The sequence below is a fragment of the Vulpes lagopus genome, chromosome 7 (assembly GCF_018345385.1).
Source record: "Vulpes lagopus strain Blue_001 chromosome 7, ASM1834538v1, whole genome shotgun sequence".
Classification (NCBI taxonomy): domain Eukaryota; kingdom Metazoa; phylum Chordata; class Mammalia; order Carnivora; family Canidae; genus Vulpes; species Vulpes lagopus.
In genome coordinates, this window is record NC_054830.1 from 68,108,204 (window position 1) to 68,356,679 (window position 248,476).

A 248,476-nucleotide genomic window follows, 5' to 3' on the forward strand; every position below is an offset into this window, starting at 1 on the left:
AACTTTTTGAAACTCTGGAATATGCAGCACATTCTTTATAAGAGAATATTACTATGATTCCCTCAGCCAGGGACCACATCTTTGTGGTGGGTTGATTCCAGGTGGTTCCTAATGATCTCCTGGTATTCACACCTCCTGCGTAATCCCCTCCCCACGAGAGTGGGGTGGTCAAGAGAGTACAGTGGAGATGATGGCTTTTGCGTATATGATTATTATCATAATCTCTGTTTTGCTAACAGATTCTCATTGTTTTCTCTGCTTGCAAACTTTGATGAAATAAATGGCCATGTTGGAGAGGTCCACTTGGCAACGAACTCAGGGGAGCCTCCAGCCAATAGCTATAAGAATTTGAGGCACTCAGTCAATCGGTCCTCCAGGAACTGAATTTTGCCAACAATCCGAATGAGCTTAGAAGTGACTTTTTCCCCATGTGAGCTTTCACATGAAACCACAGCCCTAGCTGGTAACTTGACCCCTTAAAACAGAGGAATCAGCTAAACGGTCCCCATGCCCAGATTCCTGATGCACAGAAACCGAGGTAATAAATGTGTATCATTTTAAGCCACTCAATTTGCAGTAACTTGTTAAACAGCAATAAATAACTAATACAACCCTGATCCAAGCTGAGATACTGAGGGAAGGATGTCTGGTTTTCACAGCTCTGAACAAGTGCTGCCCTTGCCTTTTCTAGAGTCTGTGAAATAAGCCATACTCTTCCAAGCTGGCTGTGCCCAGCACATATATGACAACCACTGCAGCCACAGGAGGGCTCTGGGATGTTGCCAAATGGGGAAGATTATGTCCACAAAGATACTTACTGATTTGTTAAAATAGCAACTGGTATTGGTTTATGTTCTAAAGAGTCCTTTAAATATCAGGAAAGAAGATGATAAATCGAGAGCCACATCCTCATTTTCAGTCAGAGGCTTTAGATACAAGTAATTCCATGTGCTGGGACCATCCACTGTCTGCAAGGGGGCTACCATATGACATAAGCCTCCATTTACCTGAAGTCAGGACTTATTTTTTTCTTTAAAATGAGATCTACATCACCACACACACACCACACCACCCCACACCAGGCAGTGTTTGTGGAAGGATGGATTCCTTTTAACTTACTTTTCAATTGCATCAGCTTTTTTTATGTAGTGATGAATGGATTCAATTAGATGAAAACCATATTTGTGGTTGGCATATCAATGTGTCCTCTTTCTTCCCACAGATTTCATAATGTGCAATGACTAAAGGCATCGATTGCCTTTCTTTGCTGTCTCTTCAGGTCACACCTGTATGCAGCCCTCCCCTGAGACAGTTGTCAAGAGACAACAGCCTTTAAAAAAATAAAAAATAAATAAAAGAGACAACAGCATTCTTTGTTTTCTTTTTACTCCTCAGGCCTTTCTAGACTCAGCTAACCAATGGAGTGTAAGGGCTGGGTCACCCAGGGTTTCTCTTTGCCAAATCTGTACCCCCCATTACAAAGGTCAGGAGTCTACAAAATTATCTTCACCTCTGTCACCAACTGCAAGTTAGGATGTAGAGGTCCCTAAAATTACAATTCTAAACAACACGGAACTGTTGAAAGTTTTTGAGCAAGGACTTACCATGACCAAAACTGTACTTTAAAAGAATTGAACTGGGGATCCCTGGTGGCTCAGCGGTTTGGCACCTGCCTTCGGCCCAGGGCATGATTCTGGAGACCCCGGGATCAAGTCCCAGGTTAGGCTCCCAGCATGGAGCCTGCTTCTCCCTCCTCCTGTGTCTCTGCCTCTCTCTCTCTCTCTCTCTGTGTGTGTTTCTCATGAATGGATAAATAAAATCTTTAAAAAAAAAAAAAAAGAATTGAACTAAGGGCACCTGGGTGGCTCAGTCAGTTAAGCCTCTGAATCTTGGTTTCAGCTCAGGTCATGTGAGATGAAGCCCCGCATCATGCTCTGCACTCAGCAGGAGTATGCTTGAGATTCTTTTCCCCTCCCTCCCCCTCCCCCTCCACTCCTCTCTCTGTCTAATAAATAAATAAAATAAAAAAATATATTTTTTTTTAATAAAAATATTTTTTTAAAAAAGAACTCAGGCAAGATCAGCTTCGTGGCTATACAAACTATCCAGTCACATAGGAGGGTCCTACGCATGGTGCAATGCACTGCTGTTGTGTTGAAAGTTTGAATAATTTTGAATATGAGTCCATGCATTTTCATCTTGTCTTGTGACCTCCACATTATGTGGCTGGTCATGAATTTAGGATATGGGGTTATGAATGATTAAAATGAGGGGGAAGTCAGGAGGCAAGGAGTCTAGATAAGAAACCACAGTCACAGTTCAAGTGAGAGCTAATGAGGAAAAGAAGTGGGGTAGCCTTTCTGATCTAAGTAGATACTATAAGTATTTAGGGGTAAAGAAAGCCTTGGGTCACAGACCTAAGGATATTCTCTGAATCCCTCAGCCCCAAACTATACAGAATGATTTGTCATTAAATCCTGAAGTCAGGAGGTAGTCAAAAGACTACAAGAAAACTTGAAAATGTTTAAGCAAAGCTATTACATAAGACCATCCAATATTTATTGAACACCTGCCATCTGCCAAGAAGAGTGGTGGGGTTAGGAACCCACTGGGCAGCAAAAGATTGACAATTCCTGCCATAAATGCTGCCACATTTGGGAGAATTTTGAGAACAGCTATCATTCAGTTATGGTCACTACATTTGATCATCGTGTAAAGTGGCGAACAGAAAGAATTTACCAGTTTGTGGGAAAAGATGGGAGAAAAGCATTCTGCTGTTAGAAATGCTCTGAGGACCTGTCAGTAAGAAACCGGGTGGTAGGTGAGGAATTGGATCCAAGAGGAATTTAAACCCCATGTCAAGCAATGTGCCATTTCAAAATGCAGGGCTAGCTTCTGGGATCTTCAAAATCAAATCAACAAATCTCAAAGAATACACTAGTCTTTGTGTTATGGGTCAGCTGCAATTTTTTTTCATTTTCAGCAGGCACAATGACAGAAAATGACCAGCTGGGACCTAGCTGGAAATATAGAGAATGATTTATTTTTTATTTTTTGTTTTTTTTAGACAATGATTTAGGATCATTCCAGCCTACATTGGCTGTTACTTACGACTGACACTAAGCAAAAGAATAGAACTCTTGTCCAGGTAATAATCCTACAGCCTTTCTCTACATTACTAGGGACAACTGTAAATTTTCTTTTTTTTTTTAGACCAAATGCCCCACCAATACATTCTTCCTGGTTTTTCCTTTGGTTATTCTGCTGACCTCAGAGTTCACAGCTGTTGGCTTACATAACCTGGAAAAATCTAATGGAATCCATGAAGTTGCCATTGAGGGTGAGCTGGCTAAGTAAGCTCTTGAATTTGTATCGCCCTCTCACAGGGGCAGGGTTTATTTTTCTTCCCATGGAAACAGGAGGTTGGCAGGGAAGGCGGTGAACAATACAAATGCAGAGACATGGCTGCTGTCTGAGATTTTTCATCTCCTCCTCAGAAGGTAATGTGAATAGACGTGGGTGTCTTTACTGTTCTTCTGCTTTGTTCCTTCCCAACCTCTTCCCTTCTAGCATAATCATGCATCAAAATTAAGCCTTTTGGGTAATGGGTATTGGCAAGAGAAAGGTGGATTTGTCTGGTAGGTGCCCCATTCTGAGAAGTGCAAAGATCTACTGCTATCTTCCCAAGATGCAGCAGTCTCATGGGCCAAAGGGGTACATGGTGGCCCAGGCTTGGCCACATGGCAGCCGGATGGAACCAAAACCCTGACAGGGAGAGTAGGGGGCTAGGGAAAAGGCAGAGGATCAGAGAAGGAGGAAATGGGGGAAACCTGAGAAGGGCTCCCTGAACTCCAATTTAGGGTGTAATGTATATATACTACACCTTTGGTTAATCCCCTGGGATGATAGTAACTGCTTGTGAGGAGGACAGCTCTCCCAGCACAGAGGTGGTCATGCACACCTTTCTAGTTCTGCAGGGCGTCATGACTCCCAGGGAACCAATTTCTTAATATGAAGTCTTCTCGCCCTCTAGGTCTTTACATATGCTACCCCTCTGCCCTCAATTCTAATCCTCCATGTTGACAGCCATTTAAGACTCGATTTGCATTCTATTTCCTCTTGGGAGCTTTCCCTGACCTCTATAGACAGTTAGGGTCCCCTTTTCTAAGCTACTTCTGGACATCTCTGACATGTTGTAAGTAACCATCACTTGTATAATTGTCTCCTTCACTCAGTTGTGAACTGCACAAAGGCCGACTGGGTCTTATTAATTTCACGTCCATACTAACTAGGTCACTAGCCCTTATACTAAGGTATAAACACCTTTTAAGTGTTTAATTAGTGTTTAGTGAAGGAAAAAGCCAAGAACAAAGGACCAACTTTTGTAAGTACATGTGCTACCCACTTGGAGATATGTACCCAGTGTAGGGTCTTAGAGACCTAAAGATCATACCTTCCATGGTGTTCTGTAAAATTTGGGGTAGATGGAAATTGTCTTGCTAGCCTAAGGAGAGCATCCATGCTCAATGCTCCCCTCTAGGGAGCTCCAAAGAAATCATCATGAACTGCCATGAAAAATGAGAGTGATATGGAGTAAATTCCTCAGACCTCTCAGGAAATCTTATCCATTCATAATCTATGGTGTTAGAGATTTGTGTGTTCCTCTCTAAATGTCACTCTTCTACTTGTCTACTTATAAAGGGCCAACAAAGGGCAGAAACAACCCTTCTTCATCTGATTAAAGATATTCTCACAAGCATCTAAAAACAAAGTTACCCATGAGTTTAGAGTCCCATTGAAGTAACTATTGGGGGTAGGGTGGGTCATGCCATGTGTTACCTTGGCCATGGCCTCTTCTCCAGGGTGTTGTGCATTAATTTTTTGTTGTTGTTGCTGTTGTGCATTAATTTTGAATGGTTCTTGATGTTTGGGCAGAACCGAGAAAATCATTTTCAGGAAAAGGCGCCTGTCCTCAAAATAAGTGTGTTTCCTCTTAATCTAAATGATATGAGTTAGAATTATTATCCTACCCAAAAGAGGCATATGATAATAATAGGAACTATCTGGGTGTGATATGCAACTGATAAATTATTGAATTATCTGAAACTAATGATATAGTATATGCTGGTTAATTGAATTTAAATTTAAAAAATTAAAAATTTACAAAAATTTAAAAATAGGAGCAAAGCTTTATCTATAAAGCTTTTTTTCACATTTCAGAGTATTTTCATATATAGTATCTCACTAATAAACTCACCAACAATCCTAAAGGTAGCCAGATCAGAGGCTATGACCACGATGTTAAGATAAAGGAATTTGGGCTCAGAAGAGGAATAAGTGACCTATCCAAAAGTACAAGGTGATAAGTGGCAGATTTAGTCTCAAGATTTCAAAACCCTATTAAAACTTAACCTGATTTTGCCTAAAATATAAATGATGATGTTTCCAGATAATATTAAAGTATATAGTACAGGGATCTAACTCCTTGTATCAACTATTTCAGATTCTCCACATAGGCACATGGTGGGATTTGCACTTTAGTGTCCCTTGAAGTGAGGTGTGACCAAATGACTTGCTTTGAAAGATTGAAGTTTTAGGATCCAGTGCATAAGTTGTGACACTTCTTCCCCCTGCCACAACAACCAGCACCACTTGGGTGCATGGCTGCTCCGTCAGCCTGGGTCCCAGAGTAAAGACGATGAGGAGCAGACCCCCAGTTGATCCACAGTGAACCCAGGAAAAGGATAAACCTTTGTTTTATTGAGGTGTATTGTTACCACAGCACAACCTGACTCACTCTGCTTGATACACTATACACGTGGGCTTTCATTCAAGGGCGCCATTGAAATAACCAAAGAATCATAAAAATAGGGGGAAATGGCATCTCTCTAGAAGCTAAGGAAGAGTACCACCCATACGCCACAGGGTTTGGGGAATTTCAGCAAAATTTCAGCAAAAATAGGTTTAAAGAAGGATCCAAGGGATGATCCAATACTCCTTCTTTAAACAAATTATATCTTAGAAAATTTTACTTCTTCATGCTAAATAGGGACATGGTGAGGAATTTTCGCAACACACACACACACACACACACACACACACACTAATGCTCTCCAAGTTTATACTGGTTTTGGAGAAGGAAGTGCCTTAACAGTATTTGGTGGGGCATGCTTTGACAAGTACTAGCTTTGTTCTAGAACATGCCATTCTGCTCTCCCTAAGATAACACACAAAATACACACACAAAAAGAGCAAACTAGAGCTCACCTCCCAGGTGGAGCTGGTGGTGTGTGGTGACTCAAAAACTATGTGCTGAATCCAATGGAGTGTTGAGTCATGGGCAACACTGGCCCACCTGTTTCCCAACCAGTGTTCATATGGTGCCCCTGTGGAAGACTCCATCTCCTGAAGCAAAACTTGAAGAGTGAAAACGGAAACATACTTGGCATATTTCTGTTGCCTTTTAAATCACAGAGAATAAAAACAGAAATAACACTACATGAAAATTATTCGCATTTTGGGTAAAAATGACGTCAGAGTGAAATGAAGCACATTCAGACTGATAAGGTATGCCTACCACATGGGGAGCAGAGGAGGGACAGGCGGTGGGGAGTATCAGGTCACGGAAAGGGCAAACAAACCAGAAGGCAATCCCTGCCTCTCCCATTTAGCAGCTGAATCGTGTTGGCTAAAATTCTCATTAAAGTTCAGACTCTTGATCAGTGAAGATAATAAATAATACCTGCAATTGAGCATTGCTGTGAAGGTAAAACAAAATCACATGTGTGCAGAAATGCTTTGTAAATTATGAAGCCCTGGTACAAGTGGTAATTGCTTATCTTTGGGTAGTTCGGAGCATTGTAAAGTCCTTTTTTAAATAGCTTAAAGCTGCCTCCTCTATCCCCCTGAGTCCACCAGTTCAGGTCCTGACAAGTGACATGTTGGAGGGAAGGAGGAAAGTAGGGAAAAAGGAAACAAAAAAAGCACAAATTTTGAAAGGTTGCAGAAGTAAGAATAATACAAGGGGAGGGAGAGGAATGAGCTTGGGAGAGGAGGGGCTTTCAGTTAGGCTATGTAGGGAATCACCAACTGGTTCCAAGCTTTGCCTTCAACACAAGAAACAGCATCATATATACAATTCCAACATCCATGGGGCAAAAAACAGATCCAGCATTCAGTAGTAAAGATAAGAACTTTCCCAAGAGGACACCATGGAAGGAAAGAATGACATCCTAGTATTGCTTTTTGACAGAATCAGAAGCTTCCTAGGGCTTGGTGCATGAAGACACTAAAGACATGCTAAAGGCTGAAGACATCAAATCAAGAAGCAATTCCCCAAAGCAAACTGCATGCCACCAGGACAGTGCAACCCACCTTCCTGGGTGTCTTTGATTCAATAGGACTCAGAATATGATGGATTATCTGGAGGAAATGATCATTAGCATGTCCTTCAGCAGTGGTCCCCAAACAGCATTCAAGTCCCCACAAATGCTTAACTCTGCCAAAGGGTATGTAGGACAAATAATAGTAAATGACCCTAAACATAGTACTATGTGACCAAGAACTCTTGGTGCAACTCAAGGCGAGAGGATGAAATAGTGAAGACAAACCTCGACTTGTTGATCAGCGATAAAATCAAAACCACAAGATAGAGTTTCCTGTCATACAAGAGGGACTGCTTGACAAGAGTCCCTCTGAGGCTGATGGGATTAAGGGCACGTATTTCCCCCTTTATTTCTGCCATGTAGACAGTATAAAGACAAAGATATAAAGCCTAAAATTAGGACTATACCAAGGTAAATGTGCTGAAAGCAGATTATTTATAACCATAACACATAGTAAAATGTTTTCTCAGTAAAGGCAATGTATGGGTCTCTTACCTTTCCAGAAGAACAGTCACACAGAAGGCCTCTCAAGGGAATGCGACAGGACAATGCACCCAGCTTTTTCATGATGTGGGTGGCTCCCCACCTCGATGGGCTGGCCCTCTCTTTCTCTTAGCTCCTTGCTTATATCAAGGCAAGCTCTGTGGGCCAAGGACAGGCATTTTCATAATTTCCTGATGGGAAGTAAAGCCGAAGCTTGTAAAGGTCAGATCAGTCGTCACTAAGTGGGACTCATGGGAAAGAGAAGCCTCAAAACTCATGGCTAGAGAGAGGAATCAGATCATAAAACTGGCAGGGGAAGAACAGGAGCACCATCTTTCAGGAAAGACAGTGAGGGGAAGAGAGTAACAGTGAGAATAAGGACTAATAATTTCTTGAGCACCTGCTCTATCGCAGACACTGAGCACCCCTCTTCACACATAACCTTGATTATTGCCAAAATTAACTCTGGAAGCAGATACTCTTATTCTCTCCACTTTACCTAGGCTGCGGTGGAGGATGCAAGGTGCTAAAGAGTGCTTCCAACAGCTGAGTCGGGGGTGCGGGAAGGTGAATGGGCTGTGATGCTCCTCCAGGGAGCATGACGTCCCTCAGTGGAATCTACAAAAGTCTCCAACAGAGGATAGTCTCTGTAAGAGAAGCCCTTCAGAGAGTTGAAACCCACTTCTCCAAGTAAGCTTCATTTAGGTTCTAGAGTCCTTTGAATATCATTTATTCTCTAGTCTAAGCATTCTTGATAAGGATGACATCAACCCCAGAGGGGCCAATATTGGTTCTTGGGATCTGTACTGGGTCAAATAGTGTCCCCCCAAATTATGTCCACCTAGAACCTCAGAATATATCCTTGTCTGGAAATAGGGTCTTTGCAAATATAATTAAGGTAAAGCTTGAGATCATGCTGGATGGGACCACTCTCCAATCAGAGTGTCCTTGTAAGATGCAGGAAAGGACGGACAAAAACACGGAGAGAAGAAGGCCATGTGAAAACTGTCACTGGAGTTATGCAGCCACAAGCCAAGCAATGGTTGGGGCCACCAGAGCTAGACGCAGCAGGGAAGGTTCTCCCCTAGAACCTTCAGGAGGTGCACCACCTTGCCAACACTTTGATTCTGGACTTCTAGTCTCCAGACTCATAAGAGAATAAAGTTGTGTTGTTTTAGGTCACCAAATTGATGACAGTTTTGTTATAGCAATCCTAGAAAATTAATATAGGTGGTGAAAAAAATCTTACTCTTTTATGTATAAAACACAGATAAGCATACAATAAGTACATAAGCAGATATGCGATATTAAATTTTTGTGGGAGAAGGAGAGTAGGGGAATAAATGTCTGAAAAAGCTCCTTACTGGGCCATAATGAATAAAGGGTGAGAAACCTTGCTCTAGGCTGTGAAGATTTTGAGGGAGGCTGGGGGGATGGGCAGGGCAGGGAGAATGATTTGGTCAAAGGCTACGTTCTGTAGCTGCTAACATCATTCTTGTTCTTAGCATTTAAACTCACTATTCCCAATTGTTTCCTCTTCCATTCCGGCCCAGATGCAATTATTACAACTTCTCAAAAGTTTGTTCTGCTATCTATTTGCAATAGGTTATCCCCAAACGAGGCAGAGCAATCACCTGCAATATCTCCCCTTGACATGTTCTCTTGTTGTCACAGGAGTTGTAAGGCCGTAAGGCAATGTTGATGTTCTCTGCATTTTTTTCCCTCTGGAATCTCCAGCTCTATCTCACAACTTTGATGTTTTACAGAAAGATAAAGGTAGTTGGTTATCTCTCCGTTAAACTTGCTTTTTCCCTAATATCTCTAGGATAGCTAAAAGGAAATTGCAAATGGTTGTTCATTATACTGACCTTCCATGGAAGCCATGGAATTAGATCATAGTCCTATGAAGACCATTCAGTGAATTAATTGCCTGTCCTGGCCTGATATGGGAGAGAGAGTCTAGACGGCTGGGGTAGCTCCAACTGTGCCCAAGATATTGACAGAAACCATCTGGCAGTCAATGCAAAAATGGAGATCTCTAGAGACTTCCCAAAAGCTAAGCAATCCTGAGTATTTGATGTGTTTAAGTTTCTAAATTCTTCACAGTGAAAGACAGGGAATGTGAAGCTGTTGGCCCAGTGGATTTTGAGAGCAGGCATTACTCAACCACGTCTACTGCAGTAGGATCTTAATTATCGTGCTTCCTCTGGAATGTTCTGTTTTACTCAGAACTGCCTCTGGGTGTGTGCAGTTCGAGTTACAGGGTGTTAAATAGGACTTCTCGCATCGAAGTTTCAGCTGAGGACCATAAGGACAAGGTCACCCTCCTAGGATGTGCTAGGAAATGTGAGGGAGGCTGTTCGGTCCTTCACTCTTCACATTGGGACAGACTCAAGGATTTGCCACAGATATCAGGAAGTGGGCAGGTTTTTTTTTTAGAAAGAGACTTGGTGCACTGTGGCATTTCTCCTCCCTTCCCACTGGGAACTAGGAAGGACGTGGGAAGTTGTTTTCACCGTAAGCCACATAAGGTTACTGAGCTGAGGCTACTTTCAGGTCTCAGAGAGCTTGATAGGTATACTCTAGTGATAGAGAATGGACCTGTCCCACACTTGACATTGTCAGCATATGAAAGGTCAGCTGGCCAGAGGGACTGCTGGTCAAAGGGGGCTGCAGTAAAACTGGCCAGCACTTGAAGCATGTGGAGGGGTCAGAGATGCATATACGCTCCCCACATGTTAGATAGGGATCCCTCAGAAGGAAAGAAGGCTCAGGCATCTAGAGAGACAAAGGACAAGTCATCTAGGGGGACAATCCCACCAGAAAGGGTATGGAGGGAGCCACTGAGAGTCAGGGAGTGTCCAAGGAAAGTGCTGTGTCAAGGAACAGGAGGGCTCCTTCCAGGAAGGAGCCTGTAGAGAGACTGGCATCTGTCCCCTGGCCCCGCCCAGAGGGCACCCATGTGGATTATAACGATAGCAGTCAAGGCAACATTTTCTGACTCTTCAGTCCCTCCCTTTCTGGCCGGAACCATGCAGAAGCCAGAGCAACAGAGAAGAGGACAAAGAGTACAGGAGTGAGGAAGAGTGAAGAATGCAGCCACACCTCCATTCCCCCCACAGCTCGTCTCCTGCCTGGCAGAGAGCCACACTGTGGGGGAGAAGAGGCTTTAACTGGGATGAAAAATTGAAGTTTGCTACTCAACAGACCTAGACTTAACGAATGCCTGGAAAATTAGACAATGTGTTAACACCTGAAGATTATTGGAAAGGCTGTGGGAGCTACCCTCAGTTTCATCCAGGGCAGAGGAAGATGAGTCAAGGGACAGATTTAGAGAAAAGGTAAAGCCCTGCTTCTTCAATAAGCCGATGCCCTTGAGAACAAAAGTGCACCTACAAGGTTTATCGGATTAGGCGAGCCCATGAAATGTGTCCTCAATACTGCACGAGTTAACCTCCCTTCATTATATGGGTGATGTTGTTCAGCTGCCTCAATAGTTCCAGGACAAAGGCAGAGTTTTAGTAAATGAAAATATTGTTTATACGTGACTTCATAACTGATGCCCATTACAAGGGCATGACTCGGAAATCCTAAGCGAACTCAGTGTGGAAACGCATTTGACATGCCCACAATTACTGATGCTTTATAGCTTAATCTCAGGAGTCATCGAGGCCGTGGCTGACTTACATCTATGTGCTCTCTCTTGGAGATATCCAAGAATATTTGGAAGGAGCCTCTATTTCCCTTTCAGCCCTGAAATGATTTTCATAACCACTCTCTTCTTCTGACCTGGGAGGGTCCTCCATTCTCCTCCAGACACAGCCACCTTCTGGGAAGCCCCGGCCCAACTGGGGTTCTGATCACATCCCTACCTGCAACACCCTAGTCTTAGGAGCAGGTGAGTGCTGGGAACACTACAGACGCGAGGGGTACAGTGGTCAACAATAAGCAAACTTTTTGGCATTTAGTGAACATCTCATTCTGCTGCATACCCTTCAGTTATATTTATTTTCAACTGGTCAAAGAGTGTTTTCCATCCTGATTCTATCCTCAAATAGCTCTTTTGCAAGTACAGTTTTCCAAAAGCTTGGTAGAGAATAACCGTGCCTTAGGAATCCAAATGCTTAGGACGCCTGGGTGGCTCAGCAGTTGAGTGTCTGCCTTCCACTCAGGGCGTGATCCTGGGGTCCTGGGATCGAGCCCTGCATCAGGCTCCCCTCGAGGAGCCTGCTTCTCCCTCTGCTTATGTCTCTGCCTCTGTGTGTCTCTCATGAATAAATAATATCTTTTTTAAAATGTTGGGGAAAAAAAGAGTCCAAATGCTGTATGTTACAAATGAACTTAAGCTGCATTAGTCACCCAAAACTCTTAAATTCATTGTCTTGTCCAAATCAAAAAGCTCTGGGTGTAGGGATGAACTACTCCCCCATAACCTCGCTACCAGGTTTTTATGAAAGCAGATCAGAGACTAAATTCTTTCACATGTACAGATTTATTGATTAAACAAACTTTTATTAGTAGTAGGCATAAAACATCATACAACCCCTTTTGGTTTATAGGTGCTCTGACTGCACCTCGCATAGAAAGCAACCAGAATCATCCCCCTCTGGCTCAACACAGGACCACTTAGGGACCAAACCTTGAGGGCCATCCCCCCCCCCAAAAAAAAACAGGCTATAGGACTTGCTAAGGTGGCAACAGTCTCTAAAATATTATCGCCAATCTCCATATCTGGGGAACATGTCATTTTACTAGGAAAAGCTTATTTCTAGTATCTATTATGCAGATTAGCAAGACATAAAGTTCATCCATGAAAACTCATTCCCGACATTCATTATGTTAATTAATAAAGTCTCGGGTGGTGATTGAGATCCAACAGCTTAAATGCTATAGCAGCTCCCTTTGGGTGATGGACTTTCAGATTAAATGCTAAACTCACACCCCTGGAGTGTGAATTATGGTTGAGGGCAACCGACAGCCCTTAGAAGCTCAGATTCATTCTCAATCTCTCTCCCTCTCTTTCTCTCTCTCTCTCTCTCTCTCTCTCTCTCTCTCACATATCCATGCTGAAGTAATTTAAAGCAAACTATAGACATCATAAAAATCTACAAATAGAAAAGAACATCTGCCCAAAGAACAGGCTACCTCATTTTGGTATTGCTATAACTGACATTCATAACCATAAGTGGAATACTCCTTTCAATAATATAAAAGTAATGAAAGGTGTTGGTTTTATTCTTATGAACTCCACCTTTTAATTTTTTTTCAATTTGGGAACATAAAACCATGAATTGGGTTAAAATCGACCACAATCAAAAAAATAAAAATAAATAAAAATAAATCGACCACAATCCTATATAGAATTCATATTAACTTTTAGTCTTTTTCTATGTACTCATTAGACACACTTTCTTTTCTAAAATTGGGTAGTCCTGAAGATAATATGGGACCATTTTAATTTGTCATTAAGTATTTTTTCAAAAACTTGAATTCAGACGCTACCTATTATTTTATCTCATAGCTACACCACAGTTTGATCAACGAATCCTCTGCCATTTGTGATTATTTTAGGTGGTTGCTCACCTTTTACCACTTGTCCTACCTCTCAGCAGGACACAGGTGGTACATTGAATCGGGAAACTCAAGGAGAGCTTAATCAAAGTACTATTTACCAAAAATAAAAATTAAGGTACTATTTACAAGTGAAGGGGAGGATTTAAGAAAAGCGACTGCAGATGGTGCACTGCCTGGTGGCTTGAAGTGCTGAGGAGCTGTTACCCTCCCCAGGCCTGATGGAGAATGAGTGCACACAAGAAACCAGACAGCATATGGAGAGAGCTGCCAGACAGGAGCTGTAGCCTGCATCAGAGGGATGCGGCCAAGCCACAGTGACCAGGCAGGGAGGGAGCGACAGGAATAAAATCGGGTCCCCAGGGACCAAGCCCAGTCGGAGCCAGAGGGGGGGAAAATAGCCCTCTGCTGTCGTGCATAGAGCATCAACCTCCCAACACAGAGCAAGATAAAGGATGGAGAGTGAATCAGGAAAGGCAGATATGCCACAACTTTGAGAAATATTTTTTATTTCCCTGCACAAAATCCACCAAAACGTATATGCTTAATGAAAGGTAAGCACATGGGGATCCCTGGGTGGCGCAGCGGTTTGGCGCCTGCCTTTGGCCCAGGGCGCGATCCTGGAGACCCGGGATCGAATCCCCACGTCCGGCTCCTGGTGCATGGAGCCTGCTTCTCCCTCTGTCTGTGTCTCTGCCTCTCTCTCTCTCTTTCTCTCTGTGACTATCATAAATAAATAAAATAACAAAAATAAAAAAAAGAAAGGTAAGCACATGATAAATAGCTTCAATATTAAGAAATACTATTGATGAGCACAGTAAGGGGCGAGGGGGGTAGCCTTCTCTTCAGGGTAGGTTTAAGAACCCCAGCTGCCTAATCTGTTGATGGAGAAAGCTGATGCAGGACTGAACAAGCCAAATCACCGTGGAACTGGCAGGGAGAGAGGACTGATGTTTGGCAGGGACTTCGACGTGTCTGGATGAATCAGTGAGGTAAAAGCCTGTCTCAAGAGGCTTCTCATAACGGTTCCCATTTTTCTAACCCAAACTACTTAACAGGCCCTGTGATAAGTGCCTTCCATACATTATCTCATTTAACACAAGATTCAAAATGAATATTATTTCCTCATGTTTATACAGAGGAGACACTGAGGCTCGGAGGAGTCAGGTGCCGTGGCTAAGATCACACACCTGCTAAGTGTGTGGAGCCAGGATGTGGACCTAGATCCACCAGAGCCCAATGCCAGTCCACTTAAGCACCCCGATAGACAGCTCCCTCCATCAACTATCCCACCTGGAGCTGCTTTAGGAAGGAATGAATGGTGGAAACCTGCAGAGGAAAGATTGAGCCTCTCCAGGGAACATCTGCCAAGAATGAAAGGAACGAGAAAACCACCTGAGGGTGCGCCCCAGGTTATGTGATCATTTAAAAATAATGACAATAGGGGCACCCAGGTGGTTCAGTCAGTTGAGTGACTCTTGGTTTCAGCTCAGGTCATGATCTCAGGATCGTGAGATCGAGCCCCACGTCAGTCTCTACATTTAGCACAGAGTCTGCTTGATATTCTCTCTCCCTCTGCCTCTCCTCCCACTCATGCTCAATCAATCAATAAAATCCAAAAAATAAAAATTAAATAAATAAATAAATAAATAAAAATAATGATAATAATACCCATTGGTCACTTTGTGCAGGATATCAACTCATTAGGATATTGACACACAAGAAGCAACTGGCCAAATCCAGGATATAGGAATTCCTGCAAGAGAAATGACCATATTTCTTCCTCAAATGAATAGCATGACAAAGGTGCGGGTGGGAGTGGAGGGCACAGGATTGTTACAGATCAAAAAAGATTTAAGGGAGCGACGGTTACTACTTTTTCCAACTTCTGGCCTTGTGTAACCATTACTTTCACTACCAAAAAAGAAAAAAAATTATCTTTTCCAAGGTGACCTAGCCCACCTTGAAGCAGGACTCAACATTTCATCTCAGCCTGTGGCCCCAAATATTTTCCATCATCAGGAAGGAGTAATATAAACTTTACCAGGTTTTGATGATGTGATGGAGGGAGGATCTCCCACCCCACTAATCCCAGTCCAACACAAGCCTTCTCCCAAACGTCTTTCCCCCTAGCTGCCCTCTAATCATTCTCTAGCTTTCACCTGCAATCCCAGAATGCTAAAGGTTATCTTCCCAAGGATGACTTTGATTTCAGCAAACAAAACAGTGTTCGACCACAACCAATTCAATGGGAGAATTATAAATTTCAAATAATTTTCTTCTTTTATGACGTTCCCTGTCACAAGCTGATGCCTCCAACTCCTTAGACTACTGCACACACCACACAGCTGTCCCCACTTATGTGGGAGGTTACATTGCAGGACGCCGGCTGGATGCCCAAAACCACACACGGTACATTACCCTACATATACTAAAGCTTTCTTCCTATACCTGTGATATAGGTACATACCTGCGATACAGCTGAATGTCTGGGTGGCTCCGGAGGCCTGGGTGGCCCAGTGGTTGAGCGTCTGCCTTGGGCTCAGGGCATGATCCTGAGGTCCCAGGATCGAGTCCTACATCCGGCTCCCTGCATGGAGCCTGCTTCTCCCTCTGCCTGTGTCTCTGCCTCTCTCTCTCTGTGTCTCTCTCATGAATAAATAAATAAAATCTTTATTAAAAAAAAAGCTGAATGCCTAAATCAGGCACAGCAAGAGATGAACAGCAATGATTAATAATAAAAGAGAACAACTCTAACAATATACTGTAATAAAAGTTCCGTAAGTGTGGTCTCTCTCTCCCTCTCTCCAAATATCCCACTTTCCCATACTCAGCCTTCTTTGATGATGTGAGAGGATAAGATGCTGCAAGGTGAGAGACAAGTGACGTGGATGACACAGGTGTGGGACATCGTGTGACGCGTGGCTGCTAATGACCCGCTGAGGATTCATCAGAAGGAGGAGCATCTGCTTCCCCAGGGCTGAAGCTGCGCAAAGCCAAACCACAGGTTTGGGGCAACTACTGTAGTTTCAAATGTTCTCACTTTCCTACACAAACATTTGAATTTACTCCACTTTCGTTATACCCACCTTCACACATAGAACACAAAACTACATGTAAGATCATGGCCTGAGATTTTAAATATAAGAAAGGACCCTAATCTCCGTCATGCTAATGATTTTGCTTCCACGGATGTGGCTTCAGACCCCAAAAACTTCCATAGGGATCGCTTTCCACCAGTTATTTATGTTGAGATTCCTGGCAACAGAAATTCTTTTTTGCACATGCTTCCCTTAAACCACATCCTTTCCCCCATCCTGTACTTGAGGCATTGTTTTCACATAGAAGGGCTGACGTCTACAAGTTCTCCCAATTAAATATAATTTTAATAGATTACTCTATCATTTTGACCTGTCAACATTTGGGGCACCCCAATTCTATTACCCAGCATTTCTATATTCCTAACTTTTTAACGTCACATCGGAAAATTTGAGACATGTTCCATCTAGAAATTCTAAATAAGGCAGAACCGAGGGCAGAGCACTATCATCTGCCCTAGAAATCTCTCTCCAAGTTAACTTGTCTCCGTAAATCAAAATTCCTGATGAGTCCTACTGATCATCACATTATTTTCTAAATGTTCCCAGGTAGGATAGTTGAATGCTCTTCAATTCTTCCAACGATCATATCCATCATGTTCCTGGTCTATAATTTCTGTCATTTACCCTTTTCCTGTCCTGAAAATCCACGACTCTGGGCAAGGTGTGCAGGTGATACACTACTTTAAGAGCGACACACAGAGAGACCATACACCTGGGGGATATTGTAGATTTGAGTCCTGAATATTACCCAGATTGTTCTGGCAGAAGGCCATGAAGTGTCTTATTCTCTAAAAATTATATTATGATAATTTTTCTACAGATGGAAGCAAAGCATGTTGAGAAAGAGGTGCCTTTTGCTATGTCACACAAAGTCTTCATATGGGCCGGCGGTGGACTTGCTGAAAATTCATTAACTCATACTACGACTGAATGTTTTTGCTCCCCCAAAACTCTCCATTAAACCCAGTCCCCAGTGTGAGGGTACTTGGAGGTGGGGCCTTTGGGAGGTGCTGGGGTTATGAGCATGGAGTCCTCATGAATGGGAATAGCGCCTTTCCAAAGAAGACCCCAAAGAGTTCCCTTGCCCCTTTAGCCACATGAGGACTCAGGGAGAAGAAGGCCATCTATGAAGCAGGACCTCAGCAGACATCAAATCTGAGACCACCTGAATCTTGAATTCCTTCCTCAGAACTGTGAGAAATAAGTGGTTTCTGTTTGTAAGCCACCCAGTCCATGGTACGTGGTTCCAGCGGCCCAAGCAGACTGAGACGACTCCCCTCCAATCTCCTGGATGGCACCAATTTTCTACAGTTTCTCATAGGTTGTTGCCAGCTACTTCCTATGGTGGTTCTAGCCCTTTAATCTCCAGAATATGCTTCATCTGGGCCGAGCACCTGCTATTTCCTTAACCCAACAGTTGCAGTTCCCTTTTCTCACCGTTCTACCCTTTCCAGTTCGAAGACCATACCCTTGAGTGAGAGAGAATGGAAGAAGAGATGGGAATCACTCTTCCTTCTCTGTCAACAGCCTAGGGCCAAGCTATGGCCCTGTCACTCTCTCCCGTATGCCCCCTGGGATCCCTTCCTCCCAAGCTTCCTGTCCCCACCTTCCTCCCGAGTGTGGTCCATTGTCCAGGGCTTCCTCTCTGATCCCATTTCACTGATGACTGCCATTGATCGGGCTTCTGTTCTCACACCTGTCTCCCAGCTCACTTGTTCACCTCAACTTGATGTGATTATCAAGTTCTTCCTCCTTGAATCAACGATCTCTTTTATTGGATCGCTTTCCTCTCTCCACAACACCTAAGTATAATTTTTCTGAGCCAGCTCTGTTTTGCAAAACCTGCCATTCAGTCCAGCAGGTCTGCTCCCCAGCTGGCCTGCAACTTGCCCCGTGAAGCCACCTTTCTCCTGTCACTGTGAAAGCCTCCCCTGAGGAGAGCTGTCATGACACCCAGCGGACAATGTGCTCTGAGAAACTCACGATTCCTCTCTTTTCACTCTAAAATTCTTATTGATTTTTCTCCAGAGAGACAATAAAGCCATTTCTAACATAAAGTCAGCCAGGCCTCTTTTTTTTTTTTTTTTAAGTTGCCTTCAATAGGTCACTTTCTTGGAGAAATGTTTTCTCTGCAAGCTCCCTCTTTCTAGTTTTGCTGTTCATACTTCTCAGGTGTGTCCCCTTCATCAAGAATGCCTTTGTTTACCTTTGACTTAATTTGGAGCTGCTGGTCAGTGTCACAGCACCTCCTCAAGTCATCAGAGTTGTTAAATTATTAGGGGTGGGAGGCCCCAATTGCAAGATTTTTGTCCTAGCAAATTGACCCTTATATACATGTGTTCATGCATTTGTTCCACAAATATGAGGACCTACTACATGGCAAGCATTGAGATAAATAAAGTCACAATCTCCATCATTAGAGACCTAAAGTCCTGTCTAAATATAACTAGAGCTCTAGGTGACTCCATTTGGTGCATGGAGTTGTAACCAAATAAACCATAGTTTGGGGGGTGCATCTGCCTTCGGCTCCTGTCGTGATCCTGGGATCCTGGGATCAAGTCCTGCATTGGGCTTCCTGCAGGGAGCCTGTTTCTCCCTCTGCCCATGTCTCTGATTCTCTCTCTGTGTCTCTCATGAATAAATAAATAAACAAATCTTTAAAAAATAAACTATAGTTTGATAAACAAAGATAATTAAAAACAACTCATTATCAGCGGCAAGCAGAAGACCACATTCTCAGTCCTTGGCAAAACACTATAACGTGCCCTTTGCCTATCTCTCCCATCCTCTGTGTCTCTGGATGTTGGCAGAAGTCTCCTGGATGCCCTGGGTCACCACAAAACACCGACCGGTCACAAAAGCATCTCCTCCCTCTCCCCACCTCAGCTACAAGCATGTAGAAATGCAAGATAAAATGCACAAGTCTCTCAAAATAAGAACCTTTTCAATATACATATGAATTAGCAAGAAAGAAAATCCATAGATACAGTGAAGGGGAGATATGCACAGCTCCACCCAGGGGCAAACCCTAACACCATGTGGTTCACAGAAGGATGAGAACTGGGTCTGGCCTCTAGTGGTCGGGAGGGTCAAGGACAAGGGGCAAAGCCTCAATGTTCTTGCAAAAAAGAGAAGATAGATCAGGACTCCACACACCATGCCTTGAGCTACAAAGGGTTGCCTGGGGCATCAGATGGAGGCCAGAAAAATGCCACATACTGACCTGGAGAAAGGATCTGTTCCCTATCTCAGGCCACTCTCTTCCTGCCCTTGTGTCTAGAATCAGACTTATTCCCACACCCACCCTAAGCCACAAGCACACCTTGAGGCTTCCAGCCATGTCCAGCTTCCCTTCCTAGGAAACCCCACATTCCACCCACTAGGACTAGGCCCTGGACCCTGAACACCACCCACGGTATTCAAAAGAAAATTTTAATTTAATTTAATTTTAATTTTAATAAGATGTGGTTTCTATCTCCTGACAAGACCTTGACTGCTATGCATCAGCAGTGCCCTTATAAGGAACCCTGAGCATCCCCTCTGAGTGAGGCCTTCTTGACAGGCCCAAGGCCAGGGCCAGGTGAATGATGATCAAGTCCTGTGTTTCATGCAGGCTGGTGTTCCTCGTGGACTGAGAAATCTACAGACCTGCATGATTTCCACATTCTTGGGTAACCTTTACTCATAACTGACACATAAGGATTAGCTAAATCAAGGATCAGATTAACACAGGACGAAATCTCATTCGGAGTATCTCTCTTGTTCTCAAAACAATGCATGAGCTCCTGTTGGTAGATTCTTTTAAAAAAAAAAAAAAAAGATTGTATTTGTTTATTCATGAGAGACACAGGGAGAGGCAGAGACACAGGCAGAGGGAGAAGCAGGCTCCCTGCAGGGAGCCCGATGCAGGACTCTATCCCAGGACCCCGGGATCATGACCTGAGCCAAAGGAGATACTCAACCACTGAGCCACCAGCTGCCCCGGTAGATTCTTTAATTGTGATTTCAGCTTCGCCAGTCTAACCTACTGCTTCTGCTAGATTCGCTTAGGAATAGGCCTGTGTGTTCTGGAAGCTTCTTCTCAGTGAACAGGAGAAACGCTGAAAGGTTATGCTGAGGACGCGAGTGACTGGACATATCTGACCCTGCAAATGTTTGAACAAACATCCACTAAGCAGCTACAAAGTCTGCAGGTCACAAGGGCTTGGGGGATAGTTTAACTTTGTGCCAGGAAAAGCAAATACATCATATATTATCTCTTTTGTGAGGAGAAGTGCAGACACCTGATGGAGACAGGTCTATAATGAAACCATCACTCTCTGTCATCTCAGCCCATCTTATCCCTGTGGCCACCCGACTCCACAGCCAAGGCTCCAGGCCCCAACATGAATATACCACCAGCCTTTCCCCCATGTGTTGTCATTGGCCTTGCGGTGAGCCTGAGGCTGAGCAAGTCTAGCACATATTTTCTTTGTAGTGCTAACATGAACTGAAAATTAGAAAAAAGGCAAAGTATGGTACACAGTGGGGAGGAATCCTCCTTGCTAATCCTTGCCATTAGTGATGACATCAGGTGCACCCTTAGGGGACTTGCCTTGGACATCAGATCACACTGTGGGCACTCACAGGGGGGAGGAGCCACTCTGTGAAATCTCAAGAGCAAAGGGATCAGGAGACTCCTCTGAAGGCAGGAGAGAAGTTCATGGACAGATTAGAAGCGGCAAAAGAACCCATAGTTCCAGGAACTCACATGAGACACCTCCTGGGGCACCAGAGGAAGCCCCACCGACCTCCTGCTGAAGGCCAAAGTGTCAGATCTTACAAGACACAAGAGGAGTCTAGATGATTTTTTTTCTTCCATTGGGGAGGGTGTGCTAGGTCCTCAAAACTCTAAGCCTAAAAAGAGGACTGTTGGAAAAAAAGAGGGGGTCTAGGGAATGAGGTATGATCATCATAGGGAAGCTGTACCCCCTTAGGCCAAGTGCTCTGTAGCAAGCAGGGAAGATGCAAAACAGGATCCTAATTCCCTATTCCTGCCTCACCCCTGTTGCCCTCCCCATCATCCAGCTTTGGTCATTGACTTGAGCTCTTGCAGGAAAACAAATGAGCAGATCTCCAACAGAGTCAAATGTTTAATTAGTCTAGGGGATGCAGGCAATGCGTGGGCTTCTGATAGGCATCACATGGATTATTAAGCGGAGAGGAGAACTGACCAGCTGACAGACTCTTCGGCCTAAGAGAACCATGAGGCTGATTCCTCAGGTTCATTCCCCGCTCACCCTCCTCTCACAGCCCCCAGCATCCTAGAGAACAGCCAGGGACCCCTTTCAAGGCACGTAGGTCACTCCCCCTTCAAGCCCTGGGTGTCTTCCTCTTCGGTACTCCTATTCTTGCTGAAAATTGGATAAGCCAAGGTTTCCTAAAATCATGTTCAGAATCAATCCGTGTTTATTCCAGTATATGCTGCGGGAAAAGGCAAGATCTCATCGCAGTCCAAACCCCCCCTGCCTGCCATGAGAGTGTGCAGAAATGCAGGAAAGCCAGCCCCACTTGGAAACCTCAGTAATTACTATGGGAACCTGTCGGATGCCAGGAGGCTGGGAAGACAGCTTAATTAAGTGCAGCCTCTGACGGTTCTGATTGGGAAATTGAGGGCACGGTAACAGGGTGCCATTCAGGCAACAATCTGCTCCTTTTGTTAAGACACAGGGAGGGTCTCTTCTTTTGCCTACAACAAACAGGAGAGCTATAATTACACAATGGCAGACTGCAGCTGGGCGTGCTATTTTGGATTTCATATTTTCCTGAAGGGTTTTACAACCAAAAAGATGAAGTGCCTCCCCACTCACATAGTGGTTGTATTTAAGGTACTTGAGGTCCTACAACACTCTACAGCCTTAATTCTACTTCTCATGGTAAAGAGGGGGCAGCAAGCCAAAATCTGGTGGTTCACACTGCATGTAGCTATAGCTGCCTTGTGTATTTGTTTCCTAGGGCTGCCGTGACAAAGTACGACAACTGGGTGGCTTAAACAACAGAAATGTATTGCCTCCCAGTTCTGAAGGCCTAGAAGTCCAAGGTCAAGGTGTTGGCAGGTCGGTTCCTCCTAAGGATCATCTCCATGCCTCTCATCTAGCTCATGGTTGTTTGCTGGCAATCTCTGACATTCCTTGGCTTGTAGATGCATCAGCCTGACCTCTGCCTTTTTCACCTGGCCTTCTCCCTGGATGTGGGTTTCTATCTCCGGGTACAAATTTCCCATTTATAAGGCTACAGTCATGTTGGATGAAAGCCCACCCTAATGACTCATCCTAACTTGATCATCCGCAAAGACCCTGTTTCCAATGATGGTACGTTCACAGGTACTGGGAGGCAGGACTTCAACACCTTTTAGAGGGACACAACCCATGACACTATGGTTCCACTGAAATCTAATGAGGATGCTCTCAAAAAAAACAAATGGAGCTTCTCTAGTTGACATGAGCCTGCTGAGTTTCGGCCACCCCCCTTAGCACCACCCCCTTCCTGCAGTCTCTGCAGGGTGTAACAACTTTCCCCAGTTTTAGGGCAAGTCAACTGAGAGAAAGGGGACCTGGAGGGGTTTCTGTTTTTTGGTTTTTTTTAATTTTTTTATTTATTTATGATAGTCACACAGAGAGAGGGAAAGAGAGGCAGAGACACAGGCAGAGGGAGAAGCAGGCTCCATGCACCAGGAGCCTGACGTGGGATTCAATCCCTGGTCTCCAGGATCACGCCCTGGGCCAAAGGCAGGCGCCAAACCGCTGTGCCACCCAGGGATCCCACCTGGAGGGGTTTCTCCTTTCGTTTTTGTTTTTTTTTTTCCAATGAGCACATGTCAAAGATTTATTTAATCACAAATATGAGAACAAATATGAGAAGGTGTTACAACCAGATCAAAGGAGCATTCAAAGAACACACAGAGGGAGTCAATCCGGAATACAGAAATGAATTTACAAACAAATGCAAACCTAGTCCACATCCGCAGTGCAATAACCAACTGCATCTCCCCTGGACAAAATGTATTTGCATTTCTATGGGCAAGAATCATTTGCATCACTATCAGTTTTCTACAAATGACAGAATTATAAAAAAGATCCGAAGCAATGAAAGATGCAGATAACCACGAAGGGTGCACTAGACAAGACACCCAGTAGGCATTTTTTTGCCCATTTCAAAGTCTTTCACATTTTCTTTTCCTGGCAGACTATATGCCTCCCAGGTGCTAGGGCCACCTGCTTAAATGTCATCAATCATCTAAGGCATTTACATCTGTGAGGGGGGAGTCTCCTGGGGGGAAGGAAGTGGCCTTCAGGAACTTTTAGGATGGCCTCTCTCCTCCTTTACCCACTGCTGCTCCCAAGGCCCTGACAGCAGGGAAATGAATTTCTCAGTGGTTACAGGGCTTCCTCAGCTCCTCCAGGAAGACCAAGCTTTCCCGTCCCATTGCCCTTACTACCAAGTCCTTTTATTCCCTGCCCCTGGTGCCACCAATTTTTCTCTCCTTTTCCAGTACACACTTCCGGGGTCAGTTCAGCCCTGGCCAAGCATCCTCCTCGGGCCACTTTGCTAAACTGGGAAGTCCATCAGTCTCAAGACCAACCTTGTTCTGCTTCTCTGTTGTGCGTCCTAACCCCTTGGAGACTTCGAGCTAAAAGTCGGAGACCAGAGGCGTACATTTTTCTAGGTCACTTGATGGCTATGCGATCTAAGCGACATAATTTCCCTGAGCCCCAATTTCCATCATCCTAAATCTCCGCACTTGTGTTTGTATAAATGAATATAGCAAACGCTATGGTCTTCCATCCAGAACCCCCCACCCCAGGATCTAGAACTGGGGCACTCATTCCCCCAGCTCCTAGCACAGCCTTTCCCCAGGGCCAAAGGGAGCTGCCTCACCCAAGGATATGATCTCCCCGAACCACCCCTTCCCCCTACCCCCTACCCCCACCAGGAGCAGCCTACTTGCAACTCAGTCCAGGTGGGGATACAGAGCCTCAGCCCTCTTGCCTCAATGTGGAACATCTCCAAAAGGCCACTTCCACTTCGGTGCTCCCCATGGGATCGGCTGGGGTCTCTGTTGCAACTAAATCACAGCTCAACTTCTCCTTCCGCCCAGTCCTGCCTCTTCAGCTCCCTTACAGGTGCATTCCCAAGGGTCTATCCAATAAATTTCTTGCATGAGAGCCTCTGAGTCTCAGAGTGGGTTTCCTTGGGAACACCATCCTGCAACAATGAGAGAATACTGAGCATATGGTAGGGGCTCAAATATGCCACTAGCAAGCCACATGAGTCCCTTCTCTCTTCACAAACACGCGGTTCCACGCTGGCACAGGTATGAGAAGAAAGGCAGGCCGGCCTTGGCAACTTGGCTAAGAAGTGGAGCGGTGGGCGGGCAGGGCCCGGTGTTTGCTTTCTGCCTGCCCTGGTGGAAATTCCACATGGCAGGATGAGAGTGGGGCCAGGTAAGCCAGCCTGAGATTGTTTCCCTTCCACATCCTGCCAGCCTCCCGAAACGGATATCCCTGGGAAAGGCTGACATCTTACAGAGTTACATTCTCCGGCAGGTCAGCGTCATCCTCGGCCAGGCCTCGTACATCTCAGATAAGGGCTGGGATCTTGTCAGGCAGCCACACAGCAGCAGCCACATGGGGGATGAAGTTTCAGTCCACTTTTGGGGTCACTGCTCCTTGCTCAGCCATGCCCAGGAGCAGAAGGACATGGTGCACCCTCAATCCCTTGACTAGGGTACCGTGTGGTCACTGAGACTCACATTTCTCTTTCCTGCAGGGAATTGCGGGGGGACCTTGGGGACCATAGAGCCCATAAACAGTGGTAGAAGTGCACTACACACACACACACACACACACACACACACACACACACACTTGCCACCATTATCTGACTGCCATTCTCGCCACGTCATTCCCAAAAAAACACACGTGATTCAAACTTACGTAGATCTTTGTTATTTGTGAGACCTTGGACAAATAAAATGTTCTGAGGCTGTTTTTTTCCCTCTACAATGGAGATGAGTGTTCATGTGAGTACCACGGCTGCTCTAATAAGCAAGCTCCAAAAAATCTCACTGGTTTAACCCAGTAAACCTTTATTTGTTGCTTGCTGGAAGTTGAAAATGGGTGTCACTGAGTGGTGGTTGTCCTCCAAGATGTCACTCAAAAGTCAGACTCTGGGGCACCTGGGTGGCTCAGTGAATGAGCATCTGACTTTGGCTCAGGTCGTGACCCCGTGGTCCTGGGATTGAGTCCCTCATCAGGGTCCCCACAGGGAGCCTGCCTCTCCCTCTGCCTATGTCTCTGCCTCTGTGTCTCTCATGAATAAATAAAATGTTTAAAAAAACAAAAAAGTCATACTCCTCCCAGCTTATAGTTCCAACATCACCAGGCTTGCCTTCATAAGACAGAGGAGGAGAAAAGGACATGGAGGGCCAGAGGTAGGGCAGGAGTGGTCAGCCAGGCCTGGAAGGAACACACAACACTTTCGCTAACAAGCCTTTGACCCAAATTCAATCATATCACCATTCTTTTTTTTTTTTTTTCATATCACCATTCTTAACTGCAGAGGAGCCTGGGAAATAGAGTTTAGCTGTGTGCCCACAAGGGGAAGCCAGCCAGTCGCTGCCATAGGGTGATGACCTTATAGGATTATGGCAAGGTTCATAAAATAAGCATTCCAGGTGCACTGTGAGTGTTCAGTAGATATTACGGGTCACGGTTATTAAAACCCACAAAGACAACTCAAAAGGTCCCTGAGAAGTGGCTACAAATGCTGCATTAGACGTGGGTCCCGGGCTAAGGAGATTGATTTTTGCCTTGCTTGGGTCCAAACACCACCCACGATAGGCTCGCACGATGAACTCAAGCTCACCTCTGCTGACTCCCCTTGTGGGGAGGAGGGGGGGTGGGCTTTAGTTCTGACAAAGGAGGAGGCAGGAAATAGTGGGTTCTTCATTGCTCCCCACCTACCATACTGTGACCAGTTTTCTCCCTAAAATACTAAAAGGCTAACATGACTTGGAACCACAAGAATTCATTACCCTTCCTAGGACTCCCAGTCAGGCTGTAGGAAGAATGTACGTTCTGGCACAACTTTGACACTGGCCCACCCCTTGAGAAATAATAGCCTTGGCATTATATTTCCATATATAATATATTTCATTATATTTGCTTCTTTTCTTCCTTATTTTAAAATGTCTGCTTAAGACATTTGGGACAAAAGCTCCATGCTCAAATTTCTTCTCTCTGACCTCCAAGGTTCTTGCTCTCTCTCTCTCTCTCTTTTTTTAAGATTGTATTTATTGGGGTGCAAGGGTGGCTCAGGTGGTTAAGCATCCACCTTTAGTTCAGGTCATGATCTCAGGCTCTGGGATCGAGCCCTGCATCGAGCTCCCAGCTCATTGGAGAGCCTGCTTCTCCCTCTCCCTCTCCCTCTGCTGCTCCCCTTGCTTGTGCTCTCTCTGTCTCTCTCAGATAGATAGATAGATAGATAGATAGATAGATAGATAGATAGATATTTTAAAAAATAAAGAAGGAGAAGCAGACTCTTTGCTGAGCAGGGGGCCTCACGGGAGGCTCCATCCCAGGAACCCAGGATCATGACCTGAGCTGAAAGCAGACACTTAACCAACTGAACTGCCCAGGCACCCGAGTTTGTTCATCTTTTTTTCCGAGTTTGTTCCTAATAGTAGAACAAAGGAAAGGGGTATTAAAGCCAACATACAGGAAAAACACAAAACACAATTATCTGATCCAACTGCTACCTTCCTTACATACATGCATGTACATATGTGAGTGCACACACACAAGCAACAGCAACAACCCTCAGATACACCTGTCATTTTGGCTTGGGACACAGGAAAGAAGCAGGAAATGGAGAAGAAGGGAAGTCAAGGTAAAAGGAAGATGCATATAAGATTTGGGAGAAAAAGGCAAGTAAAAGTTCCTTAGAGCTGTGCATGATGTGTATTGTTGCCATCAAAAATAACTTTATTTCTAATGACCTAGGCTTCTAACAAGAAAGAAGCACCTTGCAGCAAATATTTTTTTTAAAAGCTCAAGATGCAGAAAAACAGAATAAAATGATTTTATAGTAAAACACCAGTCTTTTGAGAAATATTGGTTCAGTGCCTTATGCAGATCTTCTAAATGTTGGCTCATATTATTATACAACATCAAAAAAATCCCATGTGTTAATATTACCACAATTACATTAGAAAATTCTTTAAGAACTGAGAAGCTGTCAAGCTCAAGGTTGCAGAAACAAGTTTTCCAAAAATTCAAATTTTTGGTTGCAATTTTGTATTTTTATCATTGGTAGCAAATACCATCAGTTATTTTCCTTGATTAAATAGGTTCATTTTGTTAACTTCCAAGAAAATATCCCCCAAACACCCTAGTCTGAATAACCACAATTTGTCTGCCAATCATTCTTTCAAGTAAAAGTGGTGTTCTATTAAAAAGAGAGAGAGAGAGAGAGAGGGAACTAATTGAGTTCTCAACTCAAACATACAAGTGCTTTTTTTTTGCTTTTTTTACACAAGCACTTTTAACAAAGACAACCATTGTACCTCAGAATGCAGCAAAGGTACTTTATACATACTTCAATACTCCGGACATATTTTTTTGAAGATTTTTTTATTTTTAAGCAATCTCTACACCCAAAGCAGGGCTCAAACTCACAACCCCAAGATCAAGAGTGGTGCACTCCACTCACTTAGCCAGCCAGGTACCCCCTACTCAGGATATATTTTTAAAATGTGTATCCAAGAGGGGCCACCTGGGTGGCTCCGTTGATTGAGTAGCCAACTCTGGATTTTAGCTCATGTCATGATCCCAGGGTCCTCGGATGGAGCCCCCATTCGGGCTCCATGCTGAGCAAGGAATCTGCTTGAGGATTCTCTCTCCTTCTCTGTCCTTCCTCCCACTCGCTCAACTCTTTCTTTCTTTCTCTCAAATAAGTAAATGAATCTGTAAAGAAAAAAAAATTGTGGCAGGACAGGACACAATGACAGCTCCTACGGTTTGGGGCCCGGGCACTAAGGACTCATGTCAATACCATGAAAAAGACAAAGAACATCTTGATGTTGTTGTAAAAACAGTTTTGATTCTGAGGACCCCTGGAAGAGTCATGGAGACTCTCAGGGATCCTCAGACCACACTTTTGAACAGCTGCTATGGATCAAGCACAAGTCCTCTTCATCTGTCACCAAACCCATTTCCTCCAGTAAAGCCACCACCTCCCAGACACTGAAATACCCATAATTATCGGATTGGTAATTGGCTATGGACTATAGCCATAGAAAATCTGTAGATTCTTTGTTATTTTTACATTTGGATAAATATCATGCTGAGAATGCCAGTTTGCAATGTGCTATTTTCAGGCAATAATGCATTTTTGAGCTTCACTCATACTGATTCAGACAGATCTAGTCCACTCTTTTAATTGTACAGAATTCCATCAAATGTATTACCCTGTTTTATTTAACCACTCCTCTCCTCAAAAACTGTTCTCTCTTTTTTTTGAAAACATTAGTCTTACTTTGTTTACATTTTAAGCAGTACATTTTGAATTGTATCATGAGATGTTCCACACACATGATAAGCTCTATATAACATGCATCAAGAATAATATACGGTCGGAGCCCCAGGGACAAGGGTGCACTCACCCCGCTGCAGGGGCCTCATGTTCAGCTGGGAATGGTGCAGACCTGGCCAGGGTGAGTTGGGTTTGGTTTCTCACTCAAGAGTTTTGGCAGGGCCTCAGGTACCCCTTGAAGACATGAAAAGACATCATTCTTGAAGGTTAAGATGAAACTTGCTATTTTACCCAGGCACAAGGCCCCCCCTTCTTCTGGAACTGAAAGATACACAAAGTTTCCTTGTTCCCCTAAAGTGGAGCCCAGGTTGGAAAGACAGGTCATTTTCCACTGTTTGCTGTCCACACAGGAAAGCACAATGAGTTTATTTTTTAAATGCCTTTAACATTTCTGAGGTTCCCAGGTTGCACTGTGAAAACAAGTGATCGTCTTCTTTGGCAATTCTGTGAAAACTTCAGCATTTTTATTTGAAAAAGTGATTACTCTGTCAGTAGTCGCTAATTGTTTTCAGGCAATTAAAAATGGGGGGATGTCCTGAGGTTGGAGCTGAGGTTCAGAGGGATGGCCATGCACTCTGGGGTGGGGCAGAGATGAGTGCAACTTGCAGCTCTATCGCGCAGTGGTGGTGTGATCTTGAGCAGGTCGCTTAGATCCCCTGCACTTCACTTCCTGCAGTGGAGGGGAGGAAAGGGGCATTCCTTTGCCCCTTTCGTGTGCCCATCCCTGTGTCACATCGGACAACATAGGCAGTGTGTGGCAATCTGAGTGCACGATAAAGCACAGCCGTGGATGCTTATTTGTCAGCTTTGAGGATTATATCACAACTTGAGGATACATTACTTTGATGATCAGAATGACAGATTTGACTTGAATCTATGATTCTGAGAAATTTTATAAATACAACCTGAAATGAGATACCACCTCACACCAGTGAGAATGGGGAAAATTAACAAGGCAGGAAACCACAAATATTGGAGAGGATGCGGAGAAAGGGGAACCCTCCTGCACTGTTGGTGGGAATGTGAACTGGTGCAGCCACTCTGGAAAACTGTGTGGAGGTTCCTCAGAGTTAAAAATACACCTGCCCTACGACCCAGCAATTGCACTGTTGGGGATTTACCCCAAAGATACAGATGCAGTGAAACACCGGGACACCTGCACCCCGATGTTGATAGCAGCAATGTCCACAATAGCCAAACTGTGGCAGGAGCCTCAGTGTCCATCAAAAGTTGAATGGATCAAGAAGATGTGGTCTCTGTATACAATGGAATATTCCTCAGCCATTAGAGATGACAAATACCCACCATTTGCTTCGACGTGGATGGAACTGGAGGGTATTATGCTGAGTGAAATAAGTGAATCGGAGAAGGACAAACATTATATGTTCTCTTTCATTTGGGGAATATAAAAAATAGTGAAAGGGAATAAAGGGGAAAGGAGAGAAAATGGGTGGGAAATATCAGAAAGGGAGACAGAACTCCTAAATCTGGGAAATGAACTAGGGGTGGTGGAAGGGGAGGTAGGCAAGGGGTGGGGGTGACTGGGTGATGGGCACTGAGGGGGGCACTTGATGGGATGAGCACTGGGTGTTATGCTATATGTTGGCAAATTGAACACCAATTTAAAAATTAATTTATTTTAAAAAAAAGAATAAATACAGCCTGACTCTTCATTCCTCCTTGGACTGCCATTCACACTAAGCTTTCTGTGATCCATCTTCAGTCCGCCACGTCACAGAACCTTTCCTTTCCATAGAAGACATGACCTTCACGTGGCTGAACCCAGTGGCACATCCGTGCCCTCATTATATCTGACCTCTTCATGGCACTGACATTGCCAACAACTTCCTGCTCCTTGAGACTCTGGCCTCCTTGGCTTCTGTGACCATTGTGTCTCCTAGCTCTCCCCAGCTCCCAGGCAACAACATCCTTCGTGGACATCTAACTGGCAGTGTGCCCCCGGCTTGGTCTCCAGCCCTCATCTCTTATCACTTTTCATTTCTCTTCCTGAGTGATCTCATTTGGTCTCACATACAGATAAGACCCATATCTCCATCTCCAGACCTGGCCTCTCTCTGAACTTCTGATTCTGTTTTTGACTCTAATGAACTCCTCTGCATTGCAGTCTTTGAGCATCTTGAAGTCAACATATCCAAAAGTCACCATCCCACATGGCTTCATCCTGAATTTGTGCTTCCTTCTGAAAGCCCCACCTTGGTCATTACCTTGTCACCATCCATTTGGTCACCTAAGTCAAAAACATTAGTATACGCCTAGGAGCATCACATCAGCCACCAGCTGTATAAATGCTGCTTCCATTTAAAAAGAAAAAGAAATACACCTGCATTCTGAATTCTCCAGTCTCACCTGTGTCATTCAAGACCCTCCTAGAGGAGCTCTCTGTCTCTGGTCTAGCTAGTGTCCTCCAAATCCGTTCTGCAACGTGTATCCAGGATGATCTCCCTAAAACATCCACATACACATAGAGTTGACCCACAAATTGCCAACTAGGTGTGCCACGTAATTTATCAGCCAAACAGACACTTTTGATAGTAATAGGGTGTGCTATGAGTAATTGCCCTGGAATGGGAAATAAACCCTAAGTCTCTGCCAGGTACTGTGCTAAGTACTTTCTATACCCAATACACTTATCAAGTAACTATTATTATCCACTTGAGATGAGGAAATTAAGGTTTGCAGAGGTTAAGTGATTTGCCCATAAACACACAGCTTGAAACTCACAGTTGGAATGAGTAAGATTCAAACTTGGCACCAGCAGCTGATCCTAGAACTCATACTCTTTCTTTTCTTTTCTTTTCTTTTCTTTTCTTTTCTTTTCTTTTCTTTTCTTTTCTTTTCTTTTTTCTTTTCTTTCTTTTCTTTTCTTTTCTTTCTTTTCTTTTCTTTTCTTTTTTTTTCTTTTCTTTTTTTTCTTTTTTTTCTTTTCCTTTCTTTTCTTTCTTTTCTTTTTTTTGAGGTATAGTTGACACACAATGTTACATTAGTTTCAGAAGTACAACATAGTGATTGCATAAGCCTATATATTATGGAGCTCATATGCTTAACCACTTCCCTATACTAATGCTTATCATCCTCTTATTTAAAAAAAAAATGTGCTAGGCTTCCCTGTCGATTTCACAACCAAGTTGTCATGGTCTGACATGACCCCCACCTTCTCTCTGACCACTCCATCATAGGATCCTTTATGCAGCTGGGCACAACCGACCGACTTTTTCTTACCTCAGTACACTTGCTCTTCGTTTTCCCCACAACTTTTCTCCTATCTAATCCCTCGTAGTCCATCAAACTCAGCTCATATGTCATCTTTCCAGGTTGGCTGCCTCTCCTGTGTATATATAGTCGGAGTGTGAATTGTGCTATAATTTCTGTCCCCCACCAGTAGAACTTGCTCTGTTGTCTTCTTCAAACTACTGTAACCAAATGCTTCATTTATTTGCCTTTAAATGTTCCTGTTTTCTGATGAATGCATTTGAAACTATAATCTTCCAGGGCACCTGGGTGGCTTAGTCGGTTAAGCATCTGCCTTTGGCTCAGATCTGATCCTGGGGTCCTGGGATTGAGCCCCATGTCTGGCTCCCTGCTCAGCAGCGAAATCTGCTTCTCCCTCTCCCTCTGCCCCTCCCTTGGCTCGTGCTCTCTCTCTCTCTCTCTATCAAATAAATAAAATCTTTTTTAAAAACTATAATTTTCCCTTTAAATGCTGTTTTTTGGCTATGCTTCATGAATTTTGACATACAATGATCCCTTTAACCCAAAGATTTGGGGGGCCTTTCTTTGGTTTTGGTTTTGGTTTGTTCATTGTTAATTTCCAGGAAATGGAAAATGTTTAACTCTTTTATTGTTCTTGGTTTTTTATTTTATTACATTATGATCGTAGGACATAGTTGACATGATATTGACTCTTTAGAATGAACTGTGTACCTTTTTCTATGGCCTAGAACCTGGCCAATTCTAATAAATGTACAATGTATGATCAACATGTACAGATTCTGTATGTTGGCTATGAAGTGTGATGTAAATGTATTTTCTCAGTCTTGTTAGGTATGCTATTTAGTTCTTCTATACCTTGCTTATTTTAAGTCTGCTCTGTAATAAAATTCTAATTACTCTACACAAAACTGTATACCAGTATGTAGTATAAGTACTAGACATAGTACAGTTTGTAGTTGAATAAGTAAAGATACTGCCATGACCTTCTCTATATCTAGGACTCACCTCATTACAGACAAGTTATTTATATTTTTCAAAGACTTTATGTATTTGAGAGAGAGAGAGAGTATAAGCAAGGGGAAGGGCAGAAGGAGTGGAAGAAACAGACTCCCCGCTGAGCAGGGGGCCCAAATCGGAATTTGTTCCCAGGATTTGGGATCCCGGGATCATGACCTGAGCCGAAGGCAGATGCTTGACCAACTGAGCCACCCAGATGCCCTAGGCACAAGTCATTTAGAACTCAACTAACCTTTAGCTCTGACTCAATATGCCCTCGGCCACCCCAGTGCCACTTCTAGAGAAGGGTTACAGGGTGGACAGAGGCCAGAGCCCATGCAACAGAGGGTGCTAGTCCTTAAGCTTCATAAACTCTGTGGCAACTCTTTCATTTGTGAAAGTTCTTTCTTGTGATGTAGGCATTTGGTTTTAGCTTCATGCCAGGACCACCAGGGAAGTGAGTAGGGCTTGCTTGCTTGCTTTTTTTTATGGGGAATGGGAGGGGGTACAATTCAGGTTTTATTATCTCAAATCTCCAACTGAGAATCTGAAAGACTAGATCACACTACAGGTAATGATCGAGAATGATTGGTAATGACAGACATCCCAGTCTGGTTGTTTCACAGCAGCATACAAAAGCCTACTAATTTCCTTAGAAAAAAAAAAAATTAAGGGCATATTATTTGGAACCATGTTTGAGAATCTGGTGATTTCCCCTTCATTAATTTGTGGTCACAAGAACACGGTAAATCAATAACAAGTATTGGCAAGTATATGGAGAAAAATGCAAGTGGGAATGTAAAACGGAGCAACTATTGAGGAAAACAGTCTGGAAGTCTCTCAAAAAGCTCAGTAAAGAGGTCACCTGGGTGACTAAGTGATTGAGCATCTGCCTATGATTGAGCTATGGTCCCGGGGTCCTGGGATCAAGTCCTACATTGGCTCCCTGTGGGAAGCTTGCTTCTCCCTCTGCCTGTGTCTCTGCCTCTCTGTGTGTTTGTGTTTCTCATGAATAAATAAATAAAATCTTAAAAAAAAAAAACAAACAGGGATCCCTGGGTGGCTCAGCGGTTTAGCGCTGCCTTTGGCCCAGGGACCGGTCCTGGAGTCCCAGGATCAAGTCCCATGTCAGGCTCCCGGCATGGAGCCTGCTTCTCCCTCTGCCTGTGTCTCTGCCTCTCTCTCTCTCTCTCTCTCTCTCTCTCTCTCTCTCTGTGTCTATCATAAATAAATAAATAAATAAATAAATAAATAAATAAATCTTTAAAAAAAAAAACAAAAAAGCTCAGAGAGACCACATATGACCCAGCAATTCCACTCTGAGGTATATACCCGAGAGAATTGAAAACATATGTTCACACAAAAATTTATGCATAAATGTTCATGGCAGCATTATTCATAATTGCTAAAAATTGGAAACATCCCAAGTGTCCATCAATTGACAAATGGATAGATGAAGTGTAGTATATCTATATGATGGAATATTATTCAGACATAAAAAGGAATGAGGGATTGATATAGGTTGCAACATGGATGAGCCTCGAAAACACAATGCTCAGTGAACAAAGCCTAACACAAAAGGCCACATATTGTATGATTTATATGAAATGCCTGGAATTGGCCAATCTTTAGGGATAGAAAAGTAAATTCATGGTTTCAGCTGGAGGGAGGGGAGGGTTGTCGGGGAAGAGGAAATGAGGAGTGACTGCTAATGAGTGTGGATCTCTCTTTGGGGTAACAAAAATAATCTGGAAATAGTGACAACGGTTGCACAACCTTGTGTTTATACCAAAAACCAGTGAACTGTGCATTTTAGAAGGGTATATTTTATGGCATATGAATCACACCTCAATTTTTAAAAAGGATGGCAAATAAGAATCACAGACCCCTGCCCTAAATCCCAGGAGGAAATGCCTTGAAGGCAGTGCAGCATACATGACCTGGACCTCGGAAAAATACAAAGTGTGTTCAAGTTCTACCCCTCCAACTATGATCTCCAGAACTCGGGTATTTTATTTCATCTCTATAAACATCAGTTTAAAAAAAAAAAAAACATCAGTTTTATTTCCTCTAAAACGAGGGCATTATTACCTATTTCACGTGGTGGTTGTAAGGATTAAATGAAGCCATCTACCCAAGACAGCTAGTACTCTATCACAGCATGTAATAAATGACCGCTGTTATTATTTTTACTTGTATTATCACAATTATTATTTTCACATCTTTAAGATCATTCGTATCTAATAATTTTTTTTTAGTACTACTCTCATATGACACTTCCAATAACAGAGATACTGAATGGTCCCAGTTTCTAGGAGCACAATCTTGGCAAATTCTTTAGACAATATGGCGTAAAGGAAAATCTATTTTTAGTATACTGAGATATGCACCGTGCTTGTTCCATGAAATAAATAATAATTAGCAAAACAGCTGCTGAAAGCCTGTCACATGAATTCATTTAATATATGTTATAAATAGCCCTAGAAATATTTGCCCATTGCGCCCTCTTGTGAGAGTTTAGGGGAACTATCTTTATTCTAGAGAGAATAAAGGGAACTGTGGGCCTTGCAATTCAAAGGGTGGTCCTCAGATCAGCAGCGTGGGCATCATATTAAAGCTTGCTAGATTTGTGTGGAATCAGAAAAGACCCCGAATAGCCAGGGGAATTTTAAAAAAGAAAACCATAGCTGGGGGCATCACAATGCCAGATTTCAGGTTGTACTACAAAGCTGTGGTCATCAAGACAGTGTGGTACTGGCACAAAAACAGACACATAGATCAATGGAACAGAATAGAGAACCCAGAAGTGGACCCTGAACTTTTTGGTCAACTAATATTCGATAAAGGAGGAAAGACTATCCATTGGAATAAAGACAGTCTCTTCAATAAATGGTGCTGGGAAAATTGGACATCCACATGCAGAAGAATGAAACTGGACCACTCTCTTGCACCATACACAAAGATAAACTCAAAATGGATGAAAGATCTAAATATGAGACAAGATTCCATCAAAATCCTAGAGGAGAACACAGGCAACACCCTTTTTGAACTTGCCCACAGCAACTTCTTGCAAGATACATCCACGAAGGCAAAAGAAACAAAAGCAAAAATGAACTGTTGGGACTTCAAGATAAGAAGCTTTTGCACTGCAAAGGATACAGTCAACAAAACTCAAAGACAACCTACAGAATGGGAGAAGATATTTGCAAATGACCTATCAGATAAAGGGCTAGTTTCCAAGATCTATAAAGAACTTCTTAAACTCAACAGCAAAGAAACAAACAATCCAATCATGAAATGGGCAAAAGACATGAAGAGAAATCTCACAGAGGAAGACATGGACATGGCCAACATGCACATGAGAAAATTCTCCGCATCACTGGCCATCAGGGAAATACAAATCAAAACCACAATGAGATACCACCTCACACCAGTGAGAATGGGGAAAATTAACAAGGCAGGAAACCACAAATGTTGGAGAGGATGCGGAGAAAAGGGAACCCTCTTACACTGTTGGTGGGAATGGGAACTGGTGCAGCCACTCTGGAAAACTGTGTGGAGGTTCCTCAAAGAGTTAAAAATAGACCTGCCCTACGACCCAGCAATTGCACTGTTGGGGATTTACCCCAAAGATTCGGATGCAGTGAAACGCTGGGACACCTGCACCCCGATGTTGATAGCAGCAATGTCCACAATAGCCAAACTGTGGAAGGAGCCTCAGTGTCCATCGAAACATGGATGGATAAAGAAGCTGTGGTCTATGTATACAATGGAATATTCCTCAGCCATTAGAAACGACAAATACCCACCATTTGCTTCAACGTGGATGGAACTGGAGGGTATTATGCTGAGTGAAGTAAGTCAATCGGAGAAGGACAAACAGTGTATGTTCTCATTCATTTGAGGAATATAAATAATAGTGAAAGGGAATATAAGGGAAGGGAGAAGAAATGTGTGGGAAATATCAGAAAGGGAGACAGAACATAAAGACTCCTAACTCTGGGAAATGAACTAGGGGTGGTGGAAGGGGAGGAGGATGGGGGGTGGGGGTGAGTGGGTGACGGGCACTGAGGGGGACACTTGACAGGATGAGCACTAGGTGTTATTCTGAATGTTGGTAAACTGAACACCAATAAAAATTTAATTTATTAAAAAATAAAAATAAAAAAATAAAGCTTGCTAGAAATGTAGATCTTGCATTCCAGCATCCTCCATTAGAATCTACATCTTAATACTCTCCCCAAATGATGTTTATACATATTAATTTCGAGAAGTACTGGCTTGGAGCATATAGTACACACTTATTTTTTATTCAGGAAACATTTATTGAGTGTCTTACTATCAAATGTTAAACATTATGCCAGGAACTGGAAAAAGCAAGACAGATGTCACTTTTCCACAAAGAAATCTGTGATTAAAAGCATGTAAGAAATAGGATTAATTGTGCACCTTAAAGAGGTAGATTATATGATTGGTGAATTAGATTCCACCCCCTCCCTACCAAAAAAAAGTATGGCAAATCAAGAGCCATAGATCACTGCTTTAAATTCCAATAGAAAAGTTCCAAGGAAGAAGCAGAGCACACAAGAGTGTGGACTTTTTAAATAGATGCACCATATTAAAATTTTACACTTCCCATCCAATGAACACTATGGTGGAGTTGTACATAAAATCAATGGTATACAAAGATGAGAACAACTAACTCTGGCTGGAAGAACAGAAGGAAGATTCAAGGAGGGGGCTGAATTTGAGACTGAGCTTGGTAAGCAGAAATAAACCATGTGGAGAATGTTGGGCAGAGTATTCCAGTCTGAAGGAATCTACATCCATGAGGCAAAGCACATACGCTCAAGAGCATGTGATATGTTAGAAGAACGTCGAACCCTTTGCTGACTCTTTGGTGGGCGGAGTGTTGGTTTAAAAAAAAAGGCGGGGGAGGCAGTTCTCTTGGGGGCGTCTGAGTGACACAGTTGGGAAGTATCTGACTCTCAGTTTTGACTCAGGTCATGATCTCATGGTTTGGGATGCTGACTCCCCACACACACACACACACAGTCAGGCTGCATGCTCAGCAGGGTCGGCCTGAAAGTCTCTCCCTCTCCCTCTGCTCCTCCCTCTGCTCCTGCCCCGGCTCACATGGGCTCTCTCTCAAATAAATAAATAAATAAATAAATAAATAAATAAATAAATGCAAAGTACGTAGAAGGGAGAAAATAATAAACATAAGAGCAGAAATCAATGACATAGAATATGGTCAAACAAACAAAAATCAATTACACCAAAAGCGAAGTCCATGAAGAAAATCAGCAAAATTTGACAAATCCTTAGCCAGACTGCCAAGTTAAAAAGAGAGAAAACACAATTACCAATATTATAAATGAAAGAGGGGTTGTAAGAATGGACAGTAGGGTGACTATGGCTAACAGTGTATTGCATATTTAAAAGTTGCTGAGTAGATCTTAAAAGTCTTCATTACACACAAAAAAAATAACCTGTAACTATGTACAGTGAGAGATGTCAACAAGTCTTCTGTGGTGATCATTTCACAATATAGACACATATCAGATTGTTATGTTGTACGCCTGAAACTAATATAATGTTATATGTCAATTATACATCAATTTTTTTAGAAAGAAAGAGGAGAAACACAAGTTAGTGATCTCAGAAATAAAGGAACACCACCATCGCATTTGCAATCATGAAAGCAACAAAAAGATAATATTAAAGGATTTTTGCCAATAAATTCAACAACCTCAATGAAGTAGATAATTGTCTTGAAAGATACAAATTAGCAAAACTGACTCAAAAAAAATTAGGAAAAAAGAAAAAATCAGGAAATCTGAGTATCCCAATATCTGTTATAGAAAATAAATTATTTGTGATTTTAAAACCTTCTGACAAAGACACCTTCAGACCCAGACATATTTACTGACAAACTCTAGCGAGCGCTTAAAGAAAAAATAATACCAATTCTACACAAACTCTTTCAGGTAATAGAGGAAAAGAGATCACTTCCCAACTCACTTTATGAGACCAGGACAACTTGGTGTCGTAAACCAGGCAAGAAATGAAAAACTGAGACCAATATCCATCATACAAACGCAAAAATCTGTAATAAAATTTTAGCAAATCGAATCAGCCACTGTATAAAAAAAGGTAACACATGGGCCAAGTGTTAACAGATCAAAGGAGAAAACCCACGTGATTTGCTCAATTGATGCAGAAAAAAGCATTTGCAGGACAACAATTTCTTATAAAGTTAAATACACATGTGCCACAAACTCTGCAATTCTACTCCTAGGTGTTCCCCCCAGGGGGGGATTAAAACATATGTCAACCCAAAGACTAGTATGCAAATGTTCATAGCAGTGTTTGTCACACTGATCAAAAACCCGACACAATCCAAATGCCCATTAACAGGGGAATGGACACACAAATTAGTACATCCATCCAATGGGAAACTACTCAGCATAACATAAAAGAGTACATATTGTATGATTTCATTTATATGAAACTGCAAAAAAAGACAAATCTATGGTAATAAAAAGCGGATCACTGGAAGCCTAGGACCAGGGGCAGATGGAAAATTGACTGAGGAAAGGCACAGGGAACATTGTAGGATGGTGAACATGTTCTTATAGATTGATTGTGATCCTGATTTTACGAATGTATAAATACGTCAAAAGTCACCAAATGAAACCAGAAGAAGTGCAGTTTAATATGGAAGTTATCTCAATAAAACTGATTTTTTTTTTTTTTTTTTTTTTTTTTTTTACAAAAACACATCCTTGGGGATTCCCATTGGAGAAAAGAAGTGTCCTTACAGGGTCTTGCAGATGCAATGAGGTATGAGTTTGGGCTGGACCACGGAATTCTCCAGCATCCCCGACTGGTGAGGTCAGAGAAGCCTGTCTGCTGGGGTTCTGGTGACAGTTTGAACCCCAACCTCATATCAGCGCAGTGGATATAGACAGAGCTGCTTCTGTTGCCAGATCGGTGAAGATGTGAAGATCTCAAAACACATGGGGGGGTGGGGGGAGCTTAGTACTTGGGTCACTCATGACAGTTCCCAGACTGGCAATATCAGCCTGGCTACATGGACAAAGGGGATCAAGTCTCCAGCCGCTTTTCCAGGAACCTCCTGGGGCTGGGGCTGGCCCTGTAGTGAAGAGGAACGAAGAGGGATGAAGTGAGAGGCAGCCACAGGCAAGGGGAATATAGCTGTAAGAGTGGAGAGCCCAGTCGGTGGCACAAAGCCAGCTAGGCAGGACTGTCTTTCCTAGGGAGGAAGTGAGAGTGAGAACCCGGGGTTCCTGGCTAGGATGGAGGGCAGAGAGGCACAGGGGAGGCTAGAATCTTCCATGTCCTTTCTAGGGGACCCAAGTGGCCTGAGGAAAGGCACTGCCTCCATGTCCCAATCCCTACCTTCTCAGAGCTTCCCTCCCAAAGCTGCCTGTTCCGGGCCAGCTCCGGGCACACACCTCTTGCCTGAATTACTCTCTTCAGACACAGAGCTGCTGCTCCATTGAACTGGGTCCTTTCCTATTCTCTCCCATTTCCAGTACTGCTTGATGGTCCCCTAGGATCCTTGGGGTTAGAATGATGGTCTTAGAATCAGTTGTACCCCTTCATATTCTGAGAAGGAAAGCAGAGATTTAGTAGGGGGGAGGTGGTGGTGGAGGGTGACGTCCAAATTATGAATTAGAGAACTTTAGATCCAAACGGATCTGAGTTCAAATTTCCCTCTCTCATTTACTAGCTGGATCAAACCGAACAATCTCCTCAAAGTCTTCAAGCCTCCTTTACCTTAACTGTAAAATAGGTACAATGACCATTTTAGGTCATTAGTACATCATGGGGTTGTCCCAAGGATGACACAAGACAACCTGTGCCCTGCACCTGCAGGCTGTCCATCACATCACAGGCCATCAAAAACCATCTTGGGGGTAGGAGGGAGTGCTGTATCTTGCCGGATAGCTGTCCTGGACGTATCTCATCGCCTTCTCTGGCCTCTGCTCCTGCATAGCTGAACCTCAATGTTCATCTTGGTTACTTACGGTTCATTAGTATCTTTTCTTCTTCCTTTTTTTCTGCTCTTCTTTATCTATGTAGAGGAAACTGAGCTCTCAATGGGAGTTTATTGGACCAACCCATTCCCTTTGCCAGCTGTGTAACTGAGGGTGGTGGTGGCAGAGTCAGGGACACCAATAGCCATGGTAGGAAGGTTGTTGACATCCAATCCCACCCACACAAGCAGGCTCTGTCCTCTTTTGAAGCAGCAAGGGGCCAGGAACACATCAAGGCACAGATTGCCACAGTCCCTGGCAAGCTAAACCCACACACAGAAGCCACTGTCTCCCCGTACAGAGTGTTCTCTCACCATGGCCTGGGCGAGCAGGACAGACGAGGGCATGAAGCTTATTCTAACAGGTCTCAGCCATGCCTGGAAGAGAAATTACAGGCAGATACATGTGCAAGAGGCTTTCAAACTCCAGCCCAAGGCACCTCTCTATCTAGAGCTCACATTCTTCCCTCAGTAGCTGGCCCCTCCCAACCCCTTCCTCTAGGTGGGGCTCATGAGCCACAGATTACTATTACTGATTCCTAGTTACTTCATCTGTAGGGCAGTGGCGCATCATGCTGTCATCAGCATAAAGAGGCACCTCAAAACTCAGGAAACCAGAAAGGAGACTCACACCATCAGCCCTTGGCCAAGACCCCAGGTCATATTCCATGAGTGTCCTTGGCTCACTTCCCTACAGTGGTCACAAGAAAGTCAAAACTTCATAGCTTTAAAAGAAAAAAAAAGAAACTTCATAGCTTTCTACCCGAATACATTCCATGTGCTTACTACTAAAACCTCATAACTGTCTATATTCTGATACTGTAGATTTGTCTTACGATTGACGCTACTCTTCAAATATTATCAGTAATGGCCAACACTTACTGAGCCCTGCTAAGTCCAAAGAACTGTGCTAAGCATTAGAGATACAAGGCTTTCACCTAATCCCTACAACATTCTGTGAGGTAGTTATCATTATTATCCTCACTTCACGAAAGAGGAAACTGAGGTTCTGAGCCTTTGAGTCACTTGCTCGACTGGTAAATAATAGAGGAGGTATTTGAACCCAGGTCTGTTCTAATTATCATCCCCAACCCCATTCTGTCATCACTGGTTAGAAAGCAGAAGAGAACCTTTTCTCTTAGCCGCTGTGATGTGGGGATAATTTCTTGGTGATGGAGACACATGATCTCCTATTAGGGAGACATTTTACTTACTAGACAATCAGTTTATTATAAAAGAATACGACTGAACAACAGCCAGATGGATGAGATGCAGAGGCCAAAGTATGGAGAAAGGGCGCAGAGCTTCCAAGGGGTCTCCAGGGGCTGCACTCTCCCCAAATCTCCACCTGTTTGCCATCCTGGAAGTGCTCCAAACCCATCCTTTTGGGTTTTTACCCCAATCATTGGTCATTGACAATTGATTCAACCTCCAATCCCTCTCCCCTCCTGAGGTCTGAAAGTTCCAACCCTCTAATCTCAGGGGTGCTTCTCCTGCCAACCACTCCCCATCCTTAAAGGTCTTCTAGAGGTTACCTCTTTAACATAACAAGACACCTTTATCACTGTTGGCATTTAGGAAATTCCAAGGGTTTTAGGAGATCTGCACCAGAGAGGAGAATGAAGCTCAAATATATATTACAGATTATAGGGGCACCTGGGTGGCTCAGTGGTTGAGCATCTGCCTTTGGCTCAGGTTGTGATCCTCGGGTCCCGGGATCGAGTCCCACATCAGGCTTTCTGCAGGGAGCCTGCTTCTCCCTCTGCCTATGTCTCTGTGTCTCTCATGAATAAATAAATAAAATCTTACAAAATATAGATATTATACATTACAACATCACAGAAGGCAAGTGCTTTCATTGTGTCACCTTGTCACCTAGGCCTAACACAGTCCAACACAGCTCCCAGCCCCTTGCAGATGCACAAAGGTCACTGGCAGGCAGTGCAGGTTGCAGTTGAATTGCATAATGTAAGAAAACGCCCATCTGTAAAATCTCGCCCCACCGCGCACCTTTTCTTGATAAAACAGCTGGAAGCTTATTTTAGGTTCACAGCCAGGAAAATGAGACTTGACCTTGCAGTCTTCCTAAGCTTTTGCCCTCTGTGCCTGAGGGTGGCTTCCAACCACAGGCATGTTGTCTGGGGCTGATCTTTCCTTCCTCCGCAGGCCCGGAAAGCAGGGACCTTACCCCAGCCTTTGCTGTTGCATCTCCTCTCCCTCAAGCAAGACACATTGGACAGGCATTTCAACACCATTCCACCTCCTGCTGTCCCTTGGGGTCACATTAGAGTTTGTCAGTCTTTCTTGTATAGTGGAGGACTTGGTCCTGAAGCCTGCTCAGAAAAGAAGCTTGCACAGAGCTGAGCATCTGGGAACATGTGGCTCAATCAGTAGAGCACCTGACCCTTGATCTCAGGGTTATAGGTTTGAGCCCCGTGTAGGATGTAGAGACTACTTGGGAAACTCTTCACCATCTGGGAACCCTCAAACGTCAGAGATACACAAGCCCATTAACTTGGATCTTTCCAAGCAGGAGCCTGTTTCTCAGAAAGAATCCCCTCCCTTCCCACCTCCACCTACATTTCCTGATAACTCCTGGCACCTCCACCTTGACTACAGGTGTGGCTTCTCAGGACCTTGACAATTAATTTAGATGTTTGTTTCGTGTTTGTGAACTTGAATAGACCTCTGGGAATAGGAGCCACTCTCTGCCGGGCACCTGTTCTTGCAGGCAAGATAGTTTCTATTCACTTCCCCTGGGTGACGTCATTCAACACTGCCGCAAAGATAGAGAGGTTGGTTCTACCGGGCCCAGTTTGGATTAGAGGACCCTGAAGCAGTAAGAGGTGAAGTTGCTTATCTGAGTTCACAGAACTAGGAATTGAGGGACGCAAGATGCTCTGTCTTATTCTGAAGCCCAAGCTCTATACACCTATGTTCTGGTGCAGGGCTCCCCAATGTTGGAATCCCTGAGCCGGTACGGTAGTGACTTACATTTAAATTTAAGTCAATGAAAATCAAGTAAAATTAAAAATCCACTTCCTCTGTAGTAACAGCCCCATTCCAAGTGCCCCATAGCCATGCCTGGCCAGACCACAAACACAGAACATGTCCATCCTGGTGCGAGTTCTCCGGGACAGCCTACAATGTGGTGCTCCTATCATATATACACCTGGGCATGATGCAAAGTCAGTGCCTTGCCTCCCTGCCCTCACTGCTACCCAGTCCATTCACTGGAATAGCCCCAAAGGCTTCTTTGGAGAAGCATGACCCTGGCTTGTCTTTCTTTTCTCTCTCCCCTCTCTCTTCAGGCTCTAGGAGTGTGGCAGGAACCCTCACCACAGAACCGGGAGGGGGGAATGAGATTTGAGGGCCTCCCCACCCATCCTGGCTGTCCAGCAGGAGAACTGCAGTGAGTGAGGTCCCCAGCCGAGGCCCCAGGCAAAGGGGCAGTCTGGACGTCACTGACCTTTCAGAGCGTGCTCCTGGCCCCCAGCTTGTTATGTCTTGGCCAACTGTCCCTGGAAACAAGGCTTCTACTAGGCTTCTGGGAGGGTTAGTGTTTTCCTGAAGCTTTGGGCTCCTCTTGGCTTCTCTACACTCAGAGCTTACGTCTGGAAAAGAGACTTCATTCTCAGATCAGCTACCATGTGGTTTCTTTCTACAAATAAACTTTACGGAAGGAATGTTCCCAGCACATGGCCTGTCGCCCCACCCTGTCACCACCCCCAGCAGCATTTAGAGCCATGCTCCGAAAGGATATCCAGTGCCCCCCACCCCCCAGCCCCAATTTGCATCCTGTTCATGTCTGGTCCAGACACAGCCTCCTGCTGGCTGTGGGTCCTGCTTAGCTTGCTTTTCTGTGACCACCCCCTACTCCAGTGGGGTGAGGGACAGGAGTGAGCCCTGCTGGTATGGCTACATGCCAGTTGACCCATGATGAAGTAGAAATCAAGGTGCCGAAGTTCTTCTCAACGCAGTACTGAGTGTACATTCCAAGCCTCAAGCCACTGCGGCCAACCCAATTGGTGATTCAATCACAGGATAACTGAACCTCTTTTCCTTGGGTAGCATCTCTAGCAGAGAGAACGACTAGGACCTTTCCTCTGGCTTCACTCCTCCACATCAGACTCAGTGTCAGACAAGAGATTGCCAATGGACACACCCTCCCTACAGTCACCCCTTCTGGAAGGGCTTCTCTCCAGGTGACTCTGGACCCTCCCTCAGCTAGGGACATGCTTTACCATTTGGACTTGCAAATGGCAGGCATTAAGGATCCTCTTCCCATTGGATAACACAGAGAAAGCAGAAGGAAGAAGAGCAGGAGGAGGACCAAGCCCTGAAGAAAGGTTGACTGGAAGTAAAAGTATTTACAAAACATTTGCTAACGAGCCACTGTCAGGTCCAAATTCGTAACTATTCTGCTACTAGAAAAACAGCCCATACAGGCTGATAAAATTTTCAGTGAAACCCTTAAAAAAAATAAGCAGAGGGGATCCCTGGGTGGCGCAGCGGTTTAGCGCCTGCCTTTGGCCCAGGGCGCGATCCTGGAGACCCGGGATCGAATCCCACGTCGGGCTCCCGGTGCATGGAGCCTGCTTCTCCCTCTGCCTGTGTCTCTGCCTCTCTCTCTCTCTCTCACTGTGTGCCTATCATAAATAAATAAAATAAAATAAAAATTAAAAAAAAAATAAGCAGAGTTTATGAAAAGGCAATGCTCACACACATACATAGATGTGCCCACAGGATAACTGAAACGTCTAAAATGGAATGTGTTCCATTGCACTGACCGCCAGGGAAACAAAATGTAGGTAACTATGAGAAACCGGTTCTCACCCATTAGATTGGCAAAAATTAAACAATGATCATTGCCCATGCTGGCAGGTTGCTTTGCCAAGAACTGTGAAGGGTCTGGAATGTCAGGTCACTTGCACAATTTTTGTACTTTCTCTGTGTGGATACGGTACAAATATGAGGTGCTTGGATGGGGGAAGGCATTCTTTACTGATGAACAATCAGAGTAAATTGCAGTGTCAGGCCCTGACACCCATATCAGTCCCTGACACCTAGACCCACAGGCAATGCTGGGACTGCCATAGCAATTCTCTCGTGAGTGGCAGGTTTCACTCCACAGACAGGGGGTAGGAGAAAGGATTTCTTCCATTTGTATACAGGAGAAAGGCAGCCATCCCCCTTCTATCTAGAAAAGAAGGAGAAAAACCTTAGCTCTTTGGAAAAGGGATGAGAAGGAGCCTGGCTTCTCACTCTGCCCTTCAGAACATAAAAACAACTCTCCAAGGGCCAGCTAAAACCCAGAGTCTTGGGCTTTTACAATCAAGAGATGTCTCTGAGGTCTGGGCTTCATTCCCTTGGAAATGTAAATACCTGGCAAGATAGCAGTCCAGTATTCCTGACACTTTGGAAGCTTAACAGAAGTCTAGTCCAGATTATAATCATTGGTCCCTCTTGGAGAGAGAAGTTTGATTACCCTCTTGAACTAGAGGAATTGACCAAAAAGTCTACAGATCTAATTCTCATATTCGGTGGAAAGCAAAATGTGCCTAGGAGAAGTGAAGTCAGACATTCCCTGGCTTTGCACCATGCACATTCCTCTGTCTCAGGAGGCGAGGGCTTTTTACAGGAATGCTGACAAGTCCAGGGAAGATTTGTGTCCCCACAAAGGGTTGCAGAGAGAAAAGAGCATTCTTGGGCTTTGCTGGTAGAATGTGAATTGTCATAGCTCTTTGGGGAAGTAATCTAGCAAATCTATTCTGACCACACACCTTCATACTCTAGAAATCCCACTTACGGAAGGCAACAAAGAGAAATGAAGCACAAGGTCAAAAGAATATACATGGAAGAATGCAAATTGCAGAATTGATAGAGAAATGGCAACAAACGGAAAACAATCAAAAGGCCTATCAGTATGAACTATAGTATAAATTGCTGAAACAGTTATGCCATCCATGAAATATTATGCGAGGGTTTTTTTTTTTTTAATGCTTATTCTGTGTCTTGACCTAGAAGAATTTCCATTATGTGAGAAAGGCAGATGCAAGAGCTATATAAAACACCAGTTTTGAAAAACAATGAAAAAAACATACATGTACATATGTCATATGTGTGCATGATTGTACAACCAGGGAGAAAGATAAGGGAGGATTGACTTTTACTATTCATTGCCTTTGGGAAAGTGGAGATGGGAAAAGAGGAAGGTAAGCTTAAATGCAGAAAAAAAAAAAAAAAAGAAAGAAAGAAGAAAGAAAAGAAAGAAAGAAAGAAAGAAAGAAAGAAAGAAAGGAAGGAAGGAAGGAAGGAAGGAAGGAAGGAAGGAAGGAAGGAAGGAAGGAAGAAAGAAAGAAAGAAAGAAAGAAAGAAAGAAAAAGAAAAAGAAAGAAAGAAAAAAGAAAGAAAGAGGCATGGATGGCCTGGTACCAATGGAAAATTCAGGACATAAAATTCTTTCTGTGGTATTGCCAGAAGTATATACAAATTGGATCCATTCGTGGACAAGGACTAGAATAGGATATCAACACACGAGAATATTCGCGGACGGAGATTTATTTATTCACTCAACAAATACATTGAGTATGGACTCTGTGCCAGGCACTCTTCTCATCCCTGGAGGGATAGTCCTGGACAATTATCTTTGAGCTCCTGGAGTTTACTCTCTAGTGGGGGAGCTAGACAGTGGCTTATGGTTGGAAACAAACGTATCAGAAGACGTCAGGAGGCAATGAGAGCTAAGAAGAAAAATTAAACAGGAGAAGGGCCGGCACAACGAGGCTGCTGTTTGAAACACGGTGATCGGGGAAGGGCTGTCTCACCTGAGCAGGGATCTGAACAAAGTCAGGAAGCCATCCCGTGCTTTCTCTTCCCCAGGTGGAGCATCATCAGGCTCTCGGCCCCTCCTTTTGTTACCAGAGCCGGGTTCTTGGACCTGACAAGGATAGAAATGAGGCCAGACCCATAAATCAGAGGCACAGGCAAGGATTTATGGGGACAACAGCACCAGCTAGCTGAAGGAGACATGGCAAAAACAGAGTGGTGAGGCTGGCCTCCCCAACAATCCCAAGGCCGTGCTTCTCTAGAGAACTTTCTAGGAGACAGTTCTGCTCAGGTTCTCTGGGCCATTATATTAATGAGGGATACAAACCATGAGAGACTCCTAACTCTGGGAAACAAAGGGTTGGAGAAGGGGAACTGGGGGGAAAATGGGGTAACTGAGTGATGGGCACTGAGGAGGATATTTGATGGGATAAGCACTGGGTGTTATACTATATGCCAGCAAATGGAATTTAAATTGAATTTTAAAAAATATAAGGGATAGAAAAACGTCTCGTCCTGGTTCGTTGATACTGGCAAGAGCAACTCATGCAGCTCTTTGGTGCTTAGGGGAGCTGTTTTTCAGGTTTGCGGAGGCTCTTGTGGGTTTTTTGCATGTCCGCCGGGTATGGCTGCAGCTGTTGGATTTAAGTCTGGCTTGTGCACTGGGCCACATCCTGGTTCTGCTCTGTAAGAGAGGCAATTCAGCAATCACAGCCAACAGGAAGTACCCCACGTGCAAAATGTTGGTCACTCGGGGCCTGCTCCCATGGTCCCTGACTGTCTCACTTTCAAGATTTATTTCCGGACCCTCTCTCAGAGGACTCCACTTGGTAGAGCCCAAAACCAAACACAGCTGTCTTCTGTGCCACATAGTTAGCGCAGGGTAGAGGCCGTGAGTCCATGTCTACCTTTCTCCTGGAAACATACACCATGTCATGAGTCGAAGAAAATTCTTCTGGAGCCAGGAAGATGTCACAGTGAAAAGTATGCAATCCAGAGTCAAGCATTCTGGATTCTGCTCCTGGTTCTCCTACTTCTCAGCTGCATGGCCTTGAGCAAGCTGTTTAACTTCTGTGTGACCTTACCGACAAAATGGGGCACAATAATTTTATCTAGTCTCATAGAGACAAAACATTTTAAAGATTTAATGCCTGGTGCATAATAAGAGCTAAAAACAAAACAACTCTTGCAAGAAAATGCAATGAGAAAAAGTCTCCTCAATAAATGGTATTGGGACAACTGGACAGCTACATGTGAAAAGAAAATGAAACTGGACCACTTTTTTATACCATACACAAACTCAATAAACTCAAAACGGATTAAAGACTTGAATGTTTGACCTGAAACCATAAGAATCCTAGAGAAGAACACAGTAATTTCTCTGACATCAGCCATAGCCACATTTTTCTCCACATGTCTCCAGAGGCAAGGGAAACAAAAACAAACAATAAACTGTTGGGACAACATCAAAATAAAAAGCTTCTGCGCAGCAAAGGAAACAACCAACAAAACTAAAAGACAACCTCCTGAATGGGAGAGGATATTTGCAAATGACATATACAATAAGGAGTTCATATCCAAGATACATTAAAAAAACCTATACAACTCAACACACACACAAAATAATCCAGTTAAAAAATGGGCAGCCTATGTGAACAGGCATTTCTCCAAAGAAGACATATAGATGGCCAATAGACACATGAAAAGGTGCTCAACATCACTCATCATCAGAGAAATGAGAATCAAAACCACAATGAGATATCACCTCACACCTATTAGAATGGCTAAAATCAAAACCACAAGAGACTAGTGTTGCCAAGGATGTGAAGAAAAGGGAACCCTGTGGGAATGCAAACTAGTGCAGCCACTGTGGAAAAAGAGTGGGGAGTTTCCTCAAAAAATTTAAGATAGAACCACCATATAACCCAGCAATTCTACTTCTGGGTATTTACCTGAAGAAAATAAAAACACTAATTAGAAAGGATATATGCACCCTTATGTTTGTTGCAGCATTATTTACAATAGCCAAATTATGGACGCAGCCCAAGCATCCATGGATTGATGAATGGATAAAGAAAATGTGGTGTACACATACCAACAACATGGATAGATTTAGAGAGTATAATACTAAGCAAAATAAGTCAGAGAAAGACAAATGCCATATATTTCACTCATATGTGGAATTTAAGAAACAAATGAACAAAAGGGGGAAAAAAAAAAGAAACCAAAAAGCAGACTTTTAGCTATAGAGAACAAAATGATGGTCACCAGAGGGAAGGAGGGCGGGGGGAGGGGGGTTGGTGGGATGGATGAAACAGGTGAAGGGGATTAAGAAGACACTGATCACAATGAGCTCTGAGTCTTGCACAGGACTGTTGAATCACTATATTGTACATCTGAAACTGATGTAACACTATGTTAATTACACTAGAATTTTAAAGAAGTAAAAAATAAAAATAAATTAAAAAAAAAAAAAACAAAGAGAACCAAATATCCTTTTAAAAATAGCTCTTAGGGATCCCTGGGTGGCGCAGTGGTTTGGCACCTGCCTTTGGCCCAGGGCGCGATCCTGGAGACCCGGGATCGAGTCCCACGTCAGGCTCCTGGTGCATGGAGCCTGCTTCTCCCTCTGCCTATGTCTCTGCCTCTCTCTCTCTCTCTCTCTCTCTCTGTGACTATCATAAAAATTAAAATAAAATAAAATAAAATAAAATAAAATAAAAATAGCTCTTAAAAAATAAAAAATAATAAAAACATAAAAAATAGCTCTTGTTATTGCAGTTACTAGTACTACTTATTATTGCTATGCCTACTAACCGAAGGATCAGCATCCCTCTTACAAGGTTGACTCACATTGAGCCTGTAGAATTCTGAGGGCCCAGTTAAAAGTTATAAATTGTCACTGCTCTTCTCTTAGCACTTACCGCCTGTTGGCAGGGAGGAAGGGGGACTGAGGCAAAGCCAGTAATGAGGCACTGGTATTTTTGAATCATGCAGTCCAACCAGGCTTCTCCAAGGAGGTGATATTTAAGTTGAAAGAAGTATGACAGACAAATATTTTTCATTATTAAGAAAATGAGCTTGTATGAAAGATTATGTACCCAACCTGAAGATACTTTTGGGTTCACTCTTAATTGAATCAATGAAACATGAAAAAAATTTTGACATCTGGAATATTAGTCATAGGATGAATTTTACAAAGTAATTTATTTGTGTTAATGTTCTTCTTTAATATTTTATTTAAAAATATCAGATAAAAATCATTTCCGCATGTTTTTGAAATATATAATCTTATCACAGCCCATTGAGTCACAATTAACAAACCTTGTATTTTTTTATTATGTCAGGTTTTTAAATCAGAAAATCTCTAAAACTTTGGGTATAACTCAACCCCAGAAAAATGATTCCTTGTTTACTATTAATGGTCACTCGTCATTTTAAAACAAGTAAAGTTATGAAAAATTATGTTTTAGATTTTTAAAGAGAATAACATTATTTGGAGAATCCCCCCCAAATTCCAAGAAACTGCCATTTTTTGTTCTTAAATCCCTAAGATAAATATCTATCAGGAATTTGGAAGCATTGCTTTCTAGTGGGGGGAGAAGTCATGCAATAATATGGAAAATATGAATATATCAGAGAATGTCAGGTGGTGTTAGGAGCCATGAAGGAAAATAAAGCAAGATAAGGGGCTAAAGAGAAATGAAGTTTCCGGTTTTATTTTTTTTTTAAGATTTATTTCTTTATTTACTTATTTATTTATTCATGAGAGACAGAGAGAGGCAGAGTCACAGGCAGAGGAAGAAGCAGGCTCCCTGCTCAATGTGGGACTCGATCCCAGGATCTCAGGACCAGGACCTGAGCCAAAGGCAGATGCTCAACCACTGAGCCACCCAGGTGCCCCTGAAGGTTGCTGGTTTAAATAGGACCGTTGGCAATGAGGAAAACATGCAAAGAGAAAAAAGACAAAGTAGAAGAAATCCTAGCAAGTCTTTGAGCAATCACAAAGGAGGGAATGATGGATCATGAACCCATGGAGGAGGTCCTAATGAGCTTTGAGTTGAAAGCTCAATGTTTGGAAATGTTCTGGCAAGGAAGGGAGGAAAGTGCCTTCCAGCTGCCAGGCACTGCAATGCATTCAGTAAGGGGAACTGAACCTGCCTGGGCGTGTTTAGAAACACGAAGGCGCTGGGTGTGGCCGAAGCGCAGGAGTGGGGCAGGTTGCAATGTCCAGGGAAGTGGAACTGGGACAGGTGCAGAATGCCTTGCATTCCGTGCTCTGGAGTTCAGCGGACAGGAAACCACCAGCATATCGTGGCTGTGATCTGGTTCATTTTGAGGAAGATGCCTCAGGCCACAGCAGCATGACTGATGGACTGAACCCTTCCTTCCCAAAATCCCCACCAGGATCGTAGCACAGACCACAGCAGGACATGTCCTAATTTTCCTGCCTTTGCCTTCCCACTTCCCACTCTTAATCCATGCTGGGCTTGTGCTAAGGGCTGTGTCTAAAAACAGGAGAACCCAGGTCTTGTTTTAAACCTGAGGAATATAGAGGTCTTCAGAGGGAGGCAGACAGATAATCAAAACAATACCACATACAGTTAGAGGTGCCAGGACAAAGGTGTGACTCACTCCATGACACTATGAAGCAGGTAGTAGGGACAGTGAGGATGGGGTGTGTTAAAAATGGGTCCAGAGTAGAGGTAATACCTAAGCTAGACAGGAAGGACATATTGCCCAGGCAAAGGGCAGATGCAGTGGAGGTGGGAGGTGAAGCCAAAGAGCACCAAGGCTGGACCACCACTGTCCTTTAGAGCAAGGTACGCCGCGCACAGAGACTGATTGCTCGAATGTGGGGACTGAGATCAGGGATGCATCAGAACATCACATAACTAGGTGAGGGACCAGGGTCCACTAGATAATTTAATCTGGGAAGAAATCTGATCTAAATTTAAGTCTTTAAAAATTATGTTAGTAGTAATACCCAGGATAGATTTGGAGAGGGCATATTTTTAAGCTTACAATCAGATATATCTAATGTTTTAATGCCATGGTAAACTCCGAAGAGTTGAAAGCTTTGGAATCCAGGGATCTCAACCAAGGTTCATGCTCTGTCACTCCCCAGTTATGAGGCCTCAAGTAGCTCATATAACTATATTGAGCCTCAGTCTCCTCATCTGTAAGGTGGGGATAATAACCCACTACCCAGAGTTGTTATGAATGAATGAATGAAAAAAATTGTGTGAAGGCTCCTTGTAAACCTCACAGGACCACACAAATGTGCACATTTGTTCTTGTTTTGCTCTGAAGGGCATTTTTTGATCAAGGTGTCATAATCGAATAAAATCGATAATAATGTTTAATGTCTGTGAAGTGAAACAGGGAATTTGGAGATGGCAGGTTGTTGAGGTTTTTTGTTTATTTGTTTGTTTTGCTTTTTGAGGTTACAAGATGGCCTATTGGATGGGAGAGCTGGGCCTTGACGTTCAAATAGACCCAGATGACAGACCATCACTGGCTAATTGTCAAGGGCAAAACATAGGAGTCCAAACCAGAAGATCAGTTAGAGAAGGCAGGCAGAGGCGGAAGCAAGCCTCACAAGCCAAGGTCCACACTAATTCAAGGCCTGTCCCAGACAGGTGCACATCTAGGCAGCAGAAACCAGTGATCAGCAGAGATCCACAGCATAGAGATCCAAGCCACCGGGGTAGGTGGTATGAGAAGAGTATGATGGCTCTTGAGGAGCCCCCTCTACAAAGATGTGGGTTTGTTCATTCAACAAACATGTACTTAGCACCAATTACATTTCGTGGTCTAGGAATACAAAATTAAAGAGTGAAGGAGCTAACAATCTCATGAAAAAGACAGATGCGCGTGATAATGCTAATACAACCTGGTAAAAGAAACAGCAGAGAGAAACACAAAGTATTCTTGGACTACCAGGAGGAGCAGCTGATCCAGGCTAAGCTGTGTCGGGGACAATTCTGGAGGACGTGATGACTGAGTGGAGTGCTAAAGGATGAACTGGAGTTAGCCAGGTGAACCAGATACATTTGGCGGGTGAGGGCATCTGAGGCAGCAGGAGCAGCAGGAGCAACAGTAGGGAAACAAGAAACAGGAAACAAGGGGATTCTGAGGAGGAGTGGCTGGAGGTGATGGATGATGGGGACCATGTGGGGTGAGACTGGAGAAGTTGACAAGAAAGCTCCCGGGTCCAGCCTAGGAAAACTGGGACTTCATCCTGAAAGCCACAGGGAGCCACAGAAAAGCCGAGTGTTAGGATAGGAAGAAAATTACCGAGATCCAGGGTGCTCCGGCTGAGGGGACAAAGCAAGGGATTTGGGTACAGAGGAGGTGATGGGCCAGGAAGACACAGAAGAACAAGGCAGGAAGTTGCATTAGGCAGGGGTCTCCAGAGAAACAGAACATATCCGTATTTAAATATGTATTCCCATATTTAGGAATTTATTATAAAAGATTTATTATAGAGGTTGAGAAGTCCCAAGATCTGCAGTTGATAAGCTAGAGACCCAGGAGAGCCAATGGCATAATTACAGTCCAAGTCTGAAGGCCTAAGAAACAGGAGAACCAATGGTGTAAATTCTGATTCAAGCTTGAGCACAAAAGCAAGAGAAAATTGATGTCCCAGCTCCAAGAGAGTCAGGCAGAGAGAGCAAAATCTCCCTTACTCCACCTTTTTGTTCTATTCAGGCCTTCAGTGGATCGGGAGAGGCCCACCACTCTGGGGAAGGCATTCTGCTCTCCTCAGTCTACTGATTCAGATGTTGATCTCATCCTAAAACACCCCCACAGACACAATGAGAATAATGTGTATTTTTTTTAATTTATTCATGAGAGACACAGAGAAAGAGAGAGGGAGAGGGAGAAGCAGGCTCCATGCAGGGAGCCTGACGCGGAACTCGATCCCAGGTCTCCAGGATCACGCCCTGGGCTGAAGGTGGTGCTTAAACCGCTGAGCCCACCCTGGGCTGCCCAAGAATAATGTTTAATCAAATATCTTGACACCCCACGGCCCAAGCAAAATCATGTGACACTCAAAATTAACCATCACAGAAGCCCCACCAGAATCAAGGTCCCACAATGGAGCATCTCCAGCTGCCTGATGGACTTGAGCGCTGAGCCCAAGAGCTGCTACTCGGAGCGAGGCCAAAATGGGAAGTGGACCGTGCATGGAGAAGGAGTGAGAGGGAGGTCAGAAGTGTGCAACAGAGCTATTAGAAATTGTGATTAAGGTGGGATCCCTGGGTGGCGCAGCGGTTTGGCGCCTGCCTTTGGCCCAGGGCGCGATCCTGGAGACCCGGGATCGAATCCCACATCAGGCTCCCGGTGCATGGAGCCTGCTTCTCCCTCCGCCTGTGTCTCTGCCTCTCTCTCTCTCTCTGTGACTATCATAAATAAATAAATAAATAAATAAATAAATAAATAAATAAATAAATAAAGAAATTGTGATTAAGGTATAAATCTGTATTTCTAGACAGAGAAAGGTGTCCACTCAATATTGTCAAGATTAAGAGGTTTAAAAGGCAGAATTTCACAATGAGTGTGAAACAACCTCATTTAAAATCACGTCGTGTGTATGTGTGTGGGTGGATGTACGCGCACCTAGGGGAAAGTCTGGAAGGATAAGCACATATGTTAACTGCAGTTTCTCTTGGTGTTGGAATTCCAGGTGACCTTCTTCCTTGTATCTTCCTGAACTATCTCTGTTTTCACAACTGGCATGGATCATGTTTATAAATCAGAAAAATCAAACTATTTCCATCTTGAAAAAAAATAACATTACAAAATGCAAATGAAAATCTTACTAATTCACCCTTTGTTTCCACTTTTGGGTGGTTCCTTGACATAACCCGCAGGATCTTTCACAATGTGGCTACTGCTATGAGAATACTGGCTTCTGACTACTGTTCTTTTTTTTTTTTTTTTAAGATTTTATGTATTTATTCATGAGAGACACACAGAGAGAGGCAGAGACACAGGCAGAGGGAGAAGCAGGCTCCCTGTGGGGAGCCCCATGTGGGACTCAATCCCAGGACCCCGGGATCATGTCGTGAGCTGAAGGCAGACGCTCAACCACTGAGCTACCCAGACGTCCCCTAACCACTGTTCTAACACCTCACACTGCCTCCTCGAGCAACACTGAGCCAGCACATGTGGACACACCCTGCTGTTTGTCGGTGTGAGTCTTTGGCTCCACTCTCTCCTCTCCCTGCTAATTCCTTCCCCCTCTTTGTAACGAATGGTTACTCTCTACAAGACTCAGTCCAGACACCTCTCCTCCCGAAGCCATTTCTAATGGCCCTTTGTCAGCCTTCCACATATGCCCTGATGCATGTCTCTACTACAGCACCTTCGTGCTGAATTTCAGGACATGAGTGTGTGTCTTTCTCCACTACTGGATAATGTGTCTCTTTTTTCTGTCTCTCTCCAGGGTTCTGGTCCACAACCAGACTCAGAAGCTTTTGGTTGACTAATTGGGCTTTCTGAGTGATCTGTAAGAAGTGGGATCCAGGTTATATTTTATCATGGTGGGTAACAGGGGGCAGGGGTAAGAAAGATTTACAAAGGGGAGATGCTGATACTCTAATTCACAATAGTAGCTCGTCTCCTCTCTTCTCCTATTTTGTCTCCTGCTCTCTTTTCCTCTCCCCTTTCCCCTCTCCCATCCCCATACCCACCCTCTTCCTTTTCTTTCTAGAGAAGTGTTCCACAAATGTTGGTGCACAGAAGAATTACCTGGGGAGCCTGCCAAATGCAGGTTCCCAGGCCCTGCCCACAGTTCTAATTTCTTACAGCAGGGATGGGGCCCTGCATCCTAGCAAGGGTACCAGACAATTCTGTTCCGACTTTGAAAAACACTACCTTAGAAAATGTAGGATTCCTGGGATCCCTGGGTGGCTCAGCGGTTTAGCGCCACCTTCAACCCAGGGCGTGATCCTGGAGTCCTGGGATTGAGTCCCACATCAGGATCCCTGCATGGAGCCTGTTTCTCCCTCTGCCGGTGTCTCTGCCTCTCTCTGTGTGTCTCTCATGAATAAATAAATAAAATCTTTGAAAAAAAAAAAACAAAACCTCACACATATTCTGGGGTAGAAAGCAGCTTTCTATGTGGTTTGAAGCATGTACAGTGGCTGAGCAACATCTCCCTGAGCCCTCAGTGAACCTGATGCACAAGTGTGATGACTCCGCCTCATTACTTACATAACAGCAATTATCACCATCATCATACCCCCTGTAGCTGGACCAAGTCCCTACTAGGTGCCTGACACTGTGCAAAGTGCTTTACTAGCATTATCTCACTTAATATGCACAGCAGCTCCATGAGGCAGATGCTACAATTATCCCCACTACTCCAGTGAAGAAGCTGGAATTAGGGAGGTTAAGGCCAAAGTCACACACTCCTAAGTGGTGGAGTCACCTGCAACCAGACTAATCTGACTGCAAATCCCATGGTCTTCCCACTCTGGTTCCTGATTTATTTTCCTACCAAAGATGTCCTATAATAAAAACAACAAACAATATAGCAAACTCCATTACTCCTTACATTAAAATCAAGTCCAGAAGGATCAAAGATTTTTAAAAGATGAAACTTAATAAGTTTCAGAAGAACTTCTGGTGGGGTGCCTGGGTGGCTACATTGGTTAAGAGTCTGACTCTTGGTTTCGGCTCAAGTCATGATCTCAGGGTGGTGAGATCAAGCCCTGCGTCGGCAGACAAGATGAATGATGCCCACTATCGTCTATCTCTGGAGGAAGGATAGGAAGAAGAAAAGGAGAAAGAGAAAGAGAGGAAAATGAAACAGGAAATGCTTGAAACTGTTTAAAAAAGGGGGGGGGCTATGCCAGCTCAGTTAGAGAGATTTAGGGGTGGGAGTTTGGACTGGGGAAATAGCCAAGCTGGGTGTGAGAACGATGAGTCAATGATAGATGATGGATGGATGGGTGGATGGATGGATGAATAGATAGATGGATGATAGGTAGATAGGATAAATAGGAAGGGAAAGGGGAGGAAAAAATGAGAAAAGAACATATGGAAAAAGGGGGAAATTTGCTCTCTATAAAGAATATACTCTCAGAGCTTCTTTGAGAGGCAGAGGTAAAAATTTGGATTATTTCAGGATGCCAGATTGGTGTTTCTTGACATGCAGTGGTGCCTACCAGAGGCTACTGAGTAACCCTGCCTTCATAGGGGCCACATGGACATAACCCTACTCACTCTTGAGGTGGAGAAGGCCAGTGAGATCAATTGTTTTATCATAAAGTTTCCTTTGGTTCTCTACTCAGATCTTAGTTCAGATCAGTTGCCCAAAATTGTGAGCACCAAATAGCTAGAATAACGAGGAAATTGTAGAATTGTAGCCTTTGCTTAGGTCTCCGGGGAGCACCAGTTGCACCCTACATCTGCTTCCAGTCAGCCACCACATTGCACTGCCCTCCTTCCCCTGGGCTACGGCTGGGGGTGAGGGGCATGCTTGTGCTTAGGGATATCAGGTACAGCCCAGGTTGGTTTGGTACATCCTGGAGGAGAAGGGACCTGTGCCTCACACCAGGTGATACCTGAGGAGAGATGGGGAAACAGCCTCCTCTGCCCACCTCCATGCACAGGATAGGAGGGAGCAACTTTAGAACAAAAATGACATATGACAAGGCTAGACCAAGAAGGCCTGAGATAGCCCTCTGGCATTCCCCAGATCCTCTGCGTGGCCCAGGAGAGCCACCAAACATCTCCCTTACAAGGAAGACACAGAAACTAGCGGAAAGAAAGAGAGCTAGCAGTTCTACAGATGCCTCAAGATCACGTTTAAACAAACCGACAAACAAAAACACCACATAACAATGAATGCCAAAAAAAAAACCAAAAACAAAAAACAATGAATGCCAGCATTTTCCAAATGTCTGAAGACCAGACGGGCCACACATTTTAATAGCAGCCAGGGTGGGAAGACCTCTGACCTCTGAAGGCCATACATGTCCTCCATCTCTCTCTCTCTCTCTCTCTCTCTCTCTCTCTCTCTCACACACACACACACACACACACTCCTTTCAGTGGCTTGAACTTACATACAACCATGGAAAATAAGGGAGGGTTGGGGAAGTGCTGAGCCAGCTGAGAAAACCTAGAATTGACAAATTTCTACTACCAGAAGGAATTAGGGCCCGGGAGAGAATGCAATTGAAGCTGTGGAAGAAGAAAGCCACCTTTGTGGGCAGATCTGAATTCTAAGTCCCCAGAGTCATACTCCCTACAAATGTTTGTTGATTGAATGAATGAACCAATTGTGTTGGGGGAAGGAAACTGTTGCATGCAGCCAGTTCCTTGGTAGAGCAGGCCTGGCTGTTCTCCAGGGAAAAATAGTAATTACTCAAAAGAGTATCTGCTCTCTAGCCCTCGCTGGGTGCTTATCATCTGTTGTTCCTTGAGCAGGTCGCAAGGTTCGTTAGGACTTGGTTCTCCGGTCTGTAAAATGGGCATAATGAAATCTGCCCCGCCTTCCTCTTATCAGGAGAACAGATGGAGATAAGGTATAGGAAGTTGCTGTACATGGACTGTCAATTAGGACGTGTGGATCCCCTCGGTCTTGGGATTCAAGAAGCAAGAGTAAATGAGCTCAAGGATGAGAGTTGTGGGGTACCCCTCTCCTCCACCAAAAGGTCTTAAGAGCCCACAGGGAGCAGTGACCAAGTTTTCCCTGCGACCACAGTAGTGCTACTGGGAGGCTTCCGAGCACTGCACTCTCCACATCACAGAGCATACTTCACCGGGAAGAAACTCTCGGGGCACGAAACAGATTTATTTTCATTGTGAAATCGTCCGTCTGCTATGCAACAACAAATTAAGCTCCGGGTGACTATTCCCGTAAAACACGTCCTGCGCTCAGCGCTGCTATTATGGGGTGGATCGCCGAGGTAAAGAATCAATTAAAACTCTGACACATTAAATGGAGCTCAAAGACCTGTTGCACAGGTTTCCCCAGAGGAAAATAATCACGTTGCATTATGGTTTGGGAGCCGATCGAGGCAAGAGTCCTGAGACAGGTTCTGGGGTTTACCAGACAGACTTCGGCCTTTCTAAGTCATTTTCGAAGCGCCACTCGCAGCGTTAGGGCATCCCACTCTCCCTTCGTCCCGGGGCACCATGGTCGAGCAGGAGGGATTATCGTCCTGCGGGCATCCTTCTCCGGAAAACCGTAAGTTCCCTGGACACAAAGCATTTAAAGAAATGGTGGAAATATTGCGGCGTTTGTATTCATGCCCATTCTGGAATGGAAGCAAATGTCAAAGCAAGGAAAACCAGAGGCCTAATAAAACTGAATATCCTTTCTATTTTTATAATAGGGCTTTGCCACCCAAAGGGGACTCATGGTTTAGAAGGTCTGTTTCCAAAGAAGTTCTAGGATTTCAAGGGGAGCCTCACAAGAGAAAAGGAGAAAAGGAGAAAGAAGGAAAGAAAGAGAGAAAGAAAAGAAAGAAAGAAAGAAAGAAAGAAAGAAAGAAAGAAAGAAAGAAAGGAGGGAGGGAGGGAGAGAGAGAGAAAGAAAGAAAGAGAAAGAAAGAGAGAAAGAAAGAAAAGAAAGAAAGAAAGAAAGAAAGAAAGAAGAGTTAATGCTAGAATGGGAATAACGAAAAAATAAAATAAAATAGAATGGGAATAACGTTTGTGGTTGCACTGCTCAAACCACGTTTCCATGACAGCCGGTAGGAATGTTAATGTCAAGAACAACGTGTGTGCTGGGCCAATCCAGACATCTGTGTAAACCATCTTCGATCTCAGTGCCTGAGTAACTTCTGTGCCTCGACCTGAAAGAGGAGAAGAGATGTTGAAGTTCAGGCGGTGTCTTTTCAGCAGTGTGGCCTGCAAATGAGCTTCACAGCAATAAAGAACCGGACGAGGCCCAAGCAAGGCGAGTGTCAGCAGTGACCATTGCCCAGGGGACAGGTTGCGGCCTGCCAGCGTCACAGGCGCGGCAGGAAACGGTCGGGGGGGGGACCCAGCTAACCCCTGACTTTGCGGGCTCACTCAAAAGCAGAGAAAAGGCAACGCGAGGGTGATGTCACACTTGCTTTTAAGATATTTTTCCCCCAAGAAAGCGAGAGGGATAGAAAGAAAAGGAAACTCGGAGGGTTAGGACAAGACGAAGCCTGCCCGTTGACGTGCTCGGCTTTGGTTCAGAACAGGACATTTTTCAGAGGAAATGCTCTCATGGTGCAGGAATCCGTTCGGTTAGGAATGTAAACTGTGTGACAACTCTGTCACGGAGTCAACCGCCAGTAGCTCTGCTTCTTCCTTTTTTCAGGATGAGGAGGTGAGAAGGAGGTGGGAACCCCTCTTCTTAATCAAGTGCGCCACTCACTATAACTTTTCATAAAGAAAGACCTTTTGTGCTTTGCTCACATTGCTGCCCCGATCCTTGAGTTCCCCTTTATTGCTTGGGGGGGTGGGGAGGGAAGAAAACTTTTTTACAGAATAATATGTACCGGTGCACAAATGCTTTCCTAATCTTTGTGGAACAGAGGTCTCTCGCAGCTACTGAGGGCAGCTCAGAATGTGCTGGCACCTTGGGATCTTGGGGTCTTGCCAAGGTCCTTGGGGCTGCAGGAATAGAGGGTGCCCTGCATTCTGGCCTCCCTCTCAACTCTTTCTCCTCAAAGGGGTACCCCAACCCCATTGAGTTCACAGGAAAAACAGTGCCCATTGCTTTAAAGGAAACCAAAAAAAATATGCGACCTTTTCATTCCACCGAGAGGGGACTCTAACTTGCCAGAGAATTATAATGAGTTAGCTAAAGGCAAATCAGCAATAGACGCCAGGCATATGGATGACTGGTTCTAACTGGTTCTACTACACTGGTGTTCCCTTCCCCTTGTCCAAAGGAGTCGGTAGGCTCTTCTTCACCTCACCCACTCTCCATCTCCACTTAGCTCGTTACTCATGTTCAAAGCTTTACCGCATACACCACATTTTCCTCAAGGATAAAACTGTATTTAGTCCTCCTAGAGTCAATCCAGTTCCACAAACATTTTATTTTATTTAAGATTTTATTTATTTATTCATGAGAGACACGGGGGTGGGGGGTTGTGCGGGCAGAGACACAGGCAGAGGGAGAAGAAGGCTCCATGCAGGGAGCCCGATGCAGGACTCGATCCCAGGACTCCAGGACTATGCCCTGGCCCAAAGGCAGGTGCTAAACTGCTGAGCCACCCAGGGATCCCACAAACATTTTACTGAGCACCTTCTCCGTGAAGTCCCAGACTAGCCCCCCTGAGATTCACAGATGAAGAAGACACAATCCCTGCTCTCAGATACGTATATAGCCTGTTACGATTAAAGGCATCTTCTAATTGTACTATGACAGAAATTCACCTGAACATATGGTGCTATTGAAACACAAGAGAAAGGAGAGGAAGACAGTCTGGCAGTTCCTAAAAATATTAAATATCAAATTATCACGTGACCCAGCAACTCCACTTTTAGGCATATACCCAAAAGAATTGAAAACAGGTACTTAGACAAACACATGTGTACGCTGTGCTATTTACAATAGCCAAAGATGGAAGCAATCCAAATGTCCACCATCAACAGATGAACGGGGAAACAAAATGTGGTATATTCATTCTATGGAATACTATTCAGCCATTAAAAAGAAATGATTTCAAGGTCACCTGGGTGGCTCAGTGGTTGAGCATCTGCCTTTGGCTCAGGGCATGATCCCGGGGTCCTGGGATCGAGTCCTGCATCGGGCTCCCTGCATGGAGCCTGCTTCTCCCTCTGCCTGTGTCTCTGCCTCTCTCTCTGTCTCTTTTGTGAGTAAATAAATCTTGTTTTAAAAAAATGGCACGAATTTCTAACACTGCCACCACCACAGCTGAGCCTCAAAAATTCTGCATTACTTAAAATAAACTAGACACAAAGGTCACTCATTGTATGATTCCATTTATGTAAAACATTCAAAATAGGGAAGCCTGGGTGGCTCAGTGGTTTAGTGCTTGCCTTTGGCCCAGGTTGTGATCCTGGAGTCCCAGGATCGAGTCCCACATCAGGCTCCCTGCATGGAGCCTGCTTCTCCCTCTGCCTGTGTCTCTGCCTCTCTCTCTCTCTCTCTATGTCTCTCATGAATAAATAAATAAAATCTTTTTTAAAAAATTCAAAATAGATAAATCCACAGAGATCAAAAGCAGATTGGGGATGGCCAGGAACTGGGGAGCAGGGCAACAGGGAGTGACTGCTTCATGGAATGCAAATGCTCCAAAACTAAAGGGTAGCAATGGACTGCACAACATTGCAAATGCACTAATGCTTCTGAACTCTTCACTTTAAAATGGTTAGTTTTATATTCTGTAACTAAGAGGAGGGCTCTGAAGAACCCGGGAGGGAGCCAGGAAGCAAGCTTATAGAATCCATTGAGGATAGGCTCCTGCAAACTGGGGATATCTTTGGACTTCATCCTGGGACAAGTGGGATAGTCAGTGAGGAATTTTAAGCAGGTGGATGACCTTTTAAACTGGACATTTGGGGGATGCCGGGTGGCTCAGTCGGGTGAGCATCCGACTCCTGGTTTCCACTCAGGTCATGATCTTGCGGTCATGAGAATGAGCCCTGAGTAGGGCTCCTCACTCTGCATGGAGTCTGCCTGAGATTCTCTGTCTCTCCCTTCACCTCTCCTCCCACTCCCGTGCTTGCTCTCTCTCCAAAATAAATAAATAAAATCTTTGAAAACAAACAAACAACCTAGACATTTTGAGTGGATGGCTGATAACAGTAGGGAGGGGCTGAACCCATGGAAACAGAATGTGCAGTCCGCTGGCCCAGGGAGAGAGCATAGCAGATATACCAGGATGCACACTACCTCCCTGATCATGTTTCAGTCAAGTGATTAAAACCATCTTCCACTAAATGTGAACTCAGAAACAGTAACTGGGAAGAAAAGTTGTGGGTGTTTTTTAAACAGCTAAAGCCCCTATTTTTGCACATCCTACCACCTTTGGCATCCAACAGATTTTAACGTAAAATTAACCTGCTTCCTCTTTCTCTAAAGATTACTCATTAAAGACTTGTCTTTGAGCAAATACTTCACCGCAGAAGAAAGGCTGGTTTTGATGAAAGCAAATTGCAGTCTGAAAATAGTTTTAGAAAAGGAAGTATGATCCAAAATTAATACACTTATTTTCTCAGTCTCAATTTCAGCCATGGTACCATGTCAAGAAATACGGCATGCTGTAATTTTTTTAATTTTTTTTTTTAATGCATTACTCACTTTAATTGAAAACTATGCATTTACCTGTACTGGGAAGATTGTATCAGTCATTATGCATGGTATGTCATATTAAACAGCAAAATTTTAAAACATATATTAAAAAATTAGCATTCATTCACTCAAAATTCTCTACCCTATACATTTTATATTCACTCCAAGCTTAGGTCATTTTTTTTTCCATTTGTTTTTTTTTTTAATTAATTTTTATTGGTGTTCAATTTACCAACATACAGAAAAACACCCAGTGCTCATCCCGTCAAGTGTCCACCTCAGTGCCCATCACCCCTTCCCCTCCAACACCCGCCCTCCTCCCCTTCCACCACCCCTAGTTCGTTTCCCCAAGTTAGGAGTCATTATGTTCTGTCTCCCTTCCTGATATTTCCCAACATTTCTTCTCCCTTCCTTTATATTCCCTTTCACTATTATTCATATTCCCCAAATGAATGAGAACATACACTGTTTGTCCTTCTCCGATTGACTTATTTCACTCAGCATAATACCCTCCAGTTCCATCCACGTTGAAGCAAATGGTGGGTATTTGTCGTTTCTAATGGCTGAGGAATATTCCATTGTATACATAAACCACATCTTCTTTATCCATTCATCTTTCGATGGACACCGAGGCTCCTTCCACAGTTTGGCTATTGTGGCCATTGCAATTTTTTTAATTTAAATTCAATTTGCCAACATGTAACACCCAGCGCATATCCCATCAAGTGCCCTCCTTAATGCCCATCACCCAGTTACCCCATCCCCCCACCCACCTCCCCTTCTGCAATCCTTTGTTTCCCAGAGTTAGGAGTCTCTCATGGTTTGTCTTCCTCTTTAATTTTTCCCTCCTTTCCTTCATGGTTCCTTTCATTATTTCTTATACTCCACATACGAATGAAACCATGTGATAATTGTCTTTCTCCGATTGACTGATTTCACTCAGCATTGTACCCTCTAGTTCCATCCACATAGATGTAAATGATAGGTATTCATCCTTTCTGGTGGCTGAGTAATATTCTATTGTATATATACCACATCTTTATCCATTCATCCATCGAAGGACATCGTGGCTCCTTCCACAGTTTGGCTACTGTGGACATTGCTGCTATGAACATTGGGGTGCAGGTGTCCCATCATTTCACTACATCTGTACCTTTGGGGCAAATACCCAGTAGTACAATTGCTGGGTCATAGGGTAGCTCTGTTTTGAACTTCTTAAGGAACCTCTACACTGTTTTCCAGAGTGGCTGCACCACTTTGCATTCCCATCAACAGTGCAAGAGGGTTCCCCTTCCTCCACATTCTCACCAACATTTGTTGTTTCCTGTCTTGTTAATTTTAGCCATTCTCACTGGTGTGAGGTGGCATCTCATTGTGGTTTTGATTTGTATTTCCCTGATAGCAAGTGATGCGGAGCATTTTTTCATGTGTCTGTTGGCCATGTGTATGGCGTCTTTGGAGAAATGTCTGTTCACGTCTTCTGCCCATTTTATGACTGGATTGTTAGTTTCTTGGGTGTTAAGTTTGAGAAGTTCTTTATAGATCTTGGATACTAGTCCTTTATCTGATATGTCATTTGCAAATATCTTCTCCCATTCTGTAGGTTGTCTTTTATTCTGCTGACTGTATCCTTTGCTGTGCAGAAGCCTTTTATCTTGATGAAGTCCCAATAGTTCATTTTTGTTTCTCTTGGCTTTGTAGATGTGTCTTGCAAGAAGTTACTATGGTCAAGTTCAAAAACGTTGTTGCCTGTGTTCTCCTCTAGGATTTTGGTGAACTCTTGTCTCACATTAGGTCTTTCATCCATTCTGAGTCTATGTTTGTGTCTGGTGTAAGAGAATGATCTAGTTTCATTCTTCTGCATGTAGCTATCCAATTTTCCCAACGCCATTTATTGAGGAGATTGCCTTTTTTTCATTGGATATTTTTTCCTGTTTCATTGAAGATGAGTTAACCACAGAGTTGAGGGTTCATTTCTGGGTTCTCTATTCTGTTTCATTGATCTATGTGTCTGTTTTTGTGCCAGTACCATACTGTCTTGATGATTAGAGGCTTTGTAATACAGCTTGATGTCAGACATTGTGATGCCCCCAGCTTTGGTTTTCTTTTTCAACACTCCTCTATTTGGGGTCTTTTCTGGTTCCAAACAAATCTTAGAATTATTTCTTCCAACTCTGTGAAGAAGTTCAGAGTATTTTGATAGGAGTTGCACTGAATGTGTAAATTGCCCTGGGTAGCATAGACATTTCCACAATATTTATTCTTCTAATCCATGAGCATGGAATGTTTTTCCATATCTTTGTGTCTCATGCTGTAACTTTTTAAAGGTAGTCAAATGGGATTTCTGTGTACAGAGAATAAAAATTTGAATGAAGCCACAAGGAAAATCTGATCTACTCCATGCTCACCAAATACTAAATTGAATGTGACGGATGGGGACCATACAGATTCCATCTAACTGAACTTTAGAGGAAATTCAAAAGGTCTTGATCTTGTAGTTAGTGTATCTGCCAGTCAGCTTCCCCTTGTCTTTTTAGAGTGACCAATGGTTCCGAAGAAAGCCCCAGGAGAGAGGGGTTTCCCAGACCCCAGACTTCCAGTACTGAAGCCAGAACATTTGGGTACCTGGTTTCACTGCACCCACAACCCCTTCCAAAATTCTTTCTTTTTAAATATTTTATTTATTTTTTTAATTTTTTATTTTTTTTAATTTTTAATTTTTTTATTTACTTATGAGAGACAAAGAGAGAGAGGCAGAGACACAGGTAGAGGGAGAATCAGGCCACTTGCAGGGAGCCTCATCTGGGACTCGATCCCGGGACTCCAGGATCACGCTCTGGGCTTAAGGCAGGTGCTAAACCACTAAGCCTCCCAGGGATCACCCCCCTTCCAAAATTCTATCTTCTGGGCAGGATTGTTTTCAATTGGAAAGTAAAAAATAAATTAATTAATAATAATAAATAATAATAATAACAACAGCAGTGAAGAAGAGAGAGGGAAAGATGGGCATCATTTGGCATCCATCATGTAGAAAGAGCAAGATTGCAGGAAGTCAGTAGGGTGCAGCAGTCAAGGCTGCAGTGCATTCCACAGGAGCTCCGAGACTCGAGCTTCACACATGTGTGCCATGATAACCACGTGACTTTCACGCCGGCTACAAGGGAATGTCTTCTCACCCTCCAACTCACTCACTGAGCAAACGTCTACCCAGGTCCTTACTTACCATGCATGTGCCAGGCTTGGGATCAGGTGTTGGGATCCGGAGATGAAGATGTGTTAAGTTGGCCTCAGGAGTTGCTCACAGGCCAGAGGCCAAGTAGAGGAGATGCACTAAGTGACCATCAGATCTAACACCATGTAATTAATAATTAGAGCTCCCAGCTTCCAAGAACCAGACATTTATATAGATTGTCTGTCATTCTCAAGGTAGGTAAGATTATCCCCATTTTAAAGAAAAAATAAAATAAAATAAAAACTGAAACTCAGATTTGCAGAACTTGCTCAGGGCCACCCAGCTGGCAGCGGCAGAGGCAGGCTGTAATCCAACATTTTGAGCAAGTTTCCCTTGATCTCCAAAGCTCTGTCCATTCTACTATTCTCAGGTCCCTTCTCAGTGTGACCAAGGTTAATATCAAGATCATTCTGATTCCTGACCTACTTACTCCAGCCTATCTTCGTCTTCCATCAGAGAGCAGCTATGTCTGCCCTTTGAATTGATAGCAAAAGTGCTGAGTTTTAACTATTCATGCTAATGACAGAGGCAGGGTGGAGGTGGAAAAAGCTAGATATTTATGCATAATTAGCAGACAATTGGAAACTGTTATGAGAGGTTGGATCAAGACAGCATGCAGAGAAGAACAATGAGGCTTCAACGCTATTGGAATTGGCCCTGATTTTCTTGGGGAAGACACTCAAGTCACAAGCAACAAGAGAATCAACAAAGTGGACTTCATCGAATAAAAAACTTTTTTCCATCAAAGGACACGATCAACAGAGTGACAAGGTAGCTGATAGAATGAGAAAAGATATTTGAAAATTACATCTGACAAAACATTGATATCCAGAATATATAAAGAATGACAAAAAAAAAAAAAAAAAGAATGACAAAAACACAAACAACCAGATTCAGGTAAAGTACTAGAACAGACATTTCTCCAAGGAAGATATACAAATGATTAATAAGCACATGAACAGATGCTCAACTTCGCTAATCATTAGGGAAATGAAAATCAAGAACTCTAATGGGATACCACTCCATATTTGTTAGGATGACTACATTATCAAAAACAAAACAAAACTAAGAGAACAACAAGTGTGGGCAAGGATGTGGAGAAATTTGAATCCTTGTGCACCACTGTGATGTAAACTGGTGCAGCTGCTATGGGAAACAGTATGGCAGTCCCTCAGAAAATTAAAAATAGAATTACTACATGATCCAGCTATTCCACTTCTGGCTATATACCCAAAAGTATTAAAAGAATTGGAAGCAGGGACATGAAGAAATATTTGTACACCCACGTTCACAGCAGGAGTATTTACGATAGTCAAAAAGTGGAAAGAAACCCAGGCATCCTTGATAAACAAAATGCAGTATATACATACAATAGATACTATTCAGTCTTTTAAAAAAAAAAGAAAAGAGAGAGAAAGAAAGAAATTCCAACACAGGGCATGACTTGCATAAAACTTGAAGACAATATGCTAAGTGAAATAAGCCAGTCACAAAAGGGGCAAACACTGTATAATTCCACGTAGGATAGTGAAATCCATAGAGACAGAAAGTAGAAGGGTAGTTAGTTGCCAGGCACTGTTGGAGAGGAAGGAATGGAAGTTGGTGTTTCATGGGTACAAACTTTCAGTTTGGGAAGGAGTAAAAGTTCTAGAGTGGGAAGGTGGTGCTGGTTGCACAAAAATGCAATACACTTCATGCCATTGAACTATACAATACCTAAAAACGGTTAAAATGGTAACTTTCATATAATATATATTTAACCACAATTTTTAAAAGATGGCATGCAAAGGACGTGCATCTACAGACTCAAATTCCACTTCAAGTTCTATTTAGTGATGGAAAAAATACAATGTATAGAAAGTGTACCAATAGTTCAGTCAATTTTTATACTTACATAGACTGTTGAAATCACCACTCAGATCAAAATAAACATCCAGCCCTCCAGAAGGCTCCCCACCCTAAAGATAGTCACCATTCTGCCCTTCAACATCATAGATTTGTTTCGACTGTTTTTGAACCTCATACAAATGGAACCAGAAATTACAATGCTTCCTTGCATCTGGCTTCTTTTTGAGCAATTTATCCCTTTGAGATTCATCCTCTTTATTGTGTGTAGCAGTTTGTCCTTTTTCGTTGATACATAGTTTTCCATTGTAGAAATATATCACAATTTGTTTTTTATGCTACGATTAATGAATATTTGAGTTTTTTCAATTTGCTAAGAATATTCATATACGTGTCCTTTGACGAACATAGGAATGTGCTTGTCTTTGGTATACACAGTGGCATGTTTGGACATAGATTTACTTATGTTTAACTTTAATAAATACTGCCAGTTTTCCAAAGTGGTTGTAGCCACAGGAATTCCCGTTGCTCTATATCCTCATTAACATCACCTTTATTAATACTTTTAATCATATCAAGAGATGGGGTGGGGAAGAATGGAGGATCACGTGGGGGTCTTATCCCTAGTTTTACAGAGAAATAATTGACATACATCACTATATAAGTTTTTGGGTTTTTTTTTTTTTTGGTTGGTTGGTTGGTTGGTTGGTTGTTTTTTTGTGTTTGTTTTTATAGAGGGAGGGGGGGCAGTGGGAGGAGGAGAAGGAGAGAGTGAATCTTAAGCAGATTTCAGGCCCAGTGCAGAGCTGGGGCTCGATCTTACAACCCTAAGATCATGACCTGAGCCAAAATCAAGAGTCAGACACTTAACCGACTGAACCACCCAAATAATCCATCACTGGATAGGTTTAAGGCATATACCCTGATGGTTTGATGTACCTACGGTGTGAAATGATTACTACAATACATTCAACTAACATACATCTTCTCTTAAATTCAATTTTAAAAAAGAAAAAAGGAAGAAAAAAAAGACAAAAAAAAATTTTCTCCTTGGGATGAGAATGCTTAGGATCTATTCTCTTAATGTCTTTCCTATATATCCTACAGCACTGTTGGCTACAGTGATCATGTTGTACACTACATCCCTAATATTTATTTATTACCAGAAGTTTGTACCTTTTGACTCCCTCCAACTACTGCTCCCTGCACTGTCCACCTCTGATAACAGCTCTGATCTTTTTTCTACGAGTTTGTTGTTGTTGTCCCTTATCAATAACTTTTTTAACTAACAGACTGTCTCTTGAGCAGTTATAGTTACAGAGTTCCCATACATCCCCTCAGAGGATCATGAGGTTTTAACTTGCATTAGCCAAATAAATAATGATACTGAGCACCTATTCATAAACAACTGACATTTGGATATCCTCTTTTCTGAAACAATCATTGCTGTCTATTTTTAAAATTAGACTGTATGTCCTTTGTTTCTTGATTTGTGAGAGCTATTTATATATGCTGAGTATGAGTCGTTCATCAGATATATGTGTATTGCTAATATTTTCGACTAGTCTGTGGTTTGCCTTCTCTGTTAATAGTACTTATGATGCATAGAAGTCATTCATGTTAATGAAATCCAATGTATCAAGCTTTTCTCTTATGGTTTATACTTTTTTGTATCCTATTTTTAAAAATCTTTGCATACCCCCAAGATCACGAAGATATTCTGCAATGCTTCCTTTTAGAATCTTTATTATTTCATCTTTCACATTTGTATTTATGGTCCATCATGAATGTTTGTACATTATGTGAAGGGTGCAGTTTCTTCATTTTCTTTTCCTTTTTTTGAAAGTAGATACTTTCTTCATTGATTTCCTGTTGAACATTTGGCATAAATCAAATGAGCATATATGGATGAGAATGTTACTGGGCTCTATTTTATTTCATTGGCCTATTTGTTTATCCAGGTATCACACTCTCTTCATTTCTGTAGCTTTATAATAAGTTTATACCTGGTAGTGGAAGTCCTCAGCTTTGTTAATCTTCTTCGATAATGCCTTGGCTATTCTACATCCTTTGCTTCCATATAAATTTTAAAACAAACTTGCCAATATCCACTTAAAAAAAAGAAAGAAAGAAAGAAAGCTTCCTGGAAGTTTTATTGAGTTTGCATTAAGTCTGTAGATTCATTTAAGGGAAATTCATATCCTATCCATCCTGTGTCTTCCAACTCATGAACATGGTTTATCCCTCAATTTATTTCATTTTTCTTTAATTTCTCTCAGGAATGTTTTATGGTTGGCTGTATACAGGTCTTCAAAATCTTTCATTGGAGTCGTTCCTAGTTATTTTGTGTTTCCTGTATTATAAATTGTATTGTAAAAATTTTTTCTAGTTGTTTGCTGCTAGTATGTAGAGGTATAAACGTGTTTTGTACATCGACCTTGTATTCAGCTCCCTTGCCAATTTACTTATTTAATACTTTATATTAGATTTCCTTACATTCAAAACATACAATCTGTGAATAAATACATTTTATTTCTTCCTTCCCAAGATTCATATCTTTTTTTAAAAATGTCTTAATAAAGTATAGGCTTCCATGAAATAAAACTGGCCAATTTTCATTATACAATTTCATGAGTTTTGACAAATGTATACAGTCATGTAGCCATTGAGATGTGGTATTTGGCTGATATTTCCATCAGCCAAAAAGTCCTCTCAAGGGCCTCCTTGCAAAAAAGATTGGAAAAAAAACAGTCATATTGTTTGCCCCTTCCTGGGCCAGAGCAAAAAGCTTGAGTTAAGTAGCATAGGGTTGCAGAACACAAGGCAGCTAGATTCTCCGGAAGAAGAGTGGGAGGTGAAGCTTCTCCACGAAGTTAGTCTTCAATCCTACTTGCACGCTAAAATCGGCTCTTAAAATACTGCTGCCTGGACCCAACCCCCAGAGAGCCTGATTTACTTCATCTGTGTTGGAGCCCAGGCACTGGGTATCTTTTCAAATAGACAAGGTGATTCTCATGTGCAACCAACGCTAAGAACTTAGTAGGCTAAAGGCAGGAATTTTTGCAGATGGAAGACAACTTTTTTAAAATTGTAAAAACCATATGGCAGCTGTCACTGAGGGAAATTACTTAAGAGGAGAAGAAGCATACGTAATCCTGTCTTTGTTGCACAGCAAATATTCTCAACATGCAGACATATTTTTGCACAACTGTGCTCACTGTGGTGATGCAATTTTACTTCGTTATTTACCATTTATAATGAATTTCTTGCTTATATCCCTTCATAAGGGTAGTGGTTCTGAGTGTGGGCTTTGGAGTTAGACACACCTGGATTAAAATCTAAGATTTTTGACTTGCCAGCTGTGGGTCTCCAGCAAACCGTTCAATATACTTGAACTTCACAGACAACTTGAGAGGTAGGAAGAATGGTACCTACCTCATAGGTTCACTATGAGGATGGATGCTTGTAAAGAAACAACAGGAGAACGACTTGCCCACTTTGGGCTCTCTATGAATGGTTGCTGTTACCACCATTGGAACAAGTGAGGTTATCGACTGAATGGAAGCTATTCTAGGGCAGTAAATGTAAATAGACCAAGGGCTTGGGAGATAAAGGAAAAGATCTCATTTCCCCTCAGCAATAAAGACTCAGGCATAGTGAAGAGTTACGTGTGTGTGTGTGTGTGTATGTACACGAAAGAGCTGGGAGTCCAGGGCTCTGTGGGGTTCAGTTCCCATGGTTGAGCATGATTCTAGGGGAGGGAAAATTGAAGAGGGCCCCTGAACCACTTGTTTCAATGGCAACACCAGACACCCACAAAAGCCATTTAGAATGGAATGCAGAGGCCCTTGAGGCAAATTCTCTTGTTTTCTCTTCTTGAGGCTAGAGAACCATACTGACTCTAAGGAGCACAGAGGAAACATCCCTGGGGTCTTGGACTTATCACAGGAGGTCAGGCCCTGACGGTGAAAGAAAAGCATTCTTAGGCAAATGGGGTGGGAGTATCAGGTCATTCAATCTGACAGTTAAAAATAATAGGGGCACCTGGGTGGTTCAATGGTTGAGCGGCTGCCTTCGGCTCAGGGTGTGATCCTGGGGTCCTGGGATTGAGTTCCACGTTGGGCTCCCTGAAGGGATCCTACATCTCCTTCTGCCTCTTTCTCTGTTTGTGTCTCCGCATTTTTCTCTGTGTCTCTCATGAATAAATGAAATATTTTTTAAAATAAAATTAATAATAATAATAATAATAATAATAATAATATAGCAGTGCCTAGGTGGCTCAGTCAACTGAGCATCCCACTCTTAATTTCAGCTCAGGGTCGTGAGATAGTCCCCCCCCCACCTCCCCATCCATCAGGCTCTGTGCTCAGCAGGGAGTCTGCTTGAGGATTCTCTCTCCCTCTCCATATGCCCCTTCCCTGACTCATGCACTCACTCATGCTCTCTCTCAAATAAATAAATCTTAAAAATATAATAACAATATACATTCACGGAGAGGACCATTCCAGGCACTCCAATCAATTCAATTAAATTAAGCACTTAAAAAAAATTTTTTTAAATAAATTAAGCACTTACTCCTCACAACAGTCTCATGAAGTAGGTATTGTTAGTAACCTTGTTTTACAGATGAGGAAACTGAGGCATAGAGCAGTTAAGTAAACTTGCCCAAGGTTACACAGAAAGTAGTAGAGTCAGGATCGAAAACCCAGAGATGATGCTCTTAACTACCCGCGTACACCAAGCCAATGAAGTGAGACATATTAGTTACACTATAATTGTAAACGGTCTTTGGAAAGATCCCATATCCTGATTTGCTCAGACCGTTCTCTTTTCATTTCTTATTTTCCGCTTTCAGCTGAAATAAGCATCCTCCTGCATCTAGCTTCTCTCGTCTGTCGAAGTCTCCTAGGATCACTTTCTGTAAATGGCATTACTTGCTCCAGCAGGATAAAGTATGCTATGGTTGTTCCTACATATTGTTGTAGCGTTTACCAAACAGGCTGCACCAGTTGACAATGTCACCACCACCTCAAGCAGCACGGTTGGAATTATTTGTATAAATGAATATACATTTGGGAAAAAAAAAAAAATATATATATATATATATAAATTTTTTTTTCATTGGAGAACTTTAAAAAGCTGGAAATTTGCAGCAGAGGCTTGCTGATTAGCTGTGCTTCTGGGAGTTTCCCTTTATTCAAAGTGCCTTTATTCACCTCACCTGAATTTGAACCATCGTCCCCTACCAGGCCAGGCCCTGGACTTCCAAACCACCTGGAACTTTGGAAGGGGAGGGGGCACATGCTTCTGATCTTTCGCCTACAGCATGCACCAAATGCCACAATATTTTTGGGCCAGGTTCTCTTTCCCACTTTTCAAGCTGGCTTTCCTGAACAAACTGGGATGACTTTTAAGCCAGGCTCGCTGTCCCCTTGGTCACTGAAACCAGCACCTCTCAGACTGTATGTATCTACAAAACACCTGAGATCTCATCAAAACTAAGATTGTGGTTCAGTGCATCTGGGCAGCCCCACAAGTCCCAGGTGGTGCTAACGCTGCTGGTCCTAAGAGCTTAACTCCTTTATCTCTTAGATAAACCAGACAGCAAAGTCAACCCAGACAATCCACACCAGAGCCGTCTAACTCCAGCTCTGCCTCTGACAGCCTGCAGGGCCTCTCTGAGCCTCAATTTTCCCATCTGTACAATGAAAGGATGACACTCTCTGACACTCTGAGTCCCTTCTATGATTTTCATCTCGATCTTGGATTTCTTGAGCCCGTTCATGTTATTTTTCACATACTATTTACTCAACAAACAATATTTAAGCTGCAGGGGGGAAGCACGGGCACCTTTTTAAACACCAGCAACAGAAGAGCGAACAAGAGAAGCACAGTCCCTGCTCTCATGGGAGCGCAAGTGTACTGAGGAAGACGAGCAAATGGGAGTTGGAAATGGTTTGCTAAGTGTTTTGGGAGGAAGAGCTCAGGGCACCGTGGCCCCAAATAGAAAACAGATGTCACTGCGACCAGTGGGAGTCAGAGGAGAGCTCCCAAAGGAAATCATTACTGAGCTGACCCCAGAAGGAACAAGGTGGGATCAAGTGGGATCCAGGTGAAGCCAGGCATGGGAAGTGGGAAGTGTTCCCACTGTGTTCCAGGCAGATGGGAAGGCATGGCCAGCCCAGCGTTCACTGGTTCCAAGCTCAGAGCTGCCCCTATACTCCTGCTCCTCCCCAGCCTAGACTTTTCTGCAGGGGGCCCTCTCTCTTGTTGGTTCATTCATTCTTCTCACCATTCATCAGCCATTCAGTAAGCCTGAACTGAGGGCCTTTGTGTCACACACTCTTCTGGGGGGCAGGAAGGGAATATAGAATGAGCAAGCCCAGGTACCGTGCTTATTAGGATGAACGACACGTCCACAAGTAGCTGCCACACAACCCGAGGACCATCAGAGTGCAGGTGGCACCGTGTCGGGGCGTAGAGGCTTCGGGCAACAACTGAAATTGTGTGGGCAGGACTTCTGAGTCTTGGAAAGCATGCAACAGGCCTGGCCTTTGCTTCGCATCCTGGGGGCTTCTCCTGGGGGCGCCCTTGCTTGCTCACCGCTGGGTGCAGACCTAGGCGGCCTCTCCTTTCAAACCGCTGGCAGGGCTGCAATTGGACAGCAGAGGGCAGTGAAAGACCGCGCTTGAGCCAAGCTGCCCGGGGCTTGGCAATCCAGGGAAATGCTTTTGCAAAGGCTTAGGCCGAGGAGGAAGTAGACAAAATCCAGAGAGGGGAAGACATGTGCCCAGGATAACACAACTGCTTAGTAGCAGAACGAGCACATTGCACCAGGCCCATGCAATTTGCTCTGCAAGGTCCTAAATTTTCTAAGACTCTCAGTTTGTATAATTCAGGATGTTTCTAGAAATATTCTTCTTTTCCTTGTCCCTCCTCCCCCCCCTGCCCCTGCCCCAGCATAATGTAGAGGCATAGTTTTGGTTTATAAACCTCTTGCAGATAAATACTAGATATAGAGGGGCGCCTGAGTGGCTCAGTAGGTTAAGCATCTGACTCGATTTTGGCTCAGGTCATGATCTCAGGGTGGTGAGACGGAGCCCTAGGTCAGGCTCTGCGCTGGGCACGGAGTCTGCTTAAGATTCTCTCTCTCCCTCTGCCTTCGTCCCTCTCCCACTAAAAAAAAAAAAAAAACAGCAACAAAAACGACAAATACAATATATGTAAGTGCTTCCTCTTTCTTCCTGAATCTAAAGCTGGTGACACGCTCCCTGGGGAAAGTGCAGTGGTTTGGGGCATTGGCTCCAGAACAAGGCTGAGTTTGAAGGCAAGCTCTGCCTCTCCGTGGGTGCATTTCTTAACCGCTTCTCTAGATTCTAATGTTTAGAATCAGGCAATGATTGCACACATACCTCCCGAAGCTGAGGTCAGGGTTAAGTGAGCTGCTGGAAATGGAGCGCTCCAACAATTCCTGGTCAGGAGCAATCATTCTGTCAACGGGTGCTCTTGTTTTCAGTCTCCTGGCCGAGGAGCACTGGTCAGCCACTGCACGCCACGCCCGTGTGGGTGAAGAGCCCAGTCATGTGTGCTTGAGCCCTTGGAATCAACAGGCTTGCTCGGGTTCAAGTCCCAGTTGTGTCCTGTCATTTATGGGCTGTGCCACCATGATGAGCAAGCCCCTTCACTGCCCCTGGGCCACAGTCCCTCATTCCTCTAATAGGGCTTCTGCTAATACAGCAAGAATTCCTTTTAGTTCTGTTCAGCAGATATTTTCTCATGCCCTGTTATGCCCTGGGCCCAGTGCGGGGTCCCAGAGAAAAAGAGACGAGTAGGTCACAGCTATGTGTGCAAGGATCTAGTCGTTGAACGGGCTAGAAAGGCCGGTGATCGTACACATTACCAAAGACTATGATGAATATAAAGAATGAGGGAGTTCCAGGAAGTCTTCCTGGAGAAGGTGGACTCTCAGTTGGCTTTTGAAGGATGAATAAGAGTTTGCCAGACTCGTCTTCCTTTAAAGACAATGGAGATAGTTTGTGGCGTCAGGAGTCCCAAATGGGAAGTGTGTTGCATATACCCACCAGAGCTGCTCTTTTGTCTTAACCTCATGGACCAGCCCCCCTCCCCCCACACACATTACTGCATGCAATCTCCCCTCTTTTCTCCCAGACAACCCTTGGAGCGTAGACCTGCTTTAGAAGGAGAGGAGTCCAGATCACAGAAGCTGGGAAAGAATGGGAGGTTCCCGGGCCACGGAGAACACTTGGAGGCAGGGGTACCCTGAGCAGCACCTGCCCCAGGCGCGCCCCCCACATCTCAAGACTCTGAGTTGGCTCCCAGCAGAGCGGGCACGAAGAGCTCAGCTTCTGTTCCTCCTCTCAGCAGACAAAGCAGACCTAACGCTTCTGTCTCCACCTGAACTTCTATCTCATTCTTTTCCTGCCCACCCAAATTCTCCTGTCCCCTCTCCTGGGAAGCCTCTGTGTCCTGCCAGTGCTGGCATAGCGGTGCCCCCGGCACTTCCAACGTCACCCTGGGCCGCCACATCACCGCCCTGCATCCCGGGGCTCTGTCTCCCGTTAGGCTGCGAGCCCTCTCTAGGCAGGTACTGGGTCTAAGTCACTCTCCGTGTCCCCGGCTTCTGGCACCGAGCCCGGCTCGGAGGACCTCGCTCAGCAAACATGTTTGCTGAATTGAATTGAACTGAACTGAACTGGGCCCAGAATTCCTGACTCTTTCCAGTCACTGTTTTTGTTTTTCTGCCTTGGCAGGAAGCGGAGGGCACACTCCAAGAGGTAATTGATGAGCACGTAATAAACGAATTATTTAGATGTCTGGATGGAGTTAGAGGAAATAAAGACAGCGAAGCCCCCCGGAGGCCAGCTGCTGTGAGAAGCCGTGACTACCCCGGGCCTGCAGGGGTACAGGAAGGGAGCTGGTATAGAATCTGGGGAGAGCGGCAGCCAGCAGGGGGGCTGCCCAACAGGAGCCGTGGATGGCAGCCAAACCACAGCTTGGCGGGGGTTAGGAGGTGGGGGCAATGCCCACCCTGGTGCAGGCCACAGAAGGCAGCCTGACTGGACACAGACTACAGCTACCAGTAAAAGCAAAGAGCAGATCTGGAGGGAGAAATGGGGAATATCCAGCACGAGTGGCTTTGCTCAAAATATGGCCCACATTGCATCAGCATCAGAAACCTTTCAGGGAACACCTGGGTGGCTCAGTCGATGAGCATCTGCCTTCAGCTCAGGGCATGATCCCGGGGTCCTGGGATCAAGTCCCACATTGGGCTCCCGGCAGGGAGCCTGCTTCTCCCTCTGCCTGTGTCTCTGCCCCTCTCTGTGTGTCCCTCATGAATAAATAAATAAAAATCTTTTTTTTTTTTTTTTTAAAAAGAAACCTTTCAGGAGCTTGTTTCAAAAGCAGAGTCTTAGGCTCTGGCCCAGACCAACTAAATCAACATATCTATCCGTGGGGCCTGAGGATTTGTACTCTCAGAAAATACCTGAAGGTGACTGTAGAGATCACCTGGGGATCTCTGGAAGGTATGGAATTAGAATTCTGAATGCTGTTAATTCGTAACTTGAACCTACAGAATCAGGTTATTTTTTAATTTTTTTAAAATTAATTAATTAATTTATTTGTGAGACACACAGAAAGAGGCAGAGACACAGGCAGAGGGAGAAGCAGGCTCCATGCAGGGAGCCTGATGTGGGACTCGATCCTGGGACTCCAGAATCATGCCCTGAGCCGAAGGCAGACACTCAACCACTGAGCCACCCAGGGATCCCCCAGAATCAGGTTATGATACAAGGTCTAACAAAGCTGGTTTTCCATCTGCTACTTCCAGAGCACCAGGGGACTTCACTCGTTCAATACTGAGCATGGCCTGGGCTCCCTGGAGGGTTCTGGCCAGATGAAGGTGAAAAAGGATGGTCCCCGCGTGAATATCCTAGGATAACCTCTTACATACATGTAGGGGTTCTTCTTGGACTTCCAAAGTCATTCCTACCATGTGCAGATGACTCTTCAGTGCGTCTGCAAGCACCAGCTCTGGGCAGGCAAAATAACAAGCCAAACCCATGATTTCAACCACCATCACACCTTATGATACCCAAATACTTATTTCTCCTGAGTGTGGGTGTTCAGCTGCCTATGAGACACACATTTAGAGGCTCCCCAGGCCCCCTGCTGACTCACGTGACCCTAAGGCAACACATCTTCCTCCCCACCCCACCCAAAGGCTCCCAACCTCAGTAAGTGGTATCATCATGCGGCCTGTGTTTAAGCAGCAGCCTGGGGCCATCTCAACACTGCTCTCTCCAGGTACCAGGCGCCAGGAACCAGATACCTGGTCCATCCATTCAACCCCCTAACTCTCCCATTCCCTCACTTTTCTAGGTTTCTAGCAACACTCCAGGTCATCGAAATTTTCCCCCTGTATTCCTGTTATGACCGAATAAGCTCCCTTGCTCCTTCCCAAGCCACGACCACCGTCAGAAGGATCTTTTAAATACGTAAAATCTAAACATTTCACTCCCCTGCTTGGAATCTTCAGTGCTCCCCAGTGTCCTCAGGGCCTAGTCCAGACTCCTCACTGTAGCACACAAGGCTCTTCACACCTGGCCAGGCCTGAGTTTCTACCTCATTTCCCATCATTTCCCACACCCTCCCCGCCCTCCCCCCACACCCGGACACCCTCATCATGGATTTTAAGTTCATGCACTTGCTCACCTTCCTCCCCAGAACGTTCTTCTCCTTTTTCTACCTGGTCAACTCCTCTTTGCCAATCAAAACTCAAGTGTCATCTTATCCTTGAAGTCTTTTTCTGAGCCACCAAGCTGGATTAGTCTGCACTGCCTTCCTATCTTGTTCTCATTTCTCTGACAGATCTTATCTCAGCACCTTGGAATAGTCTACTTATCTTTCTATTAATCTGTGATCTCTACTAGGACAAGATCAGCCATGCCTGATTTGCCTGTATATCTCAGGGCCCGGCACAGTGTCTTCCTTTTACCAATGGCAGGGTGTGGGGGTGGAATGGACAGATAAACTGAATTTACAATAGCCTCCTGCATGGAAAAAGATCTCCGGAGAGACAGGATCTAGGGAAGACTGCTTCATTAAATTCACTTATTGTGACCAGAGTTTCATCTGGTCTCACAACTAGTGGGGTATACCATGCACTACACCAGGTTCTGTGCCAGTATCTCTTCCCTCAGGGACCTGTGACAGTAGAGGAGGCATCGCCTAAGTTAGGCTCATTCGGGTTGCAAGGAAAAGACCTACTTGGGTTTCTTGTCTTTCTTTTCTTATTTTTTAAAAGATTTTATTTATGTATTTGACACACAAAGAGAGAGCAGCAGGCAAAGGGAAAAGGAGAAGCAGGCTCCCCGCTGAGCAAGGAGCCCGATGAGGGGCTTGATCCCATGGGCCCAGGATCATGACCTGAGCTGAAGGTAGATGCTTAACCGACTGAACCACCCAGGGACCCCATACTCAGGTGTCTTAGGTGCTGGTGTAAATGGCTACATTAAAATATTCCTTACATGGAAGGGTTTACTTGTTCAGAGGAAAGGAAGTATGAGAGACCCCCACCCCCACCCCCCACAGCTGCCCAGTTCCTCTGGAACAGCATGCCCGTGCAGGGATGTCGAGAGGAGCTCATGGAGGAAAGAATCGATCTGCTGTTGCTCCAACAATGTTACATAACAAACCACTCCAAACACAGCATCTTAAAGCGACCACCATTCCTTCACAGTGTGGTTCTACTTCTCGGGTTTCTCGTTCTCCTGGGACCAGCAATCTACCTGGGGCAGTCTTTTTATGGCAGAAGCAGAAATGCAAGAAGGACAAGCTTAACTACGCAGACATATTTCAAGCCTCTAATTGTGTAACAGCTGCTAACAACCCATTGACCCATTGGCCAAAGCAAGTCACACAGCCAGGCCCCCGAGTTGAGCAGGGACATATCCATCTACTTGTAGCATAAGGAGCTTCAAAGTTATGTGGCAAAGAGCATGGATGCAGAGAGGAGGGAAGAACTGGAGCCAATGCAATCCATGCAGTCCTGCTTTTCAGGCTACAGGTCATCGTAAAAGCAGACGACAGTGACTCCACTTTCTCTCTTCACATTTAAGCTCCAAAAAATCAAAGACTTCACACTATCCCCAGAACCTAGAACAGAGTATGACGCATCACGGGTGCTAATCAATATTTGGTGAACAAATGAAGGCTTCTTGCTGCCTCCTCCTTACATTCTCACTTCCCAGGAGATGCCATGGAATCAGACAGATGTGTTGCTATCAAATACCCTGCAGACTAAGGAGTTTAGACTTTTCCAGGAGGTAGGCCATGGGGAAGCATTGTATATTTTCAAGCAGAGGAACACTTGTTCAAATCCGTGCTTCAGCAAGATGAACCTGTTATCAGTATTCCGAGAAAAAAAGTGAGAGGAAGCTGGCCGACCCACTGGGAGGCTATTTGCAAGAGCTCCGGTGAGAGACAAGAGGTCCTGAAGCAGAAAGCAGAGCTTGGGAAGGATGTGAGAAATCTTGTGGGGGTAGAATAAAGAGAAGAAGTCGTTTTTCTTGGATGGCAAGAGAAAGGGATGGAGGGAAAGAGGGAGGATTTGGAGCTGGGAGCCCAGGCCCCCGGGCAGATAGTCAATGGACATGGAGCAGGCTTGTGGGCTGGAGCCAATTTGTTAGTTTGGAACTGGTTGGGTTTGAAGTGCTTCTGGGACACCCAGCTGGAGGTAGCTAGTAGACACCAGCAATTCAGAACTGGCCTTCAGAAGAGATTTCTCACTAATATCTTAAATTTTCATTTATATCAAACATCACATTTATAATAATACCCACTTAGGAAAACTCTCTTGAACCTGCTGGATAGTCCCACCCATTCGAGGTCAGGCAAGCAGCTTGTTGCAAGTTGTTTGGTTTTCCTAAGTCTTGGCATGGAGGAGAGAGGGATAAAGGACAACAGCAGGAAATCAGAGTCAGAGAGCCATAAGTGGCCACTGCCAGGCAGGAGCATTTTTCTTTCCCTAGAAGTTAAGACCTCCCCAAAGACAGCCCGGAACTTTCATGCAATCAACAAATATTTGTTAGTCCCTTCTCTGTGCCAGGCACTGTGCTCAGGGCCAGAGACACAGGAAGGAGTCAGGAAACGTGCCTGCCCTCGAGGTGAAGAAGCTCCATAAAATCAAAGACTTTTGTCTTTGTAGAGTGATCTAGGTAAGTGCAACCAAGTGCTATAGGATCCTATAGGATCTATAGGATCTTGGATGGATGTTCAGTGGGGGTTCGAAACAGAGGCTGGTCAATTCTGACCAGAGGGTGGAAGATAGTAACAGACACCAAAGGTTCAGGAAAGGTCCAGGTAGACAGGGATTGGACATTAATAAGGAACATTCCAGATGTAGTGCCCCAGCTTGAGCCAGGGCTTGTGGAGGAGGTGAGCCAGCAATGCTGCATTAGCGTTTCTGAAGGGCTGGCACGGGGCAGGGTGGGAATGAGGGGGAGCAGGAAGGTGTGGAAGAGAGGGGTCAGGAGAGATGAAGGTGATGCAGGGCTCAGATTACACATGGCTTTGAACACCACGTGAAGGAATTAGAAACGTAGCCAGGGCTTCCTATCCCTGAAACATTTTATGTGGGGATCCCAAAGGTCTGGCTCTCCCTTCCTTAGGAGAACGAGATAACCCATAATGAATCTGATTGCTTATCTAAAAGTCAATGGAAATATTATAATCCCTCGCATGACACATTTATGATTAAAGGCTCACGAATCACGTGCATGGTGTGCTCAGTTTCAAAGTGCCGTCATGCACCTCACCTCATTTTAGTCCTTCAGGCACTAAAGAGGGCAGGTGTTAGGAACATCTGATTGACAGATGAGACATTTAGGCATAGAAAGAGTCCCTAACAAATACTTCTCACAGTCATCATGAAAACCTCTTTAAAAAAAAAAAAAAGAGAGAGAGATTAGTGTGAGATATCTAATTGAGGGAGGGATGTGTCCTCTGTTCTCCAGAATGAGAAAAGTGTGTCTGGTGGCCAAATGACTTTCAGAAAATTGTGTTGGTTGGGCCAGTGGTTTCCAAATGCCCTTACGCTTGTGGACCAGCTGCATCACATTCACCCAGGAGTTTCTTAATAATACACAGAATAGATTTTCACTTTCAGCGATTTTCAGATTTGGTAGGTCAGGAGTGAGGAGCAGGGACTAATATCAAGAACAAGCTCCCCAAGTGATTCTGGTGCACAGACAGCTGGAAAATTGATCAATTGGCTTTTGATTTTGAGTAACTTGAGGCCCTGATGGTGAAGATGGGTCCCACAGGCCGCCTGCCTTGGCTTCACTCAGGTGGCTTAATAATGGTGCAATTTCCAGAGGAGGATGGGGGAATGGGGTGACGGGGTGACTGGGTGACGGGGACTAAGGAGGGCACTTGATGGGAACTCACTGGGTGTTCTACTATACATTGGCAAATTGAATTTGAATAAAATATTTTATAGAAAATCATGATGCAGTTTCCTGGACCCAACCCAGAGTCAGAGTCTCCAGAGGTGGGGCCCTGGAATATATATTTTATTTTACTTTATTTTATTTATTTTGAGAGTGAGAGCAAGTGTGGGAGCATGGAGCTGGGGGGAAGGGCAGGGGAAGCGGGGGGGGGGGGGGGGGGGGGCAGGGAGTATCTTAAGCAGGCTATATGCCCAGCACAGAGCCTGACGTGGGGCTCTATCTCACAACCCTGAGATCATGACCTGATCGAGAGTCAGACACTTAACTGACTGTGCCACTCAGGCACCCCTAGAATCTATATTTTAAATAAGCTCCCAAGATCTGCTTGTTCATTTACTACAAATATCTCCTAAGGTCTTGCTATGTGACAGACACCATTCCATTTGGGTGTCATGGTGAATAAGACCCACAACATCCCTCTCCTAAAGACAGTTGGATTTCGGCTCAGGTCTTTGAACACTGGGGTTTGACACCACCACCTGCCTTAAAATAACACAGTGTTGCTATAAGACTAAAAAGATAAGTAGAGATGATGGAAATCTCAACGAAAAGCAGTTTGGAAATGGAAAGGATGTAAGGCGGAGTCCTCAGTAACAGGACTTCCTGTTCCTTCCAGTTATCCATTGCTGGTCACAAACCACTCCCAACACAGTGGCTGAAAACGACAATTTTTAATCTTAAAAAATATTTCATGATTCAATGTGTTGGCTGAGTGGTTCTTTTACTGGTCTTCTCTGGGTTCAGCTGAGACAAACCTGCACGGCTGTGCCTCTCTCCTCTCTCCTCTTCATCCTGGGCTTCTAAACAGCGTGGTGGTCTCAGGGTTCCAAGAGAGCCAGTCCTCGTGCACAGGTGTCTGTTAAACATCTACTTGTGTCATATTCACTGATGTCCCATTGGCCAAATCAAGTCACTTTGGCTAAGCCTCTGTGTGGGAGGGGACAATACAGGGGTGTGTACATCAGGAAGTCAGTTTGGTACAAGTCTTTTGTGTAATATTCAACCACAGTTCCTCTGGCTGTCTCTTGATCTTGGGCTTTCTTTGTGTGTCTTCACATCTTTTCTGCTGTGTTTAAATTTCTAGGAGGGAATCCAACTGATCATGCTAAGTGTCTCCCTGGCTCATGGGCTTCCCAACCAATGGGGATTCTAGGACTCAGAAGAACTGCCAAGAGGCCTGGTATAAGGGAGATGAGGTGGCCATGGGGATCATAGGTACCATAGTTAAACCTCCCACAGAAGAGTCATGAAATTCCTGTGGTCAAGGCTACAGTCACCCGGATATAAAAATACCTTCCCATATGATTATCTGAGAAAAAAGCTTTATGTTTGCTACTGGTCACATAGATTTTAAAAAATATTTCATTCTTATTTTTGAAGTGCTATACATATGTTGTAGAAGATTTGAAAAATATGAAGAAAATCACCAGTTGTTATAAACTGAACGTGTCCCGCCAAAATGTCTAGGTTGAAATCTAATCCCTAATGTGATGATATTTGGAGGTGGGGCCTTTGGCAGGTGATTAGGTCATGAACATAGAGCCCTCATGATTGGGATCCGTGGCCTTATAAAAGAGACCCCAAAGAGTTCCCTCACCCCATTCTATTGTGTGAGAACAAAGTGAGAAGAAGCTGTCTATAAACCTTGGAAGCACGTCCTCACCTGACACTGAATCTACCAATGCCTTGATCTTGGAATTCCCAGCCTCCAAAACTGTAAGAAATAAATGTTTGTTGTTTATAGGCCACCCAGTGTATGGTATTTTGTTGTAGCAGCCCGAACAAACAAGACATCGGATAGATATATCATTATCTAGAAGTCATTACTCTTAATATTTTACTATACTTTCAGGATTTTTTTTATGTTCATAAATTTATTTTTTTTTACAAAGTTATGCTATGAATACAGCTTTGTCTTACACTCTTTATCTAAACTATATCACAAGCATTTTCCCAGGTCATTACAAACTCTTCGTAAAATAGTTTTAAGAGTTATAGGGTAATCGGTGGGACACAGGGTTGCATATTCATTCAGTCCCTTATTTCATATTTTTAGCAATTATCAACAGTGCTAAAATAATCCATTTCTATTCATAAGGCTTTATCTGCATTTGGATTTTTCCTCTGAATAGATTGGGTCCATATTTTTTTTTCTTTGAATAGCATGGTTTTCAAGATCACTTCAGTGTTTCTTAATAAATAGCAAAAGAGATCTCTTTCCTCCTGGATGGGACAGGTACTCTCCTCGGCTCCACACACCAAGGCTGGTTTGCAGAAGGGGTGTACTTCCTCTTGCTCTGCAGTCCTTGTCTCTCCTCATTTCCGTGTGGGCGCACAGGATAGCCAGGCTGGGTTGGCTTTTCAATGACTTCACCAGAACCAGAGACAGAGCTGTACATGTTCCCACGGTCACCTCTTTATCCAAACCATGGAAAACTGACTTTTTTTTTTTTTCATAACTGGCACAGGCTGTGTTTGGGTCAGGAACCCAACATTAACTACAAAGACTGACCTCAACCCAGGGAACTTGAGAAGAAACTAGATAACACTGTTGGGAAATTGTTCTCTCATGTGAATTGGCATTTGAAATATGCGCTAGTATTATGTACATTTTTTTTATGCCAATGAACCAAATGTAATGGAAAATAATATGCTGGCCTTAGGAAGCCAAGGGACTTGGACTGACAGAAACACATCAATAAAGCAATCCAATTTCAACTAATTTTCTCACTCTTCACACTCTTATTAGGTGCCAGATTCTATCTAGGTTCCCATCATAAAAAAAAAAAAAATGATGTGAGTTCACAGTTGGGGCAGCTGGCTTGCTCAATTGTATGTGATGTGTTAAGTGTAAATCTAGTGGGATCTAAATGCAGAAGGAGGGGCTCCTGAGTCTGCCTATGCAGTCAAAGAAAGCCTCCTCTTACTCAGATTGTAAACGGCCGAGAGAGAAATGAAGACTGCTCTCAATCCTTTGGACCCTATAATGTAAGGATAAAATATTTTCATGGGTGCTGACAAAACCGGGGCAGCTTCCCAAACTTGAGACTGATCGTGATTCTAGATTACAGTGAAATTGAAACTGCAAGACATCAAGGAGTTTTTAGGCCCCCTCTATCCCCTGGTAATTTCTATGATGGATTTTATTCACCCTGTGGTTCCAGGTCCTACTGCCCAAAGATGAAGGTCATGGGCCCCAGAGCTGGTTTGGAATTAGCTCACGCAGCAACCTAGGTAGACAACAAAGGGGTGTGTCCTTGACCTGTAGACCTTCTGCCAGCACAAGGAGGTGACTCCCAAGTGTGGAGAGGCAGGGGCAATGTCCTAATTCCTTTAATTGTTTTACATAGAAATTGAGAGTGCGCAAATTAATTATACTTTATTTGAGACACTACTGCTCATTTTTCTCCCTTAGCTTATCTTCTATATCTCCTTATATTCCCAATGTGTCTACATCTGTCTGTATCTCTTTTCTGTCTATTGGCCACTTAACTATTAAGCTCGCAAGCAGAATTCCAGAAAGAACTCCAGAAGGATTTTAGATATGCCAGAACTTCTTGCTTATTGCAGAGAGGCAGGCAATTTTTGAGAAGAGACTCATGGCCCTTTGCATACCTTGCTCAGAAATAATAGTCACAGCCCACATGGCATCATGGCATCATGGCATCATGACCCCATTGAGAAGATTTTCCAAGAGCCTTCCAAAAGGGGCATGTACATTAATAATTACATGGGAGTCAGCACACGATGAGAAGCATGAAAGAACAGACCAAAACTGCAGGGGTGCAGGGATTAGACTGTTCATAACCACTTGGGGTAACCTAGGAAGAGGTAGCTTGTCAGATAACTTCAAAAGAAGGGTATGAGTTCAACAGGCAGCGATGGTCAAATGATCTGTTTTAGGAGGTTGACATGAGTCGCCTTCATTCTTCAAGAGGAAGCAAGAAAGATTTGCCAATGATTGGGCCGGATGACAAGGCTGGGCAAGGTGGTGGCATTGAGACCAAACTAGGAGAAGCCCAAGAAGATAAAGAAATGGACAGAGAGTAATGTTTTCTGATATAATAGCTGGAGAACTTCACCCTGGATCAGAGAATTTTGCGTGAAGAAGAACAATATCTGGGTAGGCCTTGGTGGCTGCCACATGAAGTCTGTCCCTGATCACTGCCCGGGTGTGTTGGCAGAAAATCATATGACTCTCATGAACCGGGACGCTGTATGTGAGGATGGCTTGCCTTAGGAACTCTGATGTCCCTGGCCGAACACGGATTCCTTAAACTTCCCATGTGACTCGTGTTTATGGAGGCATCGCTGGACTATCTGTTTGGACTTCAATGCAGTGACTGTGTGTACCATGGAAAAAATGAGAGCAACATCCTAGCAGGACGCCGGGGCGCAGTTGAGGAAATCCTGTGGTGTGTCATCCACGCAACACTAGAAGGTCACCAGAGCACTGGGCAGGCTGAACAGTGCCCCCTGTTCTTGAAATGTCACCAGGGATTGGAAGCACAGTTTTCTTTGGGGGCCAGATCAGGTTTCTAGTGTCCCCGAGGATAGAATGGTCAGCCAAGCAAGAACAGATTTCAGATGATCGTCTTTCCATGCCTGTGACTTCCAGGCAAGGCGTGGGTAGCTACTCTGTCTTACTTCCCGGCCGTTTTCTTACCAGCTGTGTCAGGAAAGCATCATTCTTGACCTCGGGATCACTGAAGTGATTTTTCTTATTCCTTTATCCTCCTCCAAAGTGCTCTTTCCGTTCCATCCCTCAGCCACATGAATTGCCAGTAGGAGTAAGAGCCCATGACCTATGGCTCTTTCGAGCAAGCCACACCGTGTTACGCCCTGCTGTTATTCATAGTTACGGCCTTGATTTGTCAAGTAACCTGGGCTTTGTATTTGGCCAGTAAAATTTAGAGGGACTCAAAATGTAAAACAAAACAATTTTTTAAAAACCATCATGTGTGCATCATGATAGATTTTTTTTTTCCCGCAGAGAATGTACTTTTAAACAGGTTACACATCACATGGTACATAATTCAGAAGGAACAAAAGGGTTTATGGCAAAAGGTAAACACTCATCCCTCCCCTGCCCCCACTTGTCCAATTCTTCAGGAGGTAATGACCTTCTCAGTTTCAGTTTTGTGTGTACTCTACACACTCCAATGTGTTTATTTTAGTGTCTACTCCTCTCAGCAAACATCACCACCACTGTGACTATCACCATTACCACCTCCTCTCCAGTCACATGGTTCGCTTCCTCCTGGCCCCAGGAGAGCATGGTCAGGTGGATGGAGTCAGAGATCCAAGGTCAAGAGTAGAAAGCAGAAAGCCTGGCAGCTCTCTACTAGGGGTCCCTATTTGCCTGCAGGAGATGCCCTCTCTCAACCTCCTGTCCCCTCTCTTTCTACCCCTTTAAATGGTTAAGAAGCTGAGCCTGTGGTCCTTTGCCCCATCCATCTAAGTAAGCATCAGTGATTTCTACAGGACCACGGTCATCTCTTGGTAAAATTTCCCATCCTCTTAGTTTATCAGACTAGGTTCTTAGTGTGGAGGCTACAGGACAGAAATTATAACACTTCAGTGTACAAAAGATTTCCTTTTTTTAAAGATTTTATTTGTTTATTTGAGAAAGAGAGAGCACACACGTGTGTGCACACACGAGTGGGAGGAAGGGCAAAGGGAGAGGGAAAAGCAGACTCCCCACTCAGCAGGGAGAGGGCTCCATCCCAGGACCCTGGGATCATGACCCGAGCTGAAGGCAGACACTTAAACGACTGAGCCACCCAGGCACCCCTTTATAGCTAATTATAAAATGCAGGTTCTTGGAGTCCACAAGCGGAATCAGAAGCTCTGAGCTGAGGCCAGAAGTCTGCTTTTACACAAGGACTCCATCTCTCAAGGTGATCATGATGTGTGGTTCTGGATCAAAGTTTAAAAAATGCTGCCTTCAGTATTTCCCAGGCTCTACTCCCTAGAATCTTCTATTAGGGTATTCCTTGAATCTTTCCTTTAAGGTTGCTGATTTTTCGAAGCCACGACCTCTGTATGACCATTCTATATTCCCTGGGTATTTTTCTCTCTCTCCTTCTGTTGTTGGACATTTGAACCTTAAAGGTGTGGTTGGGAGACTTGACAAACCCATTCTCTCCAGCTTTTGTAAGATGACACCACCCACAGCTTAACCACCAACAGCCACAGTTCAGGATACCAACTCTCATTCCCCACATTTGTCATCATTTCTCTATGTCTCTAAAGCTACAACCTTCTGCTGCCATTACAAGAGCAGGTTCCCGAAATCCCTAGACTTACCTTTCCATTTCTTGTGTAGCAGCAAATCTATATGGTGGTCCATGGGCCTATTATTTTTAAAGATTTTTAAAATTTATTTATTCATAAGAGACACAGAGAGAGACATAGAGACAGAGGGAGAAGCAGGCTCCCCATGGGAAGCCCGATACAAGACTCGATTCCCAGGACCTTGGGATCATGATGCGACCCAAAGGCAGATGCTCAACTACTAAGCCACCCAGGCATCCCACCACTGAGCCACCCTGGCAGTCCCCGTGGACCTATAATGGTCCCTCCGGTCCTCTGGTACATCCACAGTGTGTGCACCAGGAAATTATTTTTCCAACTCAGGTGTGTGTATCCCTAAGCGTTCATTCAAGTGTTCTTGAAGGTCCAAGATCCCTCTGAGATAACTGGTTACATTATTTTTGCATTTACGTGATAATATTAAAAATGTATGCATACTCGGGATCATATGGCTGACTCTCTTATAACAGAGGCCTGCCACATCGAGCCCTGCATTGGGCTCCTTGCAGGGAGCCTGCTTCTCCCTCTGCCTGTGTCTCTGCCTCTCTCTCTCTGTCTCTCATGAGTAAATAAAGAAAATCTTAAAATAAAATAAAATTGCAACTCCCCAACCACCTCACGTCGAGCACCCTTTCTATGAGCCTTACCCTCGGTCTCTTAACATACAACATAATTCACCGGTTTATCATGCTTGTTGTTCATTGTCTGGCTTGCCCGGGTAGAGCATGAGAGCAGAAATTGTTGTTTCTTTTGTTCACTTATGTCTCCCAAGCACTTAGAGCAGTGCCTGACACACAGTAGGTGCTTCATAAACATGTGATGAATGGGGGCAGCCCTGATGGCCCAGTGGTTTAGCGTCGCCTTCGGCCCAGGGTGTGATCCTGGAGACCCAGGATCAAGTCCCACATTGGGCTCTGGGCATGGAGCCTGCCTCTCCCTCTGCCTGTGTCTCTGCCTCTCTCTCTCTCTCTCTCTCTCTGTCTCTCATGAATAAATTTTTTTTAAAAATGTGATGAATGAATCCACAACACTGCTCTTGTACCCAAGCCAAGTTCGTTCATCAAAGGACAAAGGACAAGACTCCTTTGGTGGTGGTAATTTGCAATGGAAAGACACTTTTCAATGGATCCCACTTTAGGCGAACAATTTGTGTTTCTCAAAGGGACATCCGCGAAGTCCCAGAGTCCCAAGAACACAGGCTGAGGGGATGAACTGGGTCCCGAGTCAGACGAACACTCCTCCACAGGCTCCTGACTAGGCCACTGACCCACCGCTCCCTCCTCTCCCTCCCTCCTGGGCCTGGAGCAGACATTCTGTCAACTGCCAGTGCAGGGCAGGGCAGGGTGGCCTGCCCTCTCCGTGAAAGGAACCTCTCACGTGTCTGTACAATTCCACAGTAGCTGTTTCCCCTCTCTCAGCCATTTTGTTTGGCTTGCCAGCTTTTAAAGCTTGTTTCGCTTTTCCTGATAATGAAAGAAACCTACCGTAAAATAAGATTTAGGGACATAGCAAAGAAGTAGATGCCCAAAGACCTGAGGTTCTCCTATTAAAGCTCCCTTCCATACCTTGTTTCTCTGCTTGTAAATGCAACGCTCAGAGTCACCATTAGTATTTTGGTGCAGTTCTTTCCAGTCTTTTTTCTATGTGCGTGTATTAAGTTGAAATTTAGGAAGTTGCCAATGTTCAACCATTATTGACCTACAAAATGGCCGTTTTATGTGGTTTGACTTGGTAATTCAACGCGGAGGCCCTACTATTTATATAATTTTACATTGTATTCTTTTTGCTTGTCATTAACAGCACCACTTGCCCACGTATTTGCTGATGCTTAGGCCCTTCATGAGCTTGCATTAACTACACAAATAATTGATGAGCATTAGCATCTCAGCTGGGAGCCCTGCCCTGTAAATCATTGAAACTGTCTATGTGGTGCCCAGACTTCCTGAGTTTGATGTGAATGACAATCCTCAGTGATTCTTCCAGGAAATCCTTCCTATAAATGCCCCCAGCCAATTGCCTGTGTGCAGCGCTTGGCACCAGATTTTCTGTCCAAACGGCAGCTTCTGGGAATATGCTAGTAACTGTGTCCAGTTGCACATCTTGCATTCCTCTTGTATGAACCTGGTCCATTACGAGTGATGCCTACTGGCTTCGTGGCACACCTTCTTCTCCAATGAAATGACCCTTTGGCTTTCTGTGTTTCTTGTTGTTTCGTGATTTCTGGGCCAGGAACAGTCAACCAGCATTACTAAAAGAGAGAGCTGGGGTGTTTTGTTTTGTTTTTGTTTATCAGCAGTAGGAGGAGGGCTGCTCTTAGGGCTCTGGCTTTCTCTTGGCAAACATGGTCAGGACTATCAGCCCTGTATCTTTTCATCACAGTAAAGTTCTGAGGAGTCCGTGGGCCAGGTAGTTCCATTATGCTGTGATTTTGACTCCCAAATGATTACCCAGGGAAAAATAATCTATGTCTGGACTGGCCTCATGATCTGGGACTTGGGATGGCCTTAGTCCCGACAAGGCCTCTATTTGCTCTCAATTTGGCTGGGTTCAACCACACAAAGTTATGTGTCCATCCAAAAGCTTCATTTCCATAAAGTTTGGGAGCTTATGATATAACATCAACTGTCATTGCTGATAATAATGTCATGTCACTCTAGGTGCAACAGCTGTAAAGGATGGACTTTAACATTTTGGCTCCAACAATAAAATAGTAACAGGAAGCCAGAACATTTAAACGCAATCTGCAGCCTGCAAGCACATCAAAGGTAGAAAAAACAAGGCAAAAAAGACACAAAATGAAAGAATATGTGGTTTCTCTTCTGATCAATACATTGTAAGCTACTACACAGGCAGGCAGTGTTGTAAACCCTAACACCCTGGTTTTGAGGTCAGACCAACTGTGTTCAGTCCTAACCTTGTCTCTTACTAGTTGTGAATGGCTCCTAGATTGTTTCCTCTTCTATAAAACTGAGCTAGAAACACTCATCCTGGAGAGTGACTATGAGGATTAAAGACACATTATATGTAAAATGTCAAGCGTACTTGAGCCTGATAATAGTAACTATTGTTTTATTATGATTAGACTTTCCCAAAACTTCACAAATTTGTAATTTGGTCTTTTGCTGTTTATTACTGCAAACACAACACCGTGACAATAATAAACTTGTTTTTCGTGTTTTTTTAGCAATAAACTCAAAGAAACCAACCACACTCCTTCCTCCCACCCCCCCCCCATTAAATTATTGACATTTTCCCGTATTTCCTTCCAGTCTGGGTGAATGTGCAGACATAATCTTTATGCAGTGTATTTGTGTTTTCAGCTTTTCCCTCCCTCTTAACATTGTACTTTAAGTTTCCCCCTGCTGCAGTATGGTCTACTAGCTTAGTCTAAACTAGTTATTATTTCAACGAATATACCATAACCTAACCATTCTGCTAATTTCGGACGTTCATTAGTTTCCAGTTCGCGGAATATTCTTTCCTTTTGTACCTGCTTCTGTTTATGGTGATCGAAACACGCAATTTTAGAAAGATCTAGGTCTCTTTCCTTTATGTGTGCAGATATGTTTTCGCTTGAATATAAGAACACTGTTTAAGCTCATGACTGTTGAATGTGGGGAAAGAAAAGGTAGTTACTGCCTCAGCCGTCATGGAAGGCAAACTGAGACAACTCCAAGAATCCACATGTCGGTGAACGTACCTTTTCCTTGCAAGCACTCAGCAAGCTAGTAGCAGATGACACACTGAGGTAGGTGCTTAGGACATGGATCTTTTTAATTAATTAATTTATTAATTAATTTATTTATTTATTCTTAAAACATATTTTATTTATTTATTCATAGAGACACACAGAGAGGGGCAGAGACACAGGCAGAGGGAGAAGCAGGCTCCCTGCAGGGAGCCTGACGTAGGACTTGCACCCCAGTCCGCAGGCGGCGCTAAACCGCTGAGCCACCAGGGCTGCCCCATGGATCTTTTTGTAAAATCTTTAGTTTTTAAGATTTTATTTATTTATTCATGAGAGACACAAGCAGAGGGAGAAGCAGGCTCCACGCAGGGAGCCCGAGGTGGGACTTGATCCCAGCACTTCAGGATCAGGCCCTGGGCCTAAGGCAGGCGCCCAACCACTGAGCCACTCAGGTGTTCCAGGACATGGATCTTTAAAGTTGGATTAAACACGTTCACTTTTTTTTTTTTTTTTTATCCCGTTCAGCCCTCACATTCCGCCCAGATCCAAGTGATAGGTATTCGAGTTACTGGAAGCACAGAGAGGGTAAGGGGCTTGGCCCAGATCACACAGCGCAGAGGGCAGAGAATAATGCCCTTTGGAGACTCTGAATTCCCAGGTTTCCTATTGCGCTTTGCGGGGTGGGCGCCCCCAGGCCCTCCGGGAGGTGTCGACAACCAAGGAGGTGCGGGCTGGGCTCTGCGGGGGCGCCCCCGGGAGACCCCCCCCGGGCTCCGAGCATGCCCAGTGAACCCCCGTCCGGCTCCACGGGCGGGGCGGGCGCGGCGGCTCCAGGGTTTGCGAGCCACCGGAGGGCGGGGCAGGGCCGGGGCAGGGCCGGGGCGGGTCCTGTTCCTGGGACTCCGCGCCCGGGTCGGAATTCCCCCGACGCGCCCGCTGCGGTGGCGCTCCCGGGACCAGGACCCAAGGAGGTGCCAGGGGCTGCCGGCGGCCACCGAGTGGCCCCGGGGCAGACCGGCCCCCAGGACCGCGGGGCCCCAGACCCCAGGCCACCCCCCCATTCACACATTCACTCCACAAACAATGTTTGAGCGCTTACTGTGTGCCACGTGCCGCCGGACGGGAGCTGGGACACCGCAGGTAAGCCCGGCAGGGCCGCGCAGCTGCAGCGGGTCCCTAGGTGAAGACACAGAAGTCAGCGCAGGAGGGACAGTCACCTCGCCGACCTCATCCCCTACTCGGTCCTCCTCGCCAAAGCCCTAAGGTGTCGCCCCTTAGTGTCCGCGCCAGGTGTCCCCCGTGCGGGGCTGCAGCGTCACCTTCTCAAGGTCACTCCCACAGGCTGATGAGACCGCCTCTTTGAGAACCGTGTCCCCTAGACCATCACCTCCTTACCCTGTTCTTTTTTTTCCCTTTTGGGGACTCCCACCACCCTGTAATATCCCCGCACAGCTTGCGGGTTTACCCGTTGACTGGTGCCTGCCTCTCTTTCCCCCAAACTCCACCTGGGGACAGGATCTTTGCCTCTGTTTACCCGGCGTGAGGAAGCGGGAGTAAGGTGATCGATCAGTAATTCTTCGCTGGATGGCTCCATGGATGATGACCAACGTGAAGGAAATGAAATGAGGGCATGGAGAGTGTCCAGGAACAGGGTGTTGGTTTAGCAAAGGTGCTCGGGCCAGGCCTCGCGGATCAGGAGGACACAGGTACGAGGAGAAGGTGCCAGCCGCGTACAAGCGTACAAGGCCGGGCAAAGAAGCCCCACACGGCGCGGGGGGGGACAGGCATGTGCAAATGTCCTGAGAGTCTGGGGGACCGAAAGGCGCCCGCGGGGCTGCAGGAAGGCCGGGGTCAGAGGAGCTGTCAGAGGGCAGCAGCGCCCAGACTGGGGCGGGGGGAGGGGAGGGGGCAGGCACCGAGAAGTTCTGGGAGGAAGGTTTAAGCCGGTGAGCTGGCGGGAGGGCGGGAGGGGCGGGAGGAGCCCCGGACTGCGAGTCGCGGGCCGCCGGCGGGGCCACGCTCGCCCTCCCGAGATGTGCTGAGCGCCGCCTGCGCGACCCTCGGAGGGCCCGGGCACGGCAGGTCCCCGGGAGGCGGAGAGCGAGCGGACGCCGCGGGCCTGCGCCAGGGCCCGGGGGCGCGGGGCGGCGCGTCGGGGCGCGCCAGGCCGGGGCGGAGCAGGGGCGCCCCCCGCAGGGCGGCCCGGGCGCCCGCCCCCCGCCCCCCGCCCCGCGCGCGGGCCCGTCGCGGCCAGCCCGGCCGGCGGGAGCCGCCCGCGGGCGGCACTGGGCATGCTCAGACGGCGGCCAGGTCGCGGCGCGAGCGAGCTTCCGCGCCGCCCGCTCGCGCGACCTACCTGGGCGCCCCGCGCCCCCGGATGCTGCAGGTACGGGCGGGCGCGACCCCGGCGGCCCCGGGCAGGGCGCGCGGCTCCCCGGGGCTGGGGCGCGCTCCGAGCCGCCCCGCCCCCACCCGGCCCCGCGAGCGCGGCAGGCGGGCGGGCGGGCGGGCAGGGGGCGCCGCGCCGGGGTCCCGGGCGCCACGTCGGGGCGGGGGGGCCGGGCCGCGCTCACCTGGCGGGGCGGCGGCGGCGGCGGCGGGAGGGAGCCCGCGGGGCGGGGTGGGGCTCGGTCCCGGGCGGGACGCGGCGGCGGCGGCGGGGCGTGGGCGTGCGCTCCGAGCCGGGCAGGGGCGACCCGGAGGGCCCCGGCCGCGGCCGCCCAGCCCCAGCCCCAGCCCCAGCCCCAGCCCCAGCCCCAGCCCCAGCCCCCGGCGCCGGGGGGCGCGCGGCCCCGCGGGGAGCCAGCCGGGCGCGGCGGCCAGACCTTCCCGGCTCCCGGGGCGAATCCGCCTCTCGGCTTTCAAAGATGGCATTTCCTGGGCCTGGCACGAACTCCAGCGCCGGTAAATCCTCCCCGCTCCGCGGGCGATGGGGAATGATTTATCAGGTAGCTGCGGTGAGACAGCTGCAGGGGGGAGGGCAGGTGCGATGGGCCACCCCCCGCCCTCCCCTCCCCCCACCGCCCACCCCAAGAAATTCCCATTTCCAGCGACCTGAACTTACGGAGAAGTTGCGGTTGCCTTAAAAATTCATGGGAAGTTGAGACAACTTGACACCTGGGTTTTCCGAGCTGGTGGAAAGAGCTTGTGACTTGGAAACTGGAGACCTCCGTGCAAGTTGGGCTCCCCCGGGCCAGCTGGTGACCTTGGGCGACTTGTTTAACCTCTCTGATCTCCCATTTCCTCCCCTGCTAGCAGCCGGTAATAATGCCCACCTCACTCGGTGGTTGGGTGGATTAAGTGGGATAAATTATGTGGAGGTGTTTGGCACCGTGCCCAGCACAAAGCAAGGGAGCAGTTGGCGTGATGTGAATTTAATTCGTTTAGAGACCCTCGTGGCTCCCATTTGACCAGGAAATTAGAATTACGAAAGCATCTTCAGGGCCTGGTGGCAGAGTGACAGACCCTGTCTGGTGCCCTGGAGAACTGCAGAAGTCAAGGGCTTCGGAAAAACAATTTAGCCGAATTGTAGTCGGAGAGCATCTTAGTTAAAAGCAGTTTTATACATTCAGAAACTCCAGAAGTTGGCAGTTCAGCTTTACTTACAAAAGAGCTGTTTTGCAAGATGATCCATCTTGCGAATGTTTAAAGAGATGATGCGGGGAAGAACAGCCTGGTTAGGAGGATTTCTGTTCTAAAAAGCTCTCCTACCCAACTTTCCCTATTATTTAGATCGGGGTTTCTTAACCTCAGCACTGTTTTTGGGGTTGGATAATTTTTTTTTTTCTTTTTTGTGGGGCCTGTCCAATGCATTGCAACACGTTTAGCAGCATCCCTGGTCTTAGCCGGTAGATTCCAGTAGCAATCCTTCTCCCTCAATGGTGCCAACCAAAAATGTCTCCAGCCGTGGCCAAGTGTCTCCTGGAGGAGGGCAAAATATCTCCTCTCCCCCTTTAGAACCACCCTGCTGTCGTTGGCCTACCTGAGTTGTTCGAGAATTTTATCTTATGTTTGTTTAACTCGCCTTTTATAGATAGCTTCATAGAACTGTACAGGGCGCATCCACATGCATCACCTCAATTTGTACAACTGCCCCATGAGGCCAGGTGTTATTCCCATTTTACAGATGAGGCAATTGAGGTCTTAAACAGCCATCACAGGGTATTGGCCTAGGTGGGATATAACTCAGGTCTTCTGCTTCTATGGGCAGGTCTTTTTCTTTTGCATCAAGCGGCTCTTTATTGTATGGAGACTTGCAAATAGATGACTTTCCTGGCGATTAAATCAACATGTAAAGGAGACTGGAAGCTGGAAACCTTCCTGAGATTGACTAGTTGAAAATTAACAACGGTAAGCTATTATCTGACAGAGAGTAGGCTGTTCTAGTTAAATATTCTAGTTTATAGTGAGCTCCCATAAATCCCACATACACTTAATGGAATACCAATTTGCAGAGAATTAGAGTAGAATAAAACATGCCTAATACTCTGTATCGATCCTGAATTGTCTCTGGTGATTTGCCATCTCCTAAAACAGACTCTTATATGTAAATTAGGCATTAGCTGAGGAATGTAAAAGGTCAAGTTACTGAAGGCATTTTTCTGAGTGGCATTCCGTTCAAGCAAGCATTTATTGAGCTGCTTCTGTATATTAGATGCAGTGCTGGGCGGGGATGCTGAGTAGGCCAGCGGACCCCAGCAAACTCAGGGTACCTGGAAGAAATTCCCTGCAAGGAGAGGGCAGGTCCTCGGGGACAGCTGGGAGCAGGAAAAAGAACCCAACTTAACACAGTCAAATTCAGGAAAACTCACGGCTTCACCATTCCTGCTTTGAAAGTCTTCTCTCACATTTTTTTCATAGAGAAGAATTCTGGTAGCTTTTAACCTCAGTCAAGTGGCAGGAACTTGGTCAGAGACAAATCTTATCCCTGAAAGAAGTTGGGCTTCCCAGCTGGTAACTGGCCTCCGGGGATTGGGACTAACTTCCTTGATTGTTGACCGTGAATCGGGAAGGTTCACGTACATTGTTCAGTTTTAGTGCTGTTGTCTCCCACTATTGCAGTTGAGAAAACTGAGTTTAGCAAAGGCAGCCTGGGGCCAGGAGCAAGAGGGACCAACTGTGACCTTCTGAACCTTGGGTCCAGGCACAGAAGGAATTGTGTTCTCCAGGATGCACAGAACCCACCAGCTTTGGGGATTTGAGGGAGCGGGAAGGCCTGGCCCCCTACCTCCCCGCTGAGCCCTCAGGGTTCCTGGTAGGATGGAAGGGAACCTGCGCGTGTGACTGTAATCCCAGTGCTCAGCTTCCTTACGCCAGACAGCAGTGGTTCCTGGAAAGCGGGGCCAGTCCCTCTTCATCTGTTCCCAGGTCCGTTGCAGGGGCTGGAATGCCTAAGGCAGTCGGCACTTGCCCTGGCCTTGACTTGGGCTGGTGGAGGCAGGGCAGCCTGCTGATGTTTCCCAAGCTTGGGCTCTTCTTACCGGCTCTCTTAGAGGCAGGCCAGGATCTGGTCAGTGTCCACGCCGCTCGGGTCTCACAGGTGTCTCCTTTCATCCACCTGAAGAGGGATGAAAGGGAATGCTTTGGTAGGCCCCTGGCTAAAATCTGATCTAGTCATGGGCTCCAAGACCCAGAGATCTTGCATCTACGTAGCTTCTGGTTGTGTGTCCACCTGAAGCTACTTTCTGCCTCCGGGGTAAAGGCCAGCGGAGAACACAGATTTCACAGCAAATTCAGACACCTGTTGAGCTGTGCGTCAGGCCCTAGGGTTACCGAGAGGAAAGTCAGACCCTTATCTTGGAAGGATGAGTGGTAGAATTGGGAAGACAATGACGCGCCTACGCACACGTGCTCTGTCTAGTTGTGTGTCTCACAATTACTTTAAAAGGAGATAAAGGCAGATGCCGGAGAGACCAGTGGAGGCAACCATTCATTCTGATGGAAGTCAAGGAACACCATAAGGAGTAGTAGGCATTTTAATTCAGTCTTGAAGGTAGAAAAAGATAGTATGGGGGGGTTTGGGGGGGTGAGCAGAACATCAGGTGCTAAGGCCCCGAGGCACAGAGACCTTGTGTATTTCAGAAGTGATGACTCTTCCCCAGATCCAGCATCCTGACCTTGGCAAATGCAGGCCCTACCTCCCATAGTGAGGGTGTCCACCCCCACCCCGTGTCTGGAAGGGGCCCCAGCCTCACTCAACCCAGGGGTAAGGGCCCATTCTCCTTATTCTCCCAGAAGTGATGCCTGTGGGTTGAGGCATGAGCACCTTCTGCCCAGGATGCCTTTGGTTTTCGTTATGAAACACTGTTATGGCACTTACTGGCTGCCAGGCACTGTTCTGAATGTTTTCTAAATATTAACTCATTCATTTAAACCTTGGAACAACCCTCCGGCCGTGCTTCCTACCTGGGTACCGGCAGCTTGCTGGGTGGGTGGGGGCAGAGCTCATCTGACCAGTCTGTGTCCCTCTGGGGGGGGGGTGCTCTGATCATGGTATGGCTTCTCCTGGCTGCGGTTTATACCAGCGTGCCGGGAAACAGCCCAGCCGAGTCTGAGCTGGGATGGAGTACTGGCTGCCACGACTCCGTTTCCATCGGGAGGCCAGCAGGACTCCACCGGCTATATTTTCTGAACAGAAGACTAGGATCTGTAGTCTGAAAAAGAATGTTTGTGCTGCTTCTTCATGTAAGAGGAGGCCTGGGAGGTGTTGTTTGGATACTGAGAGAGTGGAATTTTTGAGACCTTTTGATGCTTTCTGTGGAAAGTTAGGACAGAGGATTTGAAGTTGGGATAGTCCTGGAAAATTCAGGTCCCATGATTTACTGTCAGGATACACAAGCTTTTAGTAAATATTTAAGCGATGTGTAGTTTGGAGTGGATTTTCTGTACTGAGCCCCTTGGTGCCTCAAAAGGGAATAAATAGTACTGTCTAGTCCCAGAATCTTATTCATTCCCACCAGCCCCACCTTGCCGGTAGAGTGAAAAAAACGAGGCTCAGAGAGATGGAGTGACCACCCAAAGGGCTCGTTACTCATAAGCAGGAGAGCCAAGATGTGAACCCAAGTCTTTTTCCTGAACAAATCATTTAACTGTAAAATGAGGATAATAATGGAACCTATTTCCTTTAAGTGGTCCATTTTAAAGGAGTTACTGAATGAAAACCCACTATGACAGAACTTGGCACAGGAAAGGGTCCCCTCCCTTTGTGGTTGGGCCTCTGACCCTCCAGACAAATGGTTTGTTCAGTGTTCAGTGCCAAGAGTCACTGTGGGTGAGTAATGGTCCAGTCCTAGGCCAGGGCTTCAGGTCCTGGGTCTCAGGGCTAAAGGGACATTCCAAGGAGTAGGATCCAGGACCAGAAGGGGGGCCGTGGGCAGCTGGATGCTGTGTGATGGAAGGCGCTGGGCTGACTTTGGGAGTGGAGCATGAAGACCTGACCTCTCCCGCCCCCCTTGCTTCCCTAAGGTGGAGTCAGCCTCAATTTAGACCCAGGGTACTTGTGAGCAAAGCAGCAACCACCTCCATCAGCCATCCCTTGACCCTAACCACTAGCAGGTCTGGAAAGGGGGTGTGACAGTCTGAGCCTGCTTCACCCCCGCCAGCCCTGTCCCCTGGTCTGGTTATCAATGAGTTCATACATGGTTGCCGTAGAAAATTAAAGTGTCAGGGAGCAGAAAAAATTATTAGCGATGTTCATCCTGGAGGCGACAGTCGCCACCACCGCTACGGTGGACTCCACGTGCCTCCCACCTGCCAGCCCGTTCTCTGCAGTCACGGGGGTCTTTCAGAAACACCTCCTATTGCTCTGAGAGGAGAAGACTGGTGTGGGCATCTCCCGCAGGCAGGCCCCCGTGTGGCATGCGTGGTTTGGTCTCTGCCCTGCCTTACCTGCCACGGGGCTGTGAGAACCTGGAACCTTGCCTCCCCGCCCCCCCCCCCCCCAACTCCTGCTTTGGGTGTTAGTCCGTGACTGCACATGACTGGGGTAAAACTGCCTGCTGTAAACGCTCATGCCTCCGGATCGCTCTCCTTTTACAGTGTTCTCGCAGTTGCAATTTTGCAGTTAATTAGTGTAATTATTTGTATTAGTACCTGTCTCCCCAGCGACACGGGGAGCTCTCTGAAGTCAGGGTCGATCTGGCTTTGTTTTCAAAAAAGGAAAAAAAAAAAAAAAAAGAAAACAACCTTTCTCTGGGACTTTTTTTTTTCTTTTAACTTTTTATTTTGACCTAATTCAGACGTACAGCAAGGTTCTCAGAATAGAACAAAGAACTCTCATACCCTTCACCCAGATTGCCCAAATGTTACCGTTTTATCACATTTATTTTATTCTGCTCTTTATGTATATATATATATTTTTTTTTCTCTTGAGTCATTTGAAGGTTATTTATAGATTTTTCCTTTCCCTCAAAATACTTCAGTGTATTTCCTAAAAGCAATGACAGTCTTCTATATAACTCCAGCACAATTTTCAGAACCAAGAAATCATTATTGAAACAATACTATTATCTAATCTGTAGATCTCACTTGGGTTTCTGCTAGCTGTCTCCATAGTGTCCTTTGTGGCAAAGAACCTCCTCCCCCCATCCTGCATTTCATAAGGTCATCCTGTCTCTTTAATCTCCTTTAAACTGGAACTGTTACTCAGCCTTTCTTTGCCCTTTATGACCTTGACATTTTTGGAAAGCACAGGCCACTTATTGTATAGAATGCCCTTCAATTTGAGTCTGTTTTAACTCACCACTCTGTCCCCAGTACCACTGGAACATCAGATGCACTCCGTAAATATTTATTGAATGGAAGGAGGTGGAAGGGAAAAAGCAGAGGTTTTCAAGCCCGCCCCCCCCCCCACTACTTTCCTTGCCGAAGGATGTTGTTGTTGCAGTCATACTGTCTATAGGTTTGCATCCTGCTATTTTTATGACACAGCTTTTCCCCAAAAAAGAGAGGCTTCATCAGGGGCGAGCGAGCCTGCCGTCCCTGGAAGTATACAAGCAGACGCCGGGTGACGGCCTGGCGGGGGTGCTGGAGAGGAGAATGGGGCGTTTGAGGAGGGGTGAGACTCAGCCTGGAGGTCCCTTGAGTGCTCAGCACCTTTCTCTATCTGGGACGCCTCCTTTGCAGGCTCAGGGGCCCCAAGAATCAAGCGACGAGAATTCATCATCTAAACCAGAACAGTTTGAGATAAAAGTGGGGCTATTAATAATTGCATCTCGTGAACTGGCTTCAGCTGGGGCTGCCCTAGGCAAATCTGGAGTTGTGATCACCCTACCCAAATGTGACTTTGAGGTTGGAGATCAGCCTGGAAAGCCCTCTAGCACTGGGAATCCTCTGCCTGGATAAAAACAGAACTAAACTCCTTGGCACCGCCTGTCCAGCCCCTGTTCGAGGCTCTAGCCCTCGTGGTGGTCACACTTCCCTTGCCCTCCCCAGTTTTGCTCCTGCTACACCAGCCTTGTTGTGGACCTTCCTGCCTGGGGACTAGGGAGGTCGTTTACATACTTTGGGCTGGACGGAGGAGGAGGGACTGGCTCTGTGATGGACCAACAAGCCAGCTGTGTTTCCCACTGATAAATTCTAATGGAATTTAAGAGCCAGGGTGTATAAGCGAGGTGGGGCGGGAGACCAGAGCCTCCCTGCCTAGACCTTATCTTTTTTCCCCTGGTGCTCACACTTCCACTGTCCTTCCTGCACAAACACCACATCCCTCTCCCAGCCCTAGTTCTGAGATCAGAACCAAGCTACTGGCCTTTGGCAGAGGCAGGGAAGCAGGTGGCATCAGGGACCCAGGCACAAGAGGAGGCGCATTGGATGACCAGTAGGTGTAGACAGGGAGTTGGATGCAGAGAAACCAGGCAGGAAACCAGCGTCTCGGGATTCCGGTAACAAGGTCAATACGAGGCCATTTATCAGGAAGCCTAGACTTGCAATGCCCTGTCCCCAGACACTGGGGTCAGAGGGGGCAGGCACGGGGGTCTGTATGGTACAGCTCTTTAACTCGTTCTCTGCCCAGCAAAAGAGAACAAACCCCGCCTTCTTGGATTAAAAAGTATCAGGATAAAAATGTGAAGGTTTGGAGATACTTTCTGGGCCATCCCAGTCATGTGGACTTCATGAACACAGGCCAGTGCAGGATAGTATTTTTATAACTCGAGGCATTGGTGGCTTTAATGGCAAAGCCAGTGAGGGAGTGTCCTCGTTCTTAGAATGCGAGACACTAGCACTTACTGAACTTTGGAAAGGTTTTCTAGTTAACTGTGATATGATGTTTTTACCAGTTAAAGATACTCTTTCTCCCTTGCCGAAGCACAGCTATGTAGAAGCACTTGGTCCAAGGTCACTTTTTTATAGGACAGAAGGAATCACAGTGTCAGAACTGGATGAGACCTCAGAAGAAATGTTTATAGCTCCCTCGTTTTACAGATGGGTAAACTGAGGTCCCAGAAGGTCTGTAGCATGCTCCACGGCACACAAGTAGCGAGTTGCTGAGTGGGGACTAGTCCCGCATTTCCAACCCCAGATCTGAGGTGTGTTTTCTAGATCTCCGTCTAAGGAAGTTTATGAGGTGGACCGCATATTTCAGTGGTTAACAGAAATTTTATTAACCACAGAAATGAATTGTGTTGGCATTAAAGCAGTTATCATTTCTGGCTCTTTTACGTGGAAGTTGCTAGGCTGTTTTTTTTTTTTTTTTTTCTATTTTCATATGAGAAAAATGCTTTGTCTCTTCCCCTGAATTTCTATAGTATATACTGGTTTCTCAGATTTTATCACATCAGAATCATGTTAAAACATGGGCTGCTGGGCCCCACTCCCAGAGTTTCTGATTCAGTGGGTCTGAATCAGACTCAGGTGGGGCCTGAAAACTTGGATTTCTAACAGGCCCCAGGTGCTCCCGAGACCAAGGACTGTCCTTTGAGGACCTGAGGCTCAGCGGTAGTGTCAGACAAGTGCTCTGTGCTTTGCAGCCAGCTTGTCCCCACCCACCCCCAGCCACCTCCCCTCCATCCCACCATGCAGCCAGCTCTCTCCCCTGTTACTCCCACACCAGCTACCCTGACCATTACACTCTCTCCAGGTCTCCTACCTGTTGTCCTCACCTTGCCTCTCCAGACGGCCCGTGGCCCTGAAATGCCCAGATTCCATCACCTTTCCGGCCCTGTCCTTCACACTCTGGCTCCTCTTCTCTTTCTTCCTGTTCTCCAGTCTGAGAAAATGAGTGTCCTTTGGCTCAGGCTTGCCTCTTCACTTACAGCTGAAGGCTGTCGCCCCATCACCTGGGAAAGAAAGACTTCCCCGAGCCCAGCTTCACCATTAGGTCACCACCCAGTTACTCTCCTCCCTTTTACTGCCAGGCTGGCTACAGGAGGAGTCTATGGCCCCTTGAAAAAGATTTGCTCTCACCTGTCAACACAGACCTCCTGCTCAGTTCTGTGAGTGCAGATTTTCTATGCCTGTGACAAAAGATGTAATTGTTCTAGATTGTGGTAGAATGCACCTAAGTATACAGTTCAGTGGCTGATATTAGGTGGCAGTCATGTTGGTGCGCTCCTGTCACCCCCCGTGCACCACATGCCACTCTTCATCTTGTAAAACAAACTCCGTACCCATTAAAACACTAACTTCCCAGCCCCCCAGCGACCACCCTTCTACTTTCTGTCTCTCTGTGTTAGATGATTCTAGTTACCTCACATACGTGGACTCACACGGTATCTGATGTTTTATGACTAGTTTAGCATTTAGCATGATGTCCCCAAGGTTCATCTGTGTTACAGCATGTGTCAGAATTTCTTTCCTTTTCAAGGGTGAGTACCATTCCGTGGAATGCACCTATACCATATTTTGTTTATCATTCATCTGTCACTGGACACTTAAATTGCTTCCACCTTTTAGCCATTGCAAGTAATGCTGCTGTGAACATGGGCGTACACAAAGGCGTCACTGGTTGGGACTTGCAACCTCAGGCAGGGTGTTGAAACATTTGTATAGCAGTCCTGCCTTTATCTACCCCAGCGTCCCCCAGCTGCCTCTTGACCAGCACTGCCCTCACCATGATGGTCAGAGACCACTCACTCATCGAGACCAATGGCTGGTTCTCATGTCTCAGCCTGCTGGGTCTCTGTGCAGCGGGCTGATTGCCCCTCCCTCATACCACGGCTTTTATGATGTGGCTCCACACCCCCCTCCACACACAAACACAAACACACACACACACACACACACACACACACACACACCATGGCTCATCCTGTTTTCATCCTTCTGCAAATGTTTCTGGGTAGACTCACCAGATGCCATCATCAGGGCCTCACAGGACCAGGTCATCTCTGGGCAGTTTTGGTCATATGTGCATCACATATGGACCTCTCCATGAGCGTCCCCAGGTCCCTCCTCTGCACCTTCTTCCTTAAAAACACCCTCTCCATAAGTGACAGGTCTTCCAGGTTAGAAACCCAGGGACATCCTTTACTCACCCCCACACCTGCACTGGACAGATCCTGCTCATTGCACCTCAGACATTCCACCTCCAGCCTGCAGCCTGCCCTTCCTTTCTACCCAATCCCCCACCCTCCCCACCCCTGCAAAAAAGTGGGTTAGTCCCTGTGCTTCTCCCATTTGCCTCTACTCTGGCTTCCTTCCCCTTCTCCCCAGTAGGTTCCTCACACCTATACCTCCTTCATATTGTTGCCAAAAAAATGTTCCCTATAAAAGCACCTAAGATCACCCTGTTCCCCCCATCTGGCCTTGATTCCCCCATCTCCAACCCCAACCCCACAAGCCAAGTGCTGTAAGCCAGGGTTTCCCAAGCTTTGGTGTTAAGTTGCAGATTCTGCTTCTAGGATGTCTGGGGTTGGGCCTACAGTCTGCATTTGTTACAGGCTCCCGGGTGGTGTTGAGACTGATCCACAGACCACACGTTGAGAAGCCAGACTCTGGAATAGATCTGTGTTTTACAAATAAAGTTCTTTTTTTTTTTTAAATTTTTTATTTATTTTTGATAGTCACAGAGAGAGAGAGAGGCAGAGACATAGGCAGAGGGAGAAGCAGGCTCCATGCACCGGGAGCCCGACGTGGGATTCGATCCCGGGTCTCCAGGATCGCGCCCTGGGCCAAAGGCAGGCGCTAAACCGCTGCGCCACCCAGGGATCCCACAAATAAAGTTCTACCAACATATTTTCAATCTATAAATAATGCAAGAATTTTTTTAATGTTGTGGTATAGTTTTAATGTTTTCTTTTTTATACAGTTCGTCTTTACTTTCTCAATCATAAAGACTGACTCACTGTTGCAGTGATTACTTGCACTTTAAAGACATTTTAGAAGACAAAGGCTTCCATTTTTAAGACTTACCAAATAAGTCAAAGTGTGTGAGAGTACAGGGGTCTCGAAGATGTTTTCCTCTTAAAGAGCTGTATACTCAGGGTCAGGGCTCCCTCTTAGCTTCTGCAGGGCAGAGACTGTCTCTTAATCAGCTCCATCCCTAGGGCCCAGCCCGGACCTCCTCTGGATGTTGGCTGGAGGCGAGGAGGAATCTGGGTCTTCCTCCAAGAGGAGCCCATCATGGAAAACTGTTGGTGTGATGTGCAACGCCTAGGTGGGAAGGGGAGCCTGTGCCCCCGGCCCTTCTGGAGAAGGCACTATCCATCCTAGGAGGAGGGAAGGGATTCCTGACAGCTGGCCCTGGTTGAGGAGCACGTTGGCCCTCATTTTATGACTCTTAATAAGGCTTTGCAGAAGGGAGCCGATTGGGAGAGATGTGCTGGTGGTTTTTTGGGAGCTGGGCTTCAGCTTGGGAGGGGAGAGAGGAGGCCCTGGAGGGCTGAAGGCAAGGAGGCAGGGAGTACCTGGGAGAGTCTGACACCAGGAGGGCAGCAAGGACCACAGGCAAAGAATCCTGTACATGGGGGTGAATTGTGGGATGGATGTAGCCATTTTTGACCAGCCTGCTCCAAAATATTGTTACCTTCCTGTCACCCAGTAAGTCTAAGCTCTGTAGTCTGTTAGCAAAGTGTTTCATGACCTGGCCTCTCCCACTTGTGGGACCTGGCTCCTGGGCCAGTGCACACGGGTGGCCTCAGCCCAAAGCCCACATTCCACAGTTTTCTCTGCAAGGCTGCAGGGCTTGTTCTCTCTTGGTACAGGTGGTAAGCTTGGGATCCTCTCTGGCCCCCTCTGCACTAACTCCGTGGCCCTAGTTGAGCTCCTAACGTCTCAATTTCCTCATCTTCACACTGGGAATGACAAGTATCTCCAACTCACCAGGTCCGGGGAAGTGTTTCTCTCAGTGGCATCATGGTTTTACTTAGGAGCTGCAAGGTTTTCACTTGCTGCCTGCCATCCTGTCTCCTCAGTAAGCTTGACAAAAGGACCATGGTGATACTTGTCCGCAGGTGGAGCCAGAGGTCGCAGCTGGAGAGAGCTGTGGGCGCTGCCCTGGGCAGGGTGGGCCCGAGGTGGTGCCACGGTGGGGGATGGATGGGAAGGTCCTTGGAGCTGAAGACACAGGCGCTCTGGGGGTTGGGAGTCCGCTTGTTGTGTGAATGATAAAGGCACCAAAAGAAAAGATGGCAGCTGGCAACAGTAAAAAGGAGGAAGCTGAAGACCAGGGGGACGTTGGATTGAGGTGGAGAGCAGGGTCCCTCAGACTTTAACGTGCATACAGGAGGCTTCAGGTCCTGTAGGTCTGGGGTGGGGCCTGAGATTCTGCATTACTAACAAGCCCTCAGGTGACGCTGATGCCAGCTGCCTAGAAACTACTCTTTGAGTGGCATTGGTCTGGAACGTGACTATGGTAGGGAGGAGGCTCCTGGAGAACATATAGAAAAAGCAAAATAAGCACAGCTGTACCCCTTTCTCTTCAGCTCCGTGGACTCAGGTGTCTGCAGCCTGGCAGCTAGATTGAAATCAGATTGTGGTGATGGTGGAGGAGGGGCAGGAGGGGACCCTGAGAGCTCTGAGATCAGCGTTGAGTTTTGACTTCGTTGCTTCATAGTTCATCCTTCAAGGTCTAGCTTTGCCAGAAGAATTTCCATAGAAGCTGTCTTCGTCGCAGGCTGAGCTTTGGTCACAGCCTAGACAAGGCCCAGCGGCCAGGGGCACACAGCTGTTTTCAGAGCACTGCCACACTGAAAGGCGATTATTTGATTATTCATGCGTTTCTCTCTCTGACCAGCCTGTGACAGCCAGAGAGCAGCGAGCTGAGACAGCCTCTTGGTCACCTGAACCCCAGCCCTTGGCGTGGAGTCTGGCCACAGGTGGGGCTCATTAAATGCCTCAGGTATTAGGGACGAAGGCAGAATGTTCAAGAAGGAAGCATGTGTAAATCCCTGTGACCGAGAGAGCAGGGGAAGCAGGCACTGAGCTGAGATGGTGGGAGAACGTTGGTGTGAAGGAAGGAAGATGACTGAAGGAGTCTTCAGGACCTTAAGTAAAACACCAGGAATGTCTTCTGAAGATAGAATGGGGCCTCACGAGGGACAGCTGCTGGGGATTTGGGCATCAGCTCTGCGAGTTGGGCTGCGTGCTCTCTAACGGAGAAGGCCAACTAGGGGATAGGGATTTCAGCCAGGCACCCATTATCTTGGTCTGAGGTCCAGGAGCAAACTTGCTTTTCTTCTCCCTTCAGGAGAGGACAGGTGCCCAGACTTAGGCAGACAAAGGATAAAAAATTTCAGCTTCATGAGCCTGGGCAGAAGCAGCAGGTTGAATCAACACGTCAGGGCTGGAGCATATTCATAGCCCTTAGCACGTTGAACCTCCCCCTACAGAAGGGTCCTGCGGGGTAGGGGTCCATTGGCTCCCTGGACCTCAGTGCCTTGCGAGGTGGGGGTCCATTGGCTCCCTGGACCTCAGTGCCCTGCCAGGTGGGGGTCCATTGGCTCCCTGGACCTCAGTGCCCTGCGAGGTGGGGTCCATTGGCTCCCTGGACCTCAGTGCCCTGCGAGGTGGGGGTCTGTTGGCTCCCTGGACCTCAGTGTCCTAAGAGGTGGGGGTCTGTTAGCTCCCTGGACCTTCAGAGGCTCCCATGAATTGGGGTCAGCCTCATTCTCCTGAGTTGGAGATGGTGTCTCAGATGTTCAGTAACTTGCTCAAAGCCACAGAGCTGGGAAGTCAAGGAGCAGGCCTGGGGTCTGATTGCTGGGAGAGTTGGGTGGGGCAGCCCAGCCTTGGAGCAGAATTTCTGGGGGAGGATTGGTTGCAGGTGTGGCTGACAAGGCCCAAGCGCTGGCTGCGGTTGGGAGGGGAGTTGGGGGCAGGCCAGAGGAAGAGGAAGAAACAGGGTGGGGTGAATGCAGAAACAGGAGAGGAGGACGGGAAAGAGGAGGAGTGATGGACAGAAGGAGAAGGAGGTGGCCAGACTTGCATACTCTGGGGGCCAATAAAATATCAGGTGACAGCTTTTTTTTTTTTTTTTTTTTAGGTTCTGTCAGTTTGATTTTCTTCAAACTCGTTATTGCTTATTATAATTTAGGAAATACAGAAAAGGCTGAAAGGATAGGAAAGCCTAGCAATTATATTTATGGCCTTGAGTTCCTTTAATTATCTTTCATAGTTGTATTCGCTGTAGATACACTGTAAAAAAAAAAAAAAAAAAAAACCAGCCTATTTTACTTAATATTGTAACATTTTCCATTGTGTCACTATGCCATTATGAAGTCTTCATGGGCATCCTGGGCCTGTTTTGTGATTTACCTACCTAGCCCTCTACAGTTGGAAATTAGCTTTTCTGATTGTAATTCTCAATGTGAAGCATTGTTGGGAGGAAAATCTTGGCTGTTGACTTTCATGTCTGGCTATATCCTGGCTACTAAGAGGTTCCTAGGCATGAAGTCCGTCAGACCACCTCCCAGCATTGTTGGGATGATCTTATTGCTGACACAAGCCTTCTGAAAGTGCAGGTGTAAGCCCTGTGCACATTAGTTGTTTGTTCACTCACTCCTGTGTGCATTTCCCAAGCATTTATTAAGCGCCTGTGGGGAAAGGCTCCATTTTCTCTGGCCAGGTCAGCAGAGGAACAGCTGCCAGCATCTCTGGCTTGCCTGAGACGTGTGGGAGTGTTTGATCACACACGGCGTCCCAGCCCCGCAAGCCCCCGCCAGCAGGGACGGCCCGTGGGTCCAGAAGTAAACTTGCAGGCTTCGTGGCTGCAGGGTCCAGGCAGTGCTAACCATGAGTTTGGAGCTGTCTGCCCTGCCTGCTGTAATGCTTAGCGGTCTGGTGAATACTGGCCATGCTGTTCCCCACTTTACCTTCTGTTCATGCATGCCACAGACACCTACTGAATACTTCTGTGTGCGAGACACTATTCCAGGGGTGAGGGGTACAGCCCTTAACTAACCAAAGTCCCTGACTTTTAAGGAACTACCATTCCTGTAGGAGGGAGGGATGTGGCAATTGTGAGGAGACAAGAAATAATACATCCAGTGGTGATAAATGGTAGGGAGAAATAGGGAGTTAGAATGACAGGAAGCCCATCCTGATACGTAAAATTCGAGCAGACACAGGGAGAGCGCAAGGGTGGAGGATGTCCGAAGGAAGCAAGCTTCCAGCAGTGGGAATGAGCTGGGCATGACCTGGGAACGGGCAGAAGGGCAGAGTGAGAGCAGTGAGGTGCTCTCTAGGAGGGCAGGAGATGGACCTTGTAGCGTAATGAGATCTAGGACCCAAGGTTCAGTCTTTTCACTAGGAGGCTTTCCTGCTATTTGAAGCAATTCAGACTAACCTCCTACCTTTTTGTTGCTTATCTATGGCGGGTGATCGCCAACGCCTGTGTTGGGTGGGGAGAGTCGTGGGAGCTGAAACCCAGACTTGGGAAAGTCAAGACTTCCGTTGGCCCTTGGGTCTCCTCTTCTGTGCGACGTGGAATGTGAGCTAGGAAATTGGTAGCTGGGGCTTTCCAGGGCTAGGACTCCATTAAGTGCCATTAGTTAAATCTTGGTTATTTCAAGTTAACTTATTAGAGTGTATAAAAAATCGTTGACAGATGTTTCTTTTAAGATTTATTTTTATTTTTTTAAAGAGAGCCCAAGTATACGAGCATGAGCAGGGGAAGGGGCAGAGGGAGAGACTCTTCCGGCAGACTCCTCGCTGAGCTTGGAGCCCAACATGTGGCTTGATCCCACAACCCATGAGATCATAACCTGAGCCGAAACCAAGAATTGGACCCCCAACCAACTGAGCCACCCAGGTGCCCCCATAGATGTTTAGTTCTTGGTAAGTGTAGCCTGTCAGATTTATTACAAGCAAGAGTTGCTCAGCTAGCTGTGAGTACTTGCGTAGTGCCAGGAAGGTGGTGGGGATGGAACATGCCCCCCAGTTTATCCATTCAGTCACCCATCCATCTTGCAATTATCGAGCACCTAATGCATACCAGGCAGTTGGCTGCCTACCCCAAAGTGGTGATTTATTAAGATTTTTATTTATTCATTTGACTGAGTGAGAGTGCAAGCAAGGGGAACAGCAGGGAGAGGGAGAAGCAGGCTCCTTGTTGATCAGGTAGCCTGATTTGGGGCTCCATCCCAGGACCTTGGGATCATGACCTCAGTTAAGGGCCAACACTTACCAATTGAGCCACCCAGGTGCCCCTCACAGTGGTGATTTTTAAGAGACCCAGATTTCTGTCTTCATGAATTTCATGGTGTAGTACAGCAATGCTAGCCCTGCCAGAGGATCATGGTGGGGAGGGACCCTGGTCAGAAAGGCCAGGGCAACCCTACCTCACACCATATACAAAAATTAACTCAAAATGGATCAGTGACCTAATATGAGCCAAAGTCCTAAAACTCCTAGGGATAATAAATAAATCACGACCTTGAGGTTAGCAGTGGGTTCTTAGATATAAGAAAGCACGAGCAAAAGAAAAGTAGATGTACTTCATGAAAATTAAAAACTTGTGCGTCAAAGGACATTATCAAAAAAGAAAAGACAACCTACAGATTAGGAGGAAATACTTGCAAATCCTGTATCTGGCAAAGGTATATTCAGGGTATGTAAAGAACTTCAGTAACTCATCGTAAATTAAGATAACCCAATTAAAAATATGGACAGAGAACTTTGAGTAGACAGGTCTCTGAAGATCTACACATGGCCAATAAGCACATGAAAAGATGCTCGACATCATTAGGCATCAGGGAAATGTGAATCAAAACCACAGTGAGACACCACTTGACGCCTACTGAGATGGCTATAATCAAAAAGGATAAAAAGTACGAGAGCAGATGTAGAGAAATTGGAACCCCCTTCCATTGCTGATGGGAATGTAAAATGGTGCAACCTCCATAGAAAAGTCTGGTTTCCTCAAGAAGCTAAACATAGAATCACCATGTCCCAACAATTCCACTCCTAGGTATATACCCAAAAGAATTGGAAGGGGGCTCAAATAAATGCACGGAGATGTTAAATGCAACACTGTTCATAGTAGCCACACAGGAAACGAAGTGTCCCACAGACAGATGAACAAAATGTGTCTCTGTACGATGGTGTATTATTCAGCCTGAAAAAGGCATGGCATTTTGACACCTGCTACCACATGGATGAACCTTGAAGATACTATGCTAAGGGAAATAAGCCAGACACAAAAGGACAAATAGTGTCTAGTTCCACGTATATGAAATATCCAGAGCAGGTAAATTCATAGAGACAAATTCGAGGTTGCCAAAGGTTGAGGGAGGAATGAAATGAGAGTTATTGCTTAATGGGTACAGAGTTTCTGTTTGGAGTGACAAAAAAGTTTTGGAAATAGTGGTTGGTTGCGCAATGCGGTGAATGTAATTCATGCCCATCAATTATATGCTTTAAAATGGCTAAAGTGGCAAATTTTGTGTCCTGTGTGTTTTACCACAAGAAAGATGGGGGAGAAGCAGTGTGAGGTTTGGGAGGAGCATGACTGCCCAGAGCCTCCTAGTTTGATTCCCTTCCGATTTTCCCTGCACACCGGATCAGCTCAGGCTCCGTCCTTGCCACCTGTAGCCTGGTTCTCCTTTGATATGGAAGTCAGATGTAGAGTGTGGTTCATGAGGGACACCTTCCCATCCCCTTTAAATGTGTCCTTCCCAAATGCAAAAAGATTGTTCTGTCTGGTGGAAAAGACCAGAAAACAGTACATCTGGAGGCTTTGCCCAAATCCTCATCGATTATCTCCTCCTCTGTTTTGCCATTTTCCCTGGGGAGGTGGGGGGAGGGGTGGTTAGCCTCTTCCTGTCCCCTTGCTGCCACATGTCTCTGGTGCTTTTGCCCTAAAGCAGGGCTCCTACGCCCCCTCCCTTCCCTGACCTTTGTGGCAGCCCTTGGTCACGTGCTTCTTCTCTTTTCACATTTACTATGAGTTCTTTCAGAAGTCGGAGCCCTACAAACTAGAGTCACCTGGACACCTAGCCATGGTTATATGATATTACCAGGTGGACTATTGTAAACTGTCACCAAAAAAATACCAATGAAGTGTTTGAAATACCTGGACAAATGTTTGATATGGGATAAGGAACAAGTACTACTAAAAAAAAAAAAAAAAAAGCCCCCAATCAAGACAACACCGTCACTTGGCTTGTTCTATCCAATGTGCACGGATCTCGGAGCACACCTTGTGTGGCAGCTCGTCTGCCTAACTGCCACCCCCTTCCCCTCCAGGGTTAGCTACCTTCGGGTGATGGGAGCCACCTTGACCTTCACAGCCATGCAGCTAGATTCTGTGTGGCTTGCATACCTCCCACAGCTCGCTAAGAGCAAGGTTTAGATGCTGTGCAGCTGCCCTCCCTGGATCCTCCTGGAGACCCAGACCCTGGCACACCTCGAATGCCCCACCCCACAGCTGTCCTCCTGAGATCCTTGGCTTAGAGCTCCCGTCCATGAAGGTGAAGGGAAAGGGTCCAGGTGAGCTCAAGTTCACTAAGAAGCCCAGCCTCCCGAGGGCTGCAGTGAACCTGGGTTTCCATCGGGACTCCTCCAAGTTCGAGGATCCCCGGAGGCAGGTGCAGTGGAAGGGGGCACTGGCTGCGTCGGGACGGGCCTGTCACTCTCAGGGTCTCCCTGGCAGGAGAGCCCTTGGTCACAGAGGCCCCAGGCCACCCTGAGGGCCTGGCCTCAAAAAATGAAGTGACCTACTCCTGTTCTCCTGCTGCTAATAATTAACCCGGGGTGGCTGCCTGTGGAGCTGGACGGGCCTGTAGATATCATGCACACGCACTCCAGCCCACACCTTTTGCAAAAATGAGAGGAAGTCCTTTACTACGGTTTCCTCAACCCTGAGAGTTGTGTGCCGCGTCTTAACTCCTCTCTAATCAGCAGGACCTTGGCGATCCAGGGGTACTTTGTGCTCTTTCTTTAAAAACATTTTTTTTGAAACACCTGTTAAATCAATTGTGTCATCTTAGAACAGAGGGATTAGGGTAATAAATACCCAAGTCATTACTCAGGATTCTGATGTTGCAGAATTAGGGGGAAAAGGTCTTCTGGACCATTTCCTCCTCAAGAGGAAATCTACCAACATGTGGCTATAGGGAGTGTTTACCAAGATTATCTCAAAAGGTAAGAACATACCTTTAGTCAGTAAATTACAGAGTGTCGAGCTTCAATGGGGCCTCACCATCCCCCCACCCCCACCCCACCCCCACCCCGCCGGCAGTAGTGAATCACCAGTAATTCAACTTCCTTCCGGGTCACGTGGGCCAGCAGACTCACTGGGCAGGTGCGTGGTGCCTTGCGCTGCGCTTGGGCTCATCACCCCGTTTGGAGACTGTGTGACCTGAGCATGGCTAATCTACCAATCTGTAAAATGGGAACAGGAGTATTGCCCACTAGGCCGTGGCAGAGTGAATGGAGTCAGGAGGAATGGTGCAAAAAGGGTATTTAGGAAGCTCTGAAGCCCTGTAGGACCCTCGGCTGTTCCTCAGGACAAGAAGCCTGGGGATGGCAATGGTCCAGGGACTACAAGTGAGGTGTTGGAATGGGTGGGAGCGTCAGTGCTCCCAGCAGCTGGCGGTGCCTGCCGTGGGCCAGGCAGGAGGGCATTGCTCCTCAGAATTCTTCACCTATGAGGACACAGACTTAAACAGAGTCTTCTGACCCAGGGGCCTGTCATCTTCCGGTGGCAGGGCAGAGACTGGAGCTCAGGTCTGGCTTACTCCTTACTCTGGGCCCCCAGGAACCCCCAGGGCAGTGGTGTTGCTCTTGCTCTTTGAAATCAAAGAACTGACTTTGTATTTGTACAGTCCCAGCTCCTAGCACGTGGAAGGCCCCAGGACAAATAAATGTAACCCAGGGCAGCAACCAGATACATTATTTGCATTCAGATCTTCCTAAGCCCTGTTACTCTGATTAGCATTTTGGCAGGCCCTTATAAATCTTTTTTAGAATCTATGCGATTTCCTTTCATTAATCTTCTGACTCCATCTCACCAAACCCTAAAGCCCCGGCTGATTTAGGCTGCATAAAAATACGTCTTATCTGGGTTTCTAGAGACGCCGGTTAGGTACCTAATATAACCCGAGATGGCGAGATGGCCCCTCGGGTTAAAACCTTACAGGCAGGGGGTTCTAAAAGCTGGGAGGAGCCTTTGGCGGGCTCCAGAGCTGGGAAATACACGAAAAGAAATCAGTGAAAACTAAAGAAAAATGGAGCAGCAGCTTCCCGGGCCACTTGGCTGGTTAGTGACCAGTGGGATGATGCTTTTAGGGGGAGGCCTGGAGGGTATTTTTCTGAGTTTCCTTGAGATAAAGTGATGGCGAGGGCTGCTGGTGGTTGAGGATTGGGTTTCTCTGGCCAGGCCACCACTGGCTTCAGACTCCCTGGCAGGAACAAAGCTGGCAGCACGGTCCTGGTGTGGGAGAGTCCAGCAGCTCCTTGGCTGGGATGAGTTGCGATTAGCACATCTCAAACCTTTCAAAGTGACTTTAGCTGTTTTCTTTTCCGCAGGCTTCTGCTACTTTTGGCTGTAAAGGGGTGGGGGCTGGAGCCCAGGATAGAAATACCAGGGACTGACACCCAAATGGGCGTGTCTCTGCCGCCAGGGCAAATATTAGCACAGTATTTTTGTAAAGTTTATGCAACTTGATTCATGTCCCTGTAGAGTAAATTTATTCCATCCTGTTTTCCAGTCTGTTTGGGGCCTCATGGAACTATCCAGAGGGAGAATGGAAAGAGACTGGTAGCTTAATTTTCGATGGAAGCGGCTCAGTATAAAACATTCTATTGTCTGTATTTTGAGCTTTATGCATTGCTTTTTGTCCATGCCTATTCTTTTATCCCGCCCCCCCCCTTCCAACGATGGGCCATTCTAGTGTTTTTCAAGAACGAGGTCTCCCTTCAGAATTATTTCCCATGAATAGTCTGAGAAATCCAGTTTCAACAGCGCTGCTTTGAGTGGGCTTACATGCACAGAAACTTAACCTTTGGCATCGTTGAAACAGAAGTCCTAATAGGAGCATGGTCTTGGAAGCTCGTGGTGAACCCATCCCACCTCGCCCAGCACCAGCCTGCCCTCTGCAGCCTTCTCACTGAAGGTCTGAGCCAGCCCCTCTGCTTGATCACCTCTGGTGACGAGGAGCTCCCTCTCTCCTGACACAGTCCCTTCCGTAGTTGCGTGGCCTTTACTGTTCCAAAGCTCTTCCTTATGTTGAAGGGAAATCCTGTTTCTCTTAACCTTCTACCCATTGAACCCTTGGGGTCTAAGTAAACCAGTCTAATGATAATAGTAATAAGTACCTTTGATTGGACCCAGCTAGGTGCCAGTTAATGTGCATACATATTCAGTGCTTAAGACTTTGGAAAGCAAATTTCTCCCCTTTTACAGGTAAGGAAATGGGTGAGTGATTTCTAAATTCATGCAGCTACTAAGTGGTTAAGCTGGATTCCAGCCCACATCTGGGTCCATTGTTGTTGACCTCCCCGAAGCCTAATCTCCTGGAAGCGCCTAATCTCCCTGAGATTTCTCTAGGATACCAGTTACTCCTTAGACACTCCCGCTAAATCTCTTTGTTTGGAGATCATAAAATGTGTTTTCCCTCCTGGCTTTTGCATATGTACTGTGGTGTTGGAACCCATTCTACCAAGTAGACTGTTTTATTCTGCGGAATTCCCCCACGAGACCATTGTGGACTGGTCCCACTGGCCATCCCAGGCAGGTTGGGAGCCCTTCTCCTGTTCCTCTGGTGTCCTGGGAAGCCATCTCCCTTAGACACTGAAACTCCAGGCACCTTACTCTCCCCGCCTCGCCCCTTCAACCCCGCCTGACACAGAGCAGGTGCCCAGTAAATGAACATTGAGAAATGGTCCGGAACTCCTTTGCCAAAGTAGTAATCAAGGCTAAAAGTAATTGTAAACAAGATTAAGGGTCTGTGAAATTGTAGTCCCAGTCCAACTGGGACTTTGTGGGACTTTGGCCAGTCGTTGGGAAGATGTAAGGACAGCTTGTCTGGGAAGTCCTGGCAGTCCTTTTCCTCAGCCTGGTTTGGTTCAGTCTCTCTAAGGGCTGGCAGGTGTCCCCCCTCTTTCTTCCGGGAGGCAAGCTTGCTGGCCTCTGTAGTTTCTGGGTTCACTGAGGTGACATCTTAATGGGAGAAGTTCACTAGGCACTGTTCAGAGCCTTACCTGTGGGGAGACCACATCCCAGCCTTCTCATCTCTCTGTAGCCCACACTACACAGGTGCCAGAAGCATCCACATGCATGCTGAAAACAGCCCTGGGAGCTCTGAGTCCTGGGAAATTTGGGGATGGGGGTGCAGTTTAACACTGTACCATGATAACATTTTTTAAACATAAACAAAAACAACCCGACCTTCTAAAAAAATCTCACTTAAAAAAAAAAATCTCATGAAAGGGCACCTGTCTTGGTCAGTAGAACATGTAGCTCTTGACCTCAGTCAGGGTTGTGAGTTTGACCCCATTTTGGGAGTAAAGATTACTTTTCAAAAATTCTCGTGAAGATAGTGTTACAAGTCAGAAGAGTAGTCCCCTCTGGGGGAGGTCATGTTGGAAAGAAGGCATGGGGGGGCTCGTGCCAGGCTTCTTGAGAGCTGTGCACTAAGGAGTTGTGCTTTCCCTCCCCTCCCCCATGTGATCTTTGAAGGGGGTGGTGATAATGACTTCATTTATTAGACTCACAAGTCTAACATGAATTTTTCTCATTGCTTGGGGGCAAACTGTGTGTTGAGTTCCTCAGCGTCTCATTGCCATCCTGAAAACTTTGCTCAAAACTTTGCTCCTAAGAGGTTGGCTTCTCTTTATAACAGCGTTCCCTCTTTGCCCAAACTGCATGCAGCTCCCACAGGGCTCTTTATCTTGCCCTTCAGGGAGCTTAAAACTACTTCTTGTTATCCTCCCAGTATCAAGTATAACTCTCTCATTTTGTTAGTTTTGCAAGTGTCATGGTGTTGAACCTATAAATAAACCCCGACTCCATAATAAGAAAACTATTTGGCATTTTGAAGTTGTAGGAGAAGGAGGGTGCTAATTACCGGTCTCTGTTTGAATACAACTAATCCTACAAATTACTCCACCCTGCTTCCCAGGGGGCTCCGGTTCAGAGATCCACTCCCTGAACAAATTACAGGATCTATGGAACAAATGATTTGATCCCAAGACTGTACTTCTGGAGTGTGAGGATTAATAATTGCAAGATAATTTGAGTATTGAGCTGTGCTATTGAAGTGACTTGGGTGAGCATCTTCTCTCACATGATGACAAATAATGTGACATGTGAGAGTTAAGAGCTTTCATAAATGTGTTCATAGAAGCTTTATTTTTCCTCTGACCAGATTTATTGAACATAAGAAAATTTTATGTATAAAGTGACCTGGATGTGCTGCTTCAAAACATGATCTTTTCTTACTACTATTCTGATAAGTCAGTCCATTGAGTGTCAAAAAGCAGCTTACTCTAAAATTAACAGAAAAGTGCCCAATGCACACTAAATAAATGGCTTAACTACTGAAACTTTAGTCATTCTACAAGATAATTAACATAGGATGGAGCCCCTATGACAGGCTGCTGGAGAATTGGTGAGACGTCAAGAGGCCACTTTGTGCACTGCCACTGTGATGCCGTCATGTTTCTGGATCATAATGTTCCCGTTATCTGACTCTAGACACACCACAGGAATATCAGTGGGGTCTGAGGTCAGCTTAGCTGCTTGCTGGGCTAGAACAGATACCACCACAGCATGCTCATCGGACAGGGTCCCATTGCAGCTCAGATTAAGTCCTTGTGAATCTGTGCACAGGACTCCCCAACAGTGGATGGATTCTTCATGGTATCCTCCAAGTGCTGCTCCAAGTGGCCTTCATCCTGCTGCCTTACACCCAGCCCGGGGTGCATTTATTTTTTTAATATAAATATTACTTTTATATATGCATGCCCCAAATTAAAAATAAATCTCGTGCACCAATACTTCCATTGTCGGCTGTGATCGTTTTCAAACCAAGCTTTAAGCCTTAAAAATGCTATTTAAAAATTAATTCATCCTGAGCCTCTATGCCAAAAAATGAGTGCATTGGCTATAATGTGGAATTAGCAATATGAAAATGCCACCCTTCATAGACTTTTTTTTTCTAATTTAGTGATACTCGTAGTGATTGTTTACATTATAAACTAGTTTTTAAAAGAAGCCTGGGTATTTATCTTCGTATTGTTATGCAGCGTAGTACTTTGGATATTAAAAAAGCCAAGAAGGGGAAGGGGTGGTGATTGCCAGAAAGTAGTGTTGATAAAATTATGGAAATTGGTCATGAGGAAAATTAGATTTCATGTACCAATTGTAATTTTATCAATTGCACATAATTTGAAATTATTAAAGTGAAGGGCACCTGGGTGGCTCAGACCAGTTAAGCATCCAACTCTTGATTTCGGCTCAGGTCATGATCTCAGGGTTGTGAGATCAAGGCCCACGTCGGGCTCTGTGCAGGCTGTGAAGATGGGCGTGGAACCTGCTTCAGCTTCTCCCCCTCCCTCTGCTTGCACACAAGCCTTCTCTCTCTCTCTCTCTCTCTCTCTCTTTCTCTTTCTCTCAAAAACAAATTAATAGGGACGTCTGGGTAGTTCAGTGGTTGAGCACCTGACTTCAGCCCAGGGCGTGATCCTGGAGTCCCAGGATCGAGTCCCACATGGGGATCCCTGAATGGAGCCTGCTTCTCCTTCTGCCTGTGTCTCTGCCTCTCTCTGTCTCTCATGAATAAATAAATAAAATCTTTTTAAAAATTAATAAAATGAAATAGTATATATGGAAGTGTTTTTTTATGGTATATGGGTTTTTAAAAAATAAACTAAAATCACTGATTGGTTGAGCTGACTTTCATTAAAAATATTTGCAAAACCTAATAAATCCCAAAACACGTGCATCTCTTTTCCTTTTGTCTCTTTCCTTCCTCGCCACGGTAGTAATGGACTTTATCCCCCATTTCTGAGGAAGTACATCACAGAAGGCACTGCTGTCTTTTTTATAACTTGGATATTACAAATTGTCAAGAGTCACTGTGCAAGATTGTGAACTAATTTGAGTGAACAAGCCAAGACATCTGGTTACGTAATATCAAGTGATAGAATCCTTTTTGAACTAATATTATTTTCATGTTGCTTTCTTCCTCTGTTATGACAACAGTGCTAATCCCAGCACTGACATATAGACTGGAAAGCCTGTGTTATTTCAACAGTGTCTTAGGAAGGGCTTCCCCAGACTGAGTAAGGGGACAGCTGCTAAGCTACAGAAACTGCTGTTAGCTCTGGGAAGTGGTTTGTAATGTAGGAAAACTGACCCGGCCTGGGCGGGTGGCCTGGGCGGTACCGACCTAACCAAGCCCCTTGGCTGTAGATAGGGATGCTTATTAAAAATGCGACTTCTTTCTGACAACTAACTCAAGGCAAGGTCCTGATTTGGATCCTGGATCAGGAGGAAAGAAATAAAGGATGTTAGAATGATTTGCAAAACTTGAATATGGGCTGTGTTACGTAAGTGCTTTATCAATGTTAAATTGGCTCCGTGCAATAACTGTACTGTGGTTTGAAAGGCCCTCGTTCTTGAGAGACATGCTAAAATATTCAGAGGTAAAGGGGCATGATCTTGACACCTTCTGAGTGTTCAGTAAAAAGCATGAGGGGTGGTGTGTGTGCAGGAGAGAAAGCGTGTTGGCAAAATGTTAATTAAATCCAGGCCGATAAGGGTATGTGAGAGTTCTGTTTTTCTATAAGTTGGGGGAAAAAATTAACTTTTAAGATGCAAAATTTCCTTGGTCCTTACCAAACCATAATTTCTGTGGGTGGTGCCCAAGGATCTATTTTTAACAAGTTCCCCCAGATGATTGAATCAAGCACATTGAAGTTTAAGTCTTTGGTTTAAAAAGTCTCGTTTTAATCGCTATTTCTTTGTTAGCTTAATTACTGAGCATACATTCTCACAGTTTGATCTGACCTTAATCTAGCACTTAATAAATAAATCCCCCATCTAGGCATTTATAAATCTTTAGAAGGGAATCCCCCACTTCAGAGGCGATGGAGGAACTGTTAAGCCTGGCCATAAAACAGACCAGAGCTAGAAGCCATCATCCTATGCGAGATGAGTCAGCCAGCAGTCGGGAGGTGGTTTATGTTCTCCTCCGGGCATGCAGTGAAGTCTTGAGTAGTGTGCATTTGCCCCCTGAAGACTTGGTTAAACCATGAGTGCAGCCTGACTGCTGTGCATTTACAGGGAAGAGGAGGAGAAGGCAATATTGGTGTTTGATGAGTCATCCCTCTAGCATGGCTGATGATCCTTGAGTGTTTATTACTTTTCCACGCTCTCCATCAGGCATCTGTTGGGGCTTAGAAATATCCTCCCCACCTCCCAGAAGCTGTTCTGAGTTTACCAGGGAAGAAGAGTTTAGGGAAAAGGAGAGAATTGGGATACAAAGAAGGCCTTCTGTATGGTGAGGGATTTTTTTTGAAGTTGAACTGGAATAAGAAGGAGGGAGCGAGGCTGTGCCTGTTCCCCTCCAGGAAGGAAGCAGGAAGTCCTAGGGTAGGAGGTGAAGTGTTTTCCTCTCGAGCCCACTAGATGGTAGCATCGGCCTAGGTCAGCTTGATGAGTATTCCGGTTGATTCCTGTATTGAGCCACTTGTGGTTCATTTGCAGGGTTTATTCACAGACCAGGTGTTAATAAATCAGGATTGCTTTCTTTTTTTTCTTTCTTTCTCTTTCCTTTCCTTTCTTAACTGAAACGTGCACTCTTCAACTAGAGGCCTAACTTCTTATTTTTTGGGGGGAAAAAAGGGTATGAAATAACCTTAACACTTTCTTTTAAAATGACCAAAATGGAATTGAGTTCCTTTCCGACTTCGTCTAATGGAGAAGAGCATAGTTCTCTCCCTCTTTTCTGTCTGTGGTTCATGAGCTTGTGAAAGAATAGAGTTCCCCAGGTCTATGTGTGGACTCGGGAAATCAAGCCTCACCCTCTTCCCCATCCTAAGCTCCAGGGCAGACAGGGAGCCCAGAAGGGATAGTGCTGAAGCCTTGTTACCCACCCCTACCCACGAGGGCTCTAGCAACACACGTGCCCCAGATTGCCATACCCCAGGCGACGTGCTTCTGCTCCTGGAACCCGAGTTTATAGAGCAGCTGATAGGACTGTCACACAGCTATTGTATCTTTTAACCTTAAAAGCTGTCTTTATTCAGGTTTTTAGAAACAGAACATTTGTATATCTAGAAGGTATTTGAAATCAGGATTGCCTACAAAATCTGGAATCTAGTTGTCACCCGATGGCATTAACTTAGCATTTTTAACGAGATGCCTTTTATCGAGTACCTAGTAGGTGTCTCACGTTGGGTAGACACTTTACACATGCTAACCCTAACACCCTTGGTATGCACTGGGGCCCAACTGTGTACCAAGTGAGAGGTGGCCTCTTCCTATATGTCTGGCAAATACAGTCAGATAAAAACTATAGTCACAGTAGAACCTTTGTTGTGCCATACAGATACTGAAGCCATAACAGATTGGTTTTTGTTTTGAAAAATGTGAAGAGGGGTGCCTGGGTGGCTCAGCGGTTTGGTGTCTGCCTTTGGCCCAGGACATGATCCCAGAGCCCCGCGATCGAGTCCCACATCAGGCTTCCTGCATGGAGCCTGCTTCTCCCTCTGCCTGTGTCTCTGCCCCCCCGCCCTCTCTCTGTCTCTCATGAATAAATAAATAAAATCTTAAAAATGTGAAGAACAAGCTTGGCTTCCATATTATAAAGTGGGTCAGTTGCAGCTGTAATCACTTGTGGTTGGGGAGGCCGGTGTGTTCCTGGTTGGGGCTGTGGCTTTGTTTAGAATGAAGAGGCTTATAAAGGAAGCCATAGAAAGCCTGAGTTCCCCGATTGCTGTGGCACAGGAAACAGGCCAGGCAGGCAGCATCCATTGTCTTGACCCGATCAGCATCCATTGTCTTGACCCGATCGTTTAAGATAGAATTTCAAGACCATCTGAAAACGCCCCTTGGTTATTCAGCATGAGGCTTGCTCTGATCAAGGCTTGCTGCGGGAACAACCGTGGGAAGAACATTTCTGCGACTTTCATGAAATTCCTATTTCCGAACGTTGTCGTTAGGTGTCAAGCCCTTTTCTATTAGCAGAGATCGATGTGCGGAGGAAAAAGTGTCTCTTCTGGGTTACTGATGTCCCTTGTCAGTTGGCTATGTGACTGTGCTGGGGGGGGCACCATTAATCATGGTCAAGTTACTAAGTCCCACTGGTACCCACACTGGTGCCAGCTACGTGGAGCTGCTCAGGTGAGGAGCAGTTTGAAAATTAGTGCCCGCGATTAGCCCATCAGTCCATGGTACTGTCACTTGGAGACTCTTGTTCAACAGCACCTTTGGCTTTTTCCATCCAAAGGGCTGGCATGACTAGCGGTTAGTTTTAGCTGTTGTGAGGAACTGCCCTCCTGTTGCATGAGTGCACCCTCAGTGAGTGGCTCAGATCCCGTGGGACCTGTGTTCTGTGACCCTCCGAGACACATCCTGAATTTCCCTGAAAACCCACTCCTCTGGCCCTTCCTTTGAGGGCTTCCCAGAGGAAAAGTCATTCTGTGCCACACCCCAGGATGCTGAATCACCGTCCACGGGTGTGGCCAGGACAGGCCTTTTTTTTTTTTTGGAAAGCTCCCCAGGTAATACTTATGTGTACCTCCCACCAGGAACCACGCTTACAATGCTTCTATTCTATTGTATCTTTAAAAAACATATAGCCCACTTGAAATTCTTAGACAAAGATTAAATTTGACACTTTTAATGCAGTACGGTTAAGGTATTATGGATCACATTTGTTGTCTTTTGATGACTTTTGCCATTACTCAGAAAACGCATCCCTGCCTCTGATGACATTTTCGATGGAAAGAGCAAGGTGGAGGTGGTGGGGTGGGCGGAATTGTGTAAGTGAGACAGAGTAAGTTTTCTTCCGCGGCCCGTCCCAGGGATTTGTTTTGCTGGTATTAGAGATTTCCCTGTGCCTGACTACAGAAGGATGGAGGTTTGCCTGGAGCTCCTTCAGGAGCAGGAGGACAAGGGACCAAGTGCACCTTCCCTCCTGGAGGCTCCACCTCCTTTGGGTTTTAGCTTCCTGCAGCTGAGCTATGGGCCTGTGGTTCCTTGAGGCTTCGATTCTAGAGGCATGGCTCTGCTTTGTCCTCCCCCCTCACTTGCTACTGATTCTCAGATCTTGATCTCTGGCCCTGCCTGACATTTAGAGCTGCTTTTCCAGCGTGGACCCTGGAGCCGTGTGGGAGGCCGAGAAATGCAGACTCTAGGGCATCACTCAGATGCACTTGAATCCTAGTTTGCATCTGATCAAGGTCCCCAGAGGGTGTGTTGTGTGCCAGGAGCCCTGGTCTTCGGGATGTCCCCACCCTCATTGCATCCTCCTTTCCTGCTCCCACCAACCCACGTTTGTCTGTTAGGTAGCACTGTTTCTCCAGTGCTTCCGTTTTCGTTTCATCCTTCCTTTGTTCAGCTTTTTATTGGCTGCCTCCCAGAGGTGGGTGTTGGGAGATGCAGTGAGCAAAACCAGAGCTGTTTCCTACCCTGTGAAGCTTAGCTTGGAGGGGCAGAAGGAGATCTTACATACCTCACCAGCTATGACTGTGGAATTATGACAAGCATCGGAGAGGAGAGTCAGTAATGCAAATGGAGAGTAGTTAGGGACACCAGGGAAGACTTTGCTAAGGAAGCGATGCCTGTGCTGGGTACTGGGGCCTGAAGAGGAACAGAGAGAACTTTCTAGGCAGAGGGAATAGCATGTGCAAAGGCCCAGCTCATCATAGAAAGTTTACAGAGAATTAATTTAAAAAAGAACATTAAATTGCACTCAAGTCCTCCATCTTTATCTGTTCTTCCATCCAACCTCATCGGATTTTAAACCTCCTCCATTCCCTAAGCCGTGGAGCTAGCCCAGGCCCTTGGCTTTCCTGCCTGCGTGATGTGGCCCTGTGCTCAGTCGCACACTTCCTCAGTCATATTTAGTCTCCCATTCTACAATTGCATTTGCTGGGAAAACCTCTTTTTTCACTGTTCCCTGAGTACACCAAAGTCAGATTGTAGATTAACTCCCGCTTCATATGTGTGTTATTTTGTGTGTTATTTTAAGTGAACTTGATATCAAAATATACAGAAAAGAACACAAATAAGAATGGAGCTTGATGGAGCTTTACAAAGTAAGTACACCGGTATCATCAATACCCAGATCAATAGATAGAGTATTATAAGCTTCCCAGAAGACCTCTCTCTCTGTTTCTCTCTTTCTCTTTCTCTCTCTCTCTCACACACACACACACACACACACACACACACACACACACGTCACTTGATACGGAAGTGACCACGCTTCTGTCTTCTATTAGCATTGATTAGTTTTGCCTGTTTCTGAACTTTATGTGAATGGGTTCAGGCTATTGGTAATGTATCGTGTCTGGCTGCTTTTGCCAACATAACATGAGAAGAATCCATTTGTTTCTGGCCTAACAGTAGTTCATTTATTTCCTTTGCTATACGGTCATGCGTGGTATGACTGTACCGTAATTTCCCCATCCTATTGATGGGCATTTGAGTCTTTTCCAGTTTGGAGCTATTATAAAAATTCTCATGCGTGTCTTTTAATGGCTAAATCTACATTCTCCTGTCGGGAATGTGCCTGGGAGTGGGATTATGTCACAGGGTATGCGTATGTTCAGCTAGTAGTAGTAAATACGGCCAGTAATTTTTCCAAAATAGTTGTGCTAATTTTCATTCTTACCAGTCGTGCCAGAAAGGCCCAGTTGCTACAAGTGCTACCACTTGGTTTTGTCAGATTTTATTGTAGCCACTCTTGGTGGGCCATATAGTGCTATTACTTTGTGGTTTTAATTTGCATTTCTTTGATGACTAATGTGGTTCCCATTTTCTACAGATCCCTTTGTTTTTTCTCTTAGTGATTTATAGGAGTTCTTTATATATTCTTTATATATGCATATTGCAAATATCTCTGTGGGTTGTCTTTTAAGTGGTGTCTTTTAATGAATGTAAATTATTTAATGCAGTTTATAAGCATCTTCATGTTAGATCATTTTTACACCACAGTTCTGTAAAAAAAAAAAAGTAGAATACACAAATATACATTTTTTAAAAATGATAAAAAATTAAAAACCTGGGAAATATAAATTAAATTTAGACTGGGGAGATAAGACACACAAATAACCCATATAATTCTATTAAGGTATTATAATTGAACAATAAATTTTGCTTAGAGCCACTTAGAAGTCAAAATTCAAATGGAAACATGGTCTGTTATGTGGTTCACATTCATTGTGAGTTCTTCAGTTTTATGAGGGGTCAAAGCAGACAAGGGATGGATGGACTGTGAGGTGCATCCACATGTAACAGGCAATTTGATTGTCAGAGAGCTAACAGGTGTACCTTCTGTTACAGGTTATTCAGCGATAGTTATGACCTCCCGGTTACGTGCGTTGGGTGGAAGAATTAATAGTATACGCACCTCAGAACTACCCAAAGAGAAAACTCGGTCCGAAGTCGTCTGCAGCATCCGCTTCCTAGATGGCTTGGTACAGACCTTCAAAGCTAATGTAAGTTCTCCAAATTTAATGTTTTCTAAATTAATGCCACTGGAAATAATTGTTCTTCATTTTATAAGCCAAGAGATGAAAACTATTTTAAAATAAAACCCTGAGGGGGTGCCTGGGTGGCTTAGTCGGTTAAGCGCCAACTCTTGATGTTGGCTTAGGTCATGATCTCATGGTCCTGGGATCGAGCCCCACATCAGGCTCTGCACTCAGCAAGGAGTCTGCTTGCCCCTCTCCCTTTGCCCCTCATCCAGGCTCGAGTTTTCTGTCTTTCTCTCTGACTCTCATAAATAAAATTTAAAAAATAAATAAAATAAAAGCTTGAGATCTCAGTTCTTGAATATTGATATTGAACTGGAAATAACCCTAAAAACCTTGCCCACGTTCCTGTTCACCTGGAGTGTCTTCCCCCCGCCCCCCTTCTTGGTGACATGAACCCAGAGACTCTTTGATGTTACTTCTTCTCTGTGACATCTTCGTCAGCTTCCTGAATTAGTTCTTCCATAATGGTGCCTTGTATGCTTTAGTGGAGCCCATATCGCATTTCATTAATAGTAGTTATAATCACTAGATTATATGTTCTTTAAACCGTGAGCTCCTCAAGGACAGAAATAGTATCATTTCCCCCTGAGCCTGGTCCAGAGCCGGGCACTTAGGACATGTGTGAGTGGATGGGTCCAACCTGAGGGGTGGTGAGACAGTTCCACTCATAGATGGTCGGGCTCAGGAGAGCCTGGCTCCTCCCACCTCAAGCCCACGACAGAGGCAGGACCAGAAATGCCGCCTCCAGTCTCAAGAGTTGCCTGAGTTGCAATAAGATGCCTGAACTGTAAGCAGTCCATGCTGCCTCACTCTACCCCAGTCACCGCTTCAGCGAATGACCTCTGCCTCCCTCTCCCATCCTCTAGCCAGGCCTGAAGGGGTCAACCCCAAGTCTGGACTGGCTGCCAGCATCTGCCCCAACCTGGAAAGTTCAGTGTGCAAGGAAAGGGGTCAGAAAGAGAAGAGTGGGAAAAAAAAGAGTGGGTACAGGAGAACAACTAGGGGTAATAGAAGGCACAGAACTTGAAAGGGTAACAGTAACTGGCCCCTGGGTCTTCCATTCCCACCTCTAACTTTGCCTCCCGCTGGCCCCAGGTCACTATGGGCCTTGATGGCTGAATAGACCAGAGGAGAGGCTTGCAGGAGGTCGCAGCATGGTGGGTGCTCTCAGAAGGTCACAAGTGTCTCTTCCACGTGCTATAAGCTGACAGTACAAGTCTGCTCCTTTGTTAAAATGTATGTTTTCTGTTTAGGAGCTATTTCTTCGCTATATATCTTCCTCCTGACAAGAACATGAATGTTTATCTAACATGTTTACTGAGCACCTACTATGTGCCAGGTTTCACGCTGGGTATAATGAATATAGCAGTGAACAAAACGGCAAAGTATCTGGCCTTTTATTTTATTTTATTTTTTTATTTTTTTATTTTTTTTATTTTTTTAATTTTTATTTATTTATGATAGTCACACAGAGAGAGAGAAACAGGCAGAGACACAGGCAGAGGGAGAAGCAGGCTCCATGCACCGGGAGCCTGATGTGGGATTCGATCCCGGGTCTCCAGGATCGCGCCCTGGGCCAAAGGCAGGCGCCAAACCGCTGCGCCACCCAGGGATCCTGTATCTGGCCTTTTAAAGCTCACATCCTCGTGTGAAGAAATGGACCATAATGAAATGTGTATCAGGTGGTATGTGCTTAGAAGAAAAATAAAGTGGGATGAGGAGGGTAGAGCATGCCAGAGCAGGACAGGGGTGGGATTGTCACTCTACAGAAGTGATCAGGAAAGACCTCACCTGAAGGAAGTGCAGGAAAGAACCATGTGATTCTCTGGAAGGGAAGCTTATTCCCGGTTTTTGAAAAGAGCAGAGCAAAGGTCCTGAGGCAGGATCCTACTCAGTGTAGTTGTAGTATGGACACTAGTATGTCTGGAGTGGAATGAGCAAAGGGGAGAGTAGCAAGGGAGGTCAGAGGTAATTGGTTTCAGGATGGTCAGGGGGACTGTGGGAAGCCTTATGGGTCATCCTGAGGGCTCTGGCTTTATTCTGAGAGAGGCAGCAAGCATTGGTAGTTTTGGGCAAAGACCTTACATAATCTGTCTCACTCTAGATCCCCGTCAACAGTGGACTTGATGGGGGTGGGGTGGCAAGGGCTAAGAGATTATTCTAACAGTCCAGGGGGGTTGGGGAGGAAGAGGGTTGGTGGACACGGTGGTGGTAGTGTGGAGGTGGCTAAGAGTAAACCAAGTCTGAAAATATTTTTGAGGGCAGAGCCTGTGGGATTTGCCAACAGGTGGAATTTGGGATGCGAAAGGGGCCTGATGGTGACTCCGAAGGTTGTTGGCCTGGACAAGCAGCAAGATGGAGTTGTAGTTAAGAGATGGGAAAGGCTGTAGGAAGGGCGGGCTTTGTCATGGACACGTTGAGTCTGAGGTGCCTGTTCCTCATCCCCATAGAGATGGTGATACACAAAGAAGAAGGTTCGGGGGAGGGTCTAGGCTGGGATACAGATGTGGGGCTTACTAGGGCAGAGATGGTATTTCAAGCTACAAATCTGGATGAGGTCCCCTGACAAGTGAGGACAAGGAAGATAGGAACATGGTTCAGCGTCGGAAGGTTAGACGAAGAACAGGCATTACAGGGGATGGGGACAGACTGTCCCGGGAGGGAGGAGGAGAGCAAGAGCCAATGTCTGAGAATCTGGGCTAAGAACCTCTTTAAGGAGGAGTGATGAGCCTGTAAATGGGGATGAGGAAAGCGCCTGCCCAGAGCAATGATCCTAGAACACAGCCTGGCGCTCAGCGGGCGTCCTGTTGTTCTTGGTCACAGGCACCGCTGTTCGTGTGTGACTTCCCCAAGCCGCCAGCAGTCGGGTCAAAGCTGACTCACACTGAACTTGAACCTGAGGGTTCTGGAGGTCTGGTGGCAGCTGAAACCCCATTTGCGTTAAATTTTCCACTTGCAGGGATCATTGGCACCAACTCTTGAGGCATCATTGGGAAGCTGGCCTGGACATCCGTTCTTAGCCTGGCCCAAGGAGCAAGCTGGTCACGGACAGTGACCTGGCGTAGCAAAGATGACCTCTTGTGGGGTGGGGAACTGGGCTGGGAGGCTTGTTCTTTATAAATGTGTGCTTTATTGTATTTCAGTTCCTTTTGAGAACTTGGAAACTTGGGCAGAAATACTAGAGGGGGGGTGAGTTACACACTCTACAGGGGAGATGCGGCGCCATGGGGACGTGCAGGCTTTGGCAGCCAAGGGCCTGGAGTCAGGCAGGCAGACCGACCATCCATCATCAGCTGATGGCATATGGCATGGAGCCTCCCAGCACCTCTGTTTGCTTACAGCCAAGGGGATGCTGGTGATGCCTTCACAAGTAGCCACAGAGAGTAGAGATGGTTTAGAAAAAGTGCACCTCGTATCATGGCTTGTTGTGGGTGTTCAATAGTTATTTACCTTTTATTTTTTTTATTTTTTATTTAAAAAAATTATTTATTTATTTATTTATGATAGTCACACAGAGAGAGAGAGAGGCAGAGACACAGGCAGAGGGAGAAGCAGGCTCCATGCACTGGGAGCCCAACGTGGGATTCGATCCCGGGTCTCCAGGATCACGCCCTGGGCCAAAGGCAGGCGCCAAACCGCTGCGCCACCCAGGGATCCCAGTTATTTACCTTTTAAATACAAAATCCTATAGAGATTTTAATAAGGGGAACCGATAGCTCTTTGATGCACCAGGAGAGTAGGAGAGCATCTCATGACTTGGAATATGTGGCCTGGGCTGCCTTTCCCACACTGTCACGATTCCCTCGTGAAGGAAGCTGTCCTGGGTAGAGGAAGCAGCAGGTGCAGGGCCCTCGGGCAGGAAGGGGGATGTGTTCGGGGAAATGGGTGTATCTCCTGTTCCCACACTTATGACCGAATAATACAAGATCCCATCAAAGAAGAGGTTGCAGGAGGGGGCCTGCCAGCTACCTAATTCTCCTCTTCCTGGTCCCAGTGGCCTTTTTCCAGGTACATCATCTGCTCTGAAGCACTCAAAAGAGGAGCTGTCATTTGCTCGTTCTACGTAGTCTATTTCTGAGTCTCATTGTCCTTAAGTCAATGCCTTGGTTCAAAGGATTCCTGAGAAGCCTGCCCGATAAAGGAGAACTTGCGATTTCCCAGCAGCACCATGCTGTCTCCCTCCCCTGTGCCTTTGTACCAGGCCCTCTGCTTAATGTTGCCTTTTCTTCATTTCCTCTGGAGGGGGACGGGTGACACTCAGCCAGGGGGACGGGTGACACTCAGCCCTGTCACCCTCCCCGTCCCGGGTCAGGAGTTGCTTCCGCTTGTCCCCAAGTTGAATTACCATCTGTGTCTGTTCTGTGTGTTTACTGGGCCCAGAGTGTCTCACGGCACTTGATAGCATCTGACACACCACGTCCTGGTCACTGCTTCCACGCCTGGCCTCTCTGGGACACTTACTGTGGCTCTGTCTCCGTGCCCAGCATCGTGCCTGCTCCGTAAGCTCCGAGTGGTGACGGTAGCCGAGTCCTGCTCTGGACGTGAAGCGTGGCCAAATGTCTCCACTGGCTTCTCACTTCAGATGGCGGAGAGCGGAGACGCAGATAATCCCTCAGGGTGTCACGTATCAAGTCACTTTGAGGGGGGTTTAGGATGGCATTTTCATGTCCTTAGCCATCTTCTTTCACACCGTTAGTAGAGCTGTGTTCCCTGTACACACTGCCGTGGCTCCCAAAGAGCCAACAAACTGATGTGGGATTAGCATTTTGCTCTGGGTAATCCACGGGTAGGTCATGGAGAGTTTACTCTCGTAGTGATCTCTGTTTTCCAATTCAGACATCACTTGGGAATCTCAGCTGAGGGGAAGGAAAAAGTCTTAGAAAATTAAGCTATGCTATCTTAAATCCTATTTATGTGGTTTTTCTTAGCCCCACTTCCCATATATACCATGTGACTTCTTGATGTGACATTTATTAAAGCATTTCTTACTGTGAGGTATGAGTGCATATAAAATCTCTAAATGTTTTAACTCCTTTTTTGCCTACAGTAAAGACTTTTAAGAAGATTTATTATCTTAGCACGCAAGCGCATGCAGCGGGAAGGGCAAAGGGAGAGAAAGAAAAAGAACCTCAAGCAGAGTCCATGCTGAGTGTGGAGCCCGACGTGGGGCTCAGTCCCAGGACCCTAAGATTAAGACCTCAGCAGAAATCAAGAGTTGACTTCCTATCTGAGCCACCCAGGCATCCCTACAATAAAGACATTAATTTGTTTTAAAAATCTGCCCACTAGAGGCACCTGGGTGGCTCAGTTGGTGAAATGTCTGCCTTTGGCTCAGGTCGTGATCTCAGGGTCCTGGCATCGAGTCCCCTGTTGGGCTCCTTGCTCAGCAGGGAGTCTGCTTCTCCCTCTCCCTCTGCTCATTCTCTCTCTCTCTCTCTTTTTCTTAAATAAATAAAATTTTAAAGAGACGCTTGGGTGGCTCAGCAGTTGAGCGTCTGCCTTTGGCTCAGGGTGTGATCCCAGTCCCGGGATCGAGTCCCACATCGGGCTTCCTGCATGGAGCCTGCTTCTCCCTCTGCCTGTGTCTCTGTCTCTCTCTCTGTGTCTCTCACAAATAAATGAAAATCTTTAAAAAAATAAAATAAAATCTTTAAAAAAAAATTTACCCACTAGACACTTTTTTTTTTTTTCCTAGAAACAAGACACCGGTCAAGTTCTTCTGGATATGGCATACAACCACTTGGGTGTGACTGAAAAGGAGTATTTTGGTTTGCAGCATGGCGATGACTCAGTCGACTCTCTGGTAAGTACCAGCCCTTTAAGACATGCTGGACTCCTACATGGTTTGGTTTTATATCTTATGTTTTCTTACCCAACAGAGATGGCTGGAATCAAGCAAACCCATCAGGAAGCAGTTAAAAGGTGAGTGTGACCTTCTCATTTCAGTTGCACACCAAACATTAGTATATCGTGGCCCCTTTCTCACCTCCAACCCTCAGTGTGCTCCTAACATCTGGGACCTGGATTCTCAGTGGTCCAGGTGGTATGATATGTCTGACTTCTCAGTGAGCGGAGATGCTTCCAAATCAGTCCTCCCCAGCTATGAGCAGGAAAGGGAAAGGTGAAAGAAGGCAGCCAAGAGCCCAGGAACCTACTTGCTTCTTATAAGGGAAGGAGGATGGCCTCTCTTAGACCAGTGTGAGAGCCAGGGTGGGAAGGACACATGTGCATGCACACACACACACTCACACTCCCTCCCACTGGAGCCTAAGACATAGGTAGGTAATATCACAGATACAACATACTGCTCCCCAGTCATGAGTGGGCCCCAGTGCTGTACTTAAACTCCCAGTCAGGAAGGGCTTCACAGCATGCCCCGTCCCCACCCTCCACCCAGACTGTTCCCAGCCTGGTTTCCCAGCATCACACTCTCTGTTCCCCTTTCTGCACCTTATGCTCCAGACAAATCTGGCTGCCCTGCCAGGCTGCACACATTCCTCAGTGTCTTCCTTCTGTCCCTTCCCTCTTGTTTGAAATGCTTTTCTCTCTCCTATATCCAAATCTTGCTGTTCTTCCAAGCCACTCAGACTGCCGTCTCTTTTATTAGAGGCCGTGACTCTCCCTACCCTCCCTTACATTTGTCGTTACCTGCTTAGCTCCCGAGAGCACTCTTTCATCTTGTAGTTGCCTGCCTTTATCTTCCTTGGAAACTGCAAACTCCTTCAGGGAAGGATGCTTGCAACGTTGTCTGGGCACCTCACAATGCGCCCCCCTCCTCAGGAGGCGGCCAGTGAATGGCTGAAGGGTAGACAGCAGGTGGATTTCATACAAGTGTAAACACACGTATGCCACCTCCCCCCACCTGCCCCAGCACCCCGATGGAAAGGAGTAGAGAGAAGGAACCATGGCCATGATCCCACTGCTGCCTCCAAGCCCTTACCTCCCTTAGTATTCAGAACTACCCATGGGGAGCCACAGAGCCACGGTGCAAGTGAATATCTGCCCCCATTTGAATTCTCAGAGCCTTAAGTCCCCACAGGCATGAATAGGTATCATCATTCATTCTCTCACTAACTTATTCATTCAGGAAATGTGCCCTGAGCTCAGATTTTGGTAACACATTGGGCTAAGCTCTGAGAACCTGGTTCAAATCAGATTGGGACCCTGCACTCGAAAAGCTGACAGCCAAGCATGGGGATGTAGACAAGGAGAGCGATGGTTCTAGGCTAGTTCTGAGCACATGATAGGATGTTCTGGGTGCACAAAGGTATCCTGAGACACTGTGACAAGTTACAGTGAGGAGGGGAGCTGGAAGACTAGTCCAAGGCAGTAGGAAGACTGAGCTATCCCCCAGATGTACGGGTGGTCAGACTATACCGAGTTACAGCACCACCCACTGGTACCCGAGCACCTGTGCAGAGGTACCTTCGTAGGTGAACACACCACCCCCCATACCTTTGACACATGCCAGAGAGACACTGACATTAAGTACTTCAGAGAGGGAAGGTGAGGTATCCCGCTCCGTGGCAGGATCAGCGAGAGGAGCAGGGTGGAGAAGGCTTGAATTTCAGAAGCAGCGAAGCGCTGAGCACACAGGGCCAGCAAACATTCAGTGTGTAATGGAGAGGGGTGCCGTTGACCTGAAGAAGAGCATGGAATCTTAGCAGCACAACCTGATCCTCTCCTGTGACCATCTCCAGCAAAAGAAATGGGCTAATTTTATCTCTACAAGCAAACTGACTCTTGGTATTGTTGCATAAAGCCATATTTGAGTATGTTAATTCTATAACACTTGCCGGTATGTTCATCACTTTGGGAATTTACTTTGCGTTAAAAGCATGAACTGTTTCCCAGTATCCAAAAGACTGAGGTGTGGCATAGCAGAATCAAAAACCTCAGTGCTAAAGTTCTGATTTTGTCCTCAGTTGTGTGCTGAAGGCCCATGTCTATGCCTGTTGGCTTCTCTGCACAGCCGTGCCATCAGTATCACCCTAGCCTACTCATAGTCTTGGCTATGACTGGTCTTTATGCTCAAGAACATACATGGAAGTGTTTGGGGAAAAGTACAAAATCGCTATCTATGTGAGATTATTTCCTTGTGAATGTTGTATAATCTGTCGATTTAAAGAATTCAGAAATTCCTGCTACAAGTGACGGAGTGCGTTGTTTGAACACAGCCATGTAGTAGGGAGGGGATAATACCTCATTCTGTGCTCGTGTTGCAAAATATCTGACTCTTTGCAGACTTGGAGATTTCTAAACAGTCGATTGTCTTGTGCACTCCTTTTGAAATTCGTCCTTCTATTGATGAAAAAAAGCTGTGGTCTAGTGAAAAAAAATGCATCACTTGTGGGAGAGTAGCCGCTTACCTGCATTGACTTTTTTAAAGGGAAAACTTAAATTTGTTTTTGAAAAATGTTGTAGGAGGTTTCCCCTGTACTCTGCATTTTCGAGTAAGATTTTTTATACCTGATCCCAACACACTGCAGCAAGAACAAACCAGGTAATAACATTTTTTTTTAAAGTTTCCTTTTTAATATATGAAAATGAGTAACCACTAAAAATGTACTCTTTATCTTATCACTGTGGCCGTACACTGCATTTGGGTATAACCACACCAGCGGTTATGAAACAAGTGAAAATCAGAGGGGTGCATAATTGAAATTTTCATCAGCCAATTAGTTTCTCTGTCTTGGGCCTACTTCCTTCCTTATTTGGTGCAATTTCAAGTACACTCCCACCCACCACCTCCTGCCCCTCCTGCTACCCCAAACCCCTCCTGCCTGTGGAGCCTGCAGGGGCCCAAAGAAAGTGCTCCTTCCTTCATTTGCTAACGCAGGCAGGGTTTGGAAGATAACACGGTATCACGGTGGGGCGAGCATGGGGGCCCTTTAGGATCACAAGAGGTCTCTGAACTGAGCATTCTCCACCAGATCCCCAGTTGGTAGAAATAGAAAGGAATGCAGGCTGGACCAGCTCCTCTCCTGGGTGAATCAGGCTGTGCAGGCAAAATGTGAACCAGATAAGGGAGAGAGCCCAGATAGGATTGTTTACCCCTCAGGGCTTGGCGTAGGGCCTGGCCCTTGTTTTGTACTGGCACGTGGGTTTTCTGGGTGGGGAACAGTGTTTGGAATGGAGGGGGCGGGCACAGGAAGGTGGCTGCTGTTTGAACAGTGACCCCGCCTCTACTTGCCCTCCCCCACAGCAATGGTGAGCCCTTTTATTAATATGTTTGTTTTTCATAGGGAGGGCAGCTTCCAGAGTTTTTTTTTTTTCCTCTACCAGAAAAAAAAAGAAAGAAAACCCAATGTATGTTCAGGAATATTGACTCCCATTCTTTGTTCACTGTGCCCATGAGACTGTGTCCAAGAAGGTGACATTAACTCAGGCATCGAGTACGGTGTTTTGTTTTATTTTTTTGAGGGTCCTCACATGATGACATTTTAGCTTTCGGTTTGTTTAAAGGCTAAATATTAGTCTATTATTCTGTTTTGCCTTTGTGCACCTCTTCCCTCCACAATAGCAGACATTGGAGATTTAACTGTGTTTACTGTTGAGTTAAATTGTAAGCCAGAGTCAGAGATGTCGGCAGGGCTCATCGGGTAGCTGTGGGGGGTTCATGTAGTGCTTTGAGTTTTCCCCATCATGGCTCCTTATGCTGGTGGCCTAAGGGGTTAGTGTAGGAGCTCAGTTCAGAAGCCAATGGACACCCAGGGGTGACACTGTCTATAGGAATAGGCGTTTGAGGTCACCCCACTACGGTTCCCCCAGGCCATTACTAAATATCAAGTTCTGTTCAAGGGATGCATTAAAAATATTATGACGACACACACAGTATATGTTGTGTGTGTCTACATGTGTGTGGTTTTAGCCAGTGGACTTTTAAATCACAACCAAGCAGCAAAGATACATTGTGCTTCACCATGCAGTACAGATATGTATTATGAAGCAAGTGTTTACACTAGCAAGGACAGAGCACTCTCAGGTTCTTCTTCTCCGTTTCCTTCTTTTAAAATTTCAATTGTGACCCATTAAATTTATGACCAACTGATAGGTCCCAATGCCAGGTATGAACCACCTTGCCTAAACTAGTCCTTGTCACCCCTCATTCTGTCTCCCCCGTGATGCTGGAGCCACCAGGGGTGTGGCGGCCAGCGGGCACGATGGAGGTCTCCAAACGTAGAACTAGAGTGGAAGGATTGCTAGGGCTGGTCCATCTCCAGTGGCCCTCTTGGTCATTGGGCATCCGCTTCCCGACCCCACCAGAGAGAAGCTTCCTCCCTCTGGGTGCCAACAAAATCATCCTGCTGAGCCTCCTTGTCATTTGAGGGACCATTTGAGATGGAGGGAGGACTTGGGGAGAAACCGGGCTGTCTTGAGATCTGGAAGGGCCAACATGGGTAAGGGGAATTAGACGTGCTTGGTGGTAGATCATGGCCAGTGGGGGGAGGATGCAGACAGGCAGATTTGGGCACAAGATGAGTAATAGATAAATTTTTGTCTTTCCCTGAGTCTAAGATCAAAGTTTGTTTGAATCCCTGCTACAGTTCACTGTGTTAGGACTAACACCTGACCCTAACCACCCCACCTTCCAACTTAAGATGCATGGTATTCCCCAGGGTGGAATAGAGTGTAGTTGTCACCTCCTGGGAGTCTGGGCACCAGATTTCAATGTAACAGGAGCCATAGCAGCAGCCACCCACGTGGCTCCTATAGAGCTGGTGGGCAGCCAGGACTGACAGATCTTTTTCTTATGCTGAGCTAGACTTCCACCATTAATTCACGTGTGTGTGTGTGTTTAACTTAGAGTTTTGCCTTGTTTTGCCTTTATTCCTGACACACAGTATCTTATTAAGCCCCAGCTCTGTAGTTTATCCAGAAATAAGTCCCTTTTAGAGAAATTTAGCTCTCAAGTGTCAGAGAAAGCAGTATTTGTTGTTTTCTGTTTGTCTTCTAAAATTCTAGGCAGGGAGGCATTCGTTGCTTTTGTGTGTGTGTGTGAAGTTGAGGTCACGGATGGGATACACTCTAGGAATGATCTTTACATTTCTGAAGTTGGATGCGCTGAGCATCTCTTCTGTATGGTTTTCTTTTATTCTAATTGCTAGACATCTCTTTGACTGTGAGCCTCCACAACTGCTGTTCCTGATAAATTTAGGTCGTTGTATACCGAATTTCATTTACTGGCAGTCTCGAAATGAGGCTCCTTCAGGATTTCCAAGAGACCCCTTACTTTGGGCCTCCTCCCGCTATTACAGCCTCTTTGTATGATGTCATGGGGTTGACTCAGGCAAAATAGCCTTTGATGAATGGTGACATCCAGGTTCATGTTCTCCTTTTCTATCCCTAGGAAGATACACCAATTAGCCAGGCTCGTCACTGGAGGGCCAGATTCACCATCGGATTATCTAGCATTCTCTCCCTTCTCTACTTTCTTCCAGTAGCATTGTAGGAGGAGAGAACACTTAATTCTGGTTGAATGTCAGCTTGGATAAACATAGGAACAAACTAGAAAGGACTGGTGATGTTCTCCTAGGTGAAAAATATAGTCTCCAATACAGAGTAAGTGTGAATCAGCAAATGTATGCTACACGATGTTTCATTGCTGGTCTTCAACACGTTAAAGATAGTTGATGATAACTACAGGCTATGTAATGATATCAGAAATAGGAAATTGACCCTAAGCTGAAGTCATTAGATGCAGAAGAAATTTGTAGCATAGTCAGGTTTTTTCATAGTGTGAGCGTCCAGGTTAAAATAAGATCTAACTGACCCCATGTAACCTATCTGAATGCCTGTTTCCCCAAAAAAGAGGAGGTGGTGGTGCCTTCTTCAGAGCTGGTAGGAGGCTAAAACGAGGCAGTACATTATAAATTTCCCACACCCGGCCTACATCTGTGCAGAGAGGAGGTCGTAATGCCCTGTGAAGTAGTCACATCTCGGAACACCAGCCTTGACCTTTGAATGTATAGCTATAAAGGAATAAGGAGACCCCATGTGTTTTAAATTGCCAAAATTATCACTCTCCTGCCCCAGAACACTCCTGCTGCATCTGTATTATATTTCAAGAAGTTTCCCTTTTGTCCTCTTGGCCAGACGCTGGAATGTCTATCCCATTTGAATCTGGGCTTTAAAAAAGAGTGGGGGCTAGTAGCCAAGTGTCACATGTATGCCACATCCCAAAATATAAAGCTTTCCATGGCCCTTCGTGGCTGGTGCAGCACTCTTGCTGCTGTTACCCAGTCCCTGGATGGTGGGCAGGTTCACAGGGCGAGGAGCCCGTGATGGCTTCCTGAGCGCTGCCCACAAATCAGGTCCTGGGTTTTGAAGTGACATTGCTGGTGGCTCACAAGGGCCAACCAAATTCAGCTCGGAGGTCCTGGCAGCTGATAGCTGACTGATGTTTATGTTTCTGCTCAAGTACCCACAGTTCCTGGGACACAGGAAAAAACTCAGCTGGGTGCTTGCACCCAGCCAAGGAGGTGTCCGCATGGCCCCACCTCCTCTCTGCAGCTTCATGCGGAGGGAATGTGGGTGTGTTCTGAACCGCGGCCCCCCAGCACATGGGGGCTGCCAATGCATGATGCCTGTGGGTCCTGTGCTCTTGGAAGCCCCAAATTTGGTTGGGAATGTCCAGGGTGGGGGTGCCCACTGGCAACAGCACCAGCTGATCTTTGGCGGGCTCAACCATCCCTGGGACAGCATGTGCTGGCCTGGGGCTGGCTGCAAGTCAGCAGCCACATGAACCATTGTTACTGAAGGGGCAGCTTTGCAACGTACAAAATAGTGCCTGATAATTCAGATGGAAATGTGTGTGTATGCATTTTGTCCTCCACATGTACAGACCTTGTCCTTATCACCTTTTTTTTTTTTTTGTATTTCCATTTGAGTATGATGAATTAATAAAAACAATTGTTTCGTAGGCATTTGTATTTCTTACAACTGAAGATGGATATTTGTGAAGGAAGGTAATGAGAATTTCACATTCTTCTTTTCCTGTCAGCTGCTGGGCACTAAAATTCCTGGTTTTTTAATCTAATGAGCGTGTATTTCTGGTAACAGTATTAAATCTAAACAAAGGGTGGATGTTGAAAGCAGCATCCTGCACGGCATTACGTTCTGGACATCTGGTTTTAACTCAGTCTTGATTTTGAGAAGCCGAGGATGGATAAAACTTCAGTTTTATGGGAAAAGGTACAGTTATCTTTCTGGTAAAGACCTGAGAAATTTTGAAGGGAGAATGTGAGACGGGCTTCATTCCAGAAGGCAGATTGGACCTAATATAGATTCACTTCCAAGCCCCTCAGTTACCTAGAGGTGATTCCTTTTCTCTCTGGGAGCCTTTCTGCTGGAAGACGAGTGTCTGCCTGCAAGTCAGCACGTCTTGTGCGTCAGGACCATCTCCAGGAGTGTCTGAAATGGCTCGGGAAGGAAGAAAAAATGCCAAGCCACTTGTCCCTGAGCTCCCTCCTTCAAATCCTGGCTTTTCCTTGACCTAAGGGAGAACCTGCAGCAGGTGAACTGGTGGAAACAGTCACTGCTTATTCTCCTCATTCCTGCTTTCCTCCTGCCAGCTATCCTGAAGAGGGTCTTCAGAAGCCTCTATGAGGGAGCCTGCCATGAGGTTGGGGGCAGTGAGACAGGAGCCCTTGAGGCAATTGGGACCAGTATGGACGTTGCAGACCCCGGTTGCCATGAGGATTTAGAAGGAGTGCGGGCTGGAGGTCTTTGCCCTGTGCCACCCCCTTGGTCTCAGCTGAAGAGCACATGTTGCAGGCTTACAGAATAGAGTCGGGAGGCTCTTCCTGTCAAAGCTAGACAAGCATCTTGTGTCCAGCAGGCAGAGGAGAGCTGTTGGAGGTTCTTAATTGGAAGGCATGTGGCCAGAGCAGCATCTACAAAGATCATGGCAGTGCAAGGAAGGGAAGGCTACAAGAGGCTGGAGGGGCTTCATCTAGGTGGAAGGGAGATTTGCGGGCAGGGCCATGAAGATCCTGGGGATGGGGTGGGGGAGGAACATTTAGAAACAAGACATGTGTTGCTTTCTGGACTTCCAGAACCTGTTGACTGCTCAGAGCTCCTGGAATTCGAGAATTTTTGTGATTTAGCTCCTTCTCGCACTGAGAGAAGGAAGGAACCCCTTCTCTAGCACAACTGCAGGCCTTGGGCCTCTGCTTAAGCATCCCCCAGAAAGGAGCTCCCCCTTTTGTGAGAGAGCCTTTTCACATGTGAGGGTGACTCAGGTGAAATTACCCACCCCTCTCCTGGGTCCAGCCTGCCCTCTGCACCAAAAGAAACTTGTCTCTCCCTCTCTCCTAGGCACTAATTTCTTTTCCCAGCAAATGTTTTGCAAGCGCCTGTTACATGGGCTCTGTGCTGTGCTGGTCAGATAAGGCCGGGCCTCCCACCCCCAGGAGCTCTCGGTCCAGCCAGTGGAAATTGGCTGTCTTCATTCATTCTTCTCCAAACACAATACCCCCATTAGTCTCTAGTCACACCTGTTGAGGGGCACCTCCTGCCTTCAATCCCTGGCATAGCTGGTCAGGCCTGCTGGTTGCCTTCACCACCTCTCTCAGGAGAGGGTCTCCTGCTACCAGACACTTGCTGGGTGTGTTAGGGTGGGCCTGGCCATTTGTGGCTGTGGGTCTTTGAACAGACGGGATGGATCTAGTTAGCCTTCTTCCTGGGTGCCCTGACTTGCTCCAACCATCTGTGTCAGCGGCTCTGGCTCCAAGGCATGCTCTCCTTCCAGCTGAGAACAGGTGACCCTGTCTGTCAGAGTGAGACTCTAAAGCCTGGAGGGAAAGAAAGGGGTCTGCCTGGGGGCATCGTTGAGTGGCCATGCAGGCTCTCAGCATTCCTTTTTAGTTTGTATTTACACTATTATTTGGAAATGTTCTTTTCTGACTTCTTCATAGTTGTTCCTTCCCTGTAAATGGAACCTCCGTAGCTTCTTCTCAGTTCCTTGAATCCCATTCGTCTGCTCTGCCTCTAGCAGGAACACTGACTTAGGTGTCTTTGAAGCCCATCTGGGTCGGACAGCAAGTGGCTGGGGTTTGCTCTCCCCACGGGCTCTCTGGGTCCCCAGATGAACAAACAGATGGTGAGATCCCTGGACATATCTCCAGACGTGGAGAGATCATTCAGCAGTTCTAGCAGGAAACACCTAGTCACCTGAGGAAAGTTGGGGGCCCCTCCATTGGGGAAGGCCGGCTTCTCGTGCAGCTTCAGGACAGGTCCCAGCCCAGCAGACAGGAAGGGGAACCCTGGGCTGCCCAACCTGATTAGTCAGAGAGATGGGGGTGACTCACATCTTGGGAATTCAGGAGCTGCCATGGAAACAGTACTTTTCCCCACTTCCCCCGGGGCTGCTGGGAAGAATGCTCTTGAAATCTGGTTTCCCCACCCAGCGAGCCTTCCTTCGTGCTGCTTTTCTTCAGCCTCTCCTCAGCACATTTCTCCACCTGGCAGGGATCCCTGGCCCGGGTCTGCTGGCCAAGCTCAGGCAGATGGTGGCGTTCATGGTTGAACAGAGGGAAGGGAGCAACCGGGAGACTCGAAGTATGACTAAGCTAGAGCTGGGGTCATTGGCCGAAATGGGCTGTTTGGAGGATAGTGAGCCTGAGGGCCAGGGAGCTCAAGTATAACCCCAGTCCTTGGGTCTCTGGCAGGTGGCAGGCAAACTGGGAGGCAGATGGACCATTCCCTACAGATCAGAAACTTCAGGAGGGTAAATAGATTTAGGAAACTTAAGTAGCTGTTACTAAGCAATTTAGAACTCACAGGAGTTTTTAAATTTTTTTTTTTTTAGGAGTTTTTAAATTTTAAGATCCTTTTTTATTTTTCCCATCTAAGAGGGTGTCCCCTCTCTAGAAAGTGGGTAATCAAGAATCACGAAGTCAACAAAAGTCAACAATTGAGTTAGAAAGCCCTACAAAAAGTCTCACGTCTTTACTAGAAAGATATGAAGGTGGCCCATTGATCTAAGAGTATAATTTTCCTCACTTTTCCCTCTTAGTGATATGAGCCTGGCCTCTCTTGACCAGCCCAACAGTAGGCCTCTAGCTTCATGGTATTTGTATTAATGTGCATTAAACACAACGAAGTTCTCTTTTAATTGTGACTCTTTAGTGTTACATTTATCTTTACTATTTGAATTATATCCTAAAATTGTCTTTGTTACGATCCATGATGTTTTTTTAATGGTTAATCCGTGAAAGGGACAGGTGTTCCCCATGATGGATGGTTCAGGCTGTTGTTGGTTCTTGTGACTTTGCTAATATCTTTTTCTCCTGACAGGTTAACCTGCCCCCTTAACTCGGCAGTGGTTCTAGCATCCTATGCAGTACAATGTAAGTCACCCAGGGAGCATTTCCGAGATGGACAGACTGTTCTGACCGATGTATTAAAAAAGTCCCTGGCCTTTCCTGTTTGACCAGGTCATTTCCCCTCTTCCCAGGAATCCTGTTGGGCACGCTTCACTCCCACTTTCACCCTGACGTTCTCCGCTGGCACAGGGATGTTGGTTAGGGAAGGTGTGGCTGAGCCCATACAACAGAAGTCACCTATCACACATTGCCTTAACCAGACCTTTGCTCATGTATTAGATCTTATAACAAGCCCCAGGGGGCAGATATTTCTACCAGTCACCTCTTATAAACATGGAAACCGGATCCCACAGTTAAGGAATTTGCTGGAGGCCACTCATGCTACTTGCTTAGGACCGTAGGAATTTATTTTTAGAATTTCAGTAGAGTTAATGAGTTATTTATTGGTTTGTACCAGCAGTGTCCAGTAGAAGTATAATGTGAGCCACCTCTATAATGTTAAGTTTTCAAGTACCTAGTAGTATTAAAAAAGGAAAATGAAACAGGTGCAATTAGCTTTAATACTTTAATTAATCCAGTATATCCTGAATGTTATTTTATTTTTTTAAAATATTTTATTTATTCATGAGCGACAGAGAGAGGCAGAGACACAAGCAAGAGGGAGAAGCAGGCTCCATGCAGGGACCCCAATGAGGGACTCAATCCCAGGACTCTGGGATCATGCCCTGGGCCGAAGGCAGCTGCTCAACCGCTGAGCCACCCAGGCGTCCCCTGAATATTATTTTAATATGTAAGCAATATAAAAAATTAACAAGATATTTTACCTTTTTTTTTTTTTTACGTGAAGTCTTTGAAAACCAGTCCAGATTTTATACTAAACAGCATATCTCAATTGGACCAGCCACACGTTGCTAGTGGCTGCCACATTGGATAGAAAGTCTGTTGGAATTTCCCATTAAGACTTGTTTAAGAATTCACTCATTCAGTTGAACTTTGTTGAACATATATTCCACATCAGGCCCGGTGGTAGGTGCTGGGTGTGCACCATAGAAAGGGTACGTAGCCAGATGGAGGGCGAGGTATCGCTTCAGAGTTAGCTGTGTGGTGCCACTGCAGTACACTAACAGAGTTACATGGTAGCCCAAGACTGAAGAAGGCTCCTCCACCTTTCTGTAAGCTCCACACTGTAACTCTTTTGGCTGGCTCTATGGTAGGGAGTTGAGAGGACAAGATGGTCAGGTCTCAGAGCAAGTGCTGGCTAAATTACTCACTCTAATTTGGTCTCAGCGGCAAAATAGCAAGAGAAGGCTGACAAGGACTCCTGAGGTGACCTTAAGTCTGTCTACACCCCTGGCTTCAAGGAACAGGAATAAAAGAGGTAAAGAGCAAAGTGGCTGGGCCTGTAGCTTACCTGCCCACCTGTGTGATACTGGGAGACAGAAGACAGACTTAACAGTGACCCTACTCACTAGTCAGCTAAGACCTGGTTTCAGTCTCTGCAGATAGCCTGCATCTCCTCCTCAGTGGGAAACTGAGAAGAGGTTGCACGGTGGTGGGTCTGGGTAGATTTGAAAGTTCCCCTCTCCCTGCAGTGCAGCTGGAACAGACTCTGCTAATGTTACATCTGGATGGGAAATGACATGGCCACAGTCAACTTGTATCCTTACTGATCCCTAGACCTCATGGATTCCGTCTCTGCCAGGCTGATCAGCTGAAGAGACAAACTTAGCCACATTCCAGAGTGAGTTTGTTTTCACAGTGAGAGCTTCAGGTTTGAGAGACAGGAACACTTTTAGAAAGGACATAGCTTCGGATGCATTCCGACTAAATTTAAAGCCTGGCTCCTTCATTTGCCATGTATGTGGTATTACCTCCCTGAATCGCCCATTTTTTCCATCTGTAAGATGGAGGTGAGGATGTTGATGACAACTCAGAACTGACTGAGTCCAATCACACATGTGAGATGATCTATAACTGGAAACTATAGTTGGACCCTTGCCGTTAACTGAGTCGATGAGAGCACACCTGAAGCCGTATTACCTGGGCTTTGGCTCTTCCACACACACACCTATGACCCTGAGCCTCTCCAGGCCTCAGCTTTTTCATCTGTCAAGTGGGGCTAACAGTGTTTCTCTATGGGGTAGTAGTGAAGATAGAATGAGTGATTATATGGAAAACCCTGAGAACGTGCTTGGCACACGGCAAGTGTTAACTCTCCATTTTCATGTCTTCCCAGAAGAACGCTTTCTAGAGAACTGCCTGTTGTAAACAATAAACTCTATTTAGAGTAAAATTTAAATAAGAAAAATCCTATTCTAAGTGTCAGTGGTCGGGTTCCCCTCTGCCAAGGATGATAGACTGAGGGTAAAGGACTGTATTAGCACCTAGCAAGTACAAACTAGTTTCAGCAGAAATAGTAGCAAGATCACCATGCTAATAAAATCATGGGTTGTCAGACAAGCATTTTTTAAGTATAAGCTCTTTATTCCTTCACTATCAGGAGGCACATATGTATTTTTCCTCAAACTTCCCTGCACACATTTCTGTAAGATTAATTGTGGGATGGGATACTGCTGGATAGTCTACATTTTTATCTGCTACCTTTCACTAAATAGTCCCAACAGGGTGTGTCGTAGCATGATAAGCCCCACCAGTGATGAGCAAACCAAAAGCACATTTTCTTATTAGATAAAAAGCAATGTAGGTAAATACTGACAAGACTGTAGGTGGCTGGTGACCTCAAGTATTTACGAGGCTCAGAGAATGAAGTTTTCAGAAATACATAACTTATCCCGTAATGTCTGCTGACCTCTGTCACGCGCAGGCTCTGCACCCACCTCAGGGCACAAAAACAGACAAAGCATGACCTCTCTGCGAGGGGTGTCCTGCCTGGTGGGCAGGCAAAGGTGGGCCCGCTGATGCTGGCATTGAGGGCGAGCATAGAGGATACACTGCATCCTGCGTGGGGTGAGAAGCGGGTGAGTCCAGAAAAGCTTCTTAGTGATGACCACTGAGAAAAACCTCCAAGATCAAGTTGGAGATGGACAAATAACATGGAAAAGACTTATAAGATGCAAAGGACTTTCCCAGCAGAAGAGTGTAACCTCTGGAAATGCTGCACATTTGTGTGCCTAGAATATACCTCTCTCTTTCCTGAACAATATAAAATATTAGCCAGAAGAATGCATGGAACTTAAGACAATGTATTTCCCAAATAAACACTCATTTCCTTTTCTTCCTGCTATAATTAGCTTTTGTATGCGTTGCTTCTCCACAAATAGGAAAGTGTATTACCCTGGAGGTTAGGGTATGTGGTAGAGTCACTAGATGAAGGATTTTGGACTGTGGTCAGAGTCTAGGCTCCAAGTTACCAGCTGAGCAAAATGGGCAGGTCCCCTCCTTGAGTCTCCCTTACCTTAACTGTTTCATGAAGATAAAAGCGATGCCTGTCACTGGGTTGTAATGAGCATCTAATGGGTTGACGGCTTTGAAAACATCCTGGGAACGTCCCTGTGCTTTCCTGGTGTTTGCAGATGACTGTTTGACTTTGTTTCCCTCTAGTGGTTAGCATAGGACTTTGCACAGAGTAGCCAACTAAGATTTCAAAGGAAGACCACCCTACTGGGAGGCCCTTGACCATTTATTTAAGTTCAGATATTTGTCAGTGACTTAACAAAAGACGGCCTTGCTATTCATATTTGTAGAAGGGCCTGGGGGTTGGGACTTGTTAGCTAATATGGTTGACCAAATCAAGATCCAAGAGGATCTCCATGAGCTATAAAACCTACAGAGTAAAAAAAAATTTTTAAGATTTTAAAAAAATTTATTATTTATTCATGAGAGACAGGCAGAGGGAGAAGCAGGCTCCATGCAGAGAGCCCGACATGGGACTCGATCCCGGGACTCCAGGATCCCACCCCAGGCCGAAGGTGGCACTAAACCGCTGCACCACCAGGGCTGCCCTACAGAGTAAAATTTAATAGGACTCTGCCTTGAGGCTCAGGACAATCCCTTGTAGCATTTGCCTGCCTTCTGGGGACATGACCGATGTCCTCAGCAAATGGCCCACCAGCAGCAGCCTTGGACCTGGCAGGCTGGCTGGTAGGTTAGGAGCACCAGCTGGGGCATGCATCACCTGGGTTCTGGTTGATTGCTGAAAGTGGCTTCTGTGACCGGGAAGTCACAGTGAGAGCTTCAGGTTTGAGAGATTGCTTCTTCCCTTTTAAAATGAATTTACACAAGGTACCTTTATGGCTTTCTCAAGCTTTCCTCCCTGGGTGCTCTGTGTCAGGGCATCTAAATTATTTCCCAGATGTACTGTTGTACATTTCACCATTGTACAGACTCACCTGAGCGTCACACTGATGCTTGCATAACCCAGCCTTGATGTTTTTGTCCATAGCTTAGCTGCATTTGGCTGGCCTTAACGGCCAATGGTCTGCCCTTGACCAAATCTGCATGCGTAGATCACTTGACTTTCTGCCGCCTTCCCCTTCCAAAATCGAACTTTGTAGTAGCTTTTATCTGGGTTAGTTCCAAGCACGGCATCCTTGAGCACCTACCGTGCGTGTACTGTGCATATTTGCTAGGCCCCACAGATGAGTCGGCCTCACTCCCAGCCCCCAGGGAAGACTGTAAGGAGGAAGCCTCCCTTTACGACAGTATGGATCTCAAAGAGCAGCTCTTATGTGTGATGGCAGTTGAGGATGAGTAGGGCCACACGGATGTAAAGAAAGACATGGCTTGCATCTGGCTTCTCATATTTGTGATGAAATCTCCCGAAGCAGCTCCCTGGCTCCTCTCCTTCCCTTCTGAGATTGGCCACAAAGCATCACTGCAGCTTCTGCCAATCCCCATCCTTGTGACACAGATGGAGCTATTTGATTTAGAAATCTGTGTTGAATGGGTACTGTGAAACATCAGTCCTCAGAAGCTCGCTGGCGTGGAGACCAGCTGCAGGAAGAATTCATTGCAACCTCTGGAAAGGTCAAGGTTAATATTTTTAAGAAAAAGATGAAAGTGTCTTATTAAGAAAATGAAATACCACATAATTGCCCATCCAAACTAGAACTTATTCTCCTATTTTTATAAAGCTGGAAGAACTGAATCAAGAAGGGAAGCAGGTGTCCTTGGGTCCCACAAGCCAGATCCTTGGCTGTTCCACCCAGGGTCTTTTTCCCAGTCTTAACAGTCCAGACACCCAGACAGTTTGAATCCTCAGGGCAACCATGTATGCTTGTACAGGTTGGCTACTGCACAACTCTCAGGAATACCTATGGCCATAGATATCAATGAAGCATGTTTGTAGAATGGCAGGCAAGGATCTCAAGGGAGAGGTACTATTTGGACCAGGGATGCATCTGGTAATCCTTCTAGACAGCCACTTTCCTCTTAACCTTGCAGTTGCAGGTCCTCGTTTCCCTGATTCCTCTAAGAATGTTTCCTTCTTCCCAAGAACTCTGCCCTCAGCCTTGCCAGGGCCCAGACCCATGAGCCCCACCCACTCCCACCCCCTCATGCCATCCCCCACCTTCCCTCTGGGCCTCCAAACACATCCTGGTTCCATTTCTTCCAACCTTATCCAAATTCCAGGGAGCCGATCAAGGTGCAAGTAGTAGGTCAGTGTGACCTCTTTGCTGCCCACACCCATTGTTTTAGAGCAGGTTGGTCCAGTGCTATAATCACCTGGGGGTACTAGACAGCCTGTCTGCACGGTGCCTGGCATACAGGACATGGCATTTCCGAGTGGGCACTCATGTGTCTGTATCCGGGGTACAGTGCAAACTGCTGTGGGTTTAGATCAGGACCTAGGTCAGACTGCTTAAACATCTGGCCTCAGGGAAAGAGCATTCATCCGAAGCATGCATGGAGGTACTTGACCCATGTAGGGTCCGATAACCGTGTGGAATCTGAAGCCAATGAGAAGGCCAAGGGCACCTGGTGATAGAACCTCTCGGAAGAACGCTTCCCATGCTTTGCTTGTGATGCTGTCGATGCCCGTGAATGCAGACCGTATTGAAAAGGCGATTTCCTCCTCATTCTGTCTTGGTAGCTCATTTTGGAGACTATAATTCTTCCATTCATCATCCGGGCTATCTTTCTGATAGTCAGTTTATACCAGACCAGAACGATGACTTTTTAACGAAGGTGGAATCGCTCCACGAGCAGCACAGGTGAGAGGAGGGGTGGGGTGGTGGCCTACTTTGGGAACCCAGGCTGGGCATTTCGGACCTTGCATCCTTATGTTTGATGTTTGCTTCCTTTAGTTCATGAATCCTCTTTTAAGCTGTCGGGGGTTTGTGAATCTTTGAGCTGTTATGGCAGATATATTTGGCATAACTAGCATTTCTGTAAAGTGCAAAATCCAGTAAGAGTTTAGGGGGATTTACAGCGTTCTTTTTTAGGATGTCATTGAAATCCGTTAATTCCTAGGGGAAATGCCCTTTTTAAAGCGGACCGCCCCACGAATGACCTACCAGGCAGACCTTTGAACGGTTGGCCACATTTAATAAAATGGGTGGCTCCTTTGGGCATCGTGGAATAGCCAGGCATCTGGACTAAGGTCACCAGGCTGTGTGAATCCCACGTCCTCTCTGGGATAGGGTCACAAAACTGCCTAAATTCCCGAAAGGAGCCCCAGTGTCCCGCAGCTGCCTCAGGCCAAGCCTGCCCTCCACCAGACAGGCCCACTCCTGGCCTCCTCATCCTTTGCCTCGATTTAGTCAAAGCTGCAGTGGCATCTGTTCAGTCCCGGGTCAAAAAAGCACCGTCCCAACCGGGAAGGCCAGGTCTCAAGGGACCTGCCATTCTCTGGAAGGCTGAAAAAACAAAGGCCAAGCAGCCAGCGTCCCTTCTAAAAGGCAACTGCCAATCCTCCCTCCCAGAATTGTTTCCCAGGCAGAAGCCAGCATCCTAAAATAGCCCAGTGACGTCTGGGAGCTGGAGGCTGCCGGAAGAATAGATAAAGGTGGAGAGACCTGAACTTGGAACAAGGAAGGTGGGAATTTCAAAAGGTGGCTGTCTTCTGGATCTGATACTGAGAGCCCACTGGGTAAGAAGTAGTATTTAGTAAAGGATGGAGCAGGCTAGATGAAGTCCTATTCGGTGGACAAGAAAAGGTCCTGGTTTAGTAGAATCCAGGGTTAAGTTGTTTAAGATTTATAACATAAGGCATCTAATGACCTTACAACAATGTTATGAATTTGGAGAGGGATTTTATTTTTAAAGTTGGAATTATATACTCTATTGATTGGCAAACTCTGCGTCTTCTCTCCTCTTCTGTAGCGGGCTAAAGCAATCAGAAGCCGAATCTTGCTTCATCAACATAGCACGGACCCTCGACTTCTATGGAGTGGAGCTGCACGGCGGTAGGGTAGGTACCCTTGGCCCAGTCAGGTTCAGAAATTAACTTCCGAAAGTTTGAAAACTTCTTGAAACTGCCTTTTCCAGAATAATAATAATAAATAATAATAAATAATAAATAATAATAAAAGACCTTCTTAAACAATATTTAGAAACTTTATAAAGTAATGTTGAGTTTGGTTGGTTATTTATCCAGTTGCTTGTTTCATGTTTCCATGGGGTAGGGGCGTCATGGGGATTAGAAACAAGTAGTTTTTGTAAGATGATTTCGTGTTGCGGTTAAAGAAGCGAAGGAAGTATATGCTCATTAGAGCGATGCTTTAATAAGCCAAGGGTTTAACTGTTTCATCTTCATGCTGCTCAAAATACAGCTAGCTGCTCAAATATGACCGCTTCTAAAAATTATTGAAAACTATTTTAAATCGGTTGTTCCTTTTAAATAAAATTGGCTAATATCCTTCAATGACTGAGCAATTTCTATCTGCCAGACACAGTGGCTTGCTTATTTCAGTGATGCCATGAGGTGAGTATCCTCATTACCCCATTTTACAGATGGAGAAACTGATACTCAGGGACTTCTTAAGGGTCACATAGCACACAGGTAGCAGCTTCAGTACGTGACCCCAGCACTAATTGGCATCCAGTCTTTATATTTTCTACCAGTAATTGTCCCACATCATGTCCAAAAGGAAGCAAATATTGGTTGAACAGCTAATAGGTACTAGCCATTGTTCCAGATGCTTTTCACAAGACCACAAGGTCTCATTTAAAGATTATTAGCAATCTTGTGAAATTGGTATGCTAATCATCCCGTTTTACACTGAGAAAATGGAGGCTCAGGGAAGTTGAGTAAATGACCAGCTTTACATCTGTAGAGTATTTTTGTAATTCATAGACACACTTTCATTTCTTTTGTGCCTCTTCAGTCTTATAACCCTGTGATAGGCAAGTTATGACCTAAGTAATAAATTAGGAAAAATATATGGGATCTTAGAAAATACTAACTTTGGGACCTGATGGTTAATTTTTATTACATCTGCAAATAACAATTTGTTGTAGAATGTTGTCAAGAAACTTCTACACTGCCCTCAGCCTTGCCAGGGTGAAGTGGGCTTTATATGTATCTGAGTTGATCTATACTCTCCCCACCACTTGCGTCCCATGAGAGACCTCAGGCCAGATGATTACCTGCCTGGCTGACACCCCCCAAGGTGTCAGAGGGAGTTACCTTTGGCTATGCTGGATCACCCGAAACCCCCTAAGTATCAATAACTCAATACCATAAAGTTCATTCTTCAGTAGTTCAAAAGCTGCGATGGGTCCCAACAACCCTCCAGAGTAGCCTTCCTTCATGCAGTGACTTGCTTGGCAGCCAGGCTGCTTCCGTCTTGTGGCTTCCCAAGCTTCACACATGGCCTCATGCTTGTGGCAAGGAAGGAGGAAGCTGGAAGGCGGGGTAGCAGCTCCTAAAATGATTCAGCCCAGAAGAGACCCATCACTTCTCCTAGAACATTGACAGTGCCTGGTCATGTGGCCCTGCTGAGAAATGTGGGGATGGGCACGGGAATTCAGTGAACAGTAACCGTCCGGGGATGAGACGCATGTGATTTCAGTGGGTTGCCCAATAGTAAATGCTCTCCAGACTTTTGCATGTGTCAGCACTGTTTCCTTTGGACAGTTTCTCTAATTCCCCACGTTCACATCACTGTTCACAAGTGATTTATCCCTCTGTCTCGCGAGGCAAAAGAGAATGAAAGTTCATTACACCTGCCCCATATTCTCTAATTTCAGCCTGATAAAAACCCTTGGAGAGGTGGGTTTGATAATCGTTCTTGTACAAAAGAAAACTTGAGGCTCAATAGCCCAAAATAACACAGCTAGTAAGTGGCAAACCTACCATTCACACTCAGTGGTAACTAAGTCAGACTGTGCCCCCCTCCTTTTTTAATATAATTACAAGTATCTGATTGGGTAAATTGGGATATAGATGACTCAGGGGAAGGAGCCCTTTTATTTTTAAATTTTATTGTACTCACCTTGTTCTTAAATGACTTTAAAACACCCTGTAGTTAGTCACCATATCTTCTGTATTTTCATTGTCAATGGCAATGCGTGGCACACAGGCTCTTAATGAATGTTGAGTGTACTGGATTTATAGGCAATATTTATTTATTCATTGGATTTAAAGACAGCAGTCTTCCCCTTCACAACAATAGCTAACTAACGCCTTTTTAGTGATGGGAGCTGAGATTAGTGGGAAGCTGTGCGGAGGGCGAGGCCTTTCTGATACCAGCATGATATCTGATTGTTGAAAATGTATAATCGGATGCTCATGTGAAGATTCTGTGGAATGATGTGTGGACCTGCCTGGTAACAGAGTCTCTAGGCTGCTGGGACCCAGGTGTAGGTGCCAGGCAGTGTGCATTCGCTTTAGAAGCATCTGGTGCTGAGTATTTGGATCTGAAGTATCCCTCGCCTGTTTTCCATAACGTTTCCCCTTTGGAGCTTATACATACGCTATTTATAAAAGCGTGGGTGCTTGAGTTACCAGAGGGCATCGGCATGACTGTGACACGCTGTGAATCTGAGTTCCTCCCTTTTACAGGATCTGCACAATTTAGAGCTAATGATTGGGATTGCTTCTGCGGGCATCGCCGTGTACCGAAAATATATTTGCACAAGTTTCTATCCTTGGTAAGTGCAAACCAGTTCTAATTATTTTTCTGAATCATGCTTTAAAAATATGCCGAACAAAAGAAACGTTATGTCTAATTTTAAACTTTTATTTCTGAAGGAGGGGTAGAGACTTTACCCTAGGTTTTTACCTCTGACCTCTGGGAGGCTTGACCCAGATTCAGTACTTGGGACCAGTAGTTGGGTTTTCACCGGCATCCTCTTCCCCCAGTCACCCTATTGTTTGGGATACTCTTTAGAAACATGGATAAACTGGTACAAGCCCTGGGCAGCACAGTGGCCAGAATTCAGAGAACTTCCTCTGGGCAGGAATTGTATTGTCAGTGTGGTTCCTCAGTTAGTAGTTGGCCCTTTACAAGTGTTCAGACTTGAATCCTCCCAAGACCCTCTGGAGAAGGCAGTGCTCTCCACGGACTTCTGATGCAGGACTCCACGCATTCCTAGTTGCATGATCTTGAGCAGTTAGGTGAGGTCTCTGAGCCTCAGTTTTGCTTTCCGAAAATGGGCGTAATCATGGATTTCAGGACTGTTCCAAGGCTTAATTGAGGGACTGCTAGTAAAGCTTTTAGTAGGGGACTTGTGTATAAAGATGCTGTCTGTGGGAGCTCTAATCGTGTCCTTATGCAAATAATAGAGGAGCTGTTGACACGCAGCCACAAAGTACCAGAGCTGGGGTGTAGATCCAGGTCTGTCTGTCCTCCTGCTTCCTGTCCTCCTGCTGCTGCTCCACGCTGCCCTCAGCCGTTCTCCCCAGGCCCACACAAGCTCAGGCCAAGCTGCAACATCACAAAAGCAGCTGACCACAAAGAGAGCACATTGCCCATGGTTCTTGTTCTTTAAAAGTTACGTCATAATCCAACGGCCCTTATGTGATCCTCAGCTTCAGTCAGCTCCTTGGTATCTGGCCGAGGCAACGAGCTGCCATCATTTCTACCCTGAGGTAAATTCTTGGAAGCTAGGAGCCCGCCTTCCTCGTGGTCACAGAGTAGAGGACACACATGGAGAGGTGTCAGCTGCCACCCATCTGATCCCTATGTGCCTTTTGTGTGTGTGTTTTTTTTTTGCAGGGTGAACATTCTGAAAATTTCTTTCAAAAGGAAAAAGTTCTTTATACATCAGCGACAAAAACAGGTGAGTTATGTCTGTGCTTGCTTTGTTTCTTGAGGTTTTAGCCACCTCAGCCAGTAGCTCTACGGCAGGTGCAGGCAGCTGGCCATCTGTTGGGGGAGAAAGAGCTTGGCGTGTAGTGGATGGAAAATGGGAGTCGGAATCCAGAGTTCCCATAGAATTCCCTGTGCTTCTCTGGTTGGAGATGTAACTTGCTTGGGAGTCAGTGAGATGGGTTTAGATCATCACTCCTCCACCTCCACTGACCAGCTGGGCAGGTCCCTTAACCTCCCTTAGCCTAAGCTGTCTTGTTCCAGGAATGCAGTAGGACCTGCCTCTCAGGGAATCAAGAACATTAAACGAAAGAGCATTGGACAGAGCACCTGGCATGAGCCCACACAGAGTAGCAATGAATGTCAACAAGATGAGTTCCTTCCCGTGATGTGTTTAACGTGCACAGGAGGGGCACCTGGGTGGCTCAGTTGGCTAAGCGTCTAACTTTGGCTCAGGTCATGATCTTGGGGTCCTTGGATCGAGCCCCGTGTCAGGCTCTGTGCTCAGCGGGGAGTCTGCTCCTCCATCTCCCTCTGCCCCTCCTCCTGCTTGTGTGTATGCTCACTCTCAGTCTCTCAAATAAACAAAATCTTTAAAAAAATAAAATGCACAGTCATCTTCGCATATGTCTCCTAAGAGGTGACCACCCTTCTCCAGATGACTCTGGATAGAGAAGAAGACTCAAAGTTTTCGAAACTGAGGCTCCCACAGTTTTCTGAATTTGAATCAGAGACACCTGCTCTTTCCACGATACCACACTCTGTCCTGTTATACTCTATATTTTTTTACTTATCGTCGCTATGTTCATTTTCCAGGGTTTCAGAGATAATACGTACTTAAAATGTCTCCATATAGCAGTGAATGCTTGGAAATGAGGACACTAATGCTCAAAGCAAACTAGAACTAGAATCTGGGTCTCCTCTGACCCCCACCCCATTGCAAGATTGAAAGTGGCCCCAAAATGCAGAAGGTGGTAATTTAATTTGAAAACAAAAGAAAAGCTTAGGTAGTTGAAGATCAAGGAAATCATTAAAATGAAAATATGTGAGCACTTGATTTAACTCTGTGCTCGGGGGACAAATAGAGAAATCCACAGGCTTATAAAATATCAAGTTGCAGAGAAATGGAAGAGTGTTTCTTCAGGAGAGATTTTCCCAGAGCTAAATTTTAAAAGATGTATCACACAGCCTTTTTCTGGTTGCTCCAAATATATCCAACCTAGGAATGTAAGCACGTTCAAAATCAGTCTTCGTGAAGGATCACAAGTGATGGTAAAGAGTAGAGTCAGGTCATCTTTACCGCATTAATAAGATGGTTAACAGATCCTGTTCCTGAATATTCCTGTAACGTTGATTTATGGCCTCGGGCATTTTGAAGCTTGTTTTCTGCTCTCTGTTGCACCTTACCTGGTGTGGACACAGAACACCTGTGAGCCTCTGCTCCTTCACCTGTCGAGATGAAATCTCTACTCTGTTTTTCTCCCCCAGACTGAATCCAGGGAACATATCGTGGCCTTCAACATGTTAAATTACCGATCTTGCAAAAACTTGTGGAAATCCTGTGTCGAGCATCATACATTCTTTCAGGCAAAGAAGCTACTACCTCAAGAAAAGAATGTCCTGTCTCAGTACTGGACTATGGGCTCTAGGAACCTGAAAAAGTGAGTATTCTTAAGTATCCACAGTAGGCTGAGATGTAAATATGTCCTGGTCACTGCCGGGTAGCGGACATCCTCGGGGGAAGGGGTTGCCATCATCCAGGGACCCCAGGCACTGGAGCTGGAGCTGCACGGCTGAAAGTGTCTCCAGGGACAGCACGGTCTCCTTCCACGAGGACTCAGGTACTGCTCGTGTTCTCATCCTTCCTTTCGGCCTCCACAACTCTGTTGCCCGGGCAGCGCCCAGGCAGCCAGAATTACAACTGCTCCCACTCCATGTCCCTGTAAGGGAAGCACGTGGCAGTGACTCTGAGGATTGTCATGGTACTAAGACAGCCTCTCCCACAGAATGTTAATTCGATACAGTGCTCCCAAATAGTGAATGAGCAGAGATGAAGTTTCCCAGAGTCAAGTGACGTTGGGACATAATACATGTAACAGTCATAAAATAACAGCAATAATGAAAACTGGCAATTGTTTCCTTTGTACCATGCACATACTTAATTATATTTAAATCTTATAACAATCCCATGTGTACTAGTATCTACAGGAGGGATAATCAGAATATTTCATGAGCAGTGCAGCGAAAGAAATTACTCTTAAAAATTTTACCTTTAGATTAAAGTGGATTTCCTAAACTAATCCAGTTTGTATTTTTGTGTATTTATTCTAAGACTGCCGCCTTCTTTTTTTTTTAATATTTTATTTATTCATGAGAGACAGAGGAGCAGAGACGTAGGCAGAGGCAGAAACGGGCTCCCTGCAGGGAGCCCAATGTGGGACTCGATCCCAGGACTCTGGGATCAGGGCCTGAGCCAAAGGCAGACGCTCAACCACTGAGCCACCCAGGTGCCCCCTAAGACTGCCTTTCTAAGTAAAGATACAACAGAAACTATCAAGTTAATTGTAAACTGTTTGTTGACTTGAAAAATTGTTTTCATAATTTTGTGTTGTTGATGTGGCTGTTACTAATGGAACAATGCCCCCTGTCTGAACCATTATCTCCTACGTGGCACTGTATGCTGATAATCATTAGGTAGCTTTTTATAGACTCAATTAGTATTTCTGTTAGCATCAGTGATAGTATTTATGGTGCTAAGTGCTCTCTCTCAGCTTCTGATGAACCAAGAACAAATACAAAAAGTTTCTAGCTCCTATAATATCATCTAGTATTTTATACATTCAGTAGCCCTTCCTGAACATGTCACAGACATAATTTATTGGAATATAGTATTCACTTTAGTTGGATCTGAGCCTTCGGGCCAGCTGACAGGATTGAATTGGGAGCAGTTGAAAACATGGACTTTGCTAAGAAGACTGAGTTCAAATCCTACTACCTGCATCACTTTTAGTTTGAATTTGTTTGAATTTTTTCTTTTTTTTTTTTTTTAAGATTTTATTTATTTATTCATGAGAGATACAGAGAGATAGAGACATAGAGGGAGAAGCAGACCCCATGCAGGGAATCTGATAATGGGACTCGATCCCAGGACTCCAGGATTATACCTGGGCTGAAGGCAGACGCCCAACTGCTGAGCCACCCAGGCGTCCCGAATTTCCTCATTTCTGTAACATACAGCCAACACAGAGTTAGGGGTGAATTGGGCAGGTTCTGTTTATCCATTATGGCAAAATAAACTACCCCTATTTTCGTATGATAGAACAGTTGGTTAGGCGTCTGCCTCAAGTCATGATCTCAGGGTCATGGGATTGTGTCCCACATGGGGCCCCAGGCACTCAGCAAAGAGTCTCCTTGTCCTCTCCCTCTGCTCCTCCCCTGCACACACACATGCTCTCTTTCTCTCTCTCAAATAAATAACATTTTTTAAAAACAAAAAAACAACCATCTTTCTGTTCTATCTTGAGATTTTGTGAATTGAGAAATTGAGAAGGGCTTGGCCAGCCACCTCTTTTGATCCATGTAGCATAGACCAGGGTTTCTCAGTGACAAGCAGCTGGTGGCTGGGCTGGGCTGGGCTGGGCTGGGCTGGGCTGTAGGTCCAAGATAACATGGCTTCCATGCTTGATGGAATGATTGGAAGGCTGGATTCACTTGGACCCCCCACTTCTCTCTGCTCTCAGGCCCTCTTCATGTGCACTCTCCAGCAGGGTCATTTGATGTCTTGTGCAGAAATTCAGGCTCCAAGGGCCTAAGGCAGAAGCAGCCAGTCATCATCAAGGCCAGGCCCAGAACTGGCACAGCTACTCTTGGTCAGAGCAGTCACAGGCCAGCCAACATTCAAGAGTCCAAGAACTTGAGCTATTTTTAATCTGCCGTTGAGGGTCATTTGGGATATCGGTAGTTGGGGGGCATGGATCAGCAGTTCTTTATTATTAAGACCAACTTCATTGTATTGCAAATTTCAGCCCTCACTGTGTCCATTTCATAGATGAGAAAATTGAGGCTTAGTTTACATGATTTGCCCAATCCTAGAGCTAGACATACATATTTGCATATGGGGCCTCCAGATAGAGGTTCCACATAAAAGGAACTTGATCAGAATTTTGCAAACTTAAGAGACATTGGGACTCCTCCCTGCCCCAATCAAAGAGAATCTATTAATAATCTGTGACACATGGGCAGCCCGGGTGGCTCAGTGGTTCAGCGCCACCTTTGGCCCAGGGCATGATCCTAGAGACCCGGGATTGGGTCCCACACCGAGCTCCCTGCATGGAGCCTGCTTCTCCCTCTGCCTGTGTCTCTGCCTCTCTCTCTCTGTGTCTCATGAATAAATAAAATATTTTAAAAAATAATAATCCGTGACACATACTGTGGGGAACTATGACCTTAAACTTGTGAGTCCTCTCACGTGCTCCCCTTGTTCTGAGGCAGTGTTCTCAATCAATGCTAATTTGCTTTCTGATGTGGATTCTCTTAGTGATGCTGCAGTGAGCATTTTGAGCAGGGTGACAACGGAGATTTGTTACTGTAAATTAGCACATTGATATTCTAGGGGGACTTTTGTGTTCTTCTGGGGTCTTAAGGCATTGTTTAAAATTTAGGAATGTCAGGGGATCCCTGGGTGGCGCAGCGGTTTGGTGCCTGCCTTTGGCCCAGGGCGCGATCCTGGAGACCCGGGATCGAATCCCACGTCGGGCTCCTGGTGCATGGAGCCTGCTTCTCCCTCTGCCTATGTCTCTGCCTCTCTCTCTCTCTGTGTGTGTGACTATCATAAATAAAAATTTAAAAAAACAAAAAAAACAAAAAAAATTTAGGAATGTCAGAGCTGAGTTTCCTTTAAACTGACTTCAAATGCCATCCTTTCAAGTAGTTCATTCCTTGAGGGGTCTCATTAGATAAGATTTAAATTCTGTAGGTGTCAATAAAACATGAAAGTCAGCTTCAGGGAGGCCCATTCATGTAGCACGTGGCATGGAACTCTGCTGCCGAAGCATGTTCTCGGGCCTTCTTTCAAAGAGTTCTGTGATTTAGGGCTCATGGCTTCTGCCAGCTAGGATGGCAAAGAGCACCTTCCTGGAAGGATGGTTCATGTTTGTATTCAAGCCATTGTGAGCGAAGCGAACATTCCTTGACATTATGCAAACTGTGTTATCCTGAAAATTCCTCCTCATCTCGTGGAAAGGTTTGGTTATATCCTGAAAGCAGCTGTATTGCTTGCAGTAGTAAGGCCCAAGAAAATATTTTCACCAGAAGAGAAGAAACAACAAGAAAAAGCCAGGACAAAAAGGAACCACTTGTGATCTGTGTACCTCTACTCCTTGTAACCTTGGCTGGTGTCATCCAGGTGCTAACCAGCCCTTCATCAGAAAGGGAGCATGGATAGACTGTTTATTATATGCTGTAATTTCTTGTTGAACACATCTGTCCATGTAGAAAGTGAACCTTGCGTCTGGTTTTTCAGGTCTGTAAATAACCAGTATTGTAAAAAGGTGATTGGAGGGATGGTGTGGAACCCAGCCATGCGGAGATCATTGTCAGTGGAGCACTTAGAAACCAAGAGCCTGCCTTCTCGATCCCCTCCCATCACTCCCAACTGGTACGTCCTCCTTTTTTTTTTTTTTTGTATTACCCACCACTAAACACTTTATGTCTCTTAAAAATTCAGCTTTGTAAGTTTTCCCAATATAGATGCGGCCTGTAGTCGGAGTTTATGTTTGCATGCTTGGCTGTTACAGAACTAACAGTTGGCTGTTTTTGTGAAACATGCAAGCCTAGCTGAACATTTTCCTTAGTGTGTAATGCTGGGATGTCCTTTTTTAAAAACTTGCTGGTCTGAATTTGAGAACTACAGCCTACTGAAAAAAACACCCCTCTTGGAATTAAGGGACTCACTGGGAGATTAATGTTCCGGGAAACCCTGTGATAAGGAAGCCCGCTGAGATTTATTTAAGCTGTTTTTCCATTAACATCACACAAAATGAACTTGGGGAGAATGTGGTAAAGGTATACGGTGTAGGATGCGTGGCCCTCAGCAACAGTAGTAGCAAATGCACTGGGGAAGTAGCCTGCCAGCATTTAACATGATGGCTTAACAGGAAGGAAGTTGCACTTGGCGAAGTGCGAAGGACGTGTGTGGCTGCATCACCCAGACTCAGATTTTGGCTCTTTTGTTAATTCATAAGTTTCTTTACCTCTCTGGTCTCAGTATTCCCATCTGTCAGAGGGTTCAAACAATCACCACAAATGACAGTGTACAAGTGCTTTGTAAGTGATTTTTTTAAAAAAATGAGGTGGAATTATTATCATTATTTTATTAGAATGGTTCTTCAGAGACATTGGATCAGTTTTGTGAACGTGTCCAAAATGGCCAGGCACTGTCAGCAGGAGGGAAACTAAGCCAGAAACATTGCCCCAGCTCCACGCAGGACTAGAGACCGTGGCTTTGTATTCATTTCACAGAAGACCCAGGTGGACCTGTAAATTACCAAGGAGGGATCTAGGAGGACTGAGGGAGATTCTCTTTCTTTTTTCTCTAACTTTTTTTTTTTTTAATTTTTTTAATTTTTATTTATTTATGATAGTCACAGAGAGAGAGAGAGAGAGAGAGAGAGAGAGAGAGAGAGAGGGGCAGAGACATAGGCAGAGGGAGAAGCAGGCTCCATGCACCAGGAGCCCGATGTGGGACTCGATCCCGGTTCTCCAGGATCGCGCCCTGGGCCAAAGGCAGGCACCAAACCGCTGCACCACCCAGGGATCCCTTTTCTCTAACTTTTAAACCCTTTTAATTTGTGTAATAATTTATGTAAATGGAAATGGACAGTATGTCTTAGAAATCGGAAAAATTCTAAAAGAATCCATGGAATTCAGTAAATTTGATAAAAGCAGTAAGAATGTTTGAACATTGATCATTCTTTAGGGCCCTGAATAGTAATGACTGAGAAAGTCTAAGGAAAATTATACAAAATGAGCAGACACAAAAGGGGTTCTGAAAAGAACAATTATTCGTTATTATTGCCTCAATAGGTATAATCAATGATGATGATAATAGTGTTTTTGAGTACTTATTACTAACTCATTTCATCTTCACAGCAATTGTATGAGGATATACTATTATTATTTCCATTTAACCGATGAGTAAATTGAGGCACAGAGAAATAATATAAGTAATCTAAGGTTAGATCTGGGATTTGAGTTTAGTATCACTGGGTCAGAGTTCATATTCTTTTAATTTTTTTTAATTCAATTGATTAACATATAGTGTATTACTAGTTTCAGAGGTAGAGGTCAGTAATTCATCAGTCTTATACAACCCCCAGTGCTCATCATATCCCGTGCCCTGCTTAATGTAGGACCAAGGGAGATCCTAACAGGCACAAATGGAGTTACTGTGCAAGACGGCTGGGTGAGGACCCTGCCCTGGGGCCAAATGCTCTAGGCAGAGATGCTGATGGTATTTAGTGTCAGAAATATTAACATGACAACGTAGATTTGTGTCCTGGTTTCCCCAGATTTAGGCACTTCGTTCTAAAACGGTAAGTTTATTCTGTAAAGTAGCAGCTTAATTTGTCTGAAAGCCTCCGAGGCAGCGATGCCAGGGCCCCAGAGCAGAGGCCCAGGACAGCATCCAGGAGAACAGCGGGCTTTGATGTCGCCACACCCGTGGCCTGGAGCTCCTACTACTATTTATAGGTCCCCTCCTGAGGAGTCACAAGCCTTTCTCCCCTACTCTGGACGCAGTATTATTGATTATCTGGGCCCCAAGGGAATAGGAATAGTGGAGGCCCTGACGGTGTCCAGGAAAAATGGCTAAGGAAGAAGGAGGTGGAAACACAGAGAGAAAATAGAAGGCGGCTCAGCAGCCTGGGGTCACCCACTACAGGAGCTGATGTCCGGGGAACATCGCTTCATTTGGTTCACTCTCAGGAGCAGGTAGGTACAGCTGAGGCCCAGAAAGGTGGTGTGACTTGCCTGAAGCCACACAGCTGCTGCTGCTATCAGGGGAACGGGATGGTGCTGCCGTGCCCATCTCATAGGACATAGAGGATATATTTTTAAAAGAAAACCTTTCTTCTTGGATTAAGTGAAATTCACATGAAGGGATACAATTGAAGTAAGGTTTCGGTTTTGCCAATAACTAACCTTTTGCTTCTAAACCCTTTAGTTAATACTGGTGTTTGAATGAATCTGGAGAACAGATCAGTAGTCAGTACAGCCTATTGTGCATTGAGAGCTTAAGTCCTCCCAGAAGAATAACCCACCCTAAATCAACACTCCCCACTTCCCAAAGGGCATAAATTAGTCTTGTCTGCCTATTTATATGGCTGAGGCTTCCTTTCTGGAGGCTGCACTGCGGGGCTGAGAGTATCAAGGATTCGTGTGGCCCTTGGTGGATTGCAGTGTAGTAACGGGTTAACCGGTTCTTCATTTCCAACAGCGTCTGCCAAGGCATCCTTAGAAAGGTCAGGGCACAAAGTTGGATCCCGATGCCTGATAAAGTTTTTCAGTGGAATTTGCTTTCAACACTTCCCACTCGACCTTTTCCCCACACAGGCGAAGTCCTCGGCTCCGGCACGAAATCCGAAAGCCACGGCACTCTTCTGCAGATAACCTTGCGAACGAGATGACCTACATTACCGAAACCGAAGATGTGTTTTACACGTACAAGGGCTCCCTGTCCCCAAAAGACAGCGAATCCGAGGTTTCTCAGAACCGAAGCCCGCACCGAGAGTAAGAAACCTGTTCTCTTCTTTGTATCTGCTTGTGGTGGCTGTTGAGGAATTTGCCCAGGCCCAGAGAGAGCCGTTAAAGTCAAGAGCTGGAGCCTGCAGCCAGCTCCCTAGGCTGCTCTGTGCCAGGATGGCAGCATAAATCAGACTGTCCCTTCTGCCACAGGAGGACAAGCCGTGTGCCTGGGGTCTCGAGCTCGCACTTCTTTTTTGTATGACAAAGACCTACCGTCCACATACATGTTAGCTTTCTTAAATAAGTTTCCAGTTGATGAGCAAAGCCCAGTTTAAATCAGTTCACATTCCAGAAGTATAGTTATGTTAACCTGAATAGTAATATTTCTCTAGATTGTCAGAGTTTTACCCCTGCAAGATTTCTGGATTGCTGGAAATATGCTTACGTGGACCTATCCACAGAAAGCCTTCTCAGATCCACAGTAGGCACTCAGGGTGTTGGGTGGGGAGAGAGGGTTGTTTTTAATGAATTGTTGGTGTAAAGCAAAAACGTGCACAGAACGTCTCCTGAATTTCTGTTAAGTTTTTTGTCAGCGGTTCACGTTAAATTCTTGTATGTCCCCTCTTTGCTTTTTTAAATGTGACAAACTCCCTTCACATCTCAAGGCCAGGAAAAACTGTCTCTCCAAAAGTACTGGCTTGAGTTCTTTTATTATTCAGTAGCTGTATCGAATTCACGAAGTTTCCTTTTTGTCTTGATTGCCAGGGAACTGAGAGCTCCAAGTTAAGGGTCAGTTGCATGGACTTCCCTTAGTACAGGTTTCTGGTGTAGTCCCTATTCTTCTTTGTCTTATTCATGGGTCTTTTTTTTTTTCTCTCTCTCTTAATGAATTCACAATTCTTCTGTATCCATACATTTTAGAGTAAGCTATCCTAAATCAAATTTTTGAAGTGGACAAGCCCTAATCATAAATAAAATGACATTTTAAGCTGAAGTATGAGAGGACTGGATCAACCATTAGGGAGTCAGCCAGAGGCACTGGGTATTGATTCTGTTAGGGCCCAAACTATACTTGATATATAGAAACCTAACACCTCCCTTCACAGCGTGGGATTAGGGAGAGGGCACTTCAATTAATCTGTCAATTTTTACCACTCTAGCTGCTAGGCTTAAAGCATTAAATGCGTCCTGATTGTATTCTAGACATCGCAGGTGAATTGCAAATCTTCCCACTTACAATATGAGGTTGTTACCTCTCTGTTGTCTCTGACCGCAGCAAACATGGTTTCCAGCTTATCTGTGTTCTTAACACCTCTGGGTAAATAATCCTCTGGTCACTCTTTCCTTGTGACCTGAGCTCTGGATGATGCTTTTGTTGAAATGATCACTATCTCTTGCTTTAACTTGCAGCCCCATTGAAGTGACAGTGTGGAAGGGCGTGAGTTCCTTTGTGTGACACCATGGTTTTGCAGATCTAGATCTACCGGGCGGGAAAGGCAGGCAGGCAGGCATGACCTGAGCCCCTTGGGAGTCGGAGGTGGGGTCCTGTGGCTTTGGGGAAAGGAGAAAGAGGGTTTAGGAAATGGACTGGTGGTTCTGGGAAGCTCGGTCACACTGTCCCTGCCAGCCCCCCCTCTTGTGGCTTGCAGTCCCATCCTGGAACTGTGGACCATCTAGACTTCCACGGACCAGTGCAGTAGCCAGTAGGTACCTGCGGGTGTTCGGATTTAAGTTACTTAACAGTTATATCCCATTCCTCAGTCATATAAGCCTCCTTTCAGGGGCTCAAGAACACCACATGTAGGTAGTGACTACAATACTGGCCAGCACAGAGAGAGTCTCTTTCCATCGTCACAGAAAGTGCTGCTTGCAGTACTTAGTGCTGGGTAGAGAGAGATGGATTCTTCCTGGCGGAGCGTGGATGTTGTCAAGGGTTCCGTGCATTCTGAGTGCAGCAGCACACCTCATACACCCTATGCTGCTCACAGAGGGAACATCAAGGCAAATTAGACAAGTCTTTGCCTTAAGGGGCCTCCAGGCCAGCCAAGCAAATAGCACATTGTCAGCCTCTATCGCTGCATTGTCTGCCACTTAGGTACAAGCAATGAGTTTGGGGAATGGTCTGAGGGTTCTGAGAAGCCCAATTACGTGTCCCACGTCAGATTTTCTTGCTGTGGTCTGCACTGTGCAGCAGCCAGACCTTCACGGTCCAACACAGAAGCCACCAGCCATGTAGGGCTATTTAAATTCATATTCAGGAGCTCCTGGGTGGCTCATTTGGTTATGCTGCCAACCCCTGATGGCAGCCCAAGTCTCCATCTCAGGATCGTGAGTCCACACCCCAGAGGTGGGCTCCGTGCTGAGTGTGGAGCCTACTTACAAAAAAAAAAAAAAAGAAAGAAAAGAAAAGAAAAAAAATTTACATTCATTGAAGTTAGTTTGAAAATTCACTTCCTTAAATCCTGTTTGATTCAAGTAATCTCAGGCCCCGTGCACCCCTACGCATTGCACATCAGTTCTTTCTGAAACTCCTCCATGAGACCTTGTAAGATGCGTCATCCTGGGGCCCTTTTTATTTTGCAGCTAAATGTTAAAAGTAGCAAATAAAGGTGATTGATTCAGAAGCAGCCTTCGTTGCAGCAGCTTCGCCAGGTGCACCAGTAGACGCCTCACGGGGTCAGGTTAGCAGCCATGGGTTGCAAGTAGGGTGAGCAGTTGAAAATGGCAGCCCTTACCACCTCGGGGGGCAGGGGGGGTACCCCTTCCTGCTGGCAGGAAGCTGCGGCCTGCTGGGTCCTCAGGCAGCTGCCACCCCCTTCCCCTGAGAGTCTGGGGGCCCTCCCCTGCCCAAGGCAAGCAGGAAAGGCTGGTCTGTGCCCGGTGTGTGTGTGTGTGGGGGAAGCCAAGGTAGTTACCTGAGTATTTATTTGCAAGGCATTTAAGGAACGTCTGGCCTGTTTTACGCAGCCTGGTTGTGCAAAGAGGCGAAAAGAAGCATTCTGTCAGAGAAGTCAGATGAATAATAGCAGACAGTCCGGAGGGTTCCTTGTAGAAAGGAGAATTAAGTGTAACGTTCTGTACCCATGTAAACAAGAAGAAGAAAGAGAAAGGAGAAAAAGAGCAGATAGACTTTGGCTCTGAACCCAGAGCGGCGCGGCTCGGGCTCTCTGAACATTATCTTAGCGGGTGAGTCACCCTCCGGCTTGTTCCGTATTTATAGCAGCACAGCAAAGTTTATGATTATAGTTATGAATCCTTGGCAGTTTGCTTTGTGCCCGAGTCAGCTGCACTCTTGTTACTCCCAGGGCTCGCTCAGCCCGTCCGGGGCCCTTGGCTTGCTTCAGAGCGAAGGCCGAACTCTACAGAAAAGGAAGTTTCCATCATGGCAAAAAATAAAATAAAATAAAAATTCAATCCCATCACTCCCCACCACCCAGAAAACGTGGCAGGGGAGGAGGAGGTTCCCTAAAGGGAAAGCGACTTTGCACAGCAGAGATTGGAGGAAACCCCACTTGGGCGCAGATGAGGGCTGTATTCCAAGAACTTTTCGGTGGGCGCTTCTTCACACTTGTCCCGACGGGTCCTCCGAGGGAGCAGGGCTTCGTGTCGCAATGCCCCGATGTTTGCTTGCCCCTTTCTTTAGAGCCTGCCTTGTTCCAGAGGACACAGGGCAGCTGTCACTTTTTATCTCAAAACTGCACGCAACGGTGTGAATGCACTTAATGCTCCTGAACTGTGCACTGAAGAAAGGTTAGGATGGTACATTTTATACTGTGTGCATTTAACCACTGTTAAAAGCCTCTAAAAAGAACTTCCATGCCTTGAGAGGGACTTTGGGAATGCTCGGCAGCCCCGGCGGCTGTGCAGGAACGCCCTGGGCCCTGTCACCTATCACCCGGGCACCCCGCTGGCAACGGGGAGCTCTCCTGGGGTGTGGCAGCCTCTTTTGGGCCTCGACTGCCTGGTTTTTCCAGCGCAGGAAGCGTTGTCCTTGACGCTGACCCAGCACGAGCACTGCCGTCCCCAGATCCCTGCCTGGAGCTTCTAGAACAACACAAGTAGCGTCCATTTCTAATTCTCCCTGGCGACCTCGTCTGCTCTCCCTTAAATGAATTCCAGCTCCATCAGCCACTGTCCGCCCTCCAGCCTGCTAGTTACTGTTCTCTGAGTGCACCTCCGTCCCGTACCAGGGGATGACACCCAGATTTGGACACGGTGATGGGACCCGTGTACATAAGGGTCTCTGTCGGAGGAGGCCAGCCAGCGACAGGGTTGAGCCATTCTGTGTCCATGATCCCTGCACCTTGCCTGTCCTCCACCAGGCATCTGTCATTTATTTTGCAGCTGAATGTTACAAGCACCAAATAATGGTGATTCAAAGGCAGACTTCCCTGTGGCGGCTTCACCAGGTGCACCAGTAGGCGTCTTTCATGGGGTCAGGTTGGTGGTCACAGGTTGCAAGTGGGGTGAACAGTTGAAAAATAGCGGCCCCTACCACGTTGATTTGGGGGACCCCTTCCTGCTGGGACGTATGACCGATACTTTTTTTTTTTTAGATTTTATTTATTCATGAGAGACCCAGAGAGAAAGGCAGAGACACAGGCAGAGGGAGAAGGCAGGCTCTGTGCAAGGGAGCCCGATGTGGGATTTGATCCTGGGTCTCCAGGATCACACCCTGGGCCAAAGGCAGGTGCTAAACCTCTGAGCCACCCAGGGATCCCATATGACTGATACTTTAAACCCCAGGGCCCCCGTCTCCACCTGTCATCTCTCTATCCTTACCTGTAGCTCCTCCTGACCCTGGCGAGGGGCCACGTTTCGCTACCACCCTGTTTGCGCCCATATCAGGAGCTTCAGTCGTCCTCGGCTCCCTTTTCTTTGCCCTTCCTCAGCTAGGCTCTCACCTTGGTAATCTTCCTCCCAGACCTGCCTTGAATCGGACTCCTGCCCCATGCCACCACACTGCCCGGGGTCAGCCACCATCATCTGTCACAGGATTGTCGCGACAGTGCCCCATTAGTGTCCTCCTATCTTGGGTTTCTCCTCCTTCACGAGCTGACGAGCTTCTCTTTGTGAAATCTGTGCCCCCGTGCATCACCGCCCCCCCGCCCCATGCTTTTTCAGAGTTTCATGCCTCTGCACGTGCTGCTGTTTTGTCTTTTTTGTTCTTAGTAATCTGCCTCAACCACCTTCTCCTTCCCTCTTCCCTATACCTCTTAAGACTCCTGCTGATGCGTCTTTCAAAGGCCGGGTCCAGTGCCCCCCTCCTCTGAAGGCTCTCCTGGCTCCCCGCTCTTCCCCAGACGTCTGAGCGTCTCAGTTACAGCATGAGGATTTTATTCGATTGAGCTCTTTGAGGGCAAGGATAGTGCTCTGTTCACCTCTCCTTCCCCCAGACCTGGCATGATGCCTGGCATTTGGTATATATTCAGTGAGTACTTGCTATGGTTGGACAGACAGATGGACAGATGGTCACAGGGCAAACTCCTGCGTCTTCACAGTGGGACGCCCCGTCTGCCGCCTCCATGCTAGGTACCCATAGCCTATGAACAGCATCACCCGGGATTTATATGCCACGAGGAGAGCAAACAGATCTACTTTGATGCTGTCATCGGTGAGCAGAGCCATGCGGTGGGTGCTGCTGCAGGGCACATGGCAGGAAACTCTTATCTGACAACTAAAGCATGAATTGACAGAAGTGTAACAAGTGCTCTCTTGCTGTTGAGATGTCTTAATGTCTGAGGGGCAGCCTGGGGTGCGGAATGAATGCATACCCCATGATTCCGTTAGTGAGGAAATGGAGAGCCCAGAAAGCAACCCATGTGCACCATACCCCCTGAGCCACTTCAGCAACTTCCTGCATTTTGATCTTGGGCTCTTGGCATTTATCACGTGAAGAATGTCTCCAAGTCATAAAAACCCACACTTGAAAAGAGTATTCTGTTTGTCATTCAGTGACCCTGATGTGAAGATAAGAATCCACATGAAAAATTTCTCCAGGAATCTCATTCAACACAAACATGGCATTGGGAGTGAGCCAGTGTCCCTTCTTCTAGTCCCTCGTACTTCTGTTCTGGCCACAGCGCCAGGACATCAGCATCTCCTAAGAGCTCGCTGGAAATGTGAACCTCAGGGGGCACCTGGGTGGCTCAGCGGTTGAGCCTCTCCCTTCAGCTCAGGGTATGATCCCAGGTCTGGGGATTGGGTCCTGCATCGGGCTCCCCACAGGGAGCCTGCCTCTCCCTCTGCCTCTGCCCCTGCCCCTCTCTCTGCGTCTCTCATGCATAAATAAATAAAATCTTTAAAGAAAAAGAAAGAAAAGAAATGTGAACCTCAGGCCCACCACAGGCCTGCTGAATCAGAGTCTGCATTTTAACAAGAGCCTCAGGGGACCTGTAGGAATGTGCCACTCTCAGAAGCTCTGAGCTCACGGGAGCGGAGAACTCTCTAGCCCACCTTTCCACCTCTGCTTCCAGGGGACTGAGTGAGTTCTGTGCTCTTCTAGAGTAACTCGGCCAAGCCCAGATGCTTCAGCACCTGGCTTGAGCACTTGCTGCGTGCCTGGCTGTCATATGCACTAGGAGAAAAAGAGAAAGAAGATGAAGGTCTGTTCCAACCTGAAGAAGCTCATAGAGAGAGAGAAATGTGACACCAATGTGACACCAATGGCCCCTGTCCCATCACATCACACAGCACACGCTTCCTCCCCGGGCACCTGGTTAGAGCCGGACACCCTCCGTGGAGCACTGCTCTGCTCCCTTTAACAGGCTTGAGGGTAGAGGTCATCGTCCTTTCGTAGGCTTTAGGGAAGTGTAGAGAAGCATCACGCAGGAGGCTTCCTTTCGTGGACAGTCCTGCCATTTATAACTTCTTTGGCTTTGCTTCTCTTCTGAGAAATGACTTCCGGCATGGCTTCTCTTCCTGATACCTGTCGATGGCACTTGCAGTTCTGAAGCATCTGCTTCCTCAGGGTGACTACCCCCTGGTCTCCCCATCGGTCTGTCCTTGCCCCTTTCTCCCCAGGGAGCTGGAGGTGGTCAGTCCCCCCCTGGCTGCTCTGGCTCCCAGACCTCAGTGACAGTCCCTCCTGAGTCCCCTGAGCACTCTGACAAGTGCTCCCTTCCTGCCTTGGGGACAGACCACTTTCCCGTTACTGGCTTTGTCAGCCCACACTGTCTTCTTGCTCTGGCTCACCCTACTCCTTTCCCTAGAACCCAGGTACCCCCGGCAGCTCCCCTTGTCCCTCATCCCCCCCTCACTAGCACCTCACATTCTGCCCCAAGGAAGGAGGAAGCCCACTTGGTTTGGTCTCTTCACTCCTGGCATCCATCCAGCTGCCACGTTCTTGTTGCTTCTCGTTTGATGTCCTCCTCACCATCTGTCTGTCCAGCCTCCACGCTGAGCAGAACGTTACTGCAGCCTACAGGGAACGTCTGCACATAGCTGATCAGCCAAAAAAAAAAAAAAAAAAAATCGTCATATGTTTAATAAATTGCTCTCCAAAAGTAACCTCTCAATCCCTACTCAGAAAATAGGATTGGGTGCATAATGGCTTTGAACATACTATTTTTAGCATTGTGGGCTGCGTTAGATAGACCTGTTACATTTTATACTGGAAAGGAAAAATACTTCAAAACTTTATGTGATGTAAGCCATACATCCAAAATGTAGGAATTAAATATAATGACTATAAAATTAGAATTTTACTGAAATCAGCCTGTTCTCTTCTTCTGCTTTGTCACCCTGCTCTTCTGCTTCCTTGTTGATACGCCCTTCACCCGTTCTGTGACTATCAGCCTCCAGAGTCTTCCAAACGTTTGCTAATAGTGTGTTTGCTATTCGCAACTTCATGTTAAAGGTTCAGCTCCACCCCTAGAACTGGAAATAGTGTTTCCTAAACCGGGTTTGGCCTGGTGTTGGTCTGGCAACTGTCAAGCAGTTGCCCTTCTTGCCACGAGGGGGTGCTCTTAGCAACATTAAAACGGTGGAGTTACCCTACCTGGGGGTAATTTTTTAAATTTTTTTTAAAGCTTTAAGTAAATTAAATATTAGTTCCTTTTCACTCTGAAAACTTACCCCTGGGAGATAGCTTTACTTAACAAATATCCTGTCTCTGAAATGCCTTCCCATCCGTTGCACCCCTTCCCTCGCCCAGCAACTGGAAAGCCATAAGGCCAAACTCTTCTCTAGCATGTTGCAGTGTAATTTCCACGCTGGTCTGTCACTGAATTTTTATATCCACATAAATTGAGATTGTGATTTATCGTGTGAATATGATACAGATTTTATATTTAGAGTGAGATAATTTGAACTTGCTAGGAAACCGAGAAGCCCCAATTTAATGAGAAATCCATGGAGAAGGGTTGGAGATAAAAATTTAATGAGGCAGCAGCAACCATCTTTTGCCTATTATGTGTCACTGAATGCCTTGTCTACTGACCTCAGTCATCTCCTGAGTCCATATGAGGTTAGAATGTGGCAGAGTCGGTAGAAGGTAAGGAAAACCCTATAGGCTGTAGGCATCTTAAGGCATCTTCTGCTAGGCTTGTGGTTCTGGAAGGGAGATAGTGTAGGTGTGTGTGATGCAGAGAAGTCGAGTGTCCTACACAGTGACAGCTGAGATGGTTAATCCCGTGGCCCTCTGTGGTGGAGAGGAGGGGGTCCCTAGGAACAGACTTGGCGTGGCCTGGAAGAGAGAGATGCTTGGGGACCCCAGTCCATCAGATTCTGTATGAGAAATGAGGGGAAAGCTGAGTGCCTTTGGGTGAGGCACTCCGCCTCTCTAGACCACAGTTTCTTCATCTGTGAAATGGGAGTTGGACCAGAGGACCTCGGAGGTGTGTTCAGTTCTGATAGTCTGTAATCCTCTAAGACAGCACCGTCTCGTAGAACTTCCCATGCTGATGAAAATTTTTCTATAAATGATGTGTCCAAAACAGGAGCCGCAAGCCGTCTGTGGCTCTTGAGCATTTTTGAAATGAGACTGATACAACCAAGGAACTTCCTGATCTTCATTTAAATTTAAATGGCCACGTATGACTAGGGGCTACCATATTGGACCCCGTGTGGGCTCTGAGACACGGGAGGACATAAATGAGAGGGTGAGAAAGTATAATCTTGTTGTAGACAATTAATGGAGGTCACAGCGAGTAATGCAAACTAGGATTAATGTAAATCTTGGATGTGGAACATTAGTCCTATTTGGGCGTGGGGGGGGTAGCCAAGGGTCCTACTGAAACAGAGCTAACAGCAGGAAAGAAATGGAAGGTAAAAGCTTTCAGAAGGGATGGAGGCATGCATCTGAGTGAGCTTCAGTAATTAAGCCACCAAAGTAGCTGGCACATTTCCTTGTCACCTTCAGAGCAGCTGGGAACGGAGCTGAGTTTTCAGCAGCTCCTGGATTCTCCCTGCCCTCCTGTTCCTTTTCCCCAAAATGAAAGGTGATGATATTTGGCCAGACAAGGGGAAGGGTGGCCAGTGGACCCCCACGTGTGCCAGAGCCCTGGGCTTGACCTTTGGAGCTCTTCTATGGTTGCAGGGATTCATGACAGCCCTGGGATGCCAGGCCCCAAAAGTCAGTAATGCTTGCTCTGCTAAAATGTCAATCCAGTTATTAAGATATTTCCTCCTTCCCCATAATGAAGGAGTATATCCGAGAACAATCCAGCACAAAGCTGCCTGACCCAGAAGTCATCCAGTTCTGTGTCTCCATCTTCAAATGCTCCAGGCTCCTGCTCACCAGAGGGCGTCGATCAGCAGTTCTTAGAGGACTTCCACAGGGTGACCAAAGGGGGCTCCACCGAGGACTCCAGCCAGTACTACTGTGACAAGGTGGGTGAGCTCGGGTCCTGTGGCACCTGAGCTGCCAGGCGACCACCCAGGCTTTCCTGTGCCGAGGTGCCTCGTGGGCAACGTAAGTGGTTAGGACCAAGAGAAAATACCTCCTCACCACCCGTTGGAGAGAGAAGTAACATAATTAATCATTTTTGCAATGTTTTCCAGAATGATAATGGTGACGGCTACTTAGTTTTGATCCGCATCACACCAGATGAAGATGGAAAATTTGGATTTAATCTGAAGGTAAGTTGTGTGTCTTTTTAAGGGTGGCTTTTAAATTTCCATTAGGAGTGTGTTGCGTGCCTAAGTCTACATTAGGAAACTGGCTCAGCCCTCAGAACTGGGGAGGTTTTAAAGTGGCCGTAATGCTGCCTCACACTAAGGGCCTACTCTGTGTTTGGTACTTGCTGTGTACTTTTTTTTTTTTTCTTAAAGATTTTATTTATTTATTTGAGAGAGAGAGAGGAGACAGCAGCCAGCAGCAGAGGCAGAGGGAGAAGCAGGCTCCCCCCTGAGCAGGGAGCCCAACGTGGGGCTCGGTCCCAGGACCCTGGGATCATGACCAGAGCCAAAGGCAGACGCTTAACCAACTGAGCCACCCAGGCGCCCCATGCTGTGTGCTTCTTTATGTCGCCTTACTGAGTGCTTATAATCGGTGAAGGTGGTATTTTTAAACCCGTTTTAGAAATATGTACTAAGGCTCAGAGATGACACACAGTTGGCCAGAAGAGGGGTGTTTTGAGGGAACCTGTTGGCATCACTAAAGCCGATGAGAGAGAGAAACAGCTCAAGTTGCAGGGCCATTTCCAGGGCCTTCACCTACATGTGCCTGCTTTGGCCCACAAGCCTCATCCTATCTGTTTCTGAAAATAAAGTTTTATTGGAACGTGGCCACACCCATTCATTTACAAATGGTCTGCGGCGCTCTTGGCACTGTGGTGGCAGAGGTCAGTAGTTGCACCAGAACCCTCGCTCCCTTACCTCAAATGTTGGGTACCCTCAAGCCTTTTACAAAGTTAGAGCAGAATGAGGGCAGGTGGTCTCCGCTGTCCCTGTGCTGTACCCAGCCCCCTGCTGGGAACCTGCCCTCAGGCATGTGACGACTTCCTACAGCTTCTCTCTCCAATGATGCTGGAAACTCCCTTCCCAGCAGTACTTCTAGGCTGTGCTTTTAGAGTCCTCTAAGCACGTTTGCATTTTTAAAAAGAACGTTGACCCCTCCGAGCTCATCTTTAGTTCATGGAATCGTAGGGGTGGCAGTGAGAGGCTTCTGGTTATCCCACTAGACCCCGAGGAGTCAGGAAACTTGTAATTCTGAAAGGATTCCCTGGGCTTAGAATAGGGTAAAGTGGAATTTGAACCCTCCGTGTGTCAGCAGTATCTGCATGTCTTTGTTGCTGTGAGCTATTCAAGTGTTTCTTTCTTTTTTTTTTTTTTAATTTAACATGTTTATAGGGAGGAGTGGATCAAAAGATGCCTCTTGTGGTATCAAGGATAAACCCAGAGTCACCTGTAAGTGAACATATTTCGTTCTCGCCTACGTTGGTTTTCTATTAAATCTAACGTTCCTATTTCTGTGTCCTGTTTCTCTGCCAGCAACAAAGGGGGTGTGTAAATGCATGCAGATAGATGGAAAGAAAGTGTGGAATCCACGTTTTTCCAGAACTTTGCTAGTCAGGGTAGCACCTGCATCACCTGGGAACTCATTAGAAATGTGGAATCTCAGGCCCCACCCTAGACCTCCCAAACCAGAGTCTGCATTTTTAGCAAGATTCCTGAGTGATTCGTGTGCACATTAACATTCAGAAGTACTCTCAAGAAAAGGAAACTGAGGCGCAGAGTGTGTTGCTCTGCTCACTCTGTGCACGTGCACCCACCATCCCACCAGCAGCACCCTGCCCTCTGCGCTCGGTCTAGGCCTCCTCAGGAGAGGATTTGCTTTTCTGGAGCAGATGAGCAGCCAAGAGTCACTCACTGCGTCTCCTAAGGAGGAACTAGTTCGGGGGTTTTACCCGTAAGTGGTCCTTCAGCACGTAGTTTGCTTTCCCCTACTGCTTAGGGCCCTCAGGTCAGGAGGGCTTCCATTCCTACCCTGTTCAGTGCGCCCTTCTCTCCGTGCTGGCTTCTGCCTTCGGTGTTATTTATGCTGACGGAGGCTTTCTCCACCGCAAGATAGACAAACGCTCACGTTCGGCTGACAAGCCATTTTCCAGCAGCACATCGAGAAAACAAAAGATCAGAAGCCTCGCGGTGACATTACAGTAATAGGTGAAGGTTGGCTCCCATAGAGAAATGGCTTCGGTACGTGGCGTAGCTTTGTTCCGAAATGCCGCATGACTTAGGTCGTGAGCAGCACTTCCTTAGACTCCCACAACCAGTGACCACGTCCGCGTAGCAGCAGATGTAAAAATAATGGCCCGGCCGCCCCCGAGGGAGACGAGAACCCGGACCTGGTCTCAGGTGTCTGGGCTCCGAGAGCGCCCGCGTCCTGCCCTTGAGGATTGTGTTATGGTAACCGAAGAAACTCGCTCTTCCTCTCCACCCAGGCCGACACCTGCATTCCTAAGCTGAACGAAGGGGATCAAATCGTCTTAATCAATGGCCGGGACATCTCAGAGCACACCCATGACCAGGTGGTGATGTTCATCAAAGCCAGCCGGGAGTCCCACACGCGGGAGCTGGCCCTGGTGATCCGGAGGAAAGGTAACAGCCACCGCAGGGGAGGAGCCACGGGGCCTCAGGGAAGCGGGGCCCTCTCTGGCCCATTCCGTGGTTTTCGAAATGTTGAGCTCGTAGCCAGCACTGGAAAATGGAGACCTTTCGCCTGACAACCAGGATGTGGGACTTCTCACTTGAAAAATGTGAAGATGCGCCCACGCGGGGCCCAGCCCCTCAGGGCCAGTGCTCTGGAGGTAGGCAGCACCTGCCCAGCCCCTCTAGCCAGGACACCAGCCCCGATTCCTCGCAGGCCCGCTGCCCGCACATCATGCCCCTCCCTTCGCCGTCTGGCCCTGCACACGTTTGCTTTTTCAGCCCCTTCGTAAAGTGTTGGGTTCTGTTGACGTCTGTAAAGCAGAAGTGGGGCAGGAGCCTGGCTGTCCCCGGGGTGATCCTGCCTCCACCTCTGTTGGGTTGAGGGATCTCGAGCAAGTTTTTACCCAAGTATGTGCGTCAGTTCCCTCCGATGTAGAATAAGGGCACGATAACCACTCCGTCACAGGGTTCTAGCAAAGATAGAGGGATGCTTATACTTGGAAAGCACCTAGAGTGCTTCCTGATACCTGGTGGGCATTTGAAGGATGGCCGCTGTTAAATACCATTATTTGTGGTGTTGTTATTATTGTAAAACAAGCCGAGTCCTTGGATCCTTCTGCCCAGGTTAAAAATACTGAAGGTAAATGTGTGTGTACCTCGAGGCCCTGCCACGCATCTCTGTTCTGGTTGCACAGGTGTACGTACAGCTCCCAGTCCCCCTTCACACCTGCTTTCCCTCTGCTTCCATAAATCTCCAAGCCCAGAGCTGTGCTGCATGTGTGAGGCCTCACCAGATCTCTCCAGATCCCTTCCCGTGCCCCCCAAACCTCGATGCCACACCCAGCCACAGCCTCCCACCTGACAATGGCCTTGAGGTAGAGGTCGCCTGGGCTCTGTGGGACCGTGTTGTTATAAGAGAGACAGGTGGGTGGAAGAGTAACCAGGTCAGAACAAAAGCAGAAAAAGTGAAGTCTCTTTAAAAACATTAAAATAATAAATTTATTTATTTATTTATTTATTTATTTATTTATTTATTTATTTATTCATTCATGAGAGACAGAGAGAGAAGCAGGCTCCCTGCAGGGAGCCCGATGCAGGACTTGATCCCAGGACCCCAGGATCACACCCTGAGCCAAAGGCAGACACTCAACCACTGAGCCACCCAGTCACCCCGCTTTAAAAACATTCTTTCTGGGCACCTGGGTGGTTCAGTTGGTTGAGCCCACTTCTCCCTCTGCCCCTCCCCTGCTTGTGCTCTCTCTCGCTCTCCCTCTCAAAAAAAAAAAAAAAATTCTTTCCCTTTCTCCTACCTTTGTCAAAAGGCTCTAAGTACAAAACACCATCATTTAAGACTAACCAGAAAGATTAGTATGTCATTTTGTATAATTAGCACTTACTGAATCATTCAAGAAGTAGTGTCTTTGGTGAAAGTGATTACCATGAGCTTAATCGTTTAATAAGCTGTTTTAAACCATCTGCATTCAGGTGTCGTAAGTATAATTTTTTTTGAGGAAACTGATCAACCAGAACGTTTCTACCCCTGCCAGACACACTCTTTCTTGTTCACTACAGCTGTCCACTCATTCACTGACATCAAATCCGATGATGAGCTGAACCAGCTTTTCCCAGAGGCCATTTTCCCCATTTGCCCAGAGGGTGGGGATACCTTGGAGGGATCCATGGACCAGTTAAAGAAGGGCCTTGAAAGCGGGACGGTGCTGATCCAGTTCGAGGTAAGAGGCCACAAGGGCCATGTCCTGGGCCTGTGGGGAAGCCACAGCAGCCCAGTGTCTCCGTGGGCTGCTCGGATGCTGCTGAGTGACCCGAGTCTCCAGGCAGCCTGTGCTCGTCATGGGAACACAGCAGGGGACTCAGAGCACAGGGCAGCAGAGCGGGCCCAGAACACGGGGAATGGGACCACAGCCTGGTGCTGAACTCAGCCTCACCCTCTTACCTAGTAATGCTCCGTAGCCATGGAGAAACGTGTCAGAAATTGAGGAGGAGGGACTCTGAGCATATTTAGCTGCCAACACAAAAGCTCAGAATGCTCGGCAGTGGAAGGTGCTGGAGAGGCAGTGTGGGTGAGCCCCGGAGGGTGGCGGAGGAGCCAGCCAGTCCCTGACCCCACCAGACACCCTCTGTAGTTTGGAGCAGGTAGGTAGCATCATCCCATAAGGGTGGAGCGGCCGGCCTGCCCGGGTCCCCCAGAACCGTGTGAACGGAGGTAGAATCCAGAGACAGACCCCGTCTTCCTTCCCCAGGAGGAACCTCTAGTCACAGAATTGAGCCTGTGACACAGGCATACCCAGGGCCCTCCCAGAACAAAGCAGGAACACAGGAGATTCGGTTTTTAAGTCCACAGATGGATTGCTAGCAGAGTGAAAATGGAGCGTGTGTATCTTCTAAATTTTTTAAAGGTAGAAGAAGAGTAGTTCATGCCATAAAGGATAACAGAGGAGCACAAAGAAACCTAACATAGACCGTTAAAAGAAAATAGATCGTGATTAGCGACTACTTACAGAGTCAGGATTCATAAATTAGGAAAGAGTCCAGATTCGGTTCAAGCGCAGATGTCAGCAATGCCATTTGTATTTGGAAAGCTACAGAAAGGGAAAAGTCACAAAAGCAAAACTGAGAAGTTTGTCAAATGCATGTGGTCCCATATGGATTCAGGAAAGCATAAGTGACCTCAATATTGAAGAGCAAACACCATAAAGCAAAGACTCTTAAGTGAAAGAAAGGTTTATAATGGCTTAAGGAGTAGCATGTAGATAATGTGCGTTACTAGAGCATGTGTATCCAAACAATAGTAGAAAGTATAAAAAAAAAAAAAACCTAGAAATAAAAGATGAGAAAACCAAAAAACGAAAAATACTCTGAAAACCAAAAAACGAAAAATAACCTCCTATCTTGTGGAAATGAAATCAGGGTAAGAGGGTAGGAGCACTGTCATTACTTGGTAGAAGTAGTAGACAGGCACTGAGTATCTACAAAGAGGAGCAGCCCCTCTTTCCAGTGTCCTGCAGGAGGCTGCATTGATTGAAGATTTTGAAGGACAAAAACGTAGAGGTTATGTTGTCGGGCCCTGCACTGCAAAAAAGTTCAGAATTGAAATATACATTGTAAACACTGTAAAGCTCAACTTTTTAAACACCCTCCAAAAACCATTGAAACGAGAAGATAAAAGCCGGTTACAGAATATGAATAAATACTTGGCATTGGACGGGATGGTTCGGAAAGGCGGGGAGACGCTTTGGAGGGGCTCGTTCGGCGAGCCTGTGTTAGGGATTCACCACATGCCAAACATTGGGTCAGGAACACAGGGGAAGAGAGGATTTCTGGCCCCAAGGAGCTAATGGTCTAAAATTGGTGTATCTGGGGGATGTATCACGAGTCCCTGAAACAGCTACAGACCAAGGATAGGGCAAGATTTCCTTACGTAGGACGTAGGACGTATGTTCCCTAGGAAATGGAGGTGGGGCGGGCGGGGGTGGTTCCAGGAGGTCCTCCAGGGTGAGATGTATGAAGAGGATGGATGGGATTAAGTGTGGAGGGAAGGTCATGCCAGGAGGGTCACAGCCTGAAGGCAGACTAAGTTCCTAAGGTGTCAGGTAGTACAGGGAATCACACGTACCTACCTGGGTTGAGCAGTGCCACAAGGAGTCCTGGGAGGAGTCTCCAGGTGTTGGGAGTCCTTGGATGGCGCACCTCTGTCCTCGATCGGGTTGTCCACAAGGAGGCACTGTGGGTCCTCAAAGAGGGGAAAAGAGCTTAACCGTGGTCTTCCACAGTGCTCCGGGAAACCCCCTCTGTGCGGCCAGCTCCGCTTCGGTTTTACATATGGGAGTCCCACGTAAGATTTTCCTTGAGCACTGTCCAACCGACCTTCACGGAGAGGTTTAAAAATACTTGAGAGACAAGTACCTGCCATCCCCTGCAGTTTTGAGTAGTGTCTCTCCAAGGGTGACCCACTGACCGACCGCCTGCATGGAATATACCCCCAGGTGCTTGTGAAATGGGGCTCAGCCCACAGCTGCTGGATGAGCCGCACGCATGGGGATGGGGCCTGGCTGTTGATCCTCCTCACAAGATTGGCGGGAGATTTCTGATGGACACGCTGCCCTAGGGGGGCCACAGAGTGGGGACTGTACCACTGCTGCCCATGTCAAGTGTCCTCTTTAGAGCTTACAGTTGGACAGCAGCATGAGAAATGGAGACCTTAGAAATTTTAGGGTTACATTTTAGGATGTGCACGTTTCGTTCAGTCTATACGTTTCCTAGAAATCGAGTGGGGGGGAAAACCCTTTTTAACTATGGTCTTTTGCAAAAGAGCTAACACCAGAGCTGCTCCCTGATGGAGCTGGTGGGGTACCTGGAGCCCTGCCTCCTTGATCTCCCCACACTACCCCCCCCCACCAAGGAACCCTAGAGTGTGGAACATAATATAACGACCCCTGTTATAGAAGGAGGAAGATGTCTCCTGCACCTCCTTAGAGGGGAGGGATGCTCAAGGAAACCAGATCAAACAGGAAATGACTACAAAGGGAAACCTTTAATTGAGCACTTGGTTCATGTGCCAAGCACCTTGTGGGCATCGCCTTACAGAACTGTTCTCCCCACTGTATTGACGAACGGTCAGAGTCTCAGAGAGCTTATTGCACAGTAAATGGTTCAGCCTGATTAGAACCAGACAAGCTAATTCAGGAGCTTGTTCTCTTAACAAGTATACAACTTTGGAAATAACAAAGTGGTATTTACGTGTGGGAGTTGTTATTAGAATAGTCCAGCAGCATCAGAGCTGGAAAAGATCTGAGAAGCAATCTAGCCACACAGAGCCAGGCTTTAAATCCTGGCTCTGTCACTCACTCCCGGCGTGACCTCAGGCAGCACGTCCCTTCACCTCTCTGTACCCTCTACTTCCCTGTCTATAAATTGGGGAGCTCATGAGTTGGCTATAAGGGTTAGATGAGAAACATACTCAACGCATGGTTTAGCACATGGTAAGAATGCAATAAAGAGTAACAACTATTATTATTTATAAACAACACACTTAGTCTCCATATAAGAAGTGGTCGTGCCTCCTGGGTTTGGAACTCTGGGCTATCTGACTCCAGCGTCTTGGCTGTTCTGATTTTCCACCTGTTTCTCCAGTACCATTGGCAGATGGTGGCAGCATATCTGATGGGGGCTGTGCTCTTGGCAGGAGCGGGGGGCGGGGGGGAAGGGCTGGTCCCTAGCAGGTGCCCACACTACCCACCCCCTTAGCGTCAGCTAAGGGCCTGCCCTGGGGTAGCCGGGCCATGGATGCACTACCCCCTGTGATGGCTAGCTGGTTTGCAGCAAAGCTTGTTTGGAAGCATTTTTTTCATTAGGGGAATTCCCCATCCCTCCCATGGCTTTTGGTAAACAATTACTAATGTGTTCCAGAAAGCATTTGGTCCCAGCTGCGATAAAATCACGCTTAATAATTATTAGCATTTCTGTAGCACTTTGGAATCTGCCAAGTATGTTGCACATATGTTGTCTCTGTTGATTCTCGCAACTTTAGGAGGGCGCCTGTGTAGATGGAGAAAATGAGGCTTGCGGGGTGGGGACTTGCCTCGTGTCAAGTGGCCGGTGGGACAGAGGTAGGGTTAGAACCTGTTAACGTCTAGTGAGTGTCTGAACTCACCACTGCCGGGTGCCCCCCCAGCTCCTCACCCAGCCTCCAATCGGAGCCCTTCCCTCCGGGAGCTACAGATTGGCATCTAACTGCCTCAGTACTCTACCTGGTTCAGCCAAGCGAGGGCGTCACTCTGTCTCACGTTAAAGGAGAAGATTTGGGGTTTGCACGGCTCCAAGTCTTACCATCTCCAGGGTGCTCTTTTGTTAAGGAACTCATTAAGTCGGCCCCAGGTTCATTCCTTTGCGAAGGAAACTCGGTGGCTCGTTTCATGCTTTCCCTGAGTTGACCTATTTAAGCAAGGGGTGGGGTGTCCTTTGAGAACCAGCTTCCCAGCAAAGGACTTTTGCGCCCTTTCCCATGCAGTGACCAAGTGATGTGTAACTTCTCTGCCTCCTTCTTGTCCAGTGAAGACTTCTTTTTGGACATTTGGAGTGAGGACAATAGGAAATGAACCTCTGTCCTCCTCCCTCTCTGCACTGATACAGCAGAGACCTCAGGACTCCAGCTCAGAAACCCCCACCCATTGCACTTCAGCATCATTGTCCTCCTCTACGAAACCCGGAGCTTTTTCTCTTCCGACCCATTTTTCCTGAAGTCCCTCCTACATCCCCCTTACAGGAAACATCCATTAGTGTGAAAACTAGTGACTCACTGGCTCCTATGACTACTATAAAAGTCGATTTGGAAGGACTGAGGTAGCTGAAGACTTAATGAGAGGTTCAAATTGACACACGTAGGAATTAGTGAAGGCAATTATAATTAGAATTCATACCTTAAAAAAAAACATTTAAGAATTTTCCCGGTTTTTTTTCTTTATGGAAAATGTTTCATAATTGTAGAATACAGAAAGCAAGTGGGAGGGCTTTGCATTTGAAATTCCGGAAGCCCTTTAAAGGCAGTGTCACCCCAACTCATTATCCTGTATTTATGTGTGAAAAGGACTCAAAGGAATGCTTAATCCCAGGCTGCGGGGATCTACATCTGGGACTGTGTATTTGAAGTAGCACTTTTGGAGGTCCCCAAATTACTAGCAATAGTGTTTATTTCAGCAAACCTTTATGGGAATATGAGGGGAGGCTTCAGGTCCCCTCCAGACAGCGTCCCTTGCCCTCTGGCTGGGTCAAGTACCATCTTTCTCTTACCAAGGGAAAGAGAGGGGAAGTCCCCAGTGTAGACAGATCGCCCCTGAGTAGTGAATTATGTCTACAAAGTACTGCAAGGGAAACAGCCTCTCAAGACCTGCACCCTCGGCTTCCCTGTATGGCTCCGTGACGCCTCTTGTCGTGCTTTACTCAGTGGTCTGCACCCTCTGTTCAAGCTGCAGATCGCACTGCTCCATCGCTCTACACATTTTGATGAAGCACCTACTGTGTGCCAGGTCCAGTGCTGGCCTAGGGTTTATGGCGATGAACAAAGCAAACAAGATGCTGCCTCCATGAAGACCGCCGTTGGGTGCTTGATACAGGAAGTAGGCTGTAAGCAGCTGTTTGAAAAATCCTTGCCCTTCAGTAGATCCTGGTCGTTGCTGAGGGTGTGAAAGGAACCTTCCTACTGTTGGAGCTCTCCTTGCCTCTTGCCCCTTCAACTCCCCCCTCCTTTTCTTTCTCCCTACCCCCGGCCCCACCCCTTTGGGTTCTCAGCCTTCGAGAATTCTCCTTTTCTCCCGTGAGAGAGCTGACAAAATGTTCTCTTGCCCCGTGTGGGGCCTTGCCAGCATCCACGGATCAGAGCCCGTGGGGTGTCTGAAGCCTTCGTCCGAGGATGGCGACCACATTTCACACTTTTGCTTGGGCCAGTAGTCTGGGGAGATCAGAATCCTCTCCTGACGGCCTCTTTCTAATGTTAGAGGATCTTTGGAAGAAGAAGAACTGTTTAGGCTGGAAAGCCACACATCCTACCCATCCCCGCGGTACTGTGTTGGGGACGTCTAGTTTCCCCTGCTCAGCTTTCTGTCTTTGGAGGCCAGGGCCACTGATACTGGTGCTAACTTAAATATGGTTGTTCCACGGCAACCCTTTCTCCGCTGATGTTTTTATCATTCACTCTTGGTTTCACGGCTTCTTAGAACTACAGTCCGCTAAGATGAGAACAAAGCACTATAGGATTTAAAAAATAATAGTTTTTAATAAAACTTCTAACCCTCTGCCCCTGAGACTCCCTCTCCAGCCTCCCGGTTGCTCTTGTCTTAGGGCACAATTGAAGGGTGCCGGAACTGGCAGCTCTTGCTTGCCTCACATACCTTCAGCCTGGGAATAACTGAAGCCAAGTATACTTTTATAATGAGTAGTAGTTGAAAGAGCCTGCTCTAAAGGTCCCCTCCAGACAGGGGGCTGTGGGACTTTAATTTCTTTCCCTCCATCCCTCACCCTTCTGGGAAGACACATCTGGGTTTCCAACCCCTCACTCTCCACCCCGGCCCACCCTTTTCAGAGTAGTGTTTGCATAGCCTACTGAGGAACTCACAAGATCTTGAGAAAAGGCCAATAAATTAAAGGAAGTGGAAATCCAACTCTTAACACCTTCAGAAGCTAAGTGGATGACTAGGAAGCAGTTCAGTAGAAATGGGGTTCAGTGTTCACCTTGGCGAGGTAGACATGAATATGAGTGTGTTGTCCTGCTTTCTAAAGGCCCCCCAAAATCATCTCCCTGTTCACCCAGCTTTTGGTTGAATTTTAAAATTTTATGTATAGATTTATTCTAGTTTTTTTTTTTTTTTTTCCTCATTTAGTCATTTGAATTTAAGAAATATTTTGGCTGGGCCTCCTGGGTGGTTCAGTCAGTTGGGCATCCAGCTCTTGGTTTCCGTTCAGGTGGTGATCTCACAGTGGTAGGATCGAGCCCTGCCTGCATCAGGCTTCATGCTCAGCAGTCAGCAGAGATTCTCTCCCTCTCCCCAGTCACTTGCACTCTTATGCACACACTCTCTCTCTCTCTCTCTCTCTAAAATCATAAAAAGAAAGAATTTGGCCGGAGGGGAGGAGTGGGTGATGGGATAAATGCATGATGAGTATTAAGGAGGACACTTGTGATGAGCATTGGCTGTGGTATGTACGTGATGAATCATTAAATTCTACACTTGAAACCAATATGACACTATATGTTAACCAACTAAATTTTAAGACTTTTTAAAACAGAATTTGCATTGTAATAATTCAAGCAATTCAGGAATAGCCAAAGTAGAATTGTCTCCTGACTCCCTTCTTGTTTACCTCTGTTTGTTACAGTTTACAAAAAAAAAAAATTTGGTGCCTGTCCTTCCTTACTTGTTCTGGTGCTCTTGCAAATATGTTTTATACACAAAAGTGCACACACATATACATATATATGCGTTATGTGTGTGTGCTGTTGTACACAGAAGGGATCACCACTTTATTCTGTGATTTGCATTCTTTGCTTAAAAATAGATGGATGCATATCATTCCAAATCTGCACTTTAATCTTATTCTTTTCATTGCCCATCGTTTTGTGGTATGACGGTACCATAATTTAATGCAACACTTCTTTCTCCCTATTGGGAAATTTTCAGGCTGTTTCCAGTATTCTGCTAATAAAAAAATACTTTGCTGTGAAGAAGTTTCTTTGATATGAATCTTTATGCATTCCTGTCAGATAAACCCAGGGTATGCACATTTAAAAATGTCTAAACACTGCTATTTTATTTTAGTACCTTAATCTTATCAACAGATCATTATTGCTAAGATATATTTATTCACATACTGTACTTAACGCCTTTTGTTACATCTGTGCTTTTCTGTTAGACCATCTCAAGTTGATTTACATTTATGATTTTTTATTTGGGGGGAAAAAATCTTTGAACCTCCGGCTTAGCTTTACTGATTATATTCACTTAATTGGATTTTACCTCCATGCAGTTAGAACCAAAAAGTCATTTTGGGAAATTTGACTCAGATATTCTCCTTACAGTATCAGACCAAACCTTTTCATAAATCATAAATTTATGTCTAGAATGGTCTCTGTCCATTAAAGCTGGCAAATGTGTAAGAAGTTGTTCAGTGGCTACTTGATGGTTATGAACCTGAATTGTGAAGTTCAGTAGCTGAGCTGGGGGAGAGATTGCAAATTCTAAACATTTGGTAAATGCATGAGACCTGAAACCATTACTGTTGCCAAAACTCAGTGCTAATCCTCTCCTGGTGATTTCTATGCAGCTTGCTTATTTAGTGAAAAAAGAACTAATAAGAGAAACGCAGACTCCCAGAGGTCAGTTTACAAAACAAGAAATACAATTTGCAAAAACATTGGGGGGGAAATACTCTTCAGCCTTCTTATTCAAATTGTAAACACATTGATGATTTTGGCCACAATTTGATGGACTAACCATTCTCATTCATCCCTGTAGGGCAACTTAGTTATACGTATCAAAGTCCCTAAAAATATGTTTTGAAGTAATTCTCCAGGAAATTTATAAGAATAAGAACATTGAAAACAGCCCAATCAAAAAAGTAGAGTCAAAGTTAAGTTGAGGGATGCCTGGGTGGCTCAGTGGTTGAGTGTCTGCCTTTGGCTCAGTGTGTGATCCCAGTTGGGGGATCGAGTCTCAGGTTGTGCTCCCTGCAAGGAGCCTGCTTCTCCCTCTGTCTATGTCTCTGCTTCTCTCTGTGTCTCTCATGAATAAATAAATAAAAATCTTTAAAAAGAAAAAAAGTTAAATTGTAAGAATATAAATTAATACAGGGAAAACATCATTTTATGTAGAGAATATTTAGAAGATTTAATGGCACAGGGAAGTAGACACTGTAATAAGGAGGAAAAAACAGCCTACAAAATTATGGTGGCATTTCCCAGAATACCTCTTAGGAGATGTGAGTTCCTCCATGGCCTCCAAATTAGCTTGAGAAATGCTCAGGTAATCAGAATTAAGATAAAGTACTTTAGGGCTGGCCTTCTTGGAGAGTCCTAGAACCTAAAGGTGGCTTGTATTTCCCAAATTTCTTTGACCTTGAAACTTTCTCTAAAATACTTATTAGCGTCTTTCAAAACGCTCAGGTTCCATGGAACATAGTATAGGAGATGCTAATATGTAGTTGAGTCTCATTTTTTATTTTTAAAAATGTAGCATGTCTCTGTCTTACGTGTTTACATGTGTACTTATGTTTATTTGTATGCATAGAAAATTAGAGAAAACATATGAAAAGGGTTGTCTTGGGGGTTGTGAAATTACTGGTAATATTTTTTTCTTTAAACTTGTCTGAATTTCCCAGATTTTCTAGGGGGAAGAAAAGAACACTTCCAATATTGAAAAAAAATTGCATTGTTTTAAAATTTTCATAAAGTTAATTAAAAAAAAAAAACTGGCAAAAAAAAACACTGGCAAGGGGCATCTGGGTGGCTCAGTTACTTGAGTGCCCAACTCTTGGCTTCAGCTCAGATCATGATCTCAGGGTCATGAGATCTAGCCCCAGGTGGGGCTCCACCCTCAGTGCAGAATCAGCTTGAGATTCCCTCTCCATTTCTGCCTCTTCTCTGCTCACTCAGGCTTTTTCACTCTCTAGTTCAAAGAATGAGAAACAGTTGTATTAAAAAAAAAAAAAAACTCTAGGGGCACCTGGGTGATTCAGTTGGTTAAGCATCTGCCTTCAGCACAGGTCGTGATCCCAAGGTCCTGGGATTGAGCCCCACATGGAGCTCTCTGCTCCGTGGGGAGTTTACTTCTCCCTCTGCTCCTCCTCCTCACTCATGCTCTGTCTCAAATAAATAGATAAAAATGTTTTTAAAAAAAGAAAACCCAAGAGCAGGGGAAACTGGTACGGAATGGATGTGTCTGTGGCCTTTGTGGCGGTGGTGGTGGTTTCACTGGTATATACTTATCCCCACCCGACTCAGCGAATTGTATACGTGAACTATGTACTACATTGTACATGACAACCACACCTCCGTAGTCTGGTTTCAAAGAAAAAGAAAACTCAAGCTTTGAGTCAGATCTGAATTCAGCCTGTCATTCGTGATTGTGAGCAAGATATTTGATCTCTGCATCTTGCTTGCAAAGTAAGGGTACCTCCACGAGCTGTTACCAGAATCATATCAGGTGCCGCACCAGTGTGCCCATAGGTGCTTAGAGATGTGCAAAGGTGGTTTGAATTGCATTTTTTTTTTTTTTGCTAGCTATTACATGCACAGGGAAATGCCTGTTTAAATGAAGTTTACCGTTTTTTGCTGTAGAAACAGACTTCTGAAATGATGAATGAAATGCTCTTGTTCTTTAGTTAAGAAGCTGGTTCCTTCCATTGAACCAGAGGGAAATGTTCCTAGACTAATGTAAATGGTTTCCATGCAACTTTGAGTCAGGATCCTTTCCTTTCTCTACTTGCTCCTAGCATTTGTCAAATAACTGTCATAAAGGCGAGGTTTTACTTACCAACGTTCCATTATCTATGACTCAGACCCCTTCCTATGACTTCCTTTCCCCCAAAGATCCTTAGGTTAAAAAAAAAAAAAAAAGTGAATCTAGTCTGTTTCTCATGGGAGTGTAAAATTTCTCATTAGGAAGAGTTTTCTTTTAAAATCTAGTACCCACGGGCACCTGGGTAGCTCAGTCGGTTGAGCATCTCACTCTTGATTTGAACTCAGTTCGTGATCTCAGAGTTGTAAGATCGAGCCCCCTGTCAGGCTCTGTGAGATTTTTCTGCCTCCCCCGTCCCCCACTCTCTCAATTAATTAATTAAAGCATCTAATCACTTTTAAGTGCTAAGATCTAGTGCCAGGAGTGGTAGACTTTATTGTTAAAGTAGGTTTCCTCACTCCCTCCATAGCTGTCTTTTGCAGTGTTGGGTTGTTGGGTTTTTGGGTTTTTTTTTTTTTTTTTCTTCTCACTTCTGTATTTGTTATATAGCAACTCTATAGAAAGAAGCCCGGTCTGGCCATCACGTTTGCAAAGCTGCCTCAAAATTTGGACAAAAACCGCTATAAAGATGTGCTGCCTTGTGAGTACCCAGTGTGAATGCCTCCCTCCCCTCCTCCACCGCCACCAGCCCAGGCCTCCCCCCGCCCCCCCAACACGCTGAGATAATGTTTCCCTTTTTAAAACAGATTGTCTGGTATTCTGGAACGATTTTCACTGTGTCTGTAAACACCACCGTCTTTATTGCCTCCATGTCAGACTCGGAACAGTTGGGGAATAGTGTTCATGCTAATGAGGCGAGAGCTGCAGATGGGGTTGCGGACTGAACCCTTGTTTACTTGGCATGATAAAAATAACGCTCGGGATAATCGGCAAATTTTTTTGTTGTTGTTTTTCTCCCCCGCAGATGACACCACCCGGGTCTTGTTGCAGGGAAATGAAGATTATATTAATGCGAGTTCTGTGAACGTAAGTCAAGAATCTGGACCCCGGAGTACATTGATCACTGTCACGAGCGCGATCGTGGCTCGGGTGGGGCTTGCCGTGGACGAACCCCCTCATTTCAGCCCCTCAGCAGCCACTGAGGGAAGGCAGTGTGGTCCCATTTTACGGAGGGCAAGACTAAGGTTCAGAGATTAAATAATTTGAAAAGTCACAAAGCTCACGGAAGGTGAGACCAGAACCCAGATCCCCAAAGTTCACATGCCTTCTGGCCTCAGCTGTGGACATTTTGTGGGCTTTTTTATTTTTTCTGTTGTTCTGGGGTTTTGTTTTTTGTTTTTTTCCCTTGCCAGTGGTATGCTTGTAACTTTCTGTGTTTCCACCCCCCTCCCACATTATTACCGTACATCCCACCTAAAAATAAGGGGGAAAAAATCTGCTTGTGCACATAATCTCAACAGAAAAGGTACAGGATATCACATGTTGTAGGAAGGGCATTCATTTCACCCTGAAAATGCATCGTGGGCAGCTTACTTGGGCTCTCTGAACCTCAGTTTCTTCATTTAAACCAGGGTCAGTACACTTTTTCTGTAGAGGGCCAAGTGATAAATATTTTGGTTTTTGCAAGCTGTGGCAAAATGGAGGATATTACTTAGGTACTAACAGGACCATTTAAAACACCACCATGTAAAAATGCTTTTTACACACTCTGAGCTTGCAGGGCACCTGGGTGGATCAAATAGGTGTATGACTCTTGATTTCATCTCAGGTTGTGATCCTCAAGGTCATGAGATTGAGCCCTGCATCAGGCTCCACATCTCACACGGGGTCTGCTTGAGCTTCTCTCTCTCTCCTTCTGCCTCTGTTCCCTCCCCTGCTCACACTCTCTGAGTAAACAAGTTAAATCTTTGAAAAAAGAAAGACAGACTCTGAGCTTGCAAAGTGACAGTTCCATTTGGCCCTCAGGCCACAGTTTGCCAACCCCTGCTCTAAATGAACAGAGGATTTCTCAAGTTCTCAAGTTACAGCAAAGTATCAAGAACTACCCTAAAAAAATGGGTCTTATCAGTGCTTCCATTTATTCCAAAACACCTATGGAATTCGTTATCCTCACTTCACCATTCCTGGTGTCTTGACAGCAGAGCATCAGAATTGGTGAGGTCAGCAAGGTCAGGCGATCCAATCTCTCTGATCATGGGGATGTAGGGACACTAAGGGTTGATGAAGCCATTTACCCAAGCATCAACCAAACCATGAATTAGGCGCCTCTGTTTGCCTTCCCCACCTAAGAATGAGTGAATCACAGTGTCACTTCAAAGCTCAGCAGGTTCTGCGTCGTTTTTCATAGAAATGACTCAGTTCAGAGGGAAGAAGTCAAAGCAGACCAACCAGGATTGGGGAGAGACACTGAGGACAGTTGAAAACATTTTGACGTTTAACGTTAATCAACTCAAGTGGTAACTGAGGTGGCAGATGTGTTCATTAGCTTGATTGTGGTGATCATTTCACAACATATGCGTCTATCAGAGCGTCGTGTTGTAGACCTTAAACACATACAGTTTTGTGTCGATCCTACATCAGGAAGGCTGGGTGGAGGAGAGGACTGGTCAACTCAGTGACACAAGCGTTGGCGGCCCCGCAGAGAGCTAAGTGCAGCATTTGCAGTGGCATAAACCTGTATGGGCTGTGCTTCAAAGAAAAGTAAATGGATTTTGATAGAAAGCCCTGTCTGGGGAAAGATTTGGAGCATGAGGACTGGTATGTATTGCTGAAAATACAGATGGCCACTATGGATTATATTTAGGATACAGCAGTAAAGGTCATTAAAATTCTTTTGCCCTCTCGTAGGCACATTTCTTGATTATTGCCTCCTGAGTGTCAAACAGCTTTAAGTGGTTAATGCTAGTGTTACGCCAAGGGTCTTTCAAGGATTTTTAGAAATAGCTTTTTCTTTGATTTTCCTTATTGGCTGTAAATTGATAGGATATTCTGATGTGACTGACATCAATTATCAATTTGAAGAGTTTAAGATCCAGTTCCGTGTCCACCTTGTCGCAGTGACAGGTACTAATGCCTTAACAATCTCTTGCCAGATGGAAATTCCTGCTGCTAACCTTGTGAACAAGTACATTGCTGCTCAGGGTCCCCTGCCACACACCTGTGCACAATTTTGGCAAGTCGTCTGGGATCAGAAGTTGTCACTCATTGTCATGTTGACGACTCTCACAGAGCGAGGACGGGTAAGTGGCTTGATTTCCAGTTCCAGTGTGGCCATGTCACACTGTGCTCTGTGGAACCTGAATCTCAGACCTGGAAAGGGTCTTAAATGTCCTCTGGTCCAGCCTGTAAATGACCCATAAGACTCCTTTACAGAGCTACTGATAGGCACCTCCAGTGATGGGCACCTCAGCACTCCTGCTCCCTCCCTGGCCTTCCCTGAGCTCACGAGTGATCCAACAGCCCCTCACTCCTAGCTTAGATCCATCATAACAAGCCAGAAGGCAATTCCCCTTGCCTCCTCTCCCCTCACCTGCCCCAGAACCCCTGTGTTGACTATATTCTCAGCCACCTAGGACAAGCGCTGGTCCTGAAAAGAACAGTGTGGGGTGCCACAGTGGCCATTAAAAAGTAGGAGAAGTTGTAACCTCTGTCAGCCTTCACTTGGGTTGCCTCAAAACCCAATGCACAAAGAGGAATAAGGGCTTGATTAGGAGAGTGATGGGCACCACACTGTGCTTAGCAGGCAGGCATTTCCAGAGGAGCAGATCGCTGGTTGTATAACAGAAGTCACTGTGCAAGGGATACCTGTGTTGTGCATCCTCTAACTTGTGCATGCATCAACATAACTTCATTATGAAACATTTATTCAGAAACCCATTCCAGAATCAGATATAAATTAACTTTGAGCCACCTGCTTTGAATGATTTGTGTGCAGCTTCCTCCGAGGCCTTTCTCCTTGGTACATAGTTCGGAATACCAAATTGATCCAGGCTGAAAATCAGATTATGCAGGATAAAATGACTAGTATGTTTGAGAACAGTCTACACTCTCACCTGAAACAGCAAAATAAGGATTCCTCTACTTATTCTGCAGAGCCCTGTGGATTGCAAAGGACTTCAGTGCGTTGTCCAGGCAAAGGGCTCCCGACTCTTGCAAAAACACCTCCAGGGTCCATCCTGTGGGTATTCAGCTCTAATTTAAAAAAAAAAAAAAAATTCTTCCTTACAACTAGCTGAAATCCACATGACTTTGGACCTTCACCCCTTGTGCTTCTCCCACTTGGAAGATGCAGAATAAGTTACCCCTGTCTTCTCGTAACTGGCCTTTTAGGTATCTCAGACTTTGTGAAAGCTTATAACCTCAGCTCTTTTAATCCTGTGACCAGCAGAAAGTGTCTGGTCTCTGCCTCGGTGCTGCTCTTGGGCCAGTTGCCCCCATTTGTACTCTGTCTTCAACTCTTAAAACCTACATACAGAATGCTGGCAGGGCTCTGGAGCCACACTGGGTTCACAACATGATTCGCCCTGAACACGTTACTTAACCTCTCTGACCTTCGGCTTCCCCGTATGTGAAGTGGAGGTGATCCTAGGGCCCATCTTGGACAGTTTGTGAAGATGGAGACCATACCTGTAAAAAGCTTAGAGAACCGCATGTTGCAAGTGTCCAGCAAACGGTCAACGTTGTTTTGTGTGTCATCACCACTGGTTGCATTCAGCCGTTGGGTCCAGCCTTTCAAGTGCTCTCTGGGGCTTTTTGGGCTTGCCTTCTATTGTTGTCTGCGTTGGCTACCACTCTTAGCTTCTTGTCACTCACAGTTTGATCAGAATCTCTTCTCTTCACGTAAGTCCCTGTTTAAAACATGAAGGTCCTCAAGAGGCAATAGAAACTCCTCTTCGAATGCTGTGAGTCAGAGGCATCAATGTGCCAGCTCCCACATTTCCCCACTTTGTCCATGCACTTACCCTGACAGACTGTCTGAGGCTTCGGTAAAATCACAAGGCATCCCCTGACCTTGTCCTGAAGTCTCAGTTTCATCTTTTTTTTTTTTTTTTTTTGATTTCTGTTTATATTTTGGGGTTTTTTTTTTGGGGGGGGGAGGTTGGTAATTTTTGTTTTGAATAGGAAATGAAGTGAGTTGGACCTTTTTTTGAACTTAGGGAACCCTGGCTGACTCTCAGGCCTGCCTTCTCTCTCTCTGGAGCACTCACAGCCATCTTGGTCTACACTGTGGTGGGTAAGAGGGCAGACTCAGATTCAGATCCCAGCTCTATCGTTTCCTCCCTGTGTGACTTAGGAAAACTACAAATCCTCTGGGTAAAACAGAATAATCATAGCGCCTATCTTGTGGGATTGTCAGGAGTTAATGCAGGTAGGTTTCTTGGAAGAGTGCTTGGCACACAATAAATACTGCAAGCGCTCTCACACTGTCTCTAAATACAAATCTCTAAAAAAGGAAAAAAAAAAAAAAGAAAAAGTTTGCTTTACCACCATGCACATCGTTCCGTGTTATTTGATCCCCCGACTGAACCAGCACGTCCTACACTTTGCGGGCCCTGCTCTGGGCCGCTTCCGCTATTTTGTAGGCGACTAACATCACCTTAGTCACCTTCTCGTTTCCACAGTCTGCCAGTCTCCCCGTTTGAACCCTGTGCTATCTTTGCCTGTATTGTTCTGTGACCTCTGGGTGCCCAGATGCTCCAGGTTCCCTCACAGTATTCGTGGCGGTGCCGCTCTCCTGGGTCATCAGGCCTCCTCACCTGGTTGGGCTTCTCTTTCCCCTGTAAAGTGGGCTCAGCCCTTCCCGGCTCTGACATTAGCGAGCTGCAGCAGGCGTGGTTAGTGACAGCCGATCTGGCCTGGACAGCAGCCCCTTCTTCCCTCGTCCTGCTTGTTCCGACTCAGACAGAAAGGCCCTTTCTTCCGGCCCACAGGCCCTGCTTCCTCCACCTGCCCTTGCGGGTCCTGCCCCGCCTGCTGCCTGCTGACGTCCCACCTCCCTGCCTTTTTGTTGGCATCTGCCCTGAGCCCCTCTGAGGTCTCCCTGTGACCGTGGGCTTTGTCTCCCAGCCATCTTCCTGAGCATCCCAGCCGGCCCCCAGTCCTGAGTCAGCATTCCCTTCACCATCCGGGGCCCTGGGGACTTAGCCCTCCTGTTTATCGATCATTAGAAACCTGTTCTTCTAAAATCCAGGCTGCACGTTTCCTCCTCCTGCTGTTACACACCCTTGGCTGACCTGAGCCCTTTATCTTGAGGTCCCTTATCTGTTCCTCACCACCATCCACGGGTTCTCCCCAGGCCAGCAGCTTCACCCCGTCCTTGTTCTGAGAGATGAGGCTTTCAGCATGCCCCATGTGCTTTCACCCCCCTACCCGTGCATTTAGCAGAGCGGGCCCCCCCCACAGGCATGGGGCTGGCCGGAGTCCCCTCTCACGGCTGCACCCAGCAGGCACGTCTGCTGGTGCAGGGTCTCCTCTAGCGCCTGTGTCGCCCTGTAGCCTGTGAGGGGCTCCCACTGCAGCATCACTTTGAGTTCTGCCTTTTCTCATGCCCACCCAAAATGTTTTTCATTATAGTCTCTCTTCGGGTTCACAGGTTTTCTCATAGAGAAAAAAAGACCTATGGAGATACGGCTTTTCTACTGAAAAAGCATTCTCCCGAACCTTCCATCAGGGATGCTTCCTTTGAGTGAAAATTATTTCTTAGATCTATGTGTGCACCACTTCTGATATGTATGATCGGCGGCAGATTCACACTCAGAGCCTCCATTTACTCATATGCAAAGTAGAGACACCAATGCTGCCTACCTCGTAAGGTTTTTTGAGGCCCAGCTAATGTCCTTAAAAAGTCCCATTTAGCGCTGGGCATGCCTTGTTCAATAGCTGGTAGGCTCTAGCATCCTCACCCCCCACAGCCAGCATTAACATGGAGACGGAGACTCAAAAGTCTGGTGACGTGCCCAGGATCACACAGTTGGTTAGTGGAGCTTATTATTAGAAACTCCGGGATTCCACAGACGCCTTGCTCTTTCTACTACACCCTTAGTGCTTTGAGATGCAAACAGACCTAAAATCTAAATTGGACCAAAGGGTAGAGTCTAGTTCTGGTCACATTCACTGGGAGTCTCTGGAAGTAGGTATTTGCATCTCTGCCTTGTATGGGCTCATCACTTCAGAGGCCCTTCCCATCAGCTGTCCTGTGGGCGGGACACTCAGGAGTCTGCAGCAGAGAGCTACGCCACCTCATATTGGTCCTACCCTCCCGGGGGCTACCCAGGTGTGCTCTGCACCCTCACCCCCACCCCTCTATGCAGGGGGTAGGGAGAAACTGAAGGCAGGCCACCCCAGGTTGGCAGGTGGCAGTTGTAATAAGCAAAGGGAACTTCCAAGTCTAGTCTTGGGCAGCAGCAAGACACACGGATCCCTGCAATTCCCGATAAATCTTAAAAGTTTATAACGAGGGATCCCTGGGTGGCGCAGCAGTTTGGCGCCTGCCTTTGGCCCAGGGCACGATCCTGGAGACCCAGGATCGAATCCCACGTCGGGCTCCCGGTGCATGGAACCTGCTTCTCCCTCTGCCTGTGTCTCTGGCTCTCTGTCTCTCTCTGTGTGACTATCATAAATTAAAAAAAAAAAAAAAAAGTTTATAGTGAGAGAGACCCTAACTGGGCTCAGTTATGTATGTGGTATGAGTGTCTTCAGCACCACATTACTTACTGTCTTAAGGCTGTGCCCTTGGAGCAGCCTCTGGCAAGCAGAACCCACATTCTCAGGTCGGGGGACGGCGGAGGGTTGAGAGGGTGAGATGCCTCTGAGTGCTCAGGGCCAGTTCACGGGCCACAGTGCGGTCACATCCTTTTGATGATGTTTTCGAACACCCTGTGAGGATGAGGCAGGTGTAGACCAGTGGGTGTCGACTCTGCCTTGGGTTGGGGGCGCAGCTGCCCCTTCATGTCTAAGGGAAGTTGGGAAATGGCCACTAACCAAAACACACCCATATTTAAGGTTTACAAGTTAATTCTTAACTCCAGCTCTCCAGCCGCATATTTTAATTTCAGATATTCACTGTGACGTTCAGAAATAAGAATAGAAAAGCTGTTCTAGACAAATTACGTGCATCTGTTGGTTTATAGCCCCTTTTAGCTGTACGCAAATATAATTTTTATGTAAGATGTTGCAACTATAGGCTTGGAGGAAAAAAAAATTTGAATGAGTCAGAATTTGATGGAACTATGATGGGATGGACAGCTTGGTCCTGAGTTTTGCTTTGAAGCCGGAGGCAAGAGCGGAGACAGCTGTGGCCCGAGCGTCAGGATTTGGAAGGGAGGATCAAACACAGGGAGAGGCTGTGGGCTCAGGGAGCCGGTGGGGAAGCCACAGCAGCCCTATGACCCTGGGCAAGTCGCTTACCCCCTGTGAGGCCGAGGTTCCCCGTCTGCCATCTGGGAGATGCGTCAGCTCCGTGAGTCACGGACAATGGCATCTGAGGGTCTAGGGGATACGGCTTGAATGTAACGGGATGTTCATCTCAGTTTGGAGACTTCTTTCACTGAGATTTCTGAGGAATTTCTGATCACCCTTAGTGAAGTTGATGTGGGGCCCATAGCAACAATGATAACCTGCCCCCCCCAACCCACCCCTGGGTAAGCCTAGTACTACACACTGTTAACCTCCCGCCTCTGTCACCACCTGGGAAGCAGGTGCAGTCCCCATCTATCAGGCAAAGACCGTGAAAATCTGAGAGGTCGAGTAGCAGGTTCAAAGTCACAAGGCTAACCAGTAGAGGAGAGGAGTCCAGGGCCGCTCTGACTTCCCCCTGTGTGCTCTTAACTGCTATGCCTTGAGGCCCCCTACTCGAAGAGGCAGGGGATGGATGGTGAAGGAGGGTGAGGTGAAAGGGGCGTGGAGAGCAGAGAAGGTGGGGCCTGCGGCCTGGAGTGGGCTTGATGGGGGATGGGGATGGATGAGGAGGAGAGGTCGCTCCTGTATCAAGACACCATGTCTGAGGCCTCTCCAGTTCTTCCAGCAACGGGGCCCCCGTAATGAAGAGGATGAGCTCTAGACTCCTTCTCCAGCCCCAGCCCCTGGCAGGCCCACCCCCACCCTGCTCTCCAGGGGAGGAGGGGAGGCTCCTCTGCTGCCCTCAGGGGACAGACACAGAGCAGATTGGCTTTGCCTGAGTCTCTCTCCACCTGCAGCTCTCACGGTCCCTGGTGTGAGTGTGAGGACTCTGGCCAACACCCCACCTGGCCGTCCAGGTGACTGCTCATGTGTGCCCCCCACAGCGGAAGTCAGCTCACCCCCAGTGGTTCCCTTGCAGACCAAATGTCACCAGTACTGGCCCGATCCTCCCGATGTCATGGAACATGGCAACTTTCACATCCGATGTCAGTCAGAGGACTGCACCCTCGCTTACGTGTTCCGAGAAATGCTGGTCACCAACACTGAGGTAAGCAGCGCCCCTGCAGGGACTGGTCGGGGACAGCCCAGCTTAGAGGCAGGTGCCACATCAGCATCCACCATGGTCCCGGATGATAGGGCAGTGCTTCCAGGTCTGTTCCCCATTTTCACCTGGTGCACATTTCGGTAAACGTACAAGCCGACTCGTGAAAGAACCAGCATCCTTGTTCACAGCACCACTGTTCACACTAGCCCGCAGGTGGGGACATGCGATGGACATTGAGGGGTGAACCGGTGACCAAGATGCGGTATATTTATACGGTGGGATCAATTCAGCCTTTCGAAGGAAGGCCCTTCTGATGCCTTTATAGCAGGGGTAAACCCTGAAGGCATCGTACGAGGTCAGGTTAGCCCGGCGTGAGAGGAAAGTACCGTGTGACCGTGTGGAGCACTTGAAGTAGTCCAAATCAGAGACAGGAAGTGGAAGGGTGGTTGGCCGCGGGGAGCGGCGCATGAAGAGTTAGTGCTTCGTGAGTACAGAGTTTCGGCTTGAGAAGATGAAAAAGTTCTGGAAGTAGTGGTGATGGTTGCACAACGCTGGGAACGTATGTAATGCCACTGAGCTGTACTCTTCATAGTTAATGGCAGACTTCACGTTACGTATATTTTGCCCCACTGATGGCAAGTACTGTAGGAGTGGAAGGGAAGAAATCATAGTGGGCGCGAGAGGAGAAGGAAGAGGTCCTGAGGGGGGCAGGCCCGAGCCGAGTCCTAGAGGATGGGCGCGTGGGAGAGTAGCCGTGGAGGGTGAGTGGGAGCTTCCAGGGGCCTCGGCAGGGTTGTGCACAGTGGGCGGAAGGGCAGCAGGAGACCGCACCACCGGAGCTGGGGCCAGGCCCGGAGCCTGCTGCCCGCCTTCCAGATTGACTCACCAAGGCCGCCCTGCATCTTCCGCAGACCGGGGAGGAGCACACGGTCACGCATCTCCAGTACGTCGCGTGGCCCGACCACGGCGTTCCTGATGACTCCTCGGACTTTCTGGAGTTCGTAAACTATGTGAGGTCCCTGAGAGCGGATGGCGAACCCATGTTAGTTCACTGCAGGTACCGTGGCTGGTCTTGTTTGTTTGAATCCACAGACTCCGTAGGGAAAGACCTGGAGAGAGTTGGCAAGGATCACCCTCAATCCCCCGAGACCATATGCTTTTACCAGAAGGCTCTGTTTACTTTATTTCTTCACTATTTCAAAAGATTTGGGATTTTACGAAAGCGTAAGTCTCTGGATGTAGACCAGAGGAGGAAAGCCCCACCCTCCGCTTTCCCTCTCTCCTTGGGTCGCTTCACATGAGATGTGAGAGTGGGGTGCAGCCGGCACTGAAAGGTGGGTTTCTTTTCATTGGTGTTTAAGCCCCTGGCCTCAGAATATATGAGGAGAGGCCTTTTCAGCCTGTTGGAGAGCACGCCCTGAATGTGTGTTCTGTATTCTTGAAGGTCAGGGGAGGGAAGCTCTGTTTGAGTAAACGTGGGAACTGGCTAGGAGTTAAGCTGGGCCGTGCAGGAATACGGCCTGAGCAAATCCCAAGTCTCCGCTTCTGTCCCCCCAGTGCTGGAATAGGTCGGACCGGTGTGCTGGTCACCATGGAAACAGCCATGTGCCTAATTGAGAGAAACCTGCCTGTTTACCCACTGGATATTGTCCGGAAGATGCGAGACCAGCGCGCCATGATGGTGCAGACATCAGTGAGTAGAAAGCCATTTGATAAAAGTAGTAACGATGGGCGACACTTTCTGAGCCCTTGCCCTGGGCTGGACCTGCCGAAGGGTTTTGCAGGTCAAGAGACCAAGGCCACAGAGCTTGTCAGTGGCTGAGCGACCCCAACGCCCACCCCTTCACTGTCCTTCCCTTTTCCCTCCCTCCGTAATGTTTTTCCTGCCAACCCCACAGCCAGGCAGCAGCCCTGGTTGCATTTTTTTTTCAAGATTTTTATTTATTCATGAAAGACATACACACACACACACACACACAGAGGCAGAGACACAGGCAGAGGGAGAAGGAGGCTCCATGCAGGGAGCCCGACATGGGTCTCGATCCCGGGACTCCAGGATCATGCCCTGGGCCAAAGGCAGGCACCAAACCACTGAGCCACCCAGGGATATCCCCTGGTTGCATTCTACATCGTCAAGCCCCTGGCCCATCATTTATCCATCAGAAGTAAGCAGAATCACCCGAAGATTTTACCCCACCTGCCTGTCTGTGGGTGAGCCTTTTGGCTTAATGGATGTTTCACACGGCCCTACCCTCTCCTCCTTGGGCCGTCTCCCGGGTGTATCACATCCGGGTAATGGACACTGCAAGTGTCCTCAAGAGGAAATCTTGTGGTTTTCCCCCTGGAACTTCAAGAGAAGCGGGGGATGGGGGGTGATGTAGAAAAAAAAGAGCATGATTCCGGCTACCCCACATATTGGGTGACCTTTGGATGGTCCCTTAACCTCTCTCCAAGCCTCAACTTCCGCATCTGCAAAATGGGGACCAGCCCACATTCGTCTAGAGGATTGCACACGCTGGAAAGACCCGGGCTTGTATGTGGTGGGAAAACTGGATTAGTCAGTTATAAATGTCAACGGTAATGGAGGAAGTCCAGGGGGGAGTCTGAGAACTCAATGGAGAGCAGCGAAAGCCGACTTTGGAAAGTCAAGGAAGGCTTTCTGGAGGAGTGACTCCAGATGAAGGAGGTGGAGTCAGCAAAGAAAGGAGCGGAAATTCCACGTTACAGCCAGCTCTGTGTCCTCACAAGCTCATGGACAGAGCGTATAAGATTTCTCTAATAATTGTGAGCTCTTGTTTTATATTATACTCCGGAAATATGGTTAAGAGGAAAAAATCAGACACTATTGTTCTCTGCCCTGTTTCATGTTACGGGGACGGCTGGTTAAAAATGTTTACAGTGCATCCTGGTAGATCTTCCTAGCTGCTGAAGCACGGTCTGAATGCTTTCTTTCAGCCTGTACACGTCACTAAGTAAGTTCCTTAGGTGTTGGTGACTAGAAAGAACCGTATCCTGCAGAGCAACTCTCAGTGGCCCTCCTTAAGACAAAGTCCAGACCCCTCACCCCGGCACAAGGCCCTGCACAACCACCTCCCAGCCACCTATGCAAGCCTCGCCTCCCAGGCCCAGGGGTTCCAGGCAGGGGCTCTGAGCCCTGACTGTGCCACGCGGAACGGGCTGTCAGAGTCTCCACACTTGAGCATACACTAGAATGGTCACCCTGCAGGGTCCTGTCCCCGACCCCACCCCCCACCCCCGACTCCTCCAGACCCCTGCTCCCTCCCTCCACTGTGGTTTCCGCATCCGTTGCCCAGCCCTCACATGTAGGCCTGACGGCTTCACGGGTGTATCTGCTCCACGGGGGCTTCCCTGGCCGTAGCACAGAGTGTGGCCTGGCCCAGAGCTGGACCTCAGGGCGTATTTATGAGCGATGTGAAAGAGTGGGCATAGATGCGAAACGGTGCAGTGTTCGTGGAGCTGTGGGTGGACCGACAGCTTGCTTTTCTCTTCTTTTCCAGAGCCAGTACAAGTTTGTATGTGAAGCGATTCTTCGTGTTTATGAAGAGGGCTTAGTCCAAATGCTGGATCCCAGTTAAGACAACTGTGAAAAACGTTCATTCCTCTTTCCCAAGGGCATCCTCCTTAAGGACAGACCTTCTCTCTGGAAGCAGCAAGAGGGATTTGTAGGCTGTGGGGGAGGAATGAGCACATTTGAAGCCGGGCACTTTAAAGTTCTGTAGAAGAGGTATCGTGTACATAGGAACTGTGTAGATACGCATGCAGTTACAGCAACATTTAGGCCTGTTATTCCTCAGAAATAAGCAAAAGGGGATCTCAGTTTGGGGCCTGTCCTATTTGCCTTCCTCCCTAGACATTACTATGTTCCTGTAAACCATCCTTGGGCAGTTGAGAGGGGATGCCAGCGATGCTGCTGACCTCACACAAACAAGAGGGTGCGGCGCTTCGGATTTGCTTGGATGTTTTGTGTGTATATGTGTATAGGACTCTAAGGGCTGAGCTTTCTGGGCTTCGGGGCGGAGCTGGAAGCATTGGCCTTCACCTGCCGATGCTAAGGGCACCCTGCTGGATGTACTAAGTGGCAGGGTGGGGGGAATTCAGGCTGCAGGGCGGGCAGTACCCCTTCTGCCCGGCCTTCCTCTGTCCCCACTCCCTCCCACTTCCCATACTCGTGTTTCTGAGAATCCTGTCTGAAACGCCCCGCTTGCTCCCTGCATCACCGACCCTCTTCGGGGGCTCACACAGGGCCTGGACCGGATTAGTAACGTAGGTTCGGGCGAGTTTTCAGTTGAGACTCAGAACGAAGACTCCCGGTGCGTCTTGTCATCCGCCGCTAGTCTTAGGAGTGGGTGCTTCTCGCCTCCGCCTGCCTCTTGCTGCACCTGCAGAACCCAAGACTGGAATTATCGACTACTGAATCTACTACATGGATTGCTGCTACTTCAAGCTATTAAACTTGAAACATTACGATTTTCCTGAGGGGAGATGGGATATCATCTAACTATTCAGAATCTTTGGCCCTTCTGAGGAAAGATCTAGTCATGGAACCATGGGAACCCCAGCTTCTAGAGGGTTGTCCGTGGATGTGTGTGGATGTGTGTGTGTGCGCCCATGGTAAGTGTTTCTCAGGATTCCTAACTTGATTCAAATTACAGTTGAGTTTCTATAAAGAATGAGTCTCTGTATAGAAGAACAAATGTGTGCATTCACCCTCGGTTAGAATGGTCTCCATTTCATTTCAAAGGAGAGGATCAGGCTATCTGAATATAAACACAATTTGATGTTAATTTATTCTAAGTGCACCCTAATTTTGATTTTCCTAAAGAATTCTGCCTTTGTTCATACTGTGTTAAATTTTTTAAAAATTGACAGGATTGTAGCAAATTATTATTTAAGGAAAATAAATTACATAAAAATTTTAACGTGGTATTTTTAAATAGCGGCTTTTATGTGTCCCGAAGGAAGAGGAAGCTAAGCCAGTTTCTCAATGGGACTTATAGAAAAAGGATGCTTTTATATCATAGTGCACAGAAGTGAAGCCATTTTGATGCCTTGCAAACTCTGGACCAATCGAGTAGTTTCCTGGTTGCAGGCTGGATAAAGACCTAGATGATGGGAGCCGGGTTTCTAAAGGTTCTTTATCTCCAGACTTAGCACATTTAGTTGCAAACTCCCCATCTTTTGCCCACTAATATTTTACTGCTCACCGGCAGCGGTGGGAGGGAAGTGTTACGCAGGGCCATAGCGCTACCGTGACCCCGGAGACCACTGAAGCCCCGTCGTTGTCCAGTTCGTGCTAAGCGAGCAGAATGAGCCGGGAAGGCTTGGAATTAACGCAGTTGGAGATCTGGTTCGTGGTCCCACTCATCGATTAACTGTCTCCTGGCCTGGTCACTTGAGAGCATGACCTCCCTTTCATCTATTTCCTGTAAAACAGGAGAAATAATACTGAGGCTGTGGGTTGAATATGAGGACTGAATAAAATGCTCTCAGCGGGAGTTGTCCTCAGCGGGTAGCGATCTGGCACTGCCACAGGTGCGTTACTTGGAAAAGTTAACTTACCAGCCATTAGCCCAGAAACCCATGAAATAGAAGTAGGATCGTATGGCTCTTTCCACAAAAGAAAATTTCTTTTGCCGAGAACAGAAGCACAAAGGAATATCCTCGTACCAGTGCCTTTCTTCAGTCTGGACTCAAAACATTCTATCAGTTACGTCCCAAAAAGAGGGGAAGGTGGAAAGCTGACCTAAATTTAAATGCCATCAGGATGCCTAGCAAATCACTGCTATTTCATAAAAATGCATCGTTTCCTTGTGTACAAGAAGCTTGAGAAGTCTAAATGCGTTTGGAGTGTTGTTTTTTTTTTTTACTTAAAAAAGCAAATTATTCAATATAGTTGCGGAAATGCTGTCATTATTGTACATAAATTTCTAAAACGCTGGCCACGAGCCTTTTTCTGTCATCAGGCAGGCCAGTAGTTCAGACCCAGCAGGGAACACAATTCATGAAATGCAGAGGAAGAACAGGACAAGAGAATTATCTAAAGGGGCGAAATACACAAATAAGTTATTACTACAGATACAGCCGATTAAATTCTGTGCCTCAACATTCGTGCTTCACTACCTTGTACACGTAGGCAATTACACTTAAGCCTTTTTTAGTCGTTAAGTGAAAAGCATCAAAACCACAGGGAATACTTTGCCTGGGAAAAATTGAGTGAATAGAGAGGACATTTTACATCTGTGTTTTGTTTTCTGGAAAATCTGCTGGGACCCATTGATGTGCTGACTTAAGATGGGACACCCCTCCCTGTGTCACTGTAGTACCTGCACTTGGGGTTTTGACTTTACAAGAAAGAAAGCTTGAACACCATTGGGGTGGGGCAGGATGGGGAGGGTTCTATCACGGACATGCTGGTCTGTAATTCCTACCATCGTAATTTATACTTTAAAATGTGTTTTAATTAAGTTTTTTTTTGTTTTAATTCCAGATAGTTAACATTAAAAATGCTTTTAAGTTAGTTGCTATTGCTCCTGTGTTGCTACCTGATATTTTGTTGTTGTTCCTCAGAAATGATCATTTGAGTGGGAAACAACAGGCTGCTTCATCCTTCAAAGGCAAACAGAGAGGCAGGATCAATAGGAAAGGCTCAGAGGAGCTCAGATGAGGGAAAGCTCACTGGGGTCCAGACCTAGATTTGGTGAGATGCGTCGCCCTCAGGCCTCCATTTCCTTATGTGTAAAAAAGGAAGAGGTTGGGCTGGACTAAATGAGTTCTTTGAATGTTTATCATTCTGGGAATCATTGTTCCAGAGAATTGAAATTAGCCCCCAAATCAAAGCCATATAGCTATTAGAGAGGTATCCCACTTCCATGACCTGTCTCCAAGAGATTGTCCCTCCAACCGTAGCAGGGTTGAATGCTGAGAATGACCAGGATTGCCACCATCTGGTTCTCGCCATTCTACGCTGAGATCGGAATCCGTAAAGACCGCAAAGACCCTGACCTCAGCCTAACTCTGAGGAGCCAAACACGTGAGAGTCCAGTGGCTGACTGTCCACCGTCTTTAAAACCCATTCTGTTTGGAGCAACAGAAAGATTGGTATTATGTAGTTTGGAAAAGTATCTTAACAAGCAATATTTTTTTTTTCTGTAAATCGAGGATGTTTTGCACTCTGTCAGTGACTACTGGAAAAGTTTAATCAATATAAAGACATTCAAGCTATGCAACACTTACGGTGTGTTGACATTTTTATTCTAGTAATTGTCTTGATTTCTGAAAGGGTTTTCTCACTCTGTTTTTGTTTTGTTTTGTTTTAAGTAAATATTACCTCTCTCGGACGAGAGTGCTGTCTGCCCATCCCTCCCTTCCCTCTGATCAGGAGCATGAATGACCACGCACAGTCCCTGTTTCTGTCTTGACTTTGTGGGGCAAATTCTAGATCTGAATTAGGTTCAATTGTCATTGACAACAGTAGCTTTTACAGAAAGAAGTTTCTGTATTTTCTATCGCACAGGACTGTCAGGGGGGCTCCATAATCCCTGGGGTCCCAGGTTCCTTTTCACTTGGTGCCCTGCCAACCCCAGTATGCGGCTCTGATGCTGAGGTCCACGATGATGGCTCCAGCCAGCAGGATGGTGGAAAGAGGAAGGAGAAAACAAAACCGCTTCCCTGGGGTGTGTTGTCTGGATGTTGTACATCACGTCGATCAGAACTTAGTGGCAGGGCTATACCTACTGCAAGAGAGCCTAGGGAAGGTTTTTATTCCACGAAACATGTATCTAATGAATTCAGGAGTTCTTTTCTGAGAAGAAAAGAATGAGTTTGAGGAACAATTAATTATCTCTGCCATAGTTCAACCCTTTGGTTCTGCCATTCCTCTTCTCCCCAAGGTAGACAACCCAAGCCCCAGCCACCTGTGGTGTGAAGCTAAAGCTAAGATCACCTTCAGGTGTTCTGCGGACTTCTCCATCTCCAACTCTGGGTGGCTTCTTGTCTAATAACCTATAAATTTGAGACAGGTGATCGCTCAGCACAGCCCATAACAGCAGTGAAGTAGAAAGAGGAAAACCATTCCCTCATAAGAGGGAAGAACGGCAAACGCTACACCCAGCGATTATCCAAGCCCACTGCACAGGAAGAATGAAGACGCTTCTGGCACGCCAGTAAGTCCCTTCGATAGCTGCCTCACAACCAGGTCCTGCTCCCTGGGAGGACCTTATCCGTGGGCCTCCATGGCCACATCCAAGGTGGGACCACGGTGGGCAGCCTTCTTGGGGACAGCTTTTGTAGCCTATCTGCTCCTGGGGCAGTCTTGGCAGGGGCCCCAAGGTTGTGACTGCTTTGTCAACAGAATTCCAGCAAGTACCCACAGCTGAAGGTCTGGCCTAGAATGATGTTCTGCGCTCTGCTTGTACGTCTTAACTTAAAAGGTGGCTACCTAGAGGCGACCAGAAAGAGAAGCTTGGGTGGGAAGGCAAGACCCTTCAGCTGACCTTTGGAGCTACCTGGTTCCTATTTCCTAGCAGAAAAGTCTTGAAGATGGCTTGCTGCCCCTAGCCTTGTCCCCTGCTTGAAGGTCACCACTTTGAGTAGCTGCACTTTGAAGAACAGCAGCAGTTGGCATTTATTGTACTTGAAGACCATCAGTTTTGAGCACAGGCTCTAGATTGCCTCCCTTGGCAAGCCAGGCTCCCTTCCGTCTCTGCTGCAGCACTCCCCCCACCCCGCCCCCGTCCTGCAGGGCTCTAGCCCCAGGCAATCTCACTTCTAGGGGACTTTGCAAGCAGCAAGAAGGAGCAACACCCACACTGTCTGTACGCTCCCACCATTTTCTCCATTATTGTGGCCTTGGTCAGCATGAGGTCCCTCCTCCAAAGTACCACAGATGACACTTTCATCAAAGTGACACGTTAATCACTCGATAAAGGGCAATATCTGTCTTTGCCATCTGCTGGCCTGCCAATTCCACTAAGCCAATGCCACATTTTAGATATTATTTGCAGCATCCCACTTTTGAGGACCAGATTCCGAATCCCAAAAACCAAAGTGAAGTGGACTGGAGCAAAACAGAAGTTTCTTTCTCTCTCAGATCAACACAGGTGTCCAGAGCTGGTATAGTGGCTGCGTGATTACCATTCTCTGTGCCTCTCCCATCTGGTTCCTCCCCTCGCCTCAACCGACACCTTCCAACTTTCCACCTCATGGTCCAATATGGCTGCTCCAGCTGCAGTCATCACATCTGCATCCCAGCTGGAAAGAAAGAGGAAGTGGAGTCTTTATTTTGGATGGCACTCTACCCAAACAAAATTCAGGAGTTTTTGGACTGAAGAAGGGGAGATGATTCTTAGGGCACATTAGCAGCTCCCCTGCAGATTTCTTGACTGCAGATCTACTGAAGAGCTGACTTAGGAGGCATTACCCTGCTCCAGCCCCAGCACACAGGAACAGATGTAATGATGTCATTTAAGTGAGGCTGATCCAGCGCCCAGGAGTACAGCACTCGCCTGCTGATAAGATCAGCACCCACCCATTACATGCAGAAGTCATTGCAATAGGAGCAAACTCATAACCCAAACTTCACCTCTTTTGTAGAAACCCCAGAGCCCCACCCCTGAATTAGGCAAGTCAGTCTTCCTGTGCAGCGTCCACCACCCCCCCACTTGTATCCAATGCTCATTAGTCCCTAAACCTCTGGATTCCTCTCGTGGTCAAGGAAGGCTCCAGGATTTCTCCTGAGGCTGCCCCCAGGACTTCCAGCATCATCGTCCAAACCAGAGGAAGAGCCAGGAAAGACCTGTTGGGACCTGCGATGGCAGAGGTCCGGGAGAGAGATGGTGGTGAGGATGAGGCACGTGGTCACAGCCCCGACATATGTAAGAGGAAGGAGAGGGGACTCTGTAACCAGTGGGTCTGCCCAGGAGCCCAGGATGGGCCAGCGTCTAGGGTTGGGCAGCGGGGTGGGGGTGGGGGGGTGCGGGTGCCACCAGCCAGGGGGACTAGGTGTGGAGTAGGGGGTGAGATTGTTGTTTGGGTCTGAAGTACAACATTAGGGACACAGTAGCCCTGAGGAGTCTCAGCAGTGTCTGAGCACAGAGGTTCGTTGTTACCTGACGTAGACCCCCTGGGTCCCGGGCACCCCCGTTGGCCACAGTGGATGCTTTTTGTTTGGTACCATTGGTGCTCACATTCTGATCTGCTCTAAAGCTCTCCAGGTTGCTCAGTTATGAAGCAGCCGTCCGCAGTGATCCGCCGTTGTCCTGGGCACGTCAGGCTGTGGTCACAGAAGAGCACAGACAGGACGTAAAGCAGTAAAGGGAGAAGTGAGAGAAGAAAAGCAAGGTAAGATATCTTTAATATTGATGCGGCAGGGGTGCCCGGGTGGCTCAGCGGTTGAGCATCTGCCTTCGGCCCAGGGCGTGACCCCGGGGTCCTGGGATCGAGTCCTGCATGGGGCTCCCTGCAGGGAGCCTGCTTCTCCCTCTGCCTGTGTCTCTGCCTCTCTGTCTCTCATGAGCAAATAAATAAAATCTTTAAAACATATAAACAATCTTTAAAACAAGATGTATTGATGCAGCCAGGACAAAGTATGACACAACTGCCTGGTGTGAAGGGACCTGGCCATGGAGGCACGCCGGCTGGACTCTGTCCCGGTTGCGGGGTCACTGTGGCCTGGGCCTCCGGGGCTCCAGCAAGGAACTGGGCGCAGCCTCGGCGGTGGTGAGACACCAACCTGGCCACGGCCGGACATGTGCACATGAGAGCAGGCCTCATAGTGATCGAGGCCGGGACGTCAAGTCACCCATAAATTTTTTTTTTAAGATTTTATTTATTGGGGATCCCTGGGTGGCGCAGTGGTTTAGCGCCTGCCTTTGGCCCAGGGCGCAATCCTGGAGACCCGGGATCGAATCCCACATCAGGCTCCCGGTGCATGGAGCCTGCTTTTCCCTCTTCCTGTGTCTCTGCCTCTCTCTCTCTCTCTCTCTCTCTCTGTGACTATCATAAATAAATAAATAAAGAGATTTTATTTATTTATTCATGAGAGACACACAGAGAGAGAGAGGCAGAGACATAGGCAGAGGGAGAAGCAGGCTCCATGTAGGGAGCCCAACATGGGACTCGATCCTGGGTCTCCAGGATCACACCCTGGGCTGAAGGTGGTGCTGAGGCACCCGGGCTGCCCAAGTCACCCATAAAAACTCAAGAAAATGGAAACAGAAACAACTGAGCAATGCCTAGAAAGAGTCTAAGGTAAACACTAAGGGTAGAGCCCTCCAGTGGCCAGTCCTTTCTGGGAGCAAACCTGGGTGGTGCTGCCTACCGGGCACCCTGTGTCCCCTGTGTCCGTCTTTGCGGGCACTGTGGCCGCAAGGGGCCCCGGAGGCTGCCCTGCTGCTCCCCAGACTGCAGACGGTGCCCAGCAGCCTCCTGTGGGCTCAGGCCAAAAGGAGACTGGCCTCGGCGGGCCCGCGCCTGCGGATTCTTTATCATCCCCTTCCTGCCTCGCTCTCCCAGGTAGGCTCTCCTGCCTTTGCTTCATCCCACCGAGAACTGCAAAAGATGTCCACGGCAGACAAGACGGGAAACCAGCCAGACGTCCTCAGCTGATGCCTAGAGACCCAATGCCTGCTCTGTCCTTGCAGTGGAATATTATTCGGCCACGAAGAGGAATGCAGTGCTGACACACATGACACCGTGGGTGAACTTTGAGAACATGACAAGTGAGGCAGCCAGACGTGGAAGGTCACAGATTGTTAGGATTTTGTGTGTAGGAATGATCCAGAAAAGGCGAATTCGTAGAGACCAAGTAGATCCCAGGGGCTGGGAGGAAGAGGGCTGGGGAGTGACAGCTAGTGAGCGTGGGTTCCCTTTGTGTGGCCCTCTGATGGCTGGGAATATGTCCCCCTCTGCTGTGTTAGCCCCTGGTGACGCTTACCTTCTCTCCCCGCCCGAGAGAATCACAGCACAAGTGGGTGTCGGTAAGCGCCTGTTGAATGAACACGAGCCAGTGCCCTCTCCCGTATGTTGCTGATCTCAGATAGGACCCCGTTCCCCCTAACATGCTGCCTTTTTTATGTTACTTAACACCCCCTCTCTCACCTATATCCCTCTGGCGAGAAGTTTTTTTTTTTTTTTTTTTTTTAAGATTTTATTTATTCATGAGAGACACAGAGAGATGCAGAGACACAGGCAGAGGGAGAAGCAGGCTCCATGCAGGGAGCCTGACGTGGGACTTGATCCCAGGATCAGGCCCTGGGCTGAAAACGGTGCTAAACCACTGAGCCACCCGGGCTGCCCTGGCAAGAAGTTTTTAAAGGGGCTGGGAGGAGAGATGAAAGAAAAAAGATCTCTAGATCTGACCACATAAAAATTCAGGACACCATAAACACAAGAAAAAGGCAATCAATAAACTGAGAAAAATATTTGTAACAAATATGACAAAATTTTCAAATAAGAGATGCCATTTGCAGCTCACTCTTGGCAAAAATAAAAGTCATGTTTTTAAGCATATTTAATGACAATCTTATGGGAGATATTTGAATGGAGAAAAGCCTAGAAAGAAAGAAAGTCAACATTTTAATCATGATTAGACCATAATTGTGGGATTGGCCGGAGGGGAATTTTTTTGTTAGGTTTCGCTCTTTTCCACTTGTTTATAATAAATGAGCATAATCTGTATAATCATAAGGGCAAAGCAACAGATGCCACGTTTTGCTGACTTTCCTATAGGATCAGCCTCTATGTTGGTAAGGGGGTCATGTGATGAGGGTGTTGGATCATAAACGGGTACAAGCTTCCAGGAGGGCTACCAGTTTAACAGCATGTATTAAGATCTTGAAAAATATGGATATTGTTGTATCTAAATTCCACTTCCAGTCATTGATTCTGATGATTAGAATAAAAAGTGGCTATGAAATCAAACAGAAATGGGATCAATTTATATACAGCATTATCCATTGCAGAGGCTTCTAAAACATGGAAAAATTGGAAACAACATAAGTGTCCAATATCGAGGATGTAAGTTAAATAAATTATGGTATGGCCGTATAATAGAATACGCAATCACGGAAAATGCCATTTGTAAAAAACGCTTAAATAAAATTAAAAACAATGATGATGTAATGTTCAGGGTAAAGGCTCAATACAAACTAGGTAAGTAGCATGATCTTCAAGCTGTGTATGCGTGTGCGTGTGTGTGCATAAAAAGAGGCTCCAAGGATTATACCAGTAGGTTAACGGGGAATATTATCTAGGTTTTTTTTTTTTAGATTTATTTATTTATTTATGATAGAGAGAGAGAAAGGCAGAGACACAGGAGGAGGGAGAACCAGGCTCCATGCAGGGACCCCGACATGGGACTCAATCCCGGGTCTCCAGGATCGCACCCTGGGCTGAAGGCAGGTGCTAAACCGCTGAGCCACCCAAGGATCCCATATTCTCTAGGTTTATGAATTAAAGGTGCTTTTAGGTTTTTTCCACAACTACCATGTATGTTTTTATAATCAGGAAAAAAAAACATTTTCTAAAAGGTCCCCAGGACTTTTAACTGGTCACAGGTTGCTTAGTAGTACAACTTAACATCACAAAGGGACATCGCTTTGGCCTGGCACACCCTCTTGAGTGTGTTCCTCACTTGTGTGAAGTAGCCCGTGTACCCGATTATTCACTACAGCACTATAATGGCCAAAAGCCGAAAATAACCTGCATGCCCAGCATCGAGGTCTAAGGAAATTATAATACAGACTTACAATGGGATATTCAGCAGGCACAAAGAGGAAGCCCTTTATCGTCATCACTCTGTAGTCATACATTACTGGTAATCCTAAATATTCCATATTGCTCTTTTATTATTCTTCTGTACTAATACAGAATGCTCTCCAGGATAGTGTTAAATGAAAACAGCAAGATAAGAACCGAGTGTAGAGGAAACTTCCAATTACATAAAAAAGTTGAAAAAACATCCATCTATGTGGGCAGATAACTTGTATATACGTGCACGTAGAGACACCTGCTTCTGTGGGCATGAAATAACTGGAAGTTCACCCAAGAAACTTGGAACACTGGTTTTCAAAAAACAGACACATTGCAGTCTAGACGCTTCTGTACCTTTTTTTTTTTCATTTTTATATTTTTTGTTTCAGTAGGACTAACATCCGATCACCAACTGTATTGCCCATTCAATAATAAGTAACACAAAAAATTAAAGGCAAAACGAACAACCGCTGGTTCCCTAGCATCGTTGTTCAGAGCTCGAACTGGATTCAGCTTGCCTCATTTTAAAATCCCAACTACACTGCCTGGTGACAGGTGTAGACATTAGGGAGATTTCTTAATGGCTGTAAGCTCAGCCTCCTCCTTCAAGAAATAGAGGTGACAGTAACACCAGCCTTGAGGGATTGTTAGAGGGATTAATGAAATTACTAAGTGAGGATTAAATGAGATAATCCATGCAAAGTGCTTTATTGTTTACATACAATACACCCTATTATTATTCCTTGACTGTGCTGGGCATGGCTGGTTCACAGGCCCACTGGAATCTTCCCTGCCTCCCTAGTGTGGAATGGTTATCACCCGCTTCAAAAGACTGAGCAGATTAAGTGAATTAATACATTTGAAATCCCTGAAACAGTGCCTGGGCCATAGGGAAGGCCAAGGATTGTTATGAACAGAAACCTTTAAAAGGCCGTTCCCATTCTTTCCTCACATCTCTGAACTCATGGGCTCCCTGTATTTCAATAATTGTATCTTCCCTAGAATCTCTATGTAGAGGGCACCTGGGTGGCTCGGTCAGTTGAGCAGCCTGCTCTTGATTTCGGCTCAGATCGTGATCTCAGGGTCCTGGGGTTGAGCCCCGTGTCAGGCTCCACGCTCAGCTTGGAGTCGGCTTCAAGATTCTCCGTCTCTCTCTCCTTTTGCCCCTACCCCTGCTTGCTCACACACACACTCTCTCTCTCTCTCTCTCTCTAAAATAATAAATCTGGGCAGCCCCAGTGGCACAGGGTTTAGCGCCGCCTGCAGCCCAGGGCCTGATCCTGGGGACCCGGGATTGAGTCCCGTGTCGGGCTCCCTGCATGGAGCCTGCTTCTCCCTCTGCCTGTGTCTCTGCCCCCCCCCCTCTCTCTCTCTCTGTGTCTCTCATGAATAAATAAATAAAATCTTTAAAAAATAAAATAAAATAATCTTAAAACTTTTTTTAAAAAAATTTTCTATGTAGACACTTTTCAAACCTGCCCATTATTTTTCCCATACTGTTCTGCTCTGGTTTTAAGGTTCAACATACCTGCTTCTTTATCACTCCAACTGTAAACCTGCTTGCTTTAAAGGTTTTTTTCACATCGTCTTCTTATCTTTAGTTCTTGGGTTATGAATTCTCCATTTGTTGCAGCAGCCGACTACATGTGGCTGATTTCCTCACTTGGGTTTGGAAATGTGTTGCAAACCCATCTTTATTGGGTGTCTGAGTGCCCCGTGCCTCCGACTATACAAGTGTCCCTGTCCCTTGGCTTCATAAAGGACCTTCATGCCCCCCTCCCGTTCTGGACAAGTTTTTACAATCATCTCTCCACTTGGATAGGTGAGGGGCACCCTATGTCTCCCCGAGGGCCAGAGCAAGAGGCCGAGTTGTTGGTCCGCTTCCTTAGCCAGGCAGCCTTTATGCCTCGTAGCTTTTTTCGGGCAGGCAACGCATTTTCATCTGCCTGCAAGCACAGAGCCCCAGGCGGGACTCCCCACGCAGGCGGGCCTGAGATCTCCAGCACCCACCACCCAGGTTTGATATTTTATTAGCTCCTGCCTTGAGCTTCACTGTGTAGTGGTCGTGGCACACTTCACAGGGACGGAGAACCTCCGTGAATCCAGGACTACACTGACATCTGAAGAGAGAAATAGGCCCAGGAGCTTGAGAAAGGCTGGGAGAAGAAAGCAGTAAGTGTCTGGCCCCACAAACCTCTTGGAAAATCAGTTTTTGGGATGCTCGGGTGGCTCAGTGGTGGAGCATCTGCCTTCAGCTCGGGTCGTGATCCCAGGGTCCTGGGATCGAGTCCCGCTTTGGGTTTCCTGCATGGAGCCTGCTTCTCCCTCTGCCTTTGTCTCTGCCTCTCTCTGGTGTCTCTCATGAATAAATAAAATCTTTTAAAAAATCAGTTTTCAAAAGCAAATGACATAGACTCGTGGAAAACCTTTTAACAGTACACCTCTACATTGTTAAAACCACGTGCCCAAAATGGCATCATTTAGACCAAATCCCCAAACCGGGGGGCTTAATACCTAATATAATTGCAGTTTCAACATTCCCCAGGGGGTGAATCTGAATCAGCCAGTCAGGAATTTTCTGATCAGCACCAATTAGGGGACCAGCCACAGGAGCTCTCTCTTTCCCCTAAATGAAGATGAGGTCATCTGCATGAGAGGACCCTCTGCTCTTCCCCCTAAAGGCAAGTGACCTTCCCTGGATACAATCCTGTTCCCTTGCTAATAACTTCCTTGGCCCAGCCTCCTTCCTATAAAAACCTTCCGTTTTGTGCAACTCCTCGAAGCATCTCTCTACTTGCTAGATGGGATGCTGTCCAATTCATGGGTCATTTAATAAAGCCAGCTTTTTAAAAAGATTTATTTATTTATTTTAGAGAGCACAAGCAGGAGGGGAAGAGGGAGAGGGAGAAGAATCCCAAGCAGATTCCACACTTGAGTGTGGAGACCAACCTCAGGCTGTGATCTCAACCCGAGATCAAGACCTGAGCCAAAACCAGGAATCAGACGCTTCCAGGCACCCCAGATGTGTAAATTTACTGCTTTGAATTTTGTTTTTTTAACAGTACTGAAAAGACATTTGGAGGACATGTACCAAAATGTTAACTGAGCCAGTTTTTGCGTTAACAGGTATGAGTTACTTTTCTTTTTCCTTGCCTGTATTTGCCACATTCTCTATTCCCTTCACCTTAGAGGAAAACATCATAAGCCATTTTTTAGAAGTGGTTTTCCAATCAGGTGGTGGGAGGTTGCTGGGGTGACAACGGAGGACCCACCTTCTCCTGTCAGAGCCTGGGGGCCAATAAAGCAGGGGCAGGGAGAGACTGAACAAGCCGTGTGCTGGCAGGGGGAAGGATGGGCCGGAGTCCCTGCTCGGTCGCATATCTGCTTCACCACCCCTGAAAGTAGCATCTCTCCGAATCTTCTTTCCCCCCTTGTCAGTGGAGACTGTCAGTCAACTCAGTCATCCCACAATGGTTCACTGATGACATGCAGGTCCTCGGCCCTGCTGTGAGGTGGAGGCATGCCGCAAGGAGCTGGACAGACACACGCTCAAGTTCCCAGCCAAGGGCAGCACCACCCAGGAGCACTGGGCAGGATGATGAACATGTGCTCTGTCTCCACCATCCAGGCCACTGACACATGCAGCTGCTGAGCACTTGGAATGTGAGCACTCCTGAGGGGCAGACATTTAGGAATTAAATGCAAACAGCCACGTGAGGCAGGTGGCCACCTCAACAGACTGTGCCTGGAAGAGCAGATGACACCTATCACCCTCTCTCCTAGTCTGTAAGAGGATCAAAGCAATGTATAAATGGGGCCGCAAGCATCCTGGGATGTGCGGATGTGTCAGCGGAGAAACCTCCACCGCGGGGATCTTGCTGAGCAGGAGGCTGCTGCTGTGAGCTCAGGCCGGGGAAGAAAACATGCAAAGTGGCAGCGTGTGGACTGCGATCACCTGCTCCCCGGGCCAGCGGGGGCCCCCCGGGGGCACAAGGCATTCTATACGTGACAACAGGGAACCACATCCGTCCCAGGGACATCCGACCGCCCACTGGCTCCAGCTCGCTCCTGCAGTGGCCCTGGGTCCCCCCTCTGCCTCCGTCCCCGTGGTCCCCTATCTGCAGTTCAACTGCCCTTGAGATGGGCCGCACCAGCCCACGTGGCTTCATTCCACACACACCTGCTCTTCCCTCTGCCACCCTCACCCCTTCATTCCAGATCAAGCCGGTTTTCTCCTTAGCCGAGAACACAGGGGCAGCAGCCCCGCCTTCTTGCTCTGCCTGGCACAGTGCTGTCACCCTTTCCCGGGCTCTCAGGGGCCTCACTTGCTCCGGGAGCACCCTTTATAATATACTGGACACCTTTCCCACGACACCTACCTTCCCCGCTGAGCCCTGCTCAGGGGGAGGCCCTGGGCCACCGTCCCTTCTGCACCCCCTGCTCCCCCCAACCACAGTTGATTGACCAGTGGTGAGTGCATGACCTCCCAACCAGCCAATCTAGAGGCCCCCCGGCAGCCTGTGGGGTGCTTGACCTGCAAAGGTGGGCCGAGCCTAGCTGGTGCTTTCTTGCAGGGACTCGTACAGAAATGCCCAGAGAATGAGGGAGTTAGCAGTGGGAGGTCAAGTAAAAGAAGTTCTGAGATGGCACCAGAACTACCAGAAGTCACGGGCCAGCCTGGCTCTCGGAGGCGGCAGTGCGCAGGAGCTGCGAGGGGTGGTGAGAGAGACCAGAGCAGCTGGCTCATGCCTCTCCAGCTCAAGGCCCAGCCCCTGTAATGAAGGCACCTGAGAAATCTCTTGTGGGTACCTTGTCATGTATCACAGTCGGGTTTCCAGGAAACGGGCTCTGAGGCGGGCTGTGTGCCCAAGAGGTATTGGAGAAGCTTCCGGGAGGTAGGCCAGGGAGAAGTGAAGGAAGAAGGACTGCGTTGAGGGAAAAACGATGAAATGCAGCTGCCACTGAGCCTCAGTTGATCCTCCAGGGAATTCCAGAGCCAGGATGGCCCTTGAGAGTTGTCCCAAAATCAAGACAAAGGGGCTGGACTTTTGTTTTTTTTTTTTAAAGATTTTATTTATTTATTCTTGAGAGATAGAAGGAGAGACAGAGCCAGAGACATAGCCAGAGGGAGAAGCAGGCTCCATGCACCGGGAGCCCAACGTGGGATTCGATCCCAGGTCTCCAGGATCGCGCCCTGGGCCAAAGGCAGGCGCCAAACCGCTGCGCCACCCAGGGATCCGGGGCTGGACTTTTGATCTGTGCATCAGCCAGTCCTTGGCCATGGACCACCCCCTAGGAGGGTGCCTAATGTGGGGCAGGCGGTCCCCAGCAGCTGAAGGCAATGTCCCCTGAAGTGCACAGCTGGGAGCCATCAGCGACTGGGGTACAGGAGCAGGGACACTGAAGAAAGAATCTGCGTGGAGTAGCATGGCACGGTGCGACACGTCTTCACACACACGTACACACGCACACACGCACTTAGAGTTCCTGGAGGGCAGAGATTATGTGCTGTTGTGTTTTTTCACTTCTAGCCTAGCACCTGGCGCAGAGTATTGTTAGAGTCAATAGAAACGTTGAGCATCTCTCCTGTGCCAGGCATTGTGCTGGGCACATTACATGGAATATTCGCAGAATCCCTGAAATGATTCTGTATGGTGCAAATCATTCCAAAGTACAAGTTGTTAACAGCATCTTACAGAAGCAGAAATCGAATCTCAAAAAGCAATGTGCCCTGTCAGCCAACAAATAAGGGCAAAATTAGCATTTGAATACAGGATTTGACCCAAGGCTCTTTCTTTCTTTCTTTCTTTTTTAAGATTTTATTTATTTATCCATGAGAGACACACACACAGAGAGAGAGAGAGAGAGAGAGGCAGAGACACAGGCAGAGGGAGAAGCAGGCTCCATGCAGGGAGCCCAACGTGGGACTCGATCCCGGGTCTCCAGGAATGCGCCCTGGGCCAAAGGTGACACTAAACCACCGAGCCACCCGGGCTGCCCCCAGGGCTCTTTCTGAGACACCACCTATGACCAAGACAGGTAACTGCCCGCCCAGTACCCATTCTCTTCTTTTCTCTTACTGAGGGAACCTTAATTTTATTTGGGGATGACTTGTTATCAGCTAAAAGGCTATATTTCCCAACATTCGTTGTTTAAAGGGTGGCCAGTGTGACACAAACAGAAATCCTTAGCTGAGACTTTGAGAAAGTTTTTGGAGCAGAGGCATTGACTCAACTTGAAGACTCACACTTGTCCAGTCCCACTCCCTTCCTCCTGCCTGAAAGTTGACATGAGACCTGAAGCTGCAATAACCATCTTGGGACTTGGAAGATAGAAGCCATGCTCTCAAGTTGGCAAAGCAGAATGATAGAAGTCTGGGACATCAGAGAGTTGCCATGCCAGTCTTAGAAGGCCCACCGCTATCTGTTTAAGCCCCTGGTTGTAGAATCCACAATTCCTTACAGGTATATTAGAGTTTGCTTATTCTGTTGTCTTGTAGATACAACCTAAAATTATATTTGGGTTGCACGGTCCCTCAAAATATACTTTTGCCCCAGTTGGAAATTCTATTAGGTAAATATGGGTGGGTTTTTTTTTTTTTAATATTGCAATGTTTATTTCCCACACTAACATATAACACCAGATCAAAGTAATAGTAACACCCTACTTTCATTTGGCTCCTTGTGGAATATGCATTATCTAATTTGGTCTTTGTAACAACTGTGCAAAATAGACAGGAAAGTGCTACTCTTCTAAATGTATTAATGAGAGAAACTGAAATTCAGAGATAGCAAGTCAGAGAGTCTTCAGATCTTGGGACAATAAGAGACTGTAAATAGTTGGATCATGTCCATTTCATAGCAAGTATCCTTCGGCTCTTTCTTCTGGACCAAATAGAATCCAAACTTCTTAGATGGCATCGCAAGCCTTTAAAACCAGAATCCCACCTAGCTCTTGTACTTCAGGAGGAGTAATGTGATTTGACAACTGAGCATTAGCCTGGGATCCCTCCAGAAACGGAAACAAGAACTTGAGTGCAGACAGTTTATTTGGGAGTTGACCCCAAAAGTGAGAGGTACCAGACAAAGTGAAACAGGGAAAGTAAGAAAAGACAGTTGAAGAGTATGTTATGTTAGTCACCACTGGGGCCATTGGACCTCAGTCTTGCTATGGCCCCCCCTGAGGAGCACACAGGAATCATCTACTCTAAAATCAACATGGAGAAGTATTTATCCATTGACTCCCATCCCCCACTATATGATGGCTGCCCCAGAAGGCCCACACTTCCCCACCCTTCTGGGCCTCACATGTGTAAACCATCCTTCCCAGGAGCATTGGAGAAGCCAAGTAGCAGAACAATGAAAACCGTAGAGCTTGTCCTTGAGGTGAGATCTGTCAGGGCTAAATGAATTAAAAATCTGATTAAATAAGATATTGCTAGATGAATAATCCTACAGACCACAGCTATAAAATCTGGGCATGATGCAATGAACAGCTCCCTGAAATCACTAGAAGGGGGACCAGAAATCAGGCAGATTCTGGGGCAGGGAAATCGTACAACATGACTTCCCATTTTCATAATGTCCAATTTACAATGTAAAATAACCCAGTGTGTAATGAACCAGGAAAATGGAACACATTCTCAAGACAAAAGAAAAGTAACTGGAAACAGCCCCAAGATAATCCAGATGTTAGAACTAGAAGATGAGGGTTTTTCAATGGCTGTTACAACTATTCACAATGGAATAAAAGAAAATATACTTCTGATGGATGAAAAGCTAGAAAATCTCAATAGGGAAAGAAAAATCAAAATGATTTTTTTCAATGAAATGGACATTCTAGAAATTAAACACACACTATTTTAATTTTTTTAAATGTAATGGATAGATTTAAAAGCCAAGTGAAAATAACAGAGGGAAGAGTAAGTGAACTTGAACGTAGAGCAACAAAAGTTATATAATATGAAGAACACAGAGAAAAAGAGGTTGTGTGGGTCTGGTTTTGTTTTTTGTTTTTTTAAGAAGAGACTCAGGGAGCGCCTGGGTGGCTCAATTAAACGTCTGCCTTCAGCTCAGGTCATGATCTCAGGGTCCTGGGATCCAGCCCCACGTCAGGCTCCCTGCTCACTGGGAAACCTGTTTCTCCCTCTCCCACTTCCTGTGGCTCTGCCCACTTGTGCTCTCTCTCTTTGTCAAATAAATAATAAATAGAATCTTTAAAAATAAAGAAGAGACTCAGGGCTTGTTAGTTACTACCAAGTGGTCTGGCATATATAATTGGAGTGCCGGAAGGACAGGAGAGAAGGGAGTGCAGCAGAGAAAATATTTGAAAAAAAAATGGCTGAAATTTCTCCAAATTTGGTTAAAAGCATAAATTTCAAGATTTAAGATACTCAGTGGACATTAAACAGGATAAACATGAAGAAGGCTATGCTGAGCTACATTATAGTCAACTAAAGCCAGTGATAAGGAATAAATCATGACAGTGACAAGGATAACAGCAGGTTACATACAGGAAAAATTGTGTCTGTGGGCATCATGAAAGTGTGCACAGAACATCCTAAGGAATATACAAAAGAAGAAAAAAAGCTATAGAATAATAAGTGAATCCATCAAGATTAAAGGAGTCAAGGCCAAGATACAAAACCTAATTGCATTACTATACTGAGACGAGCAATTGGAAAATAAAATTAAGAAATCAACTGCATGTATAATACACTCTAATGTACTATAATCAAGTCACTGAGACCCTAGCATAAAGGTAGACACAAAAATCAATGGAAAAAATAGAGATTTTAGAAATAGCCCCGTTCTAATGTGGTCAATTGATTAGACAAAGAAGCCAAGGCATTTTAAATGGGGAAAGAATAGACTTTTCAACGAGTGGTGCTGGAACAACTGGGTATCCATATGGAAAAATTTAACTTTGACCCATATAGCAAACCACGTAAGAAATTAACTCAAAAGTATTCACAGATCTAAGTATAAAAGCTAAAACTATAAATCTCCTAGGAAAAATAAAAAGAGAAAAATGCTTGTGACCTTGGGTATAGGCAAAGAAAACAAACTTTTTTAAAAAATTGATAAAATGGACTTCGTCAAAATGTAAGCTTTTGATCTTCGGAAGATATTGTTAAGAAAACCAAAGACAAACCAGAGACTGGGAGAAAGTATTTACAAAACATATATGTGACGGGAATCAGAGATTTAGAGACGTGATGTGATCCACAAGTACCTGAAATACAGAACTTAAACAGATGAGGGTTTATTTTTCTCACACAACCAAAAATCTAGAGGTGAGAAATAGATGGCAATGGTTTGGCCTCTCAACGATGCTGTCAGAGACACTGGCTCCTTCTTTTTTCTCTGTGCTATTACTGGCATGATGTCTTTATCCTCACGTTTCTTGCTTCATTGCTCAAGATAGCTGCCATGGTTCCAGTCAACGCTTCATCACATAAAGCAGGAAAAAGGAAAAAAAGACAAGGAGCCATCCCTGCTGCATCTCTTTTCTTTTATCATGGCAATAAAAGACTTTTCCAGAAGCTCCCTTTAGCTGAAGTCTGCTGAGTTCTCACTGGCCAGGAGAAAAATCACATGGCCATCACTAGCTCCAAAGGGATCTAAAAAGTGAGGAACAAAATGGTCATAATTGGCCTAGATCTCCTTGTCATGATCATCTTGGAAATGGTACTACAGATGCCTCTAGGATCTAAAATCAAGGATCTTTATCAGCAAGGAAAAAGAAGGGTGACCATATATTGGGAGTCAACTTAGTAGTGCTGTCACTTTACCCTAAACTCTAGCCATAAGCTTGTACTTTCCCATATATTCCAAGCTCTTTTGTGTATCCATTTCTTTGCATCTGCTGCCTGGAAAGGCCTTGCTCTTTGTCTTCACTCAACAAATGCCTTCTTAGCCTTCAAAATTCAGGGCAATTTTACCACGATAAAAATACATATTAAAATGACAAACAAACAAAAAACAACTGGGCAGACATCATCTCCTTTGGAATGCCTTTCTCTCTCTCTCTCTCCCTAACGTGGATTAAATATCCACCATCAGGAATGCCCGAGCTCCCTGCAAAGTGCACCTAATGGATTGTCCATGAAGCGAACGGCCAGCTTACTCCCTTTTCTCTTCACAAAATGGTACCAGAGCCAGAGAAATCTTGCAATGGCTCTGCATCTCCTGATTCTAATCCCTGCCTGACGTTCAGTTGCATTTCTGCCATTTGGTTCTCGAGGACCACCCCAAATCCTTAAAACTCTTATAATAAACTTCCCTTTTTGTTTATGCTAACTCAAGCCAGTTTCTGTTACTTGAATCCAAAGAATCCTGGTTAATACATGATTCCTTACTCACTGGTATCGTCGCATTACCCGCGGGGACAAAGACCCACCCATGAGGTGTCTGTGAGCTCCCCTGCATTTCCCAACCTCCACAGATGGTAATTTAGGGGTGGTCAGGTGACCCAGGTCTAGACAGTGAGCTATGGACAGAAGTGATGTGTGTTATTTCTGGGCCAAGGCAGTTAAGAGCCAAGGTACCCCTTCACCTCTCCTTATCCGACTGCGACCGTAATGTGTCCTATATGGTGTGGCTATGAGACGGAAGGGGGCTTCTTAACCGGCATTGGACTTTGCATGAGCAAAAAAAAAAAAAAAAAAAAAAAAAAAAAAAACTGGCTTTATTTCATGATCGGCCACTATTCTTGGCAAGTTTGTTTGATGCAGCAGCTACCATTAATTACACTATTCCATCCATTAAATTATAGCTCTGTGTTACCGATCTCTTTCATTAGAACGTGATCCATTTGAGGTCATTAGTAAGTGTTTGTTGTATCGCTCTAGCACCCGCCCCTACAGAGCCCGGGACAAGTGTGTTAAATGTGTGTTAGGCGACTTACGAGTGAATGAGTCATTCCACCTGATGTTTTAACACCTCAAGTAAACACTAGTAACCGGAGAGAAACTTCTAGAGCTGGAAATTGAGCCTAGAATCTTCTAACTCCACGCCAAGGGCTTTTTTGTGACTAGCCATCATCATTGCGGGTAGGTGACGGGAACTGTGAATTAACGCCAATGTGCGGCAATTCAGAGACAGGCAGTCTATGTGCAGCTTTCTAGGACAATTATTCTGGAAAGTCTTTTCTGGGAAAGGGCCCAAGAATTTATGCACAGCAAAGGAGAAAGACTTCTTTAAACATTGACTGCTTCTGTTGCTCTGGTCATGAAACTCTGAAAACAACGCAAGTCAGAAGCTTCCTCGGGGACAGAGGAGCATCTGTCCTTTCCAAAAAGTCAACATTCCTATTAAAAACTCTACTACTGTCTGTCTTAAACGTGCCCCTCCGGTCACTCTACCTTTCTGCTCTGAGCTTCATAATGCCAACCAGTATGCGCTACGGTCAAGGGCCCTGGCCTCCAGGAGCGGGCCCTATCTAGCGGGGATCTCTAGCAGGAGCTCAGGAGGGAGGTGCATGACTCTTTAGTGGGCTTTTGCCCCAACTGAAGGTTCCTGCTCTCTGTTAACTCCTTTTTTGCCCCTTCTTTTCAGCCTAGGGATGGTACCAACTCTACTGTTTCTTCTTTTTTTTAAGGTTTTTAAATTTTTTAATTTATTATTCATTATTATTTATTATTCATGAGACACATAGAGAGAGAGGCAGAGACACAGGCAGAGGGAGAAGCAGGCTCCCTGCGAGGATCCTGATGCAGGACTCGATCCCAGAACCCCAGGATCACACCCTGAGCCAAAGGCAGATGCTCTGCCCCTGAGCCACCAGGTACCCCAGCTCCACTGTTTCTGTACCTCAGGTCTCACAGCATCCCTTGGGGTTCCCTTGTACTACCGTACCTTTGTAGCTGACCCCTTTATCAGGGAACCTTCCCCCAACTATTCTGATTTGAGTGTATCATCTGTTTCTTATTGAGACCCTGACTGATAGAATAACTTTTTCCAAATTACAGATTCCATATCCTGATTACATTTTTACATGCATAGTGTGGGCCCTTCAGACAGAGATTGAAGAAGAAAAATAAACGTCATCAATAATGCTACTCCTAAAGACATCTAACATTTTTGGAGCATTTCTTTATAAGATTTTTCTGAGCACACCTTACACGGGCTTTCTTCTGAATTGTGGTGAAATATAAACAACATAAAATTTACCATGTTAACAATTTTTTAAAGATTTTATTTATTTATTCATGAGAGACACAGAGAGAGAGGCAGAGACCCAGGCAGAGGGAGAAGCAGGCTCCCTGCAGGGAGCCCAATATGGGACTCGATCCCAGGACCCTGGGATCATGACCTGAGTGAGCCAAAGGCATACGCTCAACCACTGAGCCACCCAAGTGCCCCACCATTTTAACAATTTTTTTAAGTATATGATTCAGTGGCACTAAATACCTTCACAATGTTGTATAACCATCACCTTTATCTTCTTCCAGAACTTTTAAAAATACTTTTTTTTCTTAAAGATCTTATTTTTAAGCGATCTCTACATCCAACATGGGGCTCAGACTCACAACCCCAAGATCAAGAGCTGCAGGCTCTACCAACTGAGCTGCCAGCTGCCCCAATACTTTCCTTGTTTTAGAGCAATTTTAGATTCACAGCAAAATGGAGAGGAAGGTACAAAGACTTCCCATATACCCCGGTCCCCCCATCATCAACATCCCCCACCAGAGGTACATTTGTTACCATTTGATGAACCCACATTGACATATCATAAACACCTAAGTTCATAGTTTACATGAGGGTTTACTCTTGGTGTTGTACATTCTATGGGTTTGGACAAATGTATAATGACCTGTACCCATCAATATAATAGCGTACAGAATATCTTTCACTTTCCTAAAAATCCTCTGCATTCCCCCTATTTGCACCTCCCCATCTTACCTACGTTTTTTTTACACTATTTGTATCTCAGTGTATATATAATTTCATTAACACCCTTGCATCACGAACATTTCCCTGTGTCTTTTTTTTGACAAGTAATTTTTATTTTTTTTGTATATTTTTTATTGGAGTTCGATTTGCCAACATATAGCATAACACCCAGTGCTCATCCGTCAAGTACCCCCCTCAGTGCCCGTCACCCAATCACCCCAATCCCCCCCCCCCACCTCCCTTTCTACCACCACTTGTTTCTTTCCCAGAGTTAGGAGTCTCTCCTGTTCTGTCTCCCTCTCTGATATTTCCCACTCATTTTCTCTCCTTTCCCCTTTATTCCCTTTCACTATTTTTTATATTCCCCGAATGAATGAGACCGTATAATGTTTGTCCTTCTCCGATTGACTTACTTCACTCAGCATAATACCCTCCAGTTGCATCCACGTCAAAGAAAATGGTGGGTATTTGTCGTTTCTAATGGCTGAAGAATATTCCATTGTATACATAGACCACATCTTCTTTATCCATTCATCTTTTGATGGACATCGAGGCTCCTTCCACAGTTTGGCTATTGTGGACATTGCTGCTAGAGACATCGGGGTGCAGGTGTCCCGGCGTTTCACTGCATCTGTATCTTTGGGGTAAATCCCCCGCAGTACAATTGCTGGGTCGTAGGGCAGGTCTATTTTTAACTCTTTGAGGAACCTCCACACAGTTTTCCAGTGGCTGCACCAGTTCACATTCCCACCAACAGTGCAGGAGGGTTCCCCCTTCTCTGCATCCTCTCCAACATTTGTGGTTTCCTGCCTTGTTAATTTTCCCCATTCTCACTGGTGTGAGGTGGTATCTCATTGTGGTTTTGATTTGTATTTCCCTGATGGCAAGTGATGCAGAGCATTTTCTCATGTGCATGTTGGCCATGTCCATGTCTTCCTCTGTGAGATTTCTGTTCATGTCTTTTGCCCATTTCATGATTGGATTGTTTGTTTCTTTGCTGTTGAGTTTAAAAAGTTCTTTATAGATCTTGGAAACTAGCCCTTTATCTGATAGGTCATTTGCAAATATCTTCTCCCATTCTGTAGGTTGTCTTATAGTTTTGTTGACTATTTCTTTTGCTGTGCAGAAACTTTTTATCTTGATTAAATCCCAATAATTCATTTTTGCTTTTGTTTCTTTTGCCTTCATAGATGTATCTTGCAAGAAGTTGCTGTGGGCAAGTTCAAAAAGGGTGTTGCCTGTGTTCTCCTCTAGGATTTTGATGGAATCTTGTCTCACATTTAGATTTTCATCCATTTTGAGTTTACCTTTGTGTCAGTGTAAGAGAATGGTTCAGTTTCATTCTTCTGCACGTGGCTGTCCAATTTTCCCAGCACCAATTAGTGAAGAGACTGTCCTTTTTCAGTGGATAGTCTTTCCTCCTTTGTCGAATATTAGTTGACCATAGAGTTGAGGGCCCATTTCTGGGTTCTCTGTTCTGTTCCACTGATCTATGTGTCTGTTTTTGTGCCAGTACCACACTGTCTTGATGACCACAGCTTTGTAGTACCACTTGAAATCTGGCATTGTGATGCCCCCAGCTCTGGTTTTCTTTTATAATATTCCCCTGGCTATTCTTGGTCTTTTCTGATTCCACACAAATCTTAAAATAATTTGTTCCAACTCTCTGAAGAAAGTCCATAGTATTTTGATAGGGATTGCATTAAACGTGTAAATTGCCCTGGGTAGCATTGACATTTTCACAATATTAATTCTTCCAATCCATGAGCATGGAATATTTTTCCATCTCTTTGTGTCTTCCTCAGTTTCTTTCAGAAGTGTTCTGTAGTTTTTAGGGTATAGATCCTTTACTTCTTTGGTTAGGTTTATTCCAAGGTATCTTATGCTTTTGGGTGCAATTGTAAATGAGATTGACTCCTTAATTTCTCTTTCTTCAGTCTCGTTGTTAGTGTATAGAAATGCCACTGATTTCTGGGCATTGATTTTTTATCCTGCTGCACTGCCGAATTGCTATATGAGTTCTAGCATTCTTGGGGTGGAGTCGTTTGGGTTTTCTATGTAGAGTATCATGTCATCTGCAAAGAGGGAGAGTTTGACTTCTTCTTTGCCAATTTGAATGCCTTTTATTTCTTTTTGTTGCCTGATTGCTGAGACTAGGACTTCCAGTACTATGTTGAATAGCAGTGGTGAGAGTGGACATCCCTGTCGTGCTCCTGATCTTAGGGGAAAGGCTCCCAGTGTTTCCCCATTGAGAATGATATTTGCTGTGGGCTTTTCGTAAATGGTTTTTAAGATGCTGAGGAATATTCCCTCTATCCCTACACTCTGAAGAATTTTGATCATGAATGGATGTTGTATTTTGTCAAACGCTTTCTTTGCACCAATTAAGAGGATCAAATGGTTCTTGTTTTTTCTCTTGTGATATGATCTATCATGTTGATTGCTTTATGAGTGTCGAACCAGCCTTGCATCCTGGGGATAAATCCCACTTGGTCATGGTGAATAATCTTCTTAATGTACTGTTGGATCCTATTGGCTAGTATCTTGAGAATTTTTGCATCCATGTTCATCAGGGATATTGGTCTATAATTCTCCTTTTTCGTGGGGTCTTTGGTTTTGGAATTAAGGTGATGCCTCATAAAACAAGTTTGGAAGTACTCCATCTCTTTCTATCTTTCGGAACAGCTTTAGTAGAATAGGTATTGTTTCTTCTTTAAATGTTTGATAGAATTCCCCTGGGAAGCCATCTGGCCCAGGACTTTTGTGTCTTGGAAGGTTTTTGATGACTACTTCAATTACCTCCCTGGCTGTTCAGGTTTTCTGTTTCTTCCTGTTCCAGTTTTGGTAGTTTATGGTTTTCCAGAAATGCATCCATTTCTTCTAGATTTCCTAATTTATTGGTGTATAGCTGCTCATAATATGTTTTTAAAATCGTTTGTATTTCCTTGGTATTGGTGGTGATCTCTCCTTTTCCATTCATGATTTTACTAATGAGTCTTTTTTGTTTTTAATAAGGGTGGCTAATGGTTTATCTATCTTATTAATTATTTCAAAGAACCAACTCCTGGTTTTGTTGATCTATTCCACAGTTCTTCTGGTCTCTATTTCATTGAGTTCTGCTCGAATCTTTATTAACTCTCTTCTTCTGCTGGGTGTAGGTTTTATTTGCTGTCTTTCTCCAGTTCCTTTAGATGCAAGGTTAGCTTGTGTATTTGAATTTTTTCCAGTTTTTTGAGGGATGCTTGTATTGCGATGTATTTCCCTCTCAGGACTGCTTTTGCTGTATCCCAAAGATTTTGAACAGTTGTATCTTCACTCTCATTAGTTTCCATGAATCTTTTTAATTCTTCTCCAATTTTATGGTTGACCCTTTCATATTTTAGCAGGATGCTCTTTAACCTCCACGTGTTTGAGTTTCTTCCAAATTTCTTCTTGTGATTGAGTTCCAGTTTCAAAACATTATGGTCTGAAAACATGCAGGAGACAATCCCAATCTTTTGGTATTGGTTGAGACCTGATCTGTGACCCAGTATGTGGTCTATTCTGAAGAAAGTTCCATGTGCACTTGAAAAGAATGTGTATTCAGTTGCTTTTGGATGTAAAGTTCTGTAAATATCTGAAATCCATCTGGTCCAGTGTAACATTTAAAGCTCTTGTTTCTTTGGAGATGTTGTGCTTAGAAGATCTGTGATTTGTAGAAAGTGCCATGTTGAAGTCTCCCAGCATTAGTGTATTATCTAAGTATTGTCTTTACTTTGGTTATTAATTGATTGATATACTTGGCAGCTCCCACATTAGGGGCATAAATATTCATGATTGCTAGGTCTTCTTGTTGGATAGATCCTTTAAATATGATATAGTGTCCCTCTTCATCTCTTACTACAGTCTTTGGGATAAACTTTAATTTATCTGATATGAGGATGGCTACCCCTGCAGGACCATTTGAATGGTAAATGGTTCTCCAACCTTTCATTTTCAGGCTGTAGGTGTCCTTATGTCTAAAATGAGTCTCTTGTAGACAGCAAATAGATGGGTCTTGCTTTTTTATCCAGTCTGAAACCCTGCATCTTTTGATGGGATCATTAAGCCCATTCACGTTCAGAGTTACTTTTGAAAGATATGAATTTAGTGTCATCATAATACCTATTCGGGGGATCCTGGGTGGCGCAGCAGTTTGGCGCCTGCCTTTGGCCCAGGGCGCGATCCTGGAGACCCGGGATCGAATCCCATGTCGGGCTCCCGGTGCATGGAGCCTGCTTCTCCCTCTGCCTGTGTCTCTGCCTCTCTCTCTGTCTCTCTGTGACTATCATAAATAAATAAAAATTTAAAAAAAATACCTATTCGGTCCCTCTTTTTGTGGATTATTTCTTTGGGCATCCTCTCTCTTTTACGGAGTCCCCCTTAATATTTCTTGCAGAGCTGGTTTGGTGGTCACATATTCTTTCAGTTTCTGCCTATCTTGGAAGTGCTTTATCTCTCCTTCTATTCTGAATGAGAGCCTTGCTGGATAGAGTATTCTTGGCTGCATGTTCTTCTCATTTAGGACCCTTAATATATCCTGCCAGCCCTTTCTGGCCTGCTAGGTCTTTGTGGAGAGGTCTGCTGTTAATCTAATATTTCTCCCCATATAAATTAGGGATCTCTTGTCTCTTGCTGCTTTAAGGATTTTCTCTTTATCTTTGGAATTTGCAAGTTTCATTAAATATCAAATGTTTTTTATTGATTTTAGGGGGAGACCTCTATCTCCTGGATCTGAATGCCTGTTTCCCTTCCCAAATTAGGGAAGTTCTCAGCTATGATTTGTTCAAATATGCTTTATGGTCCTCTGTCCCTCTCAGCACCCTCTGGGACCCCAATTAAACGTAGATTTTTCTTTCTGAGGCTGTCATTTATTTCCCTTAACCTTTCCTATGGTCTTTTAATTGTTTTTCTCTTTCTTCCTCAGCTTCCTTCCTTGCCATCAACTTGTCTTCTATGTCACTCACTCTTTCTTCTACCTCATTAACCCTCGTCGTTAGGACCTCCAGTTTGGATTGCATCTCATTTAATTGATTTTTAATTTTGGCTTGATTAGATCTAAATTCTGCAGTCATGAAGTCTCTTGAATCCTTTATGCTTTTTTCCAGAGTCACCAGTAGCTTTGTAATTATGCTTCTGAATTGGCTTTCTGACATCAAATTGTAATCCAAATTCTGTAACTCTGTGGCAGAGAGCACTGTTTCTGATTCTTTCTTTTGTGGTGAGTTTTTCTAGTCATTTTACTCAGTGCAGAGTGGCTAAAAATTAGTTTTACTTGTTAGAAGCGCAAACTCTTCTCTCTGTAGCATTCCAGCTATGTATTCTCGTTGAATTCATAGGTTTTCAGGATGATTTGAAAGTCATCTAGATAAGTTGGTGGGGACAGGTGACTTGGGGACCCTACTCCTCCTCCATCTTGCCCCGACCTCCCTGTGTTTTTAAAGTCTTTCTTAAAAATCATATTTCAAAGTTCTATACCGTAATGTGGCATGATTATTTTTCCTCTGCCCTTATTTAGGTGATTTCTATGTTTTTGTTATCATAACTGGCACGGCAATGGTTATTATAATTCGTAAGTCTTCATTCAAATTTCTAATTACTTCCTTAGGTCCTTCAAAGTTTTTACACTCAAGTAATGCCCAATATATTGTACACACTAGAGGGAGCTTGAGAGTTCTCAAAAACAATAGTTTTCTGTGTCCTGGTGAAGAATGAAAATAACCTGCCAAGACTGGAAGAAATATTAAAGGCATCTGAGGGCTTCCCCTCACCACTGGCAAAGTTATGCTTGATCTCATGAGGAAACAATGTGAGCATTTTCTTCTCAGGCCTGGTCCCATCTTGGGTCAGGAGCAGAGCTCAGTTGGTAATTTTGACAAGTGTGGTCATGAATCTTTAGATCTTTAGATGACCAATGGGGTGACCACAAAGGCCACGCTCAGCCGGTGAAGAGGGCTCTGGAAGCAGGCCCCACCCCAGCCCCAGGGAGCCACAGTCCCCGTGAGCTCCCAGAGCCCCAGGCCAGATCTTGTGGAACTTGTTGTACTAGTTCTCTGCAGTTGTAATGACTGTATTAGAGAGACTGTTGGGGGTAACTGTCCTCAGCCCAAGGCTCAGGGTCACCAGCCAACAAGTGGGTGGCAAGCCATGTGACTAGGACTCTTGACCTGACTTGGAGGAGGTGGAGGCAGGGGCCTGAGCTCCCCAGGCTTTAGATCCTCTGCGGCCCCTCCCACCTTTTCTTTCTTTTTTTTTTTTTCCTCCCACCTTTTCTAGATTTCTTATAGCCGAAGAGTCCAACACAAGGAGAGCCTGCCAGACCCACGCAGCCAACAGTGGCTGGGCAAATGCAGATGAGAAGAGAAAGAAAGTGCCCTGGGAATGTGGAATACTGCTGTGGCAACCCGACATCCCCCGAAGATTAGGATGGCATGGTCTGTTGCCCTGGGACCATGGACTTTGCCTCTTCTTCCCTGCCACTCCATCTCCTCAGGGATTGGCCCCTCCTGGGTCACCAGCCTTGATGTGCTCATTTGTGCAGGAGATAAACTAAGACCTCCTTTCCTTAAAACTATAAATATAGGAAGTTTTGACTGTGTGCTAGAGTACTCGCAGGTACCTAGGAAGACAGTGGATGTTTATAGTAGGCAGAAATAGGAAGCTTTGGGAAAGGTGGATCTAGCCAAGCTCAAGGACCCACACTTTTATTTATTTAATTTTTTAAAATTTTTATTTATTTATTTATTTATTTATTTATTTTTTAGTTTTTTTTTTATTTTATTTTTTATATTTATTTATTTATGATAGTCACACAGAGAGAGAGAGAGAGAGAGGCAGAGACACAGGCAGAGGGAGAAGCAGGCTCCATGCACCAAGAGCCCGACATGGGATTCGATCCCGGGTCTCCAGGATTGCGCCCTGGGCCAAAGGCAGGCGCTAAACCGCTGTGCCACCCAGGGATCCCAGACCCACACTTTTAAATGCTAAAAGCAACACAGATAGGGTTCAGGTAAGAATTTCCCTTTAAAAAAAATAATCTGTGGTTCTCAATCTTAACTGCCTAAAATCACCTGGAAAACTTTTAAATAAAAAAAAAAAAAAATGAAATTCCCATTCCCAGAACAATCATATCAAAATGCCTGGGGGTGGGACCCATTCATCAGTGGTTCTTGGAGCAACCAAGGTGATCCCAGTGCGTAGCCCAGATTGAGAACCACTGAGCTTAAAAGAATAATGAAAGAAGGCCAAGGCTTTAATGGATTGATGGCCATATAAATTTAATGGCCATATTTCTAGTCTGTACTTAGGTATGTGATTTCTTTAAATCTTGCTTTATAATGTACTCTGGCCTTCACTGACAAAGCCAATTAGAGATCTATAAACAAGTTAAAATGTTAATAGTTGGAATTAATGAGGGAAAAAAATACCTTGAGTCACTGTGCTCTGTGAGCTACCCCCATCTGAGAAAGGCTTTGTGAGCTGGCACATCCAGGGCCACCCTTTTTTCACTGGCTTGGCTTGGAAGACTGAGAGACGAAGTCAAAGCGCATCAAAGCAAAAACTGGAAGATAGCAGATCGAGAAGCTGGATGGACATCAGATATGCACCCTGGGGGAAGAGGCTGAATTTTAGATGCAGTAGGATAGCCGGGAAGACAAGATCAGGAGCTTACCTGGGCAGCGGCACCAGCATCCAGGAGCCCCTTGGACTGGACTTCAGTTCGCCTCGCAGGCAGGAAAGCCCCAGTTCGTCACATCCCAGAGCCTCAAAATGCTGCCCTCTGTTTTCTGCATCCTTTCCTCTTGTCAACCACAGACACTGTAGTATAGGGCACAGCAGGAACAGGGATCCCAGGTTAGATCAGCATGAGTTCCTGGGTTCAAGCTCCATCACTTACTAGCCACGGGACAGTCATGAAATGTTCAACCCTTCAGAGTTCTGTTTCTCATCTAGGGACTCAGCGGGTGATCAAGAGTACAGAGTGCTGCTTTGTCAACCCTGCATGGCTTGAGATGAGATCTTGTGTTCCCCTTGGATTAGGGAATTTGCCTCTTGCACCTGGGTTCATCCTCCCAGGGATCGGCCCCCTCCTGGCCAGCTATATAGTTGACTCGCTCATTTGGGCAGGAGATTAATAAAGTCAGAAAAACTCTTTAGACTCAGGCAAGAGGGGTCCCTGCTCTGGTCCTCTCAGTCTATAGGGTCCTGGTCTGGTGTTCCTTTGCCTAAATGCCACCCTGCTGGGTGAGCGGTTAATAAGACCAAAAGGACCTGTTGCTTAAAACCCATGCTCCCCGTCTAGACCACACCGAAGGAGCCAGATCCCCCAAATCCCCCTGTCCAAATGGCTTGTACCCATTTTTAGGATCTGTAGGGGCTGCTCCCCAGATCCCTACTCATGAGGATATGCTACGCTGCCTGTCTGAAGCCCGGTGGAAGCCAAGGGCAGCTGTTGGGGAGCAGGAGACGGGGATGGAGGTGGACAGAACAGAGACATCTGGTTTCCACACAGCTGTGTCCTCCTAGTGGTTTAGCACAGAGTCCAGGTTGAGAAGAGAAGGGGCGGTTCTCCCCACCTCCCCACACTTCAGCTCAGAACTCTAATGAGGCTATGGATTCTAAATTGGAACTTGGCCTCCCAGGTCATTATGAAAATATTTGTCAATTTAGGAGATTAGCACTTATTTCAGCAACTTCTTAGCTTGATTTTTAACTTTGAAACATTGAAGCATGTGGTATGCGGTATGTGGACCTCTTACACTGGCCCTGCCAATGTGACAGGCAGGCCTGGGGGAAGCAATCCTATCAGTTAGGTGATTGTGAGGATTAAATGCAAAAAAAAAAAAAAATCATATCAGTACAGAGTAGATAGGTGCTCAATAAGGATTATACCCTTTTCCTTCTGGCTCGTCGATGTCACTCAAAAGATGAAGTTACAGGGGCACCTGGGAGGGCTCAGTGATTGAGCATCTGCCTTTAGCTCAGGTCATGATCCTGCAGTCCTGGGATAGAGTCCCACATCGGGCTCCCTGCATGGAGCCTGCTTCTCCCTCTGCCTGTGTCTCTGCCTCTCTCTGTGTGTGTCTCATGAATAAATAAATGAAATCTTTAAAAAAAAAGAAATTACAGGAGAGAATCCTTCTCTAGGTAGGCCACCACTTTCCTCATTTCTGGTTCTAGAATGCAGTTCATGCAATGTTGACTTACTGGGGCTAACATGCCCTCAGGCCTTTCCAATGAGAGGCCGATCCAAGGTTGAGAGTTAAGCCCAGATCCCACAGTTAACTGTGGCCCAAAGAGTGGCTATAATGCCAACCAGGAAGTCTGTGGCCCCTTCTGAAGTGGCTCTAGGGAGAGGCAGCCTTAGGGCAGGGCTCCAGGAACCAAGGCCTTCTATGTGCATCCAGGGATCCGGCAAGACCTGTGGAGAGAGATTTCCAGGGTGGGAATCCACAGGGAGGGTAAAGCAGCCACCTTGGAGACCCTGACAGCTATCTGCAGAGGTACCTTGGCCTAAGCTCGGAATGGTACCCAGAAACCCAGGAGTGCTTTCCTGAGGGCCAGGGAAAGGGGCGGGGGGAGAAGGGGAGCTGGCCCATCTGGGATTCAGCCCTTGAGGACTCAGAAGCCAGGCTTCCTGGAGAAGCTGTTGGAACCAGCCGAACAGGTTCACTCTGCTATGTATGTCATATTTGCTAGTGGATCTACTTCGTACTTTGAAAGCACCCACTTACTGTCTGCATTTTAAACAGTAAGTAAGAGTATGCCAAGCTGTCAGAAAATAGGGCTGGGCCAAGGGGACACCACAAGCACAGGGACTGTTGTGTGCAAAGGGCTGGAGGCACTGAGGAGGTGATGTGTCAAAGGACAGTGAGTGAGACAGTGAGCCAGGGGTGGTGGGGAGGCAGCGGGGCCAATACTGAATCGGCCCCAGAGCCCTTTGCTGGGCCTTCATGGATCACAGAGCAAAATGCACTTAAGACCGTAATACAATTTCCTTCTCATTAGAAAACTCTCATTTCCTACAAACTTTAGGAGATTTTTCATATTGGTTACCACATGTTAAGGAATGTTTAACCCATATAGGGGCTGGACCTCTTGCTCCTTGCATTTTCTCTCTTTCTTTTCTTCCTTTCTTTCTTCCTTCTTTCCTATCTTTCTTTCATTATTTAAATAATCAGAAATAAAAATGTAATAAGAAACAAAATTTATTTTTCAATCACAGAAATATCATCTGACGATTTTTAAAATTTTTTTAAATTTTTTTTTCATCTGACGATTTTGGCATTCCATTTAGTTCTAGTAACACATACCAGAAAATTACTATTAAAAAACATTCCTGGGGGCGCCTGGGTGGCTCAGTTGGTTGAGGGTCCGACTCTGATTTTTGGCTCAGGTCATGATCTCAGGGTTGTGAGATCCAGTCCTGCGTCGGGCTCACACTCAGTCTGCTGTCCCTCTCCCTCCCCCTGTGCCCCTCTGCTCGCTCGCTCTCTTGCTCACTCTCTCGCTCAAATAAATAAACAAAATCTTTAAAAAATCTTTAAAAAAAAATTCCTGGAGACTTAAGATGTCAAGACCAAATGAATATTATAAATATTTTCAATGTATTCAAATGCTAGAGAGGGCTGTAACTCTGAGAAACAAGGTCTGTTTGGCCATCCAGGGCAGCCTTATGCTTCCTTAAGAGCAAGAAATATGGGCTCACTTTGAGGCCAAGCATAAAAAGCCTTTAGATTTATCCTCGACCACATTTTACCTGAAGGGCTGGGGGTTAAAAATGCAGTAAATTCACCTCCCTGCCTAACATTGTCCACCCTCCCCACCATGCATACTTTTTAACTCCCTGTTGCCCTTCATATTAAACCCCAGTTGGCTAATTTTGATGATAAAACACTAGTTCTTTATACCTATTATTGGTATAAATGCATCATTGTTTATTTGCCAAATCCCTGAGAGGCAAAGATCTAATTAATCTATTAAGGCTTCTCTTGGAAAAAAGTCAAACCTTTCAGATGAGAAACCTTGGTCGATATCATCAGTGTGTTTTGCAACAGGGCTGGCTCGATTGCTCCAGACCAATCAGAAGGTCTCTGCTCAGCACGTTCTGAGGTTTCACGCAGGCTGGGAATGCAAAAGAGGGAGCGGTTGGGTTTGGGGCTATTAAGCAGAAGGGGCCCTGCAGTGGGGTACTAGGGTGGCTCAGTCCGTTAAGGGTCTAACTTCGGTTCAGGTTGTGACCTTGGGGTCCTGGGATCGAGTCCCACTTGGGGCTCCCAGCTCAGTGGGGAGAGTGGTTAAAGATTCTCCCTCTGGCCCTCCCCCTGCTCATATTTCTCTCTCTCTCTCTCTCTCTTTCAAATAAATAAAATTAAAAAAGAAAAAAAAAAAGCAAGCAAGCAAGCAGGCACCTGCAGCATCTAGCAAGCCAATGTCCCAGGCCCCACATCCCTGCAGTGGAACTGCTGGGCCTGTGTCTCCAGAAGTGGGACCCGAATAAGGGGAGACTCAGCTGGAAGTGAGGCCTCAGGCACCTCTAGGGCGTGTGCCTGTAATCTGCCAGTGAGGGCTCAGCTCTGCTGAGTAGAACTCTCTCCTGAGGCTTCTCCTGATGGGACAGGGGTTCACATGATCCCCCCACAAGACCTCCCAGTGCAGCCTGGTACTTAGTAGTAGTTGACCCAGTGGGAGTGGAAAGTTTGGTTTATTTATTTATTTTTAAATTTTGTTTCCTTTTTTTTTTTTTAGATTTTATTTATTCATAAGAGACACAGAGAGAGAGAGAGAGGCAGAGACACAGGCAGAGGGAGAAGCAGGCTCCATGCAGGGAGCCTGACGTGAGACTCGATCCCAGGTTTGGTTTATTTTTAAGCTACAACCTTCCAGGTGTCCCCCATTCCTTCATAACATTCAGACCCCGAACTCCTCCCCCCTTTCAAGGCTCCTCTCCCTTTATAGGGACACAAAAACCAATCACCACCTTGTTGAAATTATAGCAATGGTTGTGTTGCTAGGAAAGAAGGAAAGGAGGACCCAGTTGACCCTCCCTCTTGGCAAAATGAGAGAAAATCCAGGGAAGCTCTCCATCCAAGAAACCTGTGAGCGGTGACTTGACAGGGTCAAGTGTCCCTATTCAGAAGACCGTTATCACGTGGCCCTGGCTCTTCGGATTTCCAAGCACAAATGCTAACCCATTAAGAGATTGCCAGGCTGGCTTTGTGACATCGGTACCCAGCGGGTGGGCCCGGTGTGACCAATGTTCAGCGATGGGGTGGCGGGAAGAGACCAGGGCTTGCTCTACAGCCCTGCCCAACAGAACTTTCTGCGGTAAGAGGAGCGGTCTGCATCTGCAAGCAGCCCACGGCCACGGGACTCATGAGGCCTTGAGCACTCGCACGGGACCAGCTTCAATCCTCCTGGACTTCTCTGTTTTCTTGCTTCCCTCACATTCAGCTTCTCCTTGTTGGTTCATCAGTCTCTAGCAGCTCCAACGGCCAAAGCCTCTCCTCGGCTAACCCTACCCCACTGGCCAAACTTCAGCAAGAAGCAACATTACGCTATCTGCTTTGAAAAGACCGAGTGTGGCTTTCTCTGAGCAGGATGAGGTTGGCAAGAATGGCTGAAGCTGGGCGTGATGTTCCAAACTGCTAATTTGCTAAAATAATTTGGGAACGTGCTACTTTAAAACCCCGACATGAGTGAAAGCAACCTCTCTGCAATTTGTAGGAGGCAAAAGTCCATGCTACTGGAGGTTACACGTGCTAATTGTCTCAGTGGTTGTTTATGAAATGGCTATAGAATATTTGTTTCTCTCTGTCAGAGCACTTGGCCCAGAAAGGCAGGCTCCCTTGCTGAGGTTTTTCTGTCGTGGCCCAATCCAAGGACTCAGCCTGATTTCTTATCAACTGGAAATTTGGAATTACATAATCAGCTCCCTGCGCCTGCCCTCCCCCCACCCTCAGGAGCTGCAGATGTGTTCATGGTAGCCTTTGCAGTCCAGGCAGATTGTCCCGTGCAGAGGTCCTGCTGAGCAGAGACAGACAGGCAGACACAGGGGACTGTGTTTTGTACTATTCTGGTCAACCGCCTACCGTTGGCTGGATCAGGGCTGGGGATTGACCACAGAGCCCCCGGCTTCATAGGCTGGACAGGGACCTATGACCTTGCACAAAAGAATACCCTCCTTGGGGGGATCCCCAGCTGGCTCAGTGGTTTGGTGCCCACCTTCAGTCCAGGGTGTGATCCTGGAGTCCCGGGATCGAGTCCTGCATCTGACTCCTGCATGGAGCCTGCTTCTCCCTCTGCCTATGTCTCTGCCTCTCTCCCTCTCTCCCTCTCTCTCTCTCTCTGTGTCTCTCAGGAATAAATAAATAAAATCTTAAAAAAAAAAAAAAAAAAAAAAAAAGAATGCCCTTCATGGAGATTTCCTTTCTCTGGACTCTAAACTGGAAGCAGAAATGGCAGATGGGGGTTGAGAGAAGAGTGGCTCAGCGAGAGAGCCCTCTCAGCCAGAGACTGAGATTTTGCACAAATGGGGGAGAGCCTCGGAATCTGTGTTTTTAAAATTCCTCCGGAGACTCCAACACACTCATATCCAGTGTGTTAATTCCATAGGTACTTAGTCACCTCCCACAGGACACTTGTACCTAACCTCACACCTCCCGTTTGGAACTTTAACCTAAGAGACCGCCAGTATTTTGCTCTTGTTGGTAGTAATTCAGTGTAAGGCTTTCCATTTAATATTTCCTTAGGATAGATTGCTAGTAGTGGGGTTAATCATCAGAGAGATACTTATCTTTGCGGTTCTCGCCACAGGTCGCCACAGGTCGCCTCCCAACTGGTTGTGTGACTTCACCGCATCATTGATTAACTGAGCGTGTCAGTTTTACCACAACCTCGCCAGCACCGACAATATTATTTTGCATTTCCCTCCTAATCCCCTGCATTTCTTTAGTAAAGGTTTGAAAGTGCCTAAAGTCTGCTTTAATTTACATTGTCTTTAATTATAGTTAAGATAATCATTAAGATAATGTGTCCCATCGGTGCAGTTACTACCTGTGTTTTCTCCCTGCGTTTCCCAAAGTAATGTCATCTAGACACCCCCTTCTCCTACTATTTTTCTCCTTGTCTCCCATTTTCGAAAGCACGCCCCAGCTTTCACTATTTCCAGCGGCAGCATCCCCGACCCCTGCCCCCCTCCCCCGCCCGAAAAGCAGTCTTTTTCCATTGTAGCGAAGTCCCTATTGTGTTTTCCAGTGGTGTTCTGCACGCAATGACTGGGACGCATACTTGTCCAGGCACCATGTCCTTGTAAAGACAAGGCAACCGGATTAAAGAAAATCAAGCCCATTTCTTAACTGCAGGACTTCTCAGAGTCTTCAATACTCCTTTAACAAATGCTTGGTGAACTTCCAAGAGAATTTCACACCTATTTGGCCAGCCTTATGATCCTTGTGTGCCCAAGCATGCCGAAGGAATGGTGACCTGGAGGAGGTACTTCGAGAAGCCCTGCCCTGGCCTAGAGGTCATGCCCACACTAAAGTCAGCAGGCTGCCCAAAGTGGGCAAAAACATGGCATCCCTCAGTCACTCCTTTGGACATCAATACACAGTGATGAAACACAGACATATCTTTCTTTTTATTTTTACTTATTTTAAAGATTTTATTTATTTATTAGAGAGAGAAAGAGAGAGAGCACAAGCAGGGGAAGGGACAAAGGGAGAGGGGAAAAGCAGACTCTCCGCTGAGCAGGGAGTCCAATATGGGGCTCAATCCCAGGGCTCCAGGATCATGACCTGAAGGTGGACACTTAACTAACCGAGTCACCCAGGCACCCCCATATCTTTCTTTTTAAATATTTATTTATTTTGAGAGAGGGAGAAGGCTGTGTGCACACAAGCAGGGTAGGGGCAGAGGGAGAGGGAGAGAATCCCCAAGCAGACTCCCTGCTGAGAGGGGAGCCTGACCCAGGGCTCCGTCTCAAGACCCTGAGATCGTGACCGGGGCCGAAATCAACAGACACTTAACCGACTAAGCCACCCAGGCACCCATAAACCCTGACATATATTAAGAAATATTTTAAATAATATATTTGAAAAATCAGTGAGGCTGCTGGAAAGATATTTTGTGGCTTGAAAAAGGAAGCAACAACATGACATGTGGAAGAGGATCCCATTTTTGTTTAGAAAAAAATATTTATCTTACTGATGACTTGTTTGTCACCTCCAATCAACCCTTACTGTCACTTGAGTGGCTTTCCAATAGCAAGAAGGTCAAATCATACAGACCATTCTAAGTCTGCTTAAAATTTTAGGATATATTCATATTGACAGACTATCGTGTGTGCTGATTGCACCATCATGTCACGCTTTATCTTTTGTTTTAAAATGTATGTCTTTGTGTTACACTTCTGTGAAATACAGAATACTGTTTACTTAAGGTTATTATTAAACTATTAAACTTTTAAAAACTTATTGTTAAATTAACTTTATTATTAAACCGACTCCCTCTGTTAGGTATTGCCTGAGAGTACTGTTTTCACAATGAGTACAATGCTGTAAGACGACATTGAGGGAAATAACCAGTCTATCGAGAGAGGCTCAGAAAGGCTTTACCAAGGGGGGCAATTTGGGTTTTGAAGGGTGAATAAGAGTTTGCTGGTGGGAAGGTAGAATAATATATTGGGGGGGGGGTGGATTGGCATATAAAGGCTTGCAAAGAGGTTTATAGTTTGGGTTTTTAGATTTAGGTCCTTGGTCCATTTTTGTTTTGTTTTTAAAGATTTTATTTATTTATTCATGAGAGACAGAGAGAGAGAGAGACAGAGAGAGAGGCAGAAACACAGGCAGAGGGAGAGGCAGGCTTCCTGTGAGGAACCTGATGTGGGACCTGATCCCAAGACCCCGGGGATCATGACCTGAGCCAAAGGCAGACCCTCAACGGCTGAGCCAGCCAGGCGGCCCCTTTGGTCCATTTTGAATTAATGTTTGTATTGATTTATGATATAACATAGGGTCCAACTTCATTCTTTTGCATGCAGACACCCAGTTTTCCCAGCCCCAGTGATTAAAGACACTTGCTTTCCTATCTGAATGGTCTCGGCACCCTGGTAGGAGCAGTCTGAAACCCAGCTCTGTCACACTTCAAGTGCTATGGCGTTTTTGTAGTAGAATGTGTGCCCCAGTTTTCTCTAAAGCAGTCTTTCTGTCCCAGACCCGGAAAGGCTGTCAGGGGCCAGGCCTGGAGAGCCCCTGCCCTGCCTCCCTGTGGGGTGAGTGGGCCTCAGGCAAGGCCCGAGGGCAGTGCTACTGGGGCCGGGCTGCTCCCCCTGGATGGGGCCACACCAGCTGACGGGCCTGGCTCCGGCTCAGGACCGCCCAGACCGGTTTGCAGGGTTTCTGTTACTGGGAGCTGGTTCCCGGGGCCACCTTGGCGGCTTCCTCTCTCTCCCTTTCTTTCTGGTCTATTCTTAAATTCTCTTTTCCTTTCTCTTCTCTCCTCTCTCCCAGGCCCTGTACAGTCCCTGCCAATCCCCAGGCCCAAGGCCCCGGGCCACAGACTTCACTTCCACTTCCATGCCCAAGGCTTGGGGCCCCTGTCCTCCCCTGGGTCACCTTGCCTGGCCTGCCAGGCTCTGACCCAGAAGGTTTCTATTTTGTTTTGTTTTGTTTTTATTAAATATTTTATTTATTTATTCATGAGAGACAGAGGCAGGGACACAGGCAGAGGGAGAAGCAGGCTCCCCGTAGGGAGCCCCATACAGGACTCAATCCCAGGACCCAGGAATCACGACCTGAGCCAAAGGCAGTTGCTCAACCACTGAGCCACCCAGGTGCCTCGGTTTCTTTCTTTCTTTTTTTTAATGGATGTAAAATTATCGATAATTACAGGAACAGAAACGCTAACAAGAACAAGTCACATTCATTGGGTAACCTTACCAGACATAGTTGGCATACTTCACGTCCTTTATTCCGCACACCAGAGCTGTGAGGTCAATACTATTATATGTCCTGTAAACAGATGAGACACTAAGGAGTGAGGGCTCAGATTCTGTGCCCAAGGTCCTACAGCAAGGATTCAAATGCCACCTCTGAACCATACTTCTGGATTGGATTGGATTGCTTGGTGACCAAGGTCATTTACTGAACATCTATGTGTGTCAGCCATTGTGTGTGTGTATGTGAAAGAGAGAGAGAGACCAAGAGAGACACACAGAGAAAGAGAGAGAACAGGAGTGAGCACACCCTTAGGACAAAACGGCGCTGGGGAGAAGTCCCTTATCTCAAGTCAGGGTGGTAGGCAAGGGTAATATTGGGTCTCCAAGTGAGTTTTTCAAACCCCAACCGTTCTAGCCTCCCGTGGGCATTGACCCACCCATAGCAGTTGGGGAGCAGGTTAGGGGCAGATGGCCAACAAGTGAAGTAACTTGTAATGAATGTTCTTGGACACACGCCCAGGACCACTCACCGGGTGCCCCTTCCTCACGCCTGGATCCTGGCTGGTCTCACCGATACTGGTTTCTCAGCAGGCTCAGGCCTACCCCTTCTGATGGAATTCCCACAACTGGGTGCTCACTGGGGCAGGGGATGGACCCCTGAACAAGACGTGCTCCGCCTTCAAGGAGGTCTTAATCTGAGAGGGAAGAGGACTCACCAGCCCACAACCTAGGAGCAGCCTGACACTGCCTCCCTTGCCCCAGTAGCCCATCCCTCACCACATTATATGGGATTTACCTCTTTTTAATCTCCTAATTCTTTCTCTGTGCACGCTTGCCCCAGCTGCCCTCATCCGTAACGGCTAAGGACCAAAGGTCTCAGCACAGAGAGGCTGCCCCATTTGTGTGGCAGAGGGAGATGCGTGTGCCTATGGTGCCTAAGATAACAGAGAGGGAAACAACCAGGTCTATCTGGAGAGGCTCAGAAAGACCTTACCCCGAGGGCCCATCTGGGTTCTGAAGGGTGAATAAGAGTTTGCAGGTGGGAAGGTGGGGGAATGTATTGGAGAGGGACTGATTTGCATTTAAAGGCTTAAAAGGTGCCTGAGGGTGTCTGAAGACAGGCAATCATTTAGAATTCAGAATAGGGGGTGAAGTGACGGTGGGGCTGCTCGGGAGGCAGGGCCAGACTAAGAAGGCCTTTTCCCGCTGGTAATGGGGAGCTACTGAAAGACAAGACCTCCAAAAGTGAGGGCAAGTCTGGTTTAAAACCTGTTGCTCAGTGATTGAGTGTCTGCCTTGGACTCAGGCGTGACCCCGGGGTCCTGGGATCGAGGCCCACATGGGGCTCCCCTGCATGGAGCCTGCTTCTCCTTCTTCCTGTGTCTCTCATGAGTAAATAAGTAAAATGTTAAAAAAAAGAAAACGAAAAAAGATGTGGGACCTGGTAAAGGTCTGCATTCACCTTAAAAAAAAAAAAAAAAAAACTAACAGGGTAGCCCAGGTGGCTCAGCGGTTTAGCGCCGCCTTCAGGCCAGGGCATAATCCTGGAGACCCCGGATCGAGTCCCAGGTCAGGCTCCCTGTATGGAGCCTGCTTCTCCCTCTGCCTGTGTCTCTGCCTCTCTCTCTCTCTCTGTGTCTCTCACGAATAAATAAAATAAAATCTTTTAAAAAAGAAAAAAACAACCTGTTAGGTCCCTCCAGCAAATAAATATAGGCCAGCTAAGAATTTGTATGTGGAATTTGTCCAGATATAAAACATAGATGGCCCCAGGCCCCCTTCCACACTCCTGGGACCGACCGTCATTTTTACCAGTGTCCCTTGTCATCAGCCTCTGAGATGACATTATAAATAAGAGAGGGATTGAGATTATAAATAAGGCGAAGGTTTGGCCTATTTCCATTTCAAAAAATCATCAGTGGAGGTGGGCTGGGTAAAGGGTGGATGGGAGAGGGAGGGACGCGTTTGGAGTGGTCCAGGGGATGGGCTCGGCAGGGTGCGGGTGTCGGTGTCACGGGCCCAGGGAGAAGGAGGGCTGGCGGGCCCTGCTGTCCTCCTGTCCTCTGGGCACCAGGGAAGTCTCCTTGGCACCCCTGTGCTCTCCACCCCAAGAGGACGGAATAGGAATCTGATTGGTCAGATTCCAGCGACTCCAGTTAGGTCAAGTTTACTTGCGTGGGGGTGGGGGTGGGGGGGTCAGCGAGCATAAAAGTGACACGCGAGAATGTGCTCCTCTCCTCCTTACACCCACACCTAGTGCCCTGCCTCTGCATCTGGAGCCAGTTACTGGCGGGGAGGAAACATCCCACAAACAAAGGAGGATTTAGGGAGAGAGGGAGGGGGGAGGGAGGGGGAGGGAGGGCGAGGCACTCAGGCCTCTAGGCCAGGCCCCGGGCTCCCTCTCAGCTTTATCAGAGGCCCTGGGTGCTGGGCAAGCCCAGCAAACCCGAAACAAAGCCGAGCCTGTGTGCAGCCCGAGTGCCCTGGCGGCCTGTTCCCCTGGGAATCTCCGGGGTGCGGGGAGGGGCAGGGCAGGGCAGGCCTGCAGTGGCTTCCATCGCAATGTCATCAAAATCCCTGCCTTTATTTCTCACAGCTTAATCAAAAGGGAGAAGGGGGGGTGGTGGAATGAAGGGATGAAAAAGAGGGCAGGGCCTCGGGAGGTCCGAAACTGGCTCTGGGGAGCATAGAGGATCGGGCCCCCTCCCAGTGAGTCAGCGAGGGCGGAGCCGCGGGCTGCGGGGAAGGGCCGGGCTGCACGGAGAGGGCCAGGAGGGAGGGAGGGAGGCAGGCCCCGCCAGGCAGCTGTGGGATCCAGGGGTTCCAGGCCAGCTGCTGCTCACCGGCTATGGGGCCTCAGGCAGGTCCCACAACTTCTCTGCGCCCCCGGTTCCCGGGCTATAAACTGGGCACAAGAAGGCCTCAGGCCCGGGTGGTCCCGCAGCGGCCCTAAATGCTGTCACGTCCGTGAGGGCGCTTAATAAACAATCCGACCTGGCTGGCGCAGAGGAATAGTAGCCTTCTTAGGATTCCCTCGGGAATGAAAAGCAGGGTGCCTCCGATGGGCATTTGCCACTTTGCAGCTCCACCCGGCTTCTCTTTGCTCAGCTTCACCAAATGCCGCCTACCCCTTCCCTCCAGCCCTCTGCGTGCCTGTTCTCCCATAGTCCCTCATCCCTTGGGGGTCTCCCCCTCCAGCCACGTCTTCCTTGTTTTCCCCTAATGTGCCTTAGCATCCGCAATATCAAAATAAGAACCATCATCTCAAACCCCTGCTTGGTCCTCTTGCCCCTTCTAGTTACTGGCCTATTTCCTCTTCCTTTCGGTCTTCTTTGTTTACAGGATTTTGCCGTTCATAAAGTTTTTTTTTCTTCCTTGCAGCAGCTGGAAGGCGTAGCATTAAAAAACTTCCAGGGTGGTAGTATTGGTATTGGTGGTATTGACACCACCAAATGGGTACTTGCCCATTTTACAGATGAGAAAAGCGAGTCTCCGACTAGAATCCGGCAGAAGTCCCACGTTCTTTCTTCCATAATTCACCACCTCCCTTTGATGCTAAGCTTTTAAAACGAGTGGCCTGGACCTACCATCTCCACCTCCCTGCTCTCATTTTCTCTTCAACCGTAGAATCCACTCACTGCTTCCACCCCTGTCCCATCCTCGAGGCCACCAAGGCCATAGCTCTTCCCCAGCTAGCCCACCTCAGAGGCGCCTCACAGAGCTCATTCCTCTTAAACCTTCGCCTTCGCTGCCTTGCATCTGACCCTACTACCCACTACCTTCTCTTTCTTCAAATTCTCTTTCTTTGGCTTGACCTAGGGCTTGAAGTCTACATCGGAGGAGGAGGTGATGGGGAGGGGTCCCTGGTTGTGGGGTGTTAACACAGGCAAGTCACGGAAGCCTCGCTTATTGCAATACTGCTTCCACGGTGCGTTCTGAGCCGTAGCAGGGTCTCAAAAGCACGGCCCCTCCGCCACTAGCCCAGCTGCCAAGGGCTTTCCACAAAAGAACAATTTACCTTGGCTTCACCAACTTGACAAAAGTTTGTGTTTTTTTGTTTTTTTTTTTGTTTTTGTTTTTTTACTTGATGGCAAAGAGGATCAGAGCTATCATCTTGTGACTTGGGTGGGCATGGCAAGGTTGATGTCAGCAGTCTGGGACAGAGCAAAAGGGGCCAGTCTTTGGAAGTAGACTCTCCTAGCAGGAGTGGAGCAGAGACTAGGCCGGTGAAGCCAGCTGTTGGTGACAGGGTGGGGTGAAGTCTAGTCCTGCCTTGTCTGACATGGTGACCCCTAATCACTAATCATACATAGCTTTTTCGATTTAAGTGCAACAAAATGAGATATTTAGTTCCTTGCTTGCACTAGCTACCTTGCAAGTGCCCAATGGGCATGTGGGGTTAGTTGCTGTCACCTTAGATGGCACAAGATGTAGAATGTTTCACTGTAGAAAGTTCGATCGGACGGCACTGATTTTAGAGCACCGGGTAGAAAAGAATAAAAGGTAAGCAGCTGGCTAAGAGAGTAAGAGAAAGGCCAGCTCCTCGGGGACGGCCAGGAGGAGGGGCAACCCTGGAGATGTAGCCAGGGAGCCAGCAGGGAGGGCAGGCTCTATACAAATGCCTCGTTTCTGCCCTTTGTGTCCATCTCCAGTAGGAAAGGTAGGGCTACACGTCGGAGCCAGGGGTGTTTTCCCGAAGATGGATGCATGTCCTCTAGGGATGAAATGGGTCCTCAGATAGGAAACTGATGCTAGGGCTGGCATCAGGGAAGTCGGGGGGGGGGGGGGGGACACTCTGAGTTCCCTCCGGATGTTGATCTTTTGAGTCTAGACAGAGGGTTTGGAGAGTAGATGTTTGGAATGGAGATCTAGGGATGAAATGTTGAGGAGGAAGTCAGAAATATGATCTGGAGTGGGGCAAGGGGGGGGGATGAATTGGCTAAAAATACAAATTTGGAACTCAATTGTAGTCACCATGTCCTTTTGTTATTGCCATTTCTGTATCTAAAAATTTAGATGATTTGTGTTAACAAATCCCCATTTATTTCTGTACAATTCAGTGCTGAGCATTGCCTTGCAAATTACTCGCTGGAAGACGAGTCCTTTAAAGAATGAACAAAGTGAGCGTCTATTCAAAACAATGCTCATGCATTGGAAAGAGAGTGAAGGAAGCAAAAGAAAGATCTGGGACCTGGAAAATCATCATGCTAATCGGATTCACTCCTTCAGTTGTAAATTCCAGGGGGTAGCTTCAGGCACGGCTGGATCCAGGTAGTCAAAAACGGAATTGTCACCAGAAAGTGATGTCTCTCCATCTCTTGGTTCTGCTTTTCTTAGTGTTGTTATCATCCTCGGTTTTCTTCCTACAGGGTGCCAAGCAGTTCCAGGCTTAACACTGCAGGTTCCAAATGATTTCAACAAGAGGTCCTGGGCTGATCTCCATGGGTTACTGCCCATTCTTGAGCTAGTAACAGGTCTCTTGGGACACGCAATGCTCTGATTAGCCAGGCCTGATCAAGAGCCAAACCTGAGGCAGGGGATTGGGGTCAGCCTCAACTAGATCACCAGGCCTCCGGGTGCAGGGGGAGTAGTTTGTGAAGTAACCCAAAGAAGGAAAGTGTAGGCGGGCACAAACCACCACAGCCCTCTACACAGTCCGTAATCAATGAAAGCTATTATTATTGTGGAACAACCCCCGAAGGATTAAGCGGACATTTATCCAACACTAGAAAGGGTAAGTGTTTGCTATATAGTGGTGTATACCCAGCTATGTATAGCTCGTGGCACATAGTAAGGCCTCAGTAAATGTCCACGGAGAGAAAACTTGACAAGAGAGTACATAGGAACACGTACTAGAGTGTAATCTTGTTCTATGAAGAAAGGAGTCTGATGGAATGAGGGCATGATTTTATGGAGTCTAGGAAAGGAGCCAGGAAACAAAGGATAGGGATAAATGGCACACTTGTGAACCCAGTTCCTTAGAGACAGGGCTAAGGGCTGTTTAATTAACTTGTAAAACGATTCTGGAGGCAGGGAGTGCGTGAGGAACTCTCCAAGGTTTGCGGATGATGCGAAGTGCGTGGAGAAGTAGCGTGGGCCGGGACAGTGGGGAGCTCTCCTGAACCTGAGCAGGTGGGTGATGAAGCGGGAGCTGAGCTTTGATGAGGACCCGGCAGGGAGGTGACTCTAGGGGCCAGACTCCAAATATGGCCCAGGACACCGAGGAAGTCAAGCTAGTAGTGACGATCCAGGAAAGGACCTGGCACTTAGCAAACACGGTTTCTTGGGAACTTCAGCTCATGATGGTTCTA

The 248,476-nt window shown here is 46.2% G+C and overlaps 1 protein-coding gene, 1 long non-coding RNA gene and 1 pseudogene across 10 annotated transcripts; 1 reads left to right on the top strand and 2 right to left on the bottom strand.

The window, feature by feature from the left end:
• Nucleotides 1-60,872: 60,872 nt before the first annotated feature.
• On the bottom strand, nucleotides 60,873-97,346 carry LOC121495788. Of its 2 annotated transcripts, XR_005989051.1 has the most exons (4): nucleotides 97,236-97,346; nucleotides 95,271-95,347; nucleotides 76,028-76,288; nucleotides 60,873-61,114 (listed from the first exon to the last, which is right to left on the bottom strand). It is a non-coding gene; the product is annotated as an uncharacterized LOC121495788 (long non-coding RNA). The 2 variants fall into 2 exon arrangements; XR_005989050.1 differs by lacking the exon at nucleotides 97,236-97,346 and having other exon boundaries at nucleotides 95,271-95,697.
• PTPN3 (protein tyrosine phosphatase non-receptor type 3) lies at nucleotides 95,045-205,792 on the top strand. Of its 8 annotated transcripts, none has more exons than XM_041763737.1 (27): nucleotides 95,045-95,311; nucleotides 95,687-95,877; nucleotides 128,067-128,221; nucleotides 133,956-134,063; nucleotides 134,140-134,182; nucleotides 136,685-136,763; nucleotides 141,184-141,228; nucleotides 144,560-144,612; nucleotides 150,641-150,761; nucleotides 151,873-151,960; nucleotides 154,556-154,644; nucleotides 155,712-155,775; nucleotides 157,293-157,465; nucleotides 161,326-161,460; nucleotides 164,415-164,591; nucleotides 174,191-174,377; nucleotides 174,549-174,626; nucleotides 175,839-175,895; nucleotides 176,930-177,086; nucleotides 178,710-178,870; nucleotides 189,653-189,743; nucleotides 190,068-190,129; nucleotides 192,196-192,342; nucleotides 198,420-198,548; nucleotides 199,457-199,602; nucleotides 200,103-200,238; nucleotides 202,064-205,792. In XM_041763737.1, exons 2-27 carry the CDS (start codon nucleotides 95,802-95,804, stop codon nucleotides 202,139-202,141), a joined length of 2,835 nt encoding a protein of 944 aa, XP_041619671.1. In that variant the 5' UTR covers nucleotides 95,045-95,311; nucleotides 95,687-95,801; the 3' UTR covers nucleotides 202,142-205,792. The 8 variants fall into 8 exon arrangements, with proteins under 8 accessions (XP_041619671.1, XP_041619675.1, XP_041619673.1 ...); XM_041763739.1 differs by lacking the exon at nucleotides 95,045-95,311 and adding an exon at nucleotides 98,382-98,521 and having other exon boundaries at nucleotides 95,743-95,877; XM_041763738.1 differs by lacking the exons at nucleotides 95,045-95,311; nucleotides 95,687-95,877 and adding exons at nucleotides 96,434-96,557; nucleotides 98,382-98,521.
• LOC121495787 lies at nucleotides 118,454-120,698 on the bottom strand (annotated as a pseudogene).
• Nucleotides 205,793-248,476: the final 42,684 nt, after the last annotated feature.

What these genes read in the sequence shown, in the direction of transcription:
- PTPN3 (XM_041763737.1), top strand. Translation starts at nt 95,802, where the DNA reads ATGGAGAGTGTCCAGGAACAGGGTGTTGGTTTAGCAAAGGTGCTCGGG. An exon ending in CGGTGCTGATCCAGTTCGAG is followed by an intron (nt 178,871 to 189,652) that starts GTAAGAGGCCAC and finishes TTTGTTATATAG; the next exon opens with CAACTCTATAGAAAGAAGCC. An exon ending in TGCTGGTCACCAACACTGAG is followed by an intron (nt 198,549 to 199,456) that starts GTAAGCAGCGCC and finishes CATCTTCCGCAG; the next exon opens with ACCGGGGAGGAGCACACGGT.